The sequence below is a fragment of the Eschscholzia californica genome, unplaced genomic scaffold, assembly GCF_041429995.1.
Source record: "Eschscholzia californica isolate CP2 unplaced genomic scaffold, dmEscCali1.0.p SCAF_5, whole genome shotgun sequence".
Lineage (NCBI taxonomy): Eukaryota > Viridiplantae > Streptophyta > Magnoliopsida > Ranunculales > Papaveraceae > Eschscholzia > Eschscholzia californica.
The window spans coordinates 37200017-37450850 of record NW_028238472.1 but is presented as its reverse complement, the minus strand read 5'-3'; the positions used below and the strand labels follow the sequence as shown (position 1 = coordinate 37450850).

Genomic DNA, 250834 nt, shown 5'->3' with positions numbered 1-250834 from the left:
TATATCGAACAAAATCACCAGACATGCAAAATAAGCATGCAACTAAAGCTCCCTAAGAAAGAAGAAAATTGAAAATGTTTGAGCCGAAACAAAAGAAGAAAAATCGAAAGAACAACTTCTTCATTTATGGATAGATCGGTGGTTATAGAACGTGGAGCGACGCAATAGAACAATGCCACGTGGCATTGAGAGATAACTGAAAAGACGTTTCGACGCCCAAACATAAGCCACCGTATACTTCTCTATCAATGCGTGCATGGGTCAGATAAAAAAAGGGTGTGCCTGCTAAAGAGCGCTAGAAACTAAGATATAGAAACCCTACACCCAAACCCCCTAAGCTCGATCGAGATCTATGAAGAAGTAGATGAAACTGGAAAGACTAGCTTCGTCCAAAGGTAGGCTTTCCCTTGGGAAAACGACGCTTGATTTAATTCAATGTTGGCCTGAGCAACTAACCACGATAGGTGAATGAAATTAAGGAGTTCTTCTACTCCCCGGTATTTCTCTTTTCAACTAAGGAGTAGGGGCTCGTGCTGAGGCAAATATTGATAAACTTTGACCAAGTTAAGAGGTCAACAGTTTGACTGAGAACGTAAGAGGCAGCATAAGAGTCATCAGATAGGTGGTTCGACAGGGTTCTACCACCTGAGCCTTGACATGTGAGCTCACCACAAGCATCTTAGGCACCTTGAACCCTACACTGAGTCAACAACAAGCAAAGGGAATGAATCGAACTTGCGAGAACCCTGATTTGGCCTCGGAACAGTGGAGGGAGGTAAACAAAAATGACCTCGACACCTTGATCCCACTCAGGCTCGAGGCAAAAGGGAAGGTGGATGAGGTAAGTTTGTAACCTAAGCCCTAACCTGGCCAGAGACCTAAAAAAATGTCGATTAATATAAGCTCAGTCTCCTCAAGCTCATATTTCCAAACGTAGAAGACTATATAGAACCAAAGATCCACTTTATACGCACAAACTGTTACATGTCAGAGGATTTGTCAGTATCAGCAAATACGTACTCATCAGATAATATCCTCCAAATGGCCACCGACACATTGATATCATAAAGATCGGTGCCTTACCACCACATCATCTCGAGCGTGCATTACCCCAACTCACCCAAACCTATATATGCATATCAGGTTTGCCCTGAAATGGATTGAAAGTCATCTTGTACATAATGAATTCTTTTCTTAAACGACAAAAAGTACCTCACTGACTTGAGCATTAATGTGATCTTTTTTTTTTTTATGCTTCGTTACTTGAATCTAATCGGTCAGTGAAGAAGAATTCATTGCTTGGTCGAAGATCTCGATTGTTAATAGATAACCGAAGAAACTATTTTTCGACATCATCAAAGATAGTGTTCTCCTTACCTAAATGGTCTAAATTTAACTAACATTAACAAAGTTATACCCTGTTTAGAGACAATATTACAATTTTTCCCAAGTATATCAGTATTACAAAAATGAACTTGTTTTTCTGACGGAAAGAAAATAAATGCATACTAAGTAGGATAAAACAAATGACATGCATGCTTAGTAGGATAAAACTCATCTCATCTTCCTCGCTCGTAAGCTATTTCCACACAAACCATTCACACTCCCATTCAATTTAGGAAACAGGAAATTGGGCTGGAGACCCAATTTTTTGTTTTTTTTTTTGTCAAAAAGACAAGTTACCTTTTTTTCCTTCTAGGCACCATGAAAAGTTTGGAAATAGGCTTGAAGGATAATTCTAAAAATCCCTTAATTTTGTATACTTGAATTGACCTTTGTATAAAGGAAAATTTTAGAAACACCCTCAGATTTTCCAAAAACCCTCACATTTTATATAATCTTACTTCTTAGTTACTTATTTTGTTAGGGTTTGATTTTGCGAAGCTTTGCAAACTAGTTTGCAAACTGATTTGCAAACTGATTTGCAAACTGGTTTGCACTACTTTGCAAATTGGTTTGCAATCTGGTTTGCCTTGCAGAGCTTTGCAAACTGATTTACAAATTGATTTGCAAATTGGTTTGCAATCTGGTTTGCCTTGCAAAGCTTTGCAAACTGATTTGCAAACTGGTTTGCACTAGTTTGCAATCTGGTTTGCCTTTCAAACTAGTTTGCACTGCAAACTAGTTTGCACTGCAAACTAGTTTGCACTGCTTTGCAAACTAGTTTGCAATAAGGTCAGTTTTGTCTTTTCCCTATATTAGATAATTTACAAAAATGCCACAGGGAGCTGAAGCCCATAAAAAATTGTCCAATCCTTTTTAACCAAAGGCCAAAGTTTTTAGGGAGTTTTGGCCAAATTTCCCGAAACAGGAAATAAGAGTATTTAATTAGTCTTTTCATTATTAACCCGGTGCAACTGAAAAAAATGTAGAGAGCACCAGTCCACATTTCTGAACTTATCTAATCTTTTCTCAAAATAAGTCATATTGCTAGCAGTTGAATTTTAATATAAGACCCATGATTTTTTTTTCTATTAATATCTTAATAAAAATTACATCTTCTCTTTGTGAAAACTCTTACATTTATTCATATGCAATTTTATATGACTTGATTTTTCAAATGCTCTTATTTTCATTATTGCTTTGTATAATGATGATGTTTCTACTTAAATTTTCTAAACATCGTAAACTTTCATTGCAAAAGATCAAAAGTCTCTTCAATATCAAAACAGACATTTATATTAATTAGTTATGAATGTTTGTTTCACAAACCATTATACGTCGCTATATTTTCATTGTTAATGGCAATTCATAATGCATTACTTCATCTTTACGTTTTTTACCGTCATAATATTAATATCCCCGTGTCACTCTGCAAAAACACTAGACTACGTCATACCTTATATAACTATTGCTAAAGTGCTCAAGGTGACAAGGTATGGCTAGTTATATACACCACAAAGTGACTTATGTGGAAATACTAACCCACCAACAAGATATTAATACTAGCACTCTTTCAGAATATACTACATGATTCAACTGGATCTGCACCGTTGATTTTGTACTTTTTTTTGGTTTGAATGTTGTTGTTTTTTATTCCAATGGTGGTTTATTAATTGTCGTTAGCGAGAAACCAAAGGTCATATTAGATATGGCGTATCTCAATCATCCCAAAAACATAACTTTTGATAAAGATCAACTTTATCAATTCTAGCTTGCAACAAAATAAAGACTTCATCAATTCAATTCGGCAAAGGGTGCTTCCGCAGGCGGTCCCATCTATTTAACTCTTGAGCCTTTCTAGTGGCGCCCAACGAATTAGAGCAATCCGAGGGTACTTGAACTGTTTAATCTGTGTTAGACATAAACAAAATAGATTAGACCCGTTTTGAATGTCCTCGAACTTTCCAAATGCGTGGGGTCATATGGCTTACTCCCAAAGCAACGGGATGGCAAGGAAAAGATAGGCTATAAGGGCAAAAGGAGGGGCGCTAATTGAGGCACCCAACGGTGAACGATAACTATAGCCTTTTTCAATCTTTCTTTTTCATTTTTTAATCTGTAATGATGATAACAACAACTTTTATTTACTTTAAGACCTAATAATAGTGTAATGACAATGTGATGTCCATTTGTATCTTTATCTTAAATGAATAATTTCATATGATAATTACTCTAGCCCTAATACATCAATAAGAAAAAAAAAACGTGAGAAAATATCTTTGAAAAGGTTTGAACCCATTACAAGTCAAAGCATTCTGGCCCTCATTCATAATTTATAGTATTTTGTATCATCCATATGCAATGAGATGGGAGACAGCCAGACAGTAAAGATATTTCTTCATTTATATTGAGGGGTAGTTTTTTTTTTTTTTTTTGTTGAAACTATATTGAGGGGTAGTTGTTGAAGAGCGGATGGGATATGGGAGGCCCGGTTTGTAGAAACTTGGTATGTCACTGTGGCCCATGGACATATAACATCCTAATTGGTGAGGCATTATGCACTCCAAAATCTCAAGAACATTTGAATGTTGGCTCTTGATAGCATGATTGAAAGTATTTTGTACAAAATCCACTATGCACACTTTTATGAACCGACTTATCGTGTGATAGGTTTAACGGGTAACAAAAAATTATGTATAACAGTATAAAATTATGAATAGATTGAAATATAATCAATTTTCTATTTATATATACATTTAAAAGTAACTTCTAAGACAGCTTGTAGCCATGTAGGTAATAGGTAACTAACCTAAAATTATTCTCTTTTGTCTAAAACATCTTTAAGTTGATGGTGTGGAGGGCTTCCTTATAAAACTGTTATCAGTGACCAACTTAAAAGTAATTGTTATGCCAACGAGACTTAATGTGATCAATACGAGTAATCAAACAGAAACAACAGGAAATAAAGAGCAATAAAAAACAGAACACAAAGATTTACGTGGTTCGGTTGGTGAGACTTATTCCACGGCGACAACGGCGCGATGATTTCCACTATGATAAGCAAACAAGTTACACAAGAGATTTCGTGAGATTGTGCTACTGATATCTCCTTAGGGTTTGGTTTATATAGCCACTAAACCCTAATCCCACCGCCTCACCGACTCTCTCTCTACAACCGACATTATACACGGATACGCTAATATTAGTAACTGATCACATAAGCCCTGCTTCGCATACCAGTCCTGTCTCAGTAATCAGCTCCACTAACGGGTCCAAAATTACTTTGTAAGAGGGTTGGCGGGCCGTAAACTGGGTTCGATATCAACCCATATTCGAGTCGCTTCCAACAGTAATCAAAATCTAGAATCTAAGATTTTTTCTAATGATTTTAATCGACGAGGCCCCTGTTAGACGAGTTATGTGTTCGAACAACGTTTTCTTTTATGTCAAGGGGTGGCACATTTAATTATGTTGGTCCTTCGGGTTAACCATCTCATACTTTGGTTTGCATATTTCTTTAATATTTCAGCCATTTTCGACCTGCTTGGGGATTCTCTGCTAACTTCTCAGCCCTAGTAAGCATTGTTATATGGTGGGGTCAAGTAGAATACAACTTCCCATTAATTGTCAGGGTTAAAAATCAAAGGCTATGAGCCTAGGGTTTGAAATTCACATGCACAAAACAGATGGAAGAAGAAAATCCATCCATTCCCTGGATTTGAGGAAGATTTTCTTTCCCATGCATTAAATGATGAAGACTTTTGTTGCCAAGCATTTAAAGCTTTGCAATCTGATCTTACGGGTAAGAAGGCTATAAATAGCCATACCCATTCTCAACATCATCATCCCATTTTCTCAAGTCTCCTGGATAAGTGAGAGAGTGAGAAAGAGTGTGAGATCAGAGAGTTGAGTGAGTGTGTGAGGGTGAGAGTTGTAGTGATAAGATATTGTAACCGGGGAGTACACTAGACTTTGTGTACGGTAACTCGGGTAGGTTGTAACTTCATATTCATAGTGGATTTGCTTGGTGCGGCTGAAAGAGGACGTAGGACTTGCTCCGAACCTCTATAAATCTTGTGTGTCATTATTCTTCATTTGCTTCGTGGTTATTTTCTATTTATTCACCATTTCATCCAAGATCCTGGTTTTCCGCATAGAGAAAAACTCTAAGTAGACTGATCACCTATAAGGAGTGGTTATTTTTTCTCAACAACTGGTATCAGAGCTTCCGGGTTAGGAATTGCTGAATTTTTCTGTTATTGGTGGACGGAGTTACTATTCACGTGAATAGTGTTTTTGACGTGAATAGTGTTTTCGGCGTGAATAGTGTTTTCGCCGTGAACAGTGTTTATATCGGTGTTGGAGCTATGGATGATAAATCAGATAACGTTGCAAGGGTTCGGGTTTTCAATGGTAAAAATTTCTCATATTGGAAATCACAGATGGAGGATTATTTATATGAGAGAGATCTTCATGCTCCATTACATGGAGTGGATAAGAAGGGTAAACTCGATAATGAAGAATGGGCTATTCTTGACCGCAAGTGTGTTGGTGTGATCCGTAGGTGTCTTACGGAGGAAGTTTACAACAATGTCGAAGAAATATCTACAACAAAGGACTTAATGGACACTTTGGAGAGACTCTATCAGAAGTCGTCAGCCTCAGGTAAAATTATGTTGTGTGAACAATTATTTAATTTAAAAATGAATGAAGGCGAGACAGTATCTGCTCACCTTGGAAAGTTTAAATCAATTATCTCCCAACTTTCTAAGGTTGACATTACATTTTCGGATGAAGTTAAAGCATTAAGGTTGTTATCATCATTACCGTCGAGTTGGGATACGGCTGTGACGTCTATAAGCAACTCGGCGGGTAGTGAGAAATTAATGCTAGAAAATGTAACGACTATGATACTCGGTGAAGAAGAGAGGAGACTAGAACGAGGCTACACCGCTTCTAGCTCTTCTTCAGGATCCGTCTTAAGCATGCAATATGAAAGAGGCAGGAATTTTACTAAAAATTCAGATAAATCTAAAGGTAAATTTAGAGGCAAATCTAGGGGAAGATCGAAATCCAGGCCTAGAGGTGTGTGTTGGACATGTAATAAAGAAGGGCACATGAAGAAAGACTGCCCAGAAAGAAAGGGTGCTAACAATACGGGAAACAGGGGTGATCAAGAGGTCCATGTAGTTGCAGCTACAGAGGACGATGCAGTCTTCATTGTTAATGACAACAATGTGATCACCGAGAGTTTCCTATTACTCTCCGAGGACGGTATGAACGAGTCTTGGATAGTAGACTCAGGAGCTTCTTTCCATGCTACAGGAAATAAGGGGATCATGACCTCTTACAAGGAAGGGAACTTTGGCCAAGTCTTCCTTGGTGATGGTGAAGCATGTGATATCATCGGTGTAGGTGATGTGAACGTGAAAGTCAATGGTTCGACGTGGAAGCTGAAAGATGTGCGACATGTTCCAAATTTGACGAGGAACTTGGTTTCTGTGGGCCAAGTTTGTGACGACGACTGTGAGGTTCACTTTTCTAAGACAAATTGGAAAGTGACCAAAGGAGCTATGGTATTAGCTCGAGGACTTCGAAATGGTACTCTCTACCGAGCTTCAGAAAGACCTACTCTAGCAGTGGCTAGCAGTGTTGAAGATGTCAGATTATGGCACAAAAGGTTGGGACATATGAGTGAGAAGAACATGAAGATTCTGCATTCGGCGGGTCATTTGCCGGAGGTAAAATCTGTAGAAATGGGCTTTTGTGAAGAATGTGTTCTGGGAAAGCAAAAGCGGGTGAGTTTCAACAGAGGCGGCAGAAGCTTAAGAAAAGAAAAGTTGGACTTGGTTCATACAGATGTATGGGGACCAGCTGATGTCCCTTCTCATGGTGGTGCTCAATACTTTGTTACCTTCATCGATGACCACTCGAGAAAGGTATGGATTTATTTTCTGAAACATAAATCTGATGTGTTTGATGCATTTCAGAAATGGAAGGCATTGGTTGAAACAGAAACTGGTCTGAAGCTAAAATGTATAAGGTCAGATAATGGTGGTGAGTATGACAAGAAGGAATTCTTACAGCTCTGTGCTACTAATGGGATACGTATGGAGAGGACGCTCCCAGGGACACCACAGGAGAATGGAGTAGCTGAGCGTATGAATTGGACACTAAATGCACGAGCAAGGTGCATGAGACTGCAATGCGGGTTGCCTGAAGCTTTTTGGGTACAAGCTTTAGAAACGGCTGCTTATTTAATCAATCGGACACCCAGCAGTCCATTAGATATGAGGATTCCAGAAGAGGTTTGGACCGGCAAGAAGGTAAACCTCTCTTATCTAAAAGTTTTCGGATGTGTTGCTTATGTTCATCTTAATCCTACAGAAAGGAAAAAAATAGGGCCACAGGCAAAGAAGTGCATTTTCATTGGTTATGGAGGTGATGCGTTTGGATATAAATTGTGGGACTATGAAAGTCACAAGGCAATCCGGAGCAGGGATGTAACCTTCAATGAAGATGTATTATACAAGGACAAGGATGCAACACAAGTCATAGGTGAAAGATCAATTACTCAAGTCGACAAAGAAAAATATGTTGACATGGGTGATACTACAGGGATGACTAGTAGAGTGGTGGAAGAAGCAGAGACTCCAGGTGATGAGGAATCTCAGATGCAACAGGGAGACACTCCACAAGTAGTGGGAGTTTCTCCGCCAGCTCCACTGGACCAGTCAGGTGTTCAGACCGAGACATCTACGGTGTTCGTCCCAAGGAGATCATCACGTGTACCAAAGCCGAATCCAAAATATGCTAATGTGATGGATCATTTGTTACTGACAGATGATGGTGAGCCAGAACATTTTGATGAAGCACTACAGGATGAGGACTCAAGGTGGGAGCTTGCCATGAAAGACGAGATGGACTCTCTTGTTCAGAACGACACATGGGTGTTGGCAAAATTACCAAGAGGTAAGAAGGCATTGGAGAACAAGTGGGTTTATCGGAGAAAGTCTGAAGCAAATGGTGACATTCGCTACAAAGCGAGATTAGTAGTCAAGGGGTTTCAGCAGAAACCAGGTATCGACTACACTGAAATATTCTCCCCAGTTGTGAAGATGACAACAGTCAGAGTGGTACTCGGTCTAGTGGCTTCAGAAAATCTCTTCCTTGAACAGCTAGATGTAAAGACAGCATTTCTTCATGGAGACCTTGATGAAGAAATTTACATGAAGCAGCCAGCTGGATTCGTTATAGAAGGGAAGGAGGAGATGGTATGCAAGCTTCAAAAGAGCTTGTATGGTTTAAAACAGGCCCCGAGGCAATGGTACAAGAAGTTCGATAACTTCATGCTCAGGAACAACTACTCAAGATGTAACGCAGATCATTGTTGCTATGTTCGAAGGTTTCATTCTGGTTACATCATTTTGTTACTATATGTTGATGATATGTTAGTGGCTGGAACATCTCTACAGGAAATCAAGAACTTGAAGGATCAGTTGGCAGGTGAATTTGCCATGAAAGATCTTGGTGAAGCTCGACAAATTCTTGGTATGAGAATCAGCAGGGACAAGTCTAAGGGTACACTTATGCTTAGTCAAGCTGAATATATTGAACGGGTTCTGAAGAGGTTCAATATGGAAGGTGCCAAACCAGTCGGCATGCCACTTGGAAGCCATTTCAAGCTATCCAAGTTGCAGAGTCCTGTGACAGATGTGGAGAAAGAGTTTAGGGCAGGTGTGCCATATGCATCAGCCATTGGGAGTCTTATGTACGCTATGGTGTGCACAAGACCAGATATTGCCCATGCAGTGGGAGTAGTGAGCAGGTATTCTAGTAATCCAGGTAAGCAACACTGGGAAGCGGCGAAGTGGATTCTCAGGTACTTGAGAGGTTCCATTAATGTACCTTTATGCTATGGACGGGGAAATTCTGTTTTAAACGGATATGTAGATGCAGACTTCGCAGGTGACCTTGATAAAAGACGAAGTACGACAGGGTATGTTTATACCTTGGGATCGACTGCAGTGAGTTGGAACTCACGGTTACAGAAGCTGGTGACATTGTCAACAACAGAAGCAGAGTATGTAGCAGTGACAGAAGCAAGTAAGGAAATGATATGGTTAAAAGGTTTATTAGCAGAGTTGGGGCATGAGAGGAAGAATAGTATTTTGTACAGTGATAGTCAAAGTGCTATTCATCTCGCCAAGAACTCAGTCTATCATGCAAGGACAAAGCATATAGATATTCGCTACCATTTCATTCGTTCGCTTCTGGAAGATGGTGAACTACTACTTGAAAAGATTCTTGGTTCGAAGAATCCAGCAGACATGTTAACCAAAGGGGTCACAATTGAGAAGCTGAAGCTCTGCAAGGCTTCAGTAGGTCTCTCGGTCTGAGAGAGCCGGATAGCCGCATCAAGAAGGTTACGTTAGCACCAATCCAAGTTGAAAGAGAAGTAGATATTCTACAACTCCAATTCACAGGTTTATTTGACCCCAAGTGGGAGATTGTTATATGGTGGGGTCAAGTAGAATACAACTTCCCATTAATTGTCAGGGTTAAAAATCAAAGGCTATGAGCCTAGGGTTTGAAATTCACATGCACAAAACAGATGGAAGAAGAAAATCCATCCATTCCCTGGATTTGAGGAAGATTTTCTTTCCCATGCATTAAATGATGAAGACTTTTGTTGCCAAGCATTTAAAGCTTTGCAATCTGATCTTACGGGTAAGAAGGCTATAAATAGCCATACCCATTCTCAACATCATCATCCCATTTTCTCAAGTCTCCTGGATAAGTGAGAGAGTGAGAAAGAGTGTGAGATCAGAGAGTTGAGTGAGTGTGTGAGGGTGAGAGTTGTAGTGATAAGATATTGTAACCGGGGAGTACACTAGACTTTGTGTACGGTAACTCGGGTAGGTTGTAACTTCATATTCATAGTGGATTTGCTTGGTGCGGCTGAAAGAGGACGTAGGACTTGCTCCGAACCTCTATAAATCTTGTGTGTCATTATTCTTCATTTGCTTCGTGGTTATTTTCTATTTATTCACCATTTCATCCAAGATCCTGGTTTTCCGCATAGAGAAAAACTCTAAGTAGACTGATCACCTATAAGGAGTGGTTATTTTTTCTCAACAAGCATGGCCTATGGACAATGGTTATGCTATTAAGCTAGGTAATTAAATTTTTAATTATGGAGAAATCAGTTTGTGCATTGATTCACTCATTCACCAAATTATATGTGAGAGAGAAGATCCTCTTATTATATTGAAAGACCTTTAACCGTCTTAACAACAGAAACAAATAACAAACTTGATGCAATGTGCGGCCCGAGTCTCCGACAAATTCCGGCGAGCTGACGTGTCGGGTCAGAAGTTAGAGAGAGAAAAAATATTATCTCGAACTGTTAGTAACAACAATTATATAATCAATAGGGTTTAGGTTAGTTTATATGCTTAAAGAAATGTTATCAAGTTCAATACTTATTTTTATTTTTTTTCATGGAATAAGTTAAGTTCAACGTGTATGGTTCTTGCTTAAAAGTATTTAGGAGAAAACAATACGAGGCTTAAAATTATCTTATAAATGCTAGAAAATCATACACCCTCTTAGCTCGTCTTAGATTTCTGTTCCTATAAATTTAAAGACTAGGTAAAAGGACAGAGTTATAAGGGTTATCAACAATTATAACATATTAACATCCCAAACATGTAACTTCCCCTTGTTTTGGCTTATCCCAGAAACCGCTACAACAGATTATACATAACGATTTCGCGATTGTGTTTGTTGTAAATAATATGTTTGCGACTCCTCCTAAGACCTTACTACTAGGTTATTTATCACGGTTTTTTCCTAGTGGTAATTAATATCCCGTCACTAATGGCCATCATTTTTGTAGTATATTATTAAAGAAAGGGTCCCAAATTTGTTTGCCACCGCTTACCTTGAATACAACCATTTGAAGGCATATAGGTTACCAAGTAATTAGGTTTTTATTTAATAAAAATAAAGTAATTAGGGTTTTGATTTCATTCCTTAGGATACAATTTAGAAAGCAAAAGATAAAACTTTAAACATGGTCGGCATTTCTCTCAAATTTGATTTTATCTTCAAAGCAAAAAAGAAAAAAGAAAAAAATTATTATGATCATATGTATTAGGTCTTAATTGAGATTCTCTTGTCTAGTGACACTATTGAAATCTTCACTGTAAAAGACATCTCTATCGTCAACAGTTGGTAGCCCAAGTGATGCAGGCGCATAAACATGTGGGCCCACGTCCACGCGTGCCCACATCCTATTCGGCCATAATAGTAGTTTTAATTAGTGTAGCATTAGGAAGTTACTTTAATTAGATATTTCTTTATTTTTGAAGTTTTTATGTTGTGAGTATTTTATTATTTTAGGAATCCTAGTTTGAGTCTATCTAGGAAAGATTGTTATCCTATAAAAGGAGGTCTAGTCTATTTTATTATTGAGATTAAAGAGAAAACCAAATCAAAGTTTATTATTTATTAAGTTTATTAAGTTATTTTACCGTTCTTCCTTTACTTTATTTATCGTTTTTATATTTCCGCTGCGTCTACATCATTGGTATTCAGAACCACCAAAATTTTGGGCTAGTGATTCTGGAAATTTTTTTCCAGACCAGTTAAATCCGTATCAATCGTATTCTATTCGTCAAGATGATTATATTCAATCAGATTATACTCATCAAGGGATAACGAATCGATGTTTATGTGCATCATGTTTGTATGAGAATAAGAATTCGTACGATTATCATTGGAATCCGGGAGAAACCGTACGAGAAAATTCATCACAACCTCCACCCTCTTATTATCCGACCAAAACCGAACCATCACCACCACCTCTGTACTCTTATACACCACCTTCGTACTCGTATACACCACCACCGTACTCACCATCGTATTCACCACCTCTACCATCTTCGACAACACCACCGCCACAACCGTCGCCTTTTTCAGAAACGCTTCAATCAAACTATTATATACCACAACCGGCTCCATGTCAATACAAACCGTCACCACCACCAGTGTTTTATACACCATCACCTCCATCTTTTTCTTTTCCTACACCATATTTCCCATCACCTCCATCTTCTTATTATTCTACATCTAAACAAGTTACTACAACTTTCGAAGAACGAGAAAACATTGAAAGGGACCTCTGCCCCGTGCCACAGTTGGAACAATCCATCCACAACACAGTTCAACAACTTCCAGAGCTCAACAACAAATTTAACGGTATGCTACATATAAGTGACGAAGAATATTTATCACTAAAGTCCGGTTTGGATAAAATTCTACATCTGTGTGACGACACCAAAACAATAATACATCAACCATCTTCTTCACATATTGTATCATTCCATCAGGAAAAAGAAAAAGAAGAGTATGAAGAAGTTGGAGAAGATGTTCAAGAAGATGAATCGTCCTTAGAGGAAGAAGAAGATATTCGTAGTGTGCGTAGTTTGGCCAAGGTCAGTCATCAAGAACCTGTTATGGTTCTTCGGGTAGGTCGTCAAGAACCTGCTATGGTTCTTAGGGTTGACAAAGAAAAAGGTTATATCGATTTTAGTAAGAGAAGAGTTGTTGAAGAAGATATTCAGACTTGTGAGGAAAGGTATAATACTTGCAAACTTGTTCACTCTATTGTGCGTCATGTTGTCGAGACTCTTGCACTCGATTTAGAGAATTCCTACATCCATATTGGTTGGCCTTTGTATCGCAAATATGGGTTTGCTTCGGAGGCATTTAAACTAATTGTGGCAGTTCCTGATTCTGTTCTAGATACGCTAACCCGTGAAGTTACAGAAGTAGCACCTGATGGGCAAGAGGTGACTAAAGTGGTACATGCTTTAACAGCAAAGGTGAAAGATTCTATTATAACTAACATAATGAGAAATATGCTCACAGGATTAATTGCAGGAAACAATCTTAAGCCCAATACTTTCAACATCTACAACAAACAAATCAATAGGTCTCAAGTGACACAACTTGGCTTCTGGATAAACAGGTTGAAGTCAAGAATACGATCAAATACGTCATCTGGATCAACCGAAATTTTATCCACTCAAAGTGACCCTCTCGGTGTTCAAACTAAGGAAATTTCTTTATTCAAAATGTGTGGAATTACATCAACTAGAGATGTTGCCATGGCTGCAGATTCTGTTGGTGTATTTGTAGACGATGACGTGACTACAATATTAAGAGCTTCTGAAGAATCAGTACTTGATCTCATGCAACTTCATGGACAAAATTCTAGAGAGGCTTTTCTAGTTTTACTGCAAGATAGAAGGGTAATATATGTTCTTCACGCTAATGCGAACCAATTTGGCGGCGATGGTTGTTCTTTAGCTGATTGGATTCTTATGGACTCTGCAACAGGCGACAGTGCCAAAGGTTTCGATTGGGCCAAGTTCAAAGTACCGCCTAATGGAAGCAAACGAGGTTGGCTCCTCGCAGGAGGACTGCACCCCGACAATGCGGGTTTGAAGTCAGAGATGACGAAATTTGTATCCGTTAGACTAAATAACGAAGGAAAGGATGAAGAAGCGAGACGTCTCAGGTTTGTCTGCTTTGCAATTGACGGAATTAACGAGCATATTGATGTTGATCAATCAAATTACACAAGCATGCTCATTGATGTCTCTGACATGCTCGATCCAATGCTCCTTAGAAGGATCACTGAGTTAGGCATTCTTGATAAATTACCTTTTGCAAAACAGCAAACTTCGGCCGATAAAATTAGTTCTTGTGATATGATGGTTTGGAAAGTAACTAAATATCCACGTAATTATCGAGTTAGGGTATACAAATTTCACGAAGATGAACGTGGGAAGGTAGTTTTTGAGTGCCATATCAACGCTACATGTTTTCATATCGATAACTTAATCGAATTCGGTTACGTTAATACTTCGGCTCGTGATGAGAAATTTTGGAAATTAGCTACAATAACTCTTACTTCACGCTTGCTCATATTATTTTACACGTTCTTGAAGATTATCAAGTGGTTGAGTCTACCGTGGGAAGATGGCGATATCAATGTTGTTAATTCGCTTAAGCTAATTTGGCGAGACTCGTTACAATATGGGAATGAGAATGAGGTTAACACTTTCTTGGACATTGGTATCCTCCACATTCAAGGTAAAATTCGTTCGAAGTGGACGTTACGAATTGCCTTGGTGGTATTCATCTTATGCAGATACATCCAACTTTTCTTAATCAAACGGTTCGGGACGAACCTTCTAGGGAACAGGGTGCTGATGCAGGCGCATAAACATGTGGGCCCACGTCCACGCGTGCCCACATCCTATTCGGCCATAATAGTAGTTTTAATTAGTATAGGCTTAGGAAGTTACTTTAATTAGATATTTCTTTATTTTGAAGTTTTAATGTTTTGATTATTTTATTATTTTAGGAATCCTAGTTTTAGTCTATCTAGGAAAGATTGTTATCCTATAAAAGGAGGTCTAGTCTATTTTATTATTGAGATTAAAGAGAAAACCAAATCAAAGTTTATTATTTATTAAGTTTATTCAGTTATTTTACCGTTCTTCCTTTACTTTAGTTATCGTTTTTATATTTCCGCTGCGTCTACATCACCAAGTGGTTCCAAGGTGTTGACATAAACTCCAGAAATCCCTGGAGGTCCCAGGTTCGAATCCCAGAGAAGGTGGAATCTTTGGTTATTTGAATTGGGGTTATTAGGGTGTAAATAATGTTGTTGGGCTTTAGGCCATGTCTTGTTGGGCTATAGGCCCGGTTCTGTTAGTGTTTGAGTGGTCGGTTATCGAGCTTATCACATCTATGATGCATCAAGTGCCAAATGTAACGACATACGTAGATCGCAGTCGACTTCCAAAAAGAAAAAGACATCTCTATCGCAAACTCTAAAATGTTAAAAATTCTTTAGGTGGTCTTTCCCGTACAAGCAGTTTTTAATATAAAAAATGTTGATGTTAACAACTAAGGTTCTCAAGAAGAGAAGCAAATATTGAGATTTTTTTTAAAATATTTTAGAATTATATGGTGCCACATTATCTGAAGCACCAAATTGAGTTGTTCATTAGAGAGAGTTTTTTGAATTCTAAAAATTCTAAGTGACACTTAAATCTTTTTAGGTATTTGGTAAGGGGAGTTGAAGATTGTCGTTGGGGAAACATTAGTAAAGGGAGATACAACTTTGATACTACCATCTTAAGGATTTTTTTTGGTGAGAACCTTAAGGACTTTATATATTATAGATTTTAAATGTGAAACTTGTGATTTGAAGGACCAAAATGTAATAAGGTCAAATTATTCAGAAATAATAATAAAAAACGCTTTCTTTTTTCACTCGGTTCTCCCTTTCTGACTTTGGTTTATCCCAATCTCCCTTCCGACTTCTCTTATTGCACTCTCTTCCTTTCATTAACCACAAATCTCAGGTGACTTTACCAAGTAAAATTGACAATAGTTTAATTTTGTGAATCTTTTTGTAACTATTTTGTGTTTTTTTGTGTGAAGAGAATTGATATATTATATCTCAATTTTCACCAAATTCCAGAAATGGTAAGAATCTTTTAAGAGCATCTCCAATGCAAAACTCAAAGAATCTCTATTTGTCCTATGTGTCAATGTCTAGTTGAGATTCTCACTCCTATGTGGCAGAAATAGAGATCTTCAACTCTTTTGTGTCTCTAATGCAAAACTCTAAACTTATCTTATATACTTATGTGTCGTAGTTATTTTTGTAAAGAAATAATTAGTATTTAGAAAATATAGAAGACTCGATTTCTATTGGTTGAAATTCAAATATTGATGAGTTGGACAATTAGAGATATCTCCAGAGGACACTCTATAGAGTGTCCTCTGGAGATATATCTATTCCTTGACACGTCATCTTACAGATTCAAATAAAGTGTTGCATTTGAGATAGTTTTGAAGCAAAAACTCTAAAAATCATATGTGACACTCAGAGTTCTAAGATTAAGTGTTGCATTGGAGATGCTCTAATGTGCCTAGTTTTTGTCACCATCTCGTTTAGGGGCGATTCTGAGTTATTGGAGAAATTTGTTGAAGAAAATAACACAAATATGTAGTTCCCTAGGAAAACATATTGTTTTCACTTTTTATCATCATATTTCCCTCAACTGGGGGAAATTTGTGGAAGAAAATAAAATATATATGTAGTTCCCTAGAAAAGCTTAACAAGAAAAATTTTGAACGGATACTAAAATGTTTTGCCTCTTTTTGGACAAATTTTAAAAGTAGAAAGAAAAATAAAATTTAACTGAAAATATTTGTCTAGGGTTCCTTACATCTTGAGATAAATCATCATCTATAATATCACTATCTGATCGAGTTGGTGGTTGTTGGTTCGTTTGAAAAATATCTTCTTCTTCCACTAAATTAAATAACTTCGAAAATATCTTGATATATAATAAATGTAAGTATCCAATGGAAGAAAGAAAGTGAGAATAACTATTTGTTTATTAGGAATGGTCGTAGTATAACTTGACTGTAGAGAAGAAAGGAGAGGTATTGTTGTTGGAATAGTTAGGGTTTAAGGAAGAAGAGGACAAAAAGAAAAGAAAAATCACCATTAAAATTGTTAAATTGTGTAATTGTTTTTTTTTTTTAACCCCTCTATTTCTCACTATTTAATTTCAAATCTCAAAAAATAGTTCCTAAAACCATTTTGGTACAGGGAATTAATGTACAAAAAGTTGATTTTGTACTATACCTCCTTAAAAACAATACCCAGCTCCCGTTACTTTAAATTGTGTCTCAGGACTGATTAAATAGATAAGTACTAGTAAAACTCCAAAATAATAAGTAGTAAGTAAATTACAACATAATTAAGTTAATTACTAATTCTAATTAAGATTTTTTGCCTTCTTGTGCATGACTGCATGTGATTCTAATTACCCCTCCCTAACCACTATTCAACATCTACCCATTTCAACCATAGGAAGGGGAGAAAGAGAAAGTTAATGGATTCAAATAAAGTTGCTCTTTAACTTGAGAAACGGAACATGTCAAATTGATATACTTACTTATAAAGATGAACAAACTAGATAACTTTAATCTATACTAATATTACAATGAATTGGACATAATTCGAGTTCACATCAACCATTAATTCTCAACCGTTTTTGGTTCGTAAATTATGTTTATTTATTAGTAATACATAAGTTTTAACAAACTCCAAATTAAGTATGTATAAGTTGAAGTTTTCTTAGCTAGATTGGTGATGATGGGTTCTCTCATTGTTTGATTTTTGTTAGTGATATTTGTTATTATGTTAGAATTATACTCATTTGCAACAATAGGAAAAGCATTCTAAATCTTACTTATTATAGATGATTTTAGGCATTTAATTATTTAAAAATGGTCAGCATTTTGGAAAAATAAAAAAAATATTCAGTGGTGCAAAAATTTAAAGAAAAAGTGTGAATTTTAACAAATTTTACACGGTGCAAAGTTTTAGAAGGAAACAAAACATATTTTTTCTTTCTCGTCTCCTGCCACTAACTCCGACTGCCACCGCCAACTCCAGCTACTACCACCACCAATATTTTATCCTCTTTTTTACTTCTTTTTCTCTTCCACTGCCACCTCCACCTCCAATGATCCTTCTTCTCTCTCCTCCTCCCTCTTCTCTCCCTTCTTTCTTTCTCTCTTTCCTTCTATCTTTATTCTTTCATGCACAAAAAAAACTTTAGATGTCAATCTAATTCCTTCTCAACCTTGAATCCGTTAGTATTTGCGTACCAACAATGGATTTGCATACATCTTCTGAAGACATATATTGACAACAGTCTCTACACCTCGAAATATATTCTTGTTTTCTCACGGCGATGACCTTAAAAAATTGGGCAAGAGTATTTCCATGAAAATTCAATTATAGAAATATTTAGGGCGACCTAAGATTTTCAGAATAAATGTTAAAAAGCTAGCCACTTCTTTTGAAAAACTCTATCTGCACATTCATGATTATATAAAGGTAGTTATTTTAAAAGCAAAAAATGATACATTACCTACACTATAGCGACCAACCATATGACGACACGTGGCGATCTTTAACAACAAGTCGCGTGATTTTACGGCTTATGTCGAATTCGCATTTCACCCCACGATTTTATTGCATTCGAGATTAAGTCCCTCTGAATTCATCAACTAATCCCTCCACCCATCTAGATCTGAACCATTGATCTTGAAGTGTCCAGATTAATTAGAAACAAAAAGTCCCTCCCTAAACAGTAGTTTTTCATCGTGAAACCTCACTCTCTTCCCCTCTCTCGCAACAAAACGAATCTAGGGATTCCAAGTGAACTTTCAATATTATTTTCACCCACTTTTTGTAAGGTTTCAAGGGGTTTTGATTTTAGATTATTGGTGACAAGTTTAGCTTTAAAGATTCATCCCCTTTCAATTCCAAGTCAACTCTAAATGAGGTAAAGTTTTAGGGTTTTATTTTTATTTTTTGTATTGTTACCGTGCCTCGAACCCGTGACCTAGAAGGTGGAAGACCAAAGTTTTAGGGTTTTTGCATTACTAATAAAATCTAGCTTATGTTCCATTGCTCATATTTTGTTCAAGTAATTAGGTCAGTATCTAGTTTTAGTTTGAGCAATATCTAGTTTTAGTTTCATTGATTTACATTTAAATTTGATTCATTTAGGACTAGTTATTACTTGAATTTACCTCTCTGTGATATTTTTTTTGTCTTTTTAGTAACTACTTCTATGGAGAAATAACTTCAGAAAGTTTAGAAAGTGGAGATTGTGAGCGTTATGACAAGTTTGATGATGATAAATGCAATGCTGGATCAAACAGAGAGGTTGAAGTACCTAGGTCTGAATAGAGTTCAATAGTCTTGACAAGTTGTACAACTATTGTCTTCTTTACGCCAAAAGAATAGGACATCCAGTGAAAAAGACATCACAGAGAAGAGTACATGGAGTTTTGAGATATGTTGTAATAGCATGTGGTAAGGAGGAAATTATAAGTCGACAATAATCCTCAACCAAATAGCAAAAGTGGTTGCATTACATTACAATAACAGAAACTCCTTTTGTATTCATATCATTGTAACCTCTCAATATACATGACATCTTTAAGATCCATAACATAATATAGAGAGATCAGTTTTTACATAAATTTATGAACTTTAGAGTGACAAACTAGTCTAATCCATGTGCTTACAAAGAGAATGGATTTATATAATAAAACCAAATTGTTCGTAATAACAGATCATTGTTCCCTCTTATATATAGAAATATTATTTGGGATAAAATCATAAGAAGATGATAAAAAATCGAATCATCAGAGATTGTTGAAACCCTAAATGGGAAAAACCCTAAACTGAAAAATCCTAAAATTTTACCTTACCAAAATCATTAGAAATTTGAGGAGATTTTGCAATACAAGGTGACTGGATCTTTAAGGAACGTTGTCAACACTTGTTTGAATCTTCAAATAGTTGAAAAGAGAGGGGCTTCACAACTCGTTCTTAGTGTTTCGATCACTTTAGTGAGAGAGAGATCATCAGTTTCTATCGAAAGAGAGGGCGAAAGTCACTTTTATTCATCTTTTTGTTTCTAATCTGGAACGTTTAAAATCAACGGTTCAGATCAGCATGGGTTGGGGGACTAGGTTATGAATTCGGAGGGACTTAATCCAGAATGAGGTAAAGTAGTGGGGTGAAATGGAAATTCTAAGAAAGCTAGAAAAATCATGTGGTTTGATTTTAAAGATCGCCACGTGTCTTCATGTAGTTGGTCGCTATAGTGTAGGTCTACACTTGTGGCCCAATATATCATTTCCCTCATTTTTATTTCATTTTAATCATTTTTGTGCCTAAAATTCTTTTGTAACAATATATACAAAAAAGAGGAACTACTTCTAAAATGGTAATGAGTCCTAAAGTATATGTATAATGTGTGTAAATATTTCTCTCTTCTAAATCTAGCTTCTTAAGGACTAGTAAGTTTTATAACTAAAGTTAACACCCCTAATTGGGAAAATATTTGGAGAGTGCATATCTCTTGTAGAAATGACCATATCAACAACCTTATTTAATCATTTCAACCAAAAGAAACAACCTTATTTATTCATCCAATAAAAATAAAATGATTCGTTTAAGAAAGAGCTCGACTATATTGCAAAACTTACGTTATATAATAATTTTTCACATCTCTATCGTTTTTAATAGACTTCTATATTAAGAAATACCACAAGTAAAAGGGATCACCAGGGATAAGTCATTTTTGATCTGAGTCGGCTAGAGTCCAAAACTAAAAACAATAGTTAGAGGCCCAAAAATACGTGAAGCTACCTAAATCACAAACATATATCTTTCAAAGCGGATAATTTTATCGCCTCCACCTACCAGCATGCACTTTCAACAGAAAAAAAAACTACCAGCGTAAATAAGACAAGGGGTTAAATGATAATTTCACATATGAACAGATATTTTCTCATTTTCCTTTATCTTTTCGGGGGAATTCATGGGCATGTTTTCACTTTCCTGCTTTTGCCGTTTCTAGAAAATGTTGACTGTGTATAACCTCTAGTCAACAATCAACATTGCAAAATTTTTTACTGTCAAGCTGTGGAAATAATCAACTTAGTAAGAAAAATGTGGCAAAAATAAAACGAAAAAAGGTAAGCAAAAGAACAAATTATACCATCTGTGTTTACTATGGAGTGGAGGAAAAGTGAACTGAAGTGCAAAAGAACAAAGTTCATTTCAATATATATAAGGCCAAAGGAGGTACTATGATAAAAATTAGTGATACTTGTCATCATTGTAAGTTTTGGATTTAATTGATATTAGGAGTGTTCTTTTTTGGACTTGGTGCTCATTATTTTTTTTGGACTCCCATTTATAAAATTGTCCTAAAAAGGAAATAATAAAGAAATTGAATATGGGTTATAAATTTGGGAAATGTTGAGTGTACAGACGATTTTTGATAAAATTCTTGATTCGGAGAGTCCTACGGGTAAAAGAACGGTCCAGATCAAAGTCAAACTTTAAAAAACTTTGTCATTTAGTGAAATAAGTCATTAAGTCAAAAAATTTGTCAGTGCAGCACTCATGTACAAATTTATGACAAGGTACTTGGGAAGTGCAATCTGGCAATGACATTAATATCTGGGAGGATAATTGGTCTAGAAATCAATAGTCCTATGCATAAAAACAATCACTCCAGCCTGAACAAGGTAGCCCAACTTATCACTAACAACAACTGGAATGATGAAATCCTCAACGCCCAGTTTGATGCGACGATTCAAAACCTCATCAAAGCTATCCATGTGAATAGTGAAGGCAAAGATCAGCTCAAATGGAAGCTTACCAAATCAAGTAAATTCACTGTTAAATCAATGTACTATCACCTTAGCACCAACAATATCACTCAGGAACCTGTCGCTCTTAACTGGAAGTTCATCTGGTCTCTTCCCACTGTTCCGCGCATAAAAATCTTCACCTGGAAAATATGTACTAAAGCTCTTCCGGTACGAGAAAGAATTGGTAAATACATCGACAATAACCTGAATTGCCCAAACTGTATTAATACCGAAACCATTGAGCATGCCCTTCTACACTGTGCTCAAGCTAAAAACGTTTGGTTTCATTTTAATATTATTTCGGAAAACATTACTTCTATCTCCGATTGGATATTCTCTTGGGAAGACTATCCCAATCACTGTTACACCAGTGAGGATATTCACTTTGCGAGTATCTTTTGGATTTTATGGAAAGTAAGATGTGACCACTGCTTTCAGTATGAAATAAATTATCTGAATAAAATCATAAAAATGATTACATCTTTTCCTAGAAACAACAAAATCACTGAGAAAAACAAACAAAAATCCAATGAAAAATGGCAACCTCCTGCTAATCAATTCATTAAAATTAATGTTGATGCATCCTTTATAAATGTAACATCCAATCTGGGAATCAGCCTGATTGCACACAATACAGAATCTAAATTCATCGAAGCTCAAGTGAAAACATCGAGGGCGAGAAACAGTGAAGAAAGTGAAACAATGGCTATATTATTCGGATTGGAATGGGTGAAAGAACAAAATCTCGAGTCAATTATCATTGAAAGCGACAACATCAATCTGATCAAGCACATCAACAATAAAAAACATTCAGTCCAATGGCAATCTCTGATCCATATCCGGAAAAGTCGTGAAATCAGAAGGAATTTCGATGAGGTTCAATTCAAATATACAAAGAGAGAACTCAATATGCAAGCAGATAAGTTAGCTAAATGGGCTAGAAAGAAGAATATAAGCAAAAATTAGAAAAATATTCCTTGTATTTTAGTTGATAAATATTGTAATAACGTTTTTATTAATTAATGAGGCTAGTTTCAACAAAAAAAAAAAAAGTACTCAATGGGTGGTTTGGCTAGGAATGGTGATTAGTCCATAATTTTGTGGACTAGCGGTAGTTTTTCTAATACAATTTCAAAGTAATGTGAGGTCTTTCTAAGAGTTTTATCACACCACATTTTGAACAAAGATAATGCATTATGAACGACATATTTTCGAAATCTTCTTTTGTACTTATTCATATTATATCACGAATTACCATGTCATTTATAAAAAATAAAAAAATCATAGTTTGTCTTTTAACTTCGAATACAAAATCGCTTTTCTTCTAGAATCGCCTTTCTTCCAGAATCGTCTTTTTCCCCCAAGAAAGATTTTGTTTTCCATTTAAAAAATGTTATTAACAACTACGATTTTTTAATACATTATGAACATAAATAAATTAGAAAAAAAAGATATTTAGCGTAAGGATAAAAGAAAAGTACTAGCATTAGAGTTTGGGTCACCCATTTGTCTCTTATGAGGTATTCGTGATAGACGAACCTTTGACCTAGTTGACCAATAGAGGAACCTTTGTCTGTTTTGTATTTTTAAAAATACCCAACAACGTCTACTTAAGCTATTAATGGTCGTCCGGTGACGACATTTGACCGTTTTATGCAATTACTCTTGTCCATTGAAACCAATGGTCAAAATTAAAATGAGATTCGATCATTTTTTCCATCGTCTCCCCCATTCTTGTTCCATACTGACTTTAAATTTCTCACTTCAATAACTATTTTATGTTATTTTCTCCTTTTCACATACAAGCAATGTAGTTGTTGTGTAATTTGGTATACCACTGCAAAGCTGGGCCGATCTGGCTAAATCGAAAGCTCTTACACATACTTAAATCACTAAGGTCTGTTGGTATAGCTTCGGTGAGCGTATGTCGTTTGGAAGAAGTGATGTGATTGTAAGGATCTAACGTACCGTCGCATATCTTCATGCTTTGGGAACGTTAACTTTTTGGAATTTCAACCAAAACAATGGCACCAATGAATGAGGGATTCTCTAAAATTTGGGGGAGACTCTTTCTGAATGGAGTTAAACCTCCAGAGATCCTGAGTACAATTATTTTCATTTAATATGAGTAATTTTCTTTTGTTTACTGCATCGAGTGTAAAAGATGAATTATAGATTTTATATATTATTTTTTGGATATTGACTACGATGTACGATAGTCATTACAATGACATTGATACATCAAAGATGAGATAAACATGATAACTGCCGAATTTAAATTCTTACAAGAACGAACCTAAAGCCTAACTAGACTATGGCCTAAAGTCTAACTACGTTTTTTATATCTTAATAATTCAAGTTCAATAAACCATAGAATCCACCTTTTTTCGGAATCGAACGTGGAACTTATAAAATTTTAAAGTTTATGTCAATATTACCCAATAAAAACTGTAGATTAAATTTGGCACTACCCATAAATTTTCAGCCACACCAATGACTTTTATAGGGTCATTATTACTAGAATTTGTTGAAATAAAAATCCTAAACTAGTTCATATTTTTTATTATGTAAAGCAAGCTAGTAATAAAGTTGAGGTGGTCAAGTGTAGCCCACATAGAACTAAAAAAACAGTTGAAGCACTCAAGAAATTGAAGTTAGTTAAGTTCCTTCTCTCCCTAAGCCTCCCAACTTACCTAACTTTCAACACCTACCAGCCAAAATACTACTTCACCACTTAACCTCTCTCTATCTATCTCTCTCTCTCTCTCTTTCTCTCTCTACTCACCAATATTAATGCACAAATACACAAAACCATTCTGTTTTATATCCTTAAATCTAAAGATAGCCCACTAAAACATCCATCCTCCATTACTTCTCCTTTAAAACCTCATATAATCATTCAACACTCTTGAGTACTTCAATGGGACTAGACATGTCGAATCCTTCAACTTCTAAAACCAAAGATTTCTTTGCTTCTCCTGCCCTTTCTCTATCTCTTGTATGAATAATGAATAATGAATAATCTTCTCCAACTTATAATAACCTTACTTTTATCTAATTAATATTTTCTTTATTTCTTCATTAATGGTTTTTTTTCTTTATTTGATTATAGGCAGGTATTTTTCGAGATGCACGACAAGCAGCATCGGCTAGTATGGAGGTCGAAGAAGGTGACGAAGAGAGTGGTGGAGGTGGTGGTGGTGGTGGTGGTGCCCGGGAAGATCATATGCTGGAGATTAGTAGTGAAAATACGGGTCCTGGTGGTCGAACCGACGAGGATGATGTGGATATTGAAGGGTTGCAAGTGGAAGGAGATCAAAATGGTGATAATAATAAGAAGAATAAGAAGAGAAAGAAATATCATCGACACACGGCCGATCAAATCAAAGAAATGGAAGCGTGAGTTAATTAACTAGTTTTGTTTTAATTAATTATATTATTAATTTGCAGTATATATGTGTATAATTCATGATTAAATTCTTTCTCTAAATATTTTAGGTTGTTCAAGGAATCACCTCATCCAGATGAGAAACAAAGGCAACAACTGAGTAAGAAATTAGGTCTTGCTCCAAGGCAAGTCAAGTTTTGGTTTCAAAATCGTCGAACTCAAATTAAGGTAATACTATATAATTCATTATTTTATGTAGTTAAGTTTTATGTACACATCTTCTAAAATGTATTTATTCATCATCTACCATGAAACAACCTTTACAATGATGATGAATTTTTCATTTAGTAGTAGTTGCTTGTTGAAGTAATTAAATTGTGAAAATAATAAAGTTTATCATTCTATGTAATTCGACGGTGCCAACCCTAAATCTATCAGATGAATCAATTTGAACATGTTGAAGTTATTTTATTTCGCTCGATCATTTAACATAATTTGTCAATATCGTGTTATCACGATGGATCCATTAGTATAGGCAACCTTTGAACTATCACATGTTCAAATATTTTTTTCGGCTTTATACTATATATATAATCTATATCAATCAATCAATCAATTATAATTGACTTATACTTTCTTCTACTATGTCATGTTATTATAAATTCAGCTTGTCTATACGTGAGTTCACGCTTCACAGATATAACCAGTTCGATTCATCTTAGGCAATCTGAACTTCATAGGTTATACTCGATAACCCTTGTATAGTACAGACTAACGAGATGAACCGAAACTTCATGGCCTAGACTAGTACCACTATTATATATACATACATACATATATATATATATACACATGTATGTATGCTCGGCGTAGTATTCTATTTTTCTCTCACAATGATTGATGATATAACCCTAGCTTTGTTTTATAGGCAATACAGGAACGCCATGAAAACTCTCTACTAAAATCAGAAATGGATAAACTTCAAGAAGAAAACCGAGTCATGAGAGAAACAATCAAGAAGGCGTGTTGCCCTAATTGTGGCTTTGCAACTACTGCTAGAGACACAAACATAACATCAGAAGATCAACATCTTCGTCTTGAAAATGCAAGGCTCAAAGCTGAGGTACTCTAATCACAACATCTTCTCACTTAACATACAAATTTCACTATTTTCTCATTATCACATGTGTATATATAGGTCGATAAACTACGGGCAAGTGCTCGAAAATTCGCTAATACTGGAGGGACTTCACCGAGCTCGTCTGGTTCAGCTGGACATGACCAAGAGAATAGGAGTTCATTAGAACATTATAGTGGCATTTTCGGGCTAGAGAAAACGAAAATAATGGAGAAAGTTGATCAGGCCATGGAAGAGCTCATTAAAATGGCTACAGTAGGTGAACCATTATGGGTTCAAAGTGTTGAGACGGGTCGTGAAATACTTAATTATGATGAATATATTAGAGAGTTCTTGCCTGAGAGCTCGAGTGATAATGGACGAGTTAGACGATCGATTGAGGTTTCGAGAGAGGTCGGAGTCGTTTTTGTGGATCTTCCTAGATTAGTTCAAGCTTTCATGGATGTGGTAAGTTTATTCATTTCCTCTACCATGATTAATATTAAAGTTCTTTACGCATTAGTCATTACTATTGCAGTAAACACATCCCTTTACACTTAATCGTTTCAATCAAATCGGCTACTCGTTTTGGCTATAGGCACCACCTAACAAACACTCCCAGAAATTACTAACGGCCCAAAGTTTGGGGCCGACCGCAAGCAGAAAGATGATGTAGCCGGTCCGAACCGGTCAGGTCATGAGGAGAGAGAAACGTCTTAACCAATTGGGGCCAGCCACATCACCGTGGTCGGCCCAAATATCAAGCCTTTTAGCATCTGTGATGTTGTTTATAGCCAAATGAGAAGTGCCTAAGAAATTAGGGGACATATGTTCTCTTTCACTCCAACTAGCTCAATAAGATTCTATAGGCACCTCAATCTTAGAACACTTCCACTAAACTACAACAATGCTACTTGGCCGGACAACACATGAGCCACAACCGCGCAAAAGCGACAAAATTTTCCAACGATATTAGCGAGTGAGATGGACCGTGGTCATCATCCTCCCATTTTTTCGGGCAATTTATGTATTGTGTCTTTCTTCGTGGTTTAGTGATATATGATGATAAATGTAAAGGGGAATCAAAACTAGTATTGTTAGTAATATACTTTTCTTGTATTTGTCTGTGTTTTAGAACCAATGGAAAGAAATGTTCCCTTCTTTGGTTTCAAAGGCTGCTACTGTGGATGTCATCAGCAATGGTGAGGATGCAAATAGAAATGGAGCTGCCCAACTAGTGAGTCTTCACTTTCTTTCAAAACCTAATATTGTATCATACTTGAACACCACATTTGCCTTTCTTTTAGATATATTCTTGACTGTGTAACTACTATAATTTTGCTTATATTATCATAAGGTACCAAAGTAAGTAAGGTTGATAATTTTATATGGATTTCAGATGTTTGCAGAGCTTCAAATGCTGACACCATTGGTACCTGCAAGAGAAGTATATTTCATTAGATACTGTAAACAGTTGAGCCTTGATCGTTGGGCAATCGTTGATGTCTCTATCGATAATGTCGAAGAGAGTATCGATGCTTCTATAGTGAAATGTCGAATACGCCCATCCGGTTGCATCATTGAAGATAAAGCTAATGGCCACTGCAAGGTATGACTTAGATGGTAATTTAGAAAAAAAAAAAATCTTGGAAGAAATTATCTTTTTAATTAGTATAGCCATGAATAAGAATTCTAACTTCAGTTAATATGTATTTCAGATCTAAAATTTGAGCTCTAACCTCAACCTAGTCAAATATTTACCCTAAAAAGTAAGACCTGAAATAAACTAACTGAGATAAGTCCATAACAACCTTTGATCACAAGTGTAATGCTTGTGAGCAAAGAAAATTGAAGAAGTGAGAAGAACCATTAATAGAGACAAGAGTTTCATTAGATTGTAGTTAGCTTACAAGAGTAGTAGCAAACACATAAATAAATAGTAGAGGCAAAGAACTAAAAGCCTTTATAGGGAAAATGACTAAACTACCCAAAACTTTTATACTCCATATATAATTCTAGTACCCTCTCCCAAACTCACGGTACGGTATTGAAAAACATTGAGAGTGTGCGAGCTAAGAAACTAAAGCATGGCATTGAATGTGACTTGGTGCACGAGTCAGGAATTTTGCGTAGAGGATGAGACGAACGACAAACTAATGGTGCCTTGATTGAATGGTGCGAGTAAATGACAATCAATCTCAATGTGTTTGGTGCGTTCGTGAAAGACTCCCATGTCTGCAAGTAACCAACGTAAGCAGACTATCTCAGTCGTGGTAGACGTTATACGAAGGTGCTCAGCTCCATGAGATGATGATTTAGATACGATAGTCAATATCTTTCTCCTCCAAGAAATAGGGGAATCACCTAAGAATACACAATAATCCACAATAGGCTTGTGATTTGTGCAATCGCTCGCCCAGTTTGCATTTGACTATGCTCACAGCGTCAAGGAAGACGTTGATGAGAGAATGAGAGTTTGAAAACAAGTACCTCGAAGATATCTCAGAATACGAAGAAAAGTTTCCCAATGAATTGTGGTAGGTGAACCCACAGACTGACTAACAACATGCAAAGTCTATGCAAATATCTGAGCGAGTAATAGTGAGATAAACCAAGCTGCCAACAATAGTGCGATATAGGGTAGGTCTGCCAAAGAAGTAGCACACTTTCTTACGTACGCTTACAAACTTCTCTAGGTTTATGTGGAACACTAGAAGGAGCAGCCATATAAACTTCTTCCTTAAGATCTCCGTTTAAGAAAGTATTTTTTTAACATCCATTTAAGAAATTAGTTGCAACCGGAGCAAAAGTCTCCTCATAATCCATCCCATTTTCTTGCAAAAATCTCTTAGTTACTAGTCTTGTTTTATACCGCTCAATAGACCCATCAGACTTTGTTTTAATTTTATACCCCCAAACAGAACCAATACCTACCATGTGGCAAAGGTACAAGATCCTATGTGTCAGTTGTATGCAAAGTAGAGGTTCTTAAGCCATCGTCTTTTGCCAAAGAGACAATGATTGCCTCCTAATGGGAAGAAGGCTTAGAGTCACAATGAATAGATGTCAAGAAAGAAGTAAAGGGAGGAAAAAAAGTATAATGAAATGAAATCAGCCAACTGTGTAGTCTTACGAAGACGATGATGATAACAAGAAGGTGGATGCACAATTCTACTGGGAGTTTGATTAGTCGTAGAAGTGAAGGAATATCATAAGCGAAAGGAGCATCGGCAACATAAGGTTCAACAAGTTCACATGAGCAGTATGAGTATCACAAACATTAAAACATAAGAAAAAGATCAATATGGGTTAGGCTAAAAGGAAGTCACATCATGAGCATTAGCAGTAACAAAAAATGAGGTATATGCTTCAAAAATATAACATGGCGAGAGAGATTAAACTTCTGAGCAACTTGATCTTAAGACCGATAACCCTTTTGACCCTTACCATAACTAAGAAACATGCACTATCAGAATGAGAAGATAATCTGATACACTACACAAGAATGAAGAACAAAACGACATTAAGCCTTTCAATGACCCTTTTTCTTACAAAAGTTGCATTTATTCATAACGACCCTTGAATAGGTTTTGTTCAGATTATTCTGTTTGTCCTGACTTAGCGTTGAACGAACAAATAACACAGTTTTGGTAGGTACTTGACGACTTTCTTTCCTTACTTCATACTTGAGACATACCTCTTTTAGCAATAGAGAAAAGTGGCTTACTATGCAAAATTGTGGTACGAATTAATTCAAAATCATTACGCAAAGAAATCAAGAACTGGACCAAAAGACATTCCTCCCTATGAGCAATATTAAAAGCAAAAGCCTACAACCCTTCAGGTTCTGTAAAAGCTAACTGATCCCAAAGATTAGTCATCATAAGATGAAATTCTTGAATACTCATATTTCTTTGTTATTTCTAATATCAGCTTCCAACTTATATTGTGTTGCAAAGTCCGGCCACATAAACATATCTGCCAAGTAATTCCACATCTCACGACAAGTTTGGAGTTTCGCCAACTAGTGTTACACAACGGTTTATCGTTTTAACCCTATCCACAAACCAATATGAAGGACACTGTTGGTGGATAATTCAATCCGAGTCAATACATTTATGGGAGGGTAGTAGCAGTAGTGCGGTTGGGACTCTAGAGAATGAGTCTGGCACAACTGACCACACAGTTTGGATTGGGATTAGTTGGAACTAGGATTCATCAAAATCCATAAGGATATACCTTTCTTTGTTTCTATATACGTTTTCATCCTTATGTAACGTTTCATCGGTTGATAATAAAGGTGATGCCGGTGGACTCATGAAACTGAGTCGCAGTCGGCTGCAACTAGTAGTAGTCCCTAACCCTAATGTGCATCAGAAACTTCCTAATCACCTAAAACTCTTTTAGTACATTTTATTTCCTTTGTATTTTTTTTTTCATGTTTCATCATCGTTTGTATTGTTTCATCTATTACTTGTAAATCTCTTGTAATAACTTATGATTATAAATATTGGAAAGGACGAGTCTTAGAACTTAGTACATTATTTCATATTCTATTATTTGTGACCTCTATTTCTATTATAAATATATGATGAAGATGAATCACATTGATTCACCTCCATTGCCACAAAATTTTTTACACCAAACATTGGTTTAGATTTCCGATCTAAAATTTAAATAACAAAAAACAACACTAATCAACTCATCTGAATTTACAAATAATTATTAAGAATCTTACCCTTCTATATGGATGCACTGATTATTGTCAATGAAAATGCAGGTTATTTGGGTTCAGCACTTAGAATGCCAGAAAATCACAATCCATTCATTATATAGATCAACTGTTAATGGTGGTCTAGCATTTGGTGCAAGACATTGGGTAGCAACATTACAACTGCAATGTGAAAGGCTTGTTTTCTTAATGGCCACAAATGTTCCAACCAAAGATTCAAGTGGTAAAATATTTTCAACCCAATATTATTCATCAAGTAAAACAAATAATATATATTTAATTATTTTGTATATTTCAATTTAGGAGTTCCAACGATGGCGGGGAGAAAAAGTATTTTAAAATTGGCGCAACGAATGACGTGTAATTTTTGCCGATCGGTTGGAGATTCTAGCTACAATTCATGGACTAAAATAGTAACTAAAGCTGGAGATGACATAAGAATTGCTTCGCGTAAGAATCTAAATGATCCTGGAGAACCTCTAGGGTTAATATTATGTGCAGTTTCTTCTACATGGATTCCTGTTTATCATAATGTCTTATTCGATTTTTTACGTGATGATGCTCGACGAAATGAGGTAAAACATTTGCCATGTATACTTATATATAGAATTTCTTGGTATGTTCGCGTAAATTTTTAATGATTTTAATTTTGTCTTTTTTTCTTAGTGGGATATCATGTCAACAGGAGGCTCGGTACAATCTATAACAAACTTAGCGAAAGGACAAGATCGTGGTAATGTTGTCACCATACAAGTGAGTACAATTATCTTAATGAGTACAACTTGTAAGGATAACATAGTCTGAGTCACATATTTATCTCTTATGGAGACTTGAAACATCGCTGACTAAAATCGGCACAAAATATTTCAGAGTCAAACTTTTTCAACTAGTTTGAAACTGAAAAATAAATACTCTGAAATCTAACTCAAGTCAATTCGTAAAAATAATATGTGGTGAATGGTATATGTAGGCACCGAAATCGAAAGAAGGTAGCATGTGGATACTACAAGATTGTTGCACAAACAATTACGAATCGATGGTAGTTTATGCTTTAGTAGACATTGTGGAATTACAATCAGCAATGTCAGGATGTGATTCAAGTAAAGTTGCAATATTACCTTCTGGTTTCTCAATTCTTTCAGATGGTATTGAAACAAGGCCAGTAGTTATAAGTTCAAGACCAGAAGAGAAAATAACAGAAGGAGGATCATTACTCACAATGGCATTTCAAATCCTAGCTAGTTCTACTCCAACAGCTAAACTAACCATGGAATCTCTTGAAACTGTCAATACTCTTATTTCATGTACTTTACAAAATATTAAGAAATGTTTAGATTGTGAGGATGCTTGATGCATGTACGCATGCACGATTGAGTGTTCGAGTTGGTTTATGTTATTTAATTTGTATATGACCAAGTTTGAGTTTACTTTATATTGTTCTTATTGAAAAAAATGTTAGAGTTGATATGGGCTTCAGAAAAGTTGGAATAATTGATTGACAATAAAAAGTTCTTATTTATATATAAATATATTATGAAAGTTTTGTTTGGTTTATTTTAAATTAGGTTTTTAATTTTCTTTTCCCCAGATGTCGCATTCTTATCATCAGCATAAAATTGTGTGTAGTGAAGGGAAATAATGTGCATGAAGAAATTTTCTTTGAATTGTGTTAATTAACGGGAGTTGTATGCTCTGAATTTAAGTATCACATAGAACCGGTAAAGTCATACTCTATGTTATATTTGTCTAAGCACCCAAAGTGTTTGCAGTACACAAGAGATACAATAGTCAAAATCAAAAATAGGTGGATTGCACTTGTATTTGCAAATTTGCCCCAATGGGCATGAATAATATTTTAAGAGACGTGTATGTTTTTGAACAAGCATAGTTTATACGGGATAGTAATGGATAATAGATTATAATAGAAGAAAATACTAGATCGACAAAGAGATACATGCCCCGAGGACCAAGGCGGACCAACACGCACTATCAGAAGCTCTCTTTCCGGCTCTTCCTCGCTCTCTCCCTCCATATTTGTTTCTCTATCTCCCTCTTCCTCCACCTCTCTTTCCTTTTGCCGCACACTTGTTTCGATATTGTACATTTCAAGTGGGTTGTAGTAACTTTTGTTGTACCTGCAGGGCTGCGAAGTGGTCTGGTAGCTCGCTGCCTGCATGGGCCCGTCCCAAAATTGTATTCGTGGGTACTTGGTGTCTGACTCGGGCAAGCCCCGCCAGTGAAAACACAACGGCCAGAGACCTTCATCCGACGTCTGACCCACTAAGCCTACATGTTAAGAGATGGCGATCTGCCTACATGTTAAGAGATAGCGATCTGCCGGAATAAATTGTGGTTGGGCTATTGGCAATTTAGCCCGACTTATTGCTACATTAACCAAAAACATGTTATTAATCATAACTGCGTGTGAATTCTTCTTTAGTTGTTCGATATTCAGACAAAATTCCCAAAAGAGAACTATACAAATTCCTGGAATTTTAGTCCCCCATCACCTCCTTAAAGTTAGAAAATGATGAAAAGACTTCTCTTATAGAGAAGTGAACCAAAATCAAGGAATATGGGCCTAGGGGTGAACATCGGTTGGATAACCGACTTTTTCGGCCAATCCAAAATCCAAACCAAAGGGTTCGGTTTTTTCAAATCTAAATCCGAACCAATCCGTTCATGGTTTGGTTCGGTTACCGATCCGAACTATGCATTACCGGTTTGCATCGGTTGGATAACCGAACCACCTGTGATATTTTACCATATATAAAATTTCGCACTTTCGACTTAAAAACGTGGAACTAACTTAACTATTGAATTAAGCTACAACTCTCCACGCCATTTACTTCTGTTACACATGCATTAAGCTACGATATTAACAAACATGGAACTAACTTAACTATTAAATCTCAACCGTTCATCATTCCTATCATTTATATTTATATATATAAAATACAAAAAATAACAATAAATGGTTTGGTTCGGTTTGTTCGGTTATCCGTCAACTAAATCCATAAACCGATCCAAACCACTCGGTTTTGGCATTTTAACATCCGAACCAATCCAGAATACTATTGGATCGGTATCCAAACCGTTGAAATCTGTTTGGATCGGTATCCAAACCGTTGAAATCTGTTTGGATCGGATTGGATTGGTCGGTTTGGATACTAAATGAACACCATATGGCATATACATTTCCCAAGTGCCCGATCTGCCCCGAGATTTGTAACGGGCTCAGACGGAATATGGACAAAAAAAAATTAGAAATTGCCCCCCCAGGTCAGATATCCTAATGGTCAGTGAGGAAACTTATCCCGTCCCGCTGAACCCGATACAGCAGCTAGTGGGCGCCCAAACTCACCCAGTTCCCAACCCTAGCACTAGTATATCCCCGATATTTTACGCCACGAAGTGCTATAGGCACCAAACCAATCCCTGCCCCTTTCTCACCAGTCTCTTCAACGGGGGCATCAAAAGGGTATCGAAGGCCACAAAAAAAGTTTACCTTGTTTCCATCCATGGCCTGTTCCTGGACATAGACTCGATCATGAGCAGCACTTTGGTAGGTCTCTTTATCAAATTTATCGACTACCTACAACTCAAATTGTCTTCTATCCTCAACTTGGCAACTACATCAACTCAAACATAAACTTAGCCACCAAGAACAGATAAAACTTCCAAAACCCAACAGGTGTTCCAATGTAAATCAATATTTCCAGGCTCCAAGGGGGTGTTAATGGCAACACACATACTAAAGGAATTAATAAAGACTCAGAAGAACACACTTATGTATATTGAAATGACTCTGAAATGTGTGTACTTGCTTCTTCTCAGCTGAATCAACTGATTCAACGCTCGTTACTTGAGATGACATTTATTACAAAACATGAATACAACTTAAAAACAAGAAGAAATTTATGGGGTGGGACATCGAATTGCAAAGCTTACAACAAAGCATCTGTGCGGGTTGCAGCAGCATGTATAGCGTCTGCAAGGTGAGGCACCGTCCTTGAGCTCAGACCTGCCATACTAATCCTCCTATACAAAACGAATTAAAGACGATCAGTTATGTAAGTCATCAGGTTAGAGAAAAGAAGTTCATCCATCAAAAGCACAAGTTCTCTGATAGATGATAGATCTATTGCGCGTCTTTCTTGAATGCCTGATCTACGCAAACCCTTAAGTCTTTAGTGTAGGCGCTTCCAGAAGGAGAACTTACTAGGTCTTCCTATTTGGCTAGAAACCAATCAATCTAGTCATGAACTAGTTGATAAGAGATGTAGCAGGCCCTGGAGGATCAACCCCATTATGGATATAGTGAGAGAATGACTGAAATGTAGGTGCTAACATAAAGATGAACCTGGTGGTGCTACAGATAGAGATTTGATTCTATATCCACTTCCAGAAAGGAAAAATAATTACCAACAAAAAACTCAGTTGTGGTGGAAATGGAAGAAGTAACATGTAACTTACCCATCAGATGTCATATAGATGTGGTATTCTTTTGTCATGAAAGCAACTTGTTTTGTATTCAGACCGGTGAAAGTAAACATTCCGATCTGTTTGATAATGTGACTCCAGTCACCTGGTGTACCTGCTCAACATTAACAAGTGTTTGTAAGATACGAAATTATGGAGAAAAAGTATTATCAAATGACATCTTTAGTTATAGATTATAATCTTCCATGGTCTGCCTCTTGACAGAAAGAGAAGGCTGACTAGTTTGAGAATTGTTAACATATTGACGCACACTCAAGAAGGGGCCCTGAGCAACGGGCACCCTCCATACGGCCTGCTAAAGGAGGGAAGGGAAGAAGATCCCGAATGATTTAGTTTTTGTAGTTTCCCTATTTGTAATTATTCAAAATATCTTCTTGTAACCCTAATGTAAACATTATATCTACATCCTAAAAAGATCAAATAAATTCACCATTTTTATCCAAACTATTGTTCTCCTTACTGTTCTTTGCAGTTATAGAATGCAAGTTCATTAATTTCACACAACAGCCAGTAAGGGCAAAATATTAGTCATTTGCCGCCCATTTAGGGAACAAACCAATTTTGGTTGGTGGGTGGGACAACTGCCGACAAACCAAAGCAAACCAAAAAAACAAGTTTGATTTAATGCTATTAATCTGGCTGATCAGTTAGGTTCGGTCCGGTTTTGGTTCTGGCCGCTTTACCCTTTTTAGCCTTCGGTGACATAGATGAGAATCAATTAAGTAGAATAAATCATAGGCCCAACGAGTACAGCAGAAGTCTTTGAGACAATGAAAATATAATTGATTTACCTCTTGAGCGTAAAGCAGCAAACAGTTGTTGACGCATGCTGATAATTCGATCAGCCATTGCTTTCAACTCGATTGTCCATTCGTGGTAAAGTTCTCTGAGAGTAAAACAAGAAAACACCAATTAAATAGTAGAAACCGTAGATCAAATAGCACTTGTAGGTTTACCACTTAACTTTGATATTACATTACTTCTCAACTTAATTAAATCGAAAATCCAGATAAAATGGATACTCCTTTTTTTTCTTAACGAACGTATTTGGATACTCATCTCGGACAGTACACTAGTAAGACACTACCATTCGCTTCACATACTTGCATTTACTCGGTGGGCAATATTACATTATTACATCTTCGGTGTACTTGAACACAATCATATCATTACCATCAATATAAAATGGTTCATTAAAAAGTAAGAAAGTGGGAGTACAAATATATTTTATGGCAGCTAGTATCCGGTAACTAAATTCATATTAGACGTGCAATCACTTCAATGGATGTACCGTAAGATTTTTTATATCATCCTTTTAAAGAAATGTATTTACAAATTAGCGTATGTAAATCATATGTATACTTGCACAAAATATCGTGTCATGGATTTTGTTAATGAATAAATGCATAAATTAATGATGGTGTTGGTCTAAAAGTACAAAAAGGTTGTAGGTGAAAGTGAAGAATATAGTAACCCAGGACAAGGAAATATTGCCACACATAGTCAATAACTTAGGATGCCCTTTTCTGTACAAGACACTTCATAACAATGTCAAATACGACATCCATGCCCCCATCCATGTAAAATTTCATATAGGGCATCACTTTTAAAGAGAAAGTTAAAGACGACTTGTTATTTTGCCACTCCCTGAAGTTGTACCTGTCCTTTAGAATTGTAGCCACAATGGATGCGCCATGAAGAGGAGGATTGGAATACATGGGCCTAATCACAAGTTTCAGTTGACTCTCCACTCTGCTGGCAACATCTGATGATTTGCAAACCTACAATTGTGAAAATTATTCTACAAATTAATTATAATCACACCCAATGATTTGTCAGGATCTTGTCTAGGATAAGTTTCAATGGGAGTTTTTCAGTAAAGATCAAAGAATACTTCCTTTGGACGATATACAGTTCTAGTCAAATCAATGAAGAGCTGTAAGCTTAAATCTGTTAATTGGTATGTGTTGGAATTATGTGTACAATGATATCAAGTTGGTCGGAGAAGGCAGATTGTGGAATCATCCAATAAGGTTAGTCAGTATGGTTGCATATAGAAAAGGGACCAACAAACAGAAGAAGTGGCCCCCTATGTATTAGCTTTTACCATACAAACTTTCAGACCAGATGATTAAATGGGACCAGACATACCGTATAGACCTAAATCATTAGGTCTGAGGCTTCAGATACGTCATTGTATTTTCGATATCCATACTCATTTACTAGATATAACAAGATGTATTTACTTCATGACTTGAATCAACTATCCCATGAACTGATAGATAGCTCTAGTGTCTTACAATGCTGAGGGCCCCGACACGTTCTCCATATAGTCCCATGTTCTTTGCATAACTCTGGGCTGCAAAGCATTCACCACCATCTGCTACAAACATTCGAACAGATTGTGCGTCTCCATCCAGACTTCCGCTTGCAAACCCCTACTAGTACGACAGAGACATTGCAGTGAAATGCACATTCAGAAAATTAATATATGAAAATAATAGTCAATAACATGTTTTAGTTTATAACTACAATCTAGTATTCTACGCTTCTTCATTACATATTACACAGGCTCTGGGGAGCCTGTACAGTTAACAACAATACTTTCTTTCAAGACATAGATAAATGGTACCTGATAAGCACTATCAAAGAATGGCATCAATGCTTTGGATCGCATCAACCTTCTGATCTGTTCCCATTGATCAAGGGTTGGATCTACACCAGTTGGATTATGAGCACAAGCATGAAGAAGCACTATAGCCCCAGATGGAGCAGAAGAAAGATCTGCTAATAGACCTGTCCTCCAAAGATGAAAAAGGATATCATTAAACATGGAAATAAAATATTTCCAGAGACGAAAGCGGTACCAAGTGTCAAAACACATCAGTCCAGACTTATTAGGAGGAATTTTCGGTGAGGGATTTATATTTCAACTCCCTTTGGTTATATCGTAGTTGGTGGAAGTGGCATTACTTTACGTTCAAATTCCTTGGTCGCCGGATTATTATGATTCTTCTAAGTAATAATTTTCTCTCAAAGAGATGGAGAAAAAAACCACCAACTAGAAAAATAAAAAGCATAACTATTTTATGACTAGCGACCTACACCATATGCACCTTATACTACAGTAACTGAAACTTTTGGGTTCTCGATGAAAGCTAAACCGTTCAGTGACTATTGATAGAACAGGTCTTTAGTAACCATATACACATTATAAAATCAGCAGAGTCAAGATCCGTACCATGGAAGTCCAAACCACGTGTTGTCGGATCGTAGTAGCGGTAGTACCTCACAGATAACCCTGCTAAGGTGAACACTTTTGGATGGTTTCCCCATGTCGGCTGCGGAATATATATGGTGCGCTGGAGAACAAAGTTCGAGATTAACAGCTTAGGATGAAAGAGTTACCCTTTTGAGTCATAATAAAATATAAAGAAAAAACTAAGCTTAAATGATGGGTTTCATACTTCCTGATAATGTCTTGCCAGAAACTCCGCTCCAACCCTCAAGGAACCTGTACCTGACAAACACTGGACAGTAGCTATTCTGTTCTCTCGAATTGCAGGGCTGTACCAATGTAAACAAAAGATTGCAATCAGCTATTCTGCTAGGAAAAGCTACCAGAACTAACTACAAAGATATTTTCAAGAAAGGAACATCATTCAAAAGAAAAACATGCATTTGTTAATAATGCAAAGTTGATAATTTGCAATAATGGGCCTCGTCTTGGAATGGATGTGGGGTACTCATTCTGATAATATGCCGCTTATTTCGTCACAAGGGAAAAATTCAAACCCCCAAAAGGAGAAAAAAAAAATGTCGAGTAGTATGTAAAACATTTATCATACAAAACCCTCCGGTGGAGGAAAACACAACTCTAAATACATCTAGTTTGATCCTAGAAATATACCTCATTCCTTCACCCCTGACCCAGAAAACGTTGTATGGAATAGAACTAGCATAACTCAAGCTATTCATGGCTTCTGTCCGACATAAGGAGTCCTAAGGAAACTCGTCTATACTTCATCATCATCATCCAACAATGGACAGTGTGAACTAAAAAGTTTTGATACTTTGAAACCCAGACTGCAGAAGATATCCAGATCCTATATCAATTATCGATGATAGCTTGAAACAGAAGGATATACTGGATTTACTGCGTCTTCAACAACAATACTATTCAACTAGTGATGGTAGTATTGAGTAATCCATGTCCCTAATGTAGTTTGGTAAATGGTCATTTCTCTGATCTTCACGTACAAGCACATCACTATAAAAACCTTGCGTTGGTAAGTCAATATTATTATCACCACATTAAACGGCAATACAGTTGAAATCCATGATTAAATTCTTTGGGACCCCTCTCTTACAAGCCATCACCAAAAGGTAGTTCTTGCTCTTATGTATATATCTTCAAGTTCTAGATCGAACTCTTGACATCCCGCAGTTAATGATCACATCTTCTCAACATAGATAATGAGCTGTTGTGTTTTTTTCTATCTTAACCTAAATTCTAATCAGGGTGGTAACTAAATGTTGTTTATTTATTTATAGGAACCATTAAACTTACATAAATATTGCATCACAATATCAAATATATAGTTCTTATGAAGAAAAATGAAAACCGAAAATAGTTTTCGGGGAATCCATATTCTTGTTTGCAAAGATATCGGTTAGTCATCTCAAGTTTAAGAAAAACTGTGAATGGTATTCTTACCTTTCAGCACCAAAAATGAGCTTAGCACTCAACTTATTGAAATCTGGCAATCCAGTAATAGGAAGATACTCTTTCACTCTAGACCTAAACATTTCAACAAAAACAAGATCTTCAAGATTTGATTCACATACCAACTAATATTAATAATTCAATTTACTCAATAATTAGTTTACCTATCATTCACTATAAGATGCTCAGCTTTTCTTACTACATTCAAAACAAGAGGCTTTCCTTCCTGTAATTGAACATAAACAACCAAAAATTCATACCCTTTTTCCCCAATTTGATACACTATTACATAAATAAATTCAAAAACCATAATTCATGAACCCTATCCTATTTGAAGAAAACTTACCTCAGTTCTATAAGCGCCAACACCTAAATTCAACTTAATTGGACTTGGATCCTTGTTGTAAGCTACAGTTACCTGTGCAATTCACAACAAGAAACTAATCAAAACCCTAATCATTTCAACCAATTTAGCTTATAAGTAACTAAAACATGTAAAAATCACAAGGTGATAGCAATCAATAAGGGTTTAGTTTGATCTAAATGAAGTAGAGAAAATAATTTCAAGTCAGAAATGAGAAATTTGGAGAAGTTGGAAGAGATATCTAACCCCTAAAATTGGATCTTCAGGACCACGAAGGATGTTGGAAAAGACAGAATCACCATGAAAGGAAGCAGTAATAGAAGGAGAGATGATTTTAGAATTAGGGTTTTGATTATCAATTGAAGAATCACCAGTAAGATGTCTAGCTAGGGTATTTAATCTCCGATCGGTAGGAGTACCATGGGTGCCGGATAATGGAAATTGTTGGCGCATTTTAGCAACGAGAATTTACTTTTTCTTCTCCTTTTTTTTGTTACAGCTTTTGTTGTACCGTACGCAACTTTAGGATGAAATACGAGGCATTTTATAGAGACGATCGGATTGGTTGCGTGGCGAATCGTAGAGGTTGTTGAGACGATGATGTGGCAGTTGGAGATGAGTAGGACCCACTTGATGTGTCTGAGACGGTTATTTATTGTAATAAAGACGTTTAATAGACGGCACGTAAGTCAAGATGGCTTTTTCCAATTATCTTCTTCCTTGGGAAGAGGTATACGTCAATAATATTGTGATAGCCTGATAAGGCTGACCGTCATATAACCAAGGAGTAACGGATGGTTCTCACTTTAAAATGGGTTATTTAGCAAAGGGGCCGTAATTATAAGGTCAAAATGGGGAGGTTAAAGAGAATCAGGTCCAATACTAAATAATAATGAGGAAAAAACCCAGTAAGTAAAATACAATTTTACCCTCAAAAATGAAATTTTCCGCCCAAATCAACGTCAAAAAACAATTTTGAACATTTCTGAACAATTCTTGGTTTGCTCTCAACAATTTTGTAAACTTCTGAACAAATCTTAGTTTGTCTCAACAATTTGTAAATTTCTGAACAAATCTGTTTTTGCTTAGACATTGTTTTGCCAAAATATTTCGCATTTTTCTCGTTTGCATTTCACATAGGCAAACTAACACAAACATTTTGGTTACAACCTTTTTCGATTTGTCTTGTGAAAAACTAAATGGTTTTCGCATTTTTTGTTTTGCTTTCGTCATAAATATTAAGACTAAAGCATTTTTTATTTGTCATTTACAAAAATTAAAATGTTATGCATATTATCCTTTGTATTTAACAAATCCGTTAACAAACAAATAATATTTTGACTAATACATTATATATGTTGTTAAGAACATAATTATATATGTCGTCAACATTTTATAATAAGTTGATGCATTATTATAGATATTGTCAACATTTTATAACAACACAATGATATATGTTGTCAACATATAAGGGTAAAAACAGAATTATGAAAAAAATATGTTATCTTGTTAACAACATATTTACATATGTCGTCAACATTTTGAAAAATGTTAAAAAATGGGTTTTTTGGCATTATTATTTTTTAGTGAGTTTTTTTCCTATTAGGGTCTAGAATATTGGGTTTTTCACTCATTAATAGCCCCCAACTTTATGACCAGCTTCCTACCTAGCCTCATATTTTATCAAAAATACCCTGATGGCCTCATTTTTTAGCTACCGTTATAACACCGTTAACTAGTCATCATTTCTCTCTCCCCCATCTCATCACCTCTCTCTGCCATCTCACCTTCTCGCCACTTCATCGTCTTCTCTGGCGAAGGTCGCCAGCCGGCCAATTTCCGGCCGGCGACCTTCAAACATTTAAAAAAAAAATATTCTCTCTCTCTCTCTAAAGAAAAGAAAAAATAATATTTTTTTACTCTCTCCTTTCTCTTTCTAGATCTGATTCGAACAGACCTTTGAAGGTCTGTTCGACAGATCTGGTTCACGGGGAACCAGATCTAGAGAGAGAAAAAGAAAATTTTAGAGAGAGAGAGGGAATATATTTTTTTTACTCTCTCTAGATCTGGTTCGAACAGACTTTTGAAGGTCTGTTCTACAGATCTGGTTCATGGGGAACCAGATCTAGAGAGAGAAAGGAGAGTAAAAAAAAATTTTTTTTAGAGAAAGATGTAGGGGAAAAAAAAGTTTTTTTAAAATGTTTGAAGGTCGTCGGTCGGCGACCTTCGCCGGAGAAGACGATAAAGTGGCGAGAAGATGAGGTGGCAGAGAGATGTGATGAGATGATGACTAGTTAACGATGTTATAACGGTAACTCAAAAGGGGGGTCATCTGGGTATTTTTGATAAAGTAGGGGGCTAGGCAAGAAGCTAGTCATAAAGTTGGGGGCTATTTGGAAAATAACCCATTTAAAATTGTTAACTCAAATTTGGTCTTCCATCAATGACCAACTGGAAAATTTAAATTTAATTCCATATTTGTGGAGAGTTTCCTGTGACCCCTTAGTCAAAATTAATCGTTAGTCTTCTTTTTTAACTTTTAATTTCAAAAGTAATTATTCCTTTCTTTCCTCTCTCTCCATAACCGCTTTTCCTAAGTAAACCTCTCAGGGAACTTCATTGCTTCTCCGCAGGAAGGGTCTTCCCTTCGCGGACCCTTCGTCGGATTCATTTTCTTCGTTTCTAAATAAAGGTTATTTTCTTTTTTAGTCTACAGGGCCTGTTTTTGTTGATCTTTAGGATCTTTTTGTTATTTTCGTATTTCTGCAGGATCGAGTGTTTGATCGTGGACAAACATTGAGAGTTTCTTCAACAACTTACAACTCTCTCCACCGATGAACCGGAACCAGCTACAACCCAAAGTTCATCCCAAGAAGTTCAATCCGTAAACTATAGACGTGATTTCTTGGGACACATCTTAACACTTTGTAGAAGAAGAATCAAGTTGATGCAATTATTGGAAGTAACCACCGTCAATGCTAGACAAGAACTCATTATGAGCAAGGTACAACCAAAATACAAAGAAGAGTTGAAAGTTATCCCATTCAAGGAGGCCGGGGCTCGTTTTGCAACCCAGATTTCGGCTGAAGAAGAAGAGGTGCAGACGGAGAACTGCACGCCGACGCCGACGGCGAGAAGAGAAGGAGGTGGAAGAAGCAGCGGTTATAGAACCACCCACATATGGACGTGGAGACTGCACCAGAAAAGCAGCCCACCAGATAGATCAGGCAGCTCTGGAGGCACCCCAAGTGAGCATAACTTGACATGTATGTCTGTTATTGGTTGTGTCTTTTGTTTTTCAGCTTCATAATGTAATTCTCATTAGCCTTTTGGCCTATAAATGAAGTTTGATTCCAAAAAGATTAAAATAAAGTAATTATTCACTATTAAGTTGGACTAACGAAATCATAATTTTAGAGGCTAACATTTAAAATGTTGGAAAATATGAGAATCAAATTTTTGTGTTGGTCACAATAAGAATTAATCTTTTCAAATTTGACATGAAGGTCTTCAGACTAAGTTTCGATCAGTTTTGCAGTTACCCCATTTGTTGCCACACTAATAGCCTCGGCACATCATCGTTAAATCCATGAATGATTCTCAATCCCGACCCATGACAGTTCAACCCAAATAACTTCATCAATGGGATTTTGTTATACACGGTGAAGCTATTTGTCATCCACACGGTATGTTATACACACCGCACCCAAGATGTTTAATTACTACTAAGACGCGTTTCTCATATCTCTCATTAAAGGGTGTCATTCGATAACGCTTGTCTAGTAGATACCCCGCTAACCCGAGTGAGCATTCAAATATCTGTCCTGCTGAACTCAACACACCTTCATCCCAAATTTGGTCAGAAATTTGTAGAGGGAATCTATCGACCAAACCCCTTTAGGTTTTTGTTTTTTAGTTGTTTACTGGCGACCCCTTTAGAATTTCGGTAGCCAACTACAAGAACTGTAGCGATTTATACCCTTATACTAGTGTTTATAGCGGATAACGACATCTAATGTCTAACACTAGTATCCCCAAGATCATCATGCAAAACTAGTAATTAACTAATAAGAAGATAGTAGATTACCTTAACCGCTATTTCCTTCGAGCTAGTTGAATAGATTAAAGAAGACCAAGAGCTTCAAACGTAGCTCCTCTACTTGGGACACCGAATAGTGTATTTAATCTCCCTCCTTGAAAGCTCGCTAGCACTCCAATGGTGGTTTGATAATAAGAAGACCTTCTTCTTGCTTGACTAGAAGATAGCTTGGGAATTAACTCATTTTCTCCTCTCTACTTGATGTGGTAGAGTAAGAAAGCTTAGAGAGAAATTCCACACCTTATTCTCTACTCTAAAAGTGTTTATATAGAATCCTAATAAGAATCCACCTCCTTTTAGGTTTCCTAAAACACCATTTAGAATAAGATTTAGGGAAATTATCGAAAATAACAACTATTGATATTTTCTCAATTCCCTAAGGAGGAGGTGTCCAAACACCACGAAAATTGTCATATATAATGGTTATTATATCAGCAACTAACCCACCAAAATTCAGCCCAATCCGAGTCCTAGAAGTACCCGAATCGGTCTAGGCCCAAAACCCTTATTTCGGGCCTTTTTGCTATCTTTTGCCCAAATTTTATTTAGGCCTGTGAGATATGTTTATGGGACATTCCCAATGTTACATCACACTCCCACTAGTCATATCATCCGATTAAATACCCATTCTTATGTGTAACCCGATGTAGGATCCGATCGAAGTTAGCCGCGAATTACTTCGTAATTCGACGATCGTAGTTGGTTTCTAGCTAAACACTACGACCCCTAAATCAATCGGACTTGATGATCTTCTTCACCAATCGTCCTAGCCGACATGTAGCTCGCATTGCTATCTTGGTCGAAGGACATCTCCTTCAACTCCTTCAAGAACCGTAAGAGAACTATCGGTAAGATGATAGTGGTAGCATGCATTTCTCCCACGATTCTCTTAGGGTTTCGGTAGTTGGTTATTGAAACCCTAAAGGGATCGCCGGTAACAAACTACCAATGATAATGGTAGCATGCATCTCAGCTTATATAGTCACTGAAGTTCTAATCCCGCTGTCTCACCGTCTTCTCTTTCTAATTCTGAAATAATGGATACCGCTAACATTGATAACTGCCTTAATATCAAACCTGCTTAAGTGACCAGCCTTGCTTTTGTGATCAACCCTGCCAAACGTGTTCAAAATTTCGAATTGAGAAAGCGTAGGTCGCAGACCGGGTTTGATATTTACTCATATTTAAGACACTTTCAACACCTTTGATATTCGTGAATGGAGTTACGAGAAATCATTAATTTCAGAGAAGAACAACTAATGATCAAAAAAAACTTTTTTTCCCGTAGTTGTGTGAATTAATAAAATAAAGACTATCTTTTTTATGTGTCGCTTTGAACAAAAACGATCACATGTATTTGGTTATTTTGTTAAGGCCAGCGCTTTGGGGAAATGTTTCCAGGGTGTGAAATTTTAAAAGGAATATACAAAATTTTGAAAATTTTTCGGGGAAACATATTTTATGGGGCATACGTTTCAAAATAAAAATAAAAACCCTCCACCTCACCTCACTCTCTCTCCACCTCACCTCTCTCTCTTCTCCGACCAGGTCGCTAGCCGGAAATTTTCTGGACGCCGACCATGAAAAAAAAAAATTCACAGAAATTTTTTCCAGCCGGCGACCTGGTCGGAGAAGAGAGAGAGTGGTGGGGAGAGAAGATGTGGTGGAGAGAGAAGATGAGGGGGGGAGAATGAGGTGGAGAGAGAGTGAGGTGAGGGGGATGGTTTTTTATTTTTATTTTTATTCTCTTCTAACAACTTACAAAATAAAATTGTCAAACAAAATTGACCAATTTTTGACCCAATCTTCACACCCCGGAAACTATTTAACTTTCCCAAAACGCTGGCCTTTTGTCAATACTCTTCTTAATCTCGAGAATTTGGCCAAGGATCACACTTTAATTCATATGAATGGGTATAAACCTCTAACGTTTGTGAAAATTAGCAATTTTTGAAGAAAAATTTGGGACAACCTCAAATTCCAAAATTATTAAAAGATAACTATGGACATGCACCCAAATGAGTATATTGTTGAAATATCAAAATTGTTGGGTGTTGTTCAAGATAGAACCTGCTTAACAACAAGAAGAGCTTATGAACCATGTCAGAAAGAGTATTATTAAACAATCATGAAAGAGAGGTAAGAAAAAAGGTTTTTTTATCTCATTTCTTTGCTTTTCAACAAACAAAAATCTCATCACCTTTGCATTGATGAACCAATATTTGAAAAGGCTTCTGGAACAAAATCATTGAAAGAGACTTGGAATAGTTTCAAAAACTCATTTAGAGATGTAAAAGTTTGTCTCCGAGTGATGTTTGGTGAATTTAAAAGGTCGAACAGGATTGATAATGAACTTGACTAAGATAATGTCTTAATGATACTATTTAATGTAATCAAATAAAAAGATTTGGTGAAACATGTAATGATGTTATTGATAGATAAAATTTGGCCTTCCTTAATGCCCAATTTTTATAATGTAGTCGTGGTTATTAAAGAGCCAAGAGATTTATAATCTGTAACAATAGATGAATTGGTCGGAACATTACGAATTCATGAACAAATGACTAATAAAAAATGTTACAAGCTCTTCAAATCCGTTTTAGATCAAGTACTTCAAGCAAAACTTATTTTCGAAGAAAAACACTACACAACTCAAAGACGAAGAAAATATAAAAATTGTGCTAGAAGTTATGATAACCGTGGAAGTCAAAGAACGATAAGAAAATTTTGTGAGAAGAAAGAACAAATGAGCCGGGAGGAAGGGAAAATTTTAGTGAAAACCTTTATAATGTGTGTCATAGATGTAAGAGGAGTGGTGATAGAGATAGATGGATAGATGGGTGCAACCTTAAAATACGTATATGAGGCATTAAAGGAAGCATTCTAATGGAAAATTTTGATTTGGCATGTCCTTAGTAAAGGCTCTAGCGGGGAGCTTGAATAATCCGTGTCTAATCAAAATTGGTTCCACTTTTCAAATATTAACAAGTGCAGTTAAGTGAAGGTAATGTTCAATGTATTTCCTAACCTTTTTAATGTCTTTTATAATGTTTTTTTAGGGTCATTACAGTTAAAGCGTTCAATAAGTCCAAAAGTAAAGGTAGTATGTGTTGTCAACGGTTAGTTTTATGGATACAAGGGTTATATTCTTATTTTTTGAGGAGATTCAGATTTTTTTCAACAACTATTCAAACAATCAATATTTGCGCGATGCAACTACACTAATAGCTGTGACGCCTAAAGGCTAATGGAGTGATTCTTAGCTTTTACTAGAGTAATACTAGTGGTTCTCTAAATTATAAGAGCATCTCCGATGCAAGATTGAAATTGAAAAAGTAAGTTTCACACTTTTTTGAGTGTTTTACGAAAAACTCTATCTAATGCAAAACTCGATTTGAGTCTTAAGATGATGTGGCAATATTTAATTTAAGATGTCATAAGAAAAAAATCAACATTTGAGATTAGAGATGTCTTTGAAATTCTAAGATGTCCACTCAATATTAAGCACAAAACTACCCATATAGGAAAAACACCTAAGTAACTTATAAGTTTTTTTTTTAAGTTTTTAGAGCGTAGCCGTGAAGATGTCTTTGAAATTTAGGATCTCAATTGTGCCATCTATGAAAGAGAATCTCAATTAAGACTTCACTCATAAGGCAATTTAAGTTTTTTTTAGTACACCAAGTGGTGAATGCAGTGATTGTAATAACTTAGTTTAGTAATGAATGTCAACACAATCGAAGTATTGAATTTTTTTTTTGAAATTGTTAGCGTGCCTCGAACCCTTGATCGGCAAGTATTGAAGTTGTTGATGAAACTAATCTTGTTGAGAATGATGCAGAGAAAAATGTAGATCTTGCTTTAATATTTGGTTGTGATGAACTTGATGAATCAGTCTGACACTCCGCACTTTGATACCTGGGCTAGCAACCATATTTGCGAAAAAACAAAATTGTTTGTTGAAGTGAATGAAAACCCCCGAAGCTTCATTCGTAACTCCCAAAACTTCTTCGTTGTGACTATGTTCCATCCCACATTTCATAGGGAACCTCAAAGTAGCTCTGGTGCTTTCATGATCAAAAGTATAATATCTACAACATCTCCCCTCATTGCCCTGCTGGTTTTAAATTGGAGGTCCACACTTAACACGAGCAACACACAACGACGGGTTCCTATGTAGGAGTAGAGTACCAAGCTATAGCCTAAAGCACATAATCTATTAATCTTGAAGAAATATGCATTAAAAAGTTTCTTTCAAGATCTCCTATCTATACTACAAACTCTCAGGTGGTAAACATCCTCTGGAATCTGAACACTACTAGCCCATGACCAAGTTCAAACAGTACAAGTTCATAATTCTAATATGAAATAGAAGTTTTATGTGCTAAGGCTCTTAGTCTAGCATTGGTTATGAATACCTTCCAGGACTATGTTAAAATGTAACACTTGGTCTTACTGTTTGCTAGCCTTCGAGTGATTTTGGCCCCTAGATTGGTTGCGCCTAGATTGGTTAGACAGAGAAACTTAAGGTGGTTTAGGACTAGAGTAGTTGACACAAATGATGCTTAAATGAAGGACAATATATCTAGTATTGCAGCTAGTATAACATCAAATGGTCTTAGTCCCACTGCTTATGAAAATTACTTCGGGGTCGGTTTAGCACCTAAATAAGCCTGGGATGGTCTAGAGCATAACCAAGTCAAACAGAAAACCTTATGCATGTGCAACTAAACTAGTAGACTTGGATAGTGCATAAATCAAGAAGAATATAGCTATTTGCCTAGTATTTAGATGAGCGCTACACCAATTTTCGAATGGAAAATGTATTTCATTGTTTGTTTAACACCAAATCAGATTTTACTGCCAAAATTTCTTACCACGAACCAGCTAATGCAGTTATATGTTTATACATACAAGTCTTCAACTACTATCTTGGATCATTCAACATTCTGAAAAGAACTAACCAACAAAAGCTCATAAAAAGAGCTCAAATTCATTCTACCTCATTTGTATAACCAAAATTTCGTAAAACTTGCAGCGAAATTTTCAGTCCAGAAGCAATAGTATCAAACATAACTATAGGAACGATCAAAATAGAAAGTAGACATAGCAAAACAGCTTCCATTAGAGAGGTTGAGTCAACAACTTCCTACTACAACAATTTGATCCTCTCACTTTGTACTGAAACATGCCAATGACAGAATCTAGGATAGAAAAATCCAAGCCTAGTAAAGAAATCATGGCATCTCATCAATGAAAACATATATTTAGCATATAAAGCAAGAACCCCACAATAAAATTCAAATAATAAGCTAAATTAAACATTTAGAATTCATGATACCTTATAATTAGATCAAGTCAAGTTATACCAACAACCAAACCCTCTCATCAATGTAATTGTGATAACCCCACATATGGTAGCGTCCGGAGCCTAGGCTATAAGGTTAAAGCTCAAGCTTAGTAAGTGTTGAGGCCTTCTGGGTGAGCTCGTGGAGCCTTCACCAAAAACAAAACCCTGCACCTGTGGGCTTGGGCCTGAGGTGTCTAAAGCGGAGACAATATCGAAAACTACTAAGGCTTGGGCCGGGGCATTGTTGTAGTTCCCTTCAAAGTCACTCAAGTAACCCTAAATTGAACAATGATAAACCAGCACTGGGGCATAATTTCAGTATATACATAACAAAAACAAATAAATAACCAGACATTAACAGTAAAATTGAACATATTGAAACTTCATTGAAACCATAAATCAAATCTAGTCAAGTAACACAGTACAATTGAAACATCAGAATTGAGTACAAAATAAAAGAAATACAGACCAAAATGAAGCTCCTTTTTGTCTCTCATTCAACTTGTTGAGACTCCAATGGAATTCCCAACTCCTCCTTGACAACAGTAGGAGTAGCAGAAGGATTCAAAACTCTAACAGGTGCTGGAATAGCAAGAAAAGCTTTAGTCTTACTAATAGGTCTACTTTTCTCAAGTTGAACAATATCCCCAACTTTGAATTGATTTTCAGGATCATGAGCTTGGTACTTCTTCTTCTTCCTTACCCTTCTTTTGTACTTTGGATGAGGAGCAAGACGAACAACTTCAACAGCAACAGTCTTGTCATTAGTTGCACAAACAACCTTTCCTTGCATAGTTTTTATGGCTCGAATTACAGGGAGAAATGAAGGTCGAGATGGATTAGAAGTTGAAAGAGAAGAAGAGGGTTTCTTGAGAAGATGAATGGGTGATGAACCATTGATGAAATCTGAGCTTATTTTCAGAGATTTTAGTGGGGGAAGTTGAAGAAGTGCGGAAGGAGATGTTAACAACATTGTTGCTGTTTGAAGAGATAGAAAGGGTTCTCTTCTTCCTTTTTATCTTTGTGGATATGAAATTTGGGGGATTTTTATTGTTATCCAAATTGGAGTTGTCAGGAGGAATTGGTTCTCGTTCTATCGCTATAATCCGAAATTGGGCTGGGAAACTGGCACCGGTATTTTCCTAGCCGGATCGGGCCAGTCGGCAAGGTCAATTGAAAGAACAGATGGGGTCATTCATTGTGTGGATCCGGTCGGGTAAATACTAAGGGGGGGGGGGGGGGGGGGGGGGGGGGGTAGTGGAGCAAGACTTTCGCGGACTCTTGAGAGTCCGCGAAAGTCTGTGGCATTCAAATCCAGACATTTGAGAGTCCACGAAAGTCTGAGGCATTCAAATCCAGACATTTGAGAGTCCACGAAAGTCTGAGGCATTCAAATCCAGACATTTGAGAGTCTATGAAAGTCCGAGGCATTCGATTGTAGACAAAATATGTCCCAGACTTTGGTGGACTTCATAGTTTGATGAATTTGTGAAGGATTTGGGACAAATTTGGAAGCCAAAATGTCTTTCAAAAAACAAAAGACATTTGAAGTCCATCATGTGATCAAAAAACAATAATAATATTAAAATAATAAATGTCTGCCAAATGTCCATCAATGTCCACAAATATTCACAGATGTTTACGAAAGTCGAAAAATATATTTTTGAAATGTTAGTATAAATATATTATTTCATGTGATTAAACAATAATAATAATATTAAAATAATAAATGTCTACCAAATGTCCATCAATGTCCACAAATATTCACAGATGTCTACGAAAGTCGAAAAATATATTTTTGAAATGTTAGTATAAATATATTATTTCATGTGATTAAACAATAATAATAATATTAAAATAATAAATGTCTACCAAATGTCCATCAATGTCCACAAATATTCACAGATGTCTACGAAAGTCGAAAAATATATTTTTGAAATGTTAGTATAAACATATTATTTCATGTGATTAAACAATAATAATAATATTAAAATAGTAAATGTCTACCAAATGTCCATCAATGTCCACAAATATTCACAGATGTTTACGAAAGTCGAAAAATATATATTTGAAATGTTAGTATTAATATATTATTTCATGTGATTAAATAATAATAATAATATTAAAATAATAAATGTCTACCAAATGTCCATCAATGTCCACAAATATTCACAGATGTCTACGAAAGTCGAAAAATATATTTTTGAAATGTTAGTATAAACATATTATTTCATGTGATTAAACAATAATAATAATATTAAAATAGTAAATGTCTACCAAATGTCCATCAATGTCCACAAATATTCACAGATGTTTACGAAAGTCGAAAAATATATTTTTGAAATGTTAGTATTAATATATTATTTCATGTGATTAAATAATAATAATAATATTAAAATAATAAATGTCTACCAAATGTCCATCAATGTCCACAAATATTCACAGATGTCTACAAAAGTCGAAAAATATATTTTTGATTAGCACAAATATAATATGCATTACACATTTTGTCAATGGACTCAAGATCTTAAAATGTCCCCAGGACATTTTGTCTATGGATCAAATGTCTTGAAATGTCTATAAAGACATTTTGTCTACAAACTCTCAATGTCTTGAAAATGTCTATGAACACATGTTGTCTATAATAACTCATCCGAAATGTCTTGAAATGTCTACGGGACATTTTGTCTATGAAAGTCTGTGAAAGTCCCGCTCCACTACCCCCCCCTAAGATTGGGCTGCACATTACCGGTTCACGAATCCAAACTCGAATGAACTTGACGGAATATAAGCCAACCGGGCGTCGGGCAACCTAAAATTAAAATAACTTTAAAAATAATTAAACAAAAATTCAATGTCCTCGTGTAGAGAGTGTGAATTTCTACATCGACCTGAAAGTGAAAAGAGAGAGTCCAGATGACATCATTCAGAAAACATGGGCATTCCACTTACACGACCATTAATGGCGGTAAGGTGTTAATGGGAAACGACACTCGTTGTAAGGTGGTTGAAATTGGTACTATTCAAATCAAGAGGCACGATGGTGTTGTGAGGACTATAACAGACATCAGACATGTTCCAGATTTGAAGAGGAATTTAATCTCTTTGGAACTCTGGATGATAATGGTTGTAGATATACGGGTGAAAGTGGTGTTCTTCGGATTTCTAAGGGGATTCTTACAGTTATGGAGGGGTTGAAGAAGAATGGTCTATATGTGCTACAGGGTAACACGGTAACCGGATCTATAACGGTATCGTTATCAAACAAGAAAGTTGAGATTACCAAGCTATGACATATGCGGTTAGTGCATATGAACGAAAGGGGGATGGCTATACTGAGCAAGCAGGGTTTACTCTGTGGATAGAAGGTTGGAAAACTGGAATTCTGTGAACATTGCGTCTTCGGGAAGCAATTTCGGATTAAGTTCAGTACAACGGTTCATAATACTAAAGGAACTCTGGACTACATCCATTCAGATATTTGGGGTCCCTCCCGGGTAGGGGTGGGAATCGGTCCGGACGGGCGGGAAACGGACACTAACTCAACCGGTCCGGGCGGAACGGACACGAGTCCTAAGTGTCCACTCGGACACCCGGACAAAACGGGCGGACATTTCGGATTTTTCTCCAACAAAGTGCCCGTCCGTGACCGTTTTGATAGTCGGGCAAACCGGGTATCGGTCGGGCGGACACCAGTCACTAATGAACAAATAAAGAAACTTTTATTCGAAATTTAAAATGTTTAGTCTCTACATAACTTTCTAAAACTCCCACTTTACAATTCTAAAAAGTAAATGAATTCAAAATCGCAAGATAAGCATTGAGATTTCTCATGGATTACGATCGGTTTATTGTGGATTCTCGGGTTATTGATGAGGTACTGAGATTTTGGAGGAGATATAGACTAGAGAAGTAGAACGACGAAGACAAAATTAAGAAAAGTGATTTCTAGGGTTATTTATTTTTACTCTTGAAATATAATGGTTGTAGCTAACTCTACAAATCTAAAGGCTTAAAATCAATCATATAGGCGGGCGGGTATAACGGGTAGGATAAACGGACGGGTTCGGTCGGGCGGACGATATAAGCGGGCGGACTCGGTCGGACCACCGGGTAAAGACCTATGCCCGCGTCCGTCCGCTTAAGATCTTTCGGGCGGGCGGGTACGGACCGATTCGGGCATCGGACGGTCACGGACCCTTCGGACTCGGACGGTCGTGGGCGGGTTCCGGGTTTCCGGGCCAAAATCCCACCCCTACTCCCGGGTTAGCTCACATGACGGGGGCAGAGACATGTTAACCTTGATAGATGATTTTTTCAGGAAAGTATGGGTATACATACTGAAACATAAAGATGAAGCATTCATCAAGTTCAAGCAGTGGAAGACCTTGATGGAGAAGCAAGTTGGAAAATCGATCAAACGCTTGAGGACTGACAATGGCCTGGAATTTTACGAAAACGAGTTTAATAGGTTCTTTGAATACCAAGGGACTGTGAGACACTTACGATCAGAAAGACACCCCAACAGAATGGTGTGGTGGAGCGTATGAACATAACTCTATTGGAACGAACTCGTTGTATGCTTTCAAATGAAGGGTTGTCGGAAGTGTATAGTGCTGAAGCTGTGAACACGACAGCGTATCTGGTTAATATTTCTCCGTGTACATCTATTGAGTGTAAAACTCCTAATGAGGTATGGTCTGGTTATCTTGCAAAGTATGAGAACTTGAGGATTTTCGGTTGCCCGACCTATGCACATGTTAAAGAAGGTAAGCTGGATCCGAGGGCTAAGAAATGTGTGTTTCTTGGTTATGAGCCCGGGGTGAAAGGTTATCAGTTGTGGAATCCAGATGGAAAATCAAAGAAGTTTCTTATCAATAGAGATGTTACTTTTGATGAGTTAGCCATGGTAACTCAGAAGGTAACGCCTGTACATGCTCAGAAGAGTGTTGGTAAACAGGTGGAGCAGGAAGATCATGGATAACAGTGGAGTTTGAGACAGGCACTCGGGAAGAGGTTAGACCTCAGGTAGATGAGCAAGCTGAGGAAGATGAACAGGAAGAAGTTCATTATAGTGTTGCGAGGAACAAGAGAAAGAGAGACATTCAGACACCGGAAAGGTATATAATGGTAGATATGGTTGCATTCGCACCTAGTGTGGGGGAAAACATTGATGGAGGTGAACCATGCACCTATGAAGAAGCTATGAGGAGTGATGAATCGACGCAATGGTCTTTTGCCATGAATGAAGAGATTGAATCTCTTAATAAGAACCGGGCTTGGGAATTAGTCAAGGATGAGGATAGTAGGAAACACTTCGAAGTGATGGTGGGAAGTAGACGTGCATAGCATATGCATGCGAACGAGTAACATCAGAGAGGCGATAACATTGTAAAGCGATGTGTCCAACACGTTGACAAACCTGACAAACAAGGAGATCACTGCCATAAAAATTGTAAAGGGGACGAGGAGTAGAACCACGTCCGTAACTACGACTGTAACCACGACCAGAATTATTTTAGGAATTACGTGTTGGGATTTACACCCTTCTACTAGTGTTTATAGCGGAAATAAGACATCTAATGTCTACACTAGTATTCCTAGGATCACATGCATAAGCCCATAATAATACTAAGTAAAACTAGAAAGATAAATACCTTTATTCGCTAGTTTTCCCTCGAACCTTTCCAATTGCTTATGAGAAGACCAAGAGCTTCAAGCGTAGCTCCTCTACTTGGGACACGAGCAATCAACTTGATCTCCCACCTTGTTTTTTAGCTAGCACACCAATGGTGGTTGGAAGAAGAACACCTTTCTTCTTGACTAGATAGATAGTAATGGGAATTAGCTCACTTTCTCCTCTCTACTTGATGTGGTAGAGTAAGAAAGCTTAGAGAGAAATTTCACCCCTTATTCTCTGTCCTAAGAGTGTTTATATAGAACCCTAATAAGAATCCACCTCCTTTTAGGTTTCCTAAAACACCCTTTAGAATAAGATTTAGGGAAATAGTCGAAAATAACAACTATTAATATTTTCTCAATTCCCTAAGGAGGGAGCGTCCAAACACCATGAAAATTGGCAGATATAATATTTATTATATCAGAAACTAACCCTCCAAAGTTCAGCCCAGTCCGAGTCCTAGAAGTACCCGAACCGGTCTAGGCCCAAAAACCCTATTTTTGGCCTTTTTGTACTATCTTTGCCTAATTCCTTTTTAGGCCTATGAGATATGTTTATGGGACACTCCCATGATTATATCTCACTCCCACTAGTCATATCCTAGATCAATTTGTCACTTTTATGCGTAACCTGTTGTAGGATCCGATCGAAGTTAGCCGTGAATTACTTCGTAATTCGACGATCGTAGTTGGTCTCTAGCTACAACTCTACGATCCCTAAATCAATCGGACTTGATGATCCTCTACATCAATTGTCCTATCCGAAAAATTGTTCGCATTGTCACCTTGGTCGAAGGACATCTCCTTCAACTCCTTCATTACGTCCAACACCAAGATAATTATTACGCCCTGACATACGACTATGAACACAAGAATTTTCATTATAGTTAGGATAGTGAGAGTTAGTGGCTAAATTTACAACTGGTGTTGAAGAAACCTTGGAGGTCAGAAAATGTAACAGGATTTGTCCGAGTGGTCATGGTAGTGACAAACAGAGCATACTCCGTACCCAGACCACCTAATATATAAAGAACCAACTCATCATCGGAAAGGGAGCGCCCATAAGCACCAAGATTATCTGTAAAAGGTTTCATCATCGGAAGATGTTGTACCACAGACAGAGAACCTTTCTTTTTATTGTGAAGCTGTCATGTAAGTTCCATAATTCGAGTTTGGGATGCATTTGCAAAATTACGCTCAAGGTGGAGCCAGGCGTCGCGGGAAGTAACAACACCTACTAAGCGAGCATGGACAGTTTCGATGAGAGAAGACAACAAGCAACTAAGAAGTTGTTGATCTTGTTTCTGCCACTGAACAAAGGCAACATTGACGACATGTGGATAATCAAATGCATTATTTCACATGGCAGAAATTAGACAGGACAAACAGAAGAACCATCAAAACATGAAAGAAGATCATTACCATGTAAAAATGTCATAATTTGAAAATACTAAATGACATAATTATCTTCAGAAAGTTTAATTGTCAACGCATGGTTTGTTGGGGTTGCCATGATGGAGGAAGAATCTTGGTCAACTATACCATAACAAAATAATAATCTGGATAAATTAAATTACTTTCGATTTGTTTTCTCTCTTCACAATTTGTGAAAGAGTCGGATTACATTATATAGGCAATGAGAGAAAGTAGTTACATGAAAGTTACTAACTACTCCTTAGGAGTTAGACAAATTAATCTTAAATTTGAATTCAAAATACAAATAATTCGAAACTAATAACCAGTACTGTTTCGAACACATGGCACTCCATCCTTTAACACATACATGTGAAGAACCTAATTATGTTATGTTAGTTTAGTTTTTACTTTTATGTAAGGATAATTTACTCTTAATCCTAATCCTTTATATTTAAGATAGGAAACCCTTTATAATACAGTAAATTGAGGAATGAATAAATAAGAGCATCTCCAATGCAAAATAATCTCTATTAATCTCATTTGTCAAGTTGCAAGTGAGATCCTTATTCCCAAGTGTAAAGATAGGTTCTTCCGAAATCTTTATGTCTCCAATTTTAATTTCTAAAGTTCTTTTGTTTATATATGTGATGTGATTGTTTTTATAAAGAAATGATTAGTTATTTTGAAGATTTATATAAAAAATGATTTATATTAGTTTAAATTTAAATATTGATTATTATGACAATGGAAATATTTCAGCAGAACACTCTAGAAATTGAGTTTTACCGTGGAGAGAGATTTTAAAAAGAAAATCTAAAATTCTTGCTATAAATTTCAAAGATTGAATGTTGGATGAGTGGTGCTCTTTGTTTACCAGAACTTTATAAATCCTAGAAAAATGTTGGAAATGGTAAGAGCATCTCCAATGCAACACTTAAACTCCAAATCTTTGAGAACAACATAGGAATTTTTTAGAGTTTCTATTTGAAATTCATCTCCAATGCAAAGCTCAACATGAATCTTTAAAATGATGTATTGATGAGTCAAGATTTATTTTAGAGATCCTTAAGAGGACACTCTAAATTTAGAGTGTTCTCTTGAAGATCTCTAAGTGCCACATAAGCAAATCAATTGAGTTTATACCAAAACATAGATTTTTAGAGTTTCTTTTGAGTGTTGCATTGGAGAAGGCTTTCCAATAAAGTATCTCTAAATGACCAGAAAGGAAAGAGATCATTTAAAGATTCATTTTTCACACTTGACACATAGAACTTTTAGAGTTTTTCTTGAGTCTTGCATTGGAGATGCTCTAAAGAGTCAAAAAGTTAAATTATGGAAATACATAAACTTAATATCTCACATCATCACATGATCTTAAGGGTTTGTGAACATTTAAAGCCCAATATCAAACACCTAAAAAAAAATTTAGTATAAAATCATATTTGTTTTTGTAGGATCTTCACAATCTTTCCACTTCCACCTATATAAATCTAAGTTAATATGCAATATTTACCTCACTACCTTAGTACCTTCCTTAGTAAGTTAATTGAGAATTTCTTTCATAAAAAAAAAAGTTAATTGGAATTTGCAACAAAAAAAAAAAAAAAAGTCAATTAGGAAAATGGCAAACAAGCAACTTACTCCTACTACCTTGTTCATCATTGTCCTATTGGCTTTCTTTACTGGTATGTATATGTTACCATTTTCTATTGATTTTGGTTTTTTTTTTCTTTTAATGGTTCAGCGTGTGCCTTGAACCCTTGACATATAAGTGGAAGATTATACCTCTTACCACTCCAACCAAGGGTTGTTGGCGATTTTGGTTTACTATGTAATCTTATAGAAGAAAGTTTAGTTGTGTAATGTTACTATAAATCACAAAACTTTTGTGATATAATTAGAAAGAAAACTAAGATTACCATAGAACTAGATTTCCTTCTTTTTTAATAAGTAGACTATATAAGAGAATGAATAACTACATTCCGTAGTCTTTTAGGTTGCTCGGTATTGTAGTTTTATGTTTAACCTAACTTGATGTATCTTTATTTGTACTAGGGTATACCCCGTGCCCTAGGGCATGAACAGTCGTATCAATTAAATTTGACGACTTTCAATATTTATTATTGCTATATAGTGGATACCATAATTTTTTGGTATTCTACTTATTATTTATTTTCTTTTATTTCATTTTCTTAAATTAGTTATTTTATAAGAGATATTTCATTTTCTTTTTTTAACCCTTGCAATATCTTTTCTTTAATTTTTTTCTCAAATTAGATATTTTATTTCTAAGAAAGATTTTTTAAATAGGTTATTTTATTTCTACGAAGGACTATATCTTAAATTTTGGGAAGGGCTTCTAAACAATATCTCTTATTAAATAAGGATGTTTGTCCCAGTCATCATTTTCCCTTCTGTTTTATATAATAGATTTGTATTTGTATATGTATGCAGCAAATACAATGATCCCTAATGTCGAAAGTTGCCAGATTTCGTGGTACGCGTATTGCCATCCGAGGTCAGCTTGCCAGGACAGATGCAGGCAGGTGTACGGTGATCGTATGCAGCAGGCATATTGCCATACAATGATTTACCCTTATTTCTACTGCACTTGTGTTTATAATTGTTAAGCATATTGTCTCTCTTGGCTCTCTCACCCGAATATAAGGACTTAAATATTAAAACAATAATAAATATAAGGATCATAATAGAAAACCTCTTGTTCTTTCTTCATCTACTTCATCTTTTTTTTTTTTTGCTTAATTGATCAAGATCCATAAAATCAAATTAGACATGGAAAATATACAAAAAAGAGGAACATCTTATAACCAGATCACTGTAACAAATAGATTTCACTCTCTTAACTGAAAATTTCAGAAGATCAAGGTTCAGTAACTATTTGAAGGTATCTTCAAGAACTATTTTGAAGAAAGCTTCAGATGTAAGGTTTTGCCTTTCAACAATAAGAATCTTGGCTACCGTTCTTGGAAGTCCAAGTCACTGTTTAGGACATTTTGATTGACAGATGTGAGATGTCATAAGTTGGTTTTTTGCCAAATTGATTTTGTCGCGACTCAAGAAGGTGAACTTCTCTGTCGGATCTGTCAGTTTCTCAATGTAGCAGAGAGGCTAAAGAGGTCGGTTTCATCTCCGGCAGCGGATGCGCCGAGTTGTAGCGGCTCAAAACATGAAGTTCCTCCTCGACCTGGTCTTTTTATTTTGACGCCTGTGAAACTCGTGCCGACCTCCCAGTTGTGACTTAGGTTGTAGAGCTCTTTCAGATTCGCCTCCATATTGACTTTGATCTAGATCAACTCATTTGTTTCTCGGTCGTTATGTTGGCTTTTTGACTTGGTCAAAGTTGACCATCATTTGGTTCAACAATCGTGAAGCTAACAAGAATTTTAAAGATCTTGAAATGTACTAACAACATGTTGACAAGCTTATTTATGTGACTATTACACAACCGGATATCTCCTATGTTGAGTTATGGCTACTCCACGTGTTCCGCACCTTAAGGCAGTTATTCGAATTCTCAAATATCTTAAAGGAACCCTTGGACGTTTTACTATACTACCCCAATGGTCATTTGAATATCGGATATGCATGGATTCAGATTGGACAAACTCTCCATTGGATAGACGATATACTACAGGGTATTGTATTTGTTAGAGGTAACAAGTTGCTTGGAAGAATAAAAATTTGTCTGTCGTTGCTCGATCTATTGTCGAAGTAGAATATCGTGCCATGGCACTTACCACATATGAGCTTCAATAGCTCAAATCTTTCCTACACGAACTTGATACTCATCTCCGGATGCGATTTCTCTTTATTGGGATAACCAAGCTACTACTTAAATTGCAAGCAATCTTGTTTTTCACGAGGGTACGAATCACATAGAAGTTGATAGTCCCTTCATTACGTCCAAACTCAAAACTAAACAAATATGCAACTCGTTTCTCTCATCCCTTAATCAACTTGCACATGTCTTTACCAAGACTCTTCCTATAAGTCAATTAAAGCGTATATGTGACAAGTTGGAGTTTCAAATATCTACTATGCAATTTGAGATGGAGGGGGAGCGTATATGTGACAAGTTGGAGTTTCAAATATCTACTATGCAATTTGAGATGGAGGGGGGGGGGGGGGGGGGGGGGGAGCGTATATGTGACAAGTTGGAGTTTCAAATATCTACTATGCAATTTGAGATGGAGGGGGAGCGTATATGTGACAAGTTGGAGTTTCAAATATCTACTATGCAACTTGAGATGGAGGGCGGGGTGGGGGTGGGGGTGGGGGTGGGGGTGGGGGTGGGGGTGGGGGTGTGGGTGTTGGAGTTATGTACATATATGTGAATTGCCTATTTATGTAATGGTAATCTAGTCTTCACCTTTATGTCAGGATAATTAGCCTTAATCTTAAACTTTTGTATTTGAGACATGAAACCGTTCGTAATATAGAAAATTGAGAAAGGAATGAAAAAGAGAATCTCTAATGCAAAACTTTAAAAAATCTCTATTATGTGTCAAGTTCCAATTGAGATTCTCATTCCTACGTGACGAAAAATAGAGATAAAATATATGAAGAAATAATTAGTTATTTTTATAAAGAAACAATTAGTTATTTTTAAAATATATGAAGACTTGATTTCTATTGGTTCAAATTAAAATATTAAGGAATTAAACAAGTAGAAATATCTGAAGCAAGAAATAAAATTTCGGTCAATCCCGAAATGAATAGTAGAAATATTTCGGTTAGCGCAAAATCTTACAAATACTTGTAAAAGATAGATATATATACGACGCAATTGTATAAAAAAAATTATTAAACCATAATGAGGCATAAAAATGATTTACAGAACAGATTAACAATATCTATTAGTTTGAGGGAGTATTAACAATTACATTTACGTCTGGGGGTAACTTGAATAACTTGTTGACAAATAAAACCTGAAAGATAACATTCTTACCGATAACAGGTGGTAAGAAACTCTATTAGTTTGAGTAGGTATCTTCAATTACACAATTATATCAAAGATTTTACTAAGATAAAATTAATTTAGGTAGTTAAATCGGGGGTTGAAAAGCATTAAAAATATAATATTGTAGTGGCCAAAAATCGTATTAGGCCCATTTCGCCTAAACGCCGCCTAGGCCCAGCTTACTTGCATAAATATCACTTGGGTCCAACCCACTCGCCTGCTGGTTGGACACTCTTCAACGTGAAATTCGACCTGTTAGAAGTCTAAATGGCTCTAAGCCCTTGTGAGCGTCAATCTAGACGAACAATAACCCATCAAAAGTAATAATACTCCAAGCACCCCTTGGTCGCCCTCAACTAAACTTGCGAGTTATTGAGTCAACTTCAACTCCGAAGATCTCGCCACGTATGCATTGACTGGGTCATTCAAAGATCCCACGTCGCCTCAAATACCTTTAGGCGATCTCAGACTACGAAGAGTCTAAAGTCGAGGTGGCGTCATCGTAAGGTCAAGTTACTCTAGGCGACAAATCGACGGCTATAATGAGTCTCCCTTAGGGTTTGGAGTCACTCTCAACCCCAAGTATTTCAGATTTGATAGATACCACGAGTCCATCAGTCGCCTATAAATACAAGGAGACTCAGTCTCAAAAGGCATCGAATGTCAGCTAAACCTGAAGGACTCGAATATCTTCTCAATCCCTCTACTGAACTTATTTCATCTTTTTCATTTATTATCTTCTAGTAAATCATTCTAGACGACGGTATTCTACCTTCAAGCTCCAACACCCTCGAAGCTAGCTCTGTTAAAACCTCTGATCGAGTCGACTTCTCGACCTTCTCCAGGAAACGAACCTGATAAATAATCCCATAGAGTCGAAGCTCCAACCACTCTAAGAGCCGAGCCACCCTCCGACGATTCAACATGGTGATATCTTTAGCATTTCATTTGTTTACTTTGTTTATAGTTTGCTGACTTGACCGTCGGAGTCCTCTTGGCCAGCACCATCGCGGTGTCCCCAAGACTTTACGGTTCAACTGGTTTTTGTCTGTCTACAAGTCCAACCAGAACTTTGTCTATCTCGAGATCTAAAGCCCAAGTTGCTAGTGGCCCACCAATCGGTCTTCTGTTAATATTGTGATTTTCTACCGTCCACAAATATAAAAATCAATAAATATCTATGAGAAATGAAGATTAAAAACACGAAGGAAGAGATATGTTTTTAGTCTTAGTACCTCTGAATCTTTTGCTTGATTTTCATTAGGTCGGTCGAGATTTTCATCATGTTGGTGGAAATTTTGAAACAATTTTCGGTCAAAATTTCGTGATCTAAGGAGATTTTCAGAAGATATCTCAAGAATCTTAGATATCTTAAAATATAGCAATGATTGCTACTATTCGTGGGTAATGCCAGACGAACACAAACAGTTTCTGCTCGTCTTTCGTGGGTTCCACACGAAACACGAGCAGCTCTGCTTGTTGTTTGATCCAAAAAACAATTTTCTAGGGTTTTTAATTTTATTTCAAGTGGTTCTAGGGTTCATGAAGAAGAATAGATCTGAGTGTTCTGTTTGGATAAACCATACATTTTTCTTTGGGAAGATTCTTCAATAATTTTCATTGATTTTCTTGGTGTCATGATCAACAATGTTCATCCTAAAATTCTCTCTCTACAAATTTGTGGGTGATGAAGAAGAAGTAGAATAAAGTTTAAAGTTTATAAAAGAACATAGAGGGAGGATCTAAAATAAAATTCGTAGAAGACATGAGTGAAAAATCATATACTGAAGTCTCCTTAAAAACTATTATCGATATAATTTTTCTAATTGTCCACATAAAATAGTTGTATATATAAGAAAATTGGTTGTCCAAATAGTGGCTACCAAAAGAAAAACTTTAGGTTGTGTTTGATACCAGGGAAATAATTTCATGGAAATAAAAGAGTTCCATGGAAAGTCTTCCACGGAATTTATTCTGTGGAAATAAGAGTTCTTTCGTTTGATAGTCATTTATTATTCCGTGGAATTACGAACTCTGTTATTTGGTTGACAACTGACTTCTACGAATATAATATTCAATTAAGAGTTTCTAGTTACTCCTTATATAGTCAAAATGTCATTTCTTTTCTTTTATGTTACAATTACATTTTCGTCCTTATGCTGTCTAAATTACATGTTTACCCTTATCTTTTCATAATTATACTTTTGCACCTATGTTGTACAATCATTTAACTTTGTGCCATTCCAATGTGAAAGTGCAGACATGCCATTTTTACAAGATAAAGGTAAGAATGTCATTCAGACCACATAAGGGCAAAAATGTCACTCTTGATTTATACGAGGGTAAAAATGTCATTTTACCATAAGGGTAAGATGTCAATTTGGTATTATAAAAGGGTAAAAATGTAATTTTAACTAAAGTCAAAATGTCATTTTAACAACTTTGTAAAACATGTCATTTGGTAAGAAGGGCAAAAATGTCATTTGCCCAATGTATAAATAAAAGTTTATTTTGCTACATTTTATGGGAATGTCATTTACAACATATATGGCGATAAATATTAAGTTTCAAGTATCCGAATATATTAAAATATTTTTATTTTGATTTTTTACTTTCCACGGAAACTAATTCCTAGGGTAGAGCAAGGAGTTAAAAGTGGGCTATTTCATGGAAATAGATTCCCTAGGGAACTAAAGCCATGAAATTATATTGCGTATCAAACGGTGGAAATACTTAATTCCATGGAAATTCTTTTATTTTCATGGAAATAGGAGATATCAAACACAACCTTAATAGAAGTGTAATAATATTTATTAGGTGCCAACAATTGGTAGCCGTATTTGTCAGTGCATCTACTTCGCAATGCGAGGTCTCACGTTTAATCCCATGAGAATGCAAATCTAGGAATACTGAACTTGGGTATAAATAAAATAGTCCATGTGGGCTTTACGCTATTTAATTCGTCAGGCTTTATAGGCCCGTAGTAATTTGACACTTAACGTGCTTATCACATTGCAACGATGTATCAATGTCTTTGTAATAACCGATGTAGTCTATATTAAAAAAAGGTATTTGGTATCGGAAGATCAACGTTTAGTAAAGGCAGTGCATTAGATAGGGAGAGCAAACCTTTTAGGTTATGGATAGATAAACACTATTTTCTAAAATATCACAAAATTAAACATCGGTCCCTCCCTAAAACTATGTTAGATCAAAACTTAAAAGAAAAACTCTTGAAACCTATTTGGCCAAAAGAGATAGAAATCCCTGAATCTGTTCGTTTGGATCAAAGAGAAAGAGATGGAGATAGAAACCCTAACCCTTGATTACTAACACAACAGTCATCTCCTTAGAAAGATTCGTACATCTTGTTATTGCTTGATTTCTCCATAGACTGTTAGAATTTTAACATTGATTATAGTAACTTTTGAAGATTATGCTTAGCATAACAAAAATTCATAAATGAAAATAGTGAAAATTTTCATTCAGAACCACTGAAAGTTCAACAAATTTCATCCGGAGCGGCTGAAAAAACAGACAAATTTCAGCCGAGCCGACCGAAATTTGTAGTCTTTTTCATTCGACCCAACCGAAAATCTTTTACTAGAACAAAAACGACCTGAAACCCTAAAAATGTTTGCTCAAATAGAGGAAGACAAGAAAAAAAAATTTCTTTATCTGAGACATATTATCTTCATTATATATGCCTTTGTTTAAGTCTATATCTTCGTTTAAGTCGATATCTTCGTTTAAGTCGATGTCCTCGTTTCAGTCGATGTCTTCGCTTAAGTCAAATGACTCTTCTTTCTTGATGTAGGTTGCCTCCTTCATTAATGGTGGTTCCTCATCCGTGAGATCATGAGGCATCATTAAAAACTTATAAATGAAGACAATAGATTTATGTATTTTGCAAGCTTTTTAATATTAACGGTGATGTTGACAGTATTAGGGTTGGGTTGTTTGTTTGAGAAAAACTATAAGTGAATTGAATATTAGATTTATCGTTAATGTTTATTCAAATCCTCATATTTTGGCATTATTTATCAAATGATCTTTATAACACTCTCCTTAAACTAATTTGATAAATGAATGGCAGATACATGAATTGACCTTTCAAACTCACTGTCAGATATCGCTCTTCCCATGGGAAAGACCAAAAAAAAATGGGTGCTTCTAAAGGCACCTGACCAAAAGACTGTTAGCATCCGGAAATTTTATTGACTCGGGTCAATGGCCATTGACCCGAGTTCTCTATAAGCACCGGTTTTTAATTTGGGTGACGTTCACCTTCGCTTGCTTCTTCTATCTTCTTCTTCCAAAATAATACTTATTTATTTTTCTTCTAAAACCAACTTGACTACATAAGCTGTTCTTTTTTTTGTTAAGGATAGACTACATAAGCTGTTGTTCAAACAAAGGGAATAAAAAATGGAACAAGTAAAGGTGAGTTGGTTCATTTAGGATTCTCTATGAACTTCCTGGCTTAACTAATGAGTGCGTTTCTAATGGGTCATCCAATATATCAAACCCAGATTGTTGCTGCTATTATCAGAGTAAAGTGATTTTTGCATACTTCCCAATTCCCATTCTCTCTTATTTGTCTGGTTTAATTATTTATAATAATCTCTAGAGAGAGAAACTGAAAGTGAAAACATAGAGATAGAATTTCTTCAGTAACCTAGCTTGGACATGATTTTAGTGTTTCACTTGTTTAATTATGTTCTAAGATTAGTGACCCTAGTATGCTTACCCATACGGCCATACCCAGCTTCAAGCTTATAATCAGGGACCCCATGTCATGGCACCACCTAATTAAGTTACTTTTGTTGTTCACAATACCTCTCTATTAATTAAGGTTTTAGAGTTTTCCGAGCCTTGCCCTTGGTTATCTTCTTCAATTTGAAAAAATTATGTGATAAAAATTATTTGCAAGGTGAGGAGTCTCTTTAGTGATTCTTATGAACAGTAGAGAGAGTACAACCAGTGGAGAGAGAGTATGACCAAGGTGCCTACATAGTTGTACGGTGCTAACAGATAAATGAGCGGTTGAGTTTGGTGCTAACAGAGACGGATGCTAACAGCCTTTTGGCCAGGTGCCTTTAGAAGCACCCAAAAAAAATTACTAGGTGGATAAACTTGATGATTCAAACCACACACTTTATTTATCTTTATGAACTTATCTAACCACTCACAAGTAGAAACACAAAACTTCCTAAAATATTGGGGTATCACCGTATTCTTTTGGATTTTTCTCATTCACCTTTATTTCCCCATCCCATAGAAGAACAAGTAAGATCTTCCGAACCCTAATTTTCTTCTTCTTCTTCCTGTTTTCTGTTAAAATGGAATCAATCGGAGTTCTAATGATGTGTCCAATGTCAACTTACTTAGAAGAAGAACTCGACAAGAGATTTAACCTCTTAAGGTTCTGGAATTTCCCTTCTCCACAGAAGCAATTACTCAAAGAAAATTCGAATTCAATCCGGGCAGTTGTTGGAAACGCTTTTGTTGGTGCTGATGCAACTTTGATCGATTCATTGCCTAAATTGGAAATCATTTCTAGTTATAGTGTTGGTTTAGATAAGATTGATTTAGTGAAAAGTAAAGAGAAAGGAATTAGGGTTACTAATACCCCTGATGTTTTGACTGAAGATGTTGCTGATCTTGCTATTGGTTTGATTTTGGCTACTTTAAGAAGGATTTGTGAGAGTGATCGGTACGTTAGGAGTGGATTATGGAAGAAAGGGGATTTCAAATTGACTACAAAGGTTAATTTTTTATCTTCTTTCTTCTTTGCTTTTGATGCATATTGTCTGAATCTGTGATTCTCATAACTGTTCTTGTTATCACTATAAAATCTGCAAATTCAGTTGAACTGTGCTTTGTCTTTCTTGATTTTGTAATATTATTTTGAGTGAACTCTATTTGCAGACGTTTACCCTCAGTTTAGTATTGAAGATAATGAATCAGTGTCTGTGTGTAGGTGATAGTGTTCGTAATTCAAGCTAGGCATGAATTTTATCTTAAGCTAAGTAAATTCAGAGCTTACGAGAAGGATCAATTCTTTCTTAGTGTTTAATATGAACTTCGAGCAACTAGGAAGCATATGTTGGGAAAAAGGCTTTGCTTTTGGATCTGATATTGTCTAGTTACGCACAAAAGACGTTAACATAGACTGGTATTTCGTAGACCTAACATGATTTTATGCAGTTACCCATATCATGTACATACAAGATCTACCATTGTAGCTTACTACATTGAAGTGATTGCGAGTATCGAAAAAATTACCGAGTATGACATGAATATCTGTGTTCGATAACCGACATGACAAAAAGTGTTAAAAAAGGGGTATTCATTTTATTTGGGATTAAGTTTATGACATGGCAAGCAACCCATCTGACTATTATATATATAGATTTTATCGTTTGCGTAAAACAGATGTTCCAGTTGCGCAATCACTACCTTTGCTCAATAAGATTTGCTCGAATTGCTGCTCTCACTCATTTTGTCGTTCTTAGCACGTGGAAGAATTGATTCTATTGCAATGTTCGCTAGATTCTTTTTTCATTAATCTTACAGTTACACCCTATTATTTACCTTTGTTATGTTTTTGCAGTTTTCTGGAAAGACAGTAGGTATAGTGGGTTTAGGAAGGATTGGTGCAGCAATTGCCAAGAGAGCTGAAGCTTTTGGTTGTCCAATAAGCTACTATTCCAGAAACCAAAAGCCCGATTCAAAGTACAAGTATCACTCAAACATTCTGGACTTAGCTGCCAACTGCGATATCCTCGTGGTTGCCTGCCCACTTACACCAGAAACTCGTCACATTATCAACCGAGAAGTTATGGACACATTGGGCCCTAAAGGTGTTCTTATCAATATTGGGCGTGGTCCTCATGTCGACGAACCCGAGCTTGTCTCTGCACTGGTTGAAGGCCGCTTAGGTGGAGCGGGGCTTGACGTATTTGAGAACGAGCCAGAAGTACCAGAACAACTGTTTGGGCTCGACAATGTGGTGCTGCTACCGCATGTTGGAAGTGGTACGTGGGAAACCCGCAAGGACATGGCAGATCTTGTGATTGGAAATTTGGAAGCTCACTTTCAGAACAAACCTCTGTTAACCCCTGTTGTTTGATTAAATATTGTATTCCAAGATAATCTATGTCGAAGATTATTTTTAAGAACTGATCTTCTGATGAAAGGAAGAGCTTGTAGTGTTGTCTTGCACATTATGCTTAATCTGTTAATAAGCTATTGAATATATTTGATTCTGGCAGAGGACTCCGAAATTCAGATCTGTCGATGAGGACAGTTCAATGTGGAGATATTGATTGACTATCAACATTCTAACCTTCCATACATGTTGGACTCGGCAAGGTACCTCCAGTGCCTTGTTAAGACTGGCAGGACGGAATCTCACATAGGTCGGATTGGGGGCCCTGGGTAGGTAGAACATTTAGGTTCAACTCCATTTTTTTCAATCTGTATGCAAGAACGTAAAAAGAGATCGATCATTTGAAGTTGGGAGCAAAAATTGGAGTTGAGAAGATAGTAGCTGAATCAATTGACTCTTTGTCTGAACTCTTCCTTGGAACTTCGAATTGTTTGGGTGGAATAAAACATTAGCACCCGACTGAAGTGGAAATTCGGGCGACGAAAGTGGCTTTACATGTCACTACAACCTTTTATTTAAACTTTGTAACGTGGGCGACGAAGGTTGAGCTGAAGTTTAGCTCTTGAACCTCAGGTTGAGTTGAAGTTTAGCAGCTTAGAGCATCCCAATGCAACACTCAAACTCTAAATCTTAGAGTGCCACATATGATTTTTTAGAGTTTTTCTTTAAAATCCATCTCCAATGCAAAACTAACATGAACCTCTAAAGTGATGTGTCAAGATTTATTTTAGAGATCTTTAAGAGGACACTCTAAGGTGCTGTTTGTTTTTTTATTTTTTCAGATCTGAAATCTGAATTGAGTTCCAATTCAGATTTCAGATGTTTGTTTTTGAATTTAAGAAAATCTGAAAATTTGACTGAATTTGACCAAGGTCTGAGTTGGCTGAAAAAACCCTCAAATATTTCAGACTTCAAAAGAGTCTGAAAAAGTGGAATAATTTCTGAAATATGTCAAATGGCATTTCTGCCCCTTCATTTTAGAACTTATTTTCTCAAACCCAGCAAAGCCACTACCCACAGACGACACCATCGGCAACCCACCACCACCACCACAGTACATCACCACCACCACCACCAACCAAACCACCACAAACCACAGTACATCACCACCATCAGCCGAACCACCTCAGACTACATCACCACCACCAGCCAAACCACCTCAGAGACACCACCACCAACCGAACCACCTCAGAGTACACCACCACCAACCGAACCACCACCTCCCAGACAACCACCACAATCACATAATAGACCATCAATCGGAGAAGTACACTCGAGTAAAAAGTAAGGGATTTTGTTTGTGTGGTTGAAGATGGCCCATCGAAGTCTTCAACTAGCAGCAATCTTTGGTTATGGATGGCTTTTTTCTTCAGTTCAAGATATGTTATCTTCATATTTGGCTGGCTGTTGACGTTATTGTTTAGCTCTTGGTCTTGAAAACGATTGAGTGAGAGAGGAGGCAGGAATTAGGGTTAGAACGATTGAGTGAGAGAGGAGGCAGGAATTAGGGTTAGAACGATTGAGTGAGAGAGGAGGCAGGAATTAGGGTTAGAACGATTGAGTGAGAGAGGAGGCAGGAATTAGGGTTAGAACGAGTGAGAGAGGAGGTAGGAATTAAGATTTCCTTAGGAGGCAGGAATTAGGGTTTATCTGGAGAAAGGAATTGAGGTTTTATTTTGAGAAATAGGGTTTTGAGCTTAGGTTATGTTTGTTTAAGATATGAGATAAGGGTATTAATGTCAAAGTACAAGTTCAGACATAATGATTCAGATACGGAAAACAAACATATTAACTTGTGAAACAATTAAGCCAATTCAGATTCAGCCAAATTCGATTCAGCTAATTCAGATTCAGACATTTTAAAAAAACAAACAACACCTAAATTTAGAGTGTCCTCATGAGGATCTCTAAGTGCCACATAAGCAAATCAATTAGTTTTAAATCAAAATATAGATTTTCAGAGTTTCTATTGAGTGTTGCATTGGAGAAGGTTTTGCAATAGAGTGTCTCTAAATGGCCAAATAGGAAAGAGACCATTTAGAGATCCATTTTTCACACTTGACACATAGGATTTCTAGAGTTTTTCTTGAGTCTTGCATTGGAGATGCTCGTAGCTAGTTCCCAACCTCCTCTTGAGACTAGGGATGGAAATGTGGCGGATTTGGAAAGGTCACCCCCTTCCCAATCCTTTCCTATTAAGTGGGTTGGTCCATTCTCAATCCTTTCTATTAATAACGGGAAATTTGCTCGAATGTCCCGATTTGGGGGGCTTTGAGCAATTTTGCCCCAATCCAAGAGTTCTTTTGCAAAAATTCCCCCTTTACAAGTTTTGCAACTTTTCCTTCCTTTTTTACCCTTATATATATAAGGATATCTAGAATTTTAATACTTTTCCTTCCTTTTTTACTCGATATCTCTCTCTCAATCTTGGATCACTCGAAGTCTCTATCTCAATCTAGTCCAAGTATCTCGGTTGCTCTCTATTTCATCTCTTTATTAAGCAAAGGTTAATCCTAAGGATTTGAGAAGCTCTAACTTTCTCTAGACCGAAATCTAGAACCCAATCATCTTCTCTACCAATTTCAAACAGGTATTTGAACTATAACTCTATACTAGGTGTATGTTTAAGTTTAATTTTGTGTTGTATGAATGGATTAAAGCCTAGGGTTTGCTTTTTACCAAAATCTAGAGTTTATACTATAAACAAATTATTATGTGTTTGATTGTGTGTTTGATTAGTGTGTTTCATTGTATGTTTGATATTGAATGAAAGAAATTATATTTGATAAAAATAGGTTGGATTTTGGTTAGAATATTTGGTTTATTGATCAAATCAGACGGGTGATGTGACACGAAAATGTCACATTTGGAGAGCCTAACTTAGACTAATTAGTCCTTTTCGAGTGTTATCAATAATATTTTATGTGTTTTTCTTGTTAGGTATCATTTTTGGAGTTAAACATGTAATTTGGAATAAAGAGAGCGAATTATCACTATCATTTCATGTGCCGAAAACGATAGAAAAAGATTTCAAGCAAATTAAATGACAAGTGAAGTCAATGACGAGTCTGATGGTAAAAACGGAAGTTGAATCGGAGTTCGGACGGAGAAATTATGGAAGATGCAAACTAAAATCACCTCTTGAAATTAGATTTGTAGAGACCAAATATGAAGGCACCTCTTAATTTCTAAATCAAAACCAAGTTCAAGCCCAAAGCCCACAAAAGAAAAAAAGAAGAACAAGACAAGGAAGAATCTTGGAGGCACCCTCGTTATGGTTCAAAGTCAAGATTGACTAGGGTATTGAGTAGTCAAAAGGATTCTACTATTCATCATCTTCTACAATACACAACTTGGAGGAGAGAGAAGAGGTGGAGGGTTCATGGTGTTCTTCATCAAAATCTAGGGTTTCCCTCTAGGTTAAAGAGTTTGAAGGAGAGAAGGATAAAGAGAGAAGAAGGAGGAGGCCGTCCAAGCTAGGTCGGCCAACACAAGCAACATCAGCTCGACTACAAGCACAAGCAAGGAAGCTGTGGGACAGCACGCACGAGACGCAACAGCAGCCCGAGCTCCCATAGAGCTGCAGCAACAGCTCGGTTTTTGAAGCTCTCATGTAGTTGCTGCTCAGGATTTCCAAGGGGACGCACGGACGACATCTGCGCCACAACTCGGGACAGCAGCTTAGCACGCGCATCAACAACTCGGGACGACAGGAACGTGCACGGGAGCTGCTGGCCGGACCTTCTTGGTTCATGACCAGAATTTCAAGCTTTTTCTTTGCTGGATTTCTAGGGTTTCCAGCAACCTTCTTGGCCGGAAACCTTAGGGCTTTTGTTCCGCTCATCCTTGGCTAGCTTCCTATGTGGTTTGATTTGATTTTGGTTGAAGATTGCTAGAGAGAGAAAACTAGGGTTTAGCTTTAATGGAGGTTGAGTTCTAAATGGAAAGATGATGATGGTCGCTATGGGGAACCCATAATTTGCTAAGGGGAGATCGACTGCACCTTAAAGACTCATATTTTCCGACGATCTTAGCCTCGAACCACATCGAAAAAGGGGGATTCTCTCATCATTTTCTTTCCATTTCTTATTCAATCACCATGTATAGCTAACTTTAGTGTGTCGATTATATGAGATGAAATGTGATGAATTCGTGATTATGTTTAATATGATTTGATGTTTTAATTACAAATTGATGTTCATTTATTTCGATTATCGTTTCGATCGTATTTTCATGTGTCTTGTCAAGCACTTCGCATAGTTAATAGACGAAACGAAGTATTCGATATCGATCGTAGTCTAAGTCATATTTCCATGTGTCTTGTCATGCACTTCACATAGTTAGGCGACTAGACAACACTTTCATTGACTCAGGATTAATCGATTATGACGTTTGTTTGACTAAGTATGATCTCCGGATATACGTAGTACTTAGAGACATCAATTTTAGGAGTCGAACATTGATTGTACCTCGACGCATTAAATCGGACCATACATAGTCGTAGATTTGTAATTATGGATTCCCGAACTTTGACACATTAACTCTTGTATTTGGATACTCTTGAAACATGATTTGAATGTGATGAATGACTTATTATTTGTTTACATGTGAGTTTAATTGACTTCATCTAGTTTTATAAATTAGAAGCCTTGATCTTAATCGTTTATTGACACAAAGTTTGATAATGCGTACTTAGTTTGATAATTGATACTTACTAACCTTTGATCGATTATTCTTAGTTTGGCGTATTATACTTATTAGTGTCATACTCGTTCGTTTTCAATTCATTAGATAGTGTGTGTAAATTTGATAGTCGATGCTTAGTGACGTTTGATCGATTATGCTTAGTTAGACACATGATGCTTAGGATTGTCAATGTGGGTGAAGTTAATTACATTTCCATGCGAATAGATACTTAGTATTTGTCATTATCGATCTTGTGGATTGAAGTATCCGTCTCAATCAACTTTTGCCCGAATCGATTCTTACCGTCTCGACTTTTGTTCCTCCGACTCTTCTCTCGAATCTCTCTCGCCCGCTTTACTTTAATTGTTTAGTGTAGTTTTACTTATTTTCTTCTTTATTGCTTATTCATCAAAAACCTTCCACTTTTATCTTGTTTCTTTCTTTTTTAGTCTAAGTTAGCTAGTGATACCTAGACCGGCGAACAAGACTCCTTCATTATCCGAACCACCTTCCTATCCTTGGATCGATTCCGGTTTTACTGGTTGTTACTTGATACCTCTGCTTGGGTATGCAACCTTTTCGGGTGTATCAACGGGCCAGTTCGATTTTATTCAGATGTGTTCGACATTCAGTGATCGAAATTGACTCTAGTAAGTTGCCCATCCTTCCGGAGATCAAATCAATGGGTCAATGTTATGTTTGAAACAGAACAACACGTTCCATCGATTTGATGCCCAGAAGCTTGTGGAGCAAATTTCTGTTAGACCATGTCGAGATCATCTGTAGCACGTCAGCATGGTGAGATCGAACTGTAGTTAAGGTCTCGGCCATCAATTTACATGTGTATTTTGTTTTGTTTGGAAGGAAATACTTTCTTTTCTGTGCGATGGGATCTCTGAATATCTGGTTATTCCAAGGGGAGAACGAGAAAATGTCGATTACAAGAATAAAGAATATGTAGGCGGCAAACAAGGTGGGATTATTTATCAGACAGGGCGACACTTACTGATCTTCCTAAAGTTGTTAGCGAAGAGGTAGGTGTAGATTTGGAGTTCGATTGAATGAATTTAAGTTTCTAAAATTCAAGGTGTCTTCAGCTGGAAATATGTAACGATAAAGACTTCAAATTTGAAGCTGAAAATATGTAGTGATAAAGACTTCAAATTTGAAGTTGTATTTCTAAAATATGTAGTGATAAAGACTTCAAATTTTATTGGTCAGTTGCAAAATCTCACTTCCCCAGGTGGCTTCCGCTGTATGCGACAATTGAAAATGGTTCGCCGGTAAAAACTAGTGATACAACTCCTGTAAGTTTTGTACCTGATAGTTTTGGTGAGAGAGGAAGAGGACATGTAGAATATCCTGAACGTACTGGAGGTTCTTCAAGGGATTATGATTATTACAATTTTGATTTGAATAGTTATCCGGGAACCTCATTGAGTACCGCAATTAAAGACGAAATAGTTAAGGTTGAGACAACCATTGGTGATATGAATTATTTTCCTACACCAGATCTAGAAGAAGATATTGTGCATAATGATAATGTTATTCGACAATAAAGTAAGGGGGAAGGAAAAACTGAGAAAAGATTTCATCCATAATGATAAGGTTATTCGGCATACAGAAGGTAAGGACAAGGAAATTCCTGTAAGTAAAGATGATTATGTAGTTGATTTAAATTGTTCAGGAATTCGGGAGTATTCAGATGAAGAGGTAGGTGGTGTAGGGGATGGTTCGTCTCAGATGAAGCGGAAATAGTTCATGAAAGTGCTTGGGGTCAAAGTTGTTTTAAATGTGGGAAAGTTGAAGGAGATGATTGGGAAGATAGTCATGTTCTGAAAGAAGAGAAATCGACAGAGTGACATACATTCATTGGTTGTGCAGAGTGAGGAGATATGCCGAAATGTGTGATGTAGATGAAATAAAAAACACTAGGTATGACACTGATGGTGATTCTGTAAAGTTGAATGATGTATTTGTAAGTAAGAAAGAATTAAAGAGAAAGATGAGTGTGTGGGTTGTGATCAATAGTAAATTTGAACATAAGATAAAGAAGTCCGATAAAAATCGCTATGTTGCATCCTATGTTGATGAGGATTACCAGTGGTATATCCGCGCAACTATAATATGTGAATCTTCTTGCTTTAGGATTATCAAGTTTAACAATACCCACTCTTGTAGTGTCGTTGGTAATCTCCACATGGTATATAGACATGCCACTTCAAAAGTGATCGGTGAGTTGATCAAAGACAAGTTTGTTAGTGTGAAAATAATTTATATACCGAACGACATAGTTACTGATATCCGAAAACAATAAGGAGTTTCCCTCACCTATAATGTAGCATGGCGGTCAAGAGACCATGCCCGCAATTTATTGAGGGGGGTTGTGGACGAGTCCTATATGGTCTCAAAGGTATTCGAACGAGCTTGTGAAGGAGATGTCCTTCGAGCAAAGATGCAATGCGAGCAATTTGTTAAATAGGACAATTGATGAAGAAGATCATCAATTCCGAGTGATTTAGGGATCGTAGTGTTTAGCTAGAAATCAACTACGATCGTCGAATCATGGGGCGATTCGCGCCTAACTTCGTCCAGATCCTACATCGGGTTACACCAAAGAGTGTCTACTTGATCGGAAAATATGACTAGAGGGATTAGACATATATGCACGGATTAGATACGAAAATATATCCAAAAAGGCTTAAAGAAAGATAAGGCAAAAATAGTTAAAAGACCGGAACAAAAGGGATTTGGGCCGGGCACTTGAAAGGCCCATTAGTAGGCCGGCCTAGACATGGCCGACCACACTATAAGGGGCCGGCCAAACCTAGGGCATAAGGTGGTCGGCCATAAGAGAGATAAGAAAATAGAAACTAGTTTTTATTTTCTGAAAAATCTTAAACCTCCTTCTTTTTGGTCTTTTAGAAAACCTAATTAGGGTTGGACTCTAACTATGAGATTCTATATAAGGGCCTCATTAGAAGAGATTTAGGTGTGGAGAATTGTCAAAGAGATTTCTAACTCTACAACATCAAGTAGAGAAAGAAAGAAAGAATAGTTCCCAACAATCTATCTAGTCTAAAGAAGAAGGTGTTCTTCGTCTAACCATCATTACATTTCTAGCTAAACTTGAGGGTAAGATATCAAGTTGATTACTCTGATTCTCAAGTAGAGGAGCTACAATTGGAGTTCTTGGTCTTCTTATTCAACCGTATTAGTTTGTGGGATATTTAGTGATTAAGGTAATCTCTAAACTAACTTGGTTTATATTTAGCTTATGCATGAGATCCTGGGGATACTAGTGTTAGACATTCGATTTCTGAGATTCTGCTTAGAACAGTAGGAGATACCATAACCCAACAACTTGTTCGTATAAATCTCGGTATTGTATGTTGTCTTGAGAAAGATAGTTCGAACCACTTTAAATTTTATTTCACGGCTTTGGGATGTAGCATACGGGGATTTCTTAGATGACATGCGACTTGTGCTTGCAGTTGATGGGACATTCCTAAAAGCAAAATACCTTGGTTTTTTGCTTGTTTGTGCTGGGATCAATGGAAACAACAACATTTATCTAAATTGGTTCATGTCTCAGCTACGAAAAGTATTGGTAATGTGGAGGACCTAGTCATAGTTTCTGATCGCCACAAGAGTATTGAAAACAAAATATGGACATGAGAATTTTAGTTCGTTGTTCTTTAGAGCAAGCAAAGCCTACAAAGTTAAAGATTTTGAACGTATTTTTCTTCAGTTGAAACTTGCATTTCCTAACATCGGTTGTTACTTGCGCGAGGCTGAGTTTGAACGATGGACACGTGCTCACGCGAGTAAGAAGCATTATGGTATGATGACATCAAACATTGTCGACAGTATTAATAGCTTGATGAAAGAGGCTGGAGGAAAGGTAGTCATGAGCTGATCGTTTCAGAATTGCACCAATTAGCAGTGATGAGTTTGAAGTTAGTTATCGTCTTTCTCGTGAGACGGTGAATTTGAAAAATAAGACTTGAAGTTGCCCTCAGTTTGATCTTCAACAACTTCCATGTGTACATGCTCTAGACGTTTGTAAGACGAGATATTTAGATTTTACCATTTTTGTTCAAAGTATTACCTTCTCCAAATAGTTAAAGATGTTTATGCAGACTCAATTTTACCAGTGACATCATCATCAGTTTGGGCTTCTTCTGACGGTGCGTCGACCTCAAATATTAAACCTCGCACTACACACTATCGATGAGGAAGACCTGAAGGCCCGAAGAAAGTCTCGAGACGAGATTTTACCGAAGAGGAAGATAAAATGCGGGAGATGTGGTCAATTGGGACATAATCGTTAGACATGTAAAACAATGAACCTGTTCCTACTTTTTGCAAAACTCTTCCTAAATGATAATTTTTTAAGTTTGTTAAAAATGATTACTTGATGAAATTACCTTAGACTTTATCGACTGTAAAATAATTTTTTTCATTTCTCTTGATATTGGTTGGAAAGATCGTATTAGAGCCTTAAGGAGATTAAATAGATCCTTAAATGTCATTTTTTTTTAAGCCAACCGACCTTGGGAAACCGAAATGAATTCCACAAGGTTACCCAACTTTCTAGTGATACAATCGATCCTTCAATGTCGTTTTGTTCTGAAGCGAATCGACATTGGAAGATCGAAATTAGTTCTAGAAAGTTACCCAACATCGTGGAAATAAAATCGATCCATTAATGTCGATCTTAACCAGTTAAAATCAGTACGAGCCGATCGATTTTAACTCTAGAAATTTCTAGATTATATTTTGGATTTTTTATGTATTCCCTCGACCATATGACCATACCATACGGTCTAGGATTTAGGTTCTTGTGTAAGGTCACATCCCTTCATATAACCATACCATAGGATGCATTGTAGACTCTAGGGTACTTTTGTAAGGTCACATCCATTGACCATTGTACCATATCTAAAATATCTAGACTGCAAACTATGGTACTTGTGTTTGGTCACATCCCATGACCATATGACCATACCCTAGAGTGCAGTCTAGAAATTGTAGATATTATAGGTATGGTATTTGTATAAGGTCACCTCCTTGACCATAGTATCATACCTTGAGTGTATATAAATGGGTTCATACCTTGAGTAGACAAACCCACAAAATTTCTTCTCCAAATTTCAAAACTTTCTCTCCAAATCTTTACAAAATCGGGTTAGATTTTGAGTATTCTAAGAGCATACTAAGATGGATAGAGTTAACAACAATGCACAAGTCAAGCCAAAGAATACTCGTAATAGAGCACAACGTCGGGTCATCACACATCTTATGCGAGCTGATCTCTATCAAGAACATGCACATTGGGAACTGCTACGTTGCCAATGTCATAGATTGTGTATAAGAGTACTTGTTTTCCATGATTTACGGTGAAAATCCCACGTTTAGGCAATAGGAAAAAGCACTTGAGTGCCTAAGAGTTGGAGTTCCGCGAATGAGACTTCGGTTACAGAGGCGTATTTCATTTATGGTTGGAGAGAACATTACTCATCTATGTTCTCTATTTCCAATCCGACATGAACATGGCGAGTCACCGACATCTTCTGACCAATTGTTCAGGGTCTAAATGGTTTAGACGTTTACTATGTTGGTTCAAATAATGACGCGATCCAAACATGAGGTCTGACACGTCTTTTGAATGTGACGAGAATGAAAATGGATCGTGGTTCCAAAAGTCTCAATCCTGTAAATTTATTGTCGATCGAAACATGTGGTACTTAATATATTTCTATATTGCCTAAGTCAAATATTAGTTCACCATATCATAAAAGTCTCAATCCTTTAGATTTATTATCGTATTATGCTTTTTATGTTGTATGAAAATGTGGTACTTAATATATATCTATGTTGCCTAAGTCAAATATTAGTCCGCCATAATGAAAATGTCACAACTAAATTAATCAACTATTTACCTCAATTACTTCGTCTACTTGAAAATTTATTTGTTCACTCTCTTCATTCTGCATCATAGACGCACCCTGTCCCATTTCTTCATCCATACTCACTCTTGACATATAAAAAGCTAATTTATTTTCGAGTTCTTCTATTTAGTCATCCATCTCACGAAGTATCTCTTTAAGCTCAGTTACAACCCCATTCAGCCTATTTATTTCCTTTTTGGGTCCATCTTCAACTTCAACTTCCTCACCTAAGTCAATCTCGTCGAGTGAAAACATAATAACGTTGACCTTCAAAAGTTACAAAAACTATAACCATTAACCATAATTAAGTCAGCAGAACAAATTAATTAATGAAATTATATCGTAATGAACTTACATCAGTTACTACAAAATTTTCTCACATCTTTTCATACTCAACTTTTCCTTTAGTCTTCCACCGTAAAATACGAGGGTACAAGACACTCGATTTCCTTTTTGTAAATTCAATCGCAATCGAGGGGGCACGTTCATACAACCGTACCTCCAATTAAATATAACAAACAAAACAGTCATACGTACATGTAAGTTAAATCACAAAATCAAAATGAAAGTTAAATGACAAATATCGGAATACCTCAAATGCAAGTGGAAAACCATTTAGATGGTATCTCAATGACTATCACCTTCTTTCTTGTTTTTTTTTTTATTCCGCGACCAATACATTTTTGAAGGCTATCTATGGTTCTCTTGAATACCTTACCACCCCACTAATATATGTTGAACACACTCAGGTCTTCAACCATGTCTAAATGCTCCGACTAAATAAATATCAACTTATCTTTCCCCAACAAAAAGAACTCTAAACATATGATTACAAAGTTTCACCTTATGAAGATCATTTTTCCATGCACCAATACATTTTTCTAACATATCTTTGGTGATTCTACTTTCTTCTGCAAAGTATGCATCGCGCAAAGACAACTTATTTTCCATCTCATGTACCAATTCTTCGTTCGGCACACGCTGGAAGTTGTTAAGCCCTGAAATGATGAAGAACTCTGCAATCGAAAACTTCAACTCTTTACCACGAAAAAAAAAGTCACCGGCTCATCGTCATTCTCGTATGATGCCGGAACACACTCCCGCAACAACATATTGCGGACAGCCACACCACACCATGTTAGGTCAGTCACTTGAAAAAAATGACCACAACATGTTTTCTCAAACATACTTTGCTGCCTCTTATTCAATTTACGTTTTATAAATATCATGACATCAACATTAAACAAACAGGTAATATCTGTCTTGCAATCCATCATTATCTTAAGTTGTCGCTCGGCTACCATCCTACATAAGGTTTAAAACTACTCACATACAAGAGAACAAAGAGTGGAAGATGTACTTAACAAAATATTTTATCCACCAATTATCGGTCAACCCATGTCGTCATAGTTCGAAACAAATCAATTTAATCGAGTCGATTTGCACCGAACCCAATCAACATAAGACAATCGATTGTAACTTCAGTACCTAAGGCAAAGTACTGGAATTACAATCGATCGTCGAACGTCAAAGCTATGTACAACAGATCGACACACAATAATCGATTTACCTCCAGTAGGTAATGGAGTTAAAATCGACTGTAGAATGTCGATAGTATATGCATCAAATCGTCACAAAATAATCAATTCGAACTTTAAAACCTAAGGCACCCTATTGGAGGTCATATCGGTTGATAGATATCGATATTACACGAATTGAATCGAACCGGTCCAACCGATTCTCACCAAAATCCTAATATTCTAACCAAAATCCAACCTAATTTCATCAAATATCAATCATTCTTTCATTCGATATCACATACACAAAATTAAACTCAAAAACCAAATACATTAGAAAAATTTGCAAGCAAAAAACTGAAGGAAAAATTTGCAAGCAAAAATCATTTGTTTCATTCAATATCAAACACACAGAATTACCCAGCACCATTCCTTCTTTATTTATAGATCATTTTCAACACAACAACAGATTACATAGCATTTTTTTCCCAAATTCACGAATAAACTGAGAAAAAGTCATCATCTCCTCTTTTCCTAGACTTGGTATTTTACTTTCTTCCCTTTGCTTGATTCTTCTACATTATCAACCCAGTCAAAAATCCAATCAAATTTGTTGCAAACAGGACAAGAAAAGAACTTCCTATGGTTATTTTTGGCTGTCATGGATGTCTGAATCTCCCTTTTACCTTTGCATTGTGTCGCGGGACAAGGATTCTAATAACATGGAAATTACTTAGCCTAATGTCCCAGAAGACCACAATGAAAGCATGATTTTGAAACCGATCTACAAGAACTCGAACCAGAAGGCTTTTAGACCTCAACCTTTGCTTCATCCAGCCACTGGAACCCAGGACACTTGCTAAAATGACAAGCAAGATACTTTCGTCTTTTACCATCCTTCGTGGTGGCAGAAGACAAACATCTGAGGCCAATGCATCTCACAGCTTTTCACGGACTTTAAATCCATGGACAATCTAGAGCAGAATGAGCTTTCTCATCGCATACTTGACAGATCTGAGACAAAGGCAAACAATAGAAAAGTTGAAATAATCCCAACCTATGGATGATGAAGAAGAAGAAGAACATATTCAGAGAAACCAGAAATTACCATCACAGCAGATCCACCAAGAACCAGCTTATTGAATGATGGGTTCGGCTTTGACGAAGAAAAGGAAAAACCTATGGATGATGAAGAAAAGGAAAAACCTATTCCTGGTGAAGAAGAGGAAGATACGAATTTGAACATTTTCAGTTCAATGCTCAAGTTGGGGAAGAAGAAAATGGGATTGGGAAAGAAGAAGATGGGATCGGGGGAGAAGAAGAGAATACAACGAGATTTATGGGAAAGAAGATTGAAAAAGTCATATTTGGGAAATATTCAAACTTAATGGAACTGACAATTCCGAGAGAAAGATGGTTGACTGACAATTCCAAGAAGAGCAATTCCAAGACAGAGTAATACCTGTTACTATCGATCGTGGCATGTCGAATATTATTAACAACAAATCGACACAAAGTGTTCTATTGTAACTCCAGTACCTACTGGAGTTAAAATAAATTTTAGAATGTCGAAACACATGACCGAAAATCGACACGACATAATCGATTCTAACTTCAGTACCTAATGCACCCTACTAGAGTTCATATCGGTTGATAGATATCGATACAACACAAAATCAAACCTAATTTCATCAATTATCAATCATTTCATTCATTCAATATCAAACACACAATAAAATACCCTACATTTGTTTATATTATAAACCCTAGACTTTAATCAATTTTAACAACACAAAATTGAACTTAACATACAACATTTTGAAGAGAAGAGTTGAAATACTTGTTTGAAATTGATAGAGATTATAGACTTCGGCCTGGAGAGAAAGTGAGAGCTTGTCAAATCGAATAGATCAAACTTTAGCTTAATCAAGAGATAAAATGGAGATCAATGGAGTAAGTTGGTCTAGATACGGAGATTTCGAGCAAGAAAAGTAGATTCAAGAGAGGGGTTTCGAGCTACTACAAGAGGAAATCAAGAGAGATAGAAGCAAAAGCAAGGGGATTTCGGTTGATCTCTGATTTTGGGGGTAAAAGTATTGAAATCTAGAATTTCTAGATTTCTTTTTATATAAAGGCAGGTAGAGAAATAAAGTTGGAAAATTTAGAAAAGGGACAAAATTGGCAAGCTTCTTTGGGTTGGGGAAAAATTGTTCAAAGGCCCCCAAATCGTGGTATTTGAGCAAAATGCCCATTAATAATCAAAGCCCGGTGGGTCTTCCAGTCATCTAGATTGATAAGCGGGGGTAGGGGTGGGAATCGGTCCGGACGGGCGGGAAACGGACACTAACTCAACCGGTCCGGGCGGAACGGACACGAGACCTAAGTGTCCACTCGCACATCCAGACAAAACGGGCGGACATTTCGGATTTTTCTCCAACAAAGTCCCCGTCCGTGACCGTTTTGATAGTCGAGCAAACCGGGTCTCGGTCGGACGGACACTGGTCACTAATGAACAAATAAAGAAACTTTTATTCGAAATTTAAAATGTTTAGTCGCTAAATACAACTTTCTAAAACTCCCACTTTACAATTCTAAAAAGTAAATGAATTCAAAATCGCAAGATAAGCATTAAGATTTCTCATGGATTATGATCGGTTTTTATGCTTCTTCTCATGATAACGACCGGTTTATTGTGGATTCTCGGGTTATTGATGAGATACTGAGATTGTGGAGGAGATAGAGACTAGAGAAGTAGAACGACGAAGACAAAATTAAGAAAAGTGATTTCTAGGGTTATTTATTTTTACTCTTGAAATCTAATGGTTGTAGCTAACTCTACAAATCTAAAGGCTTAAAATCAATCATATAGGCGGGCGGGTATAACGGGTAGGATAAACGGACGGATGTGGACAGGTTCGGTCGGGCGGACGATATAAGCGGGCGGACTCGGTCGGACCACCGGGTAAAGACCTATGCCCGCGTCCGTCCGCTTAAGATCTTTCGGTCGGGCGGGTACGGACCGATGCGGGCATCGAACAGTCACGGACCCTTCGGACTCGGACGATCGTGGGCGGGTTCCGGGTTTCCGGGCCAAAATCCCACCCCTAAGCGGGGGTGGAATTGTAATTCTTAAACCCGCAGGTTTATAAACGGTTTCAACAAATTCTCTTTTATTCATCATCCCAAATTTGCTAATTACGCTTATTTACGTCAAAATATTGCTAATTACGCTTATTTACGTCAAAATATAACTAAATACTTTCTAGTTGTATTACACTAGTAATTATGAATTGTTACCACTTATGTAAGATGACTAACTTTATTTTATTTGAGGTGAGGCCATCTTATATTTCTATTGTATATAGCTTTATAAGCTTTAATACTCCCATTTAGCCTGCATTTGATCTCGAAGACCCAATTACAGCCAAGACATTCATTGATCTAGAACATGGCGTAAATAACCAAGTCTTATTTTTCTCCAAAACCTCAAACTCCTCTTATATATCCTGTTTATGATAAGGTGAGAAAGGCTAGAGAGGTAGTGGATGACACACTGTCAAATAGAAGACATATTCTGGGATGTACCGGGGTTGAAGAATATAATTTCTTAATCTGGTTGTCATATGATGGGTGGTGCTGGTGGTGGTGGTGGGTTGAGTCAGGCTTGGCTAGAAGCTGAATTAGGTGATGTAGCAAGTGGGGTAAGGCAAGTCATTTGTGCTTGATGATCAGAATGCTGGTTAAATCGAAGTCACTAGTCATTTCTCCTAATTGACTTGATTGATTCATTTTGGTGTACTGTTATATTGGTTTAGTAGCTAGATTACTATCATTTTTTACCAGTTTTGAAGATGAGTTATTACAACTTCGTGATTTGAAAGATGGATCGCCACAGCTTTGTGATCTGAGCATCTCATATTTGCATAACAAGTTTGCGTAAGAGAAGCCTCACAGTGACGCGTAAATAATTATAAAACAAGTTAAGAATTGTCTTATTTGTTTATTTCCTCATACGAGTGTTAACAATGTCTTTGTAACGATGTTTATGTCAGCTGCAAGCACCTACACGAAATTTCCACAACCATTTTACAAGATCAAGCACTGTGACTCAATTAAAATAACATTGAATAAAGAAAAATGACAATAGAAGCGAATGAAAATCCTGAGATATCACTACAAGCTGTCCATCTTCTGACTGTGCCATTACATAAAATGATCAATTCCTAAGAATTTAGCTAGTGTTGTATCATATTAAGAATCCCGTTAAGAAACACATAATTTTTTTTTTGTTGAACTAGAAACACATATAATTAGTTAGAAAAAAAAGTACTTAAAATAGCTAATAGTAATTGAAGATGAGATCTTCTCTCGAACGTACTTAAAAAAGCTAATAGTAACACCAGCCTAGTACCGACATGATAAGGAGGTGTTCCCGTTAAAAGTAGGTGAAATGACTTGTTTGTTGCTAATTTCATGGTGAACTCTAAAATCTTGGAACTCTGAAGAACTTTGATTACAACATTGTCAACTGTGTATGTATCCCTAAAAAACAAAATAATGGACAAATATATAATACATTATTGAAGGTTGGATCCCACATGCTTGGGGGAGCATTCAGAGACTGACCTATAAGTTCGACCTCAAGCTTAGCAAGTGTCAAGGTTCTTTGGATGGGTCATGAAGCATTTCTGCCCAGAACAAAAACCTGTATCCATTGGCCGGGCCGGGCTTTAGTGGCAAAAGCAAGGACACTACTGCTATCTAATAGCGGTAGGGAGTCGTTGCAGTTTTAGGTTGAAAATCTAGTAGTTATGTCAAGCTAAGGCTACTAAAATGTATCTAATTTGGCGTGTCTCGCGATAGAGTAGTCTAAATAGTTAAGAAATTTCATCAGAATTCCAAGTAAATTTGCTTGCCTGTTCAATCATTAGAAATATCAATTCCATTAAAGCTGATTCACATCAGATGGTTTGAGAAACTGAAACTCTTGCAAAGGTAGCTCAATTTCCATCTACAACTCCGCCCCAAGAGTCGGGTAAAACCTGCAAACTAAGAGAACTGCTTAATTTTAGAAGAAACTTTAAACTCAGAAGACTAGACGGACAATAAGGAACACCAAACTGCATTTTTCAGGGACTGAAATGTGATAGCTACACATTTTCCCTTACCATTGAAAGCAGGCTCATCAGAGCTTCCAGGTTTGTAGCAGCATCCATCTGCAAAGCAACCATGTAGATGAAATCTTCTTCGAGGATAAAAGGAAAGAAGCAAGAAACAAAAATCATCACCGGAAGGAATTTGATTCTATACCTGAAATCCTGATAATTCATTTGGTCCGTGGGCATAGGACAACATCTCCATACGCGAAACTACACGATCTGGAAATTAAATCTCCTCCAATTAGGTAACCTCCAACAGTGCCAGAATCTTGAAGTGCATAGAAAGAACCGAATTTGACTAGTGAAACTCCTTCGTGAACTCATTATCTAAACTCTGATGGGATATTTTTCTTAAAAACATTCCCTCCTATTCTAGGTTCACCAAGTACAAAACTTGGATAGGCGGAGTTAAATATGGTTGTCAGTGAGGTAGTATCAAATTCTGGAACGAAATTAATGTAAAATGTGTACGTGAAATGAATATTGCATCCACCCTTGAATACGTACAAGAACATGTAGACACAGATAAACTCCAACGAGCGTCAAACACTACCACCACTCCAACACACAGAATAATGAAGGCAAATAGAAACAAAAATACGAACACTTATAAGAGCACAATAAGCAAACACGGGCACCAACTCCAACACTGAGTCAAAGAAAACCACCAATCAAACACAAAAAGGAACATGAACGAAAATATTAACGCACAAACAAACACAAATACGAGCACAAAGAACAAACTCAAAGACAAAAACCAAACACAATCACCAAATACAATCACAAACACCAAACATAACCACAAACACATACAAAAACAATTGCCAAGAGAAACAAAAATACATACCAAAAACTGAACAGTTATATATGAACACAATCAAACACGCAAATACACAAACACAAATGCAAGCACAAGACTCTGACTCTAACTCAACCAAAACCACCAATCGGACACAAACATGAATAGGAACACAAATAGAAATGCACAAGCGACCAAACATTCAAAACGAGCACAGACAACGAACACAAATATCAAACACTACCACACTCGTGACCTCAAACACAGCCACATACAAAAACAAATGCCAACAAAAACCACAAACATAAACCCAGGAATGAAAAGCTATACGAACACAAACGAACACACAAATACACAAACACAACCACCAATTAAAGACATACATGAACTGGAACACTTACGCAGAAACGATCAGTTATGAACCCAAACAACAAACATAAATACAAAAAACAAACACAACCAAAAACCGAGAAACAACAACATCCCCAAGCACAAACACATACAAACTCATGAACCCAACTTGAGTTGGGATCTATATCTGAAAAGTCAATAGAATAGCTTCGAGCATCTTTTTTCCCGCTTTCTTCTGTCGTGTCCACAGGTGTTTACATGGACAAAAACATGGATACTTGACTCATCTATATACCAGTTCACAATCCAGAAGGGATCCCAGACGGTTACTTGGCAAATATTGTCTTTATGTGATCTCACCTATATGGATAAAAACCATTAATGGGTCAAAAAGACAGGGGTCCAATGGTGGTCTTTAATTTTATCGGACTCATACGTTTAAATGCGTTTCTTAATTTCCTTCCTTGAAGCTTACTTACGACTTCGCTTCATAAACATTTTTAGAATGTCTTATTCGATTAACAATCGTAGTTATCAATTGAGATAAGATATAAAAGAACAAATGAAATAGAAGAAAGGATACATGAATACACACAACAATGGCGACAGATAATTGCCATATCCTCTGAAGTGCCATCAGCTCACTATAGAGGTCTCGACCACCTCGGCACTCATATCCTGCATAACATGTATTTATAGTTTTATACACATGTAAGTTAAATGTTCATCAAGAACATGTAATATCAAACAACACGAAAAAGGAGAGAGAGAGAGAGAGAGAGAGAGAAATGGACATGTGCATAAGTCATAACAACCTTACCTTTTTACTACAAGCACTCGCAGATTTGATAAGGTAAGTGATATGCTCTACATTCTCTTGTAGCTAAGAATATGAAGAAAAAGAAGTCAAAATTTTGTTTGAGTTTAATTTTAGAATTGCCTTTCTTTGGTCCAATAAAATTACATATTAGAGAGCTCACATTTAAGTTTTGTTTTCTCCGATAAAAATATGGCAATTGGTATTTATAGAGCATGAAATGCTCTTTACAAAGCTAAAAAGTTTGATAATATGATTCGGTTCAAAATAGATCGAAGGACGAAATTTTGGGAAACCAAATCTCCTCGAGTTGACACTTGACAACACTTGTTAATTCTTTCTTTTGAGAATTTTTAGGATTCATGTGTAGATGCCATCCGAAAGGAGGAAAAGCTTAAATTCACAAACAAGATTAGTGTAAAAAAATAGCGAACTAACCAACCTGCTGCGATGATACTTGTTCAGTCCATCCAAGATTTTAGTAGTTATAAATTGTCATCTTTCTCAAGTTGCAATGTCCAAGGGCATCTTTCTCGAGTTGCACTTTATCTGCATTCATTTAAAAAATTTGGATAATTCAGCACGCATTTGCAAGAAAATAGAATTTTGAATATACACTTGATAACCTTAGATCAAAGATAACCCCCAAATACCAGGCCCATAAGAGTTATTCCTTCTGATACTGGGCCTCCGTTTATCCCAGCCCTATAAGAGTCGTTTCTTCTGCTATAAGAGTAATTGACAATTCAGCAAACGTCTGTAAGAAAATGGAATTATGAATATACACCTGATAACCATAGATCGAAGATAACCAAATACCAGGATATAAGAGTTGTTTTCTTCTGCCCTTGGGCCTGCATTTGTCTGAGCATCCTTTAAGGTGTGTTTTCTCGCCAGCATACCTGCCAAAAATAAAGGAAAATATCAAAAATAGCTTAGGGCAATAGCTTATCCAACACAAATTTAGTACAGAAAATTCATGCCCAGCATACTGACTACAACATATGTTCATTACATCATCTTCTGCTGGCTTGACCGAAGTTTTTGTATGATACGAAAAAGGAAAACAAACAAAGAAAGAAATTCAGGAAATATCAAAGAGGAATTAAAGCAGAGTGTCAAGAAACAAAACATTACTGAACGCCCTTTCTCATTCACAAGAGAATCTGTGTCTCCTGTACCAACAAGATGTTACCTAAAATTATCAAGTTAATGACCAAAACTTTCAAAAGCTATGGAGATTAAATGCCCATAGACATATTAAAATTTTACTTTCGAAGATTCCCAAGTTTAAGTTATATAGTTCGAGTTGCGATCATCCTAAAAATCTAAAGCCAGAAACGTACAAAAATAGGGAATCCACACCACTGTTGCAATGGTAGAACTGTACACGTATTCTTCCTAGTCATGTTTCAGTGAACCCCCAAACACGAACCATATTTTAAAGTCCAAACTTTTAATAGCTCATGTCATGAATAAGGTTGATAGAAATATATGAACTAAGAAAAAGACTATAAAAAGTCGATGTCAAAAAAGGGACGAAATACCTGTGACGACAATAAGAGAAACCTTATCATATGCCAGTCTGAATTTTGAATCCACCTCCAAAGTATGGCAATGTACAAAAATATAGTTGCTCGTAAATTTCGGAGCAAGTATAAAAACATTGCATGCTACAACAAGATGGTCTGCCAAACTCTGCGCTTAACCTTTAATGTAACTGTGTGGTATGCCCATTATCTTGCGAAGCCACACCAGTAAGTCCTCAAAATCTTGAGAAGGTTTCTCAGCACATAATCGAACGCACCTGTGGTATCATGGAAGATGAAAACAAAGTCTAAAACATGCATAAGAAAACTCTTTATTACCATATAAACATTCAGTTATTCTCTTCAAACACAACAGACATATATAAGACACTCGAAATAATTAAGAGGGTCCAGGAAGCATTTTATTTTTAACGCAACATCTCAGTCATAAGAAGCTTTTTGTGAATGACTTGACAATGTCAACCCATTTTTTACTAAATTCAGGGTTTTCAAGATGCTCTAATTTAGAACAAGGCTGAAGTGCTGATGAAGGGCTTGGTTTCTTGCTTTTAGCTTAATGATTGTTATATATCAGTGGGACCATATGTTTCATATTGGTTGTGGGGTTGGTGTTCCCATGTGGGGGTATTTTGCCGAGTGTGGCTTTTATTTCTTAACTAGTTTTCTTTAGTCTCTCCTTTGTTAGGTTTCAGGCTGCCTAACTTGCTGATTTATGCAAAAAAATAATAATAATATTGTTTGAATATACAAGGGTTCCTTTTGATCATCCAAATGTGTTGAGCATACATTAGTACTAGCAGCAACTAAGGAAGCAGACCTTGACTATTATTAATCTTACATAATACCACAAAAACTCAGTAGTGTGCAATGATTATTTAAGTATACAAGAGTGTACACCTCATGAACATGGTCTGATTTCGTCTTTTAGGAGCTTACACCTTCAAATTTAATTTCAATTGGACTGAAGAACCCTTCCAAATGCATTACAAAGAAAAATATTGTATGAAGCCCAGTCTAATAATATGAGCAGTTTACACTTAGCAAACCACAATATTACCATGAAATGAAAGCATACCTTCATTTCATGCACGCTCCCCATCAAGGAAAATAATTTTCTCGACATTCACAGAGGATCAAACACAAGTCCACAGACAAGCAGTACAATAAGACACATGTGCGCTCCCCATCCAGGAACAACTACAAGAAACACAACCACAAAAAGAAACTCCGAGCATAAAAAGTAACATTTATAAGAAGACAAACACCAAATGCAACCACAAAACCAAGACATGTACAAATATGAACTGCCGTTGAGAAAGCTTCAAACCAGAATTCTTTTGGAAGAGAAGCTTCAAATGATAGTGTATTCCCAATCTCAGTAATATGTCTGTTTTCTCTCTGCCTCCCATATTTTTGTGGAGTATAGGGACAAGAGCATCTGAAAACAATACCATTGTCATCAAGGAAAGTCTTGAAAACACCTTTAGAAATCTCTGGAGCACCATCACTTTGAAAAGAGACAATAGATGTGCCATATAGATTTTCACTTGAAGCATTGAAATGTTTGAAACACCCAATATACTCAGATCTCCCTTTCACTTTGATAACAACTGTTTTGGATCTTCCTATCTCATTCAGAACAGTAGTACAGCACTTCAGCCTGTAACCTATCAGTGACTCTGCATGCCTAATGCCTATGAATTGTTACCCAAAAGTATCAAGTTGATGACCCAAATTTGGAAATGTTAGGGAGATTTAAAGAAGTAAGAGGAGATTCCAAGATACACAAACTATATTATATGTACCTGAATAAGTCATCCATAGTTCCAAACTAATAATGGTAGGGATGTCGACGTGTTGTTACAATTGTAGCTTGAAAATCTCGTATTTATGTCAAGCTAAGCCTACTAAAATATATCTAATTCTGTGTGTCTCTCGATAGAGTAGTCTAAAAAGTTAAGAAATTTCATCAGAATTCCAAGTGAATTTGCTTGCCTGTTCAATCATTAGCAATATCAATCCCATTAAAGCTAATTCACATCCGATGGTTTGAAAAACTGAAACTCTAGCAAAGGTAGCTCGATTTCCACCTACCACTCGATCCCAAGAGTTGGGAAAAACAAGCAAACTAGGAGAAATGCTAAGAATTTTAGAAGAAACTTTAAACTCAGAGGACTAAACGGACAATAAGGAACACCAAACTGCATCTTTTGAGAGACTGAAATGTGATAGCTACACAGTTTCCCTTACCGTTGAAAGCAGGCCCACCAAAGTTTCCAGGTTTGTAGCAGCATCAATCTGCAAAGCAACCGTATAGACGAAATCTTCTCTGAGGATAAAAGGAAAGACGCAACAAAAGGAAAACAATCATCGGAACTTGCTTCCATACCTGCAAACCTGATAGTTCATTTGGTCCATGGCCATAGGACAACATCTCCATAAGCAAAACTGCATGATTTGGAAATTAAATCTCCTCCAATTAGGTAACCAACAACAGTGCGAGAATCTTGAAGTGCATGGAAAGACCGAATTCGACTGGTGAAACTCCTTCCGAAACATATTATCTTAACCCTGATGAGATATTCGTAAAAACAACTAAGAGCAAGAATCATCTTCCGTCCTTTTACCGGGCTTGGAGACGTCATAATAATTACACAACTTGGCAAGGACCCAAATTTGGCGTGAAACTCCTTCCTGAACTCTGATGGGGCATTTTTCTTATAAACAAATTCTCTCCTTTCCAGGTTTAACAAGTACAAAACTTGGGATAGACGGAACTAAAAATGGTTGTCAGTGAGGTAGTATCAAATTCTGGAACGAATATTAATGTAAAATGTGTACATGAAACAAATATGCATCCACCGTTGGAAACGTACAAGAACATGTACACACAGAAACTCCAAAGCTATCAAACACAACCACCACTCCAACACACACAAAACAATGAAGATAAATAGAAACAAAAACGAACACAAATACCCAAACACGAGCACCAACTCCAACACTGAGTCAAACAAAACCACTAATCAAACACAAAAAGGAACATGAACAAAAATATCAACGCACAAACAAACACTTATACAAGCACACAGAACAAACTTAAAGACATAAACCAAATACAATCACCAAATACAACCAGGAACACCAAATACAACCAGGAACACCAAACACAACTGTAAAAACCAAACATAAACATAACCATAACCACAACCACAAACACATACAAAAATAATTGCCGGAGAAATAAAAATACATACCAAAACTGAACAGTTATATGAACACAAACAAAGACGCAAATATACAAACACAAATGCAACCACAAGATTCTGACTCTAACTCAACCAAAACCACCAATCAGAGACAAACATGAATGGGAACACAAAATAGAAATGTACAAACGACCAAACATTTATACGAGCACAGACAACAACCACAAAAATCAAACACTACCACAAACACCAAACACAACCAAGGTCGCGACATTAAATACAACCACATACAAAAACAAATGCCAACAGAACCACAAATATAACCCAAAAATGAAAAGTTATACGAACACAAACAAACACAAAAATACACAAACAATACCACCAAACAAAGACATACATGGACAGGAACACAAACGCCCAAACGATCACTTATGAACACGAACAACAAAAACATAAACACAACCACAAACACCAGAAACAGTAACATCCACAAGCACAAAAACCTACAAAAACAAATGCCAGGAGAAACATAAATATATACGACAAATATAAACTGAAAAACACAAACTCACCTAACTATTTTAGAGTTAGTAGGGGTAACTAATTCAATTTAGCCCTAACTTAATTACTTGGCTTCCAGATCGACTCAATAGAAACAAATTTGGTTCTACACAATAGTTTTCCAGATTTGGGAAACAAAAATCTATGACGAAAGTTCTTCGAACTAACATGTTTTTTTTTTAATCTTATTTGACCAATCCTATATATATATATATATATATATATATATATATATATATATATATATAAATTTCATTATATTCTGTATTATATTTTTAAATTAACTTAATTTTCAATTTTGAAAGGAAAGAATCACACAATTGCAAATTAAAATATAAAGACAAGGGGAGAAAAAAATAATACTTATTTTTTAGAGGACAAAATTTATATTTGATCAACATTTCAAGGGTGGATCAACATTAAAGTCTATAGAGTAAGATTTTTTTTTTCTCTTGCTGCTTATTAAGGCAACTGACTATCTACGATTCGTCAATGAGAATGCAAGAAAGAAAAATGAGTCACTGACAAACTTGTTTGTGATCCTCACTTACCAGTTACCACACAAGAACAGATTGTGATCCCTGTTGCAGTTAATGCTGAAGTAATTTGTCCCCATCCAGTATAGCAACAACAGGGTGTGCCCTATAGAATTTCCTCTGCCCAACCTGCTTCTCGAGAAATTTAACAGGCCCTCTGCACTTAGTCAAACAGTTCAGTAAGAACAGAAACTTGATGAAGCTACTGAAAGAATCGTGGTTTTACAGGCATACCTGGGGTCCTAAACTCCGTTAAACCTGCATCATGTTCTCAGTTGCACGACGGTGTTGGTATAACATAGTTGTAGTTCTGTATCATAACAGCGGTGAGAATACATGATATTTGAAGGCCTCTGCTGAAGGCTTGGTTTAACAAAAACCAAAAGATCAATGTTTTGTATCCAGTATACACAACTATTTAAGCATGAAGCTGTAAAAGATTATGAGATGGGAAACAAGAAACAACAGTTCGACCTGCAATAGCACCATAAGGCCAGAAAAGATGTCTCTCATAAATGTATGACTTACTCTGTCTTAGTGCAAAAAACATGACTATTTTCGAACTATTTGTAGCAAAAGAAGGGATTTGAGTTGTTTGTTGCTTCATTTAAATCTAATAGAGAACTTGTTTAGGTAACTATCTAAATGGAAAACACTGAAATTTAATTTCGGTGTAGTTTTTTCTCGTTAGAGACTGTGGTCTTTGAAAGGTACTTCATTTTTCAATTTTTGGGTTATACAATACGACATCCTAATTATTATTCCGTCTATCCCGACGAATATTAAACTAAGTTTTACTTATTTATACGTCAACTGTTTTCCTACCAAATCTCATTATCTGGAGTTGTGTCATATAACCCCAGAATGAAACTTGAAACCTGTGCTTTACTAAAATTAGCGTGTTTTATCAAGGAAATCCTCACATGAAGTGTTTAGTATCATTGGTTGTTAATCGGGAAGCCTACCAACTTCAATTAGGCAGAGCCTAAAGTGGGAGTGTATTGAGGTCCGAGGATCCCTTAGAATTGGCCTACAACCCATCAGACATTTTACTTGCGTTTTTAATTCACGTTTTTCCAGCATGTTTTCTGTATTTATTGGTTAAAAATGTATGTCTGTTACCAGGACATTTTACTTGCATTTTTTACTACACGTTTTTCCAGCATGTTTTCTGTCTTTATTGGTTAACAATGTATGTCTGTTACCACGATAATCTCAAGAGTTTCTTCATGTCGAGTTTGAGTTAAGCCAGTCAATGCAACGCCTTCACATTCACACTCTCAGTTCTCAATCCTGTTATCAATAATAATGCCCTTCGGCGTATCTGTCACGAAAAGGATTAACACAAAACACGAGAATTACACACTTAAGAGAATATCGTACTGTTGAGGCTCTCTTCTATTTGTAATCAGAAAAAGCAAATGCAGAAAAGAAAATGAGTCACTGACATATACCTGATCAAACTGGATATTTAAAGAGTGATTGTGGTCATCACTTATAAGTACCACGCAGGAACAGATTGTGCTTCCAGTCGCAGTCAGTACAAGTAATTTGTCCCAATTAAGTATAGCCCAACCTAACTTGTTTCTCGGGAAATTTTACAAGCCCCGCTTCACTTGGTGAAACAGTTAAGTAAGAACAGAAACTTGATAAAGCTACTAAAAGAAATCGAGGTATGCATAATCATACCTGGGATCCTGAACTCTGTTAAATCTGCATCAAGTTCACAGTTGCTCGCTGGTGTTGGTATAACGTAGTTCTACTGCTGCTTCTTTACACCAGTGAGAATAAGAGACATTTAAAGGCCTCAGCTGAAGGCTTCGTTGAACAAAAAGCAAAATATATAAGTTTCGTACTACAACAATTTAAATAGGAATGTCTAAAATGATGAGATGGGAGAAAACAAGAAACAACACTTCCACTTGCAATAGCACCAGACGGCATAAAAATGTCTCTCATTGTGAGGTTGAGAAATCTATTAAGTGTCATAATGGACCAACAAACAACAAAAAAAAGAATTAGCGATATGAACATCAGTTAAAAATCTGCACTCAATCTCGTCCTACCAACGTAATGTTAAAATTTTTATCAAAAACATCCAGATGGTCATAACGAAATCAAACCCAGTAATCAAACAAAAAAAAATCTTATAGTAATAAATAACAAAAGAAAATGAAATTTCCTCGTAGAAGGTTTCAACTATACGGGAAAGAAAAGAAATGGGTCATTCTTCCAAAAGATTACGCTTATAAAACGCTTATTTGATAATTGTCCTACAAAAAAGAGTATGCACGTGAATCAGAGAGAATTTGAGGAAAGCGAAGCTATACTTAATTCATGTAAATGGTTTGAAGGGATTTACGCTCCGATAAAATTATAGCATGATCCTGATTAGGCTTTCTTTATTTATCTTTGTTGACCCCGGTGATTCCTTATAGGGGCCTATAACACTTATAGGGGCGCTTTTGAAACTCAACTATTGTAACCTGGAATGTTATACCATTGGACCAGGAGGAAGACGTCAAAGGGATGTTACACCCTACACATAATGTAACCTGTGTTCAAATTATTCCAAAAAAAAAATTTATGACTTTGTTTCATGTTCATTGTGTCATATACAATTTTAAATCATGAACTAAGTATTTACTGCATGGTTAATACAATTTATTTTTCCTCTTTAATATATTCATTCGAAGTTTCACAAAAAAAAACTTAAAGGAACTAAAATATGAAAAGTTTCTCAAGGAGCAACAAGGAAATTACCAGATGAGTGATTTACTTGGATATACCAACTAAATGCTAATTCGGAGCATAGTTGCAGGCTTGCAGCAATCAAAAGAGAGTATACCTAAATCTGAACACAAGTGCTTCACCTTCGAATTAACCTGATAAATGCGAACTTACGTTCATGCATTTCTGTTCCGAAATTAATATTTGGCCAGAGGTAAGTGGATGAAGTAAGCAAAGATAATATTGTAATATGTGCATCAAGTAAATGATGACAACTGACGTTGATCTTGCTTTCTCATTCAGAAGAGTAGTACAGCACTTCAGCACGTAACCTATCAGTGATTCTGCATGCTAGTGCCTACAAATTGTTACCTAAAAGTTTCAAATTAACGACCCAAAATTGGACGCCACAGCAAAATTTAACGAAAATCAAGTCAAACACTAACTCATTTCGATGCAAAGATATGATCTGTAACTCATGTTAGTCAAACTGATTAGTTAAGCATATACCAGAATAAACACGAGAACATGTTCTGTATTCGTGTTTTGGAGCTTGCACCTCCAAACCTTCTTTCCTTCTAACGGAAAACCTTTCAAATGCTTTACAAAGAAAACTACTATTTGAGTATGGTACATCTAATAATATGAGCAGTGTAGAATTTACAAACCATAAGATTTCCATGGAATGAAAAACGTACTTCTTCAACGAGAGCTACAAGGATCAGTTCTGTTAACATGCTTGAACAAAACCAATAACAATCAACTGGATGTCAAATCTACGTTCTACAATTGACATGTTTTTGTGCATGAGTGGACATGTGCCAAAAGAAAATGATAGTAAATGACTCTGAAGAACCAATAACCAAGTGTTGAGATACCAAAACACTTGTGATGGTCACGTGGGCGAGAAAGTCAATTTCTCAAGATTTGAAGAGGATCCAATACAAGGAACTACAAAAACGAGCAGTACAATAACAAAGACATGCATGCATTGCATCCTGTCCACGAACAAACACAAAAAGTACACAATCACATTTAACAAACACAAAGCACAAAAATATTCTCTGAACTCAAACACAAATACCAAACACAACGGGAAGCACAAAGACGAACTGATTAAAACAAATGAAATGTAAGGTGAGGAATTAACCTTGCAAGCAAATAAGGAGGGTGACCACTGTATTAACTTTTGTCTGGAATCAGATGTATAAGGAACTAGTGACAACCTGGCATTTAAGCTAACTCACTTGGCCCTTCAAAGTCGATCCAGTTTGAACTCCCACTTCAACAACTTGTTCCACAACCTGCAAATTAATCCCTAAGATGAGGCCTCCTCACTGGTTATAATTATTGTTACACAAACACATGTTGTAAGTTAACTCGCACCACTTCTGACCATTCAATAGCCTGATCCGTCTCATCCATCTTCGTTCCACCATCAATAAGCTCTAGATTAGACACTACTGGAAAAATAAGCAGGACCAGAATAAGAACGTACTTCTGAAGCACAAAGCTTCTCTAGAAGCCAATCTAGGGTACCCTCTCTCATTTATATCAAAGACAACTTAACTAAACAAAAGGGAAAGAATTGAAATTGTTTTCGAAAGAGCACCATCAGCAGTTTCTTTCATCAAATCAAACCTAATCGTAGAAACTGCACGAGTCTGACTCACTTAACTATAGTTGTAACCAAGGAATGAAACTTCTCGAAATTTCACCGAAATTTCGCGAAACGTTTCCTAAAATCAGATTAGGTGCACGAAGTAACACTTACAACTATTTCTTGCATAGTTTCCACCGACATGATCGAAATTTCCACCGAAATGGTTGGAAATATCGAAATTTCCACCGACATGATGGAAATTTTGACCGACATAGTAGAAATCAAGCAAAAAATCTGGAGAAACTAATACTAGAAACATATCCCTTCCTTCGTCTTTTTCATCTTCATTTCTCTTAGATCTCTCTTGATTTTTATATTATGTTTTTAATGCTTTGTAAATCTATTTGAATGCTTTGTGCCATGACTTAACTACCTAAATTGATTTTATCTTAGTAACACCTCTGATATAACTGTGTGATTGAGTAATTGACGATACCTTCTTAAACCAACATAGTTTGTTAACTATTATCAGTAAGAATGTCATCCTTTGGGTGTTATAGCCAAAAAGTTATTCAATTTACCCCCGGAAGTAACTGTATAATTGTTAACACTCCCTCAAACTAATGGATAATGTTAAACATCATTTTTGTGCTTCATTATGGTTTAATAACCTTGTTATACATAATTGCATCATATGTCTATAATTTCTGTAAATTTGTAAGATTTCTACACTGACCGAAACGTTTCTACGAAACGTTTCCACTTTTGGACTGACCGAAATTTCCACCGAAACCGAAATTTCATTCCTTGGTTGTAACACATTGAATTTATCGCTGAATGTGTGTTGGAGGGTTGCTTGTGTTGCACAAAACACAAAAAAAGCTAAAAGTATCAAAATAATATAAAAATAACAGAAATGACAAAAAGAACAACTAAATATATTTAACCAGATCTTAAATTCCTATAAATTTTGAAAGAAAAAGCAGGCATTAAATGTTTGAGATTGCTATTTGATATGTGAAGGCATGATTAATGAGAACATGAAAGACCAAATATCACCTCATGCGATGTGAACATTTTCCTCCGCTCAACTCTCTTATGGGCAGTGTTAGCCGTATACATGCAGTATCAAAATATTGGTAAGAACCTGCAGACCAAAATTAAATAGAAGCAAGGACTTCAAGTTATGCCATAACTACACAAAGTGAAAGATGACAGATAACAGCAACCGGACAAACTTATAATGGCGCTAGCGTGAGAAGGCCTAGCAAGTATCACAATATTGGTAAGAACCTGCAGACCAAAATTAAATAGAAGCAAGAACTTCAAGTTATGCCATAACTACACAAAGCGAAAGATGACATCTAACAGCAACCGGACAAACTTATAATGGCGCTAGCGTGAGAAGGCCTTACAAGTATTAATGAGATTATTGAAGCCTATATGGTAAACATGCTTCAAAGTTCAAACCTATATTTAGATCTAAGAGTCTATATTTCTTTGGCCTTTTTAAGTATTTCAACTTGTATATGCTCTTGTCGGTGAAGCTATTGTTGCAAAAGTTAACATTTTCTTCTCTTGTTTCTTATTGGAAATCTTATCAGAGCGCAGAAATAATCTCTGTTGTCGTATATATTTAGCAAGTTAGAGACTAAGAGAGTAATGTTTTTCGTCTCTTCATACAACGCGCAAAACCTTACCAGCGGTTGACATATGAACAACAAAACCTGTCCTTCACGGGATGATACTGACTTTCATACAGGTGCTGCACGGCTATCGTCAGCTTGTGTCCTCAGATGTTTGGTCACTCCTATAACGAATGAAACCCTCGTTTTGTGTTGCTGAGACATGCACCTAATTTTCAAGCCACGGATTTGCACTCGAAGTGAGCCGAGGAGCCGAGTGACGTGCCAGCTTTACTAATTGAGTGCCAGCACGTAGCTGTGCTGTCAGTAAGAAGGGAGTCGCTGCATTTCTTGTAACGTCATAGGTACAACTAGTCAGTACCCAAATAACTGATGTACAAAAATACACAGTGCTGGCAAATTACTTATAGTTGCCACAATACTTGCCTTATATTGGACAAGGTAACTAGAAGAGTGGAACCAACTAACCTTTTCCTTGCACCAGGCTAAACGAGGGGTTCCCCAATTTTGCGTTTCATGAATCATCAACATACCAGTCCCTCGCAGAAGGAGGAAGTAATGTAAGAACTAAGAAGTACGTTTATTTTTTTTAGTTTCATCAGTAATGCGAGAATATGATTATATTGACAGTGTCTAAAGTCTAAGCTCTAAAGAGATGAAGGAAAAACACCTTTGATCCGAAGGATGTATCAACATTTAATTGTTAAAGCAATGAAAGATATTGAGTTTGGTCTTATCCATGATATTTAGAATTCTTCATAGACAAGAAACATGTGTTCATCATGGTTGCACCAGGCTTTTCATGGATTCTTGTCTCATCTGCATAGAAGTTCACAATCCAGAAGGGATCCAAGACGGTGACTTGGCAAACACTAAATCTAAACACTCTATTTCATTCATAATGGGTCAAAAAGATAGGGGTTCGACAGTGGTTATTGATTTTATAGGACACATACATTTAAAAGGCCAAATTGTTAATTGAACAACAAGACCAACACATTTAAAATACCTTTCTTAATTTTGTTCCTTGGAGGTTACTTACGACTTCGCTTCATATCTATCCCCTTGCTGCCTTTGTCCAAGAATCAGATACAGTTCTCAAAGAATTGCTGACAGAACCTGCATTATCCTGTCATATACAGTTTTCTATCACAATGAAAGTCTTTATTGCCTGGTTAAAACATTTCTGGAAAAAGAATGTCTTATTAGATTAGCGATCGTAGTATCAACTGAGAATCTAAAAAAAAATTCAAATGTGAGAATTTCAAATGTGTAATTCTATTGAACCGAATGTAGAATAAAACACTAACTAAATATCATTTTTTTTTGGAGATTATGCAATCCATCAGGAGATTTCCTAAAACACGAATTCCAGAAATATTCAGGCAAAAAGAAGCAACAGATTGAGAATAAAAATAAGTACCTTCTCTCCCTCCTCAATGGTCATTTAATGAACCTGTCATATACCGTTTTAACACAAAATGGTAACTTAGGCAGAACGCTCCCTTCTCTCCCTCCACAGTTGACAGTGTTAGCATTGTCAATAACCCGCATTTAACCCTCAGCATGAGAGACATAGAAATAAGGAAGAAATTAACCTTACATTTGGATAAAATCGACCTAATTAACTTAAAAAGATCAAGAATTCAAGAATTTACTGTCATCGATGAAGAACAGTTCACTACCAAAAAACCTCGCTCAATGTATTACCCTTTTACAAGAAACATTCATCAATAACTCTTTCTTTCACTTTCTAAGGACATAAAAGAGCTCAACGATACTTACAAATAAACTCGCTTTGAATATACACTTGATGACCTTAGATAGAAGATAACCTTTAGATACCAGTCTCATAAGAGTTGTTCCTTCTGCTATTGGGCCTGCATTTATCCCAGGCCTATAAGTGTTGTTTCTCTGCTATAAATGTAATTGACAATACAGCAAACGTTTGTAAGAAAATGGAATTATGAATATGCACTTGATAACCGAAGATCAAAGATCACCCCCAAATACCTGGCCCATAAGAGTTGTTTTCTTCATCTCTTGAGCCTGCATTTATCCCAGCTTCCGTTATGGCATGTTTTATCGACAACATACCTGCCAAAAATGAAGGAAAAATATCAAAAGTATAAACCTGCTTATTATTCCCTTGACAAGGTATAATCAGTTCTAAATCTACTCAAATTAAAGGCTTACGTTAAAAATATATGGGCATCTTTTATTGCAACAACTGATGAACGAAGTGTTTTTTTTTCATATACCCCTTCAAAATGCTACCTGCAACTTCTTTGACACTAATACTTATAAGGCCTTCTTCCAAATAACTGCTTATAACTTCGTTCCAAGTAGCTGTCCAACTTCTTTGACACTAATACTTATAAGGCCTTCTTCCAAATAACTGCTTATAACTTCGTTCCAAATAGCTGTGCAAGTTCTGCAGCTTCACATTGATCCCTTGCTTGCTGAAACATGCGAGAAAATTGAACCTCAGCGAACCCTTTTGACACAGAGATGCCTCTTTTTGGTGTTGAGCTTCCATCCAACACAACGAGAAGCTATTGTTAGCTCCCCCTTCTTAATGTTGGTCGTTCTTCTACCAGAGAACCACACGCCCATCGGCAGAGTACGCATAAGTTATCTCTTCTAGTGGGATACCCTATTCACAAATGACAAAAATAAATTAGAGTTGAAAGATACCAGAGCAATGTTGTCTAGGTGGTAGTTTAGTTGAGAAGAGAATACGTTCGCCCAGCCGAATAGACCAGGCAGGCAAGCCCGCCTCTAATTTAGATCTAACGGCAAGTATCAAAAGGTATTGAATGTGCGATCAGGGTTTGAGGTAAATATTGGGGAAATGACCAAAACAAGGAACATGAAATGTTATGTGATAAACTAAAGGGAAATGATAGAGTGACTTAGAAATTGGTACTTAGAGGGTGACATATTTCCTCATTTAGAAACAAATGCGGTCCCCACCGTAGTCAAACTTTGAAAAAACCTTGTCTTTTAGTGATTCCACATCAGCTCGGCATTAAAATGCCCAAAAAATTGGGCACTCTAGCATCTCCCTAAACTAAAACATATTTTTCCGCCATTGATGAACTAAAGTAAACTGAAGATTTGATGTTTAGGCCCTCGGCATAAACTACTAAATAATTTGTCCAACTGCAAGTAGCACAAATGGAAGACCGTAAGGATAAATCACATATCACTTCAAGGAGGGCACCAATATGAACCACATAAATGAAGTTAAACACAAGATACATATCAAGAAGATTACCCCTTCAAAACGATCAAAAGCTCCGTAAACACTTCAGTTAAGGTTGAGAAAATGGCCTATCATATATGACTGTCGAAAAATACACCTGCATTTTAGAGCACTAGTTCGTCGAATTTAAAAAAATAAATAGAAGATTTTAAAAATTGCTTATCCAACACAAATTGAGTAGTGAAAAATTGCTTATCCAACACAAATTGCTTATCGTTTGGGCCATGCTCGGAAATTACCGAGTGTGGATGCCCTCAAGAGAAGAGGCTTTCAAATCCCCAATTGATGCATTTTGTGCAAGGAGGAGGAAACGCTTGACCATCTCTTCCTTCATTGTGGTTTCAAGCATTTATAAATTCTTCTCCAAATCCTTATCAATTCAGTGGTGCTGCCCCAACACAGCGAATCATATGTTCAGCCAATGGAATGGCCTGTGCACAAGGAAGAAGAGGAAAGAGGTGTGGCAGCTAGTTCCAGCAACTAGTTTTTGGAACATATGGGGAGATAGGAACAACAAAATCTTCAAGGAAAAGAATCTCACCACCAATGTGGACGTAGAAGATATTAAAGGAACACTATTCTCTTGGGTTAGGAAACTAGATAAATATAAAGATGTAATTTTCCTGGATGTAGTTGTTAATTGGGAGGCTTGGATGTCGTGAGACGTGTTCCCAACTACCCCCACCACATTTGTACATGGTTTTTTCCTTTCATATATTCATTCTAAGTTTCAAAAAAAAAAAAGAGCTCAATAATACTTGCAAAAGACGGCAACCTCATTTTTCCTGGCCAAGGTCGTCGATTCTGCTTAAATCAAGATTCAAGATTGCGAATAAAAGCATGCAACTTCAAGAAGTCCAATAGTACGAGTTCAGATCATTTTCTTCTACCATCGATCTATTGACAATTTCGATTAAGATTCAACATGTTCAAGGGTCCAATGGTGGTCTTTAATTTTATAGGACTCGTAGGCCAATCTATTAATTGAACAACAAGACCCACACATGTAAATGTCTTTCTTAATTTCCTTCCTTGAAGCTTACTTACGACTTCGCTTCATTAACATTTTTAGAATGTCTTATTAGATTAACAATCGTAAATATCAACTGACATAAGATATAAAAGAACAAATGAAATAGAAGAAAGGATACATGAATACACACAAGAACGGCGATAGAGAATTTCCATGTCCTCTGAAGTGCCACAGCTCACTATAGAGGAACCAACTACCTCGGCACTCATATCCTGCGTAACATGTATTTACAGTTTTATACGAATACGAAGAACAAACATAAACACAAAAACCAAACACAACCAACAACATCATTTACAACGATAGCCACATACATACAGAAACAAATGCAAGGAAAAACATAAATATACACACAGATATAAACCCAACTCACCCATACTAACACAAACACAAGCAAGAACACAAATGAAAACGAAGAAAAAGACTAAGAATAGTTCAGGAAGACCACTGGCTAGTTTGGTGCTTTAACATGCTATAATTTGAAATGTATTTGAGAATAAATGGCAGTAGAGATGGAATGTCGTATATGTAACTACTGGTTTTGTGAGATGTCAATTTCCGTCTAGAATTGCTCTAAGAGATCTTCGTGTGTTTCTTCTAAATTTCCCTTCTTATTTATTATGATTTTTTTTTTTCTTTGAACAGGCGTGTGGAGATTTATTCTAGGAAGTTTTGCAAAGTTATTTCTTATAACTAGTATCAATAATAATCATATTAACTTTATTCTGATAAGATTGAAGGAAAGGATCAAAAACATTAGGACCTCAATTTCATCTCGACGGAGAGTTGGCGTGCCAGCCACCACATGAAGAACTTTCAATTATGCACCATTAAAATCATTTATTGATGATAAAACTCTTCAAACTTTACGTATGTAGGATTCAAAATATCAGAAAGATCGGTTGAAGATGTAACCCATACATTAAAGAAACCCTAGATGTGAAAATCAAGATTCATTGACGAAAACTTTATGAACGTAACATAACTTTACTTCTAAAGCTCTACTACAAGTCATGTGGCAATATCCGAAGCACAATATTTATTACTTCTAAAAATAACACAATAATGGTCTAAATTTTCACTGGTGGTTAAACTCCTTTGTGCTATTGGTAATATTCACTGCCAGTTAAGCATTTTAAGGTGTCTCAACTCTCAAGACAACATGAATAATTTTAATTTGAATTTGAATCAATAGGGTCTAATTTCCTCATGTTCGAGAATATATTCTCATAAAACTTAGCATCCTTCTAGTTATACCTTGTACTTCAGCTTAACTTCTCGAACCACCATACAACCTGTCAGACATTTCACCTTGTAGAGTATCTGTCACGAAAGGGAAGATAAATTGAAATTAGCAAGCCCAATGGGACGATTAGAAAGGTCGAAGATCATTTAGAATTTATTCAACTACTGAAGAAACTTGAGGAGTTTAGCCTAGATCACCGAATATCAGATCGAAGAACGAAACTGTATCACATATCCCAACATGAAGAGGACTAACACAGACACGAAAATTACACATTTTAGAGAATACCTTGCTATCGAGTCTCCCTTCTATTTGCAAGTGAGAAAAAGGAAAATGCAAGAAAGAAAAATGAGTTACTGGAAAACACCTAAACAATCTGGAAATTTAATTAGTAATTTGATGATCAGTTTACCAGGTACCACACAACAACAGATTGGGATTCCAGTTAATGCTTTCCTCCCGTCTAAACTGCTTCTCGAGAAATACTAAAGGCCCGCTTCACTTGGTCAAACAGTTCAGTAAGAACAGAAACTTGATGAAGCTACTGAAAGAAATTGAGGTTTGTACAGTCATAGCTGGGATCCTGAACTCTATTAAATCTGCATCAAGTTCTCAATTGCTCGCTGGTGTTGGTATAACATAGTTCTAGTTTTGCTATTCTATACCAGTGAGTATACGTTATATTTGATAATATGATAAACCTAACTAAATTCTAGTCGACATTAAGACAGCTGACTTGATTGATTCGACTCAAAATAGAACGAAGAGGGCAACCAAATCTCCTTGAGTTGAAAACAGTTGTTAATTCTTCCTTTGTGAAATTATTGGGATTCATATATAAATTCCATAGAATAGGACGAAAGGCTTAATTCACAAACAAGATTAGTGTAAAAAAATAGCGAACTAACCAACCTGCTGATGATACTTGTGCAGTCCATCCAAGATTTTAGTACTTGTAAATTGTCTCTTTCTCGAGTTGCAATGTCCATGGGAATCTTTCCCGAGTTGCACTTTATCTGCATTCATTTAAAAAAGTTCTGGACAATTCAACACACATTTGCAAGAAAATAAAATTTTGAATATGCACTTGATAACCTTAGATCAAACATAACCCCCAAATACCAGGCCCATAGGAGTTGTTCCTTCTGATATTGGGGCTCCATTTATCCCAGGCCTATAAGAGTTGTTCCTTCTGCTACAAGAGTAATTGACAATTCAGCAAACATCTGTAAGAAAATGGAATTATGAATATCCACTTGATAACCAAAGATCGAAGATAACCCCCAAATACCAGGCTATAAAAGTTGTTCTCTTCTGCCCCTGGGCCTGCATTTATCCGAGCATCCTTTAAGGCGTGTTTTCTCGCCAGAATACCTCGCAAAAGTAAAGGAAAAACATCAACATATGTTCATTACATTAGCTTCTGCTGGATTCACCGAAGTTTTTGTCTGATACGAAAAAAAAGGGAAAGAAACAAAGAAAGAAATTCAAGAAATATCAAAGAGAAATTAAAACAGAGCGTCAAGAAATGAAAAAACATTATTAAACGCCCTTTCTCATTCAGAAGTGAATCTGTGTGTCAGGTTACCTACAAGATGTTACCTAAAATTATCAAGTTAATGGCCAAACTTCTCAAAAGCTATGGAGATTGAATGCCCATAGACATATTAAAATTTTACTTTCGGAGATTCCCAAGATTAAGTCATATAGCCCGAGTTGCAATCGTTCTAAAGACAGAAACATACAAAATAGGGAATCCACACCACTATTGCAATGGTAGAACAATACCCGTATTCTTCCTAGTCATGTTTCCGTGAACCCTCGAACACGAACGATAGTTTTTTCCCTACTATATTACATTCTAAAGTCCAAACTTATAATAGCTCATGACGTGGATAAGGTAGATAGAAATATATAAACTAAGAGGATAAAAAAAAAAATCAATGTCAAAAAAGGGACGAAATACCTGTGACCACAATAAGAGAAACCTTATCATATGCCGGTCTGAGTTTTGGATCCACCTCCAAAGTATGGGAATGTAAAAAAAATATAGTTGCCGGTGAATTTTGGAGTAAGTATAACAACACCCCATGATACAAAAAGATGGTCTGCCAAACTCTGCCCTTAACTTTTTATGAAACTGTGTGGTATGCCCCTTACCTTGCGAAGCCACACCAGTAAGTCCTCAAAATCTTGAGAAGGTTTCGCAGCAAATCATTGAAAAAAACCTACAGTATCACGAAAGATGAAAACAAAGTCTAAAACATGCATAAGAAAACTCTTTATTACCATATAAATATTCAGTTATTCTCTTCAAACACAACCAACAAATATACGACACTCGAGATCATTAAAAGGATCGAAGAAGCATTTTATTCTTAACGCAACATCTATATCTGTTAATACGAATTTTTTTGCGAATCACTTGACAATGTCATCCCATTTTCTACTAAAATCCCAAGAATAATTCAAAAATAGGATCTACATCAATACATATAACGCATTAAACTAACAATGAGAAAATGTAAAAAAACAAATTTAGGGTTTTCAAGATGCTCAAACAAAACTTACCATTGGAAATGTAGAATGACAATAACAATTGTTTGAACATACAAGGGTTCCTTTTGATCACCCATATGTATTGAGCATACGTTAGTACCAGCAGCAACTAAGGACGCAGACCTTGATTATTATTAATCTTACATAATACAACAAAAACTCATTAGTGTGCAATGATTATTTAAGCATACAAGAGAGTACACCACATGAACATGATCTGAGTTCATCCTTTAGGTGATTACACCTTCAAATTCAATTTCCATTGGAACTGGAGAACCCTTCCAAATGCATTACAAAGAAAAATATTGTATAAAGCCCATTCTAATAGTGTGAGCAGTTTACACTTAGCAAACCACAATATTATCATGAAATGAAAGCATACCTTCATTTCATGCATGCTCCCCGTCAAGGAAAATCAAGTTCTCGACATTCACAGAGGATCGAACACAAGAGAAACTGATCAGTACAATAAGACACATGCACGCTCCCCATCCAGGAACAACTACGAAATACACAAACACAAAAAGAAACTCCGAGTGCGAGCACAAAAAAGAACACTTATATAAAGACAAAACCAAATGCAACCATAAATATCAACACAAACCCAAGAACATGCACATACACAACGACAATAATAATAATAATAATAATAATAATAATAATAATAATAATAAGTAAGAAAAAGAAAACATGGATACAAACATAAATAATAATAATAATAATAAGTAAGAAAAAGAAAACCTGGATACAAACATAAATATCAACACAAACACAAAAACATAAAACCAAAAACAAAATACACAAAAGAACAAAAACTCAAAGCCTCAAACAAATATAAACAAATACACAAAGTAATCACTCAAACTAACACCAATCCAAACAAAGGCCGGGCAGAAACAATGCTTCACAAATCAAGACAATTTATGGTAGTGAGAGATGGCAGACTTCGTCAGTTAATATTTCTCACAACTTTATTCTATCTGAAACCTCTAGAAGTCTAGTATACCTAGAGGCTAAAGCTTTAATTACTTGACCATAAGTCAAGAATTCAAAGTAGAACACCAACAAAAACAAACGCCGACAAAAACAACACTTCACAAATCAAGATGATTCATTGTAGTGGGAGACGTCAGACTTCATGAGTTAACGTTTCAAAAGGCTTTGTTATATTACAAACCTCTCGAAGCCTAGTGATCACGAAGAATGTTCATTATGTATGTTTCAAAATCCAACGCTTTTACCTGGATAAAATAAAACAGGAAAGAAAAAAGTTAAGAACTTACGGGAAGATTAAAGGAAAATAAGGGAGCGTAAAAACTTTCTCAACAACCAACAAGGAAGTTATTTGGATGAGTAATCTACTTGGATATACTAACTAAATGCTAATTCCGAACATAGTTGCAGCACCTAGAACAGAATAAGTATGAGAGATTTGAGAGCTTCAACTTCGACCTGACTTTTTTTTTTTTGTTGAACAACTTCAACCTAACTTGAAAGTGCAAACTGACTTTCATGCATTGATATTCCAAAATTAATTCTTGGCTGCAGGTAAATGGATGAAGTCAGCAACGATAATAATATAATGTGGATCAAGATGATATAACAACTGTTTGGATCTTCGTATCTCATTCAGAACAGTAGTATAACACTTCAGCATGTAACCTATCAGTGAGTCTGCATGCCTAGTGCCTACGAATTGTTACCCAAAAGTATCAAGTTAATGACCCACATTTGGAGAAATTATGGAGATTTAAAGAAGAAAGATGAGATTCCAAGATACACAAACTATAATAGGTTTACCTAAATAAGTCATCCATAGTTCCAAATTATTGTCGTTTTGAAGCCGGAAACCGACAAGAATAAGGCAGTTCTACCACTTCCGCACTAGTAGGACTATACAAGTCTTCTGGCTAGTCACAATTCAGCTGATCCCAGATCACGAACAAAGGTTTTCTTTTCTTCGATTTTACTAAGATGAAGAAAATAGAAAAGATAATTCATAAAAGGGACAAAATACTAGTGACCACAATAACAGAAACTTTATCATATGCAAGTTTGAGTTTTCCATCCACCTATAACTAGTGGGAAATGTAAGAGATATAGCTGTTAAAAAATTCAGAAGCAAATATAACAACACAATCGTGATATATAAAGGTTGTCCTCCTTTACCTTTCTTAAATTATGTGGTATGCCCTTACTATCTTGAGAAGGTTTCTTTGCACTTCTAGAAGTTCCACCTGCGGTATCGAGAAAGTTCGAAACACTGTCCATAACACCCACAAGAAGACTATCATTTACCATATGAATATTACGTTAACATCATCACATTTGTCACTTTTTCATACTTCAAAACCCCAATAATACATGAAAAGTATGAACTTCATCAATACATAAAAAGGATTTTAACAACTAAGAATGCTAAGAGTAGAAAATATCAAATTTAAGGTTTCCAAGATGCTCGAAGCCTCAAGCAACATTTACAATTGGAAGTATGAAAGGACAATATATATTGCTTCAAACATTTACAGTTGAAAACCCAAATATGTCGAGCAGATGTCAGGTCCCAAATTTTTTTGGATCTTATCCTGTAAGGATATGATATATAGCTCGTGTTGGTCTAAGTTAGACCGTCTCACTGATTATCTCAAAACATAACAGCATAAACCACAAGAACATGGTCTGAATTCAATCCTTGCACCTTCAAACTTTAATTCCTTCTCACGAAAATCTTTAAAATTCTTTACAAAGAAAAGACTAGTTGAGCAAAGGACATCTAATAATATGAGTAGTGTAGAATTAGTGAACCGTAAAATTTCCACGAAATGAAAAACGTACCTTCTCAACAAGAGATGCAAGGAGTGAGATTTGTTAACATGCTTGAAGAAAACCAACAACAATCAAGTGTATATCAATGCAACAAAGTCAATCAATAAAAGTGGATTTTGCTAGGCAGTCAATCAATAAAAGTGAATTCAAAGCTACGCCAGTCCAATTTTACATGTTTTTGTGCATGAATATGTGAATGAATGCACATGTGCAGTAAGAAAACGATAGTAATGACTCCCAACAAAACCCAAAGACCAAGTATTGAGATACCCAAGGTTGCACCAGATTATTCATGGATTCTTGAATCATAGACACACCAGTTCACAGTCCAGGGAACATCGAAGGTTACTAGGCAAGCATTAAAACTAAATACTCTCTTTGATTCCTAATATTGCCTTTCTCTGATCACATATGGGTAAGAACCATTAGTGGTTGCTGATCAAAAATACAGGGATCCAGTAGAGATCTTTAATCTTATACGGGACATACATATAAAACGCCAGTTCAATCCTAATTGAACAACAAGACGAGCACATTTAAAATGCCTTTTATGAATTGTAGCTAGAAGCTACTTATGACTTTGGTTCATATCTATGATCTATCCCATTGCTCCATTGGTGATAAGCATTACCCCGTCATATACAATTATTTGTCATGAACAAGGTATTTACTGCATGGTGAAAACTTCAAGTAACTAAAAACTGAAAATTTTGTCAATTAGTCACTAGGCATAAACATTTATATAAAAAATAGTCTTAATAGATGAATAATAGTAGTATCAACTAAGATACAATATAAAATAGCAAATGAAATAAAACAAAGGAGATATGAATACACACAATATTGGTAACTCCCATATCCTTCATACTTTTCCACAATACCCATCCCTCTTAAGTGCCATCAGCTTACTCTAGAGGTATCTACCACCTTGGCATGCCTATCCTGCATAACATGTATTTATAGTTTGATACACATGTAAGTCAAGTATTTATCAAAAACAGAGAGATAAACGCCATGTCCATAACAACCTTTCGTTTGTACTAAAAGCACTTGTGGAGTTGACAAGGCTGATCTAATCTGCATTCTCTTGCAGAGTTGCAGCTACAAAATTAGAAGCAAAAGAAGTCTACACAAGAGCAAGTCAAAAATCTTGTTCTAAGTTCTCCAAAGCAAGAATGTTATGTTTTAGAATTAGATCAGCTACAAAATGTGATAGCTACACAGTTTCCCTTACCGTTGAAAGCAGGCCCACCAAAGTTTCCAGGTCTGTAGCATCATCAATCTGCAAAGCAACCGTATAGACAAAATCTTCTCCGAGGATAAAAGGCAGAAACGAAAACCATCATTGGAACTTGATTCTATACCTGCAAACCTGATAATTGATTTAGTCCTTGGGCATAGGATAACATCTCCATATGCTAAACTACACGTTTTGGAAATTAAATCTCCTCCAATTAGGTAATCAACAACAGTGCCAGAATCTTGAAGTGCATGGAAAGACCCGAATTCGACTGGCGAAACTCCTTCAGAAACATATTATCTTAACCCTGATGGGAATTTTTTTCGTAAAAATAACTGAGAGCAAGAATCATCTTTCATCCTTTTACCGGACTTGGAGATGGCCATAACAAGTACAAATTTGGGAAGGACAAAATTTGACTGTTGAAACTCCTTCCTGATTTCATTATCTTTTTTTTTGAAACTTTAACCTGATTTCATTATCTTAACTCTGATGGGACATTTTTCTTATAAACAAATTCCCTCCTTTCCAGGTTTAACAAGTACAAAACATTTACACACAGATAAGGTAGTATCAAATTCTGGAATGAATATTAATGTAAAATGTGTACATGAAACGAATATGCATCCACCCTTGAATAAGTAAAAAAACATTTACACACAGATACACTCCAATGCTATCAAACACAACCACCACTCCAACACATAGAACAATGAAGACAAATAGAAACAAAAAACGAACACAAATACACAAACACGAGCACCAACTCCAACACTGAGTCAAACAAAACCACCAATCGAACACAAAAAGGAACATGAACAAAAATATCAATGCACAAACAAACACTTATACAAGCACAAAGAACAAACTTAAAGACAAAAACCAAATACAACCAGGAACACCAAACACAACTACAAACACCAAACATAAACATAACCATAACCACTACCGCAAACACATACAAAAACAATTTACAAGAGAAAGAAAAATACATACCAAAAAGTAAACAGTTATATGAACACAAACAAACACAATACACAAACACAAATGCAAGCACAAGACTCTGACTCTAACTCAACCAAAACCACCAACCAGAGACAAACGTGAATAGGAACACAAATAGAAATGTACAAACGACTAAACATTTTTACGAGCACAGACAACAAACACAAAAATCAAACACTACCACAAACACCAAACACAACCACACTCGCGACCTTGAACACAACCACTTACAACAAAAATGCCGACAGAACCACAAGTATAACCCAAAAATGAAAAGTTATACGAACACAAACAAACACACAAATACACAAAACCACCAAACAAGGACATACATGAACAGGAACACAAACACAAACGCACAAACGATCACTTATGAACACGAACAACAAACATAAACACAAAAAAACCAAGCACAACCACAAACACCAGAATCAGTAACATCCACAAGCAAATAACATACAAAAATAAATGTCAAGAGAAACGTAAATATATACCACAAATATAAACCGAAAAACACAAACTCACCTAAACTAACACAACGAAAAACAAGACCATAAATGAAAAAGAACAAAAGGACTACAAAAATAGTTGAGGAAGACCAGAGTTTAGTGCTTTACCATTTGAGATGCAATGTCATATATGTAACCCATCAGACATTTTACTTGCGTTTTTTTTCAATCACGTTTTTCCAGCATGTTTTCTATTTATTGGTTAAAAATGTATGTCTGTTACCAGGACAATCTCAGGAGTTTCTTCACGTCGAGTTTGAGTTAAGACAGTCAATACAACGCCTTAACATACACACTCTCAATTCTTAATCATGTTATCAATAATAATGCCCTTCAGAGTATCTGTCACGAAAAGGAATTAACACAGAATATGAAAATTACCTACTTAATAGAATATCATACTGTTGGGGCTCTCTTCTATCTGAAAATGAGAAAAAGCAAATGTAGAAAAGAAAACGAGTCACTGACATATACCTAATCAATCTGGATATTTAAAGAGTGATGGTGGTCATCAATTACAAGTACCACGCAGGAACAGATTGTGATTCCAGTCGCAGTCAATGCAAGCTATTTGTCCCAATCAAGTATAGCCCAATCTAACCTGTTTCTCGAGAAATTCTACAATCCCCGCTTCACTTGGTGAAACAGTTCAGTAAGAACAGAAACTTGATAAAGCTACTAAAAGTAATCGAGGTTTGTACAATCATACCTGGGATACTGAACTCTGTTAAATCTGCATCAAGTTCTCAGTTGCTCGCTGGTGTTGGTATAACGTAGTTCTACTGCTGCTTCTTTACACCAGTGAGATTACGAGATATTTAAAGGCCTCAGCTGAAGACTTGGTTGAACAACAACCAAAATATATATATGTTTAGTATCTACAACAATTTAGATAGGAATCTCTAAAATGATGAGATGGGAGAAAACAAGAAACAACACTTCCACTGGCAATAGCACCAGACGGCATAAAAGTGTCTCATTGTGAGGTTGAGAAATCTATTAAGTGTCATAATGGACCAATGAACAACAACAACAAAATTAGCAATCTGAACATAGCTAAAAATCTGCACTAAATCTCCTCCTACCAACGTAATGTTAAAAATTTTATCAAAAACATCAAGATGGTCATAACGAAATCAAACCCAGTAATCAAACAAAGAAAATCTTATAGTAATAAATAACAAAAGAAAAAGAAATTCCTCATAGAAGGTTTCAACTATACAGGAAAGAAAAGAAATGGGTCATTCTTCCAAAAGATTACGCTTATGAAAAGCTTATTTGATAATTGTCCTACAAAAAAGATTATGCACGTGAATCAGAGAGCATTTGAGGAAAGCCAAGCAATACTTAATTCCAAGATATACAAACTATATTAGATTTACCTGAATAAGTCATCCATAGTTTCAAACAGTTGTCGTTCTGAAGCCGAAAACCTACAAAAATAAGGCATCTATAACACTTCCGCACTAGTAAGTCTACACAAGTGTTCTTGCAAGTCATAGTTCAGCAAATCCCAGATCACGAACAGAGGTTATCTTTTCTTTAATTTTACCTTCTACAATTTAACCTTACATCAGCTCATAACATGCATAAGGTTGATATGTACTAAGATGAAGAAAAAATTAAAGATAGTTTATAAAAGAGAAGAAATACTTGTGACCACCATAAGAGAAACCTTATCACATGCCAGTTTGAGTTCTCAAGCCACCTACGTAGCGTGTGAAATGTAAGAAATATAGCTGCTAGAAAATTCGGAAGCAAATATAATAAGACAATCGTGATACAGAAAGGTCCTCCTCCTTTACCTTCTCTGAAATTCCGTGGTATGCCCTTAACTTGGTAAAGCCACACCAACAAGTCCTTACTATCTTGAGAAGGTTTCTTAGCACTTCCAGAAGTTCCACCTGCGGTATCAAGAAAGTTCAAAACAGTGTCCACAACACCCACAAGAAGACTATCATTTACCAAAGAAATATTACGTTTACAACGTCATTACATTTTTCAATTTTTCATTCTTCAAAACCCTAGTAATGCATGAAAAGTATGAAACAAAATGCATTGAAACAATTAACAATGACAAAGCATAGAAAACATCAAACTTAGGGTTTCCAAGAAGCTCAAAGCCTCAAGCAACATTTACAATTGGAAGTATGAAAGAACACTATGTATTGATTCACACCTACCTGAGTTCCTTTAGTTGAAAACGGAAATATGTTGAGCATATGTCAGATCTCACAAGGGACACAAACCATGATTATTTATCTGACATAATAATATAGCCGAATTTAGCAAAAATCAGGTTAAACCAAAGCTCCTAGGATGCGATCTTCCTGTAAAGATATCATATATAACTCATGTTGGTTAAACAGATTATTTAAGCATATAACAGCATAAACCACAAAAACATGGTCTGAATTCGCGTTTTCGAGCTTGCACCTACAAACTCTATTTCCTTCTAACACAAAAACCTATGAATTGCTTTACAAAGAAAATACTATTTGAGTAAAGGACATCTAATAATATGAGTACTGTAGAATTAGCAAAACATACAATTTCGACGAAATAAAAAGCGTACCTTCTCAACAGGAGCTGCAAGGAGTCAGATCTGTTAACATGTTTGAACAAAAACAATAACAATCAAGTGGATGTAAAAACAACATAGTCAATCAATAAAAGTGGATTTTGCTGCGCAGTCAATCAATAAAAGTGGATCCAGTCTATGCAGTCAATCAATATGTGAATGAATGCACGTGTGCAGTAATAAAATGTTAGTAATGACTCTGAACAAGAACCCAAACACCTGTAATGGTCACGTGGGCGAGAACATCAATTTCTCGAGAATTGATAAGTATCCAATGCAAGAACTTGGATAATCAGAATTCTTCAGACCTGAATATTGTTAATATCATCATGGTTGCAGCAGGTTTTTCAGATTCTTGAATCGTAGACATTTGGCAATCCACTACAAGATTACTACACAAGCATTAAAACTACATACTATCTTTGATTCCTAATATGTCTTTCTGTGTTCACATAACAGTAAGAACCATTATTGGTTCAGCAACTCAGGGGTCCAGTGGTGGTCTATAATCTTATAAGATAATAAGACACATACATTTAGAACGCCAGTTCAATCCTAATTGAACAACAAGACCAACACATTAAAAACGCAGTTTATTAATTGTGTTGCTTGAAGCTACGTATGACTTCGTTTCGTACCTGTGATCTATCCCCTTGCTCCATTGGTGATCAAATCTGCATTATCCTGTCATATGCAATTTTCTATCATGAACAGTCCGTTCTCTCCTCCACAATGGTTGCTTGATTATATATAATGGGTTAACCGAAAATCCTACTAGTGGGTTAACAAAATTGACAGTGTTAGCGTTGTTGATAAACCAAATTTAACCATCATCATGAGGACATTCGAATTAAGGAGGAAATTAATAACACATTTGCATAAAATCGTCTAATTAACTCAAAAAGATCAAAGATTCAAGAAGATTTTAATGTCATTGATGAAGAACAGTTCACTTGACAAAAACACAATATCACCCTTGCGAAAGAAAAATCCATCATTAAATCATTTTTTCTCTCCCTAAACAAATTAGCTTTGAAGTCGTAAGGTCATGAAAGAGCTCAATAATACTTGCAAAAAACGGCAACCTCATTCTTCCTGGCCAAGGTCGTCGACTCTTCTTACATCAAGATTCAAGATTGCGAACAAAAGCATGCAACTTTAAGAAGTCTAATCCTACGAGTTCAGGTCATTTTCTTCTACCATCGATCTATTGACAATTTCGATTAAGATTCACCATGTTCAAGGGTCCAATGGTGGTCTTTAATTTTATAGAACTCATACATTTAAAAGGCCAATCCATTAATTGAACAACAAGATCCACACATATAAATGCCTTTCTAACTTTCTTAATTTCCTTCCTTGAAGCTTCGCTTCATTAACATTTTTAGAATGTCTTATTAGATTAACAATCGTAGATATCAACTGAGATAAGATATAAAAGAACAAATGAAATAAAACAAACAATACATGATAACACACAACAATGGCAACAGAGAAGTGCCATGTCCTCTGAAATGGCATCAGCTATACTGTAGAGGTATCAACCACCTCGGCACTCATATCCTGCATAACATGTATATATAGTTCTATACGTCTGTTCGTCAAGAACATAATATACCAAAAAACAAGAACTGAGGGAGGGGGGGAGAGAGAGAGAGAGAGAGATGGACATGGGCATAACAACCTTCACCTTTTTAGTACAAGCACACGCAGATTTGATAAGGTAAGTCATATGCTTTACATTCTCTTGCACCTACAAATATGAAAAAAAGAAGTCAAAATTTGTTTTAGATTCTACAAAAAAAAGGATAATTAGTTAGGGTTCTATTCTACAGTTGACTTCATTTGGTCCAATAAATTACATATTTGAGATTCTCACATTTAAATTATCAACCAAATGAACCTTCAAGATAACTACTCCATCTTTCATTTTGTTTGGACAATACCACCTCGAAGCAAAAGATTCTCAAAGGTTAGATGAAATCCACCAAACACGAATTCTGGAAAAATACAGGCATAAAAAGCAAGAGATTGAGAATAAAAGTACCTTCTCTCCCTTCTTAATGGTTACTGTTTTAATATAACAGATTTGATTAACCTGGCATACACCGTTCTAACAAAAAGCAAGAGATTGAGAATAAAAGTACCTTCTCTCCCTCCACAGTTGACAGAGTTAGCATTGTTGATAACCCGAATTTAACCTTCAGCATGAGGGACATTGGAATTAAGGAAGAAATTAATCTTACATTTGCACAAAATCGACCTAATTAACTCAAAAAGATCAAAGATTCAAAAATAATTTCATCGACGAAGAACGGTTCACTCAACAAAAACACTACTAGCCGAAAATTGGATCTCCTCCAATTAAGTAATCTACAACACTGCAAGCATCGTCGTCTGGTGAAACTCCTTCCAGAACTCATCGTCTTAACTCTGACAGGAAATTTTCTTAAAAACAACTAAGAACAGGAATCATCTTCCCTCCTTTTCCAGGCTTGGAGTCGGCATAACAAGCCAAAATTTGGATAGGCGGAGTAAAAAATGGTTGTTAATGAGTTAGTATCAAATCCACGACATTTAAATCCAACTCCAAACTTGACAAATATTAATATAAATCTCTACATGAAACGAATATGCATTCAAATTTTCAAAAAATACGAATATGCATCCCATCTTGGAGCGAGTACAACATCCGAAAAATTTCAACTATATCTCAAACACAACCACCAATCAAACAAAAACGGGCACTTATACAAACACTAAAAAAAAAAGGTACCCGAACTCAAATATTAACACACAAACAAACACTCCTACAAACACAAGGAACTAACTTCAAAACAAAAACCAAACATAACCACAAACACCACACCCATGACCACAAACACATACAAAAATAAATTCCAGGAAAACATAAATATAGCCACAAAACACAATAGCAAACAGTTATACAAACACATACAAAAATACACAAACACAAGAACCGAACTCTAACTCTAACTCTAACTCAAACAGGACCACCAATCAAACACATACATGAACAGGACAACAAACAGCACTTATACGACCACGAAGAACAAACATAAAACAGAAAACTAACCACAAACACCATGTACAACGATATCCACATACATACAAAAACAAATGCAAAGAGAAACATAAATATATACGCAAATATAACCCCAAACGCAAACAAACTCACACAACTAACACAAATGAAAGAGAACAAAGAACTATAAGAATAGTTCAGGAAGACAAATGGCTAGTTTAGTGCTTTAACATGCTATAAATTGCATTATATTGCAAATAAATGGCAATAGAGATGCAATGCCATATATATAACTACTGGTTTTGTGAGATGTCAATTTCCGTCTAAAATTGCTCTTAAGAGATCTTGATGTGTTTCTTCTAAATTTTCCTTCTTATTTATTACGATATCTTTATTTTTCTATGAACAGGCGTAAGGAGATTTATTCTAGGAAGTTTTGCAAACTCATTTCTTATAACTAGTATTAATAATAATCATATTAACTTTATTCTGATAAGATTAAAGGAAAGGATCAAAAACATTAGGACCTCAATTGCATCTCGATGGAGAGTTGGCGTGCCAGCCACCACATGAACAACTTTCAATTATGCACCATTGAATCATTTATTGATGATAAACTCTTCAAACTTTACATATGTAGGATTCAAAATATCTCGGTTGAAGATGTAACCTGCACATTAAAGAAACCCTCGATGTAAAAATCAGGATTCATTGACGAAAACTTTACGAGCATAACATGACTTTACTTCTAAGACTCTACCAATGCAAGTCACGTGGCAAAGTCCCAAGCAGAACATTATCATTTCTAAATATAATACAGTAATGCCATAAATTTTCACTGGCGGTTAAACTCATTTGTGCGTTTCTTAATATTCACTGCCAGTGAAGCGTTTTAAGGTGTATCGAGACTACATGAATAATGTGCGCAATTAAATAAACCTAAAGTGTGTTATTAGCATCATTTAAATTTGAATGGAGGGGGTCTAATCTACTCATGTTTGAGAATATTTTCTCATTAAACTTAGAATCCTTCCTGTTGTACCTTGTACCTATACTTTCTTCCCGAACCACCATACGGCCCTTCAGACATTCTCCTTGCACAGCTGTTCTTGTTTTTTCAGCATGTTTTCTATATTTATTGGTTAAAAATGTATCTCTTACCAAGATAATCTCAAGAGTTCTATACAATGACTTCACATTCACACGCTCAATTTCCAATCTTGTTATCAACAATAATGCCCCTCAGAGTATCTATCATGAAAAGGAAAATAACTATTCAAAGAAGAACAGTACTAGATCAAGTCAGCTGCCTATTTAACAAAATAAAAAGATAGTGTTAGCAAGTTCAATGGAAAGATTAGAAAGGTCAAAGATCAACAAGATTTTATTCAACTACTGAAGAAACTTGAGGAGTTTAGCCTAGATAATATCCGGTGGATGAACGAAATTGTATGACATATCCTAACATGAAGAGGAATATGTTATATTTGATAATATGATAAACCTAACTAAATTCTAGTCGACATTAAGACAGCTGACTTGATTGATTCGACTCAAAATAGAACGAAGAGGGCAACCAAATCTCCTTGAGTTGAAAACACTTGTTAATTCTTCCTTTGTGAAATTTTTGGGATTCATATATAAATTCCATAGAATAGGACGAAAGGCTTAATTCACAAACAAGATTAGTGTAAAAAAATAGCGAACTAACCAACCTGCTGTGATGATACTTGTGCAGTCCATCCAAGATTTTAGTACTTGTAAATTGTCTCTTTCTCGAGTTGCACTTTATCTGCATTCATTTAAAAATGTTATGGACAATCCAACACACATTTGCAAGAAAATAGAATTTTGAATATACACTTGATAACCTTAGATCAAACATAACCCCCAAATACCAGGCCCATAGGAGTCGTTCCTTCTGATATTGGGGCTCCATTTATCCTAGGCCTATAAGAGTTGTTCCTTCTGCTATAAGAGTAATTGACAATTCAGCAAACATTTGTAAGAAAATGGAATTATGAATATACACTTGATAACCAAAGATAGAAGATAACCCCCAAATACCAGGCTATAAGAGTTGTTCTCTTCTGCCCCTGGGCCTGCATTTATCCGAGCATCCTTTAAGGCGTGTTTTCTCGCCAGAATACCTCGCAAAAGTAAAGGAAAAACATCAACAAATGTTCACTACATTAGCTTCTGTTGGATTCATCGAAGTATCAAAGAGAATCTGTGGGTCAGGTACCTAAAATTATAAAGTTAATGACCAAAATTTTCAAAAGCTATGGAGATTGAATGCCCATAAAAATATTAAAATTTTACTTTCGGAGATTCCCAAGACTAAGTCATAAGGTCAAAGTTGCGATCGTTCTAAAGCCAGAAACATACAAAATAGGGAATCAACACCAATATTGCAATGGTAGAAATGTATACGTCTTCTTCCTAGTCATGTTTCCGTGAACCCCAAACACGAACCACAGTTTTTTTTCCTTCTATATTACCTTCTAAAGTCCAAACTTATAATAGCTCATGACGTGGATAAGGTTGATGGAAATATATGAACTACCTGTGACCACAATAAGAGAAACCTTATCATATGCCGGTCTGAGTTTTAAATCCACCTCCGAAGTGTGGGAATGTAAAAAAAAATATAGTTGCCAGGGAATTTCGGAGCAAGTATAACAACACTGCCATGATACAAAAAGATGGTCCGCCAAAATCTGCCCTTAACCTGTTATGAAACTGTGTGGTATGCCCCTTACCTTGCGAAGTCACACCAGTAAGTCCTCAAAATCTTGAGAAGGTTTCAGCACATCATTGAACGCAACCTACGGTATCACAAAAGATGAAAACAAAGTCTAAAACATGCATAAGAGAACTCTTCATTACCATATAAACATTCAGTTATTCTCTTCAAACACAACCAACAAATATAAGACACTCGAGATCATTAAAAGGGTCGAGGAAGTATTTTATTCTTAATGCAACATCTCAATCTGTTAATACGAAGCTTTTTGTGAATCACTTAACACTGTCATCCCATTTTATACTTTTTCATACTTCAAAATCCCAAGAATACATCAAAAATAGGATCTTCATCAATACATATAATGCATTAAACTAACAATGAGAAACTGTAAAAAAAAAAAAATCAAATTTCACTTAGAATTGGAAATGTAGAAAGACAATAACTATTGTTTGAACATACATTCCTTTTGATCACCCATATGTATTGAGCATACGTTAGTACCAGCAGCAACTAAGGACGCAGACCTTGATTATTATTAATCTTACATAATACCACAAAAACCCATTAGTGTGCAATTTCCATGTACACCACATGAAAATGGTCTGAGTTCTTCTTTTAGGAGCTTACACCTTCAAATTCAATTTCCATTGGACTGAAGAACCCTGCCAAATGCATTACAAAGAAAAATATTGTATAAAGCCCACTCTAATAGTATGAGCAGTTTACACTTAGCAAACCACAATATTACCATGAAATGAAAGCATACCTTCATTTCATGCATGCTCCCCATCAAGGAAAATCAAGCTCTCGACATCCACAAAGGATCGAACACAGGAAAAACCACAGACAAGCAGTACAATAAGACACATGCACGCTCCCCATCCCGGAACAACTACAAGTAATACACAAACCAAAAAGAAACTCCGAGTGCGAACACAAAAAAGAACACTTATACAAAGACAAACACCAAATGCAACCATAAATATCAACACAAACCCAAGAACATGCACATACACAACGACAATAATAATAATAATAAGTAAGAAAAAGAAAACATGGATACAAACATAAATATCAACACAAACACAAAATCATAAAACCAAAAACAAAATACACAAAAATAAAAAACTCAAATCCTCAAACAAATAGAAACAAAAACAACAAATACACAAAGTAACTCACTCAAACTAACACCAACACAAACAAAGGTTGGCAGAAACAATACTTCACAAATCAAGACAATTTATGGTAGTGGGAGATGTCAGACTTCATGAGTTAATATTTCTCACAACTTTATTCTATCTAAAACCTCTAGAAGTCTAGTGTACCTAAAGACTAAAGCTTTAATTAGTTGACCATAAGTCAAGAATTCAAAGTAGAACACCAACACAAAGGCCAGCAAAAACAACACTTCACAAATCAAGATGATTCATTGTAGTGGGAGACGTCAGACTTCATGAGTTAATATTTCAAAAGGCTCTGTTATATTACAAACCTACAAAAAGCTAGTGATCACGAAGAATGTTCATTATGTATGTTTCTAAACCAGGAAAAAAAAAAAGTTAAGAACTTCAGGAAGATTAAAGGAAAATAAGAGACAGTAAAAAATTTCTCAAGGACCAACAAGGAAGTTATTGGACGGGTAGTCTACTTGGATGTACTAACTAAATGCTAATTCCATACATAGTTGCAGCACTTAGAACAGAGTAAGTATGAGACATTTGAAAGCTTCAACTTCGACCTAACTTGATAAGTGCAAACTGACTGTCATGCATTGATGTTCCAAAATCAATTCTTGGCTGGAGGTAATTGCATGAAGTCAGCAACGATAATAATATAATGTCGATCGAGTTGATGAATAACAACTATTTTGGATCTTCCTATCTCATTCAGAACAGTAGTATGGCACTTCAGCATGTAACCTATCAGTGAGTCTGCATGGCTAGTGCCTACGAATTGTTACCCAAAACTATCAAGTTAATGACCCAGATTTGGAAAAATTATGGAGATTTAAAGAAGAAAGATGAGATTCCAAGATACACAAACTATATTAGGTTTATCTAAATACGTCATCCATAGTTCCAAATTATTGTCGTTTTGAAGCCGGAAACCTACAAGTATAAGGCAGCTATACCACTTCCGCACTAGTAGGACTATACAAGTCTTGTGGCTAGTCACAATTCAGCAAATCCCTGACCACGAACAAAGGTTTTCTTTTCTTCGATTTTACTAAGATGAAGAAAATATACAAGATAATTCATAAAAGGGACAAAATACTTGTTACCATTATAACAGAAACCTTATCACATGCAAGTTTGAATTTTCCATGACCCTATAACTAATGGGAATTGTAAGAGATATAGCTGTTAAAAAATTCAGAAGCAAATATAACAACACAATCGTGATATATAAAGGTTGTCCTCCTTTACCTTTCTTAAATTGTGTCGTATGCCCTTAGCTTGGTAAAGCCACACCAGCAAGCCCTTACTATCTTGAGAAGGTTTCTTTGCACTTCTAGAAGTTCAACCTGCGGTATCAAGAAAGTTTGAAACACTGTCCATAACACCCACAAGAAGACTATCATTTACCATATGAATATTACGTTAACAGCGTCATCACATTTGTCACTTGTTCATACTCCAAAACCCCAGTAATACATGAAAAGTATGAACTTCATCAATACGTAAAAAGGATTTTAGCAACTAAGAATGACAAAGAGTAGAAAATATCAAATTTAAGGTTTCCAAGAGACATTTACAATTGGAAGTATGAAAGGACAACATATATTGTTTCAAACATACCTGAGTTCCTTTAGTTGAAAACACAAATATATTGAGCATATGTCAGATCCCAATAACAAACAAGGGAAACAAACCATGATTATTAATCCGACATAATAATCATATAGCAGAATTAGCGAAAATCATATTAAACCAAAGCTCTTTGGATGCGATGTTACCCTGTAAAGATATGATATATATATATATATATATAACATGTTGGTCAAACTGATTATTTAAGCACATGACAGCATAAACCACAAGAACATGGTCTGAATTCGCATTTTCGAGCTTCCACCTTCAAACTCTATTTCCTTCTAACGAAAAACCTTTAAATTGCTTTACAAAGAAAATACTATTTGAGTGAAGGACATCTAATAATACGAGTAGTGAAGAATTAGCAAACCATACAATTTCGACGAAATAAAAAACATACCTTCTCAACAGGAACTGCAAGGAGTCAAATCTATTAACATGTTTGGATAAACCAATAACAATCAAGTGGATGTCAAAGCAACTTGTGCAATCAATGAAAGTGGATTTTGCTATGCAGTCAATCAATAAAAGTGGATCCAAAGCTAACCCGGTCTAATTTACATATTTTTGTGCATGAATATGTGAAAGAATGCACGTGTGCAATAAGAAAATGATAGTTATGACTCTCAACAAGAACCAATAAACCAAGTGCTAAGATATCCAAACACTTATAATGGTCACGTGGGCAAGAAAATCAATTTCTCGAGAATTGTAGAGGATCCAATACAAGAACATGGATAATCAGAATTCTTCGGACCTGAATATTGTTAATATCATCATGGTTGCATTAGGAATTTCATGGATTCTTGAATCATAGACATTTCATAATCCAGGGGAAATCCTACAAGGTTACTACACAAGCATTAAAACTGCATACTCTCTTTCATACCTAATATTTTCTTTCTGTGCTCACATATCGATAAAACCATTATTGGTTCAACAACACAGGGGTCCAGTGGTGATCTATAATCTTACAAGACCCACACATTAAAAACGCCGCTTATTAATTGTGTTCCTTGAAGCTACTTATGACTTCGTTTCATATCTGTCATTTATCCCCTTGCTCCATTGGTGATAAAATCTGCATTATCATGCCATGCAATTTTCTCTCATGAACAAAGTATTTACTGCATGGTTCAAACTTGAAGTAACTAAAGGATGAAAATTTTGTCAATTAACGATAGTAGTATCAGCTGATATACAATATAAAAGAGCAAATGAAATAAAAGAAAAGAAACATGAATACACACAACAATGGCAACTGACCATTCCCATATCCTTCATAGTTTTCCACAATAGCATCTACGACCTCGGCATTCCTATCCTGCAAAAACAGAGAGAGATAAACGCACAGGTGCATAACAACCTTCGCGTTTTTACTAAAAGCACTAGCAGAGTTGACAAGGTAAGTGATATAATTTACATTTCCTACAGCAACAAAACAAGAAGAAAAAGAAGTCTACACAAGCGCAAAGTAAAAAAATTTGTTTTAGACTTCATGGGTTAATATTTCTCACAACTTTATCCTATCAGAAACCTCTAGAAGTCAAGAATTCAAACTACAACACCAACACAAAGAAAGGCCGACGAGAACAACATTCAGAAATCAAGATGATTTATGGTAGTGGTAGACGTCAGACTTTCATGCATTGCTGTTCCAAAATGAATTCTTCGCTGGAGGTAGAATGAAGTCAGCAACGATAAGATTATAATGTGGCTCAAGTTAATGATAACAACTGTTTTGGATCTTTCTTTCTCAATCAGAACAGTAATATAGCACTTCAGCATGTAACCTATCAGTGGGTCGGCATGCCTAATGCCTACGAATTGTTACCAAAAAGTATCAAGTTAATGACCCCAATTTGAAAAAATTATGGAGATTTAAAGAAGAAAGATGAGTATCCAAGATATACAAACTATATTAAATTTACCTAAATAAGTCATCCATAGTCCAACCAGTTATCATTCTGGCTAGTCATGAATTCATGATTCAGCAAATCCCTGATCACGAACAAAGGTTTTCATTTCGACTTTACCTTCTACAGCCTAACCTTACATCAGCTCATAACATGCATAATGTTGGTATGTACTGAGATGAAAAAATATAAAAGAGAACTCATAAAGGGACGAAGTACATAACATGTTCTGGATTCACGTTTTTGAGTTTGCACCTTTGAACTCTAATCCCGATTAACGGAAAACCTTTAAATTGCTTTACAAAGAAAAGACTTGTTGAGTGAAAGACATCTAATAATATCAGTAGTGTAGAATTAGCAAACCATAAAAGTTCCACGAAATGAAAAATGTACCTTCTAAACAAGAGATGCAAGGAGTCAGATCTGTTAACATGCTCGAATAAAACCAATAACAATCAAGTGGACGTCAGAGCAACAAAGTCAATCAATAAAAGTGGATTTTGCTACACAGTCAATCAATAAAAGTGAATTCAAAGCTACTCCAGTTCATATTTCATGTTTTTGTGCATGAATATGTGAATGAACGCACTTGTGCAGTAAGAAAATGATAGTAATGACTCTCAACAAGAACCAAAAACCAGGTGCTGAGATACCCAAACACTTCTAATGGCCGCTTGGGCGAAAAAATCAATTTTTCGAGATTTGTAGAGGATCCAATACAAGAAATCAGAATTTTTCACAGACAAAAATATTGGGTTATTTAGTGAATAGACCCCAGTTATTTACCTATATTAGGGGTCCACCCCCAAAACGATAATGCTTTAGGGGTTACCCCCCATTCTCTATTTTTCCGTCTAAAGTCCGTTAAGTTGCGAGCGTGCCAGTCACATGAGAATTTTCTGACGATCTTGCCCTCCTCCAAATCAACGATGTAAATTTTAATTTCTTTATTTAATGATTTCAAGTTTCTCAACTACCCATATTTGGGTGAAAACGCGGGAATCAGAAAACAATCCTTCGACCCTTCGAAACCCTAGGTTTTTTGTTTCGATTTCAAAGCAAAAATCGAAATAGATTGAAAGGGTTTTAATGATATCTTCTTCCTAGCTCGTTCTCACCTCTGATTTCTCTCTCTAAAGCGATTCCTGAAGCTCGATAGTCCCTAATGGCAGAAGGTTCATCTCGAAGTGGGTTGTAAGTATCCTAAACCTAACTTGATGGTTTGTAAGTATCCATGCATCCATGACATTTAGAATATTATGACATTTAGAGAAGGACCCCCACTGTAAAACAACTATTTAGGGAAGGACCCCCATTACAGTAAAGCAGATGAAGATCAACAATGGCTTACCTGGTTCGTTTCTTCCCTTTTAACACCTCCTCCCATCGTTTTAGCACTGCCTTTGGTTGATTTGGAGTAAGAAATTGTTTTAAACCCTCAACCAAAAGATCTCTTTATAAAGAGGATAGGGCCTCTTTCATTCGACCGTTGGGAAACAGAGGGTTAGTTCTGGTACAAATTTCAAACGGTCTTGAGGAGGGCAAAATCGTCAAAAGAAACACACGTGACTGGCACGCTCGCAACTTAACGGATTTTAGACGGAAAAATAGAGAATGGGGGGTAACCCCTAAAGCATTATCGTTTTGGGGGTGGATCCCTAATATAGGTAAATAACTGGGGTCTATTCACTAAATAACCCAAAAATATTTGTTATCATCATGGCTGCTCCAGGTTTTTATGGATTCGTGAATCATAGACATACCAGTTCACAATCCAGAAGGGATCTTAGAAGGTTACTACGCAAGCGTTAAAACTAAATACTCTATTTGATTCCTAATTTGTCTTTCTGTGGTTCAAAAACACAGTGGTCAAGTGGTGGTCGTTAATCTTATAAGAGACATGCATTAAACGCCACATCAATCCTAATTGGACAACAAGACCCACACATTTAAAATGCCTTTTATTAATTGTGTTCCTTCAAGCTAGTTATGACCTCGTTGCATATCTATGATCTAATTTCTCTTTAAAATTGGGGATTCAATAGTAGAGGTGAAATAGAAATACCAATGGGATGAACAGTGAGAGCAGGACGATTAGAAACGGCAGTATGCTTGCTAAGGAAAATGACATCGTCAACTACTTATCCAGTCACTTGTTCCCACCGTTTATCCAAATGAACTTCCGCTACAACGCTGTTATCATGTTTCAATAATCTCACTTCCCATTTACATAACTCGGAATTTCCTATTACCCCCACACCCCAAATTCATCAATTAGATCATATTATTAGAGAATTTTGTGGAAGAGAACGAAAAAAAGAAGAGGGGAATGATTCTCTTATTAGTGCAAACCTGTAAAGGGGGGCCAGGGTGCCAACCAGGCATAGCTAAAAGAGCAGAGGCAGGGCCTATGGAAAAAATCTGCATGATAGTAGTATCAACTGAGATATGATATAAAAGAGCAAATGAAATAAAAGAAGGAGATATGAATAAACACAACAGAGAATTCCCTTGTCCTTCATAGTTTTCCACAATACACGTCCCTCTGAAGTGCCATTAGCTTACTATAGAGGTATCTACCACCTCGGCATTCCTATCCAGCAAAACATGTATTTATAGTTTTATATACATGTATCAATTTATCAAAAACAGAGATAATTACCAAGTGATCAACCAAATCAACCAAGTGATCAACTTTACCTCCCCGAAGCAAAAGAATCTAGAAAATAATTGCTTTTCACGTAAGGTAGACGAGATAATGAATTCCAACTGGAGATTTTCAGAAAAACAAATTCTGGAAAAATTCAAGCAACAAAACAAAGAGATTGATGATAAAAAGAAGTACCTTCTCTTCCTTTTAAATATTGCTCTAACACAAAATGATAATTTGGGCAGAATAGTCCCTTGTCTCCCTCCACAATGGTTGCTTGATTATAATGGGTTAACCGAAAATCCCACTAATGGGTTAACAAAAGCGACAGTGTAAGCATTGTCGACAAACCGAATTTAACCCTCACCATGAGGGGCATTCGAATTAATAACACATTTGCATAAAATCTTCTAATTTACTCAAAAAGAACTAAAGACCAAGTTTCACTAAACAAAAACACTCTCAATCAATTACCCTTTCAAAAGAAAAATTCATCAATAAATCTTTCTTTCTATCTCAAAACAAATTTGCTTTGAAGTGGTAAGGTCATGAAAGAGCTCAACAGTACTCAAGAAGTTCAATCCTATGAGTTCTAGATTATAAAAGCTTGAAATTCTCGAATGCATTTCTTACATGCCTTTCAGCTCCACCATCGATCTATTGAAAATTTCGAGTAAGATTCACCATGTTCAATTTGGTACAATGACTGTAAAACACATATAGCAGAGATTGTAAAAGGTGAAATTTGTTAGATGAGATAAAAGACATAAAAGAGCAAATGAAATAAAAGAAAGGAAACATGAATGCACACAAAATGGCAACTGACAATTCCCATATCCTTCATAGTTTTCCACAATAGCATCTACGACCTCGGCATTCCTATCCTGCAAAAACAGAGAGAGATAAACGCACATGTGCATAACAACCTTCGTGTTCTTACTAAAAGCACTAGCAGAGCTGACAAGGTAAGTGATATAATTTACATTTCCTACAGCAACAAAACAAGAAGAAAAAGAAGTCTACACAAGCGCAAAGTAAAAATTTTGTTTTAGACTTCATGGGTTAATATTTCTCACAACTTTATCCTATCAGAAACCTCTAGAAGTCAAGAACTCAAACTACAACACCAACACAAACAAAAACCGATGAGAACAACACTTCAGAAATCAAGATGATTTATGGTAGTGGTAGACGTCAGACTTCATGAGTTAATATTTCACAAACCTCTAGAAGCCTAGTGACCACGAAGAACGTTCATCATGTATGTAGCAAGATTCACCATAGCTTTTACCTGGATGAAATAAAACAGGAAAAGAAAGAAAAGAAGAACTTCAGCAACATTGAAGGAAAAAAAATTTGAAGGACCAACAAGGAAATTATTGGACGAGTGGTCTACTTGGATATTAACTAAATGCTAATTTCGGACATGGTTGCAGCACTCAAAACAGAAAAAAAAAAAACCAAGTATGAGAGCTGCAACTTTTTTTTTTTTAAAAATTTTGAATTAGTATAAGGGAAAAAGAATACAAAGGACTACACAAGGAAACAGAAAAGGGGGAACTAATACAGTTACATACTCAAGATCCCCCCCCCCCCCCCCCCCAATTCGACACAAAGTCAAAATACGAAAAAGTCCTTGTCCAGGGACCTACTCCAATGGAAAAGAACACCCAAGACATCTTCCTCCCCTACCTTGAAGGCAGGAAGAGAATCTCTAACAACTACATTTCTAGCCTTCAAATACACCAACAGATGCCAAAAGGGACAAGGTTCCACAGTCCTCTCTTTGGTTTCCTCACTGGAACCTTCCTCCACTGAGCTATGAGCTGATCTAATGAGGCTGGAAGGCTCCGACACACCCCAATGGATCCAAGGAAAAAGTTCCAAAGCTTCACAGCCTCCGAACAGTGAATCATTTGGTGAGACACTGATTCTTCACTCTCTTTACACCTGCCACATCTATTAGGTTAGACCCAGCAGCGCTTCTTGAGGTTGTCCACTGTTGGAATCTTCCCCAAGACTGCTGCCCACACCAAGAAGCTCACCCTAGGAGGGATATGACTCGACCACTAGAAACTAAAATCAAACTGGTCTGTCGTAGGATCTGAGCTGGGACTAAGTCTGGAATAATAGTTATTAACCGAGAAGGCCTCGTCCCCCTCCTTAACCCACACCCTTGAGTCCTCCTTGCCTTCAATAGGCACGAACTGGACAAGAGCCCTAAGAAGGTTAGCGAAGATTGAGATCTCCCAATCGTTAAGATTCCTTCTCGTCCGGATCTCCCAAGTTCCTAAAGACCAGTTAAAGTGATTAAAGAGTGATTCCTTTTGAGAAGACGAGATGAAATAAATGGCTGGAAATCTCTCTTCAAGAGGTATTGGAAGACACCACACATCCTCCCAAAAGTTAATACACTTGCCATCTCCCAATTTCCACTTTGTGATTTGCAAAAAGTTATTTTCTCGAGCTGCTATACCCTTCCAAAGACCACACCCGAACGGAGCTTTAATGTTGGCTTGTCTCCACCCTCCACTAGGACACCAAAACTTTTCCATTATTATGTTCCTCCAAAGAGAAGTTTTCTCTTGAGCAAATCTCCAAAGCCACTTCCAATGAGAGCTGCAACTTCGAACTAGCTTGATTAGTGCAAACTGACTTTCATGCATTGTTGTTCCAAAATGAATTCTTGGCTGGAGGTAGAATGAAGTCAGCAACGATAAGATTATAATGTGGATCAAGTTAATGATAACACCTGTTTTGGATCTTTCTTTCTCAATCAGAACAATAGTATAGCACTTCAGCATGTACCTATCAGTGGGTCGGCATGCCTAATGCCTACGAATTGTTACCAAAAAGTATCAAGTTAATGACCCAAATTTGAAAAAATTATGGAGATTTTAAGAACAAAGATGAGTATCCAAGATATACAAACTATTTTAAATTTACCTGAATAAGTCATCCATAGTCCAACCAGTTGTCTTTCTACCTAGTCATAAATTCATAATTCAGCAAATCCCTGATCACGATCAAAGGTTTTCATTTCGACTTGACCTTCTACAGTCTAACCTTACATCAGCTCAGAACATGCATAAGGTCGGTATGTACTAAGATGAAAAAATATAAAAGACAATTCATCAAAGGGACGAAATACATAACATGTTCTGGATTCACGTTTTTGAGTTTGCACCTTCGAACTCTAATCCCGATTAACGGAAAACATTTAAATTGCTTTACAAAGAAAAGACTTGTTGAGTGAAAGACATCTAACAATATCAGTAGTGTAGAATTAGCAAACCATAAAAGTTCCACGAAATGAAAAATGTACCTTCTAAACAAGAGATGCAAGGAGTCAGATCTGTTAACATGCTCGAATAAAACCAATAACAATCAAGTGGATGTCAGAGCAACAAAGTCAATCAATAAAAGTGGATTTTGCTACACAGTCAATCAATAAAAGTGAATTCAAAGCTACTCCAGTTCATATTTCATGTTTTTGTGCATGAATATGTGAATGAACGCACTTGTGCAGTAAGAAAATGATAGTAATGACTCTCAACAAGAACCAAAAACCAGGTGCTTAGATACCCAAACACTTCTAATGGCCGCTTGGGCGAGAAAATCAATTTTTCGAGATTTGTAGAGGATCCAATACAAGAACATGGATAATCAGAATTTTTCACAGACAAAAATATTTGTTATCATCATGGCTGCTCCAGGTTTTTCATGGATTCGTGAATCATAGACATACCAGTTCACAATCCAGAAGGGATCTTAGAAGGTTACTACACAAGCGTTAAAACTAAATAATCTATTTGATTCCTAATTTGTCTTTCTGTGGTTCAATAACACAGGGGTCAAGTGGTGGTCTTTAATCTTATAAGAGACATACATTAAACGCCACTTCAATCCTAATTGAACCACACGACCCACACATTTAAAATGCCTTTTATTAATTGTGTTCCTTCAAGCTAGTTATGACCTCGTTTCATATCTATGATCTAATTTCTCTTTAAAATTGGATAGTCAATAAAGGTGAAATAGAAATACCAATGGGATGAACAGCGAGAGCAGGACGATTAGAAACGGCAGTATGCTTGCTAAGAAAAATGACATCGTCAACTACTTCTCCAGTCACTTGTTCCCACCGTTTATCCAAATGACCTTCCGCTACAATGCTGTTATCATGTTTCAATATCTCACTTCCCCATTTACATAACTCGGAATTTCCTATTACCCCCACACCCCAAATTCATCAATTAAATCATATTACCAGAGAATTTTGTGGAAGAGAATGAAAAAAAGAAAGAGGGGAATGATTCTCTTATTAGTGCAAACCTGTAAAGGGGGACCAGGGTGCCAACCTTGCATAGCTAAAAGAGCAAAGGCAGGGCTATGGACAAAATCTGCATGATAGTAGTATCAACTGAGATCCGATATAAAAAAAGCAAATGAAATAAAAGAAAGGAGACATGAATAAACACAACAGAGAATTCTCTTCTCCTTCATAGTTTTCCACAATACACATCCCTCTGAAGTGCCATCAGCTTACTATAGAGGTATCTACCACCTCGGCATTCCTATCCAGCAAAACATGTATTTATAGTTTTATACACGTGTATTAATTTATCAAAACAGAGAGAGAGATAAATACCCATGTGCATAACAACCTTCACGTTTTTACTAAAAGTACTCGTAGAGTTGACAAGTGATATAATCTACATCCTCTTCCAGCTACAAAATAAGAAGAGAAAGAAATCTACACAAGAGCCAGCCAAATTTTTGTTTTAGATTCTCCAAATAATAGATAACTAATTAGAGTTTTACAGATTTAAAATAAACCACGGATTTAAAAACCATCGGCTGAACTATATGACATAATCTACACTTCCACGTGATCAACCAAATGAACCTTAGAGATAATTACCAAGTGATCAACCAAGTGATCAACAATACCTCCTCGAAGCAAAAGAATCTAGAAAAATAATTGCTTTTCACGTAAGGTACACGAGATAATGAATTCCAACTGGAGATTTCCTAGAAAAACGGATTCTGGAAAAATTCAAGCAACAAAACAAAGAGATTGATGATAAAAAGTACCTTCTCTTCCTTTCAATGGTTATTAGATAACGAATTCCAACTGGCTGCTCTAACACAAAATGATAATTTGGGCAGAATAGTCCCTTGTCTCCCTCCACAATGGTTGCTTGATTATAATGGGTTAACAAAAGCGACAGTGTTAGCATTGTCGACAAACCGAATTTAACCCTCACCATGAGGGGCATTCGAATTAATAACACATTTGCATAAAATCTTCTAATTTACTCAAAAAGAACTAAAGATCCAAGTTCACTAAACAAAATCACTCTCAATCAATTACCCTTTCAAAAGACAAATTCATCAATAAATCTTTCTTTCTATCATAAAACAAATTTGTTTTGAAGTGGTAAGGTCATGAAAGAGCTCAACAGTACTCAAGAAGTTCAATCCTATGAGTTCTAGATTATAAAAGCTTGAAATTCTCGAATGCATTTCTTCCATGCCTTTCAGCTCTACCATTGAAAATTTCGAGTAAGATTCACCATGTTCAATTTGGTACAATGACTGTAAAACACATACAGCTGAGATTGTAAAGGGTGTAATTTGTTAGATGAGATATGACTAAATCAATCAAAAGAGAAGTTCAATCACTACAAGATGTTATATGTATGCCTATATGAAGGCCAGAAATGAGGGCAAGAAGACTTAAGGAGAAATCGATATTGAAATGTTTTAAGCTAAAACCCTAAATGGTTACCGTAATCTTGTAAACTAACATAGAGCATTTTCAAAAAATTTTAGGGTTTTCTCACATTGTGCCCTAATTACTAACTAGCAACATACACTTTCCATTTATAATTAGTTTTTATCTTTTAAACCCTAGAAACCTTAAGTATTAATCAAGTTGAGAGACAATCGATCAACCTTCTCTTTTGCATATGATCGAGCGAATGAACTCGAAAAGGTTAAAGATTCAAGAATGCGTACTTCAGTGTGCAATTCAAGAAGTTCAATCGCATGAGTTCTTTCTTGTCGTCGTTGTCATTTCATCTTCTATCAATCGATAGAAGAACTAAAGTTTTAGAAGAACTAAATCGTGAGAGAGATGATCAAGTTCAACAAAGTGAACTGAATTAAACTTTAATGGAGGAACTTAATCAGATGATGAAGATTGTTAATCAGAGATGACTACTTGCCTAATAAGGAAAGTAGAGAGAGAGGAGATAGAGAGAATTGCGTACGTTTCAGACAAGACAAGGAAAGTAGAGAGATGGAGAGAGGAGATATACGCGATTGGGTACAACATTTGGCCCAATCAATCTCAATGAACGGCTGGGATTAAAAGCAAACGGTCACAAAACAAACCGTAAGTGCAGTGTGCACCTTCCTTCGGTTTCTCTCTCCTCCAACACCGTTGGTACATGCGGCTGTTTCTCGCTTTTTTTTTTGTGCAACGGTATTTCTTTTGTTTTGTTGAAAGAGTGCAACGGTATTGACTCTAAAATAGTTTTTACACGGAACTTTTTTGGACATTGGTAGTGCTCTTTTACATGAGAATATAGAGAAAAAGCTTAAAGCATAAAGGGGGGTTTTCCATCACTTGGTTGATCGATCACGTATGACACTTGACAGAAAGACAAGGGAACCCTCTCTCTAGAAAACTTGTAACCGTTTTTAGAGTGAATCTTCTTATCTTCGTTGCTTCTCTGGTGAAGGGTCCTCCCTTCGCCGGAATTCTTTCTTTTTTGTTCAAATAAATAGTTATTATTACCTCTCTGAACAGGGTCGGCTCTAGTTGTTTGGGGGCCTAAAGCGAACTAAAATACGAGGCCCTTTATACACTAACTATAACAAAATTAATTTTTTCCTGTAACAAATAAATTAGTACGAAAAACATAACTAAATACGTAAATGTGAACTATATATATATTATAAAAAGTGTATCAAATTTCATATAGAAATTGGCCAAATATGCTTTGAAAACATTTCACATGCTTTTTGAATTGTAAAATTACTAACATGCGTTTGAAAACATTAAGAAGTACATACCCTGTAGTTATATGGCAAAGATGATATAATAATATAATATAGTCTTTTTTTTGTTGAGAGATACTAATATAATATAGTCACTACTCGGTAGACGCTACATTTTAGAAACTTGTTTTAACCCTAAAGTGAAATTTTAAATTAACTCTCACACAACAAAATTGGAGAAAAAATAATAAAAAATTTATGAAAGAGAAGTACAAGAAGAAAGAGGAAGAACATAAGACACCAAAATTAGGTACAGAAGGAAGTGCAATATAACTGTGGCTGCTAGATGGAGAGAAAGAAAGAAGATAGGAGAGAAAGCATAACAAGAGAGTGAAAGAGAGGCAAAAATGAATTAATTAAATATAATAACTTGGTTTAATTGAATTAAATAAAATAAGGAATTAGGTCCACGTAAGTAGGTTATTCCATTTCAACAAAAGAAAGAAAAAAAAAATAGAAAATAAAAAGGTAACTTGGTTTCCATTTTCAATTTCAATTAACTGCTTAGAAAATAGAAAGTTAAGGTAGGTAAGTAACTTTACTTTCCTTCTCAACTCACGTGAATACTTGTTTGGATAACTGGGCTTGGAGTTCACCGGTTAACTTAAAGCAATATGTTATTTGAAAAATATTCCAAGTGGAGGTGCTTTTAAATAAAACCAGGTTTGGGGCCCAAAGCAGCTGCTTTGGGCCTGGGCCGCCCCTGTCTCTGAACAATAATAGTAAGGGAGGGACTCCTCTCTCTCTCTCTCTCTCTCTCTCTCTCTCTCTCTCTCTCTCTATCATCCGATTGAATCATCATAAGAAGCCATTGGGTTTGACCTAATATTTCTGATTATTTGGCTGACGATTTGATTGAATCGGCAGTGGTGGAGATGATGCGGCGGTGTTCTCATTGCAATAACAATGGTCATAATTCAAGAACATCCGACGAGAGGAGGTGTGAAATTCTTTGGTGTTAGAATAACAGATGGATCTATTCAGAAAAGTGCTAGTAAAGAAATTTATCTTTTCTTTATTACTCTTTTTGTTATGTTGTTGTTATACCAAACCCTTGTTCTCCTTATCATCTTCGAGATTCTACTCCTATTAATGAAGGTTATGCTTCTGATGATCCTAATCATACTTCATGTTCTTCAAATTACCGTGGGGATCGTAAAAAAAACTATAAAATTGACATTTCTTCTAAGGTGGCGGCGGTTTTCTGGTGATGACGGCGGTTTTCCAGTGACGGAGGCGGTTTTACGGTGAAGGAGGCGGTTTTCCGGTGACGGCAGCGGTGGTTGCTTTAGTTTTTTCCAGTTATTTTGTCGACCTTTAGGGTCTGTTCGTTCTCGATCTTTAGAATCTTTTCATCTTTCGACCTTTAGGGTCATTTTATTGAGTCGGTGTCTAGTCAATTTCTTTCCCTTGATGAGGCACTTTACACTTAAAGGTATGTAACTGTCATGAAGTTTTCATAGGAGGGAAATAAGAATTATCATCTATGTAACATTGTGATTTTATCACTTATGAATGAAAATGGTTTCGCTTGGTTTCAAAAAAATAGTTTTTAGACGGAGTTAGAACAAAAGGATGAATTTTGAATTTACGAAAAAAATGGAGTCAAAAAAGAAGTTATAAATAAAATATGGGCTAAAAAGGAAATGACTCAAAATAATATTAAGAGTTAGTATTTTCCAAATGACCCCCCTACTTTATGACCAGCTTCCCACGTAACCCTTTACTTTATCGAAATACCCAGATGGTCTCCTTTTTACCGTTACCGTCAGTTGACTACCAATTGAGTGTTGTACTTTAGCTTATTTCTAGAGATCCCCTTATTAATGTATTTACTTTTCTATTTCCAAGGTTTTTGTCTTTACTTTTCTTCTCTACCATCATCTTCTACGAGAAACTGTGTATTAACTCATTATTACAGAGATAAGTTGCCAAATAAGGGAGAAACTAAAGGACCTAGAGAAAGTATACTTCCATATTTTAGGGTTTTGTCTCTTCGATTTCTAGCTTGTTTGCTTTTATTTTGGTTGGTTCTTTTGGTTGTGGGGTTTTCATCCCTAGTCAAACGAAGAACATTAATAATGGTGGTTGTCTTAAAAAAGGGTTTCTCTGGTAATGATGGTGGTCTTAAAAAAGGGGTTTGAGTGAATAATAGTGGTAAGGTTGTTGGTTGTGATTTTGTGACTACCAATATATTGTAGTTTAGGTAGAACGTTTAGTTGAATCAATTCTCATTAGATTAAATGAACTGATTACAAGTGTTTATATGGAGAGATTAAAAATAGAATTATAACAAACTCTCAACTAACTTGTAAAAAGTGGTTATTATTCTATGTTGTTCGAGTGGATAAATAACCATCCAGCCTCAACTAACATTGTGAGGATACAAAATCGCGGGTTAAGAAGTCAATAGAACCGGGTCGTTGACTGAAAATCAGACCTTCACCTGTTTAATAATTTTGCGGGCACCGACGACGTCTTTGGGCTTAACCTGTGACAAGAGACAAAAACACACGTGATCGTAAGATCCCTGAGCCACCGGGATGGTGCCGGCCTAAGGGGGCTCCGATGGTCAAGTCATTAAGCTTGCATGAGAAAGATACGGGAATGATGTCTTTGGAATGTAACCGTTGGTTGGATGATGGTCGGAGTTTAGGCACAACTCGTAGAGTGGTCGGAGCTCGATCTCTACGAGAAACTGACTTGGTTGGAGAGAGATTATGACATCCTCTGAGGTCCGTCTTTTAGTAACGAAACTCTCGTAAATATTCACGTGGACAAAGTAAGGAAGGTCTGTCCTCCAAGAGAGATAAAGTAACTTGCCTACTTTGATCGTCAAGAGTGAGAAAGATAGGTCGTATCTCCTTGATGAGTGGCCGTCAGGAGAGAGAAATATAGGTCGACCTCCTTTGATGAGTGGTCGTTCTCCTGTGATGAGTGGTCGTCAGGAAAGAGGAATATAGGTCGATCTCCTTTGACGAGTCGTAGGTTGTTCAACGGATGTTGGATCGGTCAATCACAGGGAGAGAATAAGACGACGATAGTAGTATAAGTGATGTAAACAACTAGTTAATCCCTATGTATGAGAGAGAAAGTAGTGGGTTGATGTTGTGATACTTGACAGTGATGCTTGGGTGATGACCAGATGATCTGTGTCATCTTCTTCTGGGTCCTTTTATAGAGTCTTTGATCGGCTGCTACTCGGTGATGAGTTGTCGTCTTAATGGTGGTAACGCATGGGTTGTCACCATTAATACGGATATTGTAACTCCTCTTAACGGGTATATCCGGGATATTGCCGTCTCGAATGAGTGTAACGTTCCCCAACAGCTATATGGTGGGATGTCAGCTGAGGAGATGAGGTTGGACCTCTTTATTCCGAGCTGGATGTGCTTCCGTACTTTGGTGTTGCACAAACATAACAACCCATCTGACTTTTGATCCAGTAGATCTGTTGTAGCTACTAATGGTCCAGCTTCAGGTATAAACTTATATTCCATTAATGTTTCATACAATGATTATGTTAAGTGGCTTTTGATTTATGGTTCTTAAATGATTTTGGGGATGATTTATGGTGGAATGTCTTAATCAACCATGTTTTAGGTTATCTCAAGGAAGATGACATCTATAGTTCGTTTGAAATTTTTGGGTAATCACAAAATAAACTTCAACCATTTGTTTCTTGGACATGCAGGTCTTAATTGAGTATGTTGTTTGAGATCTTAAATAGAGAGGCTATAGGATCTAAATTAGCTCCTAAAGATGGTAATTGGGGTTTCAATAAGGGTATCTCCATTAATGGAGAAAAATTGGTAGTCAAAAGAAAAATATTATTCCACTGTCAAACTCCCTACTACTTAAAAGAAAAATGTTAGAAACCCCAAAACCCCTATTAAAATATCTTCTTTCAAGGATTTATTCCAGTTTCATCATCCCCTCTAGAATTCTAGTTTCTTTTAGAAACCCAAAAACCACCATTAAAGGAAGAAGAATCAAGCTTCCTCAATTTGAGCAACAAAAATATAATAATTCCAACACCAAAACCTAAAGCAGCACTAGAATCGATCAATGAAACTGCAACACAAATCAACATCACAAATAATCCTTCCTTACTTTTTTATCCCTTGAAGCCATTGTTAATTCAATCCCTGAAAGTGATAGAAGAACACTCAAAATCCCAATTGGAAATTGAGTTAATATTCTCACAAACGAGTTCTCAAAAATAAGACCTAATATCAATTTCCCAATCCCTAAATACAGAACTGCATCTCCACTTCTTCCACCAAATTTGTATTGTCCTGCTAATCCTCATGCTCCATGACAACAAGGCATTGCTCCCAATGGATTAAGTTCATGAGTCCAACACTATATGAAACAGAAGTAGCTTAAACTTCTTTTCAAGAAATTTGTAAAAATAAATAAATTGAAGAAAAATTGGACCTCCATTAGTGGAGGTCAATGAAAGAAAAATAAAAAGCGAAAAAAAGAAGATGATGACAAAGAAGAAAGATAAAGACAAAAACATTAGAAATAGAAAAGTAAATATATTAATAAGGGTATCTCTGGAAATAAGCAAAAGTGAAACAGTCAATTGGTAGTCAACTGACGGTAACGGTAAAAGGAGAGGGCTACGCGGGAAGCTGATCATAAAGTAGGGGGTCATTTGGGAAATAATCCTCATATGAATAATTAACAATTAAGTTTTTTTTTTTCATTCGCAAAATACTCTTACCCACTAAAATTCACTTTCTCTCTTTCAAATAAAATACGGAAACTTTTAAGTTTTTTTGTCCTTCTTCATCTTCGAGTTTTCTTCATAGTGTCTTTCATTTTTCTTCTCCTTGTTCTGATCTTCCACTGGCGAAAGACCAAAAGAAAACAAAGATGAAATAAAATGGACATTGAGAATTTTTAGTGTTTCGATCAAAACTAATAATGAGATACCAAAGGTTTCCCAAGATTCGCGAAGAAGTTAACAGTTGTTCACAAAGATTTCCTAAGCTTGTACTTGTTCTATAACTCGGTGTGGTAACATTATAGTCCATTTGAAAGCATTAGTCGCAACGAAATTTTCAAATGAACCATACAATGGTTGCATATATACCGAGTCACAAGACCATTATTGTAATTGTAAATAAGCATTTTCCATGAAGTTATCTTTTCAATAGAAATAAAGTTGTAATAAACCAAAATATGTTTAGCTCATGAGTAATGTAATACGGTATGATCAATAGTTTGGTGTTATTACAACATGGATAATCAAACTTATTATTAATGTATTTACCAACGCGTTGATCTAATTTGATCTTTATCTTCTTCCGGCAAACAAATATGTTCAGGTTTTTCTTCTTTCTTTCTAAGACGTCAAACGAATGAGAGAGAAATTGAGTGTCTGTTGTACATTTAGCATATCTCTGGAACTACAATCGATTGGAAATGAAAAAAATGAAGAACAAACCCTAATTTCGCTTTTCTCCTAATTTGTTATGAAGTTGTTTATGAATTTAGAAGTGGAAAACGACCTGACATGGACGCCCATAAGTAACTATACGTCGGCTCGGATCGGACGAAACTGATATTTTTTGAAACGCTGCATGTCATGGGTACTACCTTGCGACAGGGGGGAGCGAGCTTCGGGCATGTCGAGTTCAGGTCATACATCGAGAAATATGACAAAACGAAAAGTTAATAAAGACAGAGAAATAAATATATGTAAAATGTGATAGAATAATAGACCGATAAAAATGAAGAAAAATTAACTCATCCAAAGTAAGATACTTTAAACCTTAAAAGAATCTTATAAGACTTCACGTAAAATTCAAGAAATTTATAGATTTAAAACCTATCATTTTTTTCGTTTTTCCTTAAAACCTTCTTTTTTTCTCTCTCCTATTGTTTTCTAATTCTCCCTCTCTCATGGAAGAGTTGCAAAAGGTCGCCCACATCTATCAGAGAGTTCTTACCAGGTTTACCTATCTCTCTCTCGAAAGTAGAAACTCTTGTGCGGTAAAAAAAATTAGGGCGATGGCAAACGCCCATTTTATACTAAAAATCTAAGGTAGTGGGTCCCCAGAAAATCCGTGCAGCAGAGATCCTGAGTTTGAGACTTTCTACACCAAAAATATTCTTTTAAACGAAGGTATTCGTGCTTGGATGACAACTCAGGATCAGCCTCATGAAAACCTTATATTCCTTGAGAAGGTTTTATCCCGTGGAAACACTATTTAATTGAACTTCAACATTAATAGAACATATACAGTTGCAATATGCAGGTTTCTAATACGGTCGCCCACTACCCCTGTCAAGCTTATAGCTGACCATTTTCCAAATGTCAGGCTTCCAGGAAAAATTCTCAATTTTAGGAGTATATGATAGTTCTAAATTCTTGGCAGGTCCCATGTGTTTGTGTTATGCAACACCCCTATCGAGTCGGGACGAGCAGGCAATTAAGTACTTCGGGTGTTCGGGTAAGCGGATTCAACAGGCGGCCTTTTCTGACAACCCCTTGCGCCATAGCCCGCCCAAGCCCATTGAGGAAGTTGGTCCGAACATGCAGTGGGTTTGTGAGAATCGAGCAAAAGAAATTTTGAAGACACCCACTCGTGGTTTATCAGCCATAAAGAACAACGTGTTTAGAGCGATTAATTGACCTCCTAGCCTTTTATAAGAGTCCCAGTACCATTATAAGCCACAAAGGAGCCATTTTGGACAATGTGAACTTTTTAGTACTTTCTTTACTTTGAAAACATAGTCCCACGTCACAAACTCGAAGTTAGAAATTTTATGGGATTGTGCAATAAAGCCAACGACCTAAACCTACACTTTTTAGGACATGACGTGCCAGTGCGCGTGCTTCTAACTTGCTTGCATTAGACTATCATTTTTTCTGTTAAAAGCTTGCATTAGTCTATTGCGTTTTCAAAAGTAAGTGTAATTTACAAAATAGCAGGCTTATTACACCGTATTACCTACTGTAATTACAGTGGGCGTCCATCGAGTTAAATCCAACGGGAGTGGACATGATATTTAGCGGGTCAGGCGGGTTCTACCTCAGTCAGGCGGTACCCATGGTCATTCACGGACTTGTGTGTCCACGGATGGGTTCGGGCCTTCGGTATACTTCCCACCCCAACATGGAGGTTCCAAAATTTTGCCTGTCAATAGGCGCCAATAGCAGGAATCCGAGGCGCCTATAAAACTACAAATACAAACAAAGAAGTAGATTCCTCAAACAAACATAAGACCTGAATTCGTCCGGTCCAATTCTTTTTTGTCCCTAAAAAAATGGAAGAAATAGGAGTTTTGTTGATGCGCCCAATCTCAACTTACCTCGAAGAAGAACTCGACAAGAGATTTAACCTCTTTAGGTACTGGAACTTCCCTTCTTCACAAAAGCAATTTCTCAAAGAAAATTCGAATTCAATCCGAGGAATTGTTGGAAATGCTTGTGGTGGAGTTGATGCAGATTTGATCGATTCATTACCAAAATTGGAAATAATATCTAATCATGGTGTTGGTGTTGATCAGATCAATTTAGTTAGAAGCGAAGAGAAAGGAATTAGGGTTACTAATACCCCTGATGTTTTGACTGATGAAGTTGCTGATATTGCTATTGGTTTGATTTTGGCTACTTTGAGAAGGATATGTGAGAGTGATCGGTACTTAAGGAGTGGGTTATGGAAGAAAGGGGATTTCAAATTAACTACAAAGGTTAGATTTTGATTCTTCTTTCCTTTTGATGTGGGTATTTGGTAAATTCTTTGCTTTTGGACTTGTAAACAATTGATTTTATGAGATTTATGTGTGACAATTGAAAAGGATCAATGGGATAATATTCAATGGTCCCTTGAATTGATGATATTTTTTTCCGAATATTGACTACAATGGTCATTACAAATGCATTGATAGATATGATGTGATAAGCACGATAACTGCTGAATAATTACTCTGAATAATTATTGGCCTAAAGCCTAACGAAATTAATGGCCTAAAGCCCAACGAAATTAAATGGCCTAAAGCCCACCGAAACTAATTACTCACCGAAGTTCAATATTTCTGGATTTGCACATCCACAGGATCGAACCTGGGACCTCCGCATTGCGGAGTAGATGCACTTACCAACTGGGCTACCAGTTGTTGGCTTGAATTGATGATATTGATTACAAGTCTTACATCTGTGTTACATTGACACTCTTGGCTTGAATTGATTGATATTGATTACAAGTCTTACATCTGTGTTACATTGACACTCGTACGAGGTATCCGAGATAGTAATCTAAAGAATCCCAAGACTCCGACACTGTTGCAAATGTTTTATTTGAAAATTCTTACCCTTTTCACTATATTTTGCTTCTTTCCTCGTGAGAGTCTTGTTGATCTTTCTTATTACATGGTACACTCTCGAACATTTTCTTTATCTTGAAGGGATTACATTTTCTATCGGTTTGATTTTGGCTACTTTGAGAAGGATATGGGAGAGTGATTGGTACGTAAGGAGTGGGTTATGGAAGAAAGGGGATTTCAAATTAACTAAAAAGGTTAGATTTTGATCTTCCTTTGTGATTTTCACCTTGTAAGTACGGCTTAGACAGACCAAACTGATTACTACTATCCAGTTGTCCGACTAGTATCCACGTATTCGATATGGGTGTCCATATCTGACACGGCAAAACTATTAAAAAGGAGCATTCTTATTTCATGTTACATACGATTTTATTGCTTGAAATAGTGTAAATCTTTTTTCCCAGCAGCGCAATCAAAATTAGTTCCTTTCGCTGTTCTTAGTCAGTTTATTTGTTGGATGAATGCAAAGTTTGCAGAATTTTTCTTGTCCAATCTTATAGAAACTAAGGAGTTAAATTTCAAATATTATGGGAAAAATGACCAAAATATTTCCATTTTTCATGCCTACGGAAATTTCATTCCTTGATAGCAACCAATTACTAACAGTACTGCATTATTCTTTTTGCAGTTCTCCGGGAAGAAAGTAGGTATTCTGGGTTTGGGAAGGATTGGTTTAGCAATTGCCAAGAGAGCTGAAGCTTTTGGTTGTCCAATAAGCTACCACTCCAGAACCAAAAAGCCTGAATCACAGTATAAGTATCATCCAGACGTCCTGGAATTAGCTGCCAACTGTGATATTCTCGTGGTTGGGTGCTCACTCACACCAGAAACTCGTCACATTGTAAACCAACAAGTTATAGCCGCATTGGGTCCAAAAGGAGTTCTTATTAATATTGGGCGTGGTCTTCATGTTGACGAACCCGCACTTGTCTCTGCACTGGTTGAAGGTCGGTTAGGTGGAGCCGGGCTTGACGTATTTGAAAACGAGCCAGAAGTACCAGAACAACTATTTAAGCTCGATAATGTGGTGCTGCTACCACATGTTGGAACTAGTACTTGGGAAACCCGTAAGGTAATGGCGGATCTTGTGATTGGGAACTTGGAAGCTCACTTTCAGAACAAACCTTTGTTAACCCCTGTTGTTTAATTAACTACCTGTATTCAAAGGGAATTCTATGTCAATTGACTATTCGTAGGACCTGTTATGTCGAAATGAAGGGTCGATTATATTATCCCTCTCATTATGATGAACCTGTTAATGCGGATATGCTCCTGGCAAAGACTTCAATATTAAGATTGATCAGTGAGGATCATTGATTTGGAATATTTTGTTATCGACATAATATACCTTCTATTCACTTGCAAGTTTTGATTGATCAATGAAGACAACTTCAAACAACAATAATTACTAAACCAGGGTTAAGTGTATCACTAGTTCATCTTTGGACTAGGTTGAAGGCTTATCTGAGTACACCACTCTTGTCAAATCATTAGATACGAAAAGTGAAGTTTTATCTATTAGGAGTTTGTTTGTATGTGTAGATTTATCTAGACTCCTGCTCGGAGATGCCGCAGGTCAGAATCTTATATAACAGCTTTCAATCGCCGGACTGTGATAGATAGAGAGCATTTGAGTTCAACATCATCTTTGTCAATCATATCTGTGCAGAAAACCACCCAATTGTTTGAAGTTGGAGGCCGGAGGTCTAAAGAAAGCTGCAATCAATAGAAGTTACCTAATCCTCTCATCCCAAAAGGAAGAACGTGAAATTCTTTTTTTTCCTTTCTGCAGGGACCAGGAGATTAGGTCTAGCCATAAGAAGAATGCTTGGTATAAAGGTAGGTATACGGTATACTGGCTACTGCCAAGGACAATTCCGTGGTCTAAAATGGACCTACAACTTAGATATAGGATGATATGAAGTATAAAACCTTGATTGATGTAATTAGGATTATACAAGAGAATTCTACAACCTAATACAGAGTTAGCAAACAAAAAGAGCAACATAATACTAAACTCTATGTGGTTCATTACTCTATTAGTACTACTTGTAATTGAGAGCAGAGGAAATTGAAGAACCCCCTTTGAAGATGAGGAAATTGAGAGACTCCAATGCAAAATATATGAAAGTCCCCTTTGAATGTGTGAAAAAACAACCAAAGTTGGTTCCCACCACACATTGCCATCCTCCCCCATATTTCTTGTCAAATTCCTGCTTTTCAATTAACACCCAAACATTTTAATTTCAAGCAAAACACTAAACCCTAAACCCATATATATAGAGAGAGAGAGAAGGAGAGAGAGTTGAGTAACCTTTTTAATGTGGGAAGCAATGGATTTGCAATCAAGAACATCATAAAGATCAAGGGCTTGGCAAGCACAAGTCATGGCTTGGATTTGCATCTTTACTGGCATATCTGTATCCTCTATCATTGCTTTCCCTTCCAACATCTTTCTCTTCTCTCTCTAGTGAGCTTTCTCTCTCTCTCTCTCTCTCTCTCTCTCTCTCTCTCTCTTGAAGATTCTCAAAGAAACAAGATAAACCTCAAACTCTTTTAGGAATTAGAAATCTGAGAGAAACCCACGTATTTAATGTTAATGCAGAAAACTTTGAGAATTGGGCACGTAAACCAACTTTTCCTCTCAATTAAAGATCGTTTGGCCTTATTATATGATCTCTCTCTCTCTAGATCTATTTGTAAAAAAGTTGAGAATCTCCCCCTCTTTTGACAGGAGGCGACTCAGATTCTTTCTTACAAGATAATGATGTTTTATCATCGCCACATATATACTTGATGTATTCACTGTCACATTAAAAGTATCACTTATCCAAACATTTGTCACTCAACCCTACGGGAAGGTCCATAGTACAAGAATTAATTTCCTAGAATCCTAACCTAACTAGTTTCAACAAGAACAAAGAAATCCTAACCTAACTAATTTTATGGCTCCACTTTCTAGGGACTTCCAAATCTATAGTTACAAGAATTAAAATTGGAATTTATAAAAGTTAATGGGGGAAATATTTGTAAAGACTAAATTTCCTTTCTAATTTCTCCTTAACTTTGAAATACTTATAACTTTGGGAGATTTTAAAAGGCCTCCCCGTTTTTGTTAAAAGACCTCCCCATGGTTTCGTTGACTTAGTAAAAAACCTTTGACTTAGCTTGGTTAAAGGGCCCCCTCTTTGAATGGGTGAAAAAAACCCCCTTAAAAGGTGTATTTCACCCACATCATTTGACCACGCCACATCATCATCTTCTCCGGCAGGGTCGCCGGCCGGCCAAACTTCCGGCCGGCGACCTTCAAATTTTTTTTTTTTTTTTTTATTCTCTCTCTCTCTCTCTAAAAACAATTTATTTTTTTTTTTTTCTCTCTCTAGATCTGGTTCATATGAACCAGATCTAGAGAGAGAAAAAAAAAAAAAAAAAAAAATTGTTTTTAGAGAGAGAGAGGATAAAAAAAAAAAAAAATTTTGAAGGTCGCCGGCCGGAAGTTTGGCCGGCCGGCGACCATGCCGGAGAAGATGATGATGTGGCGTGGTCAACATCACCGGTCTTGGGTTAAGTTTGACCTAACGGCGTTAACTTTGCCGTTAGGTCAAATATTGATGAAGGAGGTGCTCTTTTGTAGAGGGGGCCCTATAACCAAATGGGTTATAATGAGGGGCGCTTTTAGCGGGGAGGCCTTTTAACAAAAACGGGGGGGCCTTTTAAAATTTCCCTATAACTTTTTATCATTAACTTTCTAATTAAGAGCATCTGTAAGATGATGTGGAAGTAGTTAAATAGAGATGTCTCAAGACTACAATCTATTTCTAGAGTGTTCTCTTGAGATATCTCTAATCGTCAACTTCATCAATATTTGAATTTCAACCAATAGAAATCGAGTATTCTATATTTTCTAAATAACTAATTATTCTTTTACAAAAATAACTATCGCACATATGTAAATAGGATAAGTTTAGAATTTTACACCGGGAACAAAAAAAATGTGTGGATCTTTATTTGTTACCTCTTCCATCAATTAGCAGTTCAACTTGAAAACATTACAGTTACCTCTACCATCAATTAGCAGTTACCACGTGGCAAATTGATTTTTCAGATTTTACTTTGTTTTCATCAAAATTATAACCGTTTATTTGTTTTGATAAAGTTTTTGTATAAATATTATTTATTATTCCCCTAAAACAACCTTAATACCAAGCTAAAATATGTTTGTAAGTTTCTTGTAATATTAATTTTACTTAATTTAAGAAAACCTAATGATATACTAAATGTTAACAAATAGGAGAACATGTAAGTAATATTAAGAACAAAAAAGAACTGTAAACCAATTAACAAAGATAATCTCTATTTGTTATTATCTTCCAAGTGAGATCCGCTTTCAATATATTTGGTCTAAAACAATATCCAGAAAAAGTGGCATCTTTTCCACTCCTTTTGCAAACTGAATTTGCAAATCTTATAAACTGGGTTTGCAAAAGTTTACAAACTGGATTGTCAAATTTTACAATCTGAGTTTGCAAACTCGGTTTACAGGGTGTTCACTTATTTTACATGTCTCCAAACTCAGTTGGTAGAATGATAAATCAGTTTGCATATCTCGTAAACTTGGTTAGTATAATGAAAAGTCAGTTTGTGCATCTTAAATAATCAATTTGCCGAATGCAAACTCAGTTTCTGTATCTCGCAAACTTGTCATGCAGAATGCAAACTAAATCCGCATCTCGCAAACTTAGTTTGCAGATCTCGCAAACTCGATCTGCAGAATAAAAACTCAGTTGCATATCTCACTAACTCGGTCTGCAGAATGCAAACTCAACTTGCATATCTCGCAAACTCGGTCTACATAATGTAAAGTCAGTTTGCAGACCTCGCAAATTCAGTCTACAAAATAAAAACTCAATTGCAGATCTCGCAAACTCAATCTGGACAATGAAAACTCAATTTGCAGAATCTCGCATACTCGGTCTGCGAAATGCAAGTTCAGTTTGCAACATACATACACAGTTTATAGAGTGCAAACTTAGTTTGCAAATCCGGAAGAGAGAGAGTTTCTAGAGAGAGAAAAGGAGTTAACTAAATGAAGGAATGAAAAAGAGAGTCCTTCAAGAAAGTCTAAAACAAAGTTACCTATCAATGGATGCAAAAGGAAAAAAAAAATGTAAAGGGACGTTTTTAGTAAGGCCGCGACTTTGGGGAATAATAAAAAGTCTCCGGGGAATAAAGATTTTAATCAATTTGATTTGACTTATAGAGCAATTTCATTTTGAGTCCACAAATTGATTTTTTTTTATTTTTTACCTCCTAATCATCATCTCTATATCTCTTTCTCTCTCTCCTGCTCATCCTCTCTCTGTCACTAATTCTCTCTCTCTCGGTCTGACCATTTATGAGAAATTAGAAGTAAAATCTTGTCAACAAGTATTAATGGAAACCATTTAAGAAGAGCCATGGTTGTACAAAATGTTGAAAACTCTAACATCTTTTTTGGTAGAACTGCACCTGAAGGTCAAATTATTTATGGAATTGGAGATACCTAGATGAAGCAATCAATTGAAAAGTTCAAAATAAGTAAAAGGTTGTAAATGATTTCGGGTTTAACCTATTGTAATTCTAACAACCATGTGAGAATTTGCATTATGAGTACAAATATCTAACCGTACAAATTAGGGTTTTTTTTGTTGAAGAAATTAGGGTTCTTATAATGCATGTTCAACACATCAATAAACAAAATTCCCAATCACCTCAACATAGAAATCAATAATCATTACAAAAATACAAAACAACTAGATCGATTATCGAAGGAATCAATCTGCGAGAGAGAAAAAGTGACTGACCTCCATGGATAGAGCTCGGAGTGGTAAGCCAAGATGAAATCGACTGTAAGTTTGGTAAGGACGGCTGAAGGAGTTGGTGGACGAGATTGCATAAAAGAAATTGGAGTGTTTGGTGGTTCATGATTTAGAAATACCTTATTCCAAACATCAATGGAAGCCTGATGTGTTGTTTCAGTAGCTGGTAGATCTAAAATAATGGTCGAACACCAGTTTGATCATAGATTATGCTTTATTTGTCTCAACCTTTTCTCTTGATGAAATTGATGGATCAAAATACTAATTTGATTGTGAAAATTACAAAATGAAAATGAAACCCCAACTCTTTCTCATCTATTAGTTTTCTCTGTTCTTCCCATCTAGGTTTTGTTAAGAGAGAAGATGAATATTAGGGATCAATGTTTAATCAACTTAATTTTTGGGCTAAACAAAGAATATGTCTTCTAAGTCAATGTTTATTGACTAAGTCTTTATTCTCCGGAGATTTTTCTTTATTCCCCAAAGTCGCAGCCTTTTAGTAAACTAGGAGGCTAGTCAGGAATCCGCTCATATACTAGGGGTCATTTGGGAAAAAATAACCATGTATATTAAGGTTAGATTCGAAATGTAATGTTGTAATTACGAACTTATTATTGTCCTCCGCCTTTTGGTGCATTGATTCTCCACGACACGGAGGCCTCAAGTTCGATCCATAGAAGCGCAAATTCAAGATTTATTGAACTTGAATATAACTAAAGTAGTGGTAAATTAGTTTGAACTTTAGTTCCTTTAGGATGCTCTTTAATGGCAGATGTATATGGCCTTTAGGGATCAAATCAAACAATTATATTCCTTATTCTGTTACAAGATTCTGGACTTAATCTCAACCAGATAATCCAAACAACAGAAATTCTCACATATATAAAGGGCATTTTTACCAGTTTTACGGTTTTTAGAAGCAAGCGAGTAGCACTATTCAAATTTACTCTAATACGAACAAGTTTCATCCACGAATTGTGGCAGGAGCTTTAAGTTACAATTGCAAGAGGCAAGGAAAACTCACTAGTTTCCTTGCTCCCTTGGCATGCCAACCAAACCTAGTGACCTGAGTTCAAAATTAGAACAAAATGGTAGGGGTTGCGTTACTTGAGAGCCATCTATGCAAGTTGCCCTAAGTTTTGGCCTTCTTTCAGGCAACCTGTTCAAGTCTAATTTCGTGTTCATGTAATTTTTACCTTCTTAACTTCTCTTCATCCCTATAAAAACAACTAAAAGATTAGGGTTCCTTCCAGAGTTCACATGGCAGAACCAACGGGGTTATTGTGAAGCTCCATTCAAGGCCTGCACAAGCTGTGAACAGAAGTGAACGTCAAGGTATGCAAACTCAGTGATGACTGAAGAAACAAAATAAACTTGCAAATCATTGTCACAACACTACCCATTTTTTGCATTCGCAACTTCACTTTCTTCATCAAACCAACATCTAAATCACCACAGTAGACATGCCAAATACCGAGTTCACATCACTCGTGAAATGATCAAAGATCAAATGCAACACTGACAACCCAAATTACTTCACCTGACTTAATGGATTTCATCTTTTGAATTAACCCTTTTTTTGATAATTATCTCAATTATGAGATAGTGAAATATTGAAGATTAATGATATAATCACCCAATGGTTTTTTCCTTCGCGCTTTTGCTGCTCTCACATGAAATCCTCTTCTAGTTCCTGCAAGGATTTGCTTGCTGATGCTATCTGCTTGTTAGAAGTCATTTTCTCGGAAACCATCAGACCTTTGTAGCTTCTTATCTCTGCCTGCTTCTCCTTTTCAAGCCTCTCCATTTCTTCCCTGCGCTTCTGCAGAAATTTGCACAAGTTATCGTTAGAAATCTCTCACGTTAGGAGATTATAATGTAAAATAAATAGTAAGGTAATTTTCTGATATGAAAATCGATCAAGTTTACTTTAAACTACAGCTAGAAGAGAATCTTGAAGAGTGTTTTGTATTTTGACTGTCTAGACTTCTGCTGAATCACACAAATTCTATAAAGAATACCAGGAAATCAGAAGCTACGTGTTTCTTTACCACTTGGAATGTTATACCAGTGCAAACAAAAATTTCTTTTGTAGGCCGTAATTGGTAATGCGCTGATTCACAATAATACCCCATAGGGGCATAGTTTTACAAAAAACAAGAGTTACTACGTATGAACTCCATCCACATCAACTGCCACTGCTTTAGAATAAACTATACAGTATACACAACTGACATTGGTACTTTAGCTGGGGGCGAACAAGGGACGAGGTGTCGGACGACTTAAAAATACCAAAACCTTGAATACAGCCGTATGTGTACATATATACACGATATGTAGATAATTTCCGGACTCCGGAGGCCACGGCGATGTGCTTGTATGTACACTGTTTGCTGGATGATTTCTGAAGCCACACTCTACCTACAACAACTTGTATGATGTTTACAATAGATCCATCAATAGAAGTTGTGTGCTTTGGCAGAAAGAAAATTGGGATAGACCAGTTTGAGTGATCAATATATAACCAACTAGACCGAGCAGCATTTACCAAATTAACCTGGTCCTACAAAAGGTCGACCATACCTTCACCAATGGGCACCAAATTAACAAATGGTTGGATACGAAGAAGACATTTCATTTCTCAGACCTAGAGATTGGTTATATCCCTTAAAATTTTATAAATCACTACTTGGACATAGCATTAAAAAAAATCAAACCAGAATAAATGTTGGACTTACCTTGTCCCTCAGGTGGACCTTTCTCTCTGCCCTTTCTGCAGCATTAACTGCCTCTCGCTCAGCTACATGTTAAAAATGTATAAGTTATCACTCACGGCCCCAGGTAAAAGATAGGAATAATACAACCTTTATAAATGAAGTGACAAAAAGAAACGATATTGCCTAATATTACATATGAAGCTAGTAAATTCTGGCCAAGCTAGAAAGGCAATATTTTGATTACAGCGGATATAGTTAAGATTTACACAAGCTGTTGAAGTATTAGGCAAATGATGAATTACTTGAAGAAGCAGATCATCCTCCCACAAATTCATACTTAGGAATATGGGGGCCACATGCAGTTCGTAAAATTTGGCTCCAAAGAGATAAAGAAAAGATAATGAAACAATAGTAACTTATTTGTACAGTTACCGAATAGTAAATGTGAAAAACAATATGAAATTAAAAGTTAGGATCTTTTTACAGGGCATGTGTCTCTGTAGAGTTATTCCAAGTTTTGGACTTTTGGTTATTATTTTTCTCTCTGGATCTATTTAAGAGATCGATTATTTACTGATATCCTATTTTCCAAGTAAATTTCGAGTAGCAAATGGGGTCTTGCTTCAGTGGTAGTGCATTCACTCCCCGATACATGGTGAGGGTGGAAATCCATCACTTATTGATTCATACTATTAAGGGTTTAAACAAAAAGTAGATTAGTCTAGAATGGCTTTTAGGGTAGTTTTTATGGTCTTTAAGGTTTAGCGTCTTTAGGACAACCCCGTAGCAGACATGAACATATTTCCTCCTTATAATGTATCCAAGCCAATTGAAGTATGAAGTATAACGCTCATTGTACCCAAGTAATCATCTACTTCAAAAAATGTAAATTTCAAGTAGAAGCTGAAATTAATCCCGGACAGGTTGAACTTTTGTTACTTTGTTTCCCCGAATTACGTGGAACACACTTTCGTTGAAATATTACATTAATTCAATCATTTTGGTGGAAATACATACAAAGGAAAACTGTAGTGACAGTTCTCGTCTTTTGAGACCAAAAAGGCGATACTTCAGTCATTTTCCTGGAATATGTCGACTTTGAGTACCATGCTTTACAGTACCATTCAAGTAGTATACCCTTCAAACTCCAATTTACAAAAACCATTAGCATGACACTTGGACATGAATAAATAAAAGGAATTACCGTTCTCATGGCCTGGCAAATTTTTCAAAAAATTGTGTCCTTCAAGCTTAAAATGGAGAAACCGGCATGAACAAAATTCGGAAATAAATAATAGCGAAGCAATCATCCCAGGTCAATGCAGTGTTTTAACCTTCTGACAAAACTGGAGAAGGTTAACAATAAATATGAAAATACCTTTCAAATCGGGCTTCCTTTCCACCTTGGTCTTGTTCAACCTATTAACCACCTCATTTATGCGTTTTTCTACTCTTACAGTTCGAACCTACATCACACACCAAATCAGGATCCATGCAACATATTAATATGAAGTGAGAAACACAAACCCTAACAAATCCCCAGGGCAAGAAACTTATATAAGAAATTACATGTAATGACAGCGAGGAAAACAAACTAAAAAATAGTGAGGGTCGTGTAAAGAGTCACAGATAAGAGGAGTGTACAAAATAACACGATTACATGTGCTCAAAAGTGTAGCGCAAAGAGGGAGAGAGGCAGAGATTCACCATCTTGGAATTGTGAAACCCAACTTGTCCAACATCCATGGAAGGAGTTTTCTTCAAATTGAACCAAGGGGTATAAACCACATCGATGTTATTCACCTTGTTACCTTCAAATGACCAAGCAAGTAAAATGAGAACCATTTTAAATCACCACAGTAATAATCAATAAAGAGGTGGGGAGCGAAAGTGAACATCTATACTAATATATAGAGCATGGAAGTTATTTTATAGGATGGACCCAGTGAGTTATATGATAGGTAGTAAAGTACAAAGTACACATACATTGCTTACATAATAAGCATTTCATACAACCTACTGTTCTCTAGGCTTTATAGAAAAATTGCAAACTGACTGGACCTTCTAAACATATCTGTAAAATAAGTCATTTAGCATATCCTTGGGGACAAATTTCTTCCACTGCAGCTCTTGAAGTTTCTATCATCTGTTTTCTTGTAAGTTACTCCAGTGAGCAGTTTCTCCGATTTAAAACTGATGTTGCAATGTAATAGATTTTATTGAAATAAAAAAAACTATTTCTGTTGCCCAAACACCTTTGAGGGAGAACTTAATTGAGCTAGTTTGGAAAAAAATAGGTCATAGGTTATTGAATGCAAGTGAAATCTAAAAAAGCTTCAATACACCAAAAACCTTACTTCACTATTACAAATGCCTACACCTCTAAGTTCCACCATTCGAGTACATCTAATTTGAATTTCTGGATAACAATCTAAAAAAAATAATAACATAACAATATTTACCTTGGATGGAATTTGCTTTTACAAGCTGAGCACAATCTTCTAGTAAACCTTCACTAATGTCGTCTATCGTCTGCCCCTTGTTCAGTCTGACATAGACATGAGCTGATGACATTTTGTCGACATGGAACCTGCAATAGACCCAGCCTGTCAACAACATTGTTATGAGTTCAACAGTTAAGTATACAGAAAAGGAGAACCAAGCAATCTCTAACCAGAAATAAGCTATAACCTAGAATGGAGCCTTAGCCATTTATGTCAGTCAAGATGAGGAAACAGTGAATGGCCTCAGATTGGTGAAGGTTATATACATTAGTTGTACGTACCCAAATTTGCTCTTTTCTTATCCTGCAGGTTTGTATTTCCAACACCTGAAGTTAATTAAAGTCTCACATACCTAATATCGTGTGAGAGCTCAATAAATGCCAATAGATGCATAACCTTAAGAAGATCCAGTGTAGCATAAGTTAATCCTAAGCTATTTCATGTCGTGAATGAATGGATGCTTAAACTACTTACTAGTATGAGTAAGATGATTAGAACACCGACACCTTACGGGTATCCTAGACCGTAGGCGTAGGCGTAGTCGTAGTTCTATTCTGCATTCTAATTCAAATATATTTATTAGAGCACCTTATACTATCTGCAAATAACACACTAAGGTATCTTGCAGAGAGTACAGTGTCAGTCTATAACTACTGAAAAATGGTAACAATCTTAAAACTCAGCCTGAGCCTCAGTCTCAGACCTATGCATAAAATTATTTATAATCACCATTTTTAACTCTAAAAGCATTACAAGATGATACTTCCAATTCAACATAAACCAAGCTACTCCATTTTCAAGAATTTTGTACCCAAACCGTGTACTTCACAAAACAGAAAACCAAAGGGCTCATTATATTGTCATTTCTTCTATGGGCATATTCAACTCAATTGTAACCCTCTCTGACAATCTCGGTGTCCTCGGAAGCTTCATCCAACAATGATTAATGCAACTTTGCACATCTTCCAAAAATTTTAAAACGAGACGAACTATTCAAAGTTATACACTGCATAAAACCAGATGATGTTAATCATGAAAAGATACTCGCAAAAAATGTGACTTCGGTATTACTAGCCGTTTTCTCAGTTTTCTTGCAACCTTGCAACATTTCTCCAAGAAAATTTTCTTCCAAACACTCTTTTCCAGGCAACTCTTCTCCATCATGTTCTTACAACTCAGTGCATCATGTTTAACATTAATCAAGTCCTCCCATAAAATTCTAAGGAGTAAGATCTAAAGTTACGTTATTTAGTAAATAATATTTCACAATAAACAATTTTCCAGGACTTCTCCTCTTCGTTTCTCTTTCTAGAAGTCCCCTTCACCAGTCAATCCACACATCCAACATTCTGAAAAAGAAAAAATCTTTTCCGTCGTCTTCAAGCAAACTAAACCAATCAATTTTTTTCTTACTTTCATTACTTGGTCAGACATTAATATTTTTTATTTTATTTTTTTGCAGACTTTTAAAAGATTCAACAATTTTTTTAAATTTTGGTCAAAAACTTAAATGGTTAATATGCTTCAAAACTGCATATGTTTTTCATCATCTTCACGCAAAAACTGCATTTTTTTTTAAACCGAATATACCTCCAATTGAAACAAGAACGTCAAATCTGAAACTTAATTGGTGAACATTTTAAAAGGGATATAGTTTAATCTGCCAAACGCAGAAAAACACCAATCAAACTAACGCTGGAAATTGTTCGGCGGAATTTACTCACAAAGAGGAATTTAACCTTCAAATTACATGTTCAATGGAAATCTAACAGATGCACAAAAGAAACCTAAATATCAAATAGATGCATGGAGATGAAACTAAAATTTTAAAGCATAATCACTAAATTGATTACAGAAAATAAACATGAACAGAATCTATACTATTTAAATGTAAACCTAGAGGAATGAAAAACTGATGATGACATGCACATAAACAGAACCAATAAAAAAAGGATTAGAAAATTTAGAGAAGCGAAAAGTACCAAAATAAACTTCTATACCTAATAAAAGAAAACAAGAAGATCAAGTTGAAGTAAGATAGAGAAATTGTTACCAGATATCTTCAGGGAATCCATATTTGATAAGTTCTTCATTTTCGTGCTTATCCAGACCCATGAAGATGGTATAGTCACCGGTTTCTGGTCGGGCTTTGTAGTAGAACACCATTATTTTTCTTCTACTCTTGCCCGAAACCAGAAAAGAGAAACTAGGGTTTTGAGATGAAAGAAAGAAGATGATTTCGAGGAAAGATTTGGTGGGATCAAGTTGATATAAAGTAGGTGAAAAAGGGGAACAGAGAGGAGGAAATTAACGCAAGAACAACACTTTAAGAATCTGCGGATGCTAACTTACGCATCTGAGCAAAACCAAACAAAAAGAAATGGGTTAATTCCGTTTTCGCCCAGACTTTGTGACCAACTCACCGTTTCGGCCCTCGTAAGTCCGTGGCATTTCGTTTTAACCTCCAGATCCAAAAGAATTTCAACTTTTCCCAAAAAAAAAAAGTTCAACTTTTTTCATAAATAACCTTAGCTTCCAAAATGAAATTATTTCTAAGAAAAATCTTGAAACCTTTTAATCAACCTCATATCTCGTTTAGGTGTTGGGTTTTTTTCTTTTTTGTTTGAATATGTATTGGCTGAATATGAATTGGTTGAACTGAAATGGCTAAATCTCAATTAGTTGAATTAATTTATAAGTTAGAATGTTTGTTTTTTCGATTTAAACGAGTTTGACATTTATACCCTTTTATATATAAGGGAGTATAGGGTACAAAATGACCTCCAAATTTTATAACTGTAATTCTATTTATCTTTGCCCATTACCAAAGTGTCGCCTCCTCCTCTTCCCCAATTCCACAGACCCAAGCCTAACTATCTCTTTCTTACATTTTTTTCTCTATCTCTAATACCTCTTCACCTACCCCATATTCCTTACATAACTGGATATTCATAACGTTAGGAGTTTGGAAGAACCACATACAGACGCTAGACGAAGGGGAAGATGGTAAAGAAATCGAAAACCCTTCAAGATCTACATATACATACGCTAGGCGAAGGAGAAGATCACCTTCAAAACTCGGCGATTGTGCCCCCTATTTTCTTATAATGCAAGCCCTAAACTCATAGTCTCTGATAATGTTGTACTAAAAGTAGCAAGGGAGGGAGATGATGAAGTTTTAAAGAGAAATCTTACTGGTAATGGAAGTAAAGGTTTTGATAATGTTGAACTACGATCATGTGAATTTCTTGTTTTTTAGGGTTTCTTTTTCGCTTTCTCATTTCTAAATTAAGGTAGTTGATTGCTAATTTGTGATCTAAGATGGGGGTTATTTTTATTTGTGGTGGTGGTGGACTTATATTTCAGATTTGAAAAGGTATTAGTTTGATTTTTATGAGGGTATATTTGTCGTTTGAATATTTTTCAGATGGTGGGTTTCTATTTCATACTTGTTTTGAAGTCTGGAAAATTGGGACTTAATTTTGGGATGTTAGACATCTAAGTCACTCAGACAAAGTTTCAGATTTTGTTGAATAAAAAAATAAACATCTGAATTTAAGATTTAATAAATTATAAAAACAAACAGCAGCTTACTCCTCCATTTCATCACTTCTCTCCTTGACTCCGTCTTTTCCTCTCACCACCTAACCATCTTATCTGACAAATGCTACCAGCAACCTCTTCTTCAAGTAAAGACCCCAACCACCACTGTCATTAAGTGCATCCTTTTCTCAGCTTCTTCAAGTAAAGCTTTAACCCAACCACCGTCGTTTTGGAATTTACAGAGTGATCTTAGATGAAACAAAATTCCACCCACCATTCCAATAACAGTTGCTACTGTTTCAAGCATCATTGGACGACAACCATACCTTTTTCGAAAAAGATATAAGTTGGAATCCAGATATGTTTCACAGTCTTATAGGCGAATTTGTCCAAAATGAAATAATGTATTTGTCGCATAAAAAGAAATAATGTTAGGAGATATAAATCTTAGAGTTATAAGGAGTTAATTCGATTGTGAAGACCAAATTTTATAATTAAATGAAGTTACGACTTAAGTCAGGAGAAAGGAAAATATGTATAAAAGGAGAAAATAAGATGGAAAATAATAAAGAAAATTAAAGAAATAGAAAAAAAAAAGATTAAGAGATAGAGGAGGTGAGGGAAAGGCAGAGAAGGAATACGTGAGAGAGATAGGAGTGAGCGAGAGAGTGACAGGAATTCGAGAGAAATTACGGCGGACCCTAATTGTGTTAGGTTTTCAAGGGGTGCCTATAAGCACTAGTTGGTTTGGGGGTCGACTGCCCATGTAGCTTGGTCGATAAATACAAGGAGAAATTTGAAGAGCAGAGCGACCAACTATGCTCAGGTATCCTTTTATTCAACAATTTAATAATTAAAACTTATTCTCATCGTATACGTCTGACCTATTTAGGTCAATTTAGTTTATTCAACCCAAATCACACAGAATCCATATCGCAAAGGGCGCGACTTGAAGGCGCTGAGAGAAATCTTCAGTGCATAAAGACTTCGGTTAACAAGATATGACCTAGGGGCATCTTAATTTTTAGTCCAAAATTTGAGTTTGTTATTTTTTTTCCTTTAATCTTCATCTTCTTTTCTTTTCTTTTATTTCTCTCACATTCTCTTTCTCTACCTCTTATACTATCTCACACGTTCTCTTATTGCCTCTCTCTCTCGTCCCCTCTCACTCTGATTGTCTATCGCTTTATCTCACCCTCTTTCTCTCTCTTTATATATCTAACAAGCACATAATTTCAACGAAGAAAAATGTTCCCTTCCCCGGAACCAAACCTCGAGGAGGATTTATAGCGAAACCCTCCTCGAGGTTTTCAATGTTGGACGACCACGAAGTCTAAAATCATGAGAGAGAGCGGGATCTAGGGTTTAGGGAGTGAGAAAGATTTACAGCCAGGGGGGTGTACAGAGAAAAATATATCGAAATCCTTGAAACCCATTAATTAATTTGTGTTACTTGTACTCTTTTAAGAAAAGTTGTTTGAATAACTTTTAGTGATTTTCAGATATGGTTATTTGGGTTTCTTACAAAATGGATAGTTCACCCATTAATCAAGAACATTTGACAGTAAAAGTTACGAAAATCATGAGATTGTGAGGAGAGAGAGGGAACAAGTGATAGATAAAGAGAAAGAGAGAAAAAAAAAAGTGAGTTGCTATTGGTGGTGGTCGAAAGTTGTGGTGACGAGAAATGAAGATTATGGGGCAAAGTTTAATCAAGTGAATTTTTGGATTGAAAATAATTATGCCTCTGTCAATCTTGAATTACTCAGAGCATCTCCAATGCAAGACTCAACTTGAGAAACTCTAAGGCCATGTTTGGCGCACGGGAATCACGTGGGAATGGAATGTGATTCTTGAAAATTACAATCTTGTTTACTGTCTGGCTAACAAGAATGCAGGGGGAATCCTATTCACTGATGAATGTGATTCACCCTAAACGGGGTAATAGCAAACCCAGAGATGGGGGTGAATTTGTTTTTTATTTGAATTTGTCAGCGGGTTGAAGGGACCCTACCCTGTACAAAGAGGAACTATAAAGTAATCAAACAAACTAATGAAACTGAACTTCAAACCCAACAAATGAAAAAATCATCAAACTCTAAAAAAAAAAGTCTAAACAACCTCAAAATTCACTTATGGGGGTGGATTTGAGATTCCCATTCCCGGTAATATTTTTTTAATATTTGCGGACAAAACTATCCTTGATAAAACATTAATATGACTAATATAAAAAAAAAAGTTAAAAACAAAATCACAACTAACAAAATTAAAACCGTAGGATTTCACTCACCACCATATCATCTCTCTATCTCTCTCGCTCAAATGTTATTCTCTCTAGTTCTTTGTTTATTCCAATCGATTCCAAGTGTAAAAAGTGTAGTGGTCAAAAATCGTATCAAGTCCACTTCGCCTAAGTGATGGCTAGGCCCGACCTACTTCGAATAAATACTTCTTGGGCCCAGCCCACTTGCTTGCTAGTTGGACACTCTCCAACATGGAATTCGACTCACTAGAGGTCCAGACGGCTCTAAGCCCTTGCGAACGCCCATCTAGACGAACAATAACCCACCAAAAGTTACAATGCTCCAAGCACCCCTTGGTCGCCCTTAACCGAGCCTGCCGGATACCGAGTCAACCTCAACTCCGGAGACCTCGCCATGTACTCATCTGACGAAGTCACTCTAAAACCCCACGTCGCCTTAAGTACCGTTAGGCGATCTCAGACTACAAAGGGTTTAAAGTCGAGGCGGCGTAATCGTACGATCGAGTTACTCCAAGCGACAGATCGACGGTCAAGAACGAGTCTCCCTTAAGGTTTTGGGGTCACCCTCGACCCCAATTATCTCGGATCTAACAGACTCCACGAGTCCATCTGTCACCTATAAATAGAAGAAGACCCAGACTCCAAAGGCATGGAATACCGACTAGAAAACTACAGAACATTCTTCTCTCTCTCTCTCTCTCTCACATTCAGACCTTCTGATCAGTGCTCGAGACGACGATAATCGACTTTCGAATTCCAGAAGACTTGAGGGGTAATCTTCTAGGGGATCACTCTAGACGACGATATTACATCTTCAAGCTCCATCACCCTCGAAGTCCTTCTGAAGTCCTTTCGAGACGACCTCTCGACCTGATCCAGGAGATCAATCCGACCAACTATCCCGTAGAGTCGAAGCTCCGGCCACTCTACGAGTCTAGCCACCCTCTGATGATACAACACGGTGACACCCTCAGCATTCAATCGTTTAAATACTTATCTTTTATAGTTTGCTGACTTGACCGTCGGAGTGCCCTTGGCAAGACACCATCCCGGTGTCCCCAAGACTTCACGGTTTTATTTGTTTTTGTCTGTCTACAGGTCCAACCGGAACTTCGTCCGTCTCGAGGTCTAAAGCCCAAGTTGTCGGTGGCCCACCAATCGACGATCGATTAATTGTGTGATTTTCTACCGTCCACAAAAAGTAAAATAAATTTAGAAGAGACCTTTATTTAATTAAATAAAATTTTGAATATTACTTAAGTTGGTGTATCACGTTAGTGATTCACATCTACAAATTTGAATAGATAATACTGATTAAATTACATAACAAAGTTGACGTATAATTTATATTTAGTTTAAGTAAAAGGATATAACAAGACTTTTACAAAAATTAACTATCATATGCCTATACGAACCAAATACCAAGTTAAGAATCTATCAGGAATCACAATCCTATTCCTGGTCAAACCAAACACCAAATCAAATTAATCTGATTCTCATGAATCGTAGTGGCAATGCGATTCTCAGGAATCACATTCCATTCCGACGTGCCAAAGATGGGCTAAGTGCAACTTAGAAATTATTAAGTTTTTAGAAAAAAACTATTTTCACTACAATATTCAATTAAGATTTGAAAATTATGTGACATCATTTAATGTAGAGATATTTCAAGAAACTCAATATTTGAGTTTTTTTAGTATCTCAATTGTTTTGGTCAAACCAGTTTATATTTTAGACTAATAAGAATCTTCTCTTTATATCTAAATGAGTAACATGTGTATCAAGTGGAGTTTTTTTTGAAGTCTCCATTGAAGACATAAAAAGTTTAAAGAAACTCAATTAGCTACATAAAAAATGAAATCTTAATTGAGAATTCTCACATAAGACTAACTGAATTCTTTTTTTTAAAGAAATCTCTTTTTAGTTTCGGGAAAGAAATGCTTTCAGTCCGTTTGTTCTAGAGAGTTTTCTTTCTGCCGGGAAGAATCAACCATTGTAAATAGCTCTTTTCGCGGGTGCTTTTAAGTACCCATTTAGCGATTCGGAGTTTGGACTCTATATCCAAGGGCCCGCATCCAATTGACGACATAATAGGCGGCGTCCATAAAATTGACAAACCCTAAATCAAATAAAACTCTATAAATACCAAGCTCTCCAGCAAAGCAACATCATCTTCTATTTTCTTCTCTCTTTCTCTTTTTTAATCTCATCTCGCGTTGTTTGAATCTGAGTTACAGTTTGAGTCTGAGTTAGGGTTTCATTGTTTAAGAATCGTCTAGGAGTATTTTGATTCATTTATTGTTTAGAAATTAGAAGAGTAAGAAATGGGGGACAGTGACGATTGATAAAGGTCTCGTTCGTCGTAACGGGGGTTTCAAAAACTTCCTTGCCGACCATACTATATATCACCACCCATATTCTGAGTCCTCCCTTTAATCTTAATTCTAAGTAATTTTTTTTTTTTTTTCATATCTTTTGAATACAAGATCTAGGGTTTTATTCTTACTTCATTTTGTTTTTCTTTTAATTGGCCAATGATTAAACTAAATTTTAGACAAGCATATGTCTGAATTCAATGTTGACAATCTAATCTTCTCTATGAGGCCACTTTAATATCTTAGATCTATGATTTTTTTTAACATTATTGATGTTTTTTATGATGAACTGATAATATTGTTCTTTTGATTATGGGTTTTATCATTTAGGGTTAGGGTTTATAGTTCTTATTAATTGCTTTGTAAGATGATAGAGGAAATCAAGTGATGAGTAATTTGCATAGTTCAGATGAGAGATTTTTTAATCTCTTTGATTACTTTGCATGTCTTTCGCTCCTATCTGATGATTTTTTCTCTGAATTTACCTTCTCTTATTTCTTTCCTCTCAACATTTATTTACACTTGCTTTACAAAAAAAAGTTATTTATTGATCATAGAATTAAGGGTTCATTTACTAATGGTGAAAAACCATCTACTAATGGTGAAAAACAGATGCTAGCTGTGGCCGGAAGGAGAAAAAACCGTGGAAAGAGGGAATGTGAGGTGAGGAACTTAGGATCGGCCATCAAACTAATGATAATTTGAGTGAACTGTGGTTATGTTTTATTGTAAAATATGAAGACCATGAGAACCGTATAATTTAACCACTGGTCAAGTTGTGTTAATGAAACTCTTGGTGGCAGTAGTTAGACACGGCGTGGGATTGAGTTTCAATGGATGTAGTTTGTTGTCAAGATTTAGACATATAAATAATGTAATATCTAGTTAGGTTAGATTTTGGGTTTTAGGTCTCTTTTATTCATGATTTAAATTATGAAGTCTGGCTGTGGTTTGGCGTCATTGCTCTTAGTCCGGTTTTTTGAGAGACTTTTCGTTTGGTTTGTGATGCGGGGAATAAGAATTCCGGGGTGAAACTATTTAAATAGAAGATCTGAAATATAAAAGAATTTAGTGAAACAAATTTTAAGAAGAAATGAAAAATTTCTTCATTAATTTCGAACTTCACTATTTTTTTCTCTCGTACAAACTGGCTTTCATTATCTCTCGCGGTCTCTCCCTATGGCTTATAGTCTCTCTTTTTGCCTCTTCACAATCTCTCTTTCTCTCTCTAACTGTCTATCTCTCTCTCTCTCTCTCTCGTTATATTTCTCTCGATATTTGTCTCTCTCACAGTCTCTCATTCAATACAAATCCTAGTTGGAGGTGAATGACATTGAAGGTGAAGGTGACACATTGAACATCTTGATTGGGCTCTCTTAACTTGTTTGTTAATATTATCTAGAGAGAGAGAGAGTACAAGAGTACATTTAGAATGGTTTAGATGTGATTAATGTTAATGGGTCATTAACTGATGTTGCAATTCAAGTGATTCTTTGGGGATTGGATCTGATATTAGAGAACTGATGGTAGTGGCCGGATTCTGTAATCCGAAAAGGAGAGATGAAAAGCAAGGTTGTGTTTACCTGACCCTAGGGGTGGGATTTTGGCCCGAAAACCCGGAACCCGCCCACGACCGTCCGAGTCCGAAGGGTCCGTGACCGTCCGATGCCCGAATCGGTCCGTACCCGCCCGACCGAAAGATCTTAAGCGGACGGATGCGGGCATAGGTATTTATTCGGTGGTCCGACCGAGTCCGCCCGCTTATATCGTCCGCCCGACCGAACCCGTCCACACCTGTCCGTTTATCCTACCCGTTATACTTGCCCGCCTATATGATTGATTTTAAGCCTTTAGATTTGTAGAGTTAGCTACAACCATTAGATTTCAAGAGTAAAAATAAATAACCCTAGAATCACTTTTCTTAATTTTGTCTTCATCGTTCTACTTCTCTAGTCTCTATCTCCTCCAAAAACTCAGTATCTCATCAATAACCCGAGAATTTGAATTCATTTACTTTTTAGAATTGTAAAGTGGGAGTTTTAGAAAGTTGTATTTAGCGACAAAACATTTTAAATTTGGAATAAAAGTTTATTTATTTGTTCATTAGTGACCGGTGTCCGCCCGACCGATACTCGGTTTGCCCGACTATCAAAACGGTCACGGACGGGCACTTTGTTGGAGAAAAATCCAAAATGTCCGCCCGTTTTGTCCGGATGTTCGAGTGGACACTTAGGACTCGTGTCCGTTCCTCCCGGACCGGTTGAGTTAGTGTCCGTTTCCCGCCCGTCCGGACCGATTGCCACCCCTACCTGACCCTTACCGGCATGGAGAACAAAATTTTAATCCCCATAACAATTAGAACCAAAGTTCACTACATCTTTATCCCCGGATAATTTTTTTTTTTCTCAAGAATCTGACTATTGTAAATTGCTATTTTGTGTGTGCTTTTAGAACCGATTTAGTGATTTGGAGTTCGGGTTCTACGTCCAAGGACCCGCATTAAATTGACATAATAGGCGGCGCCCATAACGTAAGATTGTCAAACCCTAGAATCTCAGAAGTCTCTATAAATACCAAGTTACAGCTAATTAATTTCCAGTCTTCTTCTCTCTTTCTCAATCACATATCCTGCAGTTTGAATCTTGAGTTAGGGTTTTATTGTTTTAAGATTCCTGGTAGAATTTCGTTTCATTTATAGCCAAGAAATTATAAGAGTAAGGGGGTGGACCGTGACGATTGATAAATGTCTAGCGGCGCGTCGTAATGGGGGTTCCAAGAACCTCCTTGCCGACCATACCATATATCAGCCCATACTCCGAGTCCCCCCTTTTCTCTCTCTCTCTTTTCTAATTAATTTCTTACTTTCAATTGCATCTTTGTGGTTTCAAGATCTAGGGTTCTTCAGTTATTTATTTATTTATTTATTTACTTGGCCAATGATTAAACTAAATACTTATTAGACAAGCACTATCAAATTTTCTCTATGATGCCACTCTAATCTCTTGGATTTACGGTTTTGTTTTCATTTTTTGTCTTTTAAGATGAATTGATAATATTTTTCTCTTGATTCTGGTTTATATCTTTTAGGGGCTAGGGTTTATGATTCTTATTAATGCTTTGTAAGACCATAGAGGAAATCAAGTGATGGGTAATTTGTATATTTCAGATGAGAGATTTTTCATCTCTTTGATTACTTTACATGTCTTTGGCTCCTATCTGATCAATTTTTTCTGAGTTAATTCCTATTTGGCCCCCTACTTTGCGACCAGCTTCCCCTATTTTTAATAAATTCAAATATGACCCCCTTTTTCAGTGTAAATGTCATAAGTACCCTTCATATATATATTTTTTCAAAATAAAATTAATTATAACACATGAAATTCCACCTCACTTCCACCTCACATCTCTCTCCACCTCACACCTCTCTCTCCACCTCATATCTCTCTCCACCTCACCTCTCTCTTCAACTCATCTCTCTTCAACTCACCTCTCTCTCCCTAACTCACATTTCTCTCTCTAAATTCTAAACCAGATTCTTGTTTCCCTCTCTCACTTTCTCTCTCTGAACAACACAGAAAAACCCCCTAATAAACCCTGGATTTGTGTAGAAGAAGATCAAATCTTTCTTTTTCTCTCGCTCTAGATGTTTTCTGTTTATCTTCTTCATTTGGTCGAACATCTTGATAGCTAAGTCAGGCTTATCTTCTTTCAACAGAGACATGATAAGATATTTGAAATATTGAAGAGTGGTAAACCATCCATTTTTCTTGAAAGCATCAAGATTTTGTACATCATCATCCACTAATCTTGTCATTATCTTAACCTGTAGTAATTTACCATTATCCCCATCCTCCTTATTAGAACCCAAAGTTTCTACTTTTTCATCAAAGGGTTTATTGATTATGTCTTTAAAATTGGGAAGACTTGGTTCATGAAAACTTCACATGTTCATCCAGTTACAGATTTCTCTTGCAATAACATATAAATGTCCACAAATTCACTCAATGAAACTAAAAAAGAGTATATCACCATTAAGCAATTAACAATCAAAGATAACAAACCCATTTAAGATACACAAGATGAAAACCCTAAATTTGATAAAAACCCAAGTAACAACCCAGTTAGGGTTTCTAAGAAATAAGGCCCATTTGATAAAAACCCTAAATTTAGAACCAAAAATGTTTTGGGTGGGGATTAACATTTATAAATAAAAATGAGATCCATTACCAACATCAGTGAAGTTCCTAAGTGATTCTTCATGTCATTTAAACTTCTTTTCAAATTCATTAGATCTTTTCTTAATAGCATCATGTGCAAACCTCTCATCATCTTCACTTTCTGAATGTGTAGGTTCTTCATACATATCAAGACATCCTGGATCTTTAACTTTTCTTTGTCTAATTTCTCAATCAATGGACCAATACCCATATAATCTTCTTCATCTTCCTTGATTTCAATACCAGCTTTTTTCTTCTCATCTCTTTCCATTTGTCTCTCTCTCTCTACTTCAACTAATGGTTCTTGGATTGTTCTAGAAGAAAAAGAAGAAGAAGCTGAGGTTGAGAGAAAGAGAGAGGAGAGACATCTTTTTTTGGTCGTCGGCCGGAAAATTTACCGGCCGGCGATCTCGTCGGAGAAGAAAGAGGTGAGGTTGAGAGAGAGAGGTGAGGTGGAGAGAGAAAGAGGTGAGGTGGATAGGATTTTTTGTATTTGTTTTTATTTTGAAAAATAAAATATATTTAGTTGAAGGGTAGTTATGGCATTTATCTTAAAAGTGGGGGCCATATTTGAATTTATGAAAAATAGGGAGCCATAAAAGAAACTGGTTACAAAATAGGGAGTCAAATAAGAATTAACTCAATTTTTCTCTGATTTTATTTTATGGCGGGTGCCTTTAGCACCGATTTAGTGATTTGGAGTTTGGATTCCATGTCCAAGGACCCGCATCGAATTGACGACATAATGGGCGGCGTCCACAAGATTGACAAACCCTAAATCTCATAAAACTCTATAAATACCAACTTACCCAGCAAATACATCCACTTTCTTCTTTTCTCCTTCTCTTTGTCGATCACATAACCTGCAGTTTGAGTCTGAGTTAGGGTTTCATTGTTTTAAGATTGTGCAGGACTAACGATTGCGTAGATCGTAGTCTCATTTCTGAAAAAGAAAAAAAAAATTCCTGTAGGAGAATTTTGTTTAATTTATTGTTAAGAAATTATACAAGAGTAAGAAGGGGTGGACAGTGACGATTGATAAAGGTCTCGCGCGTCGTAATGGGGGTTTCAAGAACCTCCTTGCCGACGATACCAAATATCACAACCCATACTCCGAGTCCCCCCTTTTTTTCTCTCTCTATTCTAATTAATTTCTTACTTTCAGCATCTTTGTGGTTTCAAGATCTAGGGTTTTCTTCTTCGATTCTTTTTCCTTTAATTGGCCAATTATTAAACTAGTTTTCATCTTTATCTTTTATGATGAAGTGATAATATTTTTTCTTGATTCTGGTTTATATCTTTAGGGGCTAGAGTTTTTTTAATTGCTTCGTAAGAGGACAGAGGAAATCCTAAATTTGCATAGTTCAGATGAGAGATTTTTGTATCTCTTTGAGTACTTTGCATGTCTTTATCTGATGATTTTCTCTCTGTATTTACCTTTTCTGATTTCTTTTTCTAACTGGTCTTTACATTATTTTTCGATTTGCTGGCCTATATAACTCACCGGACCCGTATTTAGCAACCTTAGGTCGGTCATTGGTTGGGTAATAAACCTTGTGTCTTGGTTGACAAAAAGTCTTGCTATATATAAGTTGTGAATGCTGAACATTCCCTTAGTATGCCCTTGTAAGGGGAACCTCAAGTCTTGCCGGCTAGACTGTAAAAGCTCAACCGTGGAACATGCATAAAAAGCTCTATCTAAATTGAATGATAGAACAGGCTCGCATAGCTCGGTTCCAAACGTCCTGAGGCACTTGAAAAGCCATGTCCAGCCAAGGACTAGAAAGTTAGAAACTATGATTATTTTAGGCTAGATAACTAATTGAGCACTGAAAGCCTTGGATTTCTCAGCTAGGAAAAAGGTCTACTCGTTTTGACATAGAAAAGTTTTCCCTCATTGAGCTAAAAGTGTCTTGCTCAATAGCCACAATTCCATTCTGGCTCATGTAGAATTATAGTCCACTCGTTCATGCATAATTGAAGTCTTGCTCGATCTTGTTTTTTTCTTTGCAAAAGTCTTGTTCAATTAGGCAACGAAAAAATCCTGCTCACATAAGGGTTTCAGAATCTTTCCACTTCTTAGGGCAACTCCAGTGTAGGGGTTCGGGGTTCGTGAAGCCCTCAACTCTAATGCCGGACTCTCAATAGGGATTACCAAATCTAATTTATGTATGCGTGTGATGTACGAGTATGGGTTTTCGATTCCATTTTTAAATTATAAAATATTAATTTGGGTTAATTCCGTTTTGGCCCCCGATTTGTGACCAACTCGCCGTTTTGGTCCCAATAAGTGTCCGGTAGTTCGTTTTGGCCCCAAAAAATTCCTAAATGGCCCCAATTTTTTTCAACCTCCCAATTCTACCCCCATGGCGATTTTGTAATTATTTTTTTTCTTTTTCTTTGTCCACCTCATCTAACAATTAACACATCATCTGTGTCCACCTCACCTTCTTCTCCGGCGAAAGGTTGCCGGCCGGCCACCTTTACCGAAAAAAAAAAAAAATTTCTTCCTCTCTCTCTCTTCTTCTCTCCTTCCTTTCTCCCCCTTCTTCTTCCTTTCTCTCTCTCCTCCTTCCTTTTTCTCTCTCCTTCTTCCTTTCTCTCCCTCCTTCCTTTCTCTCTCTAACACCTCCGGCGAAGGGGTTCCCTTCGCCGGAGGTCTACAACAGACCTTGAAGGTCTGTTGAATCGGATGTTCAACAGACCTTCGAAGGTCTGTTGGAGTAAACCTCCGGCGACTCCTTCGCCGGAGGTAGAGAGAGAAAGGAGAGAAGAAGAGAGAGAAAGGAAGGAGAGAAGAAGAGAGAGAAAGGAGAGAAGAAAGGAAGAAGAAGAGAGATAAATTTTTTATTTTTTTTAAGTTAATGGTGGCCGGCCGGAATTGTTACTCCGGCCGGCAACCATTCGCCGGAGAAGAAGAAGGTGAGGTGGAGAGGAGGTGGTGTGATGGAGGAGAGATAAGGTGAAGTGGAGGAGAAAGAATGAGGTGATGTGGCTTTTATGCCTTTAATCTGTTTTTATAGAAATAATTCCTTTTTGGCCTTCGAGGTTAATTTCGTCAAAATTTAACCCTTTGGGGCCAAATCGAACTGCCGGACACTTATTGGGGCCAAAAGGGCGAGTTGGTCACAAATCGGGAGCCAAAACGGAATTAACCCTATTAATTTCTAATATAAAATTAAAGTTTAATATTATTTTAGAAAGAGATAATCTTAAAAAGATAAAAAAGTAAAAGTAAGAGAGAATTGAAAAAAAAGAAACAAATTTAAAATAATTAAATTTGAATTTGGGAGCCTAACCCACACGTTGGAGTTGCCCTTGGTCTCTTCTCGCTCTTTTAATGGGTCAGTGGCCTCATGGTGTGCCTAATATTGGTTAGCTTTACTTGGTCAAGGTGTGACCATAGTGAGTGAAACACAAAACCAACCTCTCGGTAGTAAGCTTGCGGTACAGCTAATGATCGATCGAGGCTAGGCTCTACCACTTACATTATCCAAAAGTCTGGAAGAGGCCGTCCTTGGCATTTTAGCCATGCTCAAGGAAAGTATCAGGTAGGCGTATTGAGATACACATGATCATACTAGTAAACTGTTACTGACATCAGAATCAAAGTCATGGTGCTTGTTCCCGGCCTTAAACTGAGACACGTGTCTTCGATATGAGAGGTGTTCTTTCGTCACTGAACTTGCAGTCGGTCGCTCAAGACCTTGCAAAACTACAAATATCACATGATAAATTCTATATCAAGTACCTTAAATCGAATCTTAATCTTCTTTTTGAGTTCCTGATTTGTGACCTTCATACTTGCTCACTTCTGACTTGATAGTCAGAGTGTCTTGCAAGTAAATCGAACCGGTGGAAACTTGTCATGAGTATTTTAGGATTTCCATTGACGAAGCATTCAATAGAGAGGCACAGAAAGATGGTTGTGCTGGTCTGTAACTCCTTATGCACAAAATATGTCCCGACAATTCACAAAGAGATTAGTAAATGGATGCGATCAAAACCTGTCAGAAAAAGAATACATTCCTATTCTAAACAAAAGTTAATCAAGCTGAATCTACTTAAATCAATTAAGATTTTTTAGTTTGTGGGCGAACTACCAAAACCTTGTTAACTCAACTTGCACGAATTTATACATCCACAACCTACATATATATATATAACTAGCACACAATAACAAACCACCATGATAGACTCTCCGTTAACGAAATTTATCCAAAGACCGCTATAAGGTAATTTTTTTTTTTTTTTTTTTTTTTTGCGTTGATCAGCGATTCAGCGGGGTAAAAGGTCCGTCCCTGAAAACAAGGGACTAGCAAGCCTAAAAGATATACAATACACATCTGGCAAAAACAAAGAACAACCCTCATTTCACTCTTCCTCGGCACTCCATGTTTATCATCAACAACCCTCTATAGCAGGTCCCAATGCCAAAGAGCATAGCACGTCTCTACCATCCACTGCTCTGGCCTTAGAAAGCAGGTTAGCAACTTGATGTCACACTGCTCTAGAGCTCCCATGAGACTCTTGATCTTATGCCGAAGGAACAACGGTTTCCAAGGTGGCATAACTCCCAGTTTAGTAAGTAACCCGCAAACAAGCAAAGAGTCAGTAGCCACCAGCCCACCACAACTCTCCTCAACCCATAATGGATAGCAAGTTCTATCCCTGCTTCTACCCCTTCAAGCTCGTGATGCACAACAATCACTAGACCAGACCCTCCAGAAGCAGCTACAACTACATCTCCACGGCAGTCCCTAATAACACATCCATAACCAGCTGCAGTCTGACTAAAGGAACCATCTGCATTGATCGTAAAGGAGCCCAACTCAGGCTTCTGCCAACAACAGAAAACTGTTTTTTCAGGAACAAACTACCAAGTCAGATTCCACTTCAATGCAACCACCCTGGTAGCAGCACAGTCCCTTACTTCCCTGTCAACTCTAGACATCTTCATCTTCACATCAAGGATGATCGTGAAGCAAACATCTTCCGAACCATCTACTTGCCCAGAGAACACTCTCTTGTTCCTTTCCCCCAGATATGATAAATGCAAGCATTAAAAACAAGTCTGCACAATAAGCCAAGGGTTCCCTTTCCTGCAAAAGAAGCAACAAACCATGCAACCTCACTGTCCCAGCTGCTCCATCTAAGCTTTGAGATGTATTCTGGTCTCCAAGAATGAGTTTTAAAAACCTTTTCTTTCATAAATTAGAAAGAATCAGTAAGAACTTAATAAATAACCATGAAGATTAACAACCTAAAAAGATGAAGTTGATTAAAGAAGATGAACTGATTTCATCAGTTAACCCCCGTAATCCCCAGGATAACTTCAATCAATCACAGTGGTTTTCGAGAGATTCCGCGCTCTTATAAAATCTATGATTTACAAGCAATGTAAGCATTTCATCAAAGGAACTTATAGTTTTTCATGTTTTGATACCACAAATATCAACAAGTTTTTTACATTCAGTACAAGCAATTGAAATGACAAATTACAAACTGAACTGCTGCTAGCAGCATGATGAAGATGATCCTTCTTTCTACTATCTACAACTTCTGAGAATATGACATTGAATTATTAAGGATGTTCTTCCACCAGAAATGAGATAAGCTACCAAATTATAAATGGGTGGATCTGTTTAGAACTCTGAACTTTGATCTGCATTTCAGTTCAGGAATACCAAGTTACAAGAATTAACAATCTGCCCGTAAATTCCAGCAGGTAAATGAGTCTGTCTCTGGCATGTTATCGAAGATTTCGTCCCAAACCTACACGCCCGAGTAAGAAATGTGGATTTTGTAGCAGTCCAAAGGCTTTCTGACGAGATATCAGCATCTCTCAGCAGCATTCTGTTTCTTTTGGAAGCAATCGGTGAACTCTGTTGATCATTTAGACCTAATCCACGTACTGGGAACAGATTGGAATAAGAAGCAGTTGGGTTTTGTTTCTGATAAAAATTCTCCAAACTTTCTTCTGGTATTGTGTCTTCTTCTGGTTCAGATGGACTCATCGATTCATACTCTATTTCAGTACCCATGATTCTATATGCCTCACTAGCTAAACCAATAGAGTGCCAGGCCATCGCAACAAGCTCAATGGTAGGTTTCTCAGGCTCAACACCCATTTCTTCCATGGTTTGAAGTAGTTCTTCTGCTTTCCATGGCTGTTTTGCTTCACCATATCCCCAGATTAGGGTTTCGAATGTCTTCAGATTGGGCGAAATGCCGGATATACACATGTATTCGTAAATTCTAATTGCATTTTCCATTTTTCCAGCACTACACCACCCGCTGATGATGGTTGTGAATATTATGACGTTTGGAAGAACACCAGATTGAGACATGGTTGTTAGGACAGCTTCAGCCTTTTCAGGTTCTCCTGCTCGAACGTATCCTTTTGCAAGAATGCTGTATGCCTGAGTATCGGGTTTTATGCCAGCATCCACCATGTCTTCGAAGATCTCCTTACATTTTTCCATGTCTCCTTGTGCACTCCATGAATTCATCATAGTGCTGAATGTTATTACGTCGGGTTTCACCCTGAATTCTTTCATCAATTCCAGAACCTGTCAACCATTGAGACGAAAAAACATCATGAACTCTAACGTGAGTCAATTCAGACCTCGAGCCAGATTTCATATCTGAATTTGACAATAAAAAAAACAAACACCACCTTAATCTCTCAACGAGTGTTCGAAGTGATGCTTCAGTTTTTTAACAATAATAATTAAATAATGCAGGTGCGAGTAGCAGAAACATATTATACTGAGAGATTAAGAAAAATAAATAAAAATTACCTCATCAACCCCATCTATGTCTATAATGTCAAGGAAACCTTTGATAAGAGAGTTGAAAACAACAAGGTTTGGACGCACGTTAAGATCCTTCATCCTGTACACAAATCTCAAAGCATCCCTCATATTTCCTTCTGTGCAGTACCCGCTGATTATGATGCCACAAGTTCGGTCATTGGGTTTGACATTTCCATTTCGCATCTCCAGTATCATGCTTTCCGCCATACTCGTCCTCCCTTCTTGAGCATAAGCTCTTGCTATAGTGTTATAAGTAACAGCATCAGGCTTCAGACCCGATCCTACCATTTTATATACCACGTTCCATGCTTCGGTGATATTATTTTTATTGCACCAAGCTCGAACAAGAATGTTATATGTCCTTTCATTCGGTTTCACGTTTCCTTCCCTAGACATTAACTCAAATAGTTTTTGAGATTCCTCGGGCTTCTCGGCAATTCCATATCCTTTGATCAAGGTATTGAAAGTACTAGTTGTGGGCTTGCATCCACTTTCCTTCATCTTCCAAAAGGTTTTCATCGCTTCCTCCACTTCTCCAGCCTCAGAAAAAGCATTGATGACAGCATTGAAAAATATTGCGTCGGGCTTTATCCCACGTTCTTCCACCTGAGAGAGGAGTGAAGGGATCAAGTCAAAATGCTTTTGGTCGGTCAAGGCAGCTAAAAGAGTTGTGTAAGTTATCAGGGTTGGCTTGTGTCCTTCTTCAATTAACATGTTGAAAATGGATAGAGCTTCATGACCATCCCCTTTGTCTATCATAATATTCATTAGCTTGGTTTTCGATCGAACTGTTTGACAGCTGTCTTTGGTGTAACAAACAGTGCAGCGGCGTTGCGAATCTGAAGGCTGTGCTAATAGGTATAGTTGCCTCTTCTTAACTGGATTTTGCTCCTGTAAAATTGAAACTTAATCAATTCGATGATTCGAGTAAAAAACTGTTATCTTTTTAGTAGAATAGTTGCCAAATATTTAACAACTCAAGGCACTTTAGTGGGACAAGACGATACATTTCCACTTGATGCCTGATTCCTTTCTTTCTTGTTTGCAGCTGCTACTCCTTGCTGATCCCTGGCCGCAGAACTGAACTTAATTCTCTTTCCCCATAGCTCTTCCATGCTTTTCTATATAGTAAGATTCCCTAACCGTCTGTACTTTATACACTGCCAAATTAGATGTTTACAAGGAATAATCAGAGAACAAGAATCCAACCAATCGAAAAATTATTTTTTCATTGGTGATAAAAATTATTGTATTCTTTACTAACTACAAATGGAAGTTTCATGATCAAACTAAATAACATCGAGGGCCTTCATTCCCAATTGGTTCTGAGTTGGATGGTTAATAATACATCAAAATAACCAAAATTTCATGTTCTCAAGGAAGTTAAAATTCGTCGAAATTATCTGAAAGAACTACCTACTTCATGATTAGAAGTTAAAGGATACAAAGTTAAATAAAAATTCAGCAAAATTACCCATGTGGATTTTTCTTTCCTAATTGCAGTTAATAAACTCTTTTAATCAGAAACAAATATAATCTAAAATAACTAAATTAAGAGATACCTCTTTTCACTCTTGCCCAATTTTCACACCTCATAGGAAAGATTTGACATAAATAATTTCTTAACATTCAAGAATGGATCTAAGACTCATATACTGAATTTTCTATGTATCAACCACAAGTTAAATACAGTAAAAAAATCCCAGAATTGTGGTAATTAGTTATGTCATCTAGATTACAAATTAGCTTAATCTCATCTAGATTATAAATTAGCTTAATCTCATCTTGATATTTTATCCATACAAATCAAAGAATATCACATTTGGGATTGAAGCTAAGATGAAAGAAAGTTCACCAAACTAGAATTGAAGCAAGAAATCTGACCTCAAGAAAGACCAAAATCCTGATGACTGAAAAGATGAAGCAATTAACTGAATTCCAAAATGTTCATCAACTTCAGGAACCCTTTAAAGAAAGAAGAAAGGAAAATATAAGAATGGAATTGCTCTAGGTTTTTGAGAGAAAGAGAGAGAGAAGTGGTTTGTGGGTACCTGATGCTCTCTGTTCAGTAGTTTCAGGCTTGAAGACAAAGTAAAAATGGGATTGAAATCCATTAGTTGCATTTTGATTTAACAGATGGAGATCGCTTTGAAAATCTTATCCACATATTATCAAGAAGAGAAAATAAGTCTGAAAGAATAAAAAGAGTGAGGCTGAAAACAGTACAGATTCCTAGTCTATCTATGGATGTAGGAAATGAAATACTATATATATCTATATTATATATGGAGAGAGGGAGAGGGGGTATTTGTGGATAACGAGTTCGACCTACAATGTTTGAACTTTGAAGTGGTAAATATTGCAAACGTCCGGAATTTTTTTTTTTGACAAAAACTGTAGTCATAAACAAGTTCGAGAAACTTATATACAAAGAAGTCATAAAGATTAAACATAAACTCCAGAAAACCCAAGTGGTTCCAAAGTGTTGACATAAACTCAAGAAAACCCTGAAGGTCTCAGGTTCGAATCCCAGAAAAAGTGGAATCTTTGGTTATTTGACTTCCAAAAAAAAAAGTCATAAAGATTAAACATATGTACATTTATGTAATTAACTTTTTGATAAAAAAAGTAACATTTAAAAAAATTCAATTCAATTCAACTCGAAATTATTTTATTAGAGAAAAGATGAATTTATTAGAGAAATTGTATATATTTTTGTAAGTAAACATTGAAGTGATGATTAGTTAACGGAGTTATAACGGTAACTGAAAAAGGGGGTCATCTGGGTATTTTTGATAAAGTAGGAGCTAGGCAGGAAGCTGGTAATAAAGTTCGGGGCTATTTGGGAAACAACCCCAAAAATTATGTTAAAAACATTTGTGAAACTGTTGTCGTGTTTATGTTAACAACGATGTTGAAAACATAACTAACAGTGTTCTCAAAACAATAACTGAAAAAAAGGCTGACAAACACGAAAGAAAAATCAAAATGTGTACGAAGCAGAAAATGTTAAGGAACAATAAGATTATGGTAAAACACTAACTAAAAAGTGACGAAGAAGGTAGAAAAATGTAAATGAGAAAAGTCAAATGTTTTTTGTAAGGATGAATGAGCTAGAAGAGAATGAAAAGGTACAACAAACATTTAGTACACATTACCTGCAACTATTGTTTCGTTTGAAGAACTAGAACAATAAGAAGAGGAATGTGAGGGAAGAAGATGAATGTCTTTCACTCTCTCTCTACAACAAAATAGTTAAGAATAACATACAAAGATAGACAGAAGGCAAAGGAAAACTAAGTGAACAAGACGTTTGTCTCTCTCGCCCTCTCTAAAAATAGAGAAGAAGATGAACACAACGGTGGGAATTTTTCATCTGGTTTTAGAGAGAGAAAGTGAGGGAAATTTCGATTTTAGAGAGAGTAAATCTGACAGGGAATAATCCTGGTCATATATTTGGAAAGGTAAAGAAGGAAATAAAGAATATTGATGTCTTCGAGATGGAAAAAGGGTTTCGAGATCCGTATTTGAACTTGATTTATAGAATTCTTAAAGTTTTGGTTTTTTTTTATTATAATAATCCTGGTCGGGTTCAACTCAGAATTTTGGCCCATTTTTTTAGACTTCTTATGTAAAAACTCAGACATTTATTTTGTCCTAACCAACATATATTTATTCCAACACAGTTCACCTTCTTCCCAAGATCTAGCTCAGAAACACATCCACCTTCTTGACCAAAATCTGGTCGGTGAGCAACTTACCTTCTCTCCACCCCTATAGTGTGTGTGGTGGATCTTCTCTATTAAATATTTTATTTTTTGCTAAATAATTTTCACTCTACTGAATAATGTGAGTACGGAGCAATCTTTTTGAAAAAATTGAGGTAAACAAGAACTGACGGTAGGATTTTGTGCAATTCTAGCGAGAGAAGATTCAAACTCTGGTCAGTTTTTGCAAATTTAGTATCTGAGTAGGAATGGGCATGGCAGTATAATTTTACTTCTCTCTCTCTCTCAGGCAATGCTTTATAGTCGAAGCTTCGACTGCAGCCGAAAGAACTCACCAGTTGGTTGTTCGAGAGAGAAGCGAGATTTATGTAGAACCCTAATTACCCTGAGCAATCTTTAGGCTTAACATGTTTCTCCAAAGTTGCGGGCCTTACACTTCGCCTTGTCCTTTTTACTATGTTTAGCTTTTGCTTCTCTAAAATATATGAAGTACTAACAACATTAACTGCGAAGAGTTCATAAACCAGTGTAAGAACCGGTGTAAGTGTAGCTCGTGAGAAGAAGACTTCTTTGGTGCCCTTCACATGATTTTATAACGAATCTTGTATATCAAACCACATTTTAACTTACAACATTGAACATGTCTTGTTTTGGAAATTTGTCTGCGAAGATAAATTACTCCACACCAAACCCTAAAACCCTAGCTCGCCGGAGGACAGTTGCGGAGATTGGCAAGTGCATTTGTCTATCTTCAGAATTTTGTAAACTTCAGCTATAAATCTCTTAGGGCTTTCTGCACATTTCGTCTAAATATATGAAGTGTGACCCCCTCCAAGAGGTACCCTTGGCTTGAATGCAGCAGAAACCGACAAGTAAGGGCAATACTTGAAACAAATGTTCTGGAAAATATACACAAGTATAAATCATATTCAGATATTTTCACGAAAAAAGCAATCAGTAGTTCACTACCTACGACAACATAAATGACACACAGTAAAGCTACATTAACCCACTACTTGACTCTCGGGTCACCCTATCTTTGTTCTCACTATTTTTCAGATCCGACGACGTCTGTCTGCAAGCAATGTTGGTAATGAACGGACGGTTAAAATTGGGTTTGAACTTTCACGTTTGGTTTTGTGTGCTTGAGCTTGTCATTACAGAAGTACAAACGAGATTATGGAGTTCATCGAAGCATTATGTCTGACTTGTAGCTAACTTTTTCTAAAATATCATATGTCGACATTAAAAGAATAAGATTGTAATAATAAACACATACCGGGATGCTAAGTAATACGCCTTTGGAGTTCACTAGAACAGGTAGACCTCTTCTTGCAGCTACAGGAATTGATTTCAAGGTTCGTAGAGCTCTCTGGGCTGATATTCGAACATAATCTGAACATGAGATCGCCTTCTCCAGTCTCTTTTCTACATCAGAATCAGACAAAACTTTATGTTCTTGACATAATTCTACCGTTTGACCTTTCGAGAGACTGGCAAGATAAAGCCAATCAGATTCAACCATGTTTCGTACTACAGCATCCTGGTGAACCACACAAGACCTACAAAGGTGTTCCTGACCTGCTAACTCCAAATTCCAGTGCGGGTCAATCTTATCAGCAAGAAAGGTATCATCTGTGATCTTCCTATGAAATCCCCACATAAACAAGAACCTGTTCATGAAATGGTAAAATTGACCAGGTTGGAGTGGTTGACTAAAGTAAGGACTGAATGAATTTGTTTCACGCCTCGGTTCCCGCTCGTATATAATTTCAGTTTTGGCACTGAATTGCTTACTTTCCTCTTTTCGCAGTAAGAGAATATTACTATAAGTTGACTCACTGAGAATATTGAGTCTCTTCCCTTCATCAAGAATACAATCAGAAGTTGTTGCACGCAAAAGTGGCACACTTGAAGTATCTATAGCATCTAGGGTCAGACGATCCGAATACAACTTTGCGTTCATCAGAATCTGATCCATCTCACTTGTTGTACAATTACTCTTTCTTTCAGATAAGTAATCTGGAGATACTGACATCTCTGATGGCCGAGGGGAATCTACAGAACAGCAAACAAGGACTTTTGTGCCATTAGATCGAGGAGCAGGGCAAAGATAGCAAGCGGCCGCAGTAAGAGAAGTCTGCATGTTGTCAAAATAGAAATTATTAATGATAAAAGTTATTAAATACAAACCATATACGGTCCATGTGTAAAATCTACAAGCATCAAACGTCTATGATGGATGGGAGGGTCTTTATATAAGACTAGCCTTGATAGGCGAACCATACACTTGAAATTTATCACCTTTTCACAGACCAGACCCGATGGACAGAAATTTATTTGTGCTAAGAACCATCTAATTTTGTAAACATAAACTTCGAGATTAAGTGCAGAGAACATGTATCTTAAATGGTGCCTCCTTTCAGTATAATGATTATATAGAGTGACAAATTTGAAATTTAATGTTTAGAATGAAAATGAAATACCAGGATAAAGCTGAATGAACCTTGATTGGAAAATTACGAATGTAGTCCAATAGCAACTTCGACGTTCTGCCCCTTACAGGCCTGTGTCTTTGTGAGATGAACTGGCACAGTGGCACACGAAAGTCGAAAGAGTCAACGTTAGACCATACTTAAGCACCAACTGATTTTTCACCCATAAGTCAAAAACAAATATAACTTAAGGACCGCCATATTGTAGTACCTGCAGGACTACTGTAATAAACTTGGACATGCATATATCTTCAACATTTGATGGATCCAACTTCTCTAGATCAATAATAGCATATCCATGCTGCAAAAATTGAACTCACAGAGATCAATGGATCTATAATTTCCTAACAGCATAAAGAAAAAGGATGATCTAACGACAATTTATTAATGTGCAGACAAATCAGAAAGAAGTACAGCAGGTAGCTCAAATGGTATTCCAAAGGGTTCTGCTTCCTTTAGTAATGTTTAAAAGTGTAAACATTACTTTGCTTCATATTATATATCGGAATGCTCCTTCAGAAGGAACTCAACTTATAAAATAGCCAAGGAAGATTAAGCATCAGCACCAGTCAGTATCTCTATGAAGAGTAGGGGTGGGAAAAAGATCCGGAAGACCGCTATCCGACCCGTTCGACCGAGATAAAAAGTGTCCATGAACATCCGATGGTCATAATGGTCAATGGCCGACCGGCCCGAAAGAATTGGCGGCCGGTCACGGACTCACGGTCAAAATTCTATGTCGAAGGACCGACCGCTAACCGACCGACCAATATAGACCGTCCAAATAACCTACCGGTACGAGTGACCGAATAGGTTGACCGACTAAACTGCCCTCATTTTGAGAAGTTGACCGTTGAATTTTATAGACATATGAATATATGGTGGTTGTGGCTATAGTCATATAGTCCTCTAGAAGACCAAACATTAGTACATGGCTTAATTATATCTTGTCAAATGATGATCAACTATGGTTTTTTCTTTTTTATATTTACTTTTGATTTCTTGGTTAAACATCTTCATTTGTAAGTAATTTTGTTTGTGGTAATAAAAATAAAGTTTTGAATTTAAGTAAATTTTATTGGAAAGCCCGGACCGAAACCGTCCGGCGTCCGACTGTCCCGGTAAAATAAACGGTTTTGGACGGTCAATGGACAAAGAATTCTTGAGAACGACCGTCCGAGTCCGCCCGAGTAAATAGGTGGTCACCAACAGTTTATGTCCGAGTCGACCGGTTCGATGAAGTTAGAGTCCGGTACCGACCGGTCCGGACCGATTCCCACCCCTAATGAAGAGTAGGCATAGCACTATATGCGTATATAGATGATTAAAAAATAATATAAAAGTATAAAACATGAGCTTTACATTAATCAATGAACAGCTGTTTGGCATTATATTGGAAATGGGCATCAACATTTGACCAGCTACTTACATTCGTGATGGAAACAGACTGATGTATCAGATCAGAGCAAACTTTGTCCACAAAAGTACGCGTCTTTCTGCAAGCTAATATCAATGCTTGCATTTCAGATCGAAAGGTACCTGAAATTTAAAAAAGGCAAATTTTTTTTGAATAATTTGAATTCGTATATGTAAAAAGCTGGAACATGGTCTATGTCAAAAGAATTTTAATGTAACATTGAAGTGAAGTTTTTGAGCATGAGGGACAGTCATGGTTTAAGCAATAAAATGCGTGGAAGGTTGAGTTTTCCACCAACATGAACAAATCATGCATATATAACAACTCACATGATGATAAATTTCTCAACGATCTACGGATCCTATTGCGAGTGAACAACTGACTTTGGTTTGTTGGATCTTCAACCCATTCGAGATTACCTGCTTGGCATATCTACAAATGATGTTAGACAAAGACAGAAACTGAACTCCAAAAGTAAAAAAGACGGTATTCCATAAGCAACATATAACGAAAGTTTATTAAATGTCTCAAAGAAGTTGAGTTAGACGAACTTAGCAGGCAGGACAACTGTTAGAACAAGATTTAAAATGCCTTCCTTGATACCTTAGTACACTCAGCCATCAGAAATAAAGTTGAGTCGAAATATAAAATACTTCCGGTGTTATGATAACTATTTAATATCGACTTCAAATAGTTCATTTCACTGACCAAAACTAAGAACATAACAAGAGTTAGGGTTACTGTGCTTTGATTTTGGATATTATCTCTCCTTGAGTTACGGAACCGTAAACAAAAGATTCTTCAGTATGTATATCTAACCATCTTCTGTACGTATATCTTCCAACGATCAGGAGCATCATACAGATATGATAACACCGACAACAGCTTGAAACAGAGTAATTAAAACATAAGTTCCCTAAGTGTTCTATCCAAGGAATGAAACTTCCCGAAATTTAACCGAAATTTCGCGAAACGTTTCCTAAAATGAGATTAGGTGCACGAAATAACACTTACAACTATTTCCTGCATAGTTTCCACCGACATGATCGAAATTTCAACCGAAGTTGTGGGAAATATCGAAATTTTCACCGACATGATGGAAATTTCGACCGACATAGTAGAAGTCTAGCAAAAAAACCGGAGAAACATATCCATTTCTTCGTATTTTTCATCTTTATTTCTCTTAGATCTTTCTTGATTTTTATGTTATGTTTTCCATGGTTTTTAAATCTATTTGAATGATTTACGCCTTGACTTAACTGCCTAAATTGATTTTATCTTAGTAACACCTCTAATATAACTGTATAATTGACGATACCTTCTCAAACTAACTTAGTTTCTCAATTATTGTCAGTAAGAATGTTATCTTTAGGGTGTTATAGCCAAAAAATTATTCAATTTACCCCCGGAAGTAACTGTGTAATTGTTAATACTCCCTCAAACTAATAGATAATGTTAAACATCATTTTTATGCTTCATTATGGTTTAATAATCTTGTTATACATAAGTGCATCATATTTCTATCATTTTTGTAGATTTGTAAGATTTCCACACTGACCGAAACATTTCTACGAAACGTTTCCACTTTTGAACCGACCGAAATTTCCACCGAAACCGAAATTTCATTCCTTGGTTCTATCTATAACCGTAAAACAAACTAACAATGCCTTTGAAGCTTGAAATGTGTGAACTGACGTATATTCAAATGAGAGGAATCTGGTTTTTCTTTACCATTGTCAGTCCTCACGAAGGACACAATTGTTGCCTTCTTCCATAAATGAATTTTATATTCCAGCAAAGTTAAACGAACCATTTAAAATAATCAGTTTTTTATCAAAAGTCAAAGTCATCTTGCATAAGCACACTGTTGTTCATACAACAGCAACGTGTGCTCCGACTGTGTAGCATGCAGACAATGACTGTAACATATAATATCATAAAACAAAATTAACTACAACGGCTTCTATAGAGAAATAACTCAGGCAATATACAAAATAACTGGTTATAATATGATATTAATATCTATCAGCATTAACTGCGAATAGCGAATGCATTGTTATTTCTATTCACTATGTCACAGGACACAAGTTGGCAATTTATATAGGTGACACTCTTCTGAAAGCAATGACCAAGAAGTATATCATAAAATGATTATCTTTAAATTAATGAACATAATGGGATGCTCACTTTGTACAGATCATCTTTTGACAACTCCATCAGAGGACGCACTAGAAGAATCCCGTCACTAATTGAATCTTCACCATGATAATGATTATGTGTAGGGAATAACTGAGAACTAAATGCCATTCCAGCAAGTCCGAGGACACCACTGTTTCGAGATAGTCTGATAATGAACAATTCAGCCTGCAATAATACCATAGAAGATCAATTATAAAACTGGGGAGAAATCTTAGTGATTGTTAATTTGTTATTATGGAGGAAATAGCTTGGGAGTGGGGACCAGGGTTTGAGGAGAAATCTTAATGATTGGGAGGTTGAACGTATGGCTAGTGTTCTTTAACAAAAGAAATCTTAATCGAAAGACGTGGGGAACCAAAAATGAAAGAAAAAAACACCTGATCATCTGCATGGTGTGCAATAAGCAGCACATTAATCTCGTTTTCTATACAAACATTCTGAAATATCTGATACCTGAAACCCAAAACAAACAATGTTAAGAAATTTTGAACACATCCAATTTCGATCATCAAACTGCAACTTGGGAAAATAATCACCTCATGTCACGAGCTGCTTCTTGAAGATGACCCTGCTTCGGCCTACCATTCAACCACTCACAATTGGCTATCTTACATCTAATTCCTATACAAACACAAACCCTAGAATTCAATTTCACTAAATTGATCTCAACTGAAGTTCCATAGTAAAATATAAATTTCCCAAATAAAGAAAGATACCCATTTTTAATATTCTATCTTGGACACAAATTGCCTCAGTTTTGCTCTCCTTTCGTAAACCATGATCAACAACAATGGCTAATAGTCCATCAATGCATCCATTTGTTTCATTACTTTCAATTAGGGCATCTCTTTTCCACTCAGCTGTCAAAGCACATAGAGCTACACTATCTGGTCCTCCAGAGACACCTATTCCTGCAAATACCATCCATAATTGGAGAAGCAGAAAAAAAAACCAATGAAATTGTAGTACTTACAGGTAGAAAAACCTAAAAAATATAAAATCTTGAATTGATTGATTGATTAACGAACCAATTCTGTGATGGGGTTTTAGTCCAGCCATCTGCATTCTCTTTTCAAACGCTGCTTTGTATTTTTCCATGTCGATTTTGGCGTCCTGTAGATTCGAACATGTGCAAAAGAAACGATTTGAAGGGATTTTAAGAGGTAAACTGAAGGAACTCAACATTTTGGGGGTCGTCCTGTTCTGGTTTTTTTGGCTATTTGAAACCCTAGCAATGGCGGGTACTTCGAACCATGCTGAAATAGCTCATGTTTGTGTGAGACTTTGAGAGAGAGAAGCGAGTGTTACAATTTACTAGGGTTAATTCTATTTTGGCCCCCTAAAGATGATCAACTCACCAAAATGGTCTTCTAAAGATGACCGACTTCTGATTTAGCCTCCTTTTTCATATACCCGTCAGTCAACTTTAACATCAAAATTTTCTTTTCTTTTTTACCCTTCTATTCAATATTAATAACCTCTTTGTCCTTGATCATTTCTTAACCGGAAAATTGTCGTCAGCGATTGGTCGACGACCATCAACATGAATATTTTTTTATTATCTTCTTCTCCTTCCTCCTTCTCCACCACCATCACCACCATTACTTGCCTACGACAACCTCATCTCTCTCTCCCACTCTATATTCTGGACATGTGATCTAGGATTTGGTTAAATCAAATGTTTAGTTCATTACTCATTGTTCCATTTCACAAATTGTAGTATTAAAGGTTGAAGAAGAAGGTAAAGGAAATTGATTTTAATGGAGTGGAAGTTTAAGAGTTGTTGGTTACAATGATCTCCTGGAGAATCTTAGTAGCCATTGGAATTGAAAATTTGCTGTTGACTACTATGTCATTTGATCCCATCTACTATGTCATTTGATCTCATTCAACTCTCATGCATGTATAATTTATAAAAACTTCTTCCTTCTATGTCTTTCGTCTGTTTAGGGGCTTCACCCTCTTTACGACTCCACCCTCTTCAAGAGATATTTGTTCAGAGATTGTAGATTTTTTATTAATAGTCTAGGAGTACATTTAGTTCTTTTCTACGAGGAGTATCGTTAAAAAAAAAAATAGGTTGTTTGCGCTTGAGACGTTTCTTAGATTATTCATTTGCTATAGCATTTTCACTTGTCCCTTTGAGATATCAATTTGTGTACAAGCATTTGCAACAGTCATGTACGATTCAATTACCCTTGTTGTATTTAAATGCATCAGATAATTTATTTGCAATGCCTTCAAATGTATTATCTTTTGTACGTTTAGTTCAGATTGATTTGTATAAGGATCAAGATAAGATTAATTTTCTATGTGGCAAACACAATTCAATTTGTTTGTTATCCGATGTAGACGTATTTTCTCCCTATACGTTTCTAGGGGCATTGTTCATGTACATCTATCCCAATGAACCATCTATCTAATAGTTGCAAGTGATGTTCGATCCCGAAAAGAAGGAAAAATCATTGTAAAGTGGGTTTTTATGATCCGATAAAGAATCAAACTTATTCAAATGTCGTAAATCTTGTGGTAAAAGTATCACATGTCGTAGGTTCATGATACCCGATAATAGAGAGTGAATCAAGACTAACATATATTCCCAGCCGTCGTCGAGGTTTCGAATTTTGTCGATTTTGGAGGTGTAATTGACACGTGCACACCAAAAAATGCACAAATGTGTTATCTTTCGTTGATGATCCAAAACAAGTTGCATAAGAGAACAATGATCATTCGGAGTAGATTGTATGCGGATCAAAGTGACAACATGTAATACTACAAATCCTTAGGCAGAAACACGCACCTTTATTTTCATCAATATTGGGAGCACAATCAGTTGTTAGGTTTTATGAATAATTTAGCTAGACTATTCTGGGTATGAACATAAGCAAAATGATGTTCAACATCAATACCAAATGATATACGATACACTTCAAACATTTGATGTAAATTCACCTGCTCCATCAAGACGTATACTTAATAAAAAAAAAAACAGAAAAAGAAAGTCATAATATAATAATTTGGGCAACATCCTTGCACATGCATTATTATGATTTGACAGAAGATTAACATGAAACCATTTAGCAGATGCATCTATCAATAGGGTGCTTCTAAAGGCACCAAGCCAAAAGGCTGTTAGCATCCATCTCTATTAGCACCAGGCCCAACTGCTCATTTCTCTGTTAGCACCGTTCAACTATGTAGGCACCAGTCAAAGCCAACTTAACCCTAACACCTCCATCCGTTTATCACAAAATCAAACAAAATCTATCGGACGGATTGAACCAGTCCGAGCCTTAAGAGGACCAAACAGATCCGTTGATCCGAGACTTAAGAGGACCAAACGGATCAGGTGATCCGGGACCTAAGAGGACAAAACGGATCAGCTGATCCGGGACCTAGGAGGACCAAACGGATCAGCTGATCCGGGACTTAGGAGGACCAAACGGATCAGCTGATCCGGGACCTAAGAGGACCAAACGGATCAGCTGATCCGGGACCTAAGAGGGCCAAACGGATCAGCTGATCCGGGGCTTAAAAAACATCCCAATCCTCACTCTCTTTCTCGTGAACTCGATCATGACCAGCTCCTCTGCTACTTCTCGCAAGGTTTTCTTCATCTTTCTCTCTCTAAAAACCCTTATCTCTCTCTAAAAACCCTTATTCTCATCTCTCTCTCTACCTTTCTATATCTTGCAATCTTTCTTCTACATTTACAAAGGGGATATAGAAGGGAATGAAGATGAACATGAGAAGGAAGAGGACTAGAGGAGAGAAAATGAGTTTATTTTGTGGATGAAATTTGGTGAAGAAGGAAGAAGAGAGTGGACCCATTCTTTTCAATTTTGTGTATTTACTAACAGGAATATAAAGTAAATAAGAAAAAATGAATTTTTTTTACTTACACTATCTAGATGAACACACATGATTTTTGTTTTGGAAAAAAAATTAATTGATATTCTTTTTATTTTGGAAGAAGAAGATGGAAGAAGCAAATGAAGGTGAGTGTCACCCACATTAAAAACCGGTGCTTATAGAGAACTCGGGTCAATGGCTATTGACCCGAGTCAATAAAATTTTCGGATGCTAACAGCCTTTTGGCCCGGTGCCTTTAGAAGCACCCCTATCAATATCATAAAATATTAAATGGTCCACATGATGAGTCAATAAGACCACATATGTCTGTCTCCTTGGATTTTTTTTAAAAATTTAAGAGATTCAATATAAAATTTTGTTAAACTCCTGAAAAGTAACGCGTACAAGCAAAATTCTTGCTTAACGTATTCTTGTGGTTCTATATGGGCGTCTGTAAGAATTTTGGGCTACTCTATTCATCATTGTAGATTCTGGGTGTCCCAAGTGGTCATGCCAAATTGTTGTCACATTTGGATCGTCAAACTTCTGGTTTACAACATTACAAAATTCAACTGTTTTTTATCTTCGTAATATACAACCCAGAAGAGAGAAATTTCAGTCTCTCTAGATTCTGCTTCTCGCGCCCAGCAGTTGAAGTAATATATAAATATTCTTCAGTATTTTCATCCTAGTCTTAAGATGATAATACTTACATCTTTAAAATTGAACAGATTCTTCAAAGATCTATTTGTATCACATTGTAATATTATTATAGCTCTACCAGTGCCCTCAATAATACTAAATGAACCAATGATAGTAATACCGTCAACCTTCACTACTTTCAAAGAAAGATACTTTTTTACTTCGAAATATGAAATTAATAGTTCCACTATTTGCCAGACATATCTTCATCATCCAATAACGCAATTCTAGAATCCATACGTTAACAGACACGAACAAACATAAGATACTTGTACAAAATTCTAATAGAAAACATGTATAATTTATATAAACATCGAGCCATATTTGATATGTATTGTTTTTTTCTTTTGGATTTCTAACTCAGTCGCATGCTTGTCAGAATGCCATTACTCAGACTGGTTCTTTTTGTCTCTAGGAATCAAACGTAAACTATTGCGTCTCTGACTAAAACACAACGGACTCAGATGACGGACTCAAGAAAAAAAACCAACACCACCTATACCTTGCTCAGAGTTTAGATCACATAATATACGAATCGCCCAAGGTTAAGAGTTAACGGCGTTTCTCAGAATAGCATTAGTGCATCACAGTGACAGATGAACAAAACCAAAGGTTTAAACAGAATAAATTGCTTCCAAATATAGGATAGTTGAAGAAATTTCATAGTGAAAAGTAAATACAAAGGAAAAGTAGTAAAAGTATTAGCTTGATAACTCTCTTGTTTATTAATAAGCAATGAATAAGAGATAATTTTTCTTTTCCATCCAATATTGATACATGGTTACCGCCAAATTTATAATGCTTCTAACATTCGCAGCCTGAAGATCTTTGTTGTTGGTTTCCCGCAACATCAATGGTATCAGGAAGGTACCTTCATAATCAAAGAAGAAAGTGTCAAGTTCCTAACATGATTATCTTTTTTGTTGACGACTCCTAACACAGACATAGATACTAGGAATCTAGTATAGCTCTTTTTCCTACCCCTAGGGGCCAGAAGATGCCATCGAGTTTCTTATGTATGTGAAGGGTAAACTCGTTGTAACCAAAAGCGCCAGAGTTTATCAAAACGATGTGTAAATCTGCTAAGCCACACTGGTGATAGGAATACTTCCATATATCAAAATAGACTTCCCGTTAACAAAACTAATTCGATCTACCCATAGCTAGGAAAAATCTCCTTATAGAGAAGCGCAGAGCTGACTGGGACAAACGTCCCAACTCCCATCAACCTAGGGGTGGGAAACGGGCCGGGCTCGGGCGCCCATGGGCACTAATCTTCCGGGCTCGGGCGTTTCGGGCTACTCTACTCAATGTCCATTGAATTAAATGGGCGGGCTCGGGCCGGGTAAAATTTTAAATCTCTTGCACAAAGCCCGCCATGTGCACTAACCCGTGGCGGGTAGTTCGGGCTACGGGCGGGCCGGGTTTCGGGTGCACTCATAACAAAAATAATAAAAATTTCTTCAACAAAATATAAATACAGGAAAGAGAATTTTCTTAAACAAGTATGAAGAAAACAACTTAATCCTAGGGTCTAGCACAAGTAAACAACCGATTCAGGAAAGATGAAGAAAAAAATTTAACAAAAGAACATAAATAATTCTTCAACAAGATATAAATATAGAGAAAGAAAAATACATATTTAAGAACACAAATACAATAAACCCAGACCTAACCAATATATACATAACAGATCTATCAAGTATGATGCCATCTTCTTTTCTCTCTCTACTTTTGTCTGATGATTCCAAAAAAAACCAAGTGAGGTATGAACATCAGTGAGATCTTCTTCTTCCATGTAGATTTCTTATGCCTTATTTTCCATCAAAACGAGATAAGGTAGAGAGAGAGAGAGAGAAGAGTAACAACTGAAGGATGTAAAGAATGATTGTGGGATTTCTCTCTCTCTCTCTCTCTCTCTCTCTCTCTCTCTCTCTCTCTCTCTCTCTCTCTCTCTCTCTCTCTCTCTCTCTCTCTCTCTCTCGTTCTCTTTCTCCCTCCCTCAGGTGCCACTTAATCTTGGCGGTGGAAGTTAAGCCTAAAAACAACTAGGGTTTGGAGAAGGTTGACCACTTTATATTGAAAACTTGGGCCTGGGGGTGCCTGTGTATAGGTTTAATAACGGACTTCTAGTATGGGTAGTAATACCGGGCCCATTGTTCGGGCTATGTGAACGGGTAAGACTTTTTGGGGTGAAGCCCAAGCCCGCCCATCAGCTATAGGCGGGCCGGGCGTTCACTACCCATGTCGGGCTTCGGGCTGAACGTTCTTCCGTCGGACTCGGGCGTTTCGGACCGGGTTTCGGGCTTTCGGGCAGAATTCCCACCTCTACATCAACCTATATCCCTTGTTATATACATAAATATGTAAATTTGTAATATATATATATATATATATATATATATATATATATATACGTGTGTGTGTGTGTATACATACATACATACATAAATATTACTGAGTAACAATCGTGCTCGAGTAACTTATAGTCTTCAACAACATTTGGAATCAATTGAGTTCAGAACAGCTCATTTAGAGGCATTAGCATGAGGCTAGGATTTTAGCCCATGGGCTCGCAACCAGATCAGTCTATACAGATCTGCCATGGAGTATGGGCAGTAGCGTAGTTTTACTCGTCCCAGACAGCCCATAGACCTAAGTAGCAATGGGCACCCAGACGGGGTGATTGCCACCTCAATAGAACTACAATCTACAAATGGATTATAAGAAGTTCAAAGTATTTTCTCAATTTTGAAGATAGTATCTAAGATAACTGAAGCGAAAGAAAATACTAGAGCCTTACATTTCTTCTTCCGGTTCGTTCTTGAGAGCATTTTTGGCTATACATTGAAAAGCAGCTTCTACATTGAAACCTTCTTTTGCAGATGTTTCGAAGTAAGGGATGTTACCTTTAGAAGCACACCACGCTTTTGCCTTCTTCTCGGATACCTTGGATTGAAAGGAAGAACTATAATTAATAAAAGTTGTAGAAAGAACCATCATTAAACAATATCGCTTGTTAAAACAAAAACGGGTGGAATCCGCTATATTTCTGTATCTGAATGGAATAAGTAGAAAGAGAACGGACGAGTAATCTTACCACCCGGCCATTGCCTCCATCGACATCTATCTTGTTACCCAGCACCACGAATGGGAAGTTTTCAGGGTCTGATGGACTAGCCTGAAGCAGAAGCATAAACCTAAGCTTATAATTATTTAATCTCTCATTCTCAAACGATTAATGCATATAAAATGGTTGATGTTACCTGAATCAGAAACTCCTCCCGCCAATTGTTGAGGTTTTCAAATGATTTCATGACATTCACATCATACACGAGAACACAACAATCAGCACCACGGTAAAATGCGACACCAAGACTTTGAAACCTTTCCTGCCCAGCCGTATCCCATATCTGAGCATTCGAAGATGTGTTACGAGTTGAATAAACAAAAAATTAATTTGATTTACTATTAAAGAAAAGGAAAAAAAATCTATCGAAGTTATTTGAATCATGGCTATGAACCCATATCATCAGATCCAATTAAAACTTTCCTCTAATATGGGAAGTATTCTCAAATCTTTTTCTAATGAAGGGCACTAGACCCAGTTCTGAAAGGCATATTAGTAGATACAGAAGGGAACCTATGCACAAAAAAAAGAACAGTATGACGTTTTTAAGTGGCAGAAAATTCATTCTAACTGAAATAGAGTACCTCCCCTTTGGTTCTACTTCAGTAACCTATACAATCTGTGCGAGTGATCAGTTTCCCTCAATTGAGAAACAAACACTGTTTTGAGAGTCACTCTGTTATTCTATTCAAGTTAATAGTAGATGACACCATGACAAGAGACCTCCAAGTAATTTGTAAAAATTATTTTAAAGAAGAAAGAAACTATTATGCCAGACTCGAACTTTCGAGTTTTAAATCTCAAAGTGGATGGTCAATAAGGTGGACATGTGGGGTTATTATGAAAGAAAAAAGGTGTATATGTGAGTCAAGTACAAAAGGGGGGTTTATCTGGTTTTCAATTGTTAGGATAGGAAATACTTGGAAAAAGTTACTAAACTTGCATGTCTTGATATAATCTGAGATTCTGGACACAAAATTTAGTATGCTAACCTATAAGAAATGAATTACATGGAAGCCAAAGAGATTTTTAGGTTTGTCTGAAAACGTATGTACAAATTAAAAGAAATGAATACTTCAAATAAAATGATTAAGTTGTCAAATACGACCAAATAATCACATGGAGAACAAATCCCCACATCGTTTTATGACCTGGTGGAGGGCTGGAGGCACCCAAAGACTGAATGCATTTGAAACTCATCTTTTCAACCAAGAGATTTCCCCTACAGCTTATTTACAGTCTTGCTATCAGAGAATCCAAGGAGGTACATTTTTTACATATATAACAACCTAAGTATAGGATACTGAATTTTCTTCATATCTGCCAGGGGGCTACACTATATATGTGTGATATTTCAGCAATATATCAGATATCTCAGCTGCTATATCAGATACAAATGACATGTTCTTGCATATAGTCACATGAGGCAATAAATGATTCATATTACGGTATCAACTACATCGATAATAACAAAAACAAAACCACTGAAAACATGGGCAGGTCTCCCAATGGTTATGCATCCCCTCTAAGAACCAAAAGGTCTAGGGTTCCAATCTTGGTGCGTAGTTTACCTTCAAAATCTATCACATGTAATTTATAGGCATTAGGTATATATGTATAAGTGAGCTAAAGGTAGGTCTTGGTGGCCTTTATGGTTTACTATAATAGCCTCTAAGATTCGTTGTTCAGGGCCTTCATGGAATCTGTAATGTTGTCACATGGCGGTTTATGAGCTTCTTCTACCTTCTTGATGTACCCGTGCCACATAATGAGAATAGTCTCACATAGGTAAAGGGTGATCTAATAGCGAATAACATATTGCCTAGATCCTCTCCACTCATTGTTAATTGATTTTTAAGTTGGATGACAACAAATTTACTATGGTATCAGAGCTCGACCCACATGTGATAGGTTAAAAGTGATGTAGGACAGTCTAGAGGGACATGTTATGCATATCCAAGATCAATCAGACATTAACATGAGCAATTAAAAATAAAAAAAATGCTGATTTCCATAAGCCTTTGAGGTATCACTAACATATTATACATCATTCGGAGCGTACTACAATCCTACAATAATGTCTCTTAAGTTACTAAACAATACAGGTCTATCCGTCTATGGATCAATACTAACCCAAAAGGAAGCACATAAGATTGTCTTGGATGTTTAGGTTAGACAGATAGGTCACTAACAAGTGGGGTTTAGCAACTAGATCAAGGAAAATAAGTTAAGATAGTGGGTAAAATACCTGGGATTTATGGGAAAGAAAAAGAAATTAGAAAATCTTGCCTGATTATTGGATAAGAGAAAAGTAAAGGGTATAAAATAACTTGGGCAACAACAAACATCTTCGTTTATTATAACAAAAGCATACAAATTACATAATAACACCAATGGCTTCACACCAAGAACAGTTTCTTGGAATCATTTAAATTTAGGAATCACTCATAGACTGTCAAAGTTCAACACTTATCTCTTTTTTTTTTCCTACAAAATACAATTCTTTATGGATATGAGAATAACTAGTTAACTACCTTACTTCACACTGGAGAATACTGGCGGGATACCTCGGAATCATCTTTTGATTCCATCTTGCAGACACCGTTGTTTCTTATTGGAACTGTAGGTGCTTGTTTAATCCATCTTCAATGTTACAGGAAGTTAGGTAAAAGTTTCATCATTCAACCAACCAGAAGAACAGGTACTAGTTTCATCTTTCAATTAATCGGAAAGACTCTCAAGACCAATTGCCATATCATCCTCTTGAAGAGCTGTAGGGCTTATAAGCTACAGAATGAAGGAAGCATCACTAAACGAAGCTTTTTTGTGCAATTCCTCTTTTCGGTTTTATGTCGTTGTACTTTGTTTACCTTATGTTTGTTTTTATTTTGAATATTGTAAAAGACTCTTAAGTTAATGTATTTGCTTTCAACAAAAAAAACTACCTTACTTCACACATGACAATTGACATAACCACCTATTACTACCCTTGCTTCCACATGTCTTCCACACATAAAAAGCAAGTAACTAGCCATAAGTTAAAAATAAAAAACAGAACTCCAAATATCTCTATAATCTACTCAGCTAGTTGGGGACTCCCAACAGTAACCCACCCCATTTTACCCTAATTTTACTTTTATTATTTATTTATTTTTTAAATTATTTAAATCTTCTTTTTTTTTTCTTTTTTTTAAAAAAAAATTCTTTTAACATTTTATCTCTATATTTTTTTTCAATATTCTTTCTCTCTCTTAAATAATATCAAATTTAATTTTTATATTTAAAACTAATAATTCATAGTTAAAAATTGAAATAAAAAACTCCACGCACGTACATCACACACGTACGTAATTTGGGTTTGGGAGCTCCTGTTGGGAGCCCGACATTGGAGTTGAGAAAATTCAGGGGCTTATAGAATTCAAGGGCTCCCAAAATTGGGAGTCCGAGCCTCAACATTGGATTTGCTCTAAGGCTTAAAGAATGCGGGTGAGAATAGTCCCACATGATAAAAAGGTGTTCAAAGAAAAATTTCCAAACTGTAACCATTTAAATCAATCTATTAACAAAGTCAATCTTGAATTTCATACAAACCAAGAAAAGGTTAAAAATGATAAATGCAATGATTTGGAAGCTCATAACTCACCTGCAATGTAAAAAGCCTATCTTCAAATTGAACTTCTTTTGTTAAGAAATCAGCTCCTATTGTTGCTTTATACTGATTACTAAATTTACGATTCACATATCTAAAAAACACATGTTAAGGCTAATCAAATTGAACATCATAATGCATATCCATAAATACCCAAATTTTTGTAACACAAAGTGATCATTTTAGATATACAACAACATTCTAGATATATATAGAGAGAGAGATTGGAGGATACTGATTCATCAAAGACGTCTTCCCGACCCTATTGAAAGATCATAAAATGAATCAAAATTCAGAATCATTTTCAATGTTTCAGAAAATTGAAATTAGGTTATAGGAAACCTCAATCAAATAATAAGAAAAGATGAGGAGAAAAAAAAGGTTAGAAACATGACAAACTTGAGAAAAACTCACCCACTATCACCGAGGATAACGACTTTCAGAAGCATCCGCCTACGAGATGCCATGATGAAGTATATTGTCTCCCTAAATCTCTCTGCAACAATCAAAGGTTTCACCCCAAGAAATCAATTCTAGGGAGGAAGAGAGAGACAGAGAGAGAGTTTCTCCTTCGGTTCGAAGGTGGAGCTTTTTCCGTTCGGGAGGTTTGAAAGAAAACTGAATATTAACGGACCCAAAGGAATCTCACTCTTTGTTTTGTTGTTGTTGTTGTTATTTGGGTTAATTCCAATTTGACCACCTATTTGTGACCAACAAGAAAATCAGGCCCCCGTATTTGGCCAGCATTCAATTTGCCCCCCCCCCCCCCCAATCATATTTCTGTTAGTCTAACTTAGCCGTTAAATTTTTATTTCATTTTTGCCCCTACTTGAAAAGTATTTCCCTCCCTATCCTCCCTATTTCTTAATCGATGACTCTTTGGTGATTGTCGTCGGAGACGATCGACCGAAAATTGCTAGCAATAGTAGAAAAAAAAGATCTTCTTCTTCTCCTTATCTTCATTTGAAAAACAACAAGAGATTCCCCGCCCCTTCCCCTCTTTTCATCTTTTTTATGTTCTTCAATGGGGGAACAAAAAACTTCATTGATGGATTTTTAAAAATCGAAACCCCATCCAATGGAGTTCCAGAGAGAGAGAGAAGAAGAATAAGAGAGAACCAGTATGTTTGGTTGTAAGAGGAAGAGGGAAGAAATTGATTTTTTTTTTTAAGTCGTCGTCAATGGTCGGACGGTCATTGCTGGCAAAGATCACCAATGATATTCAGGCGATCATGAAAGAGAGATATGTAGGGGGTAAGACCTTTGAAATAGGGCTAAAAAAATGAAAGAAAAATTTGACTAACAGAAATATGTGATTTTGAGGGCCAATTTAGATATTGAAGTTGAAGCTTGCATTGGAGATGGTTAAAATAACTCTAGAAAATCTTATATGACAGGCTAAATTTTAATGTTTGAGGCATTAGAGATGCTCTTATTATTTGTTTAGGATCTCCAAGGATGACTCATCAAAAAGTGTTAAAGTGGGAACCACATCAATTCTTATATGCTTAGCAAAATGAGATCTTAAAAGATATATAATTTTCAAATTGAGGAATATTTTATAGCTAAAAACTTTTGAATGGAGATGCAGGCTTGATTTAAGATCTAACTCAAAATTTAAAGGACACAAAAAGCTCATGTTTCACATACAAAAGTAATTCAGATATATTTTCCAGTATCAAAAACATTTTCAACAACAAAAAAAGGTATACAAACTGTCTTGACTCCAAAACCTTTTGAAATCAAGATTCACAAAGCAAACAAATTTTTGTTAAACTGAAGTGATTCTCACAAATAGAGAATACAAGACCTCAGGCAGTAGCTTTGGTTGGTGATTCCTGTTTTTCTCATTCTTCTTCTTTCTGTTCTCTGTGTAAATTGTAATTGGTGAAAACAAAGCCAAGAACAAAATTTAGCAGGTAGGGCCACTTCGAAGTTTTCTCGTTCTTCCCTTTTTGTGATGAGAAAGTTCTCTTTGCTCTGCTTCTTATGACCTCTTTCGGCTACCTACTGTTTTTTTCCTTTATTAGTGCTTCTTCTATTTCTCTGCAGAAAAAAAATAGTAAGAAAAACATTGATATCCCTCAAGAAAACCAAATAAATCAACTCAGCTTCTTTACCAAAATATGGTCTTCCTCAACCAAGCTGGCATGCAGTTCGCGGAGTGAGTGGCCGACCCCGCGAGAAATCCAGTGGTATATTTTTTTTTAATAAGAGATCCCAGGATTATTTATTTGTTTGTGGTTTGTCAGTTTTTCTTCAAAATCAGATACGAAATGAGGCTCAAGATTGAAATTGACTTGTTTGTCTGGCAGGTTGATTTTAGGTCCGTTTAAGTCACACTAAAAATAAGCCTGAATTAAGAGGCCATCGTCTGAAATGACATGAAACTATTGTGCTCAACTGCTCCCTAACCCCCAACAAGTCAGACACACACAATAGATTCAGACAACCAGGGAAGAAAAACTTACCAGGAACACTAAGAAAAACACAACTTTTGAAAGCACTTCAGGTCAAGAAGGAAACACTCAAGCTCGACCTTACAATGTCATCGTGGAGCTACAAAAATCCAGCAGACTTCATCTTTGTCATCAACGAGTCTAGTTTGTCAGATAAACCTGCTCCGGCTCTTCTATACCCAGCAACCAATAAATTGTAAGTTGATCTGGTGAACTTGTGAGAGTCTTCTATCCGTTTAAGGAATAACTCTAGCCTATCATAAGCAGCTCTACGAAAGTACGAACAGATTACTTGCTCAATATCAGTAGGACACGTAAAAGAAAGTCCTTGCTTCAACATTCTCCCTATAGAGTACTCTAGATCATCTAATCTGTCGGCCAATGCATACATTCTTATTATTCCACAGTGCAGATATGATAAGACTAATCGATCCTGATTAGAATTCATCAAAATAAGTAGTAATTCCTCCAATTCTACCACTTTACCCATCTGAGAATACAATTGAAGAATGTTTTCAGTCATAGTCTTGTTCAAATTCCATCCTCCATCAATCATAAACTTCAAAAATTGCTGAATTTTGCTAAGTTTCTTCTGTTTACATAGTCCCTCGAGTATATACTCTAATATTGGTAAACTGGGGGTGATCTCTAGTGACACCATTTCTTCGTAAAATTCATTAGCAATATCAAATTCCTTTGATCTGATAGACCATCCAATTAGGGATTCAAATATTTGAACATTAGGAGAAAATCCACATTCTTTACTAGCCGAAAACCAAGCTCGCATGGCTTTACCATCTCCTAATTTTGAGTATGCGGAGATGAAAGCATTATAAGTTGCTGAGTTGGGTTTAAAGTCCTTTGATCGTTCCATTATCTCAAATAAGCTAAGAGCTGTGATAATATTACCTGAAGCTAAGCAAGTATTAATGAGAGAGTTAAAAATAGCTGAAGTAGGTCTGACTCCATGTGTTTCCATTGAGGTAAAGACTTGTAATGCGAAGGAAACGTTTTTGACGTTCCCACAAAGAGAAATCAGATCCGAAAAATGATTTTGGTCCCTCTCATTATCTTTAAGTAACTTTCCTAACTTCCACTCCAAGACCTGGTGGAAAAAACGGATAAGCATAACCCAAAGTTTAGAACTAAGAAAAAGTAACCCAATTATTTTTTCAAGTTTTTTATACGACGCACTGCCGCCTGGAACCTATTATCGGCTTTTACAAGTTCTACAATCTAGTGAATGAAACCTGCTTTTTGTGTGCGGAGGAATAAAGAACGAATCAAGAAAACCACCTCTCATCAAGCTAGATAGTTTTGTTCAACAAAGTTTTAGATGTAGTATAACCTATAACAATACAAATGGCTCTTAGAAAGTTAAGTAGAAGTATTCTTACTTGTATGAATAAGAACTTCGAAATGTAATAAAAGCAATGGTAGGTGAATATGTAAAGCTCGATATTATGACAGGGAAACTTTTGCTTTATCGATAGCATTAAAATAAAAGCGTTTGAGTATCAAAATAACATTCTTTGATAGAGGAATAATACTAAAAGAAAAAAGGTTGATATACATTATTCCAACACAAGATTATGACCTTTGATTCCGAATAAAACTTTCAATAGACACAAAATCGGAAACCTTAACAAATACACACAAGTTAAATACTATACATTTAGTAATATACTAATTATAATCATAAAAAGAAGACATAATATTCTTATAGAACTAGAAACACGCTGATTCTATGAATCATAACATCTTGAGGAATGATTGAGCTAGTTTCTATATCATACTCTCCCTATAACTCTAGAAGATTTAACATAAGCTTAGAACATTCACGATTCCGCCCCATATTGTCAATTATGATACTAATACCATTTCACTCAATCTCAATTACCAAATTGTGTCTTTTATCTGATAAGTTTGTGATGATCCAACTAAAAACCAATTTTGGCAATGAGTGGAGAGGACCTAGACATTATACTTTTGGTTGCTAGATAGCCCTTTTCCCATGTGGGACTATTCTCACACTATCTACCTACCTTTACTTTTAATGGAAAATTAGAACCACAAAATTTGTTCTTTTTCAAATGGATCACAAAGTTTGTTGGGATTTCAATAATCTCTCAAATTCTCATACCAAGTCGATTACAAGCTCATAAACTGAAATTTTAAAGCAAAGAGAAGCCATGAAAGTTTGAAACATTACCAATTGAGCTTTCTCAGGTGAAGAAGACATGAGTGATGAAACAAGATATTCCCAAGAAGAAATATTAGCTTTGAGAAGTAAGGAATGCTCCTCTGAATCCAACGTAGTTTTGATGGTTGAATTCGATTCTTGAATCAATCTAATCAATAGAGGATTCAAAATGGGTGACTTTTGAGAAATTGTAGAGTGGGATTTAAAGGGGGATAACCCAAATTGACGGCTTGATGATGAAACGCTTTTCGTGAAGGATAAAACCCTATGAGCTAACGCCATTGATTTAGCTGCTAAGTACTGAAGAGTATGGAGTGACGGGGGAGTTGGGGGCTCAAAGGAAAGGGTGAAATAAGGTAGGGCTGTCCCGGCTGGGAGAATTCATTCGTGAACTCGAAATCCGTCATGTACACCCGAGTCCGATAGAACCTGCGGGCACCCGAAATCCGGAGATGGGTTTCAGACCTATCGAACCGGTGAAATAAACGGATCGGGCTCGGTTTTTAAAGTGCTAGCAGACATCCCGTCCGATTCGATAATATTTACGCGACATAACCCATTCAATAATGTCTTCTTGTTACTCGATGACACTAATGGACATTGTGTATATCTATATAATAAAACACAAAGTAAAAAAGCTGACTGAGACAAATACTATTTTTTAATAAAGGACTAGATATAACCTGTGTCTTCGGCACGTGAAATTGATCATATTATACAATTGCATGTGTACGCACTAACATGTGATTGATTCGATCAATCAAAGACCTCCTCTTACAAGAGACTACGCATAACCATTAGGCTACAACACTCATGTGTCTATTAATTGTTGAAATTACTCCCGACATCCATCCTAATGATTTAAGTACTTTGAAAGACCAACAAAGAGTCCTTCTTCCATGTTTTCTCTTTGCAAAAACCAATATCTTGATTTAAAAAGAAAATTATATTTAATGAAAAGTGGCTCTTTAGTTGATGCATTGCAGTTTGTAGTAATAGTATTGTGAAAGGTCGCGGCTTTGGGGAATAAAGAAAATTCTCCGGAGAATAAATACTAAAGGAGCATATTTACATTTTAGACCGAAAATTTACAAAGTTGTATCTTCCCCCCTAATCTTCATCTTTCACTAAGTTTATCTTCTTCTTCTTCACTCTAAAAACCCTAATCCAAAAAACCTAATAGTAGTACTACAAATCAGAATTCCGAATAAATCAAGAGAAGAAGATTGAGGAATTTAAAGACCAACGGGGTTCTTCTTCCATCAAATTCGTGTTGGAATGGATACTAAATCATTGTTAATCAACTCACCCAATTTTGATATAACATTACTTTTAGGTTTCAAACTAATTGGATTTTTGAAGGTGTGTGAATATTACTTCTAAAACTCAATTTGTAACCCTAATCCCTCAATCTTCTTCTCTTGATTTATTAGGAATTTTGATTTGTAGTACTATTATTGAGTTTCTTGAATTAGGGTTTTTAGAGAGAAGAAGAAGATAAACTTAATGGAAGATGAAGATGAAGATTAGGGGCAAGATACAACTTTGTAAATTTTTGGGTTAAAAGTAAATATGCTCCCTTAGATTTTATTCCCCGGAGAATTTTCTTTATTCCCCAAAGCCGTGGCCTTGTGAAATCAAAAGTTTTTTTTGTGATACTTCCACAATTAGAACGACCAACCTTTACTTGTCTTAAGAAGACAATGGTTTTCGTTGTAGATATAGGTCGATACATATTTTACAACTAAATTCAGTTAGGTTCAAAAATTGAAAAACTCTCTATTGAAGAGACAATTAATAAAAAAAAAGTATACAGAGTCCGCTTCAGAAAATGTGACTTCATCGTATGTGCATCTCTTCTCTCAACGCATAAGTAACTGATCAAGGGTCTCTCACCCACACAAGCAACAAACTGAAGAGAGATTGAAAACTGTTACATTCGTTATTCTAGGATTTTTATACTTATCATATTATAGTTACGTATCTCTTTTTCTTTGTTGATCTTTTTTTCTTCCACTATGTGGGTGAACCTTTAAGATTGAAATATATATATATATATAAAAGATTATACATCAGTTTTCTAAAATTGACCACATGAATGTAAAGAAAATATACATTTTCAAGATGCAGAAAAACTATCTCGTAAATTTGAGACTCAGGTGTTGTTTGTTTTTTTTAAATGTCTGAATCTGAGTTAGCTGAATCTGAATTGGCTGAAAAGAATTGGCTGAATCTGAATTGGTTGAATTAATTAGCAAGTAAGATGTTTGTTTTTCCATATCTGAATCATAATATCTTAATTAAGAAAATTACTTTTATACCCCCAATTATATTTAAAGGAAAAAAAAAAGAGGAAACCCTATCTTCACTTTATCTTTTTTGACTTTCTCCTTCTCTCTCTTGTTTTCTTTCCCAACCGGGTTCACCAAAACCCTACTTCACTTTCTCCTTCTCTCTCATGTCATCTTTCACAAGCAGCCACAAAAACCCTAGTTCATCAATCGACTAATACCAAAACCGACTAATACCAAAACCCTAGTTCATCAATCGACTAATACCAAAACCGACTAACACCAAAACCCTAGTTCATCAAAACGATTGGTACCGCCCCATTGATGATGGAATGGTATAGTATTTGTTTTTGCTCTCTCTCTCTCTAGCCGAAGATAAACGAAAGCTAGATAGTCGTCGGATCTCACGGGGTTTCAAATAAGTTAAACCTCACCAGATCTGGTGAGGGTAAACGACCCCTTCATGTGCTGGTGGTGGTGCAGGGCGAGGGTTCATAAAGCCCATCATGCTGTCCTGATGGTGTGTTGTGGTGGTGGTTAGGGTGTGGTTGAGACCTTCACTGTGTGGTCTTGGTTTCTTTGTTGTGATCTGTGGTGTGGTTGGTGTTGGTGTTGTGGTTGGTGGTGGTCCAGTGGTGGCGTGGTGGTGTTAGTGGTTGCAGTGGTGGTGGTGAAATGAAGAAGATGAGGATAGAGTAATTTTCGAGTTTTGCGGGGTTATATTTGTCATTTGCTACTTTTCAGCAGCTGGATTTATTTTTCAGACTTGTTTTAAAGTCTGAAATAACTGTGTGAAAATTCAGTCAATTCAGATGTCTAGTTCAGTCAGCCAATATTTCAGATTTTGTCAAATAAAAAAACAAACATCTGAAATCTGAATTGGATCTCAATTCAGATTTCAGATCTGAAATTTTGTAAAAACAAACAGCACCTCAGTTGCAGTTTATATTGTGTTAGAAGCACCTTAATGGACTAATGGAAAAAACAAAACATAGAAGATGACATCGTGCATGTTCATTATCACTTCTTGACTGCACGCTTTTCTCTTTATTCTTTTATTGAACTTCGACAAACCTACGTAATTAACAAAAGAGTGTGCCAGAATGATTGAATTCATCTGAGCTAACTGTGTAGGCTTACAATATGTTGCTAAATCCTAAACTCCTACTATACAATTATTTGTAAAACTCATATGATAAAATCTTAACTTGGCATTTTGTACAATCCAAAGGAAGAGAAGAGACCCTTAATACAACTAAAGTCTCTCAAAAGAAACTCTCTCTACAATTATCAATCATGCTAGATACAAAGATAAAAAATTAATAACAACCACATACTTGTTTAATCTTACCTAGCATATGAACAATCCACAGAAGAAAAGATACCCTAAATACATCTAAGAATAATTAAATACCACCACAAAACCACCCACTTCACACTCGCTTAACCAGTAATCATCATTAAAAAAAATATGAGATTACGTTAGAAATTGTAATCTATGATGGGGTAAGTTTAGCAAATGAAGCAGGTCAATTAAGTTATTTAATTATGAACAACATATGAAATGCTTTCAATGTCCTATCATTAAAAGTAAATCACTATTTGTCAACTCTGAATTCGAAACTCGTCTTCCATCTGTTACAAAATTGATATTAACTCTAAGAAAGAAAAAATTGTACCAACTGTCATAAAATTAACATGTTTATTTGTATGTGCAATGGAAAAATTTTATGTATGTATTTCATTATCTTGAAAGTTCGTTGCGTTTTTAAAAAAAATATGAGATTACGTTAGAAACTGTAATCTATGATGGGGTAAGTTTAGCAAATGAAGCAAGTCAATTAAGTTATTTAATTATGAACAACATATGAAATGCTTTCAGTGTCCTATCATTAAAAGTAAATCACTATGTGTCAACTCTGAATTCGAAACTCGTCTTCCATCTGTTACAAAATTGATATTAACTCTAAGAAAGAAAAAATTGTACCAACTGTCATAAAATTAATATGTTCATTTGTATGTGCAATGGAAAAATTTTATGTATGTATTTCATTATCTTGAAAGTTCGTTGCGTTTTACAACCACATGATAATATGAATATTATCAATGTCGTCACAACTAGGTTATACTCGTTTATGTTTCATAACATCCAAACACAACGATCATAACCGTAGTCACTAAATCTGCTCCAAAACCTAACACCGTAAAAAAATCTATATAAGAAATATTTATCCTCAATAACTAAAGAAATAAAAACTCAAAAACTATAAAAAAACAAATATGACGAATGTATACTTTAGAAACACTTCGAGTCCAATAAGTTACTATCGTAATCACAATGATGCCAGTTTTTGTTTCTTGAATGATTCAAATCCCTCATCTTGTGGCCTGATGATGTTAGTCTTTTCCGTAATCACAATGATGTCAGTTTTTGTTTCTTGAATGATTGAAATAACATCATATTCCATACGAATATCCTTGTTTGAAATAGTATTACTATTTTCATCCACACCTAAAGACGCATCAGAATTAGATATTACCTCAGAATTTTATACTACTTGTGTTTTTTTCTATCTAGTAACAGGTTGGTTGTGGGCAAATTCCTCAACACATTCCCTGTTACAATATCCACTAACAATTTGGTTGAGGGCGAATCTCTTAACATGTTCTCTTTTAACATATCCATTAACAACTTGGTTGTGGGCGAATCCGTCAGCACGTTCTCTGCTAATGGTTGACGGCCTAAGGTTTGCATTCACATTCACATGCTTGATAAGCCTCTCCACGAGTTGGTCTAATCGATGATGCATTCTATCTATTGCTAATCATGCTGCATTGATACTCCGATCACCGTCAAAGGTTGTGTTTTTAAACTTGCCTTCTGTCGTTGAACCAGGAGAAACCTCGCTCTTGATGTTAACTGACGCAACGGAAAACTCAGCAAACCCTTAGATCTTCATCTAAAGACTATAGAACCGAAACTAAAAAAAATTAACTAAAATACTAAATTTTATTGATTAAACTGAATTCAATTAACAACTATTAGGTCCCCTTTATATAGTAATAAGTTTCCTAAACCTAATCAAAATAGAATTAACAACTTCTAAATAAATAAAATACTAAAATCCAAGTCTCCTAAAAATGTGAATTAACTGCAAAAACTAATAATTCTCTACTAATGGGCCTAGAAAGTTTCCTAAATAGGTCTACACCCGCAAGTGCACGGGTGTCAAGTTGTAAATTCCGGTAAGACCGGTTCGTTCCTCAGAGACTAAGTCAAACTCAAATACTAACCTTAAAACTATTGTGATTTTAAAATTGAATTGATGGTAATCTTGGTTCAAATAAAAATAACACATAAACTTTGAAAAAAAACAAATAAGTTGATATTCAGAAAAAGGGAACCTAGGGTTTTCGAATCCGTCCTCCTAACAATTCTAACGACGATTTACTTTGATCAATCAAAAAATTCTTTGTATAACTCAAATTCTAGTCCATGAATGGTCGAAAAACCCGGAAGATTTTATCATGAAAAGCAATAAAATTATTAACAAATCATATCGATAAAATTAATTATGAATAACTTCATCTAAAATCCTAGATACAAGATTAGTCACTCATAGACATTACATAAAAAAAAATAGAAAATAAAGTAAAGAGAGAGAAGAGAAAACAGACTTTTTCTTCGCTGGAATTGGTTTCCTTCTGATTTTCCACTAGCAGCCAAACACACTCCCGATAGAAAACGATTTTCTCATCTTCTCGGAATTGCATTCTCTGTGGGAAAATAGTTTTCCCATCTATTTTCTCGTCTTCCCCACTGTTTTCTCTTTCTAACTTTCTATTTCTTTTTCTCTTAACCTCTTTCTCTCACTATAATCTCTGTTAATCTCTCTCTCACTAAAAGAGATACACAAAAAGAATGAAAAAATTAAGATAGCTTTCTGTTTTTATTTTAAACCGAAAAGTGATGATAAATAACTCCCACTCAATACATTAATCTCTCTCTCTCTTTCTCTCTGTAATTTCTCTCTCTCACTAAGAAGTAATTTCAGACAGAACAATAGATGATGATGATGATTGAGTGGATGATGATCTCTGTTTCTCTCTCTAACTCTTTTTCTTATTCTTAGCCGTGGTGAGATGTCCTGCTCCTGTTTCTGCCATTTACTATATAGAAGGAGAGAAGGATAATCAAATCCGAAATCTCTCTGTCTAAAAGTCTTCCATTTTCATTCCTCTATTTCCTTCTCGGTTTCTATCATTCCCACAACTCTCTTTCTTTCCTTCTTTTCTTTCTGATTTTAAAATCCTCTTATGATTCTCTCTTTTTCTAATCTCGGCTCTTTCATTCCCGCAACTTTCTTTCTTTCCTTCTCTGATTCGAAATACTTTCTTTAGAAAATGGTTGTTTGGGTCAAAATATTAGCTATAATGACTAAAAGAACCTGTATTTTTTTGTATTGTCTAAAAGTTGACAAAATATTATGGTTAATAATATATAAAGCTTAAAATAATATAGATAATTACTAATGAGGTCAATTTACACTTTTTTTATCTCGAAAATACCCTTGGCTACAAAAATTAAACCGTGTAAACCCGAAATTAGAGTTCTCTTTCTCTCTCCAGAAACTAGGGTTCTTCTTTTGTTCTTCTCTGTGCAGATTCGAAGCTCAGATAAACAAGGATGATTGTCTGAGATAATTAGGGTTCTTCTTCTGTTAGACATGCGTGCATGAGAGGACAACCATTGGTGTCGAAGTCTGGTGTTCTTACGATTTAATCAATATTCCTTCCAACGAATTTGGTAAATTCAAATCCATATTCTCCATTATAATTGTCGGAGATAATTTTGGGTTTGGATTTTCACGGGAATACTCACTAGTTGCCCTAGGTGTTGCTGGTGTTAAAGGTGTTGCTGAAACTCATGGAAGAAGGTTCAATTGGTGATGTTAATTGTATGCAAGAAGACTCAATTTGGCAAAATTCAAATCTTATGTTAATAATACAACTAGGGAAGCGTATAAATTGCTGCCACTTCGCATTATTGAAACTGAATTTCATCAAAACTCTCATGTTGGAAGTGGTTTGATCAATTTGTATTCTAATTGTGGTCTGGTATTTTAGATGCAAGGGAAGTGTTCGAAGAAATTCCGAAACCCGATTTGGTTCTTTGGAACAATATGATATAAGGTAGAATTCCAACTTTTCTTTAATTATATTGATAGTAGTAGCTTCTTCATCAATTCGAAGACTTTTTCGTCAAAATTAGCACTACTAGTGCATGGTAGATGTTAAGTGAATTCCTCTCTTCAATGAATTTTGAGTTCAAATTTTCTATACCATTCTTGGTAAAGAATAAAACAACCATAAAAATTAGATGAGAGATTTGAAGATGGAAGACAGAAAATCTATTTCAATTTTTTCATCATTTGTTGACGAAGAAACAAGTCATATGATTTTTTGGTCTTCCAGTCGTATATTTGCATTTGAGTACCACGTCAATTTTTGTGAGCAACTATCACTTTGAAAAGGTCGGCCCTCGGATGTGTGGCGAATGTTTTGAGTTTTATTGGTTCCGTCTTGATCAATTTCTGGTTAGTCCACGGATTATCGTTGATAAATTCGAGTAATGGGAACATTTAAGATGTAAATATGAATGGTGTTCCAGTGGTACAGACATTGCAACTATAGAAAGATTTCTTAGGAAGAACATCAGGCATTGCCCGCCTCTAATGATGCAATTGATTGTAGTCGGTGACCTTGTAGAAGTGTAGGACAACATATCTTGGAAAATCGGGACAGTTGTGAAGGTTAGCGATGTGCTATTTTTTGGTTAAACTACTTTTGACCTTCCAAGAATTAAGAGTTCAAATACATGTTCTGACAAAGAATTGTTTAGACCATGTAAAATTTTCAAAAAGATAATTCATAATCTACAGGGATTTTATGGCATATGCAAGAAAGTTTTAGATTAAATCATCATATACTGAGGGTTTAAGCACTGTTAAAAGTGTTTGTTGTTGTGGAGTTTTAGTCAGAAGTCTTTGTATGCAGGTCGGGCTTGAAAAGGATAATACAATTGGAGTTAAACAACAGGATAGTGTAAACGGGGTTCCGGAAAATGCTTCTGTACCAACAGGTTCTATTGAGAGCTTGGTAGATGATACTCTGGTTGGGAATGATAACAATGAGCAGGCAGCAAGTGACATTCCAAATTCTTAGAAGGAACCATATGATGTGGCCTGTGTGATCGAGATTTTTCAATTTTTATGTTCCCTTTCGAATGGTGGTGAGCAGATTGAAATGAGCCCTAGGTTGAACTGGACGGAATTTGATGACGATGTCCCACTCTTTGCCTTGGAATTGATAAATTCTGCTATTGAATTAGGGGAACCCATTATAAGCAGTTATCCGGAGTTTTTTGTTTTGATACAAGAAGACCTATTTCCCAACTTAATGCAGTTTGGCTTGTCGATGAGCCCCCTAATTCTGTCAGTGGTCTCCAACATTATCTTGAACCTATATCTCCATTTGCGAGCAGAGCTAAAACTACTGCTTGAAGCCTTTTTCTCATCTATAATTTCGAGGCTTACACAAAGCAAGCATGGGGATGACTCTTATCAACAACACGAGGTTTTAATGGAGGCTCTAGTCGATCTCTGCAGGCAGAAGACATTTATGACAGTAATGTATTCTAACTTCGATTGTGACATATCTAGCAGTAACTTACTACCCTGTGTTCCCTTTGTAAGCATAAATTCTCTGCCTTAGTGATTCTTCATCATCTTCACAGGGAAGAAAGATGGGTGGATGTGAAGGTCATTGTAGATTGGGGAATGAATACCTAATTTTCTAACTTTACTGCTTCATTGTTGTGGAGTTGAAGAACCTGATTTTGGGACTTCATTTCTTTTTCTTTTTTTATCTTCTCAATTCTTGTTCATCTCCAAATCTTGTTAATGAAGTCTTTAATTCTTCTTCGTCTAATATCCACTTTTTAAACATAAACAATATTACATATCAACTAAATCAATGAATCGATCACATATCAAATGAATGCAGAACGAAAAGATCACAAGAGAAAAAAATTTGATGAAAGTTTCTTACAAATCTAAAGTACTGTCTTCGACTTCTTCGAGCTTCTCGATATGCAAATCAAATTTGCAAGATATGCAACTCAAGATTATATTATGCGAAACTTGCAAATCATGTTTGCAATATACATCATGCAAACACAGTTTGCAGTTTACATTATGCAAACACACGTTTGCAGAACAGATTTTTGCAAACACGTTTGCAGAGCAGATTTTTGCAAACACGTTTGCAGAGCAGATTTTTGCAAACACGTTTGCACAGCAGATTTTTGCAAACACGTTTGCACAGCAGATTTTTGCAAACACGTTTGCACAGCAGATTTTTGCAAACACGTTTGCACAGCAGATTTTTGCAAACACGTTTGCACAACAGATTTTTGCAAACACGTTTGCACAACATGTTTGCAGAAAAACGTAAAGGAAAAAAACGCCGTTTTTTTGGGGTTTTTTTTCTTTTGAAAAAAGTATTGAAAGTGGATCTTGTTAGAAAGCTAATGAAAAACCATTTCTAAATATATAATTTTTATAGAAATCCGACGTCTCAAACAAAAGTTATGTCGATTTAAAGTTTAAAGAAAAATAAAAGAATTTAGTTACACAAAATGACAAAAAGGGGTATTTTAGTATGGGTTATTTCCCTAATGGCCCCCTACTTTGTGACCAGCTTCCCGCCTGGCCCCCTACTTTACAAGAAATACCCATATGGCCCCCTAAAACCGTTAACTTTAACTTTCCGTCACTCTCTCTCCTCCATCTCTTTTTCTCTCTCTGCCATGTCACGCCACCTCATCTGTTAGGCCACCTCATCACCATCTCCGGCAGAGGTCGCCGGCCGGCCAAATTCCCGGCCGGCGACCTTCAAACTAAAAAAAAAAAATGTTTTTTTTTTTTTTTCTCTCTTCCTCTCTCTTTCTCTAAAATTACTCCGGCGAAGGGAGACCTTCGCCGGAGTGGTCTGTTCTTGAAGAACAGATCTCGGTCTGTTCGTGAAGAACATACCCGGGTCTGTTCTTCAATGAACAGACCGAGATCTGTTCTTGAAGAACAGACCGAGATCTGTTCTTGAAGAACAGACCGAGATCTGTTCTTGAAGAACAGACCGAGATCTGTTCTTGAAGAACAGACCGAGATCTGTTCTTGAAGAACAGACCGAGATCTGTTCTTGAAGAACAGACCGAGATCTGTTCTTGAAGAACAGACCGAGATCTGTTCTTGAAGAACAGACCGAGATCTGTTCTTGAAGAACAGACCGAGATCTGTTCATTGAAGAACAGACCTTGGTCTGTTCATTGAAGAACAGACCACTCCGGCGAAGGTCTCCCTTCGCCGGAGTAATTTTAGAGAGAGAGAGAGGAAGAGAGAGAGGAAGAGAGAAAAAAAAAAAAAAATTTTTTAGTTTGAAGGTCGCCGGCCGGAAATTTGGCCGGCCGGCGACCTCTGCCGGAGATGGTGATGAGGTGGCCTAACAGATGAGGTGGCGTGACATGGCAGAGAGAGAAAAAGAGATGGAGGAGAGAGAGTGACGGAAAGTTAAAGTTAACGGTTTTAGGGGGCCATATGGGTATTTCTTGTAAAGTAGGGGGCCAGGCGGGAAGCTTGTCACAAAGTAGGGGGCCATTAGGGAAATAACCCTTTTAGTATTTGCACACTTTTTGACCTGAATAATAATTTTCAAATGTTGTGTGCTTTTCTACTCATTTTCAATATTATTTTGACCTTTCTAGAAATTACCTCTACTTTCTTTCTCTCTCTATATTGTGTTTTCTTTCCTTCTCGGTTTTAAACTTTCAAATCTTTCCTTTTCTCTCTCTAAATGAAATCAGAGAAGAAAAGAAAGTAATAGTTTCCAAAACTTGTGGAAACTAACCAATCCCGTGTGGTTGCTGGAGAGATGAGCCGATAACGTGCACCACGGCCATGTTAGGGAGATTGCAACGCGAGGCAATAAACACGGGATCTAGGAGATCGTTCACCAACCGTCGGATCTTATAGACGCGCTAGGCTGCACTGTAATATAATGCTTCGGGATACATGGAATTGTTGGCTACTGGATATCCCTACGTACAACCTTGTGTAACCGAAAATAGACCGAATATCCTTGCAACCGTCTGATTTGATTTCTTCTTGCGCGCCACGTGTTGCAACATTTGTGCTGACCTTTGGTCAACGTATTTGGACCCAAACTTTGACTCGCTCTATCTTTCTCGTCAGGACTCCGATTCAACCTCTGTTTTCGCCGGTGGGTTTGTCTTGGACCCTACATTTCATTCGCACCAAAATTTCTAGAATACCCTGATCTCCAAATGACCAAAATGCCCTCAGCATGCCTTTCTATCGATTTTAATCGTTTGTCACACTGAACTCCCTAAAAGACACCTGAGAAAGAAAAACAAACAATTCATCAGAGTAACGGCTCGAATTGGACTAACTAGTCCAAATTAAGAGATTCAGATGAGACATTTTCATGACTCATCATCTACTAACAAAAATATTAAACTCCTAAAACTATTACATTTTTAGATATTCAATATGTTCGAAATATCTTCTGAAAATCTCCCAACATCAATAAAAAATGGCCAAATTTGTTAAAGGCAATGTATTTTTCATCTAAGACTCGATCAAAACAAGTTAACCAAGTATATTAAATTTTATGACCCGCGATAGGATGTCGGACAGTAGGTGTATTTATTATAAATGAACCCTAAAGAATATGTAATGTCTACAAAAATAGTCTAGAACGAAACGAAAATGCTGTATCGAAGAAGTATATCCTTAGCATATCCGATACTTACAGGATTGCGCACCGTAAGTAGACTAAAAATAGATTGAACTGGGGCCATGTTTTTTTTTGAATCCAAGGGAAACATATCCATTAATAAGTGATAAAATCACAATGATACAAGGATGATAATTCTTATTTCCCTCCTCTGGATACCTCATGCGAGTTACATACCTGTAACTGCAAATGCCTCCTGAAGGGAAAGAAATTAGACTAGACACAGACGCAAGGGATCCTAAAGATCCGAGAAAAGAGACCCTAAAGATCTGACAAAAGGATCCTAAAGATCCGTGAAAGGAGACCCTAAAGGTCTAACAAAAACGAAATAATTATACTAAGTAGTAGGCAAAAACTGATAAAACAAATAATAAAAATACTAATTTACATCCTCGCCGGAAAACCTCCATTGTCGTCAGAAAACCGCCATTGTCGCCGGAAAACCTCCATTGTCGTCAGAAAACCGCCATTGTCGCCGGAAAACCAACGCAGGAAAGGCTTATAGTAATCACCATTCTGACCAAAATCTTTTGTTAGAGAAATGAGATGCATGCTTCACCAGAACATCAACCGTCTCCATTATTTGGTGATGATTAAGATGGTCATCTTGTTGGAATCGGAGCCGATTTTGGATCGGTTAAAGTCGTCAAACTCAGAAACGGAGCATGCCATTGCGTTCGTCTCGTCGAGCTCTTAAGTTTAGACTCAAGAATCACTCAAATCCGATTCCGGATGAATGAGATATTCAAGTCCGAAGTTTGATCGATGTTTGGTTGATTTAGGGACTAAGTCGCAATAAGGAAAAGTTGGTTTAGGGACCATTTACGCAAAGCGGACACGGCCAGATCTGATGGCAGGCGTTCCTCCCGAGATCTTGAGCGAGATCTGACGGTCCTCATTGTTGCCGACAGAAACCGTTGCTAAGAAGTGATCCGTCACGTTTCTTTTCAACAGATGCGTCCCTAAAAGCCAACAGACCTGTCCCTTATGAATGTATCTATTCGAAACCTATTTATAGGACCCAAATCAACTCCAAATTTCAATCCGTTTTTTCCAGAGTGTCAAGCATTGTTAGAAGATCATATTAGAGTGTCTAAGAGAAAGATTTAGCAGAGTTTTCAAGGAGTTTCATAAGCAAGAAGTTTGGTCCATTTGCATAAGTCAGAGGTTAGTATACTTTCAAGTTCGACTGCTTTCTGATTCGAAGTACCATTGAATCGAAAGGTTAATCGTTGTATCCTGGGAGACAAACGCCGGTAACTGTTTGGTACTATACAGTGCGTCAATTGTCTTAAGGAAAGAGGAATACCTCGCCTCGATTAAAAAAAAAATTATTTTTCTTCTAATCCTCCGATTTTCTTTTTCTTTTTAGTCTATCTGATTTCTTAATCAAAGACATTCTGATTTTCCAAATCAGAAGTGTGTTGATTTTTTAAAGTAATAAATCAGTAAACACAAAAGGATACAATTCCTCTTTCCGATCTTAAATCGATAGTGAAATTCGACTACGAATCATCTGTTCTGGATAACAGACATTATCGGTTAGAAATACGAAAGATATTGAGTTGTTTTATTCCTTAGTTTTTCTCCATTAATTTGGAAAGAAAGTGTTTTTGATTAATTTACAAATAAAATCAAACCAGTTTCACCAGTGATTCGGTTATAGACTCGCTGAGTCAACTCGTTGAATCGGTACACCGAAACCAACAATCTTAAGACAATTGAGTTACTTCGGTATACTGAACTAATTTTCTGTGTCAGACAGAAATAGAGATGGCAACAACTGGTGAAGCCATAACGAAAAGTGTTGGTCCTGTCCATGCCGAAAAACCGGAGAAGTTTAAGGGCATCGATTTTAAGCGATGGGCACAGAAGATGATGTTTTATCTAACCACTTTAGGGTTAGTAAAATATCTGACTGAAGACCAACCAGTCCTTCGAGAAGACGGAGATATCCAACATACTTCGGCCGTAGAGGCCTGGAAGCATAGTAATTTTTTATGTAAGAATTACATTCTGAATTCGTTGGATGATGGGCTTTATAATGTGTATTGTGTTATTGATAGTGCAAAAGAATTATGGAACACACTACACAATAAATATAAAGCCGAAACTGCAGGAGTGAAGAAATTTATCGTTGGAAGATTTCTGGACTTTAAAATGGTTGACTCTAAACCAGTCATAACCCAAGTTCAAGAATTCCAAATAATTCTTCAGGAATTAAAGGCCGAATCATTGGTAACAAATGAAGCTTTTCAAGTCCGAGCAATGATTGAAAAATTGCCTCCGGGTTGGAAAGACTTCAAGAATTACCTTCGTCATAAAAATAAAGATATGAGCCTTGAAGAACTTATCCTCAAACTTCGAATAGAAGAGGATAGTCGTACTGCAGAGAAGAAGACAGAGAAGTCTTCAAATACTCAAAAGTAAACGTCATCGAAGGGGGACCAAAACTAAAGCGGAAACGCTCGGGCCGTGAAGTGGGCTCAGGAAAGCCGACGAAGAAGAGTTTCGACGGCAACTGCTTCAACTGTGGCAAGAAGGGGCATCTTGCCAAAGATTGTCGTTCTAAAAATGACAAGATCAACAAGAAAAAGAAAGCTAAGCATCAGGCTTCTCTTGTTGAAGATGAAGATGTCCAGAACCTGTGTGCAATGGTTACTGGAATCGAAGATGTGGCTGAAAAGTTTCAGAATATGAACCTCTGTGCGGTTATTTCTGAAGTTAACCTAGTTGGAAATCCAAAAGAATGGTGGATCGACACTGGAGCCATGAGGCACGTTTGTGCAGATAGAACCATGTTCTCCACTTATACCAAACTTGAAGAAGGCGAGACACTGTTTATGGGAAACGCCGCAACAAGTCAAGTTCAGGGTAAAGGGAAAGTTATCCTGAAGTTCACTTCAGGAAAAGAAGTAACCCTAAATGACGTCCTGCATGCACCAGACATTCGAAAGAATCTTGTGTCTGGGTCGCTCCTTAGCAAGAACGGATTCAAACTTGTATTTGTTTCCGATAATTTTGTTTTATCCAAAAACGGAATGTATGTGGGAAAAGGGTACTTATGTGGAGGGCTCTTTAAATTGAATGTTGCAACTGTAACTCCAAATATTATTAATAAAGAAAAAGCATTAGCTTATGTCGTTGATTCTTGTAATATTTGGCATGAGAGACTAGGTCATGTTCATTATAACTCTTTGAGAAAGTTAATGCACATGGACTTAATACCGACGTTTGATATTAATTCTTCGGAAAAATGTCAAACGTGTGTAGAGTCTAAATTGACAAAGACTCCTTTTCATTCTGTGGAAAGAAATACAGAACCATTAGAGTTGATTCACAGTGACATATGTGATTTAAAAATGGTTCAGACTAGAGGAGGTAAAAAGTATTTTATCACCTTCATAGACGATAGTACAAGATACTGTCACGTTTACTTGCTAAGAAGTAAAGATGAAGCAGTAGAGAAATTCAAAATCTATAAGAATGAAGTTGAAAATCAACTTAATCGAAAAATTAAGATTTTGAGAAGCGATAGAGGCGGAGAGTATGAATCCCCTTTCGCTGAAATTTGTGCCGAAAGCGGCATCATTCATCAGACTACTGCTCCTTATACACCTCAACAAAATGGTGTAGCAGAGCGAAAGAATCGAACTCTGAAGGAGATGATGAATGCATTATTACTCAGTTCTGGATTACCTCAGAACTTGTGGGGGGAGGCAATATTGTCGGCCAACTACTTATTAAATAAGTTACCTCACAAGAAAACAGGTAAGATACCTTATGAGTTGTGGAACGGCCGAAAACCATCCTTTAAATTCATTAAAGTGTGGGGGTGTCTAGCCAAAGTCCTGGTGCCTTTACCTAAACGGGTCAAAATAGGACCAAGGACAATAGACTGTATTTTCGTTGGATATGCAGAAAATAGTAGTGCATATAGATTCCTGGTTCACAAGTCTGATATTGAAGATATACATATAAATATAATCTTAGAATCACGGGATGCCGAATTCTTTGAAAACATATTTCCATGTAAATCTATATCAGAGGAAAAATCTCTAAAGAGAGTCAGAAATGAAGAAAATACAGAAATCTCTGAAAGAGATAAAAATCTAGTAGAGGACAAGTCGGAAGAGCCTCGAAAGAGTAAAAGGGCAAGGGTAGAAAAAACCTTTGGTCCTGATTTTCTAACTTATATGTTAGAAAGTGAGCCTCAGACATACAAAGAAGCTATGTCGACTCCAGAAGCTCCTTTTTGGAAAGAGGCAGTGAACAGTGAGATTGAGTCCATTATGAATAACCATACATGGGAGTTAGTAGATCTCCCGATAGGTTGCAAACCATTAGGTTGCAAATGGATCTTCAAAAGGAAATTGAAGACAGATGGATCAATCGACAAATACAAAGCCAGACTTGTGGCTCAAGGATTTAGGCAGAGAGAAGGTCTAGATTATTTCGACACTTACTCTCCTGTTACTCGAATCACGTCAATAAGATTGCTAATTGCGATAACATCTATCCACAATCTAGAAATACATCAGATGGATGTAAAGACAGCTTTCTTAAATGGACAACTGGAAGAAGAGATCTATATGACTCAACCAGAAGGGTTTGTGGTACCCAGCAAAGAGAAGAAAGTGTGTAAGTTAGTAAAGTCGCTTTATGGTTTAAAGCAGGCTCCTAAGCAGTGGCACTTGAAATTTGATCAAGCAATGTTATCAAATGGGTTCAAAATAAATGAATGTGACAAGTGCGTCTACACTAAGGTCACTGCTAAAGGATGTGTAATCCTATGTCTGTACGTAGATGACATGCTTATTATGGGAGATAATTTAGATGTCATAAACACAACTAAGCAAATGTTGTCGAAGAATTTCGACATGAAAGACTTAGGTAGGGCCGAAGTCATTCTCGGAATAAAAATATCTAGAAGTTCTTCTGGGATAAAATTATCTCAGACTCACTACGTTGAGAAAATTCTAGAAAAATTCAGCAAGAATGATATGAGTTTAGCTCGGACACCGATAGATCCGACTGTGCATTTGATGAAAAATCGCGGTCAAGGAGTAAACCAGTTAAGGTACTCACAGATTATCGGAAGTCTGATGTACTTGATGAATTGTACACGTCCAGACATAGCTTATTCTGTTAGCAAATTGAGTAGGTTTACTAGCAATCCAAGTAAAGAACATTGGACGGCTATAGTAAGGGTACTCAGGTATTTGAGACAGACTAAAGAGTATGGGCTATTATATACCAAATATCCAGAAGTATTAGAGGGATATGCGGATGCCAACTGGATCTCAGATACTGATGATACCAAGTCAACTAGTGGATACATATTCACACTGGGTGGGGCGGCCATATCATGGAAATCCTCAAAGCAAACATGCATAGCTCGATCGACAATGGATTCCGAATTCATTGCTCTGGATAAAGCAGGAGAAGAGGCAGAGTGGCTGCGACACTTCCTAGAGGACATTCCTATATGGACTAAGCCGGTGCCTGCAATAAAAATACACTGCGATAATCAGGCAGCTATTGCAAGAGCACATAGTAAAATGTATAACGGTAAGTCACGACACATTCGTCGACGACATAACACCGTAAAGCAATTACTCTCAGAAGGAGTCATAACAGTAGATTATGTCAAATCTAAGGATAACCTAGCGGATCCATTTACAAAAGGGTTACCTAGAGAGTTAGTAATTGCTTCATCAAGGGGAATGGGACTTTTGCCTAAAGTAAATGAGTAAAGTCATAACGGAAACCCAACCTATGTGACTGGAGATCCCAAGATGTAGGTTCAACGGGAAAACTGAAGTTATATACTGACTCGAACGGAACACTGAAAGAGATTTATCTCTTACCCATTCCTAGGATGACATCAGTGTTGTCTGCAATGAGAGGTTAAGCGTTAAGCTTTTAATGAATCCGAAAACTTAGAACTTGAGTCTAACGTGAGGTATAGCAGAATACCTTATTACGGATAACCTATATGTGTGCGAACTGATGCCGGTTCTATGAGAAGGTCGTAATGGCCGACTTCTCTAGAGCACACATGAAAACCAGGTTGTTCAGGGCCGAAATGAACACAACCGAGAACTTTTGAAAGTAAGGAACTAGCTGTGTGATAGTTACTCGTTGGTTTACAACTCATGGGACCCAGTTCAAGACATAGTTCACTAAGGTCTTTGTAAACCCGATGGCTACTCACTACGGAAGATTCAAAGCCGCAAGCTATCTATCTCGATGCAGCGAAATTCCGCCTCTAACCTCTGTCAGTGTCAGTGTGTCAGTCTAGTAAGTCTGCATTATAGGAAATCTCGAATATTCATTCATGTGGGGGATTGTTGGAATCGGAGCCGATTTTGGATCGGTTAAAGTCGTCAAACTCAGAAACGGAGCATGCCATTGCGTTCGTCTCGTCGAGCTCTTAAGTTTAGACTCAAGAATCACTCAAATCCGATTCCGGATGAATGAGATATTCAAGTCCGAAGTTTGATCGATGTTTGGTTGATTTAGGGACTAAGTCGCAATAAGGAAAAGTTGGTTTAGGGACCATTTACGCAAAGCGGACACGGCCAGATCTGATGGCAGGCGTTCCTCCCGAGATCTTGAGCGAGATCTGACGGTCCTCATTGTTGCCGACAGAAACCGTTGCTAAGAAGTGATCCGTCACGTTTCTTTTCAACAGATGCGTCCCTAAAAGCCAACAGACCTGTCCCTTATGAATGTATCTATTCGAAACCTATTTATAGGACCCAAATCAACTCCAAATTTCAATCCGTTTTTTCCAGAGTGTCAAGCATTGTTAGAAGATCATATTAGAGTGTCTAAGAGAAAGATTTAGCAGAGTTTTCAAGGAGTTTCATAAGCAAGAAGTTTGGTCCATTTGCATAAGTCAGAGGTTAGTATACTTTCAAGTTCGACTGCTTTCTGATTCGAAGTACCATTGAATCGAAAGGTTAATCGTTGTATCCTGGGAGACAAACGCCGGTAACTGTTTGGTACTATACAGTGCGTCAATTGTCTTAAGGAAAGAGGAATACCTCGCCTCGATTAAAAAAAATTTATTTTTCTTCTAATCCTCCGATTTTCTTTTTCTTTTTAGTCTATCTGATTTCTTAATCAAAGACATTCTGATTTTCCAAATCAGAAGTGTGTTGATTTTTTAAAGTAATAAATCAGTAAACACAAAAGGATACAATTCCTCTTTCCGATCTTAAATCGATAGTGAAATTCGACTACGAATCATCTGTTCTGGATAACAGACATTATCGGTTAGAAATACGAAAGATATTGAGTTGTTTTATTCCTTAGTTTTTCTCCATTAATTTGGAAAGAAAGTGTTTTTGATTAATTTACAAATAAAATCAAACCAGTTTCACCAGTGATTCGGTTATAGACTCGCTGAGTCAACTCGTTGAATCGGTACACCGAAACCAACACATCTTCATCATCTTCTCTGGCGTCTTCATGGAATTGTTCCTGTTAATGGAAAATACCACAATTTTGGGATTCTTTCTCTGAAGGAATTCATCGAAAGTGGATGTAACCGTTAGGTTAGGGTTTTTTATGGTCCCTAGATACCATTAATGGAGGAAAAAAAAAACTATATACGAAAGAAAAACGGGTTCCGGCAAAGGGTCATCCCTTTGCCGGAGGAAAAAAAACTCAGATCTTGAACTTGGTTGTTGAGAGAGAGAGAGGGGGACGGTTGTTGAGAGAGATAAAAAAGTTTTTTTATTAACTGGGGCCATGTACTGTAGCAATTCATGTACCAAATAATATTGAACTAGGCGCATGTAATAGATTGGAGAACCTTACAAGTGCTCTATGTCATTCATAAAAAAACACGTATTAGACTCAAAATAACGTCACAAGTGAGGCAAAGAGTTTGAATAGTCCCTCAAGGATGAATGTTCCTCTCCTAATAACAATTGGCCTTTTCGGACATAAAAGATAAAGATGACACCACAAATTGGTGTGTAAATACAAAATGTATATTTCCAACTTAAAATAAGATTTGCAACAAAAAAAGACTTAAAATAAGATTTTCAACAAAAAAACTTGAAGTATGACACTTGAAAAAAAAATCTAAAATAGCACTATCTCCTTACAATGTTTTGCAATAATAAGTAGTTTTTAATTTTCTTTTTCTCTCATTCCATCTCGGAATTGTTACTTGCAGACAAAGATAAGTAGTAATTGAGATTAGGTTTGGCCGGTGGCTGAGAGTACATTTTATTATTAGTGATTAAGTTCAAAGGCTGACTAGATCGATTCCAAAATGATATATCTAGAATCTTTCTAACAAAGACTTAACTTAAAGTAGTGAAATAAATAACAATTACTTATAATTTATGTATCTCATAAAAAAAAAACTATAATTTATGTAGAAAAATTCCAAAGTCAAAAACATATGAGCATGCCTATAAATCCAAGAATGTTAAGAAAAACAATATGGGGAGGCAAAATACCTAGTATGCTGGAGATATTGTGGTCCCAAGGTAGACGTTGGTGTCACATAGGGAGACAAGACAAGGACTTGGCTTTTGGGGCCATGGAAGAGAGTAAAATTGTGTTAGGTTCGTAAATAAAAAAAGTCAATAAATCAAATAGTAAGAGATAAAGAAAAATTACCTCAACAAAGCTTCAATCTTGAAGCTTCTAGGGTTCTGCAAACTTTGGAAAAGACGAGAGAGAGAGAGAGAGACGAGTTTGAGATCTATCGGGAGGATTTTGGTTGATTTAAGAATTGGATTTGTGGTTGTAAAAATCCAAAATCCTAGCAAATCTTAAGGGGTAGGGTGGGATTTTGGGCCAATACAAATTATGGACTTAAGAATCCTTAGGATTCAAGAGTCATAGGATTTTTGGTAGCCAAACAAACCAAAAAATCATGAATCCTACCAAATTCCATTTTTGATAAGAATCCTGCAACCAAATACACCACAACTCAATTTCAACATGTAATACTATTTCCAAATACTTTCACTTTCAACTTTCTTTTTTTCTATTTATCTCCTGTATCAATTTCTTTCATAATTTTATAAGCCAAGTCTCTACATTGGGAGAAAAGCTCACTTTGGTTAAGTGATTACATGTATATCTTTTTGACCAGAGATACCTCATATCAGAATTTGAATCTTATCAATACTTCTAACAAATTATTTTAATGTCATTATACATGATGCCTATTGTACTCATACTAGGTTCCCACCGCGTCCTACGGACGCGGTAGATCCCTTTTGGCTGCGCCGTCGTGTTAAGAATATTGTAACAGTTGAATAGCCATTTTACATTTAGAGAAAATAATAATTATACATTAAACAACCAAGATGAGCAATCAAATACTAAGCTATTTACACTTAAAAAAAGAGAATTTTATTTAAAAAAAAAATATTTCATTGTACATTTAAAAAAGAGAATTACATTTAAAAAAGAAAAATAATATTTCATTGAAGCCTGAACTATAAAATAGATGTGAGAGATTGTTTTTTTCTTACAGTGAAAAGATATCAGTCTCGCAAGAGTCCTATTTATATATTTTTCGAAGTAGTTATTTGGGAAGTTTTTCATAAAAAAACCGATCAAGAATGTGGAAGAGAGATTTTCTCCCCACTAATTTCTCATCCTCCCACGTTTTTCTACTCAATAGAAAAAAAAGAGAGAAATATATGGGTAGTAGTTACTCTAACTAATTTTAGTTGATTTACATAGATACCCTTCTTTTTGTAGTCTATTTACATAAAAAAAAAATCATATCATCCGTCGGATGTGTTCCCAACCAAATCTCTAAAATAAAATGGACGGTCAGACTTATCCCCTGTATAACCGACTGACCTGTTTTAATATAATAGATCCCACGTTTTTCTACTCAATAGAAAAAAAAGAGAGAAATATATGGGTAGTAGTTACTCTAACTAATTTTAGTTGATTTACATAGATACCCTTCTTTTTGTAGTCTATTTACATAAAAAAAATCATATCATCCGTCGGATGTGTTCCCAACCAAATCTCTAAAATAAAATGGACGGTCAGACTTATCCCCTGTATAACCGACTGACCTGTTTTAATATAATAGATAATCTCGTATTTAAGAAAATGAGGATAATTTGGAAATTTAAACTCGATTTAGGTGGAGGTTCTCTCAATTGAGGGGTAGTTTCGAAATTTTAACACACGTAGACTACTGCCAGGCAATATATATGCACACACTGTGACCAAAAAAATAACATTGAAAGAGAAGAGCATTTGGTTGTAAAATTGAGTTGAGAAAATAAAGAGGATAATAATGGAGTTCTCCTGTCTTAGTTTGGTAACATTGATATGTCTTTGGTCATATTTGGGTGCAATTTTGCTTAAATTGAGAAACCCAATGGCAGCCAAACTGTTGGAGAAAGTTGGGTTTCGTTTGATTGTTCTACCCTTCTATTGGGCTACTTCCACAGTAGTTGGACCAAATAGCATCATCAAGTTCCTGATCTGGTTCATGGCTGCTCTTAATTTATTTGTTCTTGTTCTCACCTTTGGTGATAGTTCAACTAATGAGGCCAACATGTTACTGCCTGTTGTCAAATCATCAACTCCGGCTCCGGCACCGGAATCTGCTCCTGATAAAGGCGGCGTCCGCGGAGGTGGAGGATTCCAATATAAATGAAACTGTGAATTGGACAACAATATTATCTAATTAAGCTTGTTAGTTTTATTCATTTATTTTAATATGTTTGTTTTACTTGTTCGATTTCTGTTAATTACTGCTTATTTGTACAGTTTGTGGTTTGGAATATTAAAACAGGATTTGTTTGGGTGATTGTGGTGGCTGTAGCGGCTGTGGAAGTGGTGTTGGTCGTTGGGGTGAGACAGAAGAGAGAGTCCGGGGGAGAAAAGTAACTCTTGACAGAAAAGAGAGAATATAAAATTTAGAGTTAATTCCTATATAGCCCCCTACTTTGTGACCAGCTTCCTTTATGGCCCCCAAATTTCTGTAAATTCAAATATGGCTCCTTATTTTCATGGAAATGTCATAACTACCCTTCCCATTAATATATTTTCAAAATAAAATTAAAAACAAAAACCTAAATTCCACCTCACTTCCCTCTCCACCACTCATCTCTCTCCACGTCACCTCTCTCTCCAACTCACCTCTCTCTCTCTCCAAGTCAGCACTCTCATGAAGGTCGCCGGCCGGAAAATTTTCCGGCCGGCGACCTTCAAACTTAAATTTTTTTTTTTTCACTCATCTCTCTCTCTCTAAAAATTCCGGCGAAGGGAAACCCCCTTCGCCGGAATTTTTAGAGAGAGAGAGAGATGAGTGAAAAAAAAAAAAATTTTTTTTTTTTTTTTTAGTTTTTCCGGCCGGCGACCTTCATGATAGTGTTGACTTGGAGAGAGAGAAAGGTGAGTGAAATTTTTTTTTTTTTTTTTTAAGTTTGAAGGTCGCCAGCCGGAAAATTTTCCGGCCGGCGACCTTCATGAGAGTGCTGACTTGGAGAGAGAGAGAGGTGAGTTGGAGAGAGAGGTGACGTGGAGAGAGATGAGTGGTGGAGAGGGAAGTGAGGTGGAATTTAGGTTTTTGTTTTTAATTTTATTTTGAAAATATATTAATGGGAAGGGTAGTTATGACATTTCCATGAAAATAGGGGGTCATATTTGAATTTACAGAAATTTGGGGGCCATAAAGGAAGCTGGTCACAAAGTAGGGGGCCATATAGGAATTAACTCTAAAATTTAATAAAAGAAAAGGAAAAGTCAAATCTGACAACACCTAAAAGAAAAAGAAACTGGTCATCTCAAGAGTCTTGTTTTTGTTGAACTATGAAATAGAATTAAGAAACAATAGTACCATTACAATACATAGTAACTAAAAAGTACGGAACATTAGTCCAAGTCTTAGATCTATTCTTTTTGCGGTACCATTTAGCTAGTTTGTCTGTCTGAATATTGAGCATTCTCTTGGCATGACTGAATTTGACGCTTTCGAGACGGTTGCTGATTTCTGTGATTCTCCTGTGGATCATCGATTGCCATTGAACTTTGTACCTTGGATTTTTCAGGTGCTTGATGAGATTGATATTGTCGCTTTCGATAATTATCGTGTTATGCTAGTTTTCCGTCGCCCAGGTGAGTGCATGGAGAATAGCAATAGCCTCACTTTCTTCACTGTTTCTGGCTCGGGTCAATGTAACTTTCGCTGCCATGAATTGTGAGTGATCATTGTGAACTATAAGATTGGTGCCAATATTAGAGTTAATATTTGTAAAGGATGCATCCACATTAATTTTCAAGTAGGGTGACATTGGGGGTTGCCATTTTTCCACTTGGCTGGAAGACGGTATGATAATTCTGCTGGTTTTAGGAAAAGCCAAAATCATTTTTATAACTGTACTAGTGTTATTGATTGTATGCTGAAAGCAATGGTCACAACGAGTTTTCTATATATGCCATAGGATAGTAGAAAAGTGAACATTGTTTGCTGTATAACTGTTTTGATTCTGATCTTGCATGAAAAAATCCATTCAGTTAACGATGAAATATTAGACAAAAGGATATTAAAGTAGAACCAAACATTTTTCGCTAAAGGGGAATGAAGGAGTGCATTTTCTATAGTTTCTGTATCCGTGCAATTCGGGCAAGCCATATTATTATCTATATATTTACCGATTCTTTCCCTGGCCGGGAGAGCCTTAGCGCAAATTTTTCATATGAATAGTTGTATTCTAGGGATAGTCGGAAGAGACCGGATGAAGTTCCAGTTATAATATTGAGGTGGTTGAGGGGGGTTTGTCGTATTGTTAATGCTTAAGTGTTTTTTTTTTTTGAAACCATTGAAACCATATTTCATTCCAAAGTGATTAAATCACTGATTACATGGATATAATGTTATTTCTCTCGAATCAGCAACATGAGAGTTGCATAAGTAAATTCTCACAATTTCGAATGCAAAGTGCCTCATGAAGTGAGAGAAATTGGACTAGACACTGACGAAAATAAGAAAGAACAAAAATGAAAGGATCCTAAAGATCACGGATGAAAAGACCCTAAAGGCCAACAAAAAATCTGAAAAACAATACTATTACTAATACTAATACTAACAGAACCACCGTAGTCGTCACCGGAAAACCGCTTTCATCACCGCAAAACCGCCGTCATCCCCGGAGAACCACCACCACCGCAGAGAAACCGCCTCCATCGCAAGCACCCACTGTCCCGACGAAGAGGCCATCATGTGTTATCCACAAAATCACCATCTTCTCATACCACTAACCATTCCCCACCAACACCACAAAACACCATGAAACCCTCCACCACCACCATTTATCACCATCCCATGCTTCACCACCACCACCACCACATCACCATCACCCTACACCCCTCATAGCCCTCACCACCACCACTAAACCTACTCGAAAACCAGTAGATCTAGCCCTAAATCAGTCGCACCACCCCCACCATCAAAACCATCACCATTACTAGACTCCACCATTGAAACCACACTACCACCACCACATCCCAACACAAAACACCACCAAATCATACCATATATCGCACCACCACCATCCCATCACGAACCGGTTTTACTGTAAAAGAAAGAGAGAGAGGAGAGAAAGAGGAAGAGAGAAGCAATAAAGAACCATAAAGGGTTCCGACAAAGGGATGACCCTTCGTCGAAGGAATGAAAACTAGATCTGTTATTAAATAAAGAAGATTATGAAAGTTAATGCTTAAGTGTTGATACATAGATTTTACCGAGAAGTTACCAGTTAGGAAATAAACATGTTTACAAAATCAAACAAAATTGACCACTAAATCCACAAAGTGGAACCCACACTAAGGAGTGGTACTCACTGTCTTCACCTCGATGATGTTAAAGTCCAGAAGAATTCTGATCGATTTGAACAGAAATCAGATATGACTTTTATAGAGGATACATCATTTTCTAAAATAGTTATCAATCTTTAACGAGAGAGTAACGAAAATTTGAGTACTACTGCATTTCGTTACAAGAGTTAATTCTTCATCTGTGTCGTATCAGTTTCTGAGTCAAACCTAAGTAGATGTATATTGTCGTATGAACATCAATTGAGTTTGGTGTCGGACATTTATACCTTTTTTGTTGCAAGTGTTGGGCATTTATACCCTACAAGAGCATTAATGAAAGACTCAATCTTAAAATTTTAATTGCCAGATAGGATTTTAGAGTTTTTTTTTTTAAAAAAACCTGTCCAATGTAAAACTCAATTGAGATCTTAGGATGATGTAAAAGTATTTAATTTTAAGATAGGATCCATGGGGATAGGGCCCAAAATAAAACCCAAAAAGGGAATGGAGTCCTATCTTACCTCAAAAATGGATTCAAGTCCTTTTGCATTTTGGACCCCTATTACCCTCATATAGATGAAATCTGTTCCAGCCCAATCCTTCCTCCCTTCCCGCCTAATTTGCAAAGACGTCCTAAATATGTACAACCCAACAAAACGCGTTTTTTTATCATCAAAACACATTTATTTTAAAACATCAGAAAGTTTTACATCTCACTTTCTCTTTCTAGAGAAACTGAATGTCTCCTTCTTGAAAACCCTAGAAATTCTTCACCTGAACTCTGTTCATCTCTCTCTGAAAAAAAATCGTCTCTCTCTAAAACCTTCTTATCTTCCATGGCTTCAGGTGAAAACCTTTTGTTTGTCTCCAAACCTTTGTACCCGAAAATCAAACAGTAGGTTTCTAACCAAAAGGCAACCGGACCCGTCAAAATGAACCTTGATCAGGCGTTACCAACCGAAACCTTAACGGAAGAGGTGAGGTATTTATAGGACCTTGCATGTTTAGGATCTGTTACAATGATGTTTTGTTCAAGATTTTTTGTAAGTTTTGCTAATGGTGTTTTTGGTTTTAGGGTTTATTGCGAGGAACAGTTTTTGTTTTAAGGGTACTTGTCATTTTTTTAACCAAAACATGTTTGGTATAAGGGAACTAAAAAAGAGATGTGATGAAACCAATTTTTAGGGTTTATTGTTGCTGATTTCAGAAAAAAAAATTCATATTTTCTTATGGTTCTTTACTTTTATTAATGGAGTTTGATTTTGAGAAGATACCAGACTATTATAGTTTTGATTCATAAAATATTCAAAATATTAGATAGAAATTAGATTATGGTTGGAAATGAACATGTTTTGTTTCATACATGTGGTTTTGTTCATAAAAGCAGTACAAATATAAATTTTGTTCTTATGGTTTATTATTGCTGATTTCAGAAAAAAAAAATTCATATTTTCTTATGGAACCAATTTTTAGGGTTTATTGTTGCTGATTTCAGGAAAAAATTCATATTTTCTTATGGTTCTTTACTTTTATTAATGGAGTTTGATTTTGAGAAGATACCAGACTATTATAGTTTTGATTCATAAAATATTCAAAATATTAGATAGAAATTAGATTGTGGTTGACAATGAACATGTTTTGTTTCATACGTGTGGTTTTGTTCATAAAAGCAGTACAAATATAAATTTTGTTCTTATTTGTCATCTCTCTTTCCCCTAATCCATATATATTCAATGAGAATGGAACATTTTATAAATCAAAATGGGTTTTTGTTCATGAAACAACATAGATGTCATTGAATACTAGTAATTTATATAAAATTTTGAAGAATGTATAACAAAAAACCTTTATATGTGTGTGTGCAGGAGATTAAAGATGATGGCCCCGAAGGCGAAACAACCCCCACAAAATACAAAAGAAGCAACGCCCAAAAGAAAAAGTCCAATGTGGGTAAGGAAGTACAAAGAAAGAAATCAAAGAGTAAAAACTGGTTATAACAGAGGCAATGTGTATGAAATAATTCATGTTTTACTTTATATGATGCGTAATTATAAGGAAACAATACAAAAAAACGAACGTAAATGATTTTTGACAAAGCAATATATGTTAACGGGGGATGGGATTTAAGTCCAAAATCGCATGATCAACGAGTCTAGAGACCAAAGATAATCTGAAATAGAAAATAAATCCACTCAAAGTAAATTACATGTCTATCCTCTTATTCTCTTTTACTGCCTAACCTATCCTAAGTTAAAAAAAACAACCCAAAATAAAAGATACTGTAATATATAGAGATTCATTAAATTATTTCTTCAAAAACAAACTTTCTTTCCCCGAAAAATTTGCCTTTTCCGTATAGCATAACAAAAAAAAGTAGTCTTTTCTGTTTCAAAAAAATAACCAAAAAAAAAAGTTGCCTTTTTCTCAAATATCAAATCGAAGAGAGAGAGAGAGAGAGAGAAAGGGAAACTCTTACCTTAAACGCGCCCAAAATAAACCTAACAAAGAGAGAGAGCATCGAGTAGGAGAGAGGGAGAATCCATTGTTGGTTTCGTTCATTCATCATCAACAGTAAAGAGTAAGTTATTTTGGTTTTCATCATTTTTGTTGTTCCTTCAACTTTGTTTATGATTTAGATTGATTTCTAAAACACAAAACGAATTAGGTTTTGATTTTTACAACTTTAACTATGATTTATTCTTCTGAAGATTAGTTGTTTCGAAGTGGTATAATGGAAGTTATTTTCAAAACTCTAAATCAGTTCAAAGTGAAGAATATGTTTCTTTTTTTCATGCAACAAAAAATTTGTATGGTTACCTTGTCTCTGTTGTTGTGTAATTTCTTTGAAGAAATAACATATGAAGCTTGATCTCTTTATAAATTGTAGTTACTACTACATCTTCTGCTTAAATTTTTTATTTTAGACCGACAATTTAGGGTTCTATCTAATTTAAGGTTTTGTATTGTAGACTTTCAAGCATAGTGTTAGATCCAGAATATAGTTACTTTCAATAAAAACTTAATATTTTGTCTAGCATTATTAAATTTCTTATAAAACTTTATCAATGGTTACCTGTCAAACCTGATTTTTTGCTAACCATAGAACATTACATGGTGTAATATGGGAAAAAATGAGAGAATAAATTGGATTGTAAAAACAATGCCATTTTTTTTTTGTCATTTTTGAAGTTTATCATAGAACCTTGAAATGGTTACTGTTCAAAACTGGTTTCATAAGAAAAATGACTTGTTTGACTAGCATTTTTTAGTTTCCTATAGAAACGCATAAATGGTTACAACCCAAAGATGTTGAATTGGTTTGTTGTTTGAACTTTGACATGCCTGATTGTGGGTTGTATGTGATTTTGCACATGGAAGAACTTTATATCGAATCGAACTATAAACATTTTCCTAACGAGATACCAAAAGATGATTGGACAAAACTAGCGCAAAGGAAGAGGGGTGAACTAACTTGGTTGTTGCTGAATGAATCGAAGGATATATGGAGAAAAAATGTTTAAGTACTTTAACTTGTATTTTGTAACAGGCTATGTGATAAAACGTAGCAAACATGTTTATGTTTTAAGTTTGAATAACATCTTGAGCAGTTATGGGATTATTTATCAATGTTCTATAATACCACAATTATATTATATTTTAGATGTCGTTCAACAGGTTTATAGATACGATAAAGATGTTACTCAAATTTCTTAGACACTACTAAAACTATACAATTATAATACGTGGTGGGGCAAAGGCATGATGAACTCAAACACTTAATGCTGAATCCATTGATAACATATATAACTAAGGAAATAAATAGTTCGTACAAAAATATATCAAAAATCTGGACATTTTGATTAAAATATAACAAAGGCTAAAACCAACCTGCTTTGATTGTATTGAAAATTGCTAAATTACTAGAAACATCAAACAAATTTTTCTAGCATGGTCCAATGGGTATAAAGATACCAGTAAGATGTTGACAAAAATTTCACCAACACTATCAGCATTTTTCAGCTTTTCGACATTTTGTAACTTACTCTAGCCAAATCATAATACCAACTGAAACATTGATCCAAATATATACGAGTATAACTACAATAATATCGTAACTATTGATAAAATTTAATAGGAAATAGGAAAATCATCTTGTTTAAATACGATAATCTGGTAACATTGATCAAATTCTCTAAACATATAAAAGACATAAGTAGAATATTTATGTTTCTAGCAGAATAAGTAAACTTGTATAATCAAAATTTAAGTTAGTTATTATATAGCTACCGTGCATGAGGCACTATTGTGATAAGCCGGTTTTTTACACCGACCGCAAACCCTCATTTTTTTTGTGTGTTTTCTGAGCTCTCTCTTCTTACTGTCCTTGGTCTTCCCGGTTTTCTCTTTGTTAACGGAGGTAGTGTTCTTGTTTCATCGCTGTACTCCATTGGCTCATCATAATTTGGTATTGGGTAGACATAATATTGATAAGTGTTGACGAACGCTTGTTTGGTGAAAATGATCAAAAAAATTTGTCGTATCACCATCATAATTCTTGATGCACAACATGGCATGTTGACAAGGGATACCATCTATCGACCACCTACTGCAACTACATGTGAGATCAATGAGATTAACAGAGTGGGTAGGAAATGAGCATACCTCATACACAAGGTACTATAACAAATTCAAATAGATGTCACTAGAATCAATAAAATGCTAGTAGAATACGGGAAATGTAACAAAAAAATTTCACCTTATACATTTTAATTACTAAAAAGTATTTGTTAACCTACTGGAACAAATTCATTCAACAGATACTGATAGAATGTAGAATATGCTAGTAGAATCAATAGGATGCTAGAAAAATAGTATTTACATTTTAACCTGTTGTAATAAATACATTCAACAGATGCTAATAGAATGTAAAAAATATTATTAGAATCAATAAGATGCTAACAAAATAGTATTTGCTTTTTAACCTATTGTAACAAATTCATAACAGATGCTAATAGAATGTAGAAAATGCTAGTAGAATACAGAAAATGTAGCAAACACAATTTCACTTTATAAAACTTTTTTATGAAAAAATATTGAATTGATAGAGATTTCAATATTCAGTTTTTACCAAAAAGTGATAAAAAATGTTACATATAAGATTTTTGTTAGAATAAATAATTTTTTTAAGAAGATTGTAGTAATAGAAATTGTAGTAATAGAGATTTTCAGTTTCTAACGATCAATTTAAGTTGGACATACCTCACAAACGAATTTGTAGATGTCTAATTAGATCGAGGTAGAGATAAGACGCAAATCAAAACTTCATACTTTCTTGAAGTTCAAAGAACAAAGAGTTACAGAGAGAGAAATTCGTTTTTGGGATTGAGCATCTCGTTTTAGGTAAATATCCATTGATTTGGTAGGTTACTTTAATCAAATACAACGGATTTAGAAATAATATACTTTCTTGAATTCAAAAAATATTGAGTTACATAGATAGAAACTCGTATTTTTTAGAGGGCAACTCATTTTTGTTAAATATCCAATGATTTGGTTAAATATTTATGGAGTTTATGGAAATAAAGATTGGTATTAAATATCCAACAGAAATATTCTTTCATAAAATTTATGGAAAGAGTTATTAACTTAACCAGTATAAACCTTTGGTTTACCAATGGTTAAAAAATATTTATTAAAGGGCAAAAATGAGAGATAATTAAAGGATTGATGCATGGGGGCCCACCAAATAGTTATTTTTTGGACTTATTTTACATTTTCGGTTTATTTTGGTTTTATTTTATTTATTGATTTAGGAGTGGATATATGACTCATTACCCCCTTATTTTTGGACCTTAAACTCAAAAATCCATATGTTAATTACAATACATTTCCTGTTTTTTATTGTACATAATGAAAAATGTTTATGTGAGTAAAAAGTTGGTTATAAAAGAGTTAATGTGTATGAAATAATAGATTTTGTACTACAAATGATGCATTTTTTTCAACCGAAAAATATAAAAAATTGCTTATATAATTTTTTTCTAGCAGGTTGGAGACTGTATATGTTAATTACAATACATTTCGTGTACATGTTCATTTGTGACAAACAAATATATGTTATTTATAATTTTTTTTTGTTTTGTGTCATACATAATGAAAAATGTAGGTTGGAGACTGTTAATTAGAGATAGTATAATGAATTTTTTCTCTAGCAGGTTGGAGCAAGCTCAAAGAACATCGAACAGAAAGGAAAACAAATTGGAGGGAGAACAATTGATGTAATTGGAGAGTCAAAATTTATTCCAGATTGCAAACCTATAACTCAATTTTGATATACTCTTAAACAACCTACGGAAGTGATCAACAACATGAGGAACTACATGGCTGAGGAGATGAAAGAGGAGATAAACTCCACTCTATTTGCTTCAATTTTTGAGGCCCTGGTTGAAGGTCTGATAATGAGGGAGAATTACATCTGAGTTTATCTCAACCATCAGATTTGAAAGTCGTCTTCTCTACTGCGTTTGATGATTCAGTTGGAAAATCTATGACTACTTTCATAACTGCAAATACAAAAATGAATAATGAGGGGAACAAACTGCACTACGAACAATGCAAAATGAATAATGTATCATATAATATATAAAATGTGTAATGTTTATAGTAAATAACATGATTTCAAGAGTACAAAATATGTTGTGTTCATGATATGCATTATAAGGTTTATGGAGACCAAAGATACAATAAAATGTGTTATGTATCATTCATGTGTTTTTTACCGGGATTGTGCATAAATTGACTAACAATACTTAACGCATATGCAAGATCTGACCTCGTGTGCACCAAGTACATTAACCTTCCAACCAGTCGTTGATATCTTCCTTTATCAACCGGTATCTGATTAGGCTCCATGAACAACTTTAATCCTTCTTCGACAGGTGTATCAATCGACTCACACGCTGACATTCCCACCTCATGTAACAAATCTAAAGTATACTTTCTCTGAGATAGGTAAATTCCATTACTAGATCGAGATACTTTAATTCCAAGAAAGTATTTCAACGGACCAAGGTCTTTCATCTCAAACTATTTAGATACGTAATTCTGTAAAGCCTTTTGTTCTTCAGGATCATCCCTAGTAACCACCATGTCATCAACATATACAATAAGTGCTATGAGCTTTCCTTTCTGCCTTTTTATAAATAAGGTATGGTAAGAATTGCTTTGGCGATACCCAAATTCCTTCATAGCCTTTGTAAACCTTCCAAACCATGCTCTTGGTGATTGTATTAATCCATACAATGACTTTTTCAATCTACATACCTTCTGGTTATGTATCTCTGGTATCTTGAATCCCAGTGGAAGGTCCATATAGACTTCTTCTAATAGTTTCCCATGCAAAAAACATTCTTCACATCAAATTGTTGTAGTGGCCAATCTAAATTTATTGCTAATGATAACAAGACGCGAACATTGTTGATTTTTACAACTTGAGCAAATATCTCTGTGTAATCGACTCCATAAGTTTGAGTGTAGCCTTTTGCCACTAGTCTCGCTTTGCAACGTTCAATTGTACCGTTTTCTTTGTACTTCACCGAATAAATCCGCCGATATCACAGTGGATTTTTATCAACTGGATGATCAACTAGCTCCCAAGTGTCATTCTTTTGTAAGGATTTCATCTCCTCATTCATAGCTGCTTTCCATTTTGGATCAGATAAAGCTTCCTGCACATTGTTAGGAATAGATATAGTAGATAATTGATTTACAAATGACTTATTTGATTCCGACAACCGATGATATAACACATATTGGCTCATAGGATATTTGACTTTACTAGACAACTCAGGTTCATATGTCGGTTTAGGAATACCTCTGGTTTGACTCAACGGTAATATCTTTTTAGGTGGTTCAGGAACACCCTCGACAAGCGATTGGTTTGGTGTCTTACTAACCCCTGGTTCAACGGCTTCAATTGGAGATAAATCCACTATTAGTTCAACGATTTCATTAACACTTTCTTCAATTACCGATCCAGATGGTGGTAATTCTGGAACAGGGTCAGCCCTGACTTTTCGTTGGTCCGAAGCGAAGTCCGAAAATAAGGCCCCCTATTTTAAACGCAAATTCAGAATTCACCTTAGGTTGTCATGAACGGAAGGCTCCCTTAAGCCCATCCTATAGAATCTATGTAGAAAAAAACATTTTTTTTTCTATCATTTAAAAATATATACATAATATAAAAACTATGAACTTAATCAGGACTCTTTCAACAAAAAAGAAAATCCTGACTCGATTCGTCCAATAATTAGCCAACAGAAATGCGTACACCTTTTTTGTGATGCTAAAATGTGATGACGAGATATTGAAAGGTTTATAACTACATTACGTAAAGAAAAATTATGTGAGAGGACACAAATTTTTTTGTGAGCCAAAATTTTAAACTTTCAATGATGAGAAAAATTTGATTTGTTGTTAAATAAGTGTATCTACAACGTTTGAAAATTCTTGTTTCTTCAGCAACTCTTATTTGACAACCGACATAGGTTTAGCAGGTCAAAAAAATGATTGAATTAATCGTACTTCAGAAAAGCTGGATGAAAATTAATATATGAAACTCAATTTAAACACAAGATCATACTTTTTATACGGATGGGAGAAACTAGTAACACAATTAAACACATATAGGTCAACACTTGGTTGTCCAAGTGGTTGCTTCTGTTGACATAAACTCTAAAAAACCCTAGAGGTCTCAAGTTCTATTCCCATAAAGATACAAATGATATAGTTAGAAGGGTTTTAGGTCGTTTATTCTGGATCTATAGGCCCATTTGTTTCAAAATTTAATTCGGCACTTGTTGGTACTCACTTTCCAAAAAGGAAAACCAACACACATGAATAACAACTAAGAGAGATGAAAGGGGATGAGGTGAAAAAGAGTGACCTAGAGAGAAGGGAGAGAAATAAGCGGTGGAGATGGAGCCAGGAGAGATCCACAAGGGTGTTGGTTAAAAAAAATGTGTCAAAAGGTCAGGATGTTCAAAGTTTTAGAATTGTGGTGGGCCCATTTATTAGGAAAGAACCAAATGATAGGGTCAGACGGCAACGCGTCTTGAACGTGGCCTCTCTCGTATGCGCTACTTACATTTTAGGCCAAACTGTAAGCACTTATTGAGATTACTATAAGCACCTTAAAATGTGGCCCCTGAATTATAGTGGCCCAAAGCGAGGCTTTGGGCCAGGGCCGATCCTGTTATGGAATTTCAATTTCAGCTCTAATTGTTTCTTCAGGAATCAAATTTACTCCAATATTAGATCCCATGTTGTTCTCTTCTACATGATTATCTGTTTCTTCACAATCAAGAGTCAGAACTTCTTGCTTGCTTTTCTCCCCCTGAAGTTCAGGATCGGGTGAAAAATACTTGGGATCTTCATGAAAGATAACATCTAATGTAATAAACATTCGTTTAGTTGGAGGATGATGACATCTGTACCATTTCTGATTTGCAGCGTACCCTACAAATACACATCTTAATGTCCTTGGAGTTAATTTTGTACGTTGGTGCTCATGAAGATGAACAAATGCTACACAACCAAAGATATGGGGAGGTGAATTTGAAACTGTTGGAGAGGTTGTAGCATCCAATAGAGCTTGAAAAGGAGTCTTAAATTTAATAGTACTAGAAGGTACTCTATTAATTAAATAGGCTGCGGTAAGAAGTGATTCTCCTCAATAAGATAATGACTTATGTGCTTCAATCAACATAGCCCTAATAACTTCTAACAAGTGACAATTCTTTCTTTCAGCGACCCCATTTTGTTGAGGGGTATTCAGACAAGTAGTTTGATGAACAATACCACGAGAATCCAAATAAGTTTGAAGTTCATGATCCATATACTCTCATCCGTTATCACTAAGAAGTAGCTGGACATTTAAACAACTTATGAACCTTCTGAAATAACAACTTTACCTCGCTTTTAGATTTCATCAAACACACCCAAGTCATCTTAGTACAATCATCAATGAAAGTAACAAACCACCGTGACCCACCCAAACTAGGAACCTTAGATGGACCCCAAACATCAGAATGTAAGATCATAAAAGGAGTTGGACTTTTATTTAAATTTAACGAAAACGATGCACGATGACTTTTTGCAAGTGCACAAACATTACATTGAAAACTTGAAACATCGCATTTAAAAAATAACGATGGAAATAATTTCTTGAGGTAACCGAAGGAGGCATGTCCCAGATGTCGATGCCATAACCATATTTTAGCTTTATTTTTTATTTCAGAGCTGTTCATTACTAATGTCCGACGCAATTTACTAGAGCTTTCAGATACAAAATCCAAGTAATACAATTTTCCTCGCCTAACACCATAACCAATCGTTTGCCTCGCCCGGATGCCCTTAAATACACAAAACTCAAGTCAAAAGATGACAACACAAAATAGAGTGGTGGTTATTTGAGACACTGATAATAAATTATGATCTAAAGATCGGATAACCAAAATACGTCACCGGGAGCGCCCCTATAAATCCACGATTAATGGGCTCACAGAGTGACCAAGTCCATAAATTATCGGTTAATAGGCCCGACCCACCAAAGCTTCGAGCACCCCGAAGCAATGTCAAGATACGCAAGTATTAGCCAACCCTGGATAAAGAGGTCCGTCCTCACCAGTAGACCTCCCTTCGCATATCCGTTGGAGACGTTACGGTCACTGAAGATCCCGAATATACCCATTAGGGGGTTACAATACTCATATTAATGGTGACAACTCAAAGCGTTACCTCATTGAAGACGACAGCTCACGCCAAGTGACGGTCGACCACAAACACTATAAAAGGATCTAGAGGAAGACGATACAGGGGCATCCAATCACGGTTAACAACACACCGAGTATAGACTGAACACCATCATCCAATTCCCAACTTAAGCACTCGATCATCTGGTGATCCCCGAACTTATCCATATTCCACTGATATCACTATCAAGCACTCTGGTATCATCTGGTCATCACCTAAGACACCCCGCTACTTTCTCTCTGATACAGAGGGACCATCCGATCATCAACGAGCATACTGAGTGATCACTTAATACCTTTCTCTCTCCTGGGCGGCCAGACAACCAAGGGAGGTCGACCATTACTTTCTCTCTCCTGGGTGGCCAGACAACCAAGGGAGGTCGACCATTACTTTCTCTCTCCTGGGCGACCAGACAACCACGGGAGGGCGCCTATTACTTTCTCTCTCCTGGGCGACCATACAACCAAGGGAGGTCGACCATTACTTTCTCTCTCCTGGACGACCAGACGACCGTACTATCAAGGAAATGCGACCTACCATTACCTCTCCTAACGATCAACGTAGGCCAGCTATTCATTGGGGTCAGGCCTTCCACATTTCACCCACGTGAATATTTACAAGGTCAGACCTTAAAGCCTACCATTTTATTTACGGTTCATACCCTCGACCAAGACGTACCTCACCAGGGTTGCCTTACTCAAGAACGGACCTCATAGGTTGTCATAATCACTCTCCAATCAAGTCAGTCATCCGTAGAGAGCGAGCTCCGACCACTCTAAGAGTCGTGCCTAAGCTCTGACCATTATCCAACCAACGGTAACATTCCAAGGACATCGTTCACGTAAATTTTACTTCTCTTGCAAGCTTACTGACTTGACCGTCGGAGCCCCCTTAGGCCGGCACCATCTCGGTGTCCCAAGGGACTTACGGTCACGTGTGTTCTTGTCTCTTTTGTCACAGGTTAATTCCAAACACGTCGTCGGTGCCCGCAAAAATATTAATAGGTGGAGGTTCGACATCCGGTCAACGGCCCGGTACAACTGACTTATTGACCTGCGATTTCCTACCCTCACAAGTCATAACACATGCCACACATATAATGCTAATCAAATCAATAAAATGCTATAAGAATATTGAAAATATCAGTAAGACACGTATCAGATTACAAACATATGTTTAATGAAAACAAGATTATAGTGATTGAAAATTCAACTTTTTTTTTACCAACAAGTGAGAAAACGTGTTACATTTAAATCTGTTATTAGAATTGAAAAAATATTATAAGAAGATTCCATGTGTTATCTACCTATATATAGTTTCAATACAAAATAGGTTGCAGAGAGAGAAAAATATTGGGGACATATTATTAAAGGATTTATTTGATAGTAAACGAATGAACATACTATATTTTGTAGAAGAACAACTAAACAATTAAAAATTCCAAAGAAGATGCTTGCTCTCATCCAAAAATGGACCGCAAGGTCCATCTACAACCACAAACCTTGAAAGATTTTAAGATCAAAATACCATAATGATGAATTTTGGCAACAATATTTTGGCAATAAATTTATGGAAACAATATCTTTTAAATCAACCCTAAGAAACCGTTGGTTTACTAGTAGTTTAAAATCTATTATATAAAACAGAAGGAAAAACGATGACTGGGACAAACATCCTTTTTTAATAAAGGATATTGTCTAGAAGCCCTTCTCAAAATTTATAATATAGTCCTTCGTAGAAATAAATTTACCTATTTAAAAAAACAATAATCGTTTCCTTCTTAGAAATAAAATAACTAATTTAAGAAAAAAAGAAACAAAATAAATTTCAAGGGTTAAAAAAAGAAATTAAAATCTCTCTCACTCAATAAAATAATAACTAATTTAAGAGAGAATAAACAAAAACATAATACAAAAAAATAATAACTAATAAAAATCTCTCTCTCTCAATAAAATATGTATATAATAAAATAGAAGGGAAAACGATGACTGGGACAAACACCCTTTTTTAATAAAGGATATTGTCTAGAAGCCCTTCTGAAAGTTTAAAATATAGTCCTTCGTAGAATTAAAGTTACCTATTAAAAAAACAATGAAATTTTCCTTCTTAGAAAAAAAATCTCTAATTTAAGAAAAAAAAGAAACAAAATAAATTTCAGGGGTTAATACCTATTTAAAAAACAATAATCGTTTCCTTCTTAGAAATAAAAATTCTAATTTAAGAAAAAAAGAAACAAAATAAATTTCAAGTGTAATTTAACAATAAATTACACTTGAAATTTATAAATAAATTTCGTAACATGTAATTTATACAAGTGTCGTGCCCTAGTGCACGGGATATACCTTAGAGAAATAATAACTAATCTAAGAAAAAATAAAATAATAACTAATAAAAATCTCTCTCTCTCTCAATAGAGAAATAAAAATTCTAATTAAAAAAAAAAATAATAAATTTCAAGGGTTAAAAAAAGAAATTACAATCTCTCCCTCTCAATAAAATAATAACTAATCGAAGAGAAAATAAACAAAAAAATAATAACTAATAAAAATCTCTCTCTCTCAATAAAATATAACAATAAATTTCGTAACATTTGATTGATACAAGTGCCTGTGCCCTAGGGCACGGGATATACCCTAGTATATTTATAGAAGAACAACATTAAAAGAAAACAATTTTTTTTAAAGCTTGTGGCCCACTAAAAAGTATACTTTTAGACTTATTTTATATTTCATGTATTATTTTGATCTTATAGTCTTTAGGGTCCATGGGTATAAGACCCAAAATAATGTTAAAAAAGGGTTTATGGTCCAATCTTCCCAAAAAAAATGAGTTTTTAGTCCTTTTGCTATTTGGACATAAAGACCCTTACTATATAAAACCAAATCCCGTCCATATCCACATACATATTTCACGCTTTTTTTTAATTGGGTTCAGATCAAAATTGAAGCGACATTTTTGTTGCGTGATTGGGGGGATTAAATAAGAAATAACGGATATTTCCAAATCAATTTTCTTTATCTTCTTTACATATTTGAACCAAATCAATTTTCTCTCTCCTACTATGTAATTTTTTTCGATTCAAATTTTCTCTCACTTAACTTTCAGATTTGGAAATAGTATATTTTCTGGGATCAATTTAGCGTGATTTGGGGGTTAATATACAAAACGTATATATCACTTTCTCTCACTTCAACTTTTAGATTTGGAAAGAGTATATTTTTCTAGGATCAATTTAGCGTGATTTGGGGGTTAATATAAATAACGTATATATATATCACTTTCTCTCATTTAATTCTCTTTTAGTTATACATTACCAAACATCCCTTACAAATTATGAAACATGTTCATAAATTATGTACAATTTACGAACATTACAACAACATTTGTTTTCGTTTTTACTCATACATAATCATACATCAAATACAAATTATGAAATAAGTTCGTAAATTATGTGTTATTTATTACGAGGAACCCATCATTTGTCATGTATACAACGTAATTTATCCAATATTTCACATTATTTGTACCAGAACTTAATGTTTTTTTACATAGGTAGACTGCAGTATCTTCTCAACTGTCTGAGTCATTCAACAAACAACAGTTACACGCTTTAAATCATTCTGGGTTAATTCTGTTTTGGCCCCTAATTTGTGACCAACTCACTGTTTTGACCCCCATAAGTGTCTGGCAGTTCGATTTGGCCCCAATGGACCAAATTTTTGACGAAATTATCCTCGAGGACCAAAAATGAATTATTTCTCAAAAAGAGATTAAAGGCATAAAAGCCACATCATCTCTTTCTTTTCCACTTCACCTTATCTCTCCTCCATCACACCACCTCACCTTTCTTCTCTGGCGACAGTTGCCGGTCGGAGTAAAAAATTTTGGCCGACCACCATTAACATAAAAAAATTCTTTCTTTCTCTCTCTCTCTCTCCTCTTCCTCTTCTTCTTCCTTTCACTTCTCTTTCTTTACTCTATCTCTTTACCACTCTCTTTCTCCCCTTCACTGGACATTAGGTAGAGAGAGAGTGTGGTGGAGACAGAGTGTGGTGAAGAGAGAGAGTGGTGAAGAGAGAGAGACAGTAATGAAAGAGAAGAAGATTAGGAAGAGAGAGAAAAAAGAAGAAGAGAGAGAAGGAAGAAGAATAAGAGAGAGAAAGAAATTTTTTATTTTTTTTGTGTTATTGGTGATCGGTCGGAATTTTTTACTCCAACCGGAAACCATTCGCCGGAAAAGAAAGATGAGGTGGGGAGGAGGTGATGAGATGGAGGAGAGATAAGGTGAAGTGGAGGAGAAAGAAAGGGATGATATGGCTTTTATGCCTTTAACCTCTCTTTGAGAAATAATTCCTTTTGGGCCCCTGAGGATAATTTTATCAAAAATTTGGCCCTTTGATGTCAAATCGAATTGTCAGACACTTATGGGGGCCAAAACGGTGAGTAGGTCACAAATTGGGGCCAAAACAAAATTTTTCCAATCATTCTTGACAAACGAACTGAATCTTCTCTAATGAAAATCGAAACAACTGACCAACTTCAGTAAATATTTTATCCCAACCATCAGATTTTAGTTTCGTAGTCTTACTTAGGTTGAATGATTCTGTAGGAAATTCGACAAGTAACAGCAAAACTACAAAAAGAAAAACATATACATTAGTCAACAAAATATATAATTTACTAGGAACGACATGTATAATACAGTAAATTATGTATAATGTTTTATAAATTCATCATGTGTTGGAGACAACAAAACTTTAGTTCGAATAACGAGGCTACTATTATGTAAAAAAAATATATGTAAAGTGCAATAAATTATAATTTTTGGAACATTACACTGTCTTACCTAGGGGCGGCCCAAGTAGTTGGGGGGCCTAAAGCGAAGAAAATTTGGGGGCCTTTTTTACACTAGCTATAAAAAAATTATATATTTTTTTTACTATAATAGATAAGTTAGTATCGAAACATACTAAAAAGCATAAATTTGAACTATATAAAGTACTATATAAACAGACCCAATTTACATATATTTATATAGATGAGCTAAATATGTTTAGAAAACATTCATCGTCATCTCTTAAAACTGTAATAGGTCCTCTTTCGACTAAAATGCCCCTTAATGGTTGATCGGTTGTTTTCCAACTAGTTGGATCATTAAAATCTTCAGGGATACTTTTGTTGCCTATCTTCTTATCAATGTTTGTGTTACCAAGTTCTTCACTAACATTTTTGTTTTCATGTTCTTCAACAATAGTTTCTTTTTCATGCTCTCCATTTCTATGTTCATCCTTAATATTTTCATCAATTATTTCTTCAACGTCATTTCTGTTAGCGGATTCATCAATTACATCTGTGATTTCTACACCGGAACTAGAATTACCTATTGTAGAATTCTCCGACACAACAATTACTAACGAATTGTTAAAATTATGAATACTTATTTATTGTATTGAAAAAAAAAGATTTACATAAATAAATTTAAAAACATACCTTGTAAGAGAGAAGATATCCCAAGATGAGAGGATCAAAGAATGTAATTGTTGAGACCAAATTGTAAAACAAAAAAATCAATATTCCTGAACAGTGTGAAAGAATTAACAATATTAAATATAATAAATAAAAAGTGAAAAAAGGTAAAAGGTATTTTAACAAAAAAAGAAAAATAGGTAAAAAGTAAATTCGGGTTTTAGGTTTATTAACTCTGGTTAGCCAAGGTCTGTAGAGTTGGAAAAGTGAAAAGTTGGGAAGGTCACTAGGTATCTAAGTTTGACCAGGGTTCTTAATATTTTGTGGTTTTGTGGGACCCGCACTTTCATTGTAGTTTCTAAACACGTACTCAGCTTCGCAACACTGCACGGGTTGGTCTTGGATTTGGTGGGTTTCTTTTTTTTCTTTTTTGTGGTGGTGCCTTTATTGAATTGGTGTTTGGGGGCTGCTTTGGGCTTGGGCCGCCTCTGGTTTTGCCTTCTGTTACATAAAAATTGTACGGAATCTTCACGGGTTCAAATGTGTAAAGCGCAATAAAGTACATATCATTGTTTGAACAATACACATTGTTTACATTCTGTTACAATAGCATTGTACGGGATGTTCTCTGGTTAAAATGTGTCATGTTCAATAAAGTACACATCGTTTACATTCTGTTACCAAAAAAACGTATGAAATCTTCTCTGGACCAGAAATGGTATCGTTACCGGATCTGATATCAAGAAATGTTCTAAACATCAAGATCTGTAACTTAAATCTAATGAAAAATAAAATAATACATGGTTACAAACATAACATAATCGAAGATAATGAATTAGTAAACAAGGATTAAACACCAACATCATAAATCGGTTATGAAGATCTTAGAGAGATAAAATCATGAATGATGATGAATATTTGGAAAGATGATACAGAGATGAAATCGCTTATAATGAAAATCATAAATATCTTTAAAGATGATGATGAAAAACATTAAAAAGAAAAATTAAACTTGTTACTTTAACCTCATAAGCAATTGTAGATCTTAATAATGGTACGAACCTGAATCTTTGATGATGGAAATCGAAATAAACAATGGAGTTTTCAGCTGGTCTAATGAAGATGAAGCAGATTTCGAGACTCAATAATGGAGGTTGAAAAGAGGATTCGGTTTTAAAGAGATAACATTAATGGTTTTCATTTTGGAGAAGAATGAAGATAAAGTTTCTGTTAATATGATCGTGATTGAAGAGAGAAAGTGAGAGATAAAAATGGATATTTGGGGATTTTGAAAGAAAATCAATTTTTGTTTATATAGAAGGTTATATTAAATATTATGATTTAATATAAATTATAGGGATTTGGGTTTTCTCTAGAAATGGATACAAATGAACCAGATATCCATTCATGTTAATATTTTGGTTTATAAACTTATTTTATGATTAGAGAGGATTAAATATGTAGTGTAGATTTTTTGACCATAAGCCCAAAAATTATAGTCTTTATTGAGTTTTTATTTTTTTTTTAATCCAAGGGAAACATATCCATTAATAAGTGATAAAATCACGATGATACATGGATGATAATTTGTAATTTCTCTCCTCTGAAGACTTCATGAGAGTTACATACCTTTAAATGCAAAGTACCTTATAAAGGGAAAAAATTGGACTAGACACAGACACAAAGGATCCTTAAAGATCCGAGAAAAGAGACCCTAAAGATCTGACAGAAGGATCCTAAAGATCCGACAAAAATAACTGAAAAAAACTAAAATAACCATCGCCAGTAAACCTTCAATGCCGCCGGAAAACCGCCTTTTTTCACCGATAAGACCGCCACCATCACCGACATAATTTAAATCCCCGTCGCTTTCGCCGGAAAACCGCCATTGTCGCCGGAAATCGTCGCCGAAAAACCGCCGTCAACACCGAAAAACTGCCACCACCATAGAAAAAAACCGTCGTCATCATCGGAAGAAATAATTAACTCAGCAAGTCTCAACGAGTCAATTCCTTCTTCTTTGTTACAAGTATTCGCCAACCACCACTCCCACATCCAATGTTTGATACAAAGAAAGCAATGGAATTGATCTTGGTTCTGCCAACTGAAGGAGTTGAAGGAGATGTCCTTCGACCAAGGTGACAATGCGAACAATTTGTCGGATAGGACAATTGATGTGGAAGATCATCAAGTCCGATTGATTTAGGGATCGTAGAGTTGTAGCTAGAGACCAACTACGATCGTCGAATTACGAAGTAATTCGCGGCTAACTTCGATCGGATCCTACAACGGGTTACACATAAGAGTGACAAATTGATCTAGGATATGACTAGTGGGAGTGAGATATAATCATGGGAGTGTCCCATAAACATATCTCATAGGCCTAAAAAGGAATTAGGCAAAGATAGTACAAAAAGGCCAAAAACAGGGTTTTTGGGCCTAGACCGGTTCGGGTACTTCTAGGACTCGGATTGGGCTGAATTTTGGAGGGTTAGTTGCTGATATAATAAACATTATATCTGCCAATTTTAGTGGTGTTTGGGCACCTCCTCCTTAGGTAATTGAGAAAATATCAATAGTTGCTATTTTCGACTATTTCCCTAAATCTTATTCTAAAGGGTGTTTTAGGAAACCTAAAAGGAGGTGGATTCTTATTAGGGTTCTATATAAACACTCTTAGGGCAGAGAATAAGGTGTGGAATTTCTCTCTAAGCTTTCTTACTCTACCACATCAAGTAGAGAGGAGAAAGTGAGCTAATTCCCATTAACTATCTATCTAGTCAAGAAGAAAGGAGTTCTTCTTTCCAACCACCATTGGTGTGCTAGCTATACAACAAGGTGGGAGATCAAATTGTTTGCTCGTGTCCCAAGTTGAGGAGCTACACTTGAAGCTCTTGATCTTCTCATAAGCAATTGGAAAGGTTCGAGGGAAAACTAGCGAATAAGGTATTTATCTTTCTAGTTTTAATTAATGATTATCATAGGTTTATGCATGTGATCCTGGGAATACTAGTGTAGACATTAGATGTCTTAATTCCGCTATAAACACTAGTAGAAGGGTGTAAAACCCAACAGTGGCGTCAGAGCCTCTTGCAATTAGCCTATCTTATCTAAGTTTTGGACCAATTCCATGCTTTTCTAGATAGATAATTGTGTTTAAAAGTGTTTAAAACACAAAATTTTTGATTAATTTTGAATAAGATTCAAGTATTTGTCAAAAGATTTCAAAATTTGTTCTTGAAAAGAATTTCAAAACCTAAAATTTTGATCCAAATTGGTTTGATTAAAAGAGTTGTTTTAAGTTTTTTGGAAACTTGTGAAAAACAAAATTTGGAAATTTAGAATAGTTCTAAAAAGAATTTGAAATATTTTAGAAGTGTTTCAAATTTTGGAAAAGCAATTTAAAATTGCAACACAAAAAAAAAAAAAAAAGGAAACTGGCCGGACCAGTAGCCTGGAGGACGCGTCTGGTAGACGCGTCCCAGATTACTGTTGGATGCGTCTGAGGACGCGTCCAGCTGCTCCAGGTCGCGTCTTCCAGACGCGACCAGTAGCTTAACCAGGACGCGTCTTCCAGACGCGTCCAATAGCTACTACCAGACGCGTCTTGGAGACGCGTCTGGGGTCCTGGGTGTCTCGGACTAAGTCCGAGACACTTAGTGCTGGTCTGGTCCAGCACCAGATGCGTCTAGGACGCGTCTGGTGCTTGGACTAGCGTCCTGGCTCCGGCCAGGACGAGATCAGGCCTATTGGCCTCGGCTCGGACATGCCGGCCCTATGGGCCGTGCCATATCCGGACCTTGTCCAAGCCCTTTTGTGGGCTTGGGCCGGGACTTGTCTAGGACTTGTCCCGGGTCTTTTCAAGGCTTTTCGGACCACGAAAAGGGACCACTATTCGAGTGGGAGTTTTATCCAAATTTTCTCCCAAAATTTCAATCCAAATATTTCCGAAATTAACCCGGGCCATTCAAGGCCCAAACGGAATTTCTCTTTAAAATCAAATTTTTAAAATCAAACCAAGACACACCATTAGTCTAATCTTTTGATGTAGACTTAAGGTGCGTACATGACATACGGATGTCGACAAAAGTATCTCCCGGATATACATGCATATATAATTGATAGCCTTGAAATATATTATATGATTGCATGTGATGTGAATGCGGAAACTAGTATGGCCATAGAATTTATTTCTTATTCTTGTTTTGAGCACGGATGGGTGCATGTTTTGTAATAATTTTAATTTCAAGTTTACACGATCTGCGAATCGTTTGAGTCTTGTAATTAGAGTTTAGGGTTTATGAGTCCATTGATGAAACTCAAGGAAGAAATTCAAAGGCGAGTGGGAGAAATCAATGGAGGTTCAAAGACGGAGACCTAGACGAACTAAAAAGGCGAAACAAGAAGCAAACCAAAGGAGATTAGATCTTCTAGGTTAGGGGCCATACTAGGATCCATATGTGCTTGATTTACTTTCTCGCGCGCATTTACTTACTTATTTACGCTTTATGTCGTGGATGTTAGTTAGGCTAATTAGTTCACTAAAACGAACGCCAGACTAGCGTAAAAGTCCCTAAAAGTAATTTTGAGTACAGTGCCTATCCAAATTAAGACACTCCTTGCGCCCTTGTTCGAGGAAGGTGGGTCGGCCTTCGCAGAGTACCTCCTCTACCTTGGGACATTGCGGGTAGGCCTATAGAAGAGGCCTACATGTCTAAATGGTTCTACTCAACGAGATCAGCAAGAGAGTCTTGGATACTCGAGGCAAAAGGATGGATTTTACACTAAACATGTAATCCATCAACCGAGAATCATATGGTATGATCAGTGAAAGTATTCACTCACCTAAATCAATGGGAATTAAGGGCAGGGCCCTAGTCCGCTTAATCCTTGAGAGATGGGATCTCGGAATCGCATTATTCATCTAGGGACACGTTTTATCTTGAATAATGTGGCAAAAACTTAGGACTTTTTGCAAAAATTATCGAATGTAATACTTAGCAAAATCCTTTTTTCTGTTTCATGTAGTTTTACTATGGCAAAAATCAATCTTTTCAACCTATGTTCAATCCTTGATGAGGACAAATTGAACATGGATAACTTCCTTGATTGGGAAAAGAGATTGAGAAGTGTTCTCGAATCTACAAACAAAGAAAGCGTACTGGATACCCCTATTCCAAGAATAACTGCGAACTCAAAGATTGAGGAACAAAAGCAGTCCAAAAGTATCCGGATGAAATCAATTTCAGTAACTTGCCTTATGTTGGCAACCATGGAGCCTAATCTTCAAAAGAGATTCAGGAAAATGGATGCGCACACAATCATCCGTCAATTAAGGGACATGTCCCGAAACAAATCATGGTTGAGGAAGTACGGAACTTCTAAGGCAATCCGGAGAGGCATTGGAATGTCTGAATCAAATAAAGAACTTCAACTGATTCAGAAGAACAAAAGGAAAAAGGAAGGAACTCACGATTCCGACCAAGGTATCTATGTTATCGAAGTTAACTTAGCAAATACATTTGATTCTCAATCCTGGGTATTCGATACCGGATGTGGTGCTCATATCATTTATGATGTGCAGGGCCTTAAGGGAATCAAGTATTTATCTGGAAGGGAGCTTGTCCTACGAGTAGCAAATAGAGCAACGGTTGTTGCGAAAGCTGTAGGAACTTTCAGTCTACCTTTGGAAACTGGTCTAGTTTTAGAACTTCATAATTGCTATTTTGTACCCTCTATTTCTAGAAACATTATCTCAGTCTCAGAATTAGACAAAGAGGGATATCACCTATTAATAAAAAAACCAGCGTTGTTCTTTATACAAAGGTGAAATGTTTTATACCAGTGCTAAGCTATACAACGGTCTCTATATTACGAATATTGAGAACGAAGTCTTCAACATAGAAACCAATAGGCTACGGTCAGATGATTCAAATCCAAGTTACCTTTGGCATTGTCGTTTGGGTCACATTAACATGACACGCATGAAGAAGCTCCATGAACATGGACTTCTAGGTTCGTATAATTTAGAATCATATGACACATGTGAATCATGTTTAATGGGTAAAATGACGAGGTCTTCTTTTAAAGGAAAAGGAGACCGAGCCAAAGAACCCTTGGAACTCATACATACGGATGTATGCGGACCAATGAGTACTCCGGCGAGAGGTAACTATGGCTACTTCATCACGTTTACGGATGACTTCACTCGTTATGGTTACATATACTTGATGAGGCATAAGTCCGAATCGTTTGACATGTTCAAACAATTTCAGAACGAAGTAGAGAATCAACTTGGCAAGAAAATAAAAGCCATTCGATCCGATCGAGGTGGTGAATATTTGAGTCAAGAATTTGACGATCATCTTAGGAGTTGTGGTATAGTATCTCAACTCACTCTGCCAGGAACACCCCAGATGAATGGTGTTTCTGAAAGGAGAAATCGCACCTTGTTAGACATGGTTCGATCTATGATGAGCTTAGCAAATCTTCCAAACACGTTCTGGGGGTATGCTCTAGAAACGGCTGCTTTCACACTTAACCGAGCTCCGTCAAAAGTTGTAGAAAAGACGCCATATGAGTTATGGTTTGGAAAGATTCCAAAGCTGTCTTTTCTCAAAGTCTGGGATGCGAAGTTTATGTAAAACGCTTACAAGGAGACAAACTCGCACCTAAATCAGACAAATGTCTCTTTGTGGGCTATCCAAAAGAGACAAGGGGTTACTACTTCTACCACGAATCTGAGAACAAAGTGTTTGTTGCTCGAGATGGTGTCTTCCTTGAAAAGGAATTCCTTTCCAAACAGACAAGTGGGAGAAATGTAGATATCGATGAAATTCGATATGAGCAACAAATAAACACAGATATAGAAATATCAAGAGGTTTAGCGGCTCCTATCTATACACAAAGTATGGAAGAGGAAAATGAGGTCGAGAGAGTACCTCCCGCTCAAGTCGAATCAAATTCGCAGGAGACATCTCAACTAGTTGAGAACACTCCAAAAGTTGCTCAGGCCCCTCGTAGATCTCAAAGGCTCCAGGAATTATCTCAGAAAACAGATATCCTACTGTTAGAAGATAATGAGCCGAGTACCTACAACCAAGCTATGACGAGCCCCGACTCCGAAAAATGGCTAAAAGCCATGAGATCGGAAATGGATTCCATGTCAGAAAATCAAGTATGGAACTTGA

The 250834-nt window shown here is 36.1% G+C and overlaps 11 protein-coding genes, 4 long non-coding RNA genes and 5 other non-coding genes across 34 annotated transcripts; 9 read left to right on the top strand and 11 right to left on the bottom strand.

The window, feature by feature from the left end:
• The first annotated feature begins 24512 nt into the window (after positions 1-24512).
• On the top strand, positions 24513-32505 carry GL2 (HD-ZIP IV family of homeobox-leucine zipper protein with lipid-binding START domain-containing protein). 2 transcript variants are annotated; one of them, XM_086639075.1, is made up of 11 exons: positions 24513-24739; positions 24854-25140; positions 25240-25357; positions 26058-26252; positions 26328-26714; positions 27382-27483; positions 27646-27855; positions 31027-31201; positions 31282-31553; positions 31645-31731; positions 31949-32505. In XM_086639075.1, the coding sequence occupies exons 1-11, from the start codon at positions 24662-24664 to the stop codon at positions 32327-32329; spliced, it is 2292 nt and encodes a 763-aa protein (XP_086495201.1). In that variant the 5' UTR covers positions 24513-24661; the 3' UTR covers positions 32330-32505. The 2 variants fall into 2 exon arrangements, with proteins under 2 accessions (XP_086495201.1, XP_086495202.1); XM_086639076.1 differs by having other exon boundaries at positions 24525-24739; positions 31282-31428.
• Positions 32506-34752: 2247 nt separating this feature from the next.
• On the bottom strand, positions 34753-41089 carry LOC147538972 (aspartate aminotransferase, cytoplasmic-like). The gene is made up of 12 exons (XM_086639077.1): positions 40818-41089; positions 40554-40625; positions 40372-40433; positions 40199-40282; positions 38949-39048; positions 38723-38843; positions 38114-38277; positions 37782-37919; positions 37141-37262; positions 36273-36367; positions 35455-35575; positions 34753-35019 (listed from the first exon to the last, which is right to left on the bottom strand). Exons 1-12 carry the CDS (start codon positions 41022-41024, stop codon positions 34926-34928), a joined length of 1380 nt encoding a protein of 459 aa, XP_086495203.1. The 5' UTR covers positions 41025-41089; the 3' UTR covers positions 34753-34925.
• A 9292-nt stretch (positions 41090-50381) lies between these two features.
• RPS17 (ribosomal protein S17) lies at positions 50382-51060 on the bottom strand. The gene has a single exon (XM_086641758.1). It carries the CDS (start codon positions 50991-50993, stop codon positions 50514-50516), a length of 480 nt encoding a protein of 159 aa, XP_086497884.1. The 5' UTR covers positions 50994-51060; the 3' UTR covers positions 50382-50513.
• A 15117-nt stretch (positions 51061-66177) lies between these two features.
• On the top strand, positions 66178-69372 carry LOC147538970 (glyoxylate/hydroxypyruvate/pyruvate reductase 2KGR-like). The gene is made up of 3 exons (XM_086642401.1): positions 66178-66263; positions 67223-67864; positions 68713-69372. Exons 2-3 carry the CDS (start codon positions 67439-67441, stop codon positions 69229-69231), a joined length of 945 nt encoding a protein of 314 aa, XP_086498527.1. The 5' UTR covers positions 66178-66263; positions 67223-67438; the 3' UTR covers positions 69232-69372.
• Positions 69373-86263: 16891 nt separating this feature from the next.
• Positions 86264-108326, bottom strand: LOC147538969 (uncharacterized). Of its 3 annotated transcripts, XR_015225335.1 has the most exons (22): positions 108096-108326; positions 103669-103753; positions 102758-103044; positions 102585-102682; positions 102402-102485; positions 102174-102302; positions 101812-102099; positions 101398-101517; positions 99802-99889; positions 98526-98602; positions 96099-98443; positions 95864-96019; positions 94644-95733; positions 94425-94538; positions 90263-90360; positions 89373-89455; positions 89180-89276; positions 88996-89102; positions 88557-88619; positions 88332-88414; positions 86738-86805; positions 86264-86643 (listed from the first exon to the last, which is right to left on the bottom strand). It is a non-coding gene; the product is annotated as an uncharacterized LOC147538969 (long non-coding RNA). The 3 variants fall into 3 exon arrangements; XR_015225336.1 differs by lacking the exons at positions 86264-86643; positions 86738-86805 and having other exon boundaries at positions 90101-90360; positions 101812-102302; positions 102585-103044; XR_015225337.1 differs by lacking the exons at positions 86264-86643; positions 86738-86805 and having other exon boundaries at positions 90101-90360; positions 94425-94719; positions 95615-95733; positions 101812-102302; positions 102585-103044.
• Positions 108327-114972: 6646 nt separating this feature from the next.
• Positions 114973-119862, bottom strand: LOC147538968 (uncharacterized). Of its 4 annotated transcripts, XR_015225346.1 has the most exons (7): positions 118535-119862; positions 116650-118408; positions 116258-116404; positions 115880-115978; positions 115728-115782; positions 115457-115507; positions 114973-115364 (listed from the first exon to the last, which is right to left on the bottom strand). It is a non-coding gene; the product is annotated as an uncharacterized LOC147538968 (long non-coding RNA). The 4 variants fall into 4 exon arrangements; XR_015225344.1 differs by having other exon boundaries at positions 115457-115782; XR_015225345.1 differs by having other exon boundaries at positions 114973-115507.
• A 1641-nt stretch (positions 119863-121503) lies between these two features.
• Positions 121504-135930, bottom strand: LOC147538967 (uncharacterized). Of its 5 annotated transcripts, XR_015225342.1 has the most exons (12): positions 134930-135930; positions 134497-134588; positions 134168-134409; positions 132779-134059; positions 132641-132667; positions 131525-132522; positions 131057-131123; positions 125667-126590; positions 124880-124977; positions 122203-122529; positions 121769-121851; positions 121504-121672 (listed from the first exon to the last, which is right to left on the bottom strand). It is a non-coding gene; the product is annotated as an uncharacterized LOC147538967 (long non-coding RNA). The 5 variants fall into 5 exon arrangements; XR_015225341.1 differs by lacking the exons at positions 121504-121672; positions 121769-121851; positions 122203-122529; positions 124880-124977; positions 125667-126590 and adding exons at positions 129110-129427; positions 129535-130716 and having other exon boundaries at positions 134168-134588; XR_015225339.1 differs by lacking the exons at positions 121504-121672; positions 121769-121851; positions 122203-122529; positions 124880-124977; positions 125667-126590 and adding exons at positions 129110-129427; positions 129535-130538; positions 130644-130716 and having other exon boundaries at positions 131525-134059; positions 134168-134588.
• An 8204-nt stretch (positions 135931-144134) lies between these two features.
• On the top strand, positions 144135-146570 carry LOC147538966 (glyoxylate/hydroxypyruvate/pyruvate reductase 2KGR-like). The gene is made up of 2 exons (XM_086643446.1): positions 144135-144613; positions 145875-146570. The coding sequence occupies exons 1-2, from the start codon at positions 144188-144190 to the stop codon at positions 146391-146393; spliced, it is 945 nt and encodes a 314-aa protein (XP_086499572.1). The 5' UTR covers positions 144135-144187; the 3' UTR covers positions 146394-146570.
• A 595-nt stretch (positions 146571-147165) lies between these two features.
• Positions 147166-147735, bottom strand: LOC147538965 (uncharacterized). Its single transcript, XM_086643447.1, has 2 exons — positions 147561-147735; positions 147166-147459 (listed from the first exon to the last, which is right to left on the bottom strand). Exons 1-2 carry the CDS (start codon positions 147696-147698, stop codon positions 147292-147294), a joined length of 306 nt encoding a protein of 101 aa, XP_086499573.1. The 5' UTR covers positions 147699-147735; the 3' UTR covers positions 147166-147291.
• Positions 147736-152456: 4721 nt separating this feature from the next.
• Positions 152457-160878, bottom strand: LOC147538964 (uncharacterized). Of its 2 annotated transcripts, none has more exons than XM_086641866.1 (6): positions 158379-160878; positions 156284-156411; positions 155529-155632; positions 155200-155287; positions 153843-153904; positions 152457-152926 (listed from the first exon to the last, which is right to left on the bottom strand). In XM_086641866.1, exons 1-6 carry the CDS (start codon positions 158489-158491, stop codon positions 152774-152776), a joined length of 648 nt encoding a protein of 215 aa, XP_086497992.1. In that variant the 5' UTR covers positions 158492-160878; the 3' UTR covers positions 152457-152773. The 2 variants fall into 2 exon arrangements, with proteins under 2 accessions (XP_086497992.1, XP_086497993.1); XM_086641867.1 differs by having other exon boundaries at positions 156284-156427; positions 158379-158683.
• A 3582-nt stretch (positions 160879-164460) lies between these two features.
• Positions 164461-164558, top strand: LOC147538963 (small nucleolar RNA Z43). Its single transcript, XR_015226836.1, has one exon. It is a non-coding gene; the product is annotated as a small nucleolar RNA Z43 (small nucleolar RNA).
• A 323-nt stretch (positions 164559-164881) lies between these two features.
• Positions 164882-164978, top strand: LOC147538962 (small nucleolar RNA snR60/Z15/Z230/Z193/J17). Its single transcript, XR_015226841.1, has one exon. It is a non-coding gene; the product is annotated as a small nucleolar RNA snR60/Z15/Z230/Z193/J17 (small nucleolar RNA).
• A 2252-nt stretch (positions 164979-167230) lies between these two features.
• On the top strand, positions 167231-167329 carry LOC147538961 (small nucleolar RNA Z43). Its single transcript, XR_015226838.1, has one exon. It is a non-coding gene; the product is annotated as a small nucleolar RNA Z43 (small nucleolar RNA).
• A 309-nt stretch (positions 167330-167638) lies between these two features.
• LOC147538960 (small nucleolar RNA snR60/Z15/Z230/Z193/J17) lies at positions 167639-167734 on the top strand. Its single transcript, XR_015226842.1, has one exon. It is a non-coding gene; the product is annotated as a small nucleolar RNA snR60/Z15/Z230/Z193/J17 (small nucleolar RNA).
• A 2012-nt stretch (positions 167735-169746) lies between these two features.
• LOC147538959 (small nucleolar RNA Z43) lies at positions 169747-169844 on the top strand. The gene has a single exon (XR_015226837.1). It is a non-coding gene; the product is annotated as a small nucleolar RNA Z43 (small nucleolar RNA).
• A 4267-nt stretch (positions 169845-174111) lies between these two features.
• LOC147538958 (Tetratricopeptide repeat (TPR)-like superfamily protein) lies at positions 174112-177935 on the bottom strand. 3 transcript variants are annotated; one of them, XM_086644492.1, is made up of 5 exons: positions 177593-177911; positions 177426-177548; positions 176549-176701; positions 175527-176432; positions 174112-175295 (listed from the first exon to the last, which is right to left on the bottom strand). In XM_086644492.1, exons 3-5 carry the CDS (start codon positions 176654-176656, stop codon positions 174396-174398), a joined length of 1914 nt encoding a protein of 637 aa, XP_086500618.1. In that variant the 5' UTR covers positions 176657-176701; positions 177426-177548; positions 177593-177911; the 3' UTR covers positions 174112-174395. The 3 variants fall into 3 exon arrangements, with proteins under 3 accessions (XP_086500618.1, XP_086500617.1, XP_086500619.1); XM_086644491.1 differs by having other exon boundaries at positions 177426-177506; XM_086644493.1 differs by lacking the exon at positions 177426-177548 and having other exon boundaries at positions 177593-177935.
• Positions 177936-179857: 1922 nt separating this feature from the next.
• On the bottom strand, positions 179858-186712 carry RSY3 (Adenine nucleotide alpha hydrolases-like superfamily protein). Its single transcript, XM_086644490.1, has 11 exons — positions 186409-186712; positions 186097-186291; positions 185917-186001; positions 185758-185833; positions 185369-185545; positions 183511-183613; positions 183194-183303; positions 181976-182065; positions 181776-181856; positions 180549-181409; positions 179858-180168 (listed from the first exon to the last, which is right to left on the bottom strand). Exons 1-11 carry the CDS (start codon positions 186563-186565, stop codon positions 180076-180078), a joined length of 2028 nt encoding a protein of 675 aa, XP_086500616.1. The 5' UTR covers positions 186566-186712; the 3' UTR covers positions 179858-180075.
• A 3833-nt stretch (positions 186713-190545) lies between these two features.
• LOC147538956 (ras-related protein Rab7-like) lies at positions 190546-197381 on the bottom strand. The gene is made up of 7 exons (XM_086643533.1): positions 197128-197381; positions 196949-196975; positions 196708-196807; positions 193201-193347; positions 193035-193115; positions 192738-192883; positions 190546-190805 (listed from the first exon to the last, which is right to left on the bottom strand). Exons 1-7 carry the CDS (start codon positions 197178-197180, stop codon positions 190739-190741), a joined length of 621 nt encoding a protein of 206 aa, XP_086499659.1. The 5' UTR covers positions 197181-197381; the 3' UTR covers positions 190546-190738.
• A 905-nt stretch (positions 197382-198286) lies between these two features.
• On the bottom strand, positions 198287-201827 carry LOC147538955 (pentatricopeptide repeat-containing protein At2g30780-like). Of its 2 annotated transcripts, none has more exons than XM_086644271.1 (3): positions 201385-201827; positions 199185-200277; positions 198287-198759 (listed from the first exon to the last, which is right to left on the bottom strand). In XM_086644271.1, the coding sequence occupies exons 1-2, from the start codon at positions 201655-201657 to the stop codon at positions 199273-199275; spliced, it is 1278 nt and encodes a 425-aa protein (XP_086500397.1). In that variant the 5' UTR covers positions 201658-201827; the 3' UTR covers positions 198287-198759; positions 199185-199272. The 2 variants fall into 2 exon arrangements, with proteins under 2 accessions (XP_086500397.1, XP_086500398.1); XM_086644272.1 differs by having other exon boundaries at positions 198287-198751; positions 201385-201765.
• Positions 201828-208298: 6471 nt separating this feature from the next.
• Positions 208299-210656, top strand: LOC147538954 (uncharacterized). The gene is made up of 2 exons (XR_015225844.1): positions 208299-208859; positions 209724-210656. It is a non-coding gene; the product is annotated as an uncharacterized LOC147538954 (long non-coding RNA).
• The last annotated feature ends 40178 nt before the right edge of the window (positions 210657-250834 follow it).

Coding starts and splice junctions, on each gene's coding strand:
- LOC147538972 (XM_086639077.1), bottom strand. CDS start 41,024: ATGCGCCAACAATTTCCATTATCCGGCACCCATGGTACTCCTACCGAT. Junction 40,434..40,553: donor TTGGCGCTTATAGAACTGAG/GTAAGTTTTCTT, acceptor GTTCAATTACAG/GAAGGAAAGCCTCTTGTTTT. Junction 38,278..38,722: donor ACGTGGTTTGGACTTCCATG/GTACGGATCTTG, acceptor TTTGGAGGACAG/GTCTATTAGCAGATCTTTCT.
- RPS17 (XM_086641758.1), bottom strand. CDS start 50,993: ATGTTGTTAACATCTCCTTCCGCACTTCTTCAACTTCCCCCACTAAAA.
- RSY3 (XM_086644490.1), bottom strand. CDS start 186,565: ATGTTGAGTTCCTTCAGTTTACCTCTTAAAATCCCTTCAAATCGTTTC. Junction 183,614..185,368: donor CAAAAGATGATCTGTACAAA/GTGAGCATCCCA, acceptor CATCATTTGTAG/ATATGCCAAGCAGGTAATCT. Junction 183,304..183,510: donor GTTGAGAAATTTATCATCAT/GTGAGTTGTTAT, acceptor TTTAAATTTCAG/GTACCTTTCGATCTGAAATG.
- LOC147538956 (XM_086643533.1), bottom strand. CDS start 197,180: ATGGCATCTCGTAGGCGGATGCTTCTGAAAGTCGTTATCCTCGGTGAT. Junction 196,808..196,948: donor AAGACGTCTTTGATGAATCA/GTATCCTCCAAT, acceptor TGTGTTTTTTAG/ATATGTGAATCGTAAATTTA. Junction 190,806..192,737: donor AACGAACCGGAAGAAGAAAT/GTAAGGCTCTAG, acceptor TTGATTATGAAG/GTACCTTCCTGATACCATTG.
- GL2 (XM_086639075.1), top strand. CDS start 24,662: ATGGGACTAGACATGTCGAATCCTTCAACTTCTAAAACCAAAGATTTC. Junction 25,141..25,239: donor CAAATCAAAGAAATGGAAGC/GTGAGTTAATTA, acceptor TAAATATTTTAG/GTTGTTCAAGGAATCACCTC. Junction 31,732..31,948: donor GTAATGTTGTCACCATACAA/GTGAGTACAATT, acceptor TGGTATATGTAG/GCACCGAAATCGAAAGAAGG.
- LOC147538964 (XM_086641866.1), bottom strand. CDS start 158,491: ATGGTGTTCTACTACAAAGCCCGACCAGAAACCGGTGACTATACCATC. Junction 156,412..158,378: donor GGATTCCCTGAAGATATCTG/GTAACAATTTCT, acceptor GGTCTATTGCAG/GTTCCATGTCGACAAAATGT. Junction 152,927..153,842: donor AGGTCCACCTGAGGGACAAG/GTAAGTCCAACA, acceptor AAATTTCTGCAG/AAGCGCAGGGAAGAAATGGA.
- LOC147538958 (XM_086644493.1), bottom strand. CDS start 176,656: ATGGAAGAGCTATGGGGAAAGAGAATTAAGTTCAGTTCTGCGGCCAGG. Junction 176,433..176,548: donor ATCAGGCATCAAGTGGAAAT/GTATCGTCTTGT, acceptor TCAATTTTACAG/GAGCAAAATCCAGTTAAGAA. Junction 175,296..175,526: donor ACATAGATGGGGTTGATGAG/GTAATTTTTATT, acceptor AATGGTTGACAG/GTTCTGGAATTGATGAAAGA.
- LOC147538970 (XM_086642401.1), top strand. CDS start 67,439: ATGGAATCAATCGGAGTTCTAATGATGTGTCCAATGTCAACTTACTTA. Junction 67,865..68,712: donor ATTTCAAATTGACTACAAAG/GTTAATTTTTTA, acceptor ATGTTTTTGCAG/TTTTCTGGAAAGACAGTAGG.
- LOC147538966 (XM_086643446.1), top strand. CDS start 144,188: ATGGAAGAAATAGGAGTTTTGTTGATGCGCCCAATCTCAACTTACCTC. Junction 144,614..145,874: donor ATTTCAAATTAACTACAAAG/GTTAGATTTTGA, acceptor TTCTTTTTGCAG/TTCTCCGGGAAGAAAGTAGG.
- LOC147538955 (XM_086644271.1), bottom strand. CDS start 201,657: ATGGCGTTAGCTCATAGGGTTTTATCCTTCACGAAAAGCGTTTCATCA. Junction 200,278..201,384: donor CACCTGAGAAAGCTCAATTG/GTAATGTTTCAA, acceptor TTTTTCCACCAG/GTCTTGGAGTGGAAGTTAGG.
- LOC147538965 (XM_086643447.1), bottom strand. CDS start 147,698: ATGTTGGAAGGGAAAGCAATGATAGAGGATACAGATATGCCAGTAAAG. Junction 147,460..147,560: donor TTGCTTCCCACATTAAAAAG/GTTACTCAACTC, acceptor ATTGAAAAGCAG/GAATTTGACAAGAAATATGG.